This window comes from Ceratotherium simum, chromosome 35, assembly GCF_057802395.1.
Source record: "Ceratotherium simum simum isolate JZ-2026a chromosome 35, ASM5780239v1, whole genome shotgun sequence".
Classification (NCBI taxonomy): Eukaryota; Metazoa; Chordata; class Mammalia; order Perissodactyla; family Rhinocerotidae; genus Ceratotherium; species Ceratotherium simum.
Window position 1 is genome coordinate 12,160,843 of NC_141934.1, and position 253,732 is coordinate 12,414,574.

The 253,732-nt window shown below is 49.7% G+C and overlaps 1 protein-coding gene across 3 annotated transcripts; it reads right to left on the reverse strand.

The window, feature by feature from the left end:
* Window positions 1-2,686: 2,686 nt before the first annotated feature.
* Window positions 2,687-233,362, reverse strand: MYO18B (myosin XVIIIB). 3 transcript variants are annotated; one of them, XM_087423619.1, is made up of 43 exons: window positions 233,315-233,362; window positions 231,438-231,596; window positions 225,775-226,675; window positions 225,425-225,744; window positions 224,839-224,905; window positions 223,904-224,016; window positions 222,398-222,574; window positions 217,855-218,053; window positions 215,842-215,984; window positions 214,932-215,032; window positions 211,596-211,659; window positions 200,504-200,648; window positions 178,449-178,622; window positions 175,165-175,255; window positions 172,958-173,150; window positions 169,387-169,467; window positions 167,187-167,334; window positions 160,204-160,363; window positions 157,204-157,387; window positions 156,162-156,384; window positions 152,703-152,812; window positions 141,510-141,575; window positions 136,646-136,774; window positions 134,142-134,285; window positions 133,005-133,094; window positions 119,448-119,567; window positions 118,996-119,104; window positions 115,378-115,502; window positions 110,007-110,161; window positions 106,162-106,285; window positions 105,130-105,330; window positions 100,766-100,876; window positions 96,442-96,546; window positions 91,003-91,155; window positions 73,598-73,711; window positions 72,127-72,243; window positions 69,729-69,812; window positions 68,523-68,660; window positions 65,957-66,142; window positions 36,139-36,269; window positions 25,884-25,928; window positions 24,454-24,591; window positions 2,687-3,954 (listed from the first exon to the last, which is right to left on the reverse strand). In XM_087423619.1, exons 1-43 carry the CDS (start codon window positions 233,360-233,362, stop codon window positions 2,718-2,720), a joined length of 7,623 nt encoding a protein of 2,540 aa, XP_087279745.1. In that variant the 3' UTR covers window positions 2,687-2,717. The 3 variants fall into 3 exon arrangements, with proteins under 3 accessions (XP_087279745.1, XP_087279744.1, XP_087279743.1); XM_087423618.1 differs by adding an exon at window positions 117,950-117,953 and having other exon boundaries at window positions 119,003-119,104; window positions 225,425-226,675; XM_087423617.1 differs by having other exon boundaries at window positions 225,425-226,675.
* Between the last annotated feature and the right edge of the window lie 20,370 nt (window positions 233,363-253,732).

The following is a 253,732-nucleotide window of genomic DNA, read 5'->3' on the forward strand; positions in this document are numbered from 1 at the left end:
GAGAATGGAGAAGGGGCATTTATTTCAGTTTGATGTATCAGGGAAGACTTCCTGGAGGAGGTGACACTTGAGCTGAATTTGGCCAAGAGAAGAGGAGCAAGGCCATTGCATGCAGACATGTAGGAAGAGAAATAGCAGTGTGTACCCACAACTACCAACAGTTTGGGTTGGTTCCATTCCTCGGAACCCTTCTACCCCAAGCTGCACCGCATCGACCCTCCAGAGCCACAGGTAACACGATCACAGAGCAGAGAGAAGGCACAGATGCCAAGGAGCCAACACTTTATTGTGTACAGACCAGGCACGCTGGGATCCCCACACCCTGAGGATATGCCTCTGCTGGGCCCCTCTCGCCTCTTGATGGCGGCCACGCTGGCTGGCTCTGGACTGAGGGCCCCTGGGGAGGCCTGGCGGGTCTCTCTCTCTCCAGACAGTTGTGGAGTCAGGAACCTTCGAGGGCAGTGCATCTCAGGAAGCTGGAAACAAACATAGATCAGATCCGATGATCAGGATGCAGGAAGTGTATGTTTTGATGGGGAGAGGAGAAGAGGGAGGAGGCCCTGGAGGCCCATATTCCCAGGTGGCATTACTGCAGCGAAGCCAGCAAGAGAAATGAAGGATTGCAGGTTGCAGAAGGGACTCATGGAGGGAAATTTGGGACAGAGTTCCTGAAGGGTCAAAATGTCCAGGTGCAGGGTTACCTATCTTTTTTGCGGCCACAGGGTGCCAGCCTCTGTGCTCAGGATCTCTCCCATTCGCATCAAACTCACAATGTTACTGTGGGTAGTTGGTGCTATCATCCCCATTCTCCAGCTGAGAACACAGAGGCTCAGCAAGGCCGCATCGCCTGCCCAAGGTCTCGTGGCCAGTTACGGGCAACAACTGAGCTTTGGGGCTCTTTTGGTCAAATCCCAGGATACATTTGCATCATGGGGAATGGGGCTGTAATGTTTAGTTCAAGACTCCGGTGCGGAAGTCAAGGGCAGAGGAAATTTTTCGGCAGGTGCTCCATTATCATGGTGAGCCCAGCTGGGAGGAGGATAGGGCACTTGAATTTAAGAAAAAATGGCAGAGACAAGACGTTCTGCGACGACTTCTGCTAAGGACTGTTCCCCTCACGGACGTGTGCCCTTTGCATGGCCTTTGAAACTGCTTTCTGTGTCCCCGAGAGCATAAGAATGTAAATGAACATCAGATCTCTCCTCGGGAATTGAGAGCAGAGAGAAGGCCATGTTAAGTCAAATTAATTTGCTCCGATACAGTCCAAGCCCTTCTCCAGGGAGGGGCGATGGCTTTTTGATGGGCTGAGGGTGCCTCTCGAAGGAGCAGGTCTCTAGAAGTGGAGGACGTGCGGCTTGTCTTGGTCTAGGGGGCCCTTGGAAGGAGGGGTGGGGGGCTGAGGCCTGGTGTGGACACCCGCGTGAGACTGTTCCACCCCCGGGCCTGGAGCCGCTGCGAGTTCTGAGATTCAGTCATGGGGAGATTTATGAAGGTCGTGGGCTATTACTGGGCTGTGGGTTCACCTTGTGTCTGCACCTGACGCCCAGCCTCCCCTAAGGGGCTTTCCCTTTCAGCTGGGAGCCATGAAGTGGTATGCTCGGGCCCTAAGGTTTTAAACACGCTCTACGAGGGGTTGTCAGGGGCCAGCCCTGCCTCAGGGCAGAAAGCCATGAACTGGGAGTCAGGATGGCTGGGCTGATGGCAGACCCACTGGGTGACTGTGACCTTGAGGTCCCCTCATTTGTGCAACAGTGAGGTTGGAGTCCGTGAGTTCCAACACCTCTTTAGATTTAGGGTTCTCAGGTCTACCCCAATTGGGGAGGTCGGTGGAGGCAACCTCTTTAAAGAGCCAGCTCCCTCAACGCCGCTCTACGTTCACTCACGAAGATGCCTGGAAGACGTCCCTAAGGAAAAGTGTTCCAGACACCAGCGGGGATTCTGGAGTTTCCAATCCCGGTTCTGCCTGGGTGATTCTGTACGAGTGACTTAGCCTCTTTGATTGTCAGTTTGCCAACCTGTAAAATGGGAGTAAATAATACCACCCACCTCTTGGGGTTACATTGGGTACAGAAGGACCACCTGATGTACACACTCAATAAGTGTCAGCCATTATTAGCAATGCATTCCTCTTCCAAACTTTATTCCAGAGAAGGGTCAGGATTGGGACGGGGAGGAGGAGGGCAGGCAGAGAGAAACACTGCTTCCCCCCATTGCTGCTCTGTGACCTTCGCACTTTCCCCTCCCCCGCCTCGGGCCTCAGTTTCTCCCTCTACATTTAACGCAAGAGCTGGACTCCACTATCCTCAAGGTCTCTTCTACCCTGCCTGACCCTCCCACATGGATCTCCCAGCACTGTGTGCACAGAACGCCACCCAGCCCCTCCACTCTGCAAAGAATACAGACAGAGGTTAGGGAGCCGTAAAAGTCTGGCACCTTCTTTAGCGGTGTCCCACACGACCCTCTTGCTTTCCGATGGGTCTACATTTTAAAGTGCAAAGAAATACATGGCACCTGGCAGAGGGCATCTGATAAGCTTTGCATCCAGCAACACAATATTTCAGCGAAAACCTCTACAAACCCTCGTCTCTAGAGAAATCCCCACAGCATTAAAGGCCGGAGCAGCAACTGGTTTCCTCCAGGCTGTTGGACCTGGCGAGTGGTCTCGTTTTCCTTCCCCAAGAACGGTCCCAGCTTGTTGCTTTTACCTGAGCTGGTTCCTACTTCTGCAGGTATTTCTTCATTATGCTCTCGACGTCCTCGCCCTTCCTCCCTGCCCCCGGCTCTCTGTTCTCGGGCGACGTTCGCTCACCACCGTCACCCTCCGGCCGCGGGATTCTCGGCCGACACTTGATGCTGTCGGCGCTTTTGAAGGACACGATGGAGCTGGAGGAGGAGGACGAGTCGGAGAGGTGAGCCGGGTCCTCCTTGGACTCCGGGCTCTTCTTCAAAATGGTCTTGATCCCTGAGAGAAAGGTCCGGTCGGCCTCTTCTGTCTCAAAGTGGACGCTTGGATGCTGTGACCTGTCTTGCCCATCTTTGGCCGCTCCGGCCAAGGACGTAGGAGTCTCGGGCTTCCGGATGGCCGGGAGGAAGTCATCGAAATCCACTTTGGTCTTGCATTCATAGTTAAGGCTTGGGAGCTTCCAGCTGAATGGGTCACTGCCCAGAGGTTCCCCCATTAGGTGGGCGAACTGGCGGTTCTGGAAGACGAGCGGCTCCTTCCCGAGGTCTGGACAGCCCGCATCGTCCAGCAAGGACTCCAGACAGCGCCTCCGAGGACGCAGCGTGGGCGACAAGAACGGGTCCCTGGGTGTGGTTGGGGATCTCGCTTTTCTCCCTGAGCCCGGCCCTGATTCTAAAAGGGACTCGCAGGAACTGAACCGGGTCTTCACCTTCTCCGGCAGCAGGGTGGTGCCCTCCACGCTCTCAGAAGAGATGCATTTCAGGCTAGCGGACCGCAGGAGGCCAGCTGATGTCCCAGCGGCGGCCTCTGCGTCCAGGGGTGACTTTGCCCCCAACCTCGGCGAGAGGTCTCCTTTGCCACTGCCCGCCCTGGCCCTCCTCAGCGTGGACGCCCCTGTGGTCTGGTAAATGGGCAGAGTGGGCCAGTCCTCCAGGCCCAGCACTGACCCCTGGCCTCTCTGCGCTCTCTTCCTCCGGAGTCCTTCCACAAACTCCGACAGGGCTGCCGAAGGACTCGGCAGCTTTTCCCTAGATGATGGGGACGAGTTTGCACTCCGAGAAGCCGGGGGAGGAGACGGAGCTCCTAATCTCTCCGTGGGCTTTCTCTGGACGCCACACTCTTCGCCATCCCCCAAATGACAGTACTTTTGCCGGTGGAGGGAGAGGGGAGAAATGGACTTGTCCCCCGAGATCTTGCTGTGCACATCCCGGGCTCCGCTCACGGCTGCCGCCCGCTGGGGCTGCCCAGCATCCCCGACCTCCTCGTTCATCCTGCGCCAGGAAGAAAAATGCAGTCAGTAGAAATCGTGAATTCATACAATTTGTGCAATTGGTGTGAGAGCCACTAAGCACGGGCATTAATACTATTTTTCTTTGGAAATGCCATCCCAACGCACTCTCAAATGAACCGTGTGATTTAATGCGCAAATTCAAGCCATGTAAATGATTTCTTGTTGCTTTCTGAAATGCAATTTCTGTCTATAATTAAACCCAGCTAAGTACGTTTGAGTAGATTAAAACCACAGCTAGGATGGCTGACTTAGATTTATGAGGCATCATATCTGATATGATAGGACCTATCATCCCAGAGCCTACTGTGAAATAAGTAATTTCCTTCTTGAAGACTCGAGGGGGATCCACAGGAGGTTATTTATTTATTTGGGGCCAAGACCAGGGGACAGCTCCACTAAGCAGGGCTTCTGAGAGTCAATGACCCAAATACGCGTCTCCATGAGATGCTCCGGGACACCCCTGTTTCATGGGGTGGGGATGGGGGTAAAAGACGGTCCCCTAAAAGGGAAAGATTTACATGAAATCAACTCGAAACCAATGTTATACACAAGAGGACAGACACTTTCTATTCTGGGACTACAGCAGGCTTGGCGTTGATTCAGAGGCATTTTTCAGCAGCTGAGCCAAAAACACTTTCCCTCGGAAACATAGGAGCCTCGCAGTAGGGCGAAATTATAGACTGTAAAATAAAAGGCATTGCTTAAAGGAGAGAGATTGGAGTCCATCAACCATTCCTTAATAAATAAAATCTATTTGTCCTCCCTCTAAGACAAACGACCCCCTTCCCGCCCACCAGCACAGTTATAATTCATAAAAAAGCAGAAGGGGTGCTGAAGGCAGAGTTCTGGCATGGTAGACAAAGCCAGGGGCTCGGGCCTGGATACGGCTGCGAGCGATGTGCACGCAGGTTTCCGGTCATGAGGTCCATTCCCTGTCTGGGTACACCAACTGTACCGACAGGGACAATTGTGGGATTCAGCCTTTGACACAGAAAGGGTGGTTGGGATTCTGGCACAAGACTTTGAGGAAGGTGTCTTGCTCACCACAGTTTGATCTCACCATTCCCACCTCCGGATCACACAGGACAGCTTAGAAGGAAGAGAGCTGACCACAGTGACCCCAAGGGCCTTTGAATCCGGGAAGAAAACCAAGCCTATGGCCCCTGGAGGTGATGCCCAGAGGGGAGGGGGGGCAGAGAGAGTAGGGGATCAGGGTCTTTTCCAGGGACATGGGTCGGGACCCAGACTATGCCTTCCTGAGCTCCTGAAGCCAGAGCTTTGACCATCCCATGAACCTCTCTCTTCCAGGGCTGGCAGGAGCCTCTCCTGACCCAGGACCTGGGGGAGGTTGCCACGGCAGCAATGCTGTGTTAAAGGGTTCCATGAGTGGTGTGCTCATCTGCCTCTCCTTATTCCCTAGGTCAGGAGAGGGCCAATGTCCTGGTGTGGGGGTGGTGAGGAGACCACCGGGTCGAAGTAGTGGTGTACATGAGCTACCTCCATCCCCTGCTCTCCTCACCATCCTCAGTCCTTCTCTTGCAGAGTCAGGCTCCCTACTCCCCCCCAGCCTCCTATCCTACGTGTTGCCCTCTTGCTCACTCTGTCCTAGCCACAGAGGGCTCCCAGGACAGGCCAAGCCCTTCCTGCCTCTGGGCTTTGCATTTGCTGTTCCTTTTTCTGAAGTCCTCCTTCCACCTCCTCCCACACCCAGTCATCGAGCCGACCTCATGGAGAAGTCACGGGAATGAAAAAAAAGCCCTGGGCACAGTGCCTGGCACTCAGCTCCTCAAATAATGGTTAATGGTTATGATGAATAATTAATAACGAATAATTAATGGCTATTAATCATTAATAACTAACAGTTAATGATTATCATTACTACTAACAATAATCTCTGACTCTCCAGAGCCTAACCCACTGCTGGACTGAACGAAAGCCTCAGATGAAGTTCCAAGAGCGACGAACAGAAGAATGAATGGGCCAGTGACCTTGCATCTCATCATTCCCAAGAAGGGCTGGCCCCCATGGGCTAAAACAAAAGCCACACAATTTGCCTGGAGCTGCTGCCTCCTGTCCCATTTCTTGGCTGTCACCTTCCATCTCCTTCACAGCTGGACACGGGCTGGGAAGGGAGCCGGCGTGCTCCTGTGTGATTACCTGAAGGGGTATTTGTCAACTTCATCACTTTGGAATCGCTCCCTTAATACTCGGCAAGATGGCATTCGCACTCCTTTCTTTTTTTCTTTTTTTTTTTTTTTTTTAATAAACAGCTTGGAGCTGCCAGGGGCAGTGGGCTGCCGCGGAGCTGACAGAAGTCATTTCCGTGCTGTCTTGGCCCTGAAAGGAAGCGGGCATGATGAATGTGTCTTGGGCGCTCAGTCTCATCCACTGCCTGCCACGTGGGGATGGCGGTGTCAAGGGCTCCTGTCGCCGAATCTCCTGGGACTCTGCCATCCCGGTCACCACAGCTCCCACCTCCAGTGCTGGCCGTGGATGCCAAGACAGGGCAGGAGGAAAGGGAGGGAAGAGAAGTCACAGGAGGAGGAGAAAGGGCAGGAGGAAGAGGGGAGGAAGGGGAGGAGGAGGGGAAGCATGAAAAAAGGCAGGAGGAGAGGAGGTGAGGGCATCAGACCTCCAGCCCCTGCTGTCAAGATCTTGCCCACTCGCATCTCTGAGTTGGCACTGTGCCCAGCAGACAGTAGCTGCTCAGTAAATGTTGAATTGAATCAAGGCTACCTTGGAAATCAAGTCTACGAGGAAGAGGAAGCAGGACAAATGAGAGAGGAGTTGAAGTGAGAACGGCTGGTGGAGATGGAGAGGAAGAGGAGAGACCCGTGGTGATGGAGGAGGGGAAGGAGGAGGGCGAGCAAAGGGCAGAGGCCGGGAGGATAGTGAGGAGGGCGGCCGAGGGGGCGCAGGCTGGCAGCTGAGCGTCTGCCCTCCTCATCTTCCACCAAAAGGCAGGACAGGCTGGGGCACACGCAAAGCCGTCAGCAGCCAGGGGTGGGCGTCTGGGGTCCCAGCCTGTGAGTGCTGCTGTCCAGGCACACAGGGCACAGGCCTGCTGGGCTCACGCCATCAGGAGCCCCAGCTCTGCCAGACCAGAGGGAGATCTGACCGCCTTCCCCGAGGCCCACCAGGAGCAGCACCTTCCTCAAGGTGTGCACCCCCAACGTCCCAGCACAGCCACTCAGGCCCCAGCCTGGCCGTCACCAGATGGTGCTCACTGAGCTTTGCCGAGGAGCCCAAGGGCCTGATCTCTTGGGAGTGGGTAGGGTCCCACCTTTCTGGAGTGGTCGGGTGCCTTCGGAGCCTCAGCTGGTGGGTTTGAAATAGGAACAAGCCAAGCAGTATAGGCTCCTGGGGTGAGGGGTGGAGAGGAGTGGGAGCGGGGTATAGTGAGGAGGGAGGAAGAGAGATGGGGGACGGAGGGGGAGAAGGAGAGAAGGAAAGAAGTCGTGGCTGAGTGCTGCCTCCTGGGTTTACCATTCAGAAATCCACCCACATCTCTGCAGAGTCTATTTCCCATCTGCATTGCCACTCAAAGTGAGAAGTTCATTGCAGCCTTTCTGTTGGAGGCTGCAGAATTCAGAATTCGGAACTACTTTGAATTCAGATGCCCTGTTGCAGGCTTCAGGGTGAGGGTCCCAGCTCTGGTGTCTGAGGCAGGACAATCCTCTCCATTTCTGTCCTGGCTTTGGAGATTTCAAACACATCTTGCTGTCTTCATCCAAGGGCCCAGGAAGACTCATTTTTTTTTGGCTGTCCTCACTGGACAGCTTGACTCAGATGGAACTCCCCTCCATTGGCATCGCGTGATGGATGGATGGCAGATAATCAAGATGTCACCGTGCCTGCCTCCGAGAGCCTTGGCCATGGAGAGAGAGAGATGATGGATAGAAGGCTCTCCAAGTCACTGGGAGACAGGTTGGACAAATGCTAGGCAGGGGCACTGTGATTCTCTAAGGAGAGACTCCAGAAACAACTTCTACTGCCTGCCCTTAGCCTATCCTTCTAGCATACCTGCCACCATGAGGAGCCAGCAGGCATCCTTGAGCATCCAGGCACGAAGGTGCCAGGCTGGTCCTGTAACTCAACGGTCACCACAGTAGCTACACTGGGCTGAGCACCTACTGCCCAAGCACTGTGCTGGCTGCCATGGATACGAGGGAGAACAAGCTGAGGGCATCCTGTCCTCACGGAGCTGACCGCCACGTTCATTTATAATCTCCATGGCAACCCTGGGTGTAAGGGATTCTCACCTCCAGGCTCAGCAAGGCGGGGCAGCCTCTACAACACACACAGGTGGAAGTGGCAGAGGTGGGGTTCCAACCCCAGGTTAGTTGACCCCACAGCCAGTAGCATCGTTCTCTAGAAACTTCCCCTGAGCCCTGTGATGTGATACTGGATTCATAGTATTGGCTACATCACCTCGTCCACATAGCATGTGTCACTTGGAGTCTAGTCTGCTTCTGCCATTCACTAGCCATGTGGCCTTGGAAGAGTCACCTAACTTCTCTTGGATTCAGCTTCCTCAGCTGTAAAATGGGAGAGACCAGGTCAACCTCAGAACGTAGTGGAGAAAAGAGCTCCAGGAGGCAGGGATTTTTCTATCTTGTATTCACGACTATACCCCAATCCTAGAACAGTGTCCTACTATGCAGTAGGTGCTCAAGAAACATATGTGGAACGAATGACTGAATCTCAAGCCCCCTGGCACATAGTAGGTCCTCAGTAAGTATGCGTTAGATGAATGAGTGAAGCTTCAGTGCCTGCCACATAGTAGGCATTCAATAAATGTTTATTAAGTGAATTTACATAGAGAATATATATGAACATGCTCTAAATATTGGTGGTTTCAATTTATGAAGGCTTACTAGGTAAACTAGGATCTGAACATTCAGAAATAGTGGAAGTTCCACTCCTTCTAACCTGCGAGGCTAAGAACATGGGGTTCAGAAGCAGACAGGCCTGGATGCAAATCCTGGCTCTGCTCCCTCCGAGCCAGGTGTCTTGTGAAGCTTGAATATGCTCAGCTGTGAGCGTGGGGACGATAATGCCCTATATCACAGGGTTTTGGGGGGCAGTAGAGATGACATATGTCATAGGTATGTCAGTGCCCACGAGCATCGCACAGTTCTACCTCTAGCTGCCCCCAGCTCTTTGTGCAAGGCGAAGGCTGGGCTGTTAAACTTGCATATATTACTTACTCGCCCCAAACATTGCTACTAGTAAATAGATGTTTAAAGACCTTAATGCCTGTTTGATTGTTTTTCTTTCTTTCTATTTTTTTTTTTTTGTGAGGAAGATCAGCCCTGAGCTAACATCCATGCCAATCCTCCTATTTTGCTAAGGAAGAGTGGCCCTGGGCTAACATCTGTGCCCATCTTCCTCCACTTTATATGGGACACTGCCTCAGCATGGCCTGACAAGCGGTGCGTTGGTGCGCGCCTGGGATCTGAACCCGGGCCACCAGCAGCGGAGCGCGCGCACTTAACCGCTACGCCACGGGGCCGGCTCTCTTGATCGTTTTTCTTTAATGGCCCCTTCCATCAGGGCTGGAGAAGGCCCTGGACTGAGTGCAGATATTTGAAAGTAAGCAATTCCTATGCATGATCCTGTTCTGAGCAGCATAGGAAAAGGACGCGGACATTGAAGTGGTCTGCTTAGCCTTAGAGATATGTGTCTCCCGCCTGCACCACACCCTTCCCCTGCCAGGCTGCCCTGCGAATGCGGCTCCATCATTTTATCTCCAGGGCCTACCACAGGAGTAGATGCTCCATGAATACTGGAGGAAGAATGAAAAATGCACCTATATATGTATGTATATTGTATACATCATCTCATCAGGATCAGAATCATCACTCCATCTTACAGATGACAAAACTGAGGCTCACTGGTGAGAAGCCATTTTCTTAAGGTCACACTGCTAGGTGGCAGGGCCTGGACGTGGACCCTGGTGGACCAGACCTGAAACTCATGCTTTTTCCTTCCCCATCACACACCCTTCAGGTAGAAAGCTAAGTAGAAACCTCAACCAGTTGAACTCACATCTACACCTATATATTTTCCAAAATCCACTGAGACATAATGACCAAAAAAAGGGAGGTCCAAGTCAAGGAGATGCTGGATTCAACGGCATGAGACGTAATCACACAGCAAAACACACAACTCCCAGGTCTGAGTCTGGGCCAACCGCAGCCACGTGAAACTCAACGCAGATTTAATGACGCCATGAATCATCCCCAAAGGCGAGCTGTCACCCCCATTCTTCATTTACACCCTGAAATCAAAGAGGAAATTAAAAATGTATCAATGTTCTTTAACACCGGTGAGGCCTGGGATGGGAAACCAGATGTCCTTTTAAGATGGCCTGAAGGTTTTATAACCGAGTCCAACACAATAATTGATCATCTGTAATAAAAGTTGACATGGTGCCCAAAACTGTGCAAGATGCGCTAGGGAACATCAGACATTTATTAAGCCCCTGTAGGATGTGGGTGGATTCTGCATAAGAAGAGCTCCCATATATTGTGCCTTTAGGCTTTGCAGACGTTACTCAAGTTTACCCTCATCACAGTCCTCTAAAGCAGATACTCTACCGTAATCTTCCCACTTCACAAGGAGGCTCAGAAAGGATGAGTATTTTGTCATATAATAAATGGGGGAACATGGATTTAAAACAAGGAGTCCAATTCTGGGACCCGTGCCTCCTAACCGCTATGCTCTACTGCCCTTTATTGTCCCATTTTACAGATGAGGAAACTGAGGTTCTGAGAGGCAAGTGGCTTGCTGAGGAAGTAGCAGATCCAAGGCTCTCCCCTCTGTCTGACTATCTACAACATTAGGCTGAGCTCACAGCAGTAGAAGATGGGCTGCCTTCCCCTCCCAGAGAGCACACTGTCGGTGTGGAGACTGGATAAACCCATGAAGAAGGGTCAGCAGTGCGAGAAGTTTCAGGTAAACTGTGAACCACGGACTGTAAGTGCAGCAGGAGGCTGGCGAGGGAGAGAGCGGGTGCTGGAGCCTGCGTGCACAGCCTTTCTGGAGGAGGTGGCATTGAGTCAGGCTTTTGGAAGAGGGGTAGGGTTTGGGTGGTGGTGAGGGTCGAGGAAGACACTCCAAGTGGGAGAAGGAGATCCCTCCTGGTGATTATTAGCTTATTCAATGGTTTCTGCAAAACCCTTGACAAGCAAGGACTGATATCTAAATTCACAGGCCAGAACACCAAGCCTTAGAACGGCCACCCAGCTGAAAGGGAAGACTCGAAGCAAGAAGGAAGCCATGGGGTGGAATAACCAAAGGGAGCTTGCTCGACTGCAAGCAGAGGAGGTGGTGACATGAGCAGCAGACAGTCCCTAAGCTGGTTATTCCTGGCCTGAAGGTGCGGAGACTTGAGTCAGGAGACAGACTCTGTAAATATCCTATATTCCTTATCATATAATGTTTTTATGAGACAAGATAACTCTTAAGCCTTGTTTGCTGTCCTCTCTGATCTCAAGTGGGTGCTGAGTCCTTGACACCTTTTAAAACCAATCCATTCAACTGCCCTCAGTGGACACCTGCCCACGTATCTTCCGTGGGGCAGCAGAGTTTGCTTTGCCTCACCCACACGTTCTTACTGCCTTCCAGGTACTAGGACCAGTAGTGGGGTTTTTTTGTATTTTTGTGAGGAAGATCAGCCCTGAGCTAACATCCACGCCAATCCTCCTCTCTTTGCTGAGGAAGACCGGCCCTGAGCTAACATCCACGCCGATCTCCCTCCACTTTATGTGGGACGCCGCCACAGCATGGCCTGACAAGTGGTGCGTCGGTGCGCGCCCAGGATCCAAACCTGGGCTGCCAGCAGCGGAGCGCACGCACTTAACCGCTACGCCACGTGGCCGGCCCCAGGACCAGTAGTTTTTGAACAGAATTGCCCAGCAGAATCACCCCTGGAACTTTACAAAAAAATCAAATTCAATGGTGGGGGCGAGGGGACCATTCTAGTTTAAAAGAGACTAAAGACTATTGGGAGATGTTAATAATAGAGGAAACTGTGTGTGGGAGGACAGGGGGTATACGGGTGTTCTCTGTAGTTTCTGTTCAAATTTTCTGTAATAAAACTTCTCTAAAAAAATAAAACCCATTAATTTTTTTTAAAAGAGAAAGACTAAAGAAATAAAACAATTGAATGCAACGAATGTCCTTAATAGGATCCTTCTTTTAAAAAATACAGGGATACAAGACAATTTTAGGACAATTGGGATAATATGAATGTTGAGATCTTGGATGATATTATGGATTTGTTGATTTTCTTAGGTGTGTAGTGGTACAATAGTTAGGAAATGTCCTTCTTCTTAGGAGAAAGATGCAAAACTATTTAAGGAGAACTGTCATAATGTTTTCAACTTCTTTTCGCAGTGTTTAGCAGAAAAAATGTGTTTAGATATCAATAGAAGTAGAGAAGGAGGTCAAAGCAGAAATGAAGTCTGGAAGAAAAAACACTAGTCTTGGTCCAATTAAGGTGGAAGCTCAAAGATTTGATGGTGGCCAGACATCTTGGTTGTTAAAAAAAAAAAGGAAGACAGAAAGGAGGAGAAGAAAGGGAGAGAGGAAGGGACACTTTACAGATGATTCTGAGGAGCCATTGTTCTATATCTAAAAAAAGAAAAAAAAAAAAAACAACCATTTTTACTCACCCTTCAATGCTCAGCCCAACTGTAGCCTCTTCCAGAAAGCTTTCCCCACCTCCCAGCCTGGGCTGGGGTCTCCTTTGGCTCACACAACCCCTGTGCTTCCCCATCACTCTATCATCATTACTTGTTTATAACTCACAACAAGACCATTAGTTCTGAACTAGACCATATTTTTCTTCTATGAATCCTCTGTATCTAGAAGAGCACCTCAAGGAAAGTTCATGGAACAGGAAGAATGAAGGAATGGAGGAGGAGAAAGACGAGGGATCATGGAAATATAGAAGGAATGAACAGAAGTCTCCATCTGCCTCGTCTGGCTGGTTAATTCAGACCCCAGTTCCCCTACTTATCAGTCAGCCAGAGCCACTTCTCTTGGCTTAAAAACAATCGATTCAAAACCAACTTCCAGTACCATCTAGAGTGAATTCCTCATGTGTCTAAACCCAAGCCAAGTGCCTGGTTTCATTTCTACAGAATTTTATCAACTTCTAGAATATCAGAATTGAGAGGGAGCTGGGACCCCATCCGGTTCAAACCCCTCATTCTACACCTGGAAAAAACAGAGCGGAAGACTACTTCCTAGGCCACACTCTGATGAGACGGCGAAAGCACTGTCTCTACAACTCCAGTCTTCTACCTTCTGATACAATTTCCACAATGTTCTGAAAGAAAAAACTGGGTATGTAACGTAATTAAGATCTCTAATTGATTAGGGATTCAACGTGGGTGTAACAAATTTTAAATAAATTTTCAATGCATTCCTTCACATTCCATGCATAGACATTGCCTCAGCTGAGCATGTGCAACGGCAATCACCATATAAAACCTCAGACTTATTCATAAAAGTGCACAGTTCCTCATGAAAATGCACGTTTAAATGAATAGATACTATCCATCCATCCATCCCTCCTTACATCCACCCAGAATCATTTATTGAGTGCCATGATGCCAGACGCTGTTGATACAGAGATGAATAACTCTTGCACTCAGGAAGCTTACAGTCTAGAGTAAGAAGCAGAGTCACCAAGTTACAACTGGAGGGAAACAGAGTGAGCTTTCATGGCTTCTTAGGCGTGGAAACTAAGGAAGAAATGTTTACTTAGCAAAGGGAGTGGCAAAGTCTAGCTCAGCATCCAGCTTCCAGGTATGATAGGCTAGCTTGTATCAGAGAAAATCCCTGCTTAGAAACATCAGAAAAGCCAAATGTAAATTTAAAGGCATTGGAGAGCCACCAAAGCAGCCAGGACTTGAAGGGCCAAATTCTGGAAAGAGGGAAGTACACTGAGGTGAACCGAGCATGGCGTGGAAATCTCCCCTAGAGTCATTTGCTGATCTTGAGGAAGAAGACCTAGTCTAAGAACTAACACACTTCCAGATATCAAGACTTACTATATAAAGTTATATTAATTAAGGCAACATTAAAGCAGTTCAAGGATGGACAAATAGAAAAATGGAATAGAATAGAGTCTAGAAATAGACATCTATTTATATTTCTCTCTCTCTCATCACTTGATTTATGACAAGAGGCCAGGCCAATTGTCTATCCATATGGCAATGAATCTTAACCCCTATGTCAGACCATAAATATCATTCCCAATGAACTGTATATCTAGATATAAAAAGTTAAATCAACACAGCTTTTGTAAGACAACATAGGGGAATATTTTCATGATTTGGAAGTAGGCAAATAATTCTCAATAGGATATGAAAAGCTCCAACCATAAAGGAAAAACATTATAAATTTGGTTACATTAAAATTAAGAACTTCCGTTTGTCAAAATAAACCATTAAGAAAGTGAAAAAGGCAAGCCACTGATGGGAGTGGATCCACATACCTAAGAAAGGACTCATATCTAGAATATATTAAGAACTCCTATAAATCAATAAAAAAAGAGCCAGACAACCCCAAAGAAAAAAATAGCGGGCAAAAGACTTCATCAGGCATTTCGCCAAAGAGTACATTCAAATGACCATATAAGCACATGGAAAGGTTTATCTATCAGGAACACACAAGTTAAAACCAAAAATACGACACTACTAATATCCACTAGAATAGCTAAAATTTTTTAAAATGACAAAACCAAGTGTTGGCAAGGATGCAGAGCAACTGGAACACTCATTCACTGCTGGTGGGAATGTAAATCAGTACAACCGTTTGACAGTATTTACTAAAGTTGGAAATATACTCATGAGCCCGCAATTTTACTCCTAGGTATATACCCAACAGAGAAATCTGTAAATTTATACAACAAAAGATGTGTACAAGATTGTTCACACAGGTACTATTCATAACAGTGTTAACCTGGAAACAACCCAAGTGTTTGGTAATAATGGAATGTATAAATAATTATTTTTTATTCACACAATGGACTATTATAGATCAGAGTTTCTCAATGGTGGCATAATTGACATTTTGGACCAGATAATTCTTTGTGGCTTGTCATGTGCATTGTAGGACTCTTAGCAGCATCCTGGCTTCTACATACTAGATGCTAGTAGCACCTCTCTCCCTCCGTTATGACAACCAAAAATGTCTCCAGACATTACCAACTCTCCTTTGGCAGGGATAGGGGTGCAAAATTGTCCCCAGTTGAGAACCACTGTTATGGACTATAGAGCAAGGAAAACAAGAGAGTTACTGCTGCATGCAACAATGTGGATGAATCTCATTAACATGATATTGAAAAACAGAAGCCAGACACCAAAGAGAACTACTAGATGCTTCTATTTACACAGAGTTCAAAAACAGGCAGATCTAATTTACAGTGTTAGAAATCACGATCGTGGTTACCTTTGAGGAAGGAAAAGGTCATGACTAGTAATCATCTGGTTTTGATTTTTGGTAGTAATTTCCCAGGTTTGACCAATTTTTGAAAATTTCATAAAGACGCACTTTCTGGTATGTATATTTCAATAATAAGTTTACTTAACAAAAATTTAGCTCCATTAGAGAACCGCAGATTCTAAAAGAATGTTCTGAACCATCAATGATGAATCTCAAACGATTTTACATAAAGTCGCTGCTAACTAGGTGAACCTCAAAATTCCCATAAGATCTACAGATCTACCATCCAAGACCGAATTCTAGATAGAAAACAGCCCTTCTTTCCATGGAAACCTGTCCAAGAGGGAAGTGGGTCCCAAGATGAATCCTGGACAGGGCCAGACTTCTGGTTATACTTTCTCAGGCCTTGGGCCCATGATTAATGTGTTTGCATTGAATATTTCCACACTTTCAGTTTCAAGATCTTTTCCACTCATCTTCCTAATACTGATAAAACTGAAAAGAAACCTTTTGTTCTAGGAAGACATAAAACCATACTCATGAGAGGCCCGTCCATTAAGCATATTCAGGATGGATTAAAATGACCCTGAGCTCTGGTTCTAAGAATGCAGAGACCAGTAAATAAATGTACTATTGACATAAGATTAGAGGTGGATACTTAACCTACTTTGAGAACAAGCTGTTTTTAATGCTAAGTACCATCCATTCACATTTACATAATTAATGAACTAATTACAAACGGGTCTTATCTAATCATTTAAGCAGGCCCCACGTGACTCATCCTTGGCTTCACTTCTGCAGTAGAGTAATTGCATTTCCTTGAAAGGAATACAACTTTATTTTTTTAAATACCCTGTAATTTAGAGTTTTATACTAATTCAAGCCAGCCTTATCCCAAATAAAAATCTACAGGGACGAAAGGAGGGTGGTGAGGTCTAAATCTTTTAAACTAATAACTGCAAGCCAAGAGTCTGGGGCTGCAAATGTTTACAGAAAGCAAATTTTCCCCGGAAAGAGGAAAAGTTGTAATGCCATCTTTTAGCCAAACGAAAAGCAGTTGTGTTAAATCGGCACCAAAGCAAATGATACATACAACAGTAATTAGCGAAGATTACACAGTAATTAAAATCACGATGATTATGTGAGTGAGAATAATTTATACAATAATCTCCACGCTCACATTGCAATATGGTACAAGTCCAACAGCAACAGTGGAGAGCCGTTTTTGGTAGTAAATTCCAATCACAGCGTCACTAATTATGTGGAGATAGTTCGGTCATTGACATTTAGGGATAAATAAAGTCTCTGACCAGGATACACACAATTTTATTTGGACTTCCCAAGGCTACCAAATGGGGATCTCAAACACTCTAATGTTTTCTCTCTCTCTCTCCCTCTCCTCTCCTCTCCCCTCCCCTCCACTCCCAGCTCTCTCTTTCTTCTCCTCCTTCTACATAATCTTATCTGCTCCCATAATTCAACCTTCCTCTTGGTGGAGAACACTTGCTTGGCTTATTTTTTTTAACCTACCCAGCATCATTCTCCTGCTTCAGGTAAGCCACTCTGTTGTCCTTTGGGAAAACCCTTCCTCCCCCGGTGTGCCTGTGGTTTGGGTGGGAATAACTCTCTCTCTTAGAGCTAGGTCAGAATATGAACTTGAGCCTAAGGGAAGAGGCTCTTTCATTCCCCTTGTCTGTTCTGATTAATTCAGTGCAGACAAGTGACTCACTTTGGGCCAGTGAAAGTCAGGCTCAGGAATTTTGCGGAACTCCTGAGAGGAGAGATGCCCTCTTTACTGTTGGACTCAGAGTGGCGCAGGCATGAGCCTGGAGCTGTTGGCCGCCATCTTGCTGCCTCACAAAGGAGCCAACACAGAGGAAAGCAGAGCAGAGAGGTTGGCGAGGGATCAAATCCCCAGGATCATTTTTAAGTCCCTGGATCCAGTAGTGCCTGAAGCTACATATACCCTTGGTTTCCAGCTGCATGAGATAATACATTTTTCTTTGCGTACGAGCCAGGTTGAGTCGGGTTTTATGTCACCTACACCTCAAAGAATCCTAACCATTACATCAAGCAGAGAAGTCCTGGCATCCCCATGGATCCAGACCAGAGTTTAAAGCCTCTGGACAGTTCCATCTGGATGTACCCAAACACAGTAAGATCAACATACTTAAAACTGAGTTCACCGAAACTCCACTCTCATCGCCAAGAGATTCTCTGTTGTGCTCATGGTTTTCTGCTGTGAATCTAGCCACTTCCACGATCTCGGGAATGTGAGATTATAACCCAGTTATAGTTTTCCCTCATCCTTCCTTCAGCATCCCTGCCTCCCGGAGCTTCACTGCCTGGCCTGGGATGGAGGGAGGAGGGTAGAAGGGAGCTTTTGCTCATTAAACACTAAGTTGGTGCCAGACCTTCCACCAGCCACTCTATAGCCATGACTTCTTTAATCTTGCAAAGGGAATATAATGTGGAGGAGGAATTGGGACTCAGAGACTGTAACTTCTTCACAGTCAGGCAGCTAGTAAGTTCGGATTAGAAACCAGGTCTACCAGACTGCAAAGTCTGTTGTCTTTCCTCTACCTCCTAAGTGTGTCTTCAAGGCCCCTTGCAGATCTGGTTTCACAGTGTGCCCACCACCTGCCTCCGCCCTCGGTCTGTACTCTGGGGAACTGAGCCCCAGACCTTCAGTTTTCTGCACTATATTCCGTCAGTACTGGCTCCATGCTGCTAAGAACCAGTCTGGCAAATCCGCCCTTGGCTCTTGATATCAGCATCTTTCTTCTAACCATCTTGGTGAGAGGCCATCTCCACCATCCACTGGTCACTCATTTGTTAAATCCTTATTTATTGAGTACCTATTATGTGCCAGGCACTGTGCTAGGTGCTGAGGTACAAGAAGGAAAAGATAAGGTTTATGTCCTTAAAGGGCTCACAGCCTAATGAGGGAGATAGACACCCAAACAGGTGATTGCAACATAATATGGTAAGTGCTATTGAAGGGGAACATATGGGGTCTGTAGGACCATGGCAGAGGGGCACCTGACCCAGCCAGGGAGTCAGAGAAGGCTCCTGAGGCAGGTGATACATGATCCGAGTCTTGAAGGATGACTAAGAATTTGCCAGGTGAAGAAACATGGGGGAGGTGTCCAGGCAGAGGGCATATCATGGACAGAGGACCAAAGGTGGGAAATAGCACAGTGTATAAGGAAGAGCTCTAAACCATTTGGGGCACAAAGTATGAAGAAGAGATGGAGGGAAATGAGACCAGAGAGGCAGACAAGAGCCAGATCATGGAGGGCACCATACGCCAGCTAAGGCGCTTGGATTCCATCCTGTTCTATCTTATAGGGCAGGGATCACCAAAGTTTTTCTGTAAAGGGCAGGTGGCAACTATTTTTGGCTTTGGGGCCATACAATCTCTGTTGCAACTATTAAGTTCTGCCATCATAGGGCAAAGACAGCCATAGGCAATATGTAAAATTAAAAACTAAAATATGGGCATGGCTGTGTTCCAATAAAACTTTATTTACAAAAACAGGTCGAGGGCCAGATTTGGGCTGTGGGTAGTATTTGCTGACCCCTGCTGTAGGTGATGGGAAACCACTGAAACCAGATTTTCTTTTTAGAGAGATCATACTGGCTGAAGTGGAGAGGATAGACTAAAGGATGGTGGTGTTGGAAGCTCTTTGCCGGAATCTAGGAGAGAAATGATGGTAGCCTGACTTAAAGGTGTTGGCAGTGGAGATGGAGAGACATAGAAAGAGTCAAGAGTGTTTGCTTGAAGGGGGGAAGAATAAACAAGATTTAGGGATCAGCTGAATATGGCGATGAGAGAGAGGGATGATAGTCTAAGGCGACTTAAGGGCTCCAGTTTGGGAAGCTTTATGGATGATAGAACCACACAATGATTCTGATAACATAGGTGGGTGGGGAGGGAGGAGTCTCCTCTTGCATATGCTGAGTTAAGACACCAGGGACACATCCAGTTGGCAATCTTCTTAGTGCAGGCAACGAGATACGATATATAAGTTTAATACTTGGGAGAACATGAGAGTTGGAGGTCTAGTCTCGGGGGTCATCTGCTTTTAGTGGGGGAGTGAAAATCATAAGAGGATTGCCTGGGATCAGGTGGAGAGAAAAACAGCCAGGTGAGGGCAGCATCCTGAGAACCCCAGCATTTGGGGGCTGGAGTAGGAAGGAAGAGACCAAAATAGAGAAGTCTGAGCAGCGCCAAGGAGCAGAAACATCTACAAGCCAAGCAAACAGAGAGTTCCAAGAAGTGTTTGATTTGCCAACGCAGGGGAGAAATCCAGAAAAAGATGAAGACTGGATAGTGTCCCCTGGTTTATCCCATTGGAAGCTGCTGACATGGGGAGAAAAGTTTCAGTGGAGCGAGGGGGCAGGCTCTGGGCTGTAGGAAATTGAGGAATAAAATGTTAAGTGAAGATGGTGCACGTGGACCCCACACTGGAGAAGCTTGGCTCCGAAGAGAAGGAGGAGGCATAACTGAACAGCACTGCAGGGTGACGAGCAACGATACAGCTAGGATGGGGAAGCCCTGAAGGTGTTAATAGCCTGCGGAGGAAGAGCTGAAATGGGGGAAGTTAAGGATACAGGAGTGAGAGGGGACACTGGGTAGATGGGAGCGCTGTATGGGAGACGAGGGAGAGGAGTACGAATTAGACTCAGACAGGACCGATGTCACCTTCTGAGACCAGAGGGAAGATGGCAGCAGATGGAGATGGATTTATAGACACCACAGAAGTTGAGGACATGATTTTTTTCTTTGAATGAACCAGGAATTTAGAGTGTCTCTTTAGAGTGAGGGATACGGGCTGGAGGAAAGTCAGGATGGTTTGGAACAATTGTCCAGTAAATTGAAAGAACTGAGTAAATTGTCCAGTAAAATGAGAGAAGCGACTGACCAGTGACAAGACAAGATGTTACGAGTCTGTACAGTTGGATCACTTAACGCCTGTCAGCACATGGATCCCGCAGAACTGTGTGAGTGACCAAGGCTGGGGTTCTGTTGGGCGTGGGGATGGGGATCTAGAGTGAAATGGGGCTTCGACCCTCCTGGAAAGCCTGATGGGCTGTTTGGACAAGCAGGAAGTGGGAAGAGATCCCTTGCTTTTACACTCTTCCAGCAAGGCAACGGCCCTGGAGGGCTGGAAGGAGAGACCAGGTACACAGCAGGGGCCGAGGGGAGCACGCCAGCCCCAGGACGGCCCTGGCACCACCTGCAGCCAGACATTGAGAGAGACTCCTGAGCCAAGCGTGGCTGCCACCACCAAGCCCATAAACTCCCTTTCTGGGGGCCACGAAGGTAATTTAGTGTCTTCGTCTCCAGAAGCTCTTGCATTTATCAGCAGCACTTGCATGATTCCTGGGCCATAAATCATAAAGCTTTAGCTTTATTTCTCTTGAGTTGACGTCCCCTTATAAATAATACAAGGAATGCTTTTATTTTTTTGGCAGAAAACCGTTTTCTCCCTCTCTTCTGGTTTTAGAGTGACCTTCCTTCTCAGTCAAATTGGCAACGTCCATGAGACTCATTTGCGGGGCCCTATGATGTGCCAGGGAATATGAGCATGGCATACAGGAGCCTCGCACTCTACTGCTGCATGGTGCCCCAGCAGAATGAGCGCTGGGATGATCTGCTAGTATCTAGCCAAGTTTGAAATGCAAGTGCCCTATAACCCAGAGAATCACTTGCCCATGTGCGGTTTTTGAAACTTCACAGGTTAATAGCAAACATCTGCAAAGCAATTAAAAGTGAACTAGGGGGGCCGGCCCGGTGGCACAAGCGGTTAAGTGCTTGTGCTCCGCTGCGGCGGCCCGGGGTTCACTGGTTCGGATCCCGGGCGCGCACCGACGCACTGCTTGGCAAGCCATGCTGTGGCGGCGTCCCATATAAAGTGGAGGAAGACGGGCACGGATGTTAGCCCAGGGCCAGTCTTCCTCAGCAAAAAAAAGACGAGGATTGGCATTGGATGTTAGCTCAGGGCTGGTCCTCCTCACAAAAAAAAAAAAAAATGAACTAGGAAGACTATAGTTAAATTAATTGTGGCATAACTTTAAGATCTTCTGCAGGAATTTAAGAGACTGTGATAGACTTATGCGTGTTGATAAGGAAAGATAGCCAAGCACATTGTAAGAATTTATGTATAGCATAATATACATAATATAGCATCACATCATTTATGTTTTTAAGAAGCCCACAAATGTGCTATGTATTTGCTACAAGTACATACACATTTATAAACACATAGAGAAAGATGTGGAAGGATACACACCAAACTGAAGATGGTGGACACCTTTGGGAAGGGAGCTGAAATTGGGGTGGTGGCCAACAGGCTTTTAGCCTTCTCTGCTATATTTTAAGTTCTTGAAATGGGAAAGTATTCATAGATTACTTGGGCAAATAACAAGAGCTGGAAGTCAAGGCACCTGAACTCTAAGTCAGTCCTTACCATAAATTCGGGTGAGATAATTCCCTCTGTGGACCTCAGTTTTTCATTTCTCATTTTATATAATGAGCAACTTGGACTAGACAATCCCAATGGTCCCCTTGAACTCAGAAGTTCTAGAATCTTTACATCGTAAACGTACTCCAATGATAGGACTCAAAATTTTCAGGGCTAATGCCGTGGGATCTGGCACTCAGCAGGAACTTAATAAATATCTTTTGGATGGATGTTGAATAATGTTATTATTAATAACAGGCCAGCTCTTTGCCAGTAAACTTTGCCAGGTGAGTGATCCACCCCCAGGATAAATGTCAGAGAGTCACAGAAGTGTGGCAAACACAAATACAGGCTTTGGAGGGATTCAAACCTGGGTTCAAATCCTGGTTCTTCCACTTCCCTGCTGTGTGACATTGAGCCAATTAGTGACCCTCTCTGAGTCACAGTCAGTGCTGAGCTGTGACCAAGTACAGTTAATATTTCTGCTCCAGCCTTGGTGTTATGGTCAGTTATTCACTCAACAAACATTTATTGAGCACCAACTGTGTGCCAGCCCTATGGACACCAAAATGAAGAAAACCGACAAGGAGCTTATGGGCCCTTCTTGCCTCTCGCCCCATCGTTGTCCTTGGTGCAGGCGCCTCTTCTCTAACTGTAATCGGACAAGCCTGAGCACTTGGGAATGGAGAGGCCAGGGAAAGACCGACGAGGCTCTAGAGAGGGCTGCCTCGGGATGCCGAGGACCCACTTTGCCCGAGGGGCAGCTACAGGAGCTGGGGTAAGACAGTCTGTGCCTGAATCAGTTGTTCCCCGCCCCGCCCCTCTGGGCCTCAGATTCCTCTTCTGTTCTATGGGGATAATGATGTCTGTCTCCTGGGCTTCCTCTGAGCATCAAATAGATACCAACACTAATAAAGCAGCTAATTTTCTTGAGCTCTTTCTAGGTGCCAGGCTCTGAGTGAAGAACAACTTGTGCACCATCTCACTATCCTTGACAATAACCCAGATTTACTCACGAGGGAACATGGACAGAAAAGTTAAGCAACTTGCCCCAAATCTCACAGCAGCAGAGGAGCAAATACAGGATGGGAATCCAGATGCCCTGACTTCAGACCATGTACTGAAACCACCACAGTCTCCCATCTCCTGCTCAAATGGGTGCCAAACAACTTAGGGTGTTATTCAAGGGCTAAGCATCATTATCATGCACCCTAATACAATTATAATTACGAAACTTGCATATAATGTTAATGAGCATTCACATTCTGCTCTGGCCGCCTCCAGTTCTGCTTCTCCTGCCTTATACATGTGCTGATGGAAAAAAACAAAAGTATTTAGTTATCACGAGAGACAGAGTCCTCATCATTTGGGGTTCACAGAGGACATGGCTCTTTCTCCATTCAGGCCTTTGTTTTTAATTAAGAGCAGTAATCAGATAATCTTGCTTTAATTAACTCCCCAGCTGCACCCCATTCTTGGAGCCTCCCTTTGATATTTTCGACATCAAATCTTTCAGCCTAACATTATCCATGACATGCGCCAGACATTTGTCATTTGCCGAATATGCCGGAAAGGTTAGCGTGAACTCCCACCTCCTTCTTTTTGCAGAGACGGCCCCCTGCTTCAGAGAAAACACGTTCCAAGTCAGGAAGGGGTTGTCTGGGTTTGCTCCATTAGTCTGTGATTTTTCTTTCTATCTTATCACACTGGTTCTTCTGTTATCACAGAAGCGGTGTGCATTTCATCTTAATTACGCATCTGTTTAATCCATAATTTCTGATTTATGGCCATTAGCTCCTAATTACAAGACAGCCGCCCTTGGAAAGGAAAAGTGAATGAGCTGAGAGAAATGGAGCTGAAAAGCAAGAGGCAAGATGGATTTAAGTCCTGCATCTAAGGGTGAATCCCAAGGCCCATTTGTGAGAGCAACCTATTGTTGACAATCCTATAGATTCACGGGAGTCCCATCTCAGGCCATGACTGAATTCGTCTCTCTCTGAAAAATATAAAATCCTGACATTCAAACAAAGCTAAAATCTCTGAGCAAGAGATCATCCAGCCTAACTGTCTTCATACTGACTCACCATTAAAAAACAAAAACGAAAATAAACATCTTTAAGCGAATACGTTTATAAAGAAAAGTTTAAATCCAGAACTATCTATAAATGGACAATAAGTAGGACTTATCTTAGATAGAAGGCAAGTATAGTAAATCCACAGCTATTTTTCAAATATTCTCCATGTACTAGTTAAAATCATTTGGAAAACCACACTTCAGGGAGGGCTGAATTAGATCGTCATCATTTCAACTGTTTGGGGCAGTAAATACAATTATATTTCATGTTTTGCAGATGAGGAATGAAGGCTCAGAGAGGGTAAATGACCTGCCTAAAGTCACACAGCTAGGAAGTGGCAGGGTTACCTCAAACTGGACCGTGCTTGTCCTTGCCTAGGACGGAGGAAATGGAAGACTGGAACAATAACCTTCAAAGTCAGAGAGTCTTTGAGCTATTGGCCTTCCAGAGGCAGCAGGGAGACGCTCTTACCTGGGGCTGAGGTTGTGGCTGCTGATGGCTGACTGTCGAGAGGGTGTCCTCATGGTGTCTGTGGCCAGGGACAGAGTACAACTCAACCAAGACTGCAGACTGCCCTCTGGCTGGGAGCTAACGATGGAGACGTTATCTCTAGAACCAGAATGCGGGGTGCTGTCAACACAATGACAACCACAGTAACAGCAATAACTAGATTCTCACCCCTTAGCATAAGCCAGGCATTGTGCTAAGTGTTGTACACGCATAACCTCAGCCAACCCTCACAACACAGTCCCTGAGAGGACAACACCATTACACAGACGAAAGTAATGGGATGTGGAAAGGCCAACTCGGGTCTTGGCCAAGGTCATGCAGCTAGTCAGGGAAGAAGCTGGCATGCAAACCCTGGTCTCTCTCATCCCAGTGTCCAGGCTACTAACCACTGCTCCTTGGAAGATAAACACTCTACTACAGATGTTGAGGCATCTCCAATTTTGGATTAAAACTTAGCATTGAATTTTGTACCAAATGAGGTGTTCTGGGAATATTTCAAGTGTGAAGGTCTTAACACCTTGCCCACCTTAACTGAAACATTACTGTGGACAGGGCTTTACTTGTATGCCTCCTGATTCTGAAAGCAGCACAGAGAGAGTGATATGGGTACTTAGTGATTATTTTCTGGTTGATATACTTGCTCAACACTATAAAGATAGATAGATAGATAGATAGATAGATAGATAGATAGATAGATAGATAGATAGATTGATAGGATACTCTGTGCCAGGCACCCTGGGAAGGAGCGGTACACATGAACTCAACAGTGACCCTGTCCTCAAGACCCCATCTTAGCGGAGTTGACATCTATATAAATCACCATAAAATAAAGAGAAAATTATCAACGCTGTAGAAAGGGACAGAGGATAGGTTCTAAGGAGAATAAGGAGGGAGCCTTGAATTGCTTCTTAGAGTCATAAGGGAAGGCATCGAGTAGTGGCTGTTGAGCTACATCTTGTTTGAAGGTTAGGGCTTGGCCAGGCAGAGCCTGGAGAAAGAAATCTGAGGTGGAAGGAGCTGCATACACACAGGCACGGAGATCGTAAAGGGCAGGACATGTATAGTATGGGAAGTAGGAGTCCCAGGTAAGAGTGTACAGGGCTCAAATGTCAGTCTAAAAGGTCTATTCTGAGGAGTGGGGAGCCACTGAAGGTGTGTGAGGGGGACAGTGACACGATAAGTCATGGGCTTCTCTCTGTCTAAAAGAAGTTGGACAATTCAATAATATTCCCAGGCTATATGTTATGACCATGGAGTCAGAGGTCTCGTGGGCACTGCTGATAATTCTCCAAGGAGGTGTGGATGTTCCCTCTGCAGACTGGACCCAGAGAGCCAGGGGCTTCTTCTGGGCTTCAGAGTAAGCTACTCAGGTCTACTCGGTGTTAACTTACATCTCTTTTCTGCCACTGCCACCACGATCCACCGCCGTCTGGACGCTAGAAGGAGGCACAAGAAAGAGTTTGTTATCTTTGTGCTGCAGGGGGCTGGGGAAGAACACAGTCTTTGATGTTCGATAAATTTCGGTGTGAGTCCGACTTCCAACCTGTGCCGCTGTGTGATCTTAGGCAAGTCACTTGCCTTCTCTGAGCCTCCTGTGCTCATTTATAAAATGTGGCTTATTATTATGGGGCTCTGCCTCCAGAGTTGTAGAGCAGAGTCAATGTGATAACCCTTGTAAAGATCTCGGCGTGGTTCTTGGCAAATAGTGCTAATTAAATGGTAGCAACCATTACTGCTACTCTTGTTTTCATATCACTATTATTAGTAGCATCATTATTGTCAGCATGCAAGGCATTTGCTTTATGTTCTTTGTGAGTGCTAGCATATCAGACATGGGGGCAGGGTAGTCAGCTTCCTAGAGCATTCTGGGAAACTCCGGAACTAATTACAACAGTAGCTATTGCAATTACCATAGTAGTATCAATGAAGCGTATTCTTCACAGAGCATCCCTTCATTCAACAACTATGCTGTATACACGACCTCATCCAACCACCCGGCTGTCTCCTTTTTAGGGATGAGGAATCTCACACCCTTGTCAAAGGTCACACAGCTTTGAATCCCAGGTCTGCGTGAGCTATTAAAGCTCGTGCTCTTAACCAGTGTGCAATTACCCAGTGTGCTGGTATAGACAGCCAAACCACAAACCTCAGACACCTAAGACCGCATTTTAATCCTGAATCCTCAGGCCAGGACCTTCCAGCTTTATTTTCTGCTGGAATCTGGGCGATTCCTTCCTTGGAAGACCTTGTGGCTTCCTCCGAGGGGTGCATGTGCTGCTCCTTGGGACCTACCCTCAAGGACCTGTCACCCTCGGGGCTTCTATTAACACCTATCTGTCCCCACCAGACTACAAGAGCCCCTCATGGGCCAAGAACACGTCTTCTTCATTTCTTAGCTGCAGGGCTCAGGCCAGACCAGAAGTTCTCTCAGACAAGGCTTGGTGAATCCAATAGAAGAGAGGGCTGTAAACTTCAACCGTGGGCCAAATCCAACCTACCAATCTGATTTTATAAATAGAGTTTTACTGGAACACAGCCACATTTGCTCGTTTACATTTTGTCCATGATGGCTTTTGCTCCACAACGGCAGAGTAGAGTAGTTGCCACAGAGATCATATCGCCCAAAAAGTCTAAGATATTTACTATCTAGCCTTTTAAAGAAAAGTTTGCTGACTCTCCAGTAGAGCAAAAGAACCTTTTGTGAATGACCCTGTGAGAGGCAGAATAATGAGCCCCAAAGATGTCAACATCCTAATCCCTAATCCCAACAACCTGGGACTACATTTCCTGACGTGGTAAAAGGGACTCTGCAGATGTGGTGAAGGGAAGGATCTTGAGATGGAGAGGTTATCCTGGATTATCTGGGCGGGCCCCATCTAATGACTGTAAAAGCAGAGAACTTGCCCAGGTTTGGTCAGGAGATATGCTATGGAAGAGTGGTCAGAGATACAACATCTCTGGCTTTGAAGATGGAAGTGGCCACAAGCCAAGGAATGTTGGTATCCTCTAGAAGAAGTAAAAGGCAAGGAAATGGTTCTCTCCCAGGGTCTTCAGAAGGAATACAGCCCTACTGACACCTTGATTTTAGCCCAGGGAGATTTGTGTTGGACTTCTAACCAACAGAACTGTAAGATAATAAAATCTGCGTTGGTTTAAGCCACTAAATTTGTGATAATTTGCTATGGAGCAATAGAAAATCCCTGAGATAGAATGAAAGTATCTTTTGTGAGTGACCCTAAATCTTCTTAGGATCTATATAAAATTTTGGGATTCCGCTCTTTAGAAAACTATTTAAAAATACTTAAAAAAGAAAAAAACAACTTTGTTAACTGAAGCGGTCAATGTGAGTAACCCAACTCTAACTCTGCTAGAGACCCAAGTCTTTTCTGAGAACATGAGATTAAGAGAAAAGGCGACTGAATCCTGGTGTCCCCACTGTGTGTCCTTGGCCTACTCTCTTCCCTGCTCGAGGTCTCAGGGTCCCCATCTGTGAAATCAAGAGTTTGCACCAATGAGCCAAGGCCTTGTTGAGCTTGTATGTTTGAAGATTATATGCACTGGAGAGGATGCATTTGGACCCTAAAGCAGGAGTCCTAGGCCTTTTGTGAGAATCTTTCTTGAAGACTATGGAACTTTCACCTCCCCAAATGCACAAACACTGACTCAAATTTTAGTGCAATATCTGAGGGTTCATGCTATCATCCTGACCTCATGCGTGGACACCCCTCCCTCCACCTACTAGTTCACAGACCCAGGTGAAGGACACTGGTTCCAGCTGACCAAAGAAGCTAACATTGTGGTAGGCGAGGCCCCTTGGAAGCAGAGGGGTTTTGAGTGAACAGGACTACCTCTTCTGAAATGCTCACAGAAAGAAAAAAAGAACTCAGGCCCTTGTAGCCCAAGCCATGGAGTTCCAAGTGGAGTGGGATTCCTCTTAAAAATTAGAGGGGGGTGAGTTGTCATGGAGCAAGGATCCTCATGCCCACAAGCAGGGTGGATGGGCACACATGGGCTATAGCACGCGTGCCCAGACAACCTAATATCTCCATAATCCTAAGGCAACTGCCTTGAATTCTGCAGGCGACAAGGTCTCTTTCAACTGGGCAGCAAAGCATACTTCCTCACATACTTCATTTGACTGTATGTGATTCATCTGATTGTATGTAAACAATCTTTAATTGAAACAAGCACAGGACAGTCTATATATTAGTCAGAATATGACTAATAAAGGCACGTGCTGGTGTTAATTCATGACCACTATTGATCCTAACCGCTTCCACGAGTTGAGCCCCAGGGGTGGACTCAGTGTTTAAATTTGCCCCCTTCTGAAAGGGCTCTTTCCCCCCAGACTAGAGACCCATTTACTTTGAGATGTCCAGATGGGCGACACATTTTCTCTTTGATCCTCCACATCCACTCCACGCTCTGCACTCGGCTATGTGCCCAGGAGACAGATCTGTATGGACCACATCAGTGGGCTCCCTGCCCTGTGGCTTCCCCTTGGACTCAGCCAACAGGGGACTCAGGTGATAACTGGTGGGAATGAAGGAGGAGAGGGAGGCTGGAGCATTTATTCTCTTGGATTTATCTCTACTGTATCTCCTTGTGCTCCCTGCATCCCTCAACCAAAGGCCAAAGCTCCCCCTGCCAGGTAGCCCTCCCTCTCTGCACAAGGATTCAGCAATCGCTCTCTCTCCATCCCCTTCAGTCCCAGTGATGATTACTGCTCCCAGGAGTTGCTAGCCCCTGGGAGCTGCACCATCCTTTGTGCAGCATCTTCTCTACACTGTGCCCATATCTGTGTACACAGTCCCTTTATTAACTTCCTCACTTGGGCTGCGCCTGCTGGTTCTTTCCAGACTCTATTACAACAGCTAACTGCAATGCTGATACTTCCTTAACAGGAAGACCTGGGTTTTCCAGGCCAGCATTTTACCTGACAACCATGCAAGCAGCAGGCATGATCCATCAATGAACTATTAACGTCTGTTATACCCTTTATCACCATGTGGAAAAATGGTGAAGAATCTAAAGAGGGAATCTTTTAAGAACATAAAATTTTCAGCAATCATTATTAGCCCCTCCTAAGCCTGTAGCTCTGGAAGAGAACCAGCCATGAGTAGAAATAAACAGATACAGGCACAAACACACAGAAGATACTCCTGTGTTTTATAGTATCTGTGCACTGCCTGCATCTGCCTATGAACCTATATCACTGAATTTGCACAGAACCTCTGAGGCGGAAGTCAAGGCCCACCAGGCATTCTATTTGTCCACTCATGAGGAAATACCATCCGTACCAAGGGTGGTGTCCAGCCTGGACCACACACTGCCATTTGGGAAGGTCACAACAAAACAGAGTATATTTAAAATAAAGAGGCTGGGTTGAGAAGAGCTTCTGGAAACCACATTACACCCTTATGGTATGAGAACAGGCTGAAGGCACCTCACACCTTTATCCTGAGGTGGTCTAGAGTGGAGGCTTGGGAGTAGGGGGTGCAGAAAGGGTTTCAGGCAGAAACAGGAGGAGTTTTGTTCTGTCTGATCCTGAGAAGCATGAAACCAGATGGGTAGAAGTCATCACCAGTTTAACTTTATAGAAGTCATGGATTACCAGTCCTGGCAGGTCCTTAAGGTTGTGCCCATGGTCCGTGGAGTCCTTGAATTCTAGGAGACCTCGTGGGCTTCCTAAGAGTCAGGAAGAGGGACATAGGAGGAAGGCCGGGCCCCAAACCTTCCTCTCTCACTCCAATCAGAGGATGGCTGCACTCCATCCTAAGCTAGAATTTCCTACAGGAGTTTGCTTTGGTGTAAAGAAAGGGGAATCTACTTAAAGGAGGGAGCTTGAAACCCTCCCTGACTCTTTCACCAAATGAAGAAAGAATCTCCTGACTGCAAACTCCATGAGGCATGTCCGTGTCTGCCTGTTCCATGATGTACCTCCTGTCCTGACACAGAAGGTGCTCAATGATGCTGATGGTGGTGATGATGATGATTTTAATCTGTTGAGTGGGCAAGTAGAGGCCCTGGAAGGGCAGATGATCTGTCCATGGTCCTGATCTATTTGGCAGCACAGCCAGGACTGGAACCCTCATCTTCTGACATGAGGTCAGTGGTTCTTTCTCTCACCTTGGTACACGTGGCTTTCAAAAAAGAACTCGAGCCAAGGATTTGTGGACAGGGGACTGCTGATGAGCAAGATAATTAATCAAACATCTTCTGTTGTATTCCTTTAAGGTCAGTCTTTGCCAGACACTCCAGTCTAACTGCAAACATTGCCTGGGAAGTAACACATGAACGCACTGGCCCCACATCACTGTGACAGACACTTCACCAGAATGACAGGCCAGTTTCTTGACTTCTCTGAGCTCCAGTTTATTCTTCTGTAAACTGGGGATGATAATGGTACCAACCCCAGAGAGTCGTCGTGAGAACAATGTATATAAAACAGGTAGCTTGTGTAGCCTGGCACAGAGTAAGTCCTCAGGAAAGAGTGCCCATCATCACAATTATCCTGATTTCCTGTAATGTCAGAGTGGATAAGGTAGTTTTAAGCTCTCACTCCCCATGAACTCCACTAGCTGGGTATCCAGGCCTTCCAAGCTAAAAGATGCTTAGGAAGCCAGGTGGCCCCTGTGACATCATTTAAAACAGGTGCTATCTTGCACTGGGGCGCTGTGTTGTAACTTGAAATGTGGCATCAACTTTCTTAGAATAATGGAGAAATGCTTTAAGCTGTTCCCTCAGGCCTGGGCATGCCTATTACTCAAGGAGTGGAGAGGGGAAAATTAGAAGAGAAGAGATTCACAAGAAAAGAGATGTGGGCAGTTCCAAAGCCTGTCCTACTATACAGCAGGAACCTTTACAGCCTGGCCAGAGCCTTGGCTCCACTAATGAATAAATAAACTCAGAATTATGCCCTCAGTGGCAGGTGCCATCTTCGGTTAGACTTGGATCTTTCTAGTTGTCCTACTGCAAGTTAAGAGGACATATATTGGAAAATGTACAACTTACCCTCAACACAGCAATAGACGACTCCTTTCCAGAGCATCCTTCTCAGATTAGGCCAGCTGGAATTGACACACTCTCAGCTGACCCAGGAGTCAGAGGTCATCCATTGACCTCTCCAAGCGCCCCCTCCACACTCCCAGCCAAGGCACAGACAGAGCAGCACAGACTCTGGGCCAGGAAGAGATGGAGCTGTCTGTCAGCTGACGCATCCCCCACCTCCATGAGTAATGAGCATGCTCCAGGACGGGGGGAATAGCTTCAAGCATTTCTCCATCAATCTAAGAAGGTTGATGCCACAGTCTAAGGTCCAATGCCGGGCCCTAGAGCAGGACAGCGTGTGTTTCAATGCTGCTGCATGGGCCACCTGGCTTTCTGAGCACGTAGCCACCTTTCCAGCCTGGAAGGCCTGTTACACTCGGATCTAATTCCCAACACGGGGAAATGTGACTTTTCATAATTTGAACACGTCTCCCAAAGAACCTCACCTCCAGCTGAAGCATCTCTCTCTCTTTCTCTGTCTCCCTCAGGGGACGGGGAGGGGGTTTGAATCCTAATTGAGATATCAGTTTGGAGAAGTACCTCAGACCAATCCCTCAGGCTCCAGTCCAAACCTCTTACCCCAGATGATGAGACAATTAAGAGGGGAGTGCAGTGTGGAGCTGCCAGCATGGGCGGAATATAGGCTGGCACCGGGGCCGGAGCTGGGAGCCCTGCTCTGGACAGCAGCTCTACAACTAGCAATGCGTATATTTGTTTTTATCATTGATAACCAATTCAATTGCACTGTGACCAGAGAACATGGTCGGTACAATATTAATTCTCTGAAACGTGTTGAGATTTCTTTGTGGGCAATTTTCCCCAGTCTTCCCCCATTCCCGTGAAATTGATGCTCTGTGTAAATTTCAAATCCAAGGTACAAGGCAGCGAGTTAGGACCAAGGCCTGCTGAGAATTAGGAAATGCTTCCTAAGAACCACCATGGGGTCAGGGCCGGCTCCACAGGCTTGCAACCCCTGCCCAGAAAGGCCTGTGCTTGGTTTACATGCTCTTCTGTTGCCGTCTTGAAATTCTTAACAATTTTTGAACACGAAGCCCCATATTTTCATTTCATAGTGGACTCACAAATTATGTAGTGAATCCTGCCTAGGGTTCTGGGGTACTTGAAGGAACTGCGGGACTCAGTGGGCTTCTGTGGGCCATTTCAAGAGGGGAAGAAAGGTGGGAGAGGGGGAAGGAGGAAGAGGGGGACGGTGGGGTGGAGGAGGAGGAAAGGAGAGAGGGGGAGCAGCTTCCCCCTCATTTACCTGACTCGGGCACACTGGTCTCCTCTCACTTGCCAGAACATGCCTTGTTCAGCCCTTACTCGCTTCTCTCCAGATCTCTCCATGACTGGCTCCTTCTTCTCATTCGAGTTCAACTCAGATGTCTTCCTCTATAGAGAGGCCATGTCTACCCACCCTGCTATTCATCACAGCACCGTGTTCTCTGCCTCCAAAACTCCTATTGTAGTCTAGTGTTTTATTTACCAGTCTGTTCACTTTATCCATGAACACACACACACACACACACACACACACACACACACACATGCCCCCATCAGAATGCGGGTTCCGTGAAGGCAGGGACTATACCCATCCTCTTTCCCCTCTCTATTCCTCAGGAATTCAACAGAACATTAACGTCTTCCTGACTCAGGCAAGTTATTCAATCTCTCTTCATCTGTAAGATGGAGAAAAATGATAACAAGAAGCAAGTGCAAGAAAACAAACACCTAGCACAGTGTCTGGCATGGAACAGGTGCTCAGCAAGAATTGATCAAATGAATGAATGAATGAAACTGATGATGGTTGAGCCCTGACTACGTACAAGGAACTGTGCTATGGGGTCATATTTTTTCACTTACGTCTTATTATTAACCCATCTTGCAGATGGAGAGACTGAGCCTCAGAGATATTGAATGACTCGCTGAACGTCATGCAGAAATGAACCGTTGGATCTCTGATTGGAAATCATGCTTGTTGAAATGAAAGTGCTGTGTGGACACCAGAAATCCAGACGAGGAAAAAGTGTCAGATGTCCAGCAGAGAAGGAGAGCTAAGGCCCCAGAGATAAAAGATAATGGAAACGCAGACAGAAAGCTAGGGTTCAGGCTGGATTTCCAGGGGACCAGGGCCTGGAGCTCAGAAAAGCTGGATCAGAATAAGGGGGTGAGCCTGAGGCTTGTCACCTGGAGCGGAGACAGATAAAGGCATCTCCTCTTAGGATGAGGGTGAGGGCAGGGTCCCTTGAAGGCCCAAGAGGATGCCCCATACGCAGAGACTGGAGTGACGTCTGTGATCCTCTGTGACCTCACCACCAGGATCTCACTCCTTGGGTGAGGATCTGCTCCTTGCCTCTTGTCATGCCTTCTGCCCAGCCTGTCTCCACACCTCTAAGCATGGACCCTCTGCCTCCTTCCAATTGTGTTATTTTTATAACTTTTATTTATGCAAGTGAAAATAGTTCAAAAGTTTTGCTCATTGGCAAAAATTTAAAAATGCTAGTATATACAGCCATTAATTCCCATAATAATTAAGCGAAGGCTCCAGTGTTGCTACTAATGGAAAAGTCAGCCCAAGCATCAAGCAGACAATATCGACAATAGGGGTTTGTAATTACGGATGTTAGTTTCGTCATGACACTAATAAAACTGGGGGAGTGGGCGGCGGACGGGAGATCCTACGTGTAATCACGAACTGGGAAGCAGCTGCAACATCAGTATTTGCTATTTCACTAGCAATTTGGCAGCTGTGCAAATTAGCAGGGAGTGGTAGAAATACTTCGAATGTGCATAGAAACCATTTTTGCACACACTGAAGATTTTTTAGATAAAGCCCTTTATTTAGAGACAAGATTTTAGAGTCCACTGGGTCTCTGTCTCACTGATGCTGGTCGTGAGCCTGTTCATGGGAAAGTTTGAGACGACGTGCCTCTGAGCAGCTTATGACCAGCCCAGGACTACATCAAGGAAAGAATGTGTTCACATTCTAAAATCAGGTGTTTAAAGTACGTAACTTACATGAGCAAAATCTCCTAAAGAAGGCACTAGTCGAGCTAGGGATGTGTGCGCGCGTTCATTGCAGAAATTTTAGAAAATGTAAATAAGCTTGAAGAAAACAAAAATTTAGGTCACCAGCAATGCCCTGCCTCAGTATTAGAATGTTGGTGTGTTTCCTTCCAGTCTGTTTTCTTGACTAGGCATGGTCGGCTCTAACGCAGATGCCTGGTTCTTCCCACTGGCTAAACCACAGCCAATTTGCAACCGTCTCCATTCCCCTTGCTGCCCGTCTCATGTCCATACCTCCCGCCGGTCAGCAGCTGGCCCCTGCCTTCGCCCTGTTAAGAGGGGTGCGACAGGCAAAGGTTGGGTGAGAAACTCAGCAGCCTTAGGGTGCTAACTGGGTGTATGGTGCTAATGTGCTGTGTGACCTTGCTCTTTCTGAGGTCAGGGGTCCTCAGGGAAACGGAGAAGGTTGTATTCCATGGTCTGGTATTTGGTTCTTCTGGCTGCAGCTCCAACCATCCCCCCCAGAGACGAAGATCAAGAGGGATTGGTTGCCCACGCAGCCTGCACAGGTGTGCAGGGGCGGCTGGCTGGCCTTGGGAGGAAGCACATTGGAAGCTTAGGTTAAAGCACCTTGCTCCTCATCAAAGCAACGCAAAGAAAACGTCTCTCCCTGCTGCCCAGGCTTTGCTGCAGAGGCTGAGATGGGGATGGGCAGCTGTGATTTCTGGAGAAGTAACATGCCAAGGCTACAAAGGCAGCTCTGGGGAACGGGACACTTAGAGCCATCTGCAGGGGCCACACAGCCTGGGACCATGTGCCCAGCCAGGACACCTCAAACGCCTTCCAGCTGAGCAGCCCACTCATGGCCTATGGCAGCTTGAGACCTGAGTAGAGACCGTGGGAAGCAGCCTGTCTGTCTCCTGAGGAAGGAGAGATACCCTGACATTGACTTTGACTGGTCTTGCACATCACCCACCTGTCTCATCTTGCATCCTTGAATCTTGTTGCCTTTGTAAAATTTCTGGCTATTCTGTACAAATATAGCTTACACTCTGATAGCACTTACATGCCCCGGGCACTGTTCTACGTGACAATCGCCTATTAACTCATTTAACTCTCCCTAACAACTTTACGAGGTAGGCAATGGGTGGAAATGCCCAGTCTGTAGGTCAAATCCTGGCAATTGGATGTGATTTGTCTGACAGTATTATGTTCACTGTACAGATGAGGGAATCAGGCCCAGACTGGACAGGTAACTTGCCCAAGATCACACCCAGGAGTCCACTTTGCAGCCACTCCCTCAGATTGCCTCCCCAAAGGCTTGGCAAGCTGGGCTAGGAGGTTTCCACGGTAACAAGGAGCCACTGACACCAGTGGGGAAGCATCCCGTCTCTCCTCACCTGAGCCAGCCAGTCATCCCTCCCATCTCCGAACGCATCTGGGTCTCACAGCAGATGCAGCCCTCAGACCCCCCCAGATCTGAGAGTGGGAGCTCTGTCCACTGAAGACAGCAGTGCTCCCCAGGGTGCAGCCCACCTTCTGTGCCCAGCCCACCTTCTGTGCCCAGCCCACCTGGCCCCTGTAGGTTACCTCTCCGTGTCACTGTCGCTGGACGCCACCTCTTCCAAGGCCGCCTGCAGGTCAGCAATCCGCCTGATGGACGTCTCCAGGTCCGTCTGGAGGGTCTGCCTCACTGCTGCGAGCTCCTCCACGTACTTCTCCTGGAGACAGAGACCACAGGCACACGTTGGCCTCGGGCAAGAACCCCACTCACCCGTGAGTTCTCTGGGGGAGACACCCCTGGCTGAGCCTCGTGTTCACGGAGCACCTGTTACATGGTGGGTACCTCGTGAGGGGGTCTCTCTGCAGATAGGCTCCCTGGACCCTCAGAGAGATGCTCTGAATTTTACAGAGGAAATGGATGCCTGGGGGCCTCCAGGGCATGGCCACGGACAGATCTTACTCATCCACGCTGGTGGTGCTGAATCCAGTCTGCCCGACCCCAGAGCCAGGCTCTGAACTCGCACCACCAGCTGCTTGGTGCAGAGTGGGCACCCGTACACCTTGGATGGATGAGTAAACACATGAACCAATTCATGTTTCCCAGAACAGTCACAGATGCTGGTTCCGGAAGCTGAGTCTACCCCAGGGATGGATCTGGAGTGGGAGGTTGGGGGCGAGGGCAGAACAAGAATGGTTCCCTTTCAACTCTGTCACCCCGACTCCCCCAACGACTCCTGTCCTCAAAGGCGGCAAAGGCAAAGATAGACAACCAGCAAGACTCCCTGCAGAGCAGGCAAACACCACTGGCATTTACTGAGACCTTTCTGTGCCCAGCACTGTGTTGAGTGTTTAGTGAGCACTGTGCTGAGCATCTAGTGGGGTAGAGGCCAAGGATGCTGGCAGCATCCTACTATGCACTGGATAGCCCCCACCATAAAGAATCACCTCGCCCAAGTGTCAACAGAGCCCAGTCTGAGAAACCCTAAGTTAAACCTGGAATCCTGTCTTCCGGGAAATAATCCTACAGGGAATAAATCAAAAGGCAGGGCAAGGCTCTGTTCCCGAGGATGCTTGGAGCAGTGCTATTGATGACACAGAGAAGCTGAAAGATGCCTCATCACCCAACAATCAGGTATGGCTGGGGACATCACAGCGTGTCACTTTGATGCTGTTAGGCAGACATTAACATTAGAAATAAGGATTGTGGCAGTGTGGAATGCTTCTGTGAAATCCTGTTAAGCAAATGGAATAGAACAGAGAACTATCATGCCCATATCTATATGCAAATGACACACACACACCTGGAAAAACACTTGGAGAGTTGAGAATATTTATGGATGGTGGTGAAGAGGGGATTGGCTAGGATTTGTCTTTTAAGCTGTTCTAATTAAGTAAAGTTTATTTTTTGACTGTGGTTTTAAGGAACACATATATACCAAATGATGAGAGTGTGAAAGGGTGAAAATGTAAGGATTTAGGGTCAGACCTAAGTGCAATTCTCAGCTCCTCATTTAACTCAGTTGCTGTGTGGCCTTGAACAGTTCACAGCCCTTCTCTGAGCCTGGGATCGGTTCTCTTTATTTCATAGACGGGGAAACTGAGGCCAGCAAAGTCACTCAGGGCAGTAAGGAGCAGAGCCCGGATGCGAACCCTGGTCTGTCCTGCTCCCAGGCCAGCAATCTTTCTGGGGTACATGTGCACACCTTAATGAAAGCCAGTGAAAGCCAGGGCTGCTTCCCATTATAGGGACACACTCAGCTTTCCTTGGCAGACTCACTTGTCCATTCACGGTATTGTAAGTCTGTGCCTTTCAACTGATTTTTTTTTTATTTTTATTTTTCCCCTAAAGCCCCAGGCGACAGTTGTATGTCATAGTTGCACATTCTTCTAGTTGCTGTATGTGGGACGCGGCCTCAGCATGGCCGGAGAAGCAGTGCGTCTGTGCGCGCCCGGGATCCGAACCCGGGCCGCCTGCATCGGAGCACACGCACTTAACCGCTAAGCCACGGGGCCGGCCCTCAACTGATTTTGAGTCTTTCCCAATTCGAGAGAGAGAAGGCAAAGACTGAGAAAGCCCCAAGGCCAAGCTGAGCTGATGAGAGAAGGGGCGGCGTGGAGAGAGGCAGTGGTGGGTGTACAGGGGCCTGGCAGAGCCTTGTAGCTGATTGGAGCTGCCAGCTGTGAAATCCCCATCTTGGTGCTGACAAGGTGAAAGACGAGCCGAGGCAGGGCCCCCCCCCCGGGCAGGAGGCCAGTGGCTGTCAGAGGAAATAACACACACCACAGGATGGCGACGGGGTGCTCGCCCCAGGACGCCAGCATGTCAGCTCGTAAAGCCACCTGGAAAAGGGCTGGGTGCAAAATCCCAGCATCTTACAGGAGCATTTGCCAGGCTCAGCTCCCTCCTAGTGGGCGGGGAGGACAGCATCACTGGAACCGGCCACCTTCTCTGGGGACATGCGACACCCGTGTCTTCCTAGGACACGAAGATGCTATCCGAAGTCCACGTCTGGGCCATCTTGGGCATGTGGTGAATGTGCATTTTAGGAACGCGGAAACTAAAGGCCAGAGCAGCACAATGACCTCTCTGAGGTCACGCGGCTGGGAGACCACAAAGCTGAGATGGGCATCCTGGACTGGGTCTCAGGAGAGAGAGCTCTTTGGGCCACAGGTGCTGAGAGTTGAGAAAAGAGCACAGACGTCCCCTGCCAGTTGTGCCCGGGTGAACTCTGCCCGTGTCAGTGTCATGCAGAGGAGCAGCTAGGACCTGAAGTCTCAACCCTCATGGAGCCTCCTGGGTGGAGGACAGGGATGGGGCAGGTGCTGTGTCTCAGGGCTGGGAGGCTCCGGGCTGGGACTAAGCACGTGGGCAGAGGAAATGGGGACCTGAGACGGCTAAATCCATAATATCGTGAAAGTGGAAGTAGGCTCTGGAGCCAAGATGCCTGAGTTCGAATTTCAGCTCTACTGCTCACTGGCTGTGTGACCTTCAGCAAGTTACTCAACCTCTCTGACCTCCATAGGTACAAAGAGGGCAGTAGGAGCCCCTCCTTCACAGGGCTGTTGGCCAATGGTGGCATTACTGTCATTTAATTCCCAGAGGGAATGAAAAGCAATTGGGTGGGTGGCCCCATGTCACTGAGGAGGTTTGCCAAGGTCACACAGGGAGTAAGGAGACTGGAATGCAGGACTCTGGTCCAAAGCTTTTTCACTCTCCTGCAGAGGAAAGACATGAGGGGAAAGAAAGGACAGCATATGGGATGAGTTATCTGGACAGAGCAAGGAGAGCTGAGAGCAAGGAAACCACAGACGGATGAGGGTGCGCGGACCAAGGACGGGGTTTAGGGGACCCACCACTGCGTCCCACGCTCCACTGTGCTCCCTTGCTCTCCGCGCCCCATCCTCCATCTGCCAGGGAACTCGCATCAGTGGGAATACTCCAAGAAGACAGATTTGGGAAATTGAGAGTCTGTGTAATCAGCAATCAGCAAGCCTTTCCTGCTTCAACTTGAAAACCAAACAGAGTCTGTTGATTGCAGAGACCAAGTCATTAGGCGAAATGAAGGCAGTGCCCCAGTCTGCCTGGGGCCGGCAAAACAAGGCCGCAGCCAGAGACCGCTTGAGACATGGAGGGGGTGCACAAAGAGAAGGGGGCACGAGGGAGGCACCCCATCTCAGGCCCGGGAGTTGGGCCTCCTTCCACCCTCCGTGACATCTGACTAACGATGCTCAGGATTGGATTAGGACTGCTACGCACAGACGGGGTGTGTTTTGAGGCCAGGTATGAGCCTGGTCTTCTCTGTTATTATCCCTCTTTGGAGACTTGGAGCATGAAGAAGATGAGAAAAAAACAGGATATGAAACTATTTAGATAGTAAGATGCATATAGCAGAAACCCACTAATAAATATACCATATGCCCATATTAATCTATAGCTAGAATATAGTGATATACACATTGTAAGAGACACACAACATACTAATATAGATATTACACATTATATATATATTCATATACCACTCATTCACTCATTCAATAAACATTTATTGAGCACCTACCATGTAGCAGCACTGATCTAGGCACAGGTGATATAGACAGATCAAGTCCTAACTTCCAGGAAGCTGACATTCTTGGAGTGACCTGATCCATCTGTATTCTCTGTGTCTAGAACACAGCAGGCACTCGATATATATTCTGGGATTGAATGAATGGTGTTATTGCATGACTCTAGGTGGTGAACGAAGGAGGGGCAATGGTATTGCACACACTCACTAATGCACACATAATATACACCATGCATGCAGAAATAAACACAATAGTATAGTATGTAGGCTTGTTGGCCTCCCCAGCACTGCTTAAGAGAATCATTGACCCTTGTTAAACCCCAAGCTACCTGCCCTGGAGCATGTCCCACAGGGCTGCCCTGTGGGGAGCAGTTCATATGATAATTACTGGCTGCAATTAAAATCATCTCCTCTTATGATGTTCAATTAGAGGCTAATATTTAAAACCATTTTTTGTTTTCTCTGCTCAGGGCATCTCAGTCTTCAGAGGACACTCTCCTGTCTGCAAACACACAGCACTCTCATATGTCAGTCTCTGCACCTCTGCAGGTCGTCTCTCTAACCTTTCGAGATGCCCCCCAAGACCTCTGAAAGTTAATTTCACGTAGTTTATATTATAGATCAAACTATCTCAAAACACCCCCGGAAACTTGATGAAAATCGATCCTGTTATTTTCTTCTGATGCCGTAAAGATAAATAGAAACTTCATGTTACAGAGCTTGGTGCTAAAAAAAAATTATACACACACACACATATAATTATGTATATGTGTGAATGTGTGTGCACATGTGTATATATAGACACACACAAATATTCCTAGTCTGACATATACCACATACATAATGAATACTTGTTGAATTAATTAATAAATGGATATATTTATTCATATTTCTCACATGGGCAGACACTCTGCTAAATGTTTGAAATACCTTATCTCACGTGATCTTTATAAGAACCCTCAGGGTCAAGGATGATATAAACACATAGCCAGTAACTTGAGAATATTACAACAGAGTAGTGAAAGAGTTATTATCTCTGTGTGGTGAGATACAGGTGATTTTTATTTTCCTTTTTATATTTTTCCAGATAGTCTACAAAGAATATGAATTACTTTTATTATCAGAAAGTTAAACAACATAGGACTTTATTTCTCTCTACTGTACAAAGAACAGGCCCCTGCTCCCCCTGCTCGGTGTCTCTCGCAGCAGCCTCGTTATCCCCATTTTACAGAGGAGCAGGCTGAGCCTCTGCAAGGGTAAGCCACTTGCCCAAGGACGTGTACCAGAACATGCCAATCTAGAGTTAGACCCAGGTATCGACCACAGCACACGACGCCTCCTTTGCCTCTGACTACTCCTGCTTCATTCAAGGATATCTGTGTCTCCCGAAGTGGGAGGAGTCTTCCTCAAAAGAGAAATTATGAGGAACTGCCATTGTTTCATTCCAATTGGCCAAGGTCACTTGCCTGGGAGAAACAAGGTTGGGGGAAAATAACAGCCCTGTGAATTGTGTCCTGGCGAGAGCTCCAAGGCCATATCAGCAATGGAGCGAGCACTAGCAGGGTTCAGTCTCATTTGGGAAAAGGGAAGAGCTGGGGTGCCCATTGGAAAACCCGAAAGTATGCATCAGATTCTCTTATTGAAGACTGAAAAGAACCCAACCTCCAGCAGCAAGAGGGACTGGGGAGAAGGGTCATCCATCACTGCACAAGGTCCTTTCTTCATAAGCATCCTGCAAACTAATTGCCTCCTTCTATTTTTATGATGTGGTAATAGACACAGAGAGACTCATCCAAGATCCCGAAGTCACACAGCTAGAAAGTGACAGACGGATTCAAGCTCAGGCCTGCCCATTTCCAGAGGGTCAGTAAATACTTGGAAATTCCATCCATCCTTTTCTTCACCCACGGCAGGTACGTCTAATGGATCAGACCCAGACGATCTGGGGCCAGAGTCCATTCTCTGAACCACGAAGCTCTGTGCTTCATCCCTGTGCTGCCCTGTGCTCCATCTACCAGCATCGGCCGGAACTCCCAACTCTGCCACACTTTAAATGACCTCAGTCCTTCTGGAAGCGCCTCGTGAATCCTCTAAGAAGACATTTATATGAGCTGGTTAGTTTGTACGGGGGAGGAGGGTTCTCTGTGGAACTGAGCAAAGCTGAGACCCATCACTTATGGAGAGACCCTGGTGGGTGGGGATGGGGGAGATGCAAACTGCTAAGAACATGGGAGCAGCAGGGGAAACACAGGCTTTGGAACAGGAAGACCCGGAAGCACCTGTGTGAATTCTGAAGCATTACCGATCCTCTCCTCCTCTCAGTTCCTCTTCTGTTAACATGACAGCATTGTTCCCTGATAAAAGGTTGTCACGAGGAACAAACGCAATCATGTAAAACTGCGTGCATCTGGTATACCTAACACAGTGGCACATACTTGATACATAATAAATGTTCCCATTTCCTTCTTTCTAAGTAAAGACTCTGAAAATATGACGCCGGCAGGTATTGTAGAGTGAGGACAGCCACATTTTTCAGAAAACGAAGTCTACGAACCTAATGCTTTTTTGTTGAAGCTGCAAGGATTTAATACAATGCCTCGAAGGAGCCTGTATCCGTCAGGAAAATAGAAATCACTCTAGATCATTCAACCAAAGGAATTTAATACAGGGAATTGGTTATCCAGGTGATGGAAAAGATGAGAAGTCAAAAGAGATCAGCAGGAGAAGGAAGGCGCTGCCTCCGTGGGGCTGGAAGGAAAAGCAGAGAAGTTGGGCCATCCAATGGGAGTGAAAGTGCCCCCAGGGAGGATGGGAGTCCCTAACGGATCTGGAATTCCAGAGGCTCAGCTGCTGCTAGAGATGCCCCTCAAGGCGGTGCAAGAGAGGGAGAAATACCCTGGCTTCTCTCGTCCTCCTGTCTTTCAACTGTCCATCACTGCCTCTCATTGGCTGAACCCACCAGGAGGCAAACTAGGAAACACAGTTTCCTACAATTTAGAGCAGAGCAGATAAGGGGCGGGAATGGATCTGAGGGCAAACAGGAGAATTACTGGTACAGAGCACAAAATCACCTGGGCTCACCAAGGCTCCATCCAGGGGACTGGAGTGACACATCTACAAGCCAAGGAACATCAAAGATTGCCTGCAAACCACCAGAAGCTCGGAGCAACGCAGGGAACAGCTCCTTCTCTAGTGCCTTCAGAGGAGTGTGGCCCTGCCGACACCTTGATTTCAGACTTCTGGCCTCCAGAACAATAAGACAGTAAATTTCTGTTTTTCCAAGCAACCTAGTTTATGGTCCCTTGTTACGGCAGCCCTGGCACACTAGTATAACACCATGTGATCTTTTATTTTTCTTTTAAACACCACTATTTTTCTTTTCTGGTTCTAATAGGGTTCACTATAGAGAAGTTAGAAAATAAAGAAAGTGGAAAAAAAAAACAATAAAAATCTCCCTTAAGTCTGTGACTCGGAGACAACCTCTCTGAATGATGTTGGTGTATTTCCATCCTGTGTTCATTTCTGCATGTGTATATAGACACGTCTATTTGACACACATACAGGTAACACGGTTTTATATTAAAGGCAGAATGAAGTTAGCCATGCAGATGAGCAGGAGACCCTGGAACCCCTACCCAACCCCTCCAGTGTGCCCTGCTAGGATTCTCCAGTCTCTTAAGGCAGAAGAGCTCGGGGCTCCAGATGCCTGCTCACATTCTTTCCTTTCCTTTCTCATTTTTCAAGCTGACTCTTTTAAAATGCCCCCAGCTAGCGCCTGAAGGCCTTTCTAGTTTTCTGGAAAGTTAACATTTTAGGCAGTTTGGGCTGCTCAAAATCTAGATGATAAAGATTTGGCCTGCGGAAAGTTGAAGATGTGCGTTATTTGCTATGCGCATTCACACATCACATATACTTCTGTGGGCACACACACCATCTACCATCAGAGCCTTGGCCAAGGATGCTGGGCCACTGGGTGGCAGAGGCAGAACTAGAACCCGGGCCTTTCCTACCCGGGTCATCTCCCTGTTAGAAGTGCACTCCTCTTTCATTCTCCGTTTCATCCACATTGGAGAAGCCATTTTTGCCTAAACACTGGCTCCAGCTACTTGAGCAACAAGGGTGCCACGGACTGGGGCTCCAATGGTGAGGAGGGGGCTCTGTACTTGATTCTTGGGGTCCCAAGTTCCCCCAAACGAGTAGGGAGTGGTGGAGGGCACAGACTCCTCGGGCAGGCACAAGCCCCTTACACACAGAAGGGGATGTGGCCGAGGCTCTCTCCGGCCAGTGGGATGGAAACAGCCAAGGGAAGGTGATCAGGCTTCCAGGCACCGTGTGCAACTCTGCCATGAGTCTGAGTCACAAGGTTTGCAAATAAAATTAAAAAAAAAAAACAACTCTCTAAAGTTTCTACAGCTCTAGCTATTCAGAGCTCATAGCTTTCCCAGCCCTAAAACTGCCCCCAGCCTGTGACTTCTGATGCAGCATCTTCAGAAAGGGGCCAAGAAGGTGGGTCACTGGGGTCCACCCCTCTCAAGGTTGACACCTGCAGGGCTCTCACAAAGCCACCAGCTGCAGATAGATGTCCTGACCTGGGGAGAACTCCAACCCCCCTGCTCCTGACTTCCCAGAGTCACCCACACAAGTGCTTCCTGAAAAAAAGAAAAAAGGCTTTTCGTTTTTCTGCTCAAACGCATATATGACAGATCTGTGCCACCCAATTTTCCTGACAGAGGAATAATTATATCAACATAATTAAGTCCCAAATGCAAAAATTATCTCTGCCACATGTTCCACGCTACGCTTCCCGCATCAGAGGGTCATTGTTCCAGGCGCTAATTATCAAGCCACCTTTGACATGTCTTATTTCAATTTAAATGGAAATGAAGCTCATATTTCTTCTCAGCCCACTAGCCCATGTGATTGCAGAAACAGGGACACTGGACTTCGAAACTTCTCAGGTGGCCACTGGGTTTTGCATCTGAAGAAGTTAGTTATTACCTACCCTGGCTCCCTTCTCTGGGCTCAAGAACCTCATCAGTACAGTGGGCTCATCTCTTGCACCTTTCTCCTGCTCTCTATTCCCTTATCATAAATTTAGTCTTCATCAGCACCTCCTAAGCGTTCTCGTAGTCTTAAACTGGTTCCTCTCTTGGATCCAGCCTCCTCTCCAATCCGCATTCCATAAAGCATCCAAGGAAGAATCGAGCCCTTCACAGTCTCTCTCCCAAACCATCCTCTGAGGTGCTTCTCTTTCCACTGCCCGCACCCTGTACTCCACACACCAGTAATTCCGATAGCCTTCACCAGCTCCTAAATATGCCATGTTGTTTCACACCTCTGTGCCTTTGCAGCTACCATTCCTCCACCTGGAATGCCCTTCCCTGCTCTGACAAGTAAACTTCTGCTCATCCTTCAAGACCCATTCCACAGTGGCCTCCTCCATGATGCCCTCTCTGGCTGCCCTGGGTAGAATTAGCCCCTTTCATCTCTGCACCCTTAGCATTTGTACAAGTCACTGGGATAAGCCCATACTCTATCAGATTGTAATTATTTTCCAATTTCTAATTTTTTGCTCTGTTGAGCTCCTTATGAGTAAGACTATACTCAGCCTTACATCCCAAGAGCCTAGTGCAGGACCTGGAACTTAGAGTCCCCACATAAATATTTCATCTTTAAAGTCTCCCAGCTCTAATGCTTGACGTGGGTGATATGTAGCAGGTTTTACCACCGTGGTCTCCAATCACGCAGACATGGGCTGCCCAGTTCCACCACTTACAGCATGACCCCGGGACAGTCTTGTCCACCACCTACCTGGCCCTCAGTTTCCTCATCTATAAAGTGGGAACGATGGCAGCATCACCATGCTGCAGGACTAGATGAGGTTTCATGGGTGGAAGGTGCTCGACTCGCTGCATAAAACGTAGCAGGTGTTCAATACACAACCCTTTCTTCTGTTCTCAGAACCACGCGGTGACAGCTGGGGAAACGTGCCAAGTTCACGGGGTCTCCTCTATTCTGATACTTCTTCACCCTCACCCCATCTCCCCTGGCCCTCTCACCCTCCTCATTTAGGCATCTGGTACTCTCAACCCTGCATCCCACTCGCCACACTATTTTAAGGCCTCAAACATGGTCCCCCAAACCCTCCCTGCCCCTCTCCACCAAAACATGCTCACACTTGGTCCCACTTCCTCACTGCCGGTCACAAGTCATGCGACCATGCCCGAGAATTAGATAAAATCATTATCGTCAATGTGCCAACTCCCCCTGCTCAGGTCAGGCCTCATCCCTGCTGGCATCCACATGCATCCAGAGCATCCCAGGAGAGAGCTGGCTGGGGACTGCAGACATTGCCTATGAATACAGGAGTCAGAATATCACCCCTTGCATACTCATCCAGGTCAGCAGTGACAAAAATGACAGCGGCCCAACAGTGATGCCAGGTAGGCACAAACAAGAAGAGAGCACAGGGGTGAGACTGAGAACTGCACCAGACTCAAGACCTGGAAATGGGCCTCACATCTGCTTCGATACCCCAGGCACCAACTAGCACATCCTAGAGTCTGCGCCCTCAACTCTACAATAGGCATCAGTTCCCTCCCGATCATCAGTACAGAACGTTGTGAAGCTCAGATCATGTTCAAGTGCTCCGTAAACTGTGAAGAGCTGCATGCATGCAAGATCATCATTGATCACACTGCTTCTTCCCTCTCTGGAGATCCGCTTCCCTTTTCAGGCACATCTGATCACCTCATAACAACTGAAGCCCCAGCCAGAATTCCCCACAAGCCAAAGAACCATCACGAATGAACTCGAGGGAGCAGGGGGGACATCTCTCCCAGGTAAACCAACCTCATCAATAGTCTTGTGTCATTAGATACGACCCCCAAAAATTGCTGCAGGAGGACATGGACCAGAGCTATTGGTATTGGCAATCAATGCCAGATCCTGGCCTCCCCACGTTTGGACCAGAGTCAACGCCGTCTGGCTGGGAAGTGGGTGGAGGCGGGAGTCATTGTCAGAGAAAACAGTGCGTGCGACATAAACAGCAAAAGACGCCAATAAACAGCGTGCGGCCAGGCGTGATAATGACCGGAGATTAAGACAATGATTTCCAGACTTGATTGGCTTCCATCTGCTGAGGTAAGAGATGTTACAGAGACATGAACACCCTGGCCTTGTCTCAGTGTAGTGGAAAGTTCCACCTATGGATTGGGAAATGGACTTTTCTGGTAAGTATGAGTCTCACTTATTCATGCCACATTTTTGTGGGATGGTTTCAACTGCTTACTAGTTCCTCTAATTCAAGGGCACTACATGCCCTCTGAAGAGGGGTTCTCGGTGGATTTTTATTTTCTGGACCGAAGAACACTGAGCCAAAAAGCAAGGTTTCTCAACTTTAGCATTGTTGGCATTTGGGGCTAGATAATTCTTTGTTGGGGCTGGGGGGAGGTGGCAGTTCTGTGCATTGTAAGATATTTGGTAGCATCCCTGGCCTCTACCCACCAGATACCAGCAGCACCCCACCCCCAAGGTGTGCCACCCAAAAATATCTCCAGATATTGCAAAATACTCCATGAGGGGCAAAGTCGACCCTAGATGAGAGCCACGCTAAAGGCACAAGGGTAGGTGGTAGACATTATTGTGGAAAAGACACAGACCCTGGATCAGAAGGATATAAATCTGAATCCTGAACAAACCACTTCCTGCTGTGCCACCTCATCTTAAAAACATAAGCCACCCCCTCCCAGACTTCAGGGGGTCTGGAATAAGGGGAAAGTAGGAGGTCGTGCCAGCTACTCTAAAGTGAGTTCCTGGGGCGAGCAGCATCAACATCCCCTGGTTGCTGGTTAGAAATGCCAACTCTCAGGCTTTGTCCCAGACCTGCTGACTCAGAATCCGCATTTTCACAACATCCCCGGGTGATCTGTGTGCATGAGAGGTTTGAGAAACACCAGCATTGTGATTGAGAGCATCGGTCTTGGAGTCCAAGAGACTGACTTCATATCCCGGTGCCAGTCTCTCCTAGCTGTCTAGCCTTGGGGAAGTCGCCTCACCTTTTTAAAACCTCTTTTTAAAAATGTGTAAAATAGAGATAAAAACATTACCTCGCTCATAAGGTTGAAAGTGCAGATTTAATTAGACGGCGCGTGGAAAGTGTCTGCCACAGAGCAGACAGGCAGCCAACGGTGGTTCCCAGAGTGCCCCCACCCTCCTTGCCGATGCTCTCAGACTGTCACAATCACCAGCCCGGGCTCCCGGCGGCAGAACATAAAGACGTGGACGCTCCCTCCATACAGTTTTGTGATCTTCCTTTTGATGGAGTCTAAAATTATATCAGCCACTTGGCCACTCATGGTCCATTTATTCATTTATTGACCCAGCAGGAAAGGAAAACCACGGGTAAGCGATGTGCTCTCTCTCTTCTCCCTCCGCATCTCAAGGTTACGGCCCGGTCGCCCGTGCCTCTCGGATGAACAGCCTCATCAAATCCACCGGGCAGCTAGGGCCCCCCGGCCCTTGCCAGGGCCATCAATCCTGCCCTCCCGGCACTCAGGAGCATCTCCTGCTCCTCATGGAGGGGCTCAGCCCACGGGGGCAGCACTGCGAAAGCCAGGTGCTGCTTCCAACAGCTTCTCACCATTTTTCTTCAGTTCAAGGACATGGCTCTTTGGCTCTCTCCCAGTGCCAGGCAGCACGTTAGCAACAGCCCCCAGAGGCTCTTTCCTCCCCTCATAACCTCTCTGGAGGCCGGACGCCGTCCTGGGAGAGACAGTGGTCTGAAGCAGGCAAAACCATCCCTAAAATAGCTCCACGTTTGCATGGCCCCTTCGGAAACCCCGGATGTGGGTCTGTGAATTTCCTATACAAATTCAAGTGCTTGATGATAGTCTTTCAGCTTTTACGTTCCAAAACAGGGGTATGCGACTATGGCCCATGGGTCAAATCTGGCCTGTGCCTGTTTTTGTAAATAAAGTTTTATTGGAACACAACCACATTCATTCATTAATGAATTGTCTACAGCTGCTTTCAGAGTTCAGAGGTTGAGACAGAGACGCTGTGGTCCGCAATGCTGAAAATACTTACTTTCTGGCCCTTGGCAAAACAAGTTATTGGCCTGTGTTCTAGAATCCTAAGGTTAAAAAATTCTGTAGCATTAGGAGCTAACGATTCTAAGAATGTATGGATTTCAATATTCAATACTCCTATTAGGTTGAGCCACAAGAAATCAACTATATTCAACCATTTTCAACTGTGCAAATGGAAAATTCATACGGCTCAACCTAATAAGACTTTAATATTATGTATGTCTAATGATTCAAGATTCTGTAAGTCCTAAGATTTTCTGGCTTGAAGACTCTAAGGTCTTATACATCACAGTTCTAGGATGCTATCTTTCCAAATGCTGAGATTCCGTGGGTCTAAATGTTGAGTAGCCATGCTGGTAATTAGGAAGTGCTGTTATGTTAGGGAAGGGAAAGGTACAAAGGTTAACTGGCAGACATAAAAGAGTTTAGCTAGTAAATTGATTTTTTCAAAAAATGCATGTCAGTGGATGACATACAGAGAGTAGGTGACAATGTTTGTGTCCTTGCCGTCGCAAGACTAGGGTGGCCTAGGGCATCAATGGGGTTTAACCTAGAGGAGCTGAGGGCCCAAATGAGGCCCCACTGAGCATGTGCTACTCTTGGCTGCTCCAAAAACAAGTCCCCTCCTTATGGCAATATCATGAGAAAAGCCATACGTGTGTAACAAGAGATTAAAAATGAAGTGAAGTGGCTTGTGTCCTGGTGGGCTCCACCCTGGGGAGAAATTTGGGAGGGAATTGTGAATAAGATGGAAACAAAGGGGAAGAATTCGCACTACACACAAAGCAATTATGCCTGTTTGAGATTATTCCTGCTGTCACGGGTGGCTATTGAGCACTTGGTATGTGGCCAGTGTAATGGAGCAACTGAATTTCCTATTGTATTTAATTTTAATTAACCTAAATTTAAATAGCACCATGAGGCTGGTGGCTGCCACATTGGACACCACCATTCCGGGGGGATTCAAGTATGTTGTAGTGAGGTGGAAAATCATCTAAATGTCTGGGAAACTGTTGTACTTCACCTGTCCTGTCTGCTGAAACCATCACCCGAGGGAGAATACTGGAGCAATGCCAAGTTGCCAAGACCCCATGGGTTCTGTGCTTCTACTTCCAAGGTTTCTATGGTTCTGACATTCTAAGAGGTGTTATTATTCTATATTCTAAAGACCCAAAGCACCGAGGGGCAGATGTGTCCAGGAAACCCCACTGAGTGGTACTGACAGCCACCATCCCTTTCTTTTAATAGCAGGCTCTCAGTTCTGCATATGCAAATATTTCACGGAGTCACTCAGGCAGGAGATATCTGAACACCTACTGGGTGTGTGGTTAACTTTTCAGCCCCACAATGGAAGGGTTAAGAAGAAAGTGATGCCTAACGATAGGAAGTAGATGGTGTAGTTGGGGGAAAAGATACAGAAGCAAAATAACCAAATCACCAACACAGAGGCAGGAACCATAAGCTAAATTGGGTAGCAGACTGTGTAGTTCGAGTCTGGATGGAAAAAGCCCTGTCTCAGCCTCTGTCTCCTCATCCATAATACAGTCGCGAGGAAGTATCTACATCAGGGTCCTCATACCCACGCGAATCACCTGAGGGTCTTATTAAAATGCAGGTCATGGGCTGGCCAGGTGGCGCAAGTGGTTGGGCGTGCGCTCCACTGCGGTGGCCCAGGGTTCACCGGTTCGGATCCTGGGCGCAGTGCTTGTCAGGCCATGCTCTGGCGGCATCCCATATAAAGTAGAGGAAGATGGGCATGGATGTTAGCCCAGGGCCAGTCTTCCTCAGCAAAAAAGAGGAGGACTGGCAAATGTTAGCTCAGGGCCGATCTTCCTCACAAAAAATAAATAAATAAATAAATAAATAAATAAATAAATAAAATGCAGGTTGTGACTCAGAGGTGTGGGGCAGGGTCTGAGATTCTGCATTTCTGCAGCCAAGGCTGTTGGTCTGCGAATCACACTTGGAAAAACAAAGTGATAGGTCACAGGGAATTTGGGAGAATTAAATGACAGAAGGCATAAAACATGCTTAGGCCTGGCACACATGATAGACTGTTATAGAAATAATAATCATAAAAGCAACAACAACAAGTAAATACAAACTATATATAACCCAACTTAAAATCAAACGCCAGCTGACATCCACAATAGAAAATAAATAAGCCCATGAATCACAAATCATGGTTCTGTTTACACTTTTCCTATGAAGAGCAATCTTTTTTTTTCCCTTCTGGTTAAATGAAACTTAACTATATGGATCATCTCACAAAAGTCTGAATTGTCCCTACGACCCTGTCCAAAAATCACACCAGTGACAAGGCAAACGTAATCCTTAGAATTGAAACCCAGTGTCTTTGACTTGCAGACACAGTCCTTAATGATGACCCCACATTAAACCACAACATAAACCGCTCGCTCTCACAACGGAAGTGTGTACACAGAATCTTGATTTGTGAACCTGGGGTTCTGCCTCTGTGATGACCATGGGGTAAGCTGAGCCAGGGGAGGCATCTTGGGGTGGGAGGGCGCTGGTAGAAATGGACAAGAGAAGGACCAGCCTTGGGAAACTCAGAGCCACTAGACTTGCAAATGAGCTACAAAAATACCTGTGTCACTGAACCTGTCACCATAGCTGGGGCCACCTGGAAAGTACTCACACAGCCTTCTTTCATCAGTGTTACTCCCTTATGATTTTTAGCAGGGATGAGAAGGTGGGAACAAGGGAGAGTTAGAATTTATTGACCATTTAATAGGTGCAAGACACTCCTTTAATCTCCTGAGGACCTTATAACCCATTTTACAGATGAAGAAACTGAGACTCAGAGAAGACAGGTGGCTTGCCCAGGACATACAGTCTGGAAGGGCTAGAGCCAGGATTTAAATCTAGCTCGGCTGTGTGTCCCCTACTCCACTTTTCCTTCCAATAGCGATTAGAACAGGAGTTGGCAAACCACAGCCTGAGGGCCAAATCTGGCCTACTGCCTGCTTTTGTAAATAAAGTTTTATTGGAACACAGATGCTCATTCATTCATGTATTATCTATGGCTGCTTTTGCGCTACAATGGCAGAGACGTTTTTGTGACAGAGACCATGTGGCCTGCAAAGCCTATTTAGTACCTGGCCCTGTACAGAAAATATTTGCCGATCTCTGGCACAGAATATCCAATTGCTACCTGGGCACAACCTTGGGTGATTTTGCCAGGTTCTCAGGAAGAAGCGAAAACCATCTTATTTCCTGAGTTCTTTTCCTTTTGTCTGCTGAGAAGTGACATCAGTCTTCTTTTTTTCTCCCCACCCACCACGCAATTAGCTCACAAAGGCAGGAGCCTGAGGAGTCCCCCTGAGTGTTTGCTGATGAGCCTCCCTCCAGCAGGATGCTTTGTGTCCAAACCACTGCCAGACTTTAATAACAGTATCAACCACGTCATCTCCCACCAAAAGCAAACAGGAAGCCTCGCTCTGCCCCCCAGCTGGGTGGATGTCAGCTGTGGACAGCTGCAAATTGCTTGAACAAGGACAGATGTAGCTTGGTTTTGCCTTTCTTTTTCCATTTGAGAACTTTTCAGGGGGAAGATGAGAATGCTGTTAGGGAAATGAATGTGTTGATTCTAATTATCCGAGCGGGCGGCAGAGGTGACATGCAACAGGATGGGCTCTGCGTCATTTACCTGGAATGCAGCCAAGGCAAGTCTGGGGAGAGAGCAGAATTCCAATGAAGCTGATGCCCAGGACACTGAGCACAAATAAGGAGACATCTACGAACCAATGGATCATAAGGGGGGATGCAGCATGTGGCGGACAGAATTCCCAGAATTGTCAAACTGGAAATGATCCAACCACTGGCCTCGGCTTACACCTCTGCTCTGAAGTTCAGAGCTTGCCTGCTCTCGAAGGGGCTCTGCGGTGCTCTCTGCTCTGAGTATCACTCTTGCGGTGATGATGATGATGATGATGATGATGATGATGATGATGATGATGATGATGATGATGATGATGGTGGTGGTGGTCTTGGTGCTGACAGTGATGAAGATGGTGATGAGGATGAGGTGATGGTAGTGATGGTGGTGGTGGTGATGTTGATGATGGTGGGGATGGCGTAACGACAATGATGATGAAGTTGTGGTGGTAGTGATAATGATGGTGATGAAGATGATGATGGTGGTGGTGGTTGTCATGGTGGTGATGGTGATGAGGATAATAATGGTGATGGTAGTGATGGTGGTAGTGGTGATGTTGATGATGATGATGTGGGGATGGCATAATGGCGATGATGCTGACATTGTGGAGGTAGTGACAATGATGGCGATAAAGATGATGATGATGGTGGTGATTATGATTATGATAACAATAATGATGGTGATGGTGGTAGTGGTGATAATGGTGGTGAGGTGATGATGATAATTGCTATAGTCTGAATGTTTGTGTCCCCCCTCCTCCAAATCCATATCTTGAAATCCTGACCCCCAAGGTGATGGTATTAGTAGGTGGAGCCTTTAGAGGTGATGTAGGCGGAGCCCTCACGAATGAGATTAGCACTCCTATAAAAAGGGCCAGAGAGATCCTTAGCCCCTTCCACCATGAGGACACAGCAAGAAGGTGCCAGCTATGAACCAGGAAGAGGGTCCTCGCCAAAATGCGAGCACGCTGATGCTCTGATCTTGGACTTCCAGCCTCCAGAACTATGAGCACTAAATTTCTGTTGTTTATAAGCCACCCAGCCTGTGGTACTTTGTTATAGCAGCCTGAAAGGACTAAGACAATGATGATGATGATGACAATGACAATGAGTTTGCCTTGTGCCAAGCACTACAGTAAACACTGAAATGCATTTCTCATTAAATCTTCCTCGCAATGCTGCAAGGGAGTTATAACGAACATCCCCATTTGATAAGATAATAGAGACACAGAGAAGGTGAGTGTCTTGAATAAAGTCACACAGAAGGAAAATGAGGGAACTGAGATCTGCATCTAGGTCTCCTTACTCCCAGTTCTTTGCCCTTTCTGTCAAGTTCTTTCTTCAACATGCCATTTTTTATGCCTACCATGTGCCAAGCAATGTTCTAGGGCAAAAGCAAGCAATTTTTCTTCTGTAAAATATTTTAGATCTTATGGGCCAAATGGTCTCTGTCACAAACACTCATCCCTGCCACTGTACTGTGAAAGCAGCCACAGACAATACATAAATAATTGCGACTGTGTTCCAATAAAACTTTATTTACAAAAAACAGAAGGCAGGCTAGATTTGGCCCACAGATCGCAGATTGCTGAGCCCGGGTCTAGACCATGGATATCAAGCTGTGTTTGGTGGTGCTGCCTCAGGGGCTGGGGTAAGAGTAGGGGAGACCTGATGGAGAGCGCTCCTTCTATTTCCCACAGATCCACATCAGCTATGCATTTTAAAGAGGGTTTGGATACTTAAAAAATATAAAGCAAAACCTGGCAGTCTCTGAATAACGCCTTGTCTCCTAGGTGAGAGAAGCAAGAAGGTGTCTCTCTGCCCTTTGATACCAAATCCTCAGAGATAAAGTGACACATCTGGAATCCAGCTGTGGGGTAGGTACAGAAACAGTCTGGAATGCTCTGGAGAGAGGAAGGTATCTACAGGGATGTTGCTGCCCACAGAGGTAGTGATTTCCTCAACTCTGCAGCTGCATAAGCAGACGTGGAATTTCCACCAGTCTGAGGCTGGAAGGCATGGGATGAGATGAAAGAGCCTAGATGCCTTCAGGTTTGAGATTCTGCGACTGTGTGCAGAGGTCTTGGGGTAGAGGGTTGTGCTCATTCCAGAGGAGGCTCCCCCCATGACTTATCAGCCCTTTGAAACACTCCCAAAGCTTACAGCTCCTTGACCAAGTAGGTCTAGACTTGCCCAGGGTCTCAGCAGAAAGAGCCTTGGAGATCATCTGGTCCATTTTACAGAGGGAAAAAGTGAGTCCAGCACAGGGAGAGCATGCCCCAGGTCACACCATCAGTTAGAGGCAGAACTGGGGCTGGAATCCAGGACCCTGGCTTCAAGGAGGCTCCTACCCTTCTGTGAGCTGCTCCCTTGAGGAGATGAGAAAACCTAAAAGGGACCTGGGGCAGAGCAGAGAGAAGCCAGCAAGGCTCAGACACACAGATACAGCCTCTGCATTGGGTGGAGGGGTTGGCGTCTCTGGAATCTATTCCCCCTTCCTCTGGTACCCACATTCTATTTTTCCTTGGGGGAACTCTTCTTCCCCTACTCTCCATCCATGTGGGCAGAATGAGGCTGACTCTACTCCTGGATTCAAGGCAGAGCATGTACTCCAGAACAGAACAACCTGAGACTTCATCCTTCTAGCACTGGTGCTTGATTTAGGGGTGGGCATGTGACCCAAATCAGGCCAATCAGAATCAGTGAGATTCCATTTCCAGACTTTTGTTTGAGCTGTTGGGTACAAGGGGCCTTCTATCATTGAGGTTGATGAGCTGGTCGTTTTCCAGCCTGACTGTTGCCACTGGGAAGGGAATGCCTACCTGAGAATGGAGATGGAAAGAGAAGAATTCAGCCAGTGGTGTGCTGGTAAGTGTTTAAAATTGGCTCTGGGGAAAAAAAAAAATCCCTGGTTTGCAGCATTTGCCAATTTCCATGGTGTAAATCCTTCCTCAATAGCTAACATCAATCTACCAACGCGATGTCACTGAACACAGAGTTGGGAAGAGATGCACACAATGAGCCCTGGAGAGCTGGTACCAGTTGGCCCCAGCACACTGGATTCAGCCTGTGGACATCATTTGAATCCCTGAATTCCACGGGGCCTGAAATCAGAGGTCACTAGACTTTTTCACTAGATGGACCCAAAAGATCCCCTTTGCTTAAGCCAGTTTGAACTCTGTTTCTGTCACTTACCACCATAACTTAAACCAGTTCACTCATCCTTTCCCATACGTACGCTTGCAATTCCAAACCAGCCAATTGTCCCAGTAAAAACCATTTTCTTTCCCACTGCTTGGTCTGTCCTCAATTCTGAGGTCTCCGCCTTCTCATTATTTAAGCTCAGCCAAAAAAAAAAGAGCACCAAGAAAGAGATGAGTTACCCTTCAAACCAAATTATAGTTTTGAAACAGATTCAGAACATTGAGTCTGATTTGGGGCCCCCTTGATTTCCTGGGGGCCATGACCTTCTGAAGATGTCTAATTGTAACCACAATCGTGCTTCCGATTGTGAAGCTTAACCTTCTCCAGTCTCTCTGACATGCAATTAAGTGAAGCATAATCTCATCTAAACAATTTGAATTGGATTTATTTGAATAATTTAATGTACACCTGCAACATTCCATCAATATCTCCCCCTCCCTTTTCTTTTTTTTAAGTAATTAACATCACAGAGTTAAGTTACTCTAATTTCCAGTAAGTCTAAAGTGACAAAAGTCAATTAATGAAGTCTCAGGGGACTAGATTAATATCTGCTCTTCTGTTTGCCATCTCGAGGCTCCACATATTATTTGTAATTGGTATTAGCAACTTTAAATTCTGATTAATTACTGGAGAGCCTGTTTTCAATGCAGAAACAAAGCCACGAGTCGGGGAGTAATAGACCCAATTATTCCTAGGCAGGCTTTCGGTAATAGATTTTATTATCAAGATATCTCATCTCAGCGGCAGGCGCAAAGAAACTCATTTCATTAGATGATAACACCTCTCGAATTGAGACAAGCACATCCAGCATATGGGATCAAGACAGCTTGGAAGAATTCCGTTTCAGAAACGTGACTGGGGCTGGCGACCCCGGGTCCTAAGTCTCTTTTAGGACCAAGTTTCTTTTGTACAGAAACCTTTGTGGGGATACGAAAAGAGACCATGGTGCCTGGAAAGAAGAGAGTGATATGAACACCCCTCCATTTCCCCTGCCAGCTCTTCAAGATGCAGGAGGCCGTTAAGAGTGGGGAGTAAAGCCGGCTGTGAACAGGGAGTTTATGAACATGTTGGGCCATTCCAGATCACACTGAGATAAGGGGGCAGTAATTAGGAGAACTCTCTCCCTGTCAGGAGAAACATAAAAGGTGTTATTTACACCCTGCTCATGGCCCCAAATGCCCTCCATACGGAATGCCTTTTTAAATACTTCAGTTCCCAGCCCAAATAATTCATCTTTATGCTCTGAAGTTCACAGCCATTTGCGGGAGAAAAACACGGAGAGCTTTTTAAAAAGAAACCCTTAACTGGGGTTGGTGAATGCCCTGGGCCAAGGGTGGGAGGGGGCTGTGTTCTGACCTAGAACCTGGAGACATGAGTCTTTGGGTGGCCAAAAAACAAAGCAAGTAAAAACAATAATAAACATGAAAACAACAGAATCTGGCTTTGGGCTTCCTAGGGCCCTTACCAGATGTGGCCAGGTTCTCAGAAAACAAGAGAATGTAGAAAAGAGGGGAAGATGGAGGGGCCAGCCTGCCTTCAGGGGTGCTTATGTGACAGGCAGAGCCAGAAGCTTGGCATGAATCATCTTTCTGAGTCAATGTAATTGTACCCATTTTATCCACAAGGGGAAAGGACACCCTGAAGATGACAGGGTTCTGAGGATGAAGTAATTTTGCTTAAAAACAAGACAGTCATTGAGCAATGGGATTTGATTTGGGAGCCTTCGGACTCCAGGCTCCTTCCACTCCCCCATGGCCTCCTTACCAGGGCACGGCAACCCCACTCCCAGGAGACGCCAAGCCAGTGGGATGCTGGAACCAGCTCCTACCAGCTTGCAAGAGCTGACGGCTCAATTTTCAGAAATACTGCGAGCCAGTTGTTAAACACAACTATTATTAAAAATTAAATGACATAAACTCACAATTAAATAAATCATATTAAAAACAAAGGTAACACATACTCAAAACACATTGCTTCCTAACTATCTTACCGACATTTGACTATCATCTATGCTTTTGAAGTGACTTATGTCTTTCGTATCTGTACGGTAGAAATGCTATATGATGGTGTGCTACTGCGCATGGCTTCCCGATTCCAGGTTCAGTGACATCATGTTGCTAGTGTGAAATCAGCCCCGGGGGGGGGGAGGATTTACACCACAGAGATGGGCAGAGACTACAAGCCAGGACTCCATCTGCCCTGGAGAGCCGGTTGTTAAACATTTACGAGCACATCACTGCCCCCAGCTTTGCTCCTCGTGGTCTGGCAGAGTCCTCTCAGATCCAGATTCACTCTGACCTCTCAATCACATCGGTGGGAGGCTTTCTCTTTCTAGGGAAATTCGCAGATGCAGAAGGGAGACCAGGCTCTCCAGCTAGCCCCTCATCTGTTTTAGGCCTCACATTCTTTTCATTTTTCCCCCTAAAGGTGGAAAATATACCCCAAAGTGACACCAAATAAATAATTCATGGACCATCTATAATTGATGCTGGATTTAACAGAAGTAGAGCCGTAAGTGGTCGTCTATTAACTATTTATGGCTTTGCCCGGGTGGCTGACAAGCCAGGCTCAGAGAGATCACACCGGGCTCCCATGTTTTATTTAAACATTATTAAAAGTACACAGTCTGCAGCGAGGCCTTCGATTCCACTCAGAATGAGGTTCTGCTGTGAAGTCGCCTCTGGGTCTCAGAAAGGTTGGGATCGGGTTTGGCTGGAACCATTACTGTCTTTTTCCTGCATGTGGAGGGAGTTAAGCTGCTTCCTCCTCCATCCTCGAATTTCTCTCTTCCTAATATGTCCCCCTCCTCCAGTTTTTCTGTGACCTTAGGCACATCCTGTCACTGTCCCCTGAGCCTCAGTTTGATCATCTGTAAAATGGGGAGTACCATAGGCATTGCCTTAAGGGTTGATGCGAGGATGGGATCAGAGCAGGGATTCTCAACTGGGGATGACTATGCTCCCAGGCGACATTTAGCAATGTCCGGAGACATTTTTGATTGTGATGACTTTGGGGAGTGCTACTGGCCTCTAGTCTGTAGAGGCCAGGGATGCTGTTAAGGATCATACAAGGCACAGGACAGCTCCCACCACAGACAATTATCCCACCCAGAGTGTCAATAATGCCAAGGTTGAGAAACCTTAGATTACAGAATTAAAAGCAATAGCAATTTCTATAACTCACTTTTTAAAAACGCACTTGCATGAGTAACTACTATGTATCTACAACTTATGAGGAAGAGAATGGGTTTGAGTCGGTCAGACTTGGGTTCAAATTCTGAGTCTGCCACTTGCTAGGAATGTGACTCTGGACAAGTTGCTTCAGTTCTTTGAATCTTAGCTTCTTTATTGATAAAATAGGGCTAATTAGCTCAAAAGGCAAGGCTTAGATGAGAGAACTCCTGTAAATACTTAACCCAGCGCCCAGCACCTGGCAAGTGGTAAACAAATACTAGGTCTCATCAGCATCGCCATCGGCCATCACGGACATGGAGTGGGGTGTGGAGGAGGAGCTGTTAGACTTAGATAAGCTTGAAGCAGAGGGAGAAGTCAGAGAGTCAGAGGACCTCGAGTAAGAGAAGAAAGGAGAAAGAAAACAAGGTAGCATCTGTTAAGTGCCGACTGTGTGCTACCATTGGGCACTTTTACAAACATCATCTCATTTCATCCTCACAGCCACCCAATGAGATTGACTGTACTTCACTCTCCTGATTTACAGATGGGGAAACTGAGGTTCTGCAATGTTAACTCAGCTGCCCAAGGTCTCAGACTCCAAGTCCACTGCTCTTTCTACAACCCTGTGGGCTGAAGAGTGTTCCCCACAAAATTTATGTCCTCTTGGAACCTTGGAATGTGACCTTTTTGGAAACAGGGTCTTTGCAGAGGTAATGAGTTAAGATGAGGTCATACTGGACTAGGGGGGCCTTGAATCCAAAGACTAGTGTCTTTATAAGAAGAATAGAGGATATAGAGACAGAGAAGAGAAGAAGGCCATGTGAGCACGGAGGCAGAGATTAAAGTTATGCTGCCAAGGCCAAGGAACACCTGGACCATCAGAAGTTGGGAGAGGAAGGGAAGATTCTCCCCTAGAGCCTTCAGAGGGAGGGTGGCCCTGCCAACATCTTGATTTCAGTCTTCTGGCCTCCAGAACTGTGGAAGAATAATTTTTTATTGCTTTAAGACAACCAGTTTTTGCTAATTTGTTATGATGGCCCTAAGAAATGAATACACATCGTCTTCCCTAACGTGAGGCAGAGCAATTCTGCAATGGAATGAGAGAGAGAGAAATAACATGTCCATGCCTAGACACGTGAGAGCTGAAGAAGAGCAGGGGAAACAGCAGAAGAGAGCAGGCTGGGATGGAGGGAAGGGATTTTGCAGGTGGCATTCAGTGGGGGAGCTGTGATGAGGAAGAAGGAAGACAAGAAAGGAAGGAGGAGGGGAAGAGTCTGTGTTTATATCCCGACATGTGGTTTATCTCTGCCTTTCTGGAGACCTGGACGCTGCCTGACACACAGCAGGCACTCACTAGACATTTGCTGAACGCAAGTGTGAGGAAGCCACGATGAACATGATCAGGCCACTGCTCCCCCAAAGCCGCCCGCCAATAGTGCCTCATCATTGAAGAAACTCAAATGATGCATCCTCCATGCAATCTTGTCTGGGTCTCCTGGCTGCACCAAACCACTTCCTCCTTTGCCCACACATCCCATCTTGCATCAGAATTATTTTGGGACACATGCATCTCCTCCTCCTGATCTCGAGCTGTCCAAGACCACAGTCCCTGGTCCACTCATGTTGCATCACTCATAACATCAGGCACAGCAATAGGGACATAGGATTCAAACAAAAGTTTGTTGATCTGAAAGTTCTAATTTTTAAGATATACTTTTTGAGCTGTTCTCTTAAGAGATAAAACCTCAAAATATTGGGGAAACTATTCAGCAAGCAATTACTGAGAATCTACCCTATGCCTAACCCTGAACCAGAGGCTGGAGACCCAGAGTCAAATCAAACTCAATCCCTCTCTCAGGGGCCCTCTGTCTAGGAAGGCAAGACACAAGCAACTACAATAACTGGGTGGTACATGCATGGATGGGGTGAACGCAGGAGGATGTGGGAACACAAAAGAAGTATTCATCTTAGTGAGGGGTGAGGATAACAGTGAGGGCTTCCTGGAGGTGAGACCCCATCTGAATTTTGTCAGTTGAAAAGGCAGGCGGAGGAATGCACGAGAACAAAGGTGGGGAGTCAAGAAATAACATGGCGTTGGGTCCTGAACACTTGCTTTCATGCTTAAGCAGAACATGCAAGGTGATGAGAGGCAGACAAGCAAAAGCAGAAAAATCTAAAGGCTAGATGTCCGAGGCTCTGAAGGAGTTAGGACTTTGTTCTGAAGTCAGTGGAGAGCCGTGGAAGATTTCTTAGCAGAAGAGTGACACAGTAAGATGTGTCTCTTCTGGAGAGATATGCAGGGAGGAGCAAGAGTGGAGGAACAGCGGGGAGACAAGGGAGAAAGTAACTGTAGAGGGCCAGACCAGAGGGGTTGCAGATTAAATAAAGACAGAGGAAGCAGAGGTGGAACAGGAAGGAAAGGACTGGAAAAACTCCTAAATAGATTAAAGTCAGCAGGCCTCACCATCAATCTGTGTGAGCCAGGGGGAGCCAGGCCACCGCGATTTCTAGTGCGGGCCACTGAGTGGATGCACAAGAGTGAGCAGAAGGACCGTCCAAGGTTTTCAAGACCTGGGAAGCTTGTGAAAAGGACTTCTGGCTCCGGGGAAAGTAGAGAGCAGAAAGTGAGGCCAAGGTGATGAAGGGCAAACCCAAAAGGTGCAGCCTCAAAAACAGGTGCATCGGCCGAAAGCAGGCAGAGGGCAGGCCGTCCTGTCACCTCCGGCTCTCCCAGCTGCCCTTGACCTCCCTTGAATACCTGTCCTGGGGCCGAAGTGGTTTCCCCTGGGCTCTGTAACTATTGAAAAACAACAGGATATAAATCCACGGGTGAGCTGTGTCATGGCTCCCATGACAAAGGGACTTGAATGATTTAGAGCCAGAATATTCTTTTCTCCATAATGGCTCCTGTAGTCGCCAGGAATAGTACATTTACTAAAATTAATGGCGAAACCTCATTTGTCTTTTTTCCGGGAAGAGAAGTTCCACGGGCAGGGTAATTGATCCTGATCTGGATGTGCCAGCGTGCCAGCCAGAGGTGTAAATCATTTACACGAAACAACTCGCAGCCCTTTAAACCAAAACCAACAGTGACAAATGGTACAGGCCAGGGACGTGCGGAAAGGAACACAGAGAGGACATTCATCAACACCCTTCTCGCTTCTCAGCAGGGCCCAGAGTGCGGGATCCTTTTTTGGGGTCTCCCAGAGCAGAGCCATTTCCCAGCGGGGTTGGGGTGAAAGGGCAGTGTGGTGTCCCAGGGGTAGCTTTAGAGTTGCACACACAGGGACATCAAGCCCAGGTCTGCCACCCCCGACTCTGCAGCCCTGGGCGAGGCACCTCACACATCTGCACCTCCACATGCTCCACCGGGTGGGGGTTGACATAAGTGTGAAAGTAGACAACATCTGTAAAGAGCTTGAGCACAGAGCGACTCAATGAATGTTTGTCCAGGGAATGAATGAATGCTGGGACTGTGGAGATAGGAAATTCATTCTAGCCCTCCCATGGATATTTGAATTTCACAAATGGAAGATGAAGAGGGCAACGCTTTACCCAAAGAAATGACTTGTGGTGGTGACAGTGGGCGTGGTGTCATCTGGTCTTCTAAGAACCCCCAAATCCCAGCTCACAGACGCCTTGTTTTGCCTGTGGGAACTCTGAGCGCCCCTTACAAAGGAATGCGTAAAATACACTCACAATGGAGTTAGCCATATCTCTTCATTTGTGTGAGCTCCTTGAAGGCAAGACTGTGTCTTGTTCCCCCTGGATCCCAACATCTAGCTCAGGGCTTGGCCCGCAGTATACCCTAAGGATACATATCTCATGAACGAAAGAACCAGAAACTCTGACTTCTTTGCAGGCTTTTGGTGACATTTACAGAGAACGCATGGCATGGAGCAGCTGCCTCCTTGTCTTACAGGGATGGAGGGAGGAAGGCACATTGACGACATAGACATGCACCTGGAGAGGCGAGATGATGCCTCCTGAGAAGCCTGGGAAAGTACCAGAATGCCCTGCCAGTGGCAGGGGGCTCAGCAACAGGGTTCGTCTTAAATTGACAGTGCTCATTGAACTCTCCCACGGAGCTGTGTTCTGTCCACACTGTGAGCTTCTACACAACAGGAACCTTATGATTCCCAGCACCTCCCCACCAATCCCCATCCCTGTGCTGTGGCCATAGTTGGTGGTGAGTAGATACATGTTGAATGAATGAATGAATAAATAAGTGATACAAGAAAATATGACTTCCTCTCTTCTCCCCACGGAAATATCCCAGGGCCCAAAGGCAAGGGGCGTATTTGAGGGCAAATAGGTTGGTGAGTTTGGGACATCCACTACTGGGAAAAGTCTGCCAGCTTGACATTGTCCCTTTGAGCCTTGCTCATCCACAGAATCACTGAGGAACAACAAGCCGTGGGGATCACTGTAGAATGCCACATAAGTAGGAACGTGCCCTTCCCTCCTGTAGTGGGGTGAAGGGTGTTCAAAAGTTATGTCCATCAGAACCTATCAATGTGGGCTTGTTTGGAAAAGGGGTCTTTATAGATATAATTGAGGTAAGGACCTGAGACTAAATCAACCGGGATTTAGGGTGGGCCCTAAATCCAATTACAGGTGTCCTTACAAGAAAAAAGCAGAGGGATATTTGAGACACACATACAGGAGGAAGACAGTCATGTGATGATGGAGGCAGAGACCAGAGTGATGTGGTCATAGCCAAGGATTCTCCCCTAGAGCCTTCAGAGGGAGCATGGCCCTGCTAACACCTTGATTTCAGACTTTTGGCCTTCAGAACGGTGAGAGAACAAACGTCTGTTGTCATAAGCCACCCAGTTTTTGGTAATTTGTTACAGCAGCCCCTGGGAAACTAATACACTGCCCAACCACAATAAAGAGAAAAATTCAGTCCTGGTAAACGTATCCAAATCTTGCAATCAGAAAACAGAGAAAGATACAGGTCTAATTTCAGCATACAGGCAAGCTTTGTGTTCCACAGTTTTGTGTTGTTTGTATTTTTATTCATATATGCGGGTTGCACTATAATCTTTTCAGTATTTTAGGGCCTTTAAAGATCTTTATCTATTCCTAGGAATGGAGATAGAGAAAGGAAAATGAGAAGAGAGGGAAGGAGAGGAGAGAAGAGAGAAGGAGAAAGAAAAAGAGAGCGAAGGAGAGAGGAAGGAAACCACTGTTTGATCTGGCCGCAATGCCTGGGTGTCTGGCCAGTTAGAGAAGACATCAGAGGAGAAAGACGGAAGATGTTCTCTCACTCCAGGCCAGAGCCGGCAGGAGGAGAACTCGGCTGCATGAGAAGCAGGGCTGGTTAATGAGGAAGTTGGCCTGTCAATTGGAGGAAACAGCCTCTCTCTCTCGCGGAGCCATGGAGGGTGGAGGAACCGCCAGTCACGGGGCTCGGACTGTGTCTGGGAACCTGGGTCTCTGCGCGGAGCCTCGCCTCCCCCACACGGCAGCCAGGCTGCTGGCTTGTCAAGGGCCAAACTGATGGGAATGACACCGGCCGTGAGAGGCAGTGGCCCGAGAAATATACTTGCTGCAGGAGGACAAGTTGCTGAGACCTGTCACAAAACCAGAGTGGACAGGACCAGAAGGGTATCAATAATGACTGTGACTTAGAGACCTCTGGGCCAGGCCGCGGCATGTTGTGGGTCATCTCAGTGAAGACTTTATGGTGGGCAAAGTGGGTGCCAGATGCCTCCCCAGTCACAGAAGCAAAAATCTGGAGTCTTAGGGCTACCTGGCTTCATGGGGACAAGGAGGAGCAGGCCCTCTCAGACGCTCTGTGACCCCTGTGGGAAACTGTTCTCAGAAAAATCCGCTGAACTATGAGAAACCTTCCCTTTGGGCAGGAAACAAATTTTAAAACGTTCCTTGGACCACACCAGGGAGCAAAGCATGGCTTAGTGAATAAAAGCAGAGACTACGGAGCTGGATGGATCTGGGTTCAAATTCTTACTGGCAAGTGAATGTACCATTTTGAGCCTCAATTTGGCCTGTTGATGTCCCCTGCCTCAGTTTCCCCACCTGTAAAGTGGAGATAAGAATAGTACCTACCTCGTGGTACCGATTGGAGAATTTAAAAGAGAAATGTTTAACCCAGGACCTGGCATATAGCAAGTACTTAATAAATGGTGGCTTTAGCATTATTGTTTTAATCTTTGTTGTTGCTGTTAATAGCCCAGAAATTGCACTGATATTGACTAGGTGCGACCTTAAACAAGCTATCTCACCTCTTCGAAGTCTCAGTTTCCTCATCTGTAAAATGGGATAATAATCCTGACTCCGCAGGGTTGTTATGGCAATTACATGATATTACGCATGTTAAGACTCATGCAAGGTAGACATTTAATAAACATGGATACCCTCCTCCTCGCCTGAGGCCGCCCGGCCTCTGGAGCGCAATGTGGGAGCCAGGAGAAGCAAGTCTGAGATGGAAGGCGCTGGGTGGCCGTCCAGCAGCAGTGAATGCCATTGGTCCATTTGGGGGCCGCCCCCAGGGCTTGCAGCCAATGGCAGCGTCGTCTCCCTGCCCATCCCCTGTCAGGTTCTCCCTGCTGCCCGCCTGCCCCAAAGGCCCCAGAGATGCCCTATGAGTCTCCCGTGCAGCAGGAGGGAGAGCTCCCCCAGCCCCAAGCCGTCAGTCACAGCAGAGCCGGCGCCGGGGGGCAGCACTCACCAGCTCCAGGCACCTGCGGCTGGCCTCTGCCTCCCGCTGCACCAGCAACTCCATGTCCGCCTTCAGCTCCTCCAGGCGCCGCTGGTAGTACTGGCTGCTCTCCCGCTGCTGGGACTCGGACACGGCGGCCTGCGACAGCTCCTCGCCCATCTTGATCAGGCTGTCCCGGAGCCGGATCACCAGGACCTAGGGGGGGTCACCCCGAGTTAGAGGCCGGGGGCGTGGAACAGTGGGCTCCAGGAAGAGACATCCTTGGCTGAATCTCTGTGTGTTTTTATCATCAGGATAATAATCCTGATTACTGACACAAAAATGAAGAATGTACTTTACAAGCCTAGAAAATGATAATTGCTATTCTGAGAGGCAGTTTAGCATACTGATGAGGACCCTGACTCTGAATACGCTCTGGGGTCAAATCCCACCTCTACCTTTTCCTGGCTGTGTGACCTTGGGCAAGTTATTTAACCTCTCTGAGAGACAGGGATGTTAATAGCACCTACGTTCCAGGGATGCTGTCAGGACTGAACATGTTAAGTTATTCAGGCTTAACTCAGTGCCTGGCACCTAGGATATGCTGGATAAGGAATGGGAATTATTAATATTTATAGCAGCTTTCATTCATCTCAAGGTGTGGGAGGTGGAGTGGTGCAGTGGAGGGAACGCCACCCTGGGAGATCAAAACCCCATCCCCAACATGGGTACTGGTTTCCCCGATTTGTAAAATGAGGAGGTTTGAGCAGATAATTTCCCATGAGCCTCAGCTGTAATATTTTATAGCATTTTTCCTTTCCTGGGGGGAAAACCCATGAGGACACAATGCAACAACAGAGAGAAAAGAGCTGTGGGCATCACAAGAGCTACAGAAAATAAACCCAAGGGCTGTTCTGCAGAATTCATTAGTCAGTCAACAAGCCTGGAACCAATCGATTCCGATGGGCAAATACTCAGGCGTTGACAGAGAACAGAGCCCACATGAATATTTCAGGCCCTTCCCAGGGACTCTGAGTCCCTTTGCAGATCAGAGACTGAATAATGGCCTGAAAGAAAAGCATTACTATTCACTTCCCCCTTGCCTTTCAAATGGAGTTTAGCAACAATTTCAAAGGGCAGCAGGAGGGTTATAAGGACGAAGAGCAGTTCTCAAACTGTGCTGCTGAGGCACCCCGTCTCAAGGACCTGGGATTCTACTAAACTCAAATCATGATGGCAGAGGGGAAAAATGAATCTGGAGATAGAATCTGTGATTTAAAGTTTTTCTCCCATCATTTTCTTTTCTTGCTATCACTTCACTTGGCTCAAATCAAGTAAAAAAATGTTCTATGATGTAGCCCAACATTAGGAATTTAATCATTTAAAATATAGTAGATCAAAGTTTCATGGTCATCTGCAGAGACAATTATGCCCTGAGGGATCCCTTGAGCAATTCTGAGAACCACAGAGGGTCAAGGCAAAGAAGAATTTTTCTCTGTTCTTCATCCATAGCAGCCTTCTGAGAGACCAACTGCCCACCAGGGGATTGGGAGACAATGCTTCAGAATGGGAATGGCAGCGTCCCATTGTCCAGACATGCTGTCACACTGTGGGTAAACCAGCCGGCTGCAGAGAAGTTAGAGCCTGGGACTGGGATGGAGTGAAGGTCAAGTGTCAATCTACTCTTGTCACTAACACTGCCTGGCTTTATCTTGAATAAGTCACTTGACCTCTCTGGGGTCATCTTCTCATTCTATCCGACCAGCCCCACAGGGCTGTGGTGAAGGTCAAATGGAAAGGCTGAGGAGGAAGGATTTTGACGATGGTGATGTCCTCTGTAAGTGTCTCACGTCATTAGCCTACAGAGCTAAATTGAATATAATCACTGAACCCCGCCCCAGCCCATCCAAGTCTTAACCTGTCCTTCAAGGTCCAGCATCAGTGCCACCTCCTCCTGGAGGCCTCCCTGATTCCCCAGCCTGAAAGGACCTCTGTCCACCAAACCTCACAGCTCTCTTTCCATATTATGGGTATTTATGTACATAGCTTACCCACGCCTCCTACAAAGCTCCATGCTTCTGGAAAGCAGAATCTATTTTATACACCTGTCTCTCATGCCCCTAAAACAGCCTAGCACACTCTAGGTACAAAACAAAGGTCTGCTCACAATGAGTGTTGGGCACATCAGTGGATGCGTGGGTGGATGGAGATGGGTAGAAGTGCATCAATGGATAAAAAGATGGGCAGCTAGAGAGGTCAAGGTCTGAAGAAAAAAAGAACAGAGGAAGAGAAGAAAAGACGGAGAGATAACGGAAGAACAAACGGGATGATGGATGGACCAGTGATGGTATATGGAGATGGAGAGATAGATGGAGGTGGGTAGGTTATGGATAGGTAGTCTGTGGGACAGTGTGATTGAAGAAAGGAGGGAGGGAGGGAGGGAGGGAAGGAGAAAACTCATATGGGAGATGGATGAGTAATACATATCCAGATAAAGGCACATGAGTGGATAGACGGACGGTGGAAGGATGGATGGAGCTTACACAAAAACCCTCACTGCTTTAGGCCTGAGCAATATTTACATGTCAACGAGTACCTCAAATCTCTTAATCTGCACTTTCTGGAACTCCGTCTTGTTCTCCAGGTCACAGATGATGGCCTCCTGCCTGCTGACAATTGCTCGATCCACGGTGGACTGCTCCAGGTACTCGATGCGCATCTGAGCCACCTGCAGCTGGGGACAAACCCAAGAGGTCCCTTGGCCACCTGTTGGCCCTGAGTCCCGGAATGGAGACACGTGCAGGACCGGCCTCAGGCCCATTCACACTGCCTCCTTCTCGGCTCAGGCGCTGTCTGCTGAGTGCTCAGGCAAGAACTGCTGGTTCCAATCTGAGGATCCTCACACCACACCCTGCCCCTGGGTCTCAGGTGCTGGAAGGTGACGCTTCCCAGGCCTTCAGCCTCCAATATAAGATTTCAATCACGCTTCTCTTACCTTCTTCCCCTGCTCTGCTAAGGGAGCAAAGCCAGTCTGTGAGCAGCAAACTTCAGCATCAAAGGACACAGCCAAGAGTGGGTTTGGGAGCCATGCACAGATACCAGGGTTCAAAACCTGGCCCCACCACTTTCCAGCTGCACGAGCCTGGGCAAGTTCCCCTCCTTGAGCCCCATTTCTTCATTTTTTTTGTGGGGATGAAGATTGAAGGAGATTAGTGCCTGGTACATAATAAGCACCCAGCAAATGGCCACTGCTGCCATTATTTTTGTGGTGTTTGTTGTGACTCAGAGCCCGTGGACATCTGCTTGAGACTCAGTCATTCTGACAGTCGCTCTCAGCAGGCACACGCAACAGTTGTGGAAGAGCTTGGAGAATTTCACGGATAATAGCAACCTACTAGCTAATGAGGGAATTCAGGGGTGTTAGGAGGAACCATGACTTCAAAGGAAGATTTCACAAAGAATGATGATCCTGTCTTGCACAGAGCATCCCCTTTTCCTTGGAGCCATTTCTCAGAGGGAGAAAATCCTGCATTGGATGGCTGATGGGTCTCATTGCATGGAGCATCTTTAGATGCTGAAGAGGCACAGGCAAGAGTTAGTGTCTGTGTCTGTGTGTGTGTGTGTGTGTGTGTGTGTGTGTGTGTGTGTCTGCCTGCTGGGATTGCTCTCAGTTCATTTGGCACAAGACTGAAGTCGAGCAAATGAACGAATGAATGAATGACAGTTTCCAGGATCCAAACTGTTAGGTCCCAGGGGAACCCTTCCCTTCCTCCCCCACGATATGGCAGCTCTGAGCACGTACTTGTTCTTGAAGCTTCTGCTTCTCGTGTTTGGCTTCCTCCAGCTGCAGCTGCAATTCTTGGATCTGCCCAATGTCGGCAGCAGACTGGTGGGACAAAAAATGTCACCGTGAGACCACAGGCTTTGCTGGGAAACCACCCCTGGCAATCCCTTCTTCCCCCACCCACAGACGTCTAAGTCTCTCAGAGCCTCCGTAACAGTAGCTGGTTCCAAAAAGTTACCTCTCACATCCTCACCACCATCCTTCATCTCAATCTTCGCTGAGTCACTCCCATTCTAGAAGTCAATAGCTCTGGTCAACTGTCTAGTACTTTATTATACACCCTTGACAGCCCAGACAGAAATGGGCCGGCCACAGCACTAGGACCAGATTCCAAGGGAAGAGAACTATTCTGAGTGTCAGGTAACTGGGATTCTAGACCTGGATACTGGCCTTGGCAAGCCACAGAACCTCTCTGCACCTCAGTATCCCCATCTGTGAAATGGGCTGAGAGTCTCCACTTAGCCCCTCGATATAGGGTTTGTTCAGAGATTAAATGAAGCAATGGACAGTAAAAGTTCTTAAAAAAAAAAAGGAGAACCAAACTGTTAAGCCTGATTATCTCCAATGAGAGAGATTCCCAGAGGGCAAGAGGGTCTCTCACTTTATAGTTCCCACACGTATTTATTATTTAAATTATTTATAACAGGCATGTGAATATACTGCTTTTGTAATTGAACAAATAAAGAAACTTCCATTTTGAACAAAAATAAGTGTGACTCACAAAGGCAGAAGATGGCACAGGCTATTTCTATGGTGGTTGTTATATTGTTGATGATATAATTGATTATTTTTGTTATTAGGATTCCCTGTTTAACAGAAATCCCCTCAGATCAAGTCTCTGTGGGACGCATTTGAAGCCTGGTGGGTGTTCTACCGTGGATCTCCTCTGGGGGTATAATGTGCGGAAGACGCTCATTGCTCTGGGGGGTCCGCTCTCCCCAGTTACACAGATCAGAAATCTGCCAGGGATCCCCATCACATCCCTCAGCTCCACCCCAAAGCCTCTGTTTCTCCCCATCCTGCCATCACGCCTCCTATTTTCTCCTGGGTCCATGCACTCCTCGCCGTCTCCACTCCATCTCCGGAAACAAGCAGCCATTGTCTCTGCCCTGGACGACTGCCGTTTTCATTCATCCAGCAGCTAGTTACTGAGTATCTACTCCATGCCAGCACCCTTCTAGGCCCTGGGATACAGAGTTGGATTGAGACAAGAGAACTCTGTCGCTGTGAAGCTGACAGTCTGGGGTGGCATCCTGGCTGATCCTCAACTCTCGCTCTTTCCCCTAAAAATCTTCCTGGTGATCCCCATCACACGTAAAATGAAATCCAAACTCACCACAGTCTACAAGATCCCAATCTGGCCCTCCTCTGCTGGCCTCACTGAGCTCACCTTGTGCCACACTCCCCTCTCTGGCCTCCTTTTAGCCTCTCAAATGCACCATCACAGGCCTTTTGTGAGTGCTGTTCCCTCTGCCCAGAACACTGCCCCCGTCCTCACTATCCCACTCCAATGTAATTAAGTCCTGTGCCTCGTTCAGATCTCCATCCAAGTGCCACCTCCTCGGGGAAGCCTTCCTTGACCCCCAACCTAGGTCAAGGTTTGCAGAATCATATTCATTTCCTTTCTGGACTCTTAGCTCAGTTTGCAAGTCTCCCCTCCACTCTGGGGGACTATGTGATACAGTCTGCCCAGCCCACTAAACTGAGAGCCACAAGAAGGCACCAATGGGGTGTGCTTTTGCTCAAAACAGTATCCTCGGCACTTCACACAGTACCTGACACATAGCAGGCACTCAGTAAATACTGAATGAATGAATGAGTGGATGGAGAAGTTGATAGATGGAAGGATGGATGGATGGGTGGATGGATGGATGGGTGGATGGGTGGATGGGTGGATGGGTGGGTGGATGGGTGGGTGGGGGGGTGGATGGGTGGGTGAATGGGTAAGATGGGTGAAAGGATGGAAAGATGAATGGATAGGTGGGTGGATGTGTGGGTGGGTGGGTGCATAAAAGAGTCGACAGGTAAATGGGTGGATTGATGAGCAGATGGATGGTGGACGGATGAATATTTTGATAGGCAGATGGATGGATACGTGGGCAGGTGGATGGGTAGATCGACGTGTGAATAAGTAAAAATCGTTCTTAGTGGAGATGTCCTCCAGAGATGCACACACCATCTGAAGGTGACATTCTCCTCCCTTAGGGCCACATGAACTTTCATAACTTCTGTTTATCTTTGTGGCATTTACCCCTCCAAGGTCCTGAGGCCAGGGAGTGGCCCAACATCACCTTCTCGATATCCCCCACCTACTCAGCCCAGGGCCACCAAGCCGTCTTCCACGTAAGACCATTACCTGAGCGATGAGGTCCTTGTGCTTCTGCATGAGGTCATTCAGGTCATCCTGGTCCTCATCGATGCGCTTCAGGAGATCTGCTTTCTCAAACTGCAGCCGGTACAGCTCCTCATCCACCTGGAGGGAGGCAGGACCGTGGTTGGGGTGAAGTAAAAGGGTGGGTGGGTGGGGGACAGCAGGGTGCTGAGGAAGAGCAAAGGGGGCTTGCTTATGGGTATGTCAGGTGAGTGAACAACTACCTGTGAGGGTGGCCATGGGTGTGTCAATGCACGCTGTGGGTATGACAGCTGTGTGTGTGTGTGTGCATGTGTGTGTGTATTGCATGCATGGGACTCTGTGAATGCAGCACGTGTGTATGTGAATGGACATACGTCTGCGTAAGCCCACTTGGGAACCTATGTACACACGTTTTAAACGTGCATGATACATATTTGTGAGTGCAAACCCTGTAATCTCCCTGAGCACGGGCACTTTGTTCTGCTCACAGGGGGGTCCCTGTGGGTACAGCACGTGGCCTGCTACAGCAGGCGCTCAGCAAATACGGCTGCATTTGGCTGTGTATTTTCCCTACGAGGGCATTTATTTTGTATGTGTGTCCGGTGATTTTGTATGTGAGTGTGTACATTCATCCCTGCATATGTGTGTGTGTGTGTGTGTGTGTGTGTGTGAATGTTTGGGGGCAAGTTCCCCCTAAGCTGGTGCAAACAAACTCTGGGACAAAAGGGCCAGTAGGGATCTTGAGACAAGCTTTTCTTATAACTCTCTAGCTATACCTGAAGTTTAGGATTTTACACGTCAAGTATAAATTTAAGCCAACGCTGTATACCCAGCCAGGGGACTTAGAAACCCACACCCAATTTTCACCAACATAATAGGTCCATAATGTGTGTTCCTTTATCCCTGTTCAGTGGTGAGCACATAGTAGGCCCACATAGATGGCTGGGTCCCTTTTAGTAGTGACCCTAAGTGGGCCACAAGGGTTGCCCTTGTCTTCACTTGTAAGAATGAACGTGCAGTAGCCCAACAATAATGACTATGGTGGTGAGTGCACAGTAGGACTACAACAGATGACTGAGAACCACTTACAGTGGTGAGTGGGTGTGGGCACACAATAGATAGTTATGTTCCCACTTAGGGTGCTGAGCAAACAATAAGCTTATAGGAGATGCATCCCCACAGTGCTGAGCACACAGTAGGTCCACAGGTTTCCTTGCCTACCTTTGCAGAGGTGAACACACAGTTGACCCTCATGATACCCTTATGCCTTTATAATGCTCAGCGCATAGTAGGATGCCTGCACTCAGAGTGTGGAACATGGAACACCCAGGAGGTCTACAGTGGATGTCTGTACCTCCAAGCACAGTACACTAAGCGCCCTAGTCCCTCTTATCATGCTGAGCACACAGTAGGCCCATGCTAGCTCAGAGGCCTGTGCTGGCCGGGTCCCCAGAGCCCCAGGAAGGGACGGTACCAGGCTCTTGCTCCGGGTCATGTTCTCCAGCTCGCTGTGCATGCTCTCCAGGTCCGCGGTCAGCGCCTTCTGGGTCTTCAAGGCCTCCTCACACTTGGCTTCACTCTGCTCCAGCTGCACAGGCAGGAGGGGGAGAGAGGAGGAGAGGCCTCGGGACGCTGCCGCCTTGACTGCCCTTCCCCGCCAGCCCAGCCCAGCCCCGCTCAGGCGACCCTCGTGTCTTCACAACTGTTCACCAGCCCACGACTGGGGGAAGCAAGTGTGTCTGCATTTGAGGACGTGACTTCCGAGCCCACTCGAAATTGGACAGGCGCTGCCCCGGGAAATAAGGCTAGGCCACCGGCTTCAGTGCCGGGAGCTAGTCCCCACTTCCGTTCAGCAGATATTTGCTGAGACCCACGCAGGGCCAGCCATGGGGCATGCAGGGAACAGTCAGCCTGGCCCCTGCCCTCCCCTGGGGGAGACCCGCAGGGACAGCTAGTGACAGCCTCTCTGAGGAGTACAGGGAGGAGGGCATGGGGACACTGGGAACCGGGATGGCGTCAGGGAAGGCTGCCTGGAGGAGGCGCTCAGAGGTCAGTGAAGCCTTGCCGAGTAGATGTTTCTAACCAGGTTTCAGAGCTGGGAAGCTCCTTTAAACAGTATGCAAAATATTCTGCATATGAGCATTTTCCTGGGTTCATGACTTTCACTAGATTCGAAGGTTAAGAGCCATTGACTTAGCTTCTCTTTCTCATTCTTTTCTTTCTCCTCCTTCTGCCCACCTGCACACAGTAGGCCTCCTGTCCTAGCCAAGCGGGGCCACCAAGATAGGTACAATTACCTACGTGGCCCCAAAAGACAGACATTCCCCATTGGAAAAACACCACAGCCGTGCATAAATCCTAAATCCATTCTGGGATTGGCAGCTTCCCCTTGATTCCTGAGCTCTAGAATCTTCGAGCAGAAAACACCCTTAGAAATCACTTAAAGAAAATACTTAAGGCTCAGAGGGGGACAGCGCCTTGCCCAGAGTCACACAGCTGCAAGGAGAAAGACGTCACTTATATAGTCCAGACCAGCAAGCTTTCTCAACTGTCAGGCCTCTGTCCCTCCAAAACAGTTCATGCTGTTAAGGTTGGTGCTAACAGACAGACAGACAGACAGACACACACACACACAGAATGTCCAGGAGCTCAGCCCAGATGTTAGAATAATAATAATAACAATGGAAGGCAGGGAGGGAGAAGGGAGGCTGCACTCATTCGAATATCTCCTGTGAAGCACCACGGTAAAGACTCTCCCCGCAATTTCCCTTTCCTCCTCATGCCAGGTCCGGAGGAGCATAGCCCCACTTTACAGATGAGGAAGTTGAGGCCCTAGCCTGCTCCCACAGCTTCCCACACCGGCGCCTCCAGTTCCAGCCCCACCCCGCTGCCAGCAACCAAAATCCACAACAGCCCCATTTTCAAGACCCTGAGAACAATATATTCCTGCAGCTGGGCTCAGCTCAGGGCCTGGAGAAGGAGGATGTGGCAGCCCATTTGCCTCAGCGCCTGGGAGGGATTGAAACACACTGAGAAAAATGATGCAGAGCAAGGGGAGGTAATTGGCATCATTAGAGCGTAATCAACAGAGGAAACGAGAAGTCAGGCACAGTGTCATCTTCCTGCAGGCAACTCCAGGGCCTCTGGCAAGGCAGGGAGGTGGGAAGGAGTGCTCCCCTGCAGGCAGGCAGGGCAAAGCCAGCCCCTGATTCCTGCAGAAACCAGAGGCCTCACTAAGGAGAGGCATTTAAGCTAAGACCTAAAAGATGCACAGGAGACAGCCATGTCCAGACTTAGGAGAAAGAGTGCCCTGAGAGGAGGCAACAGCAAGTGCAAAGGGCCTGGGGCAGGAACAAGAACGAACTTGGTGCTGAGGAACAGAAAGATGGCCAGTGTGGCTGGACAACTGGACAGAGAGGGAGAGGAGGAGGCGATGCTGAACAAATGCCCGGGAGTTAGTGAGGCTTGTGAGCCAGTAGGCAAAGCTCGGGTTTATTTGCAGAGTACTGATGGTTTCTAAGGAGGAGGGGGGCACGGTCTCCCTCTGGCTGCTGTGGGGAGGATGTGGACAAACTCAGCAATAGGGCAGCCAGCGAGGACACCGCTGTGGTCCTGCAGGAAGGAGGTGGTGGAGATGCTCCAATCAGAGCAGAGGAAGAGAGAAATGGAAGAAACTGCCCGGTGGGCGTGCCACGAACAAAAGGTCTGGGCAGGCTGGAGCAGATGGGCCATCACGGGAGAGGATGTCAGATAACTGACAGAGGACGGGAGGCATCACGCAGGGCCCCGCTGCCAGGCCAAGTCGCTCGGCCCAGGGCCAGGAGGCAAGCGCGAGCCATCGTAACTCAACGGGGCAGAGCCGAAGGCAACGACAGCACTTCCCATCTGCCCTGTCCTCCTTCCGCTGAGGGTTTCCTCGGCGTGATGCTGCTGGTCCTGAGAGCCGCTGGAGAAAGGAGGCTCTATTTTTATCCCCATCTTACAGATGGTATATGGTGCATGATCCAGAAAGCTCCTTCCTTTCCCCAATCTCCCGGGAGCAAGCAGAGAGAGGGCCAAGTTTTCCCCAGGCAGAGGTGAAGGCAGAGAGAGCACGCAGTCCGTGGAGACGGCGGTTGGCGGGGTTCTTCGCTCTTACCGGGCTAGAGAGGGGATGATCTGGGCCGTGATGGTTTTGCCATTAATGGCCACACCTGCCGCTGTCGCTTGGGGACCATTTCCAGAGCTCTGTGCTTTATCTGCCTTGCTTCATAACAGCACCTCTAGAAGGAAGGTTGACTAGAGGAAGACTAATCGATATAGGAGGAAACTGAGGCTCAGAGAGGGGAAGGGACTTGCCCACAGTCACACAGCTGGTCAGTGGATAAGCCTGGTTGGTCCAACTCCAGAGCCCCAAGCTCTTTACCTTTGGGATCCACTGCCCCTCATGGAAAGTCTACACACGGGTAGGATGGATTAAAATGAAAAAGAGAAAACATTCAGCTCACGGACTTGGTGACGTAATAGAAGCCACTCAGACAGTGTCATGGGGGCCTGGCCCAGGCTGGGGGCTGTAGGATGCGAGATAAATAAACAAATCAGAGAACTGACAGAACTCGGAGTTTGAATCAATGTGGTGGCACCAGCATGCATTGTTACTGGAACCTTCCGGAGATGAACACGTTCATCCCACAGGGAAGAGGAAGGAAACCAACATTTACTGGCGTTTGTGAAGTGCCATATTCCAGGGTGTGTGGGGGCCAGGGCCTGGGCACCAGGGCCAGACCCGCGGGATCTGCCTCTCCAGTCAATCACTTAACGTGGCCATGCCTCACTTTCCTCATCTGTACAATGGGGACGGTTCCATCATAGGGTCCATGCAGGATCAATGACTGGAAACATGACAGAGTGTGGCACAGCTCCTGGCACGAAGAAAGCACTAAAAATGAAACGGCGGTTGTGGCTGCGGTTCATCCCTGTCATCCCCTTAGCCTGAGCCATGAGGGTTTTCAGCCCCATTTTAGAGGTGAAGAAACCCAAGCAGAGGCCACATGAGCTGTCAAGGTCACAGCGCCAGGATGAGGCGGGGCCTCAGCAGCGATGATCTTAAGGAGGAATTTTAGGTTTCCCGGCAGCCTGGGGAGGGGGGGAGTGTGCCCCAGAGGCACCCCCATCAAGCAGGCCCACACTTTAGTAGAATCTGGATGGACAAGACCGGAAACTCTCCAGCCCAAGGCTTCCCCGCACTAGGCAGGCTCCCGGCTGCCGCTGACAAGCCGTCTTAATGCCGAGCTTTAAAAATTTCAATTTATTACACTTTAGGGAGCGGGAAGAAATACAGGGCCATCTCGGGCTGATTTCCCATTATGGATGACCTGCAGTAAGAATAACTCACTGCACAGTATTTCCATATTGGGGCTGGTTGACAGACGTTTTTATGAAGTCGAGTGGCAAGTCACATTAGGGCCGAGATCAGATCCTTCAGCAGCGTGACAGTGTCCACCACCACTTTGAAAACGCCTTCCCAGGAGGGTCTTGAGAGCAGAGGGGAATGGGGCAGCCGGGTGACAGGTGACTATGGGTCCATCCTGCAGCCGTGGCAGCCAGTGCGCCAATGAGAAACCCCAGTGACAGCTGCCACCTGACACCTTTGAGCTCCAAGTCCCCATCACGACCCCAAGGACAAGCCCTCTTGGGTTCGTATGGGACCTCCACGACATGGGGGTGAGATAGATGCCCCAGTGACTTCCATCCCTCTCTAGACCTCGTGTGGGACTAGACCCACACCAGGCTCTCAACGAGGCAACTGATTTGATTTCATGTTTTCCTTTCTCTTCCAAATCATGTTTCTTGTAAAACCAATACAATAAAGCCACACATACGGGGGCACGAAGCACCAAAACGCCTTTGATATCCAGAAAACTCGCTCCCCCTCGCACATGCTCAGTCCTTCTCTCATCCACTAATTAAATCAGCCACCTTTCCCCAGGATCTGCTCCAGCTCTGAAAGGCAGGCATCCACGGAGGGTGTTATTTCCCTCCCAGCCCCGGGAGTTGGGAGCCTCTATTTGTGCGCATGCGCCCACCCCCAGGCCTCCCGTACTGCAGCTATGGGTGGGAACACGCTTCCTGACCCTGCGCATGAATTAAGGGTTGCTAAGCTCTGGCCCGGGGATGTTTGGGGAGGTCCTGGCTCTTCAGCAACTGTGGGAGGATGCTGAAGGTCCTGGAAGCCTGGAGTTCTTAGCGGTAAGACGAGAAGAGTGCCATCTAGAATCAAGGCTTTGCACAAGCCTGGAGGATGCCGTGCCCACGGGTTATGAGAATGAGCTCTTACTCTGTGCCAGGCACTGCTCTGAACACTTTTCATCAAAGGATGGGGGTGGGGGTGCATTCTCCCAACGTGGCCTCTCATCTACCACGAGGTGGGACATTCCACATCACACAGCATTGCATGGTGGTTGAGAGCAGACCCAGCAGTCAGGCAGAATTGGGTTCCAGTCCCAACTCCTCTTATCTATCAGCCTGTGACCTTGAGCAAGTACTTAGCCTCTCTGAGCTTTGGTTTTCTCCATCCACGAAATAGGGGAAATAACGGTGCACATTCATTGAACAGGACTGCTGTGTATAGTTGTATTAGTTGTGCACTGCGCAAGCCTAGGGGATGCTATGCACATAGGTTATGAAGATGAGTTCTTACTCTGTGCCAGACATTGCTCTGAACACTTTTCATGCACTAACTCATTTAATCTTCAAAAGAACACACTGAGGTAGGGTCAGTGACCCTTCATGTTGTTACAGTTGAGGAAACCGAGGGATAGAGAGGTCAAACAACTTACTGAAGGTCACACGAGTACTAAGTGGCAGAGCTAGGATATGAACCCAAGCAGTCTGGCCACCAAGTCCCCACTCTGAGCATTACCCTGCACTCTATCTGTAACAGGAGTGCCCACCCCAGATGCTCTGTAGGGGAAATCTTGTGATGTGTCTGCACAGCATCTAGTCCCCCTTCTTTCGATAGCAGCACCCCACCTTCCCTGAAAAAAATGTCCACCCCCCAAATGTCCCTGTGGTTCTGTTGGGGCTGACTCTCCCCTCTCAGGCCCAGAGAATATGATGTGACTCAGCCTAGTCAATCAGAGCATCAGCTCCCGTTGGCCATAGAGCTTGGTTGTGGGATAATAGTGTGGCTGATGCCAGGATTTTTGCTGGAAGTATGGAAACAAAGTTGGCTCTTTCTGATGCAGGATATAAGCTAGGAGTGTCTGGGGTTCCTCTTCCCAGCAAGAAGGAAGAGCCTGCCTAAGAATACAAGGTGACATCAAGGTTGCTGAGGCAGGAGACACATTCTTAATGAGATAGTTAAGCACCTGGATCCAGCCAAACCTGAAGGCAGTCCTAGCCTCCAAACTTTCCAGATATTTTGACTAATAACTTCCCTTTTTCTGCTTAAGCTAATTTGAGTTGGGTTGCTGTCATCCGCAACCCAGATACAGAAAGAGTGAGCAAGTTAGAGGGGATAACATATACACGGTGTCCCCCACAGAGTAACACTCAAAACCATTGGTGGTAGTGTGTGTTGACGCTATTCCGCCAAAAATTGGATCAAAGTAGCTCCATCCAAAACCCTGCGACAGAATAACAATCGTTTATTGCTTACCTATTCTATGGATGGCTCCCTCCCCATGGAGGGATAAATATTCCCCCTTCCCGATTACTCAATGAGGGGCAGAGGAGGGAAGCAGATTTCTTCATCTCCTACTGTATCAGGCACTGTGTGACCACCTGATGGTCATTGTCACTGTAGCCCACAACACACTGCCGGGAAGGAAACAGCCCTCATCATTTTACAAATGTGGAAAGTGCAGCCCAGGCAGGGGAAGCGACTTGCCCACGGTCAGATTCAAGTCAATGAGACTCCACACCTGTACAATTTCTGGGCCACCACACAGCCCCCTCCGCACACAAGCCTCTCTCTATTGCTGAGTTCATCCCAGCCATTCTCTTCCCACCACCCACCTCCTTCATTCAGCGTGATGGCCATTGAGATTCCCGTCACATTTCCATCAACCACAAACCGATGAATAGCATTCCTTTCCTCTGCGCAGCCATCTGCCCGCTTTAAATACCTGGGTAAAACGTTTGCTTTGGATTTATTAAGCTACTCGATGGGTTGGCTAGACATATGGGATGAAGCGGGGAGAGGAAAAACTCTGATATTTCAGCAGAGCGGTTAGAACCTGGATTTCGGGGTCTGGTTGAACAACTTGGAGGATTTAAAAATATTGCAGCGCAAATGCCATGGGGAAGCATTCTGTCTAAGAAATGGTGTCTGTGGCGGGCTAATCTCCACACTTTCCAGGCCTTAACATCCCATCAGGACGCTCGGAGGATTTAACTTTCAACAGTAAGGCTTTCCCTAAGGGAACCACCAACATCTCACGCTACAAATTTATTAAATGGAAACATTAAAAATGTCAGGTCCACCAATGGTCTATTCGACTCAGAAGTTTGATGACAGTGGCCCCAAGGGGAGATTTCCTAAGACCGTATGGTGGTTAACCTCTGTGTCCTTGATCTCAAACTATTTGGGCATTTACTAAACATTCCATAATTTTCCTTACATTGTGCTAGAGGACCATCATTATTGAAACTCTTCCCAAGAAGGTATTGTTTCCATCTTCTTCAGAGTAATAATAATCATTATTATTAGTAGAGGAATAATCAGAACTACTCTCTGTGAATGTTTCCCATGCACATGTTCATTTGCAGCACGTAACTACTCTATGAAGTAGGTATGTTCATGCCCATTTTATAGATGAGCAAACTGAGGCTCAGAGAGGTTAAACTTGCCAAGATCACACAGCTAATAAAGGGTGAAGGGGGCCAGGACCTGAGCTGAGGTCTCTTTTAAATCCATGGCTTTTTCTTGTAGCCCTGTGGCATGTGCTTACCACCTGCGGAGTAAAGCAGGTCTCCTTTTACTTGTTTTAATCTATTTCTTTGAAGGTTTAAGAGTCCTTCCTGATTTTGTATTATAGGATCTAAGCACAGCTCAGGTCCTACGTGACTGAACAGACTTCAAAACTTTCCTTCCCGACTGCCCCTCTGGTGATGGAGGATTTGGAGCACACTGATGCTCTCCAAAGGGAGAAAGAAACAAAAAAAAACTTAGAAAAGCAGATAAAATATGCAGAAAAGGCCCTCCCTGCCCCCCATTCCATTTATGCCTTCCTTTTTCTTATATTCCAGCACCCCGTTGCTCCCCTAAATAGCACAGCGTCTGAGTGCCTCCACGTCTCTCTTCTCGCAAGACGGCAGGCTCCTGGAAGGCCACACAGCGGGGACCCCACACATATGCACTCAGGGAGCGAGGCGGAGTCGTCCGTTCAGTGCATCACTAACCCGTCAGCGGGGCTGCCCCAGTCTGCAGCCTGAGCTGCCCGCCGCCCCATGTGTGCTGCCCGCAGAGCCCCGAAACCCCCCCTCGGGAAGCCACCCACTGCCCAGCTGTCCCCCGCTCCTCCCAAGCACAGGCCCCTTATCCAGACGCTGTCTGGAAGGACGAGGGGCAGGCTGTGTGGGCAGGACCCTCCCCTGCAGGAGGAGATGACCTGGACAGAGACAGTGACCACAGACTTGTTCAGCAAACCCCGGGTCCCCGAGAGGGTCCCTTTCTTCCAAGCTGGAAGGAGGACGCTTCGGGATAAACGATGGAAGCCCAGTCAAGTCCCGGCCGGGGGACGGTCAGGGCAGACAGCCTCCTAACGAGATTTCCCTTTAATAAGGGGGCTTCTTCTGCTAAAAGGAAAATACACACACACACGCACACACACACGCACACACACACTTGTAAAGCACCAGGATATAGCTGAAATCTCCCTCACTTTACAAAGAAAGCTCTGAGGTCCCTGGAATAGAACAACTCAGCAGAGACTGACAGCACACAGGGGACAGGCTCGTGAGGCCGGGCCAGATCCCCAAGTAGGGCGGTAGGCTTCGCACCATTCTGCACCACGATACTCGCTTAACCAGAACACTCAGCTATCCAGAACACCCTCTGTCTGACCAAGTGGTTTTAAATTGGGATTCCAAGATACCTTGATCAATTGAGTTACCTTAAAATTAAGAACTTCTGGTCCTAAAATGACACTGCTAAGAGAATCTAACACTAAGCCCCAAAGTGGGGCAAAATATTTGCAGTACACATACCTAGCGAAGAGCTTACATTCAGAATATCCTGCAAATCAATAATAAAAATACCCCATAGAAAGATGAGCATCCAGCTTGAACAGGCAGAAGTAGCTCATCAGATGGCCGATCTACTTTGAAAAGGTGATCCACCTCATTACTCATCAAAGAAACACAAAGTGGAACCACAAAAACACGTCTTCCCTCTGAGTGGCTAAAATGCAGTGACTGACAATACCAAGTGCTGACAAGGATGGGACGCCAGCAGCACGCTTATATTCTGCTGGTGGGAGGGTACACGTCTATAGACACTTTGGAGAACCAACTGGCAGCATCTACTACAGTTCAAGAAACGTGTACTACGACTCAGAGTGTACATTCTACAGAAATGCACACACTTGTGTCCCCCCAAAGTAAAATAACATGAGAAAAATGTTCACAGGGGCTCTATTCCTAATAACCAAAATCTAGACACAACCTGCATGGCCATCAACAGCAAAATGGATACATTGTGGTATAGTCTCATAAAACAGCAAGGAGAATGAACCACTGGTACAGACAACAATAGCAATACGTTTCACGTGCATAAATGGAGCGAGAAAAGGAAGACACAAGGCCAGAACACGCAGATGGCGAGAATCCATCAAAGGAGCAACATGAACAGATAATAGAGAAAAGGCTCTTAAACTGGCCTCTGGCTCATCACCCTCTCCCCTAAATCTATGGGTACCTTTTGAGAACAGGCCTTACTGAAAGGCCAAGGGACCCTTTTCTCTTCCCCAGGATTACTCAGTGCTTGAGACACTGGATGGAGGATGACCAGCTCATCCCTGTTTGCCTGCGACTTTTCTGGTTTTAATACTGAAAGTCCTGTGTCCCGGCAACACCCTCAGATCTGCACAAATCCAATGACTCTGAAATTAAAAATATGGGGCTCAAATTCCAGTTCACCCAAATGGAGGAACATTCTACAACACACCTGGCCTGAACTCTCCAGAAAGGCCAGCATCATAAAACACAAAGAATCACTGAGGATCTATCGCGTCATGAAACTGAATGCAAGCAGTTCTGCGTCTGGGTTGGATCCTAAACAGGGAGAAAAATTGCTATAAAGAACATTAATGGGGCAATGGGCACAATTTGAATAGTTGGCAGATAACATCAAACTATTTGTTCAAGGGCCACATGGTAAATACTTTAGGCTTTGCAGGCCAAGAGGCAAGATCGAAAGATATATATATGTAGGTACTCATCTAACCACTTTGAATGTAGCATTTAAAAACATGAAAACTGTTCTCAGCTCTCAGGCTGTAATAAAAAAACAAAATAACAATAAAAAAACAGGCTGTACGCTGAACTTGGCTTACGGGCCACAGCTTGCTGACTCCTGGATTAGAAAACAGTGTTTTATCAACGTGAAATTTTCTGATTTTGATTAAAGGAAAGGAGCGTCACGTCTGTAACTTGTTTTCAAATAATTCAGAAAATGTAATTTGGAGAGAGGATGAGAAAGCAAATGTGGCAAAATGTTAAAAATTCATGAATGGAGGAAAAGGATATATACGAATCCTTTGAACTATTCTTGCAACTTTTCTGTAAGTTTGAAACGCTTTCAAAATTCATTATTTTTGAAACATCCCAGTTCCCCCCAAACTCTGTGACTGTGGGCAAGTTTCCCAGATGCTAAGCTTCCTCCTACGTAAAATGGGCATAATATTAGCTGCTTCCTCTGGAGAGCCACGGCCCATCCTGTCGAGCCCTGCTCATTCACTAAGCACTTGCTGGACGCAGACACACTCCTACACTCTGGCCTCCAGCCTGAAGAGGCCCTGCTCTCACGGAATTCACTACAGCCAACTGGGAAGGGGGTTGAATTAGGTCATGACATCTAAGTGCTTGGCCCTGGGCCCGGCATACTGTAAACTACAGATGCTCGCCATCAGTATCGTTGTTGTTAAGATGGTTATTATTACCCCAGTGGATGGCTGGGATGCTCTGGGGCCTGGCCCTCCGTGGCTAAATGGTCACATTTTGGGGGAGATGCATAAATGGCACCCCTCGCCTATAATGAATCCAGCCTTTGCCCGCTTCATTCATCACAGCGTTGGAAGTGTCAATTTTTGTGGGGTGAACAGACCTGAGCTAACCATGTTTTTCACCAATTACAATTCAGTCTTTATCTCCTCTGACAGGAGGTTATGTTAATATTGAATTGACTCACTCCAATATAATCTTTAAAAAAAGTCTCTTCAAATAAAACATACAGGCCACCTGTCCTGTGGTTCCCTGCTGGGGGGACGTGTTCCCCAAGTGTTCACTCACACAAAAGACACCCATCAGGGTCATCTTCCCAGAGCTTATGACTTATTTTCAACGTCTCATGGAAGCACGGGGGGCGCCTGGTGACAGACGTCCCCATTAAGGCCCCTGGAGAGGAATCAAGGGTTACCAGTCCTCCGTGCACTCATGGGGGGGGCCTCAGACTTACCTGACCACCACTGGGAGTTCATCGTGTGGGACACGCACTAGGCCCCACGGGCCCACCTGACTGAACACTGAAGCTGAGCTAGAATCCCCCAGCGGACGGGCCCACAGGAGCACTCGGGGCCTCTAGAGGGATGTGAGCACCCAGAGACGGCAGTGGGCCAACAGGAGGCACACTGGTGCTTCGGGGTAGCGGTTATTAAACTCCCAAGTGTTGAAGTCAGACCCTGTGGGTTCAAATCCCACCTCGATCTCTTATTACCTTTGTGAATTTGGACAAGTTTTGTAACATGTTTACTCATTCTAGTCCTGCCTTTAAGACTTTGGAAGGTAAATGAGGAAACAGGTGTGCAAGGGGGTAAGTGGGAGGGCATGATGTGTACTATCCTAGGGGTAAACCTGGGAGATCATGAGAGAAGAGAGGTGGGGCCCTCACCCAGCGGAGGGGCATCAGACATGGCCCCCAGAGATGATGCCCAAACCCAAGTTCAAAGGATGACTAGATGTTCATCCTAGTTCATCCTAGATGTTCATCTGAAACCTGCTCGGAGGGGAGAAAGTGTTCAGAGGGGAGAAGCAAAGAGGGCAGCGGTTGGCACAGCTTGGGCAAAGGTGGAGAGGTGGGAACAGGTGTGGGAGACCCCAAGCCCTTCTAAGCTGCCAGTCAGGGGTGACAGGAGGGCGGGAGCTAGACTGTGCATCTTTAACGGTCAAGTTGAGGATCTTGGATTGTATTCTGAGGGCAATGGGAAGCCACTGATGGATCTTGAACACAAAGAGCCAAGATTGTATTTAAATTTTGAAATTCTGTCTCCAATGATCGGGTGGCAGATGGATGGCTTGGACAAGACCAGAGGCCAGCAGACTTGAGAGAACTCCAAAGTAGAGATACAGACGGTGTGTAACAAGAGGGGGGAGACAAAGGAGGGGATGGATTCAAGAGCTATGTAGGGGGTACCATGACTGAGACTTGGTGACAGCTTTGTTCTCAGCAGGAAGGGGTGACTACAGCCCCCGGCATTAATTAAGTAAACAAGTAAAGAGCTCAACGCAAACTCTTCTCCATTTAACAAAAAGCAAATAACATATTTCCTTTGGGAAAGAGACAAAGGTCAAAAGCATGAATCAAATAAAAAAAAGAAGCAACCACTGTCCTGGAGCAGCCCTCACCTTTCACTTTCGCCTCAGAGCCAGGTGCCAGCATCTGCTACTCACAGATGTTATTTATGCACAGTGATTATCTCAATTATATATCTTGGTTGTTGGAATTGCCTCTGTCTCCAGATTAGTTTGTTTCCAGTGGAAACATTCCATGGGAATTAATTAGTAATTGGCTCCTAAAGAACAGGTGTCATTAGATTCGCCCTACACATTGCCTTGTGTACCTTTTCCATGAGGTCTTGTAAAAATTGTGTGCCCAGAAATCAAAGGCTTCCAACAGCTGACACCAGTGTGGGGGACTAGGGAGCCGGTGGGGGTCTCTCCATTTCAAAATCATTGTCTCACAATTCTCAGTTTAGAGAATTCTTTCAAATCCGTGGTCTAGAGTTCTTTATATCAACCCAATAAGCTGGGAATATCATGCCCCCTTTTTAGGTGAGAAAGGGAGAGTGGCTTGCCCAAAATCATACAGCCAATTAGGTGGCAGAGGCAGGATTCGAACCAAGAGGTTCTACTTTGCCCCAGGGTCTTCCATGTTTTATCATCAGGTCTTAAACCTCAGGTCTTATCTGAGATATATCCAAGGCTCCCAGTGGAGGGAAACTGGGAGGAAAGAGATAAATAGTTCCCTCGGGATTCTAGACAGTGGGGCGATGGGCAGAGGGGATGCCTGTCCATACGGGAAGAATCCAGGGACACTAGAAGATGCTCTGTCTAAGGGAGTCCCCCCCGCCCCAGGCTGCTGGCTGAGCCTGGCATGCCCCACATCAGTGCTTCAGAGGGACCTGGAATCCTGCCATTTTCTACGAGCACTTCTGACCATGCCCTTCTCTGCTCAGTAGCTCTCTATGGCTCCCTATCACCTTTGGGATGAAGACCAAACTCCTGAGCCAGCCTCAGTAAACCATTCGTGAACTGGTTCCAGTCTCAATTACCGACATTATCGTCTCTGCTTTTACCCCCGGGCACTCTACTCCAGGAACACCATGCCAAAGGGAATGTGCGTCCTGTCTCCACATGTCCCCACCCCTTTATGCTCTGTTGCTTTCTCCTAGAATGGCCACGTGCACCTTACCTAACCAGCAAGTCATTTCCATCTTTAAAGAGACAGCTGAAGCCACCAGCTCCTCTCCCACAGCCAAATGAAGGGCATCCTCTTTAGCTAAGCGCCAACAACTCCCCAATAAAGAGCTCATCACGCTGCTTGGCAATAGCTTGGCAATGATGCTTAAGTTATCTGATGTGAAGTCAAGTTTGGGGACCCCCAGACACCAGGGAAAATCCTGGTACACAGTAGGTGCTTGACAAAGGTTAACAGGACCCATATCGTGCAAACCAAGTTGTACATTACTGAAACTGTTGGCATTCACAGCTTTCAGACATATATTGCTGTGTGCCCTTGGGTAAATTACTCAACCTCTCAGATCCTGTTTCTTTATTAGTAAAATGAGTCAAAAAGTAGAAATCTCCATCTCTTAGGGTTATGGTGAGGATTATCTAAATAACGTGCTTATTGCTGGCACCCCAACCATCTGCAAGTCTCGTCAACTTCAACCCCAAGCTTGACCCTTCTCGCATCGCCGTCACCACTTCACTCAGGTGGCCAGTTCCTCTGGCCCAGAAGGGTGCACTAGCCTCTAATGGCACCAACTCATTGCCTCCACAATCCATTCTTCGCAGAGGAGAGCGACCCTCTAACCGTGAGCCGGATTATGTCACACTCGTCTCAAAATCTGCCAGTGGCCTCTCACCATCCTTGGAATAAAATCCAAACCTCCCAGGCATGGCACGTTCTGCTCCCTGCCTGCTTCCCATTCTCCTAGGGTAGTGTAGCTGACCACCCAAGCCAAAGGCAACCCCTTCCAATTGCCCAGTCCAGATCCCACTTATTTCCTTTATTCAGGTGTGGGTACTATTCAGTTAGTATTTATTTGAATCATTATTTGCTTGTCTTCTTTTCCATCAGAGGTAAGTGTCACCAGGGAGGGTACCACACCTGTCTTACTAACCATTGCACACCTAGATCTTGCACATTGCCTGACACATAGTAGGTGCTGCATAAATACCGAATGAATGAATGGATGAGTGAACGAATGAATGAATGGAACCGTTGAGCATCATACCCAGCACTGAAGATGCAGCCAGCAGCAAAGTTAGCTCCCTCTCCCTTCCCCCTCCTGTCGGCTCTCCCTGCCTCTGTCCCTGGAGCCTGCAGGGAGAGGACAAACACCGTACATCGGAGAGGAGATGCCACGATGCCCAATGTCATCGCTGCTTTATTTGATTAGCTCCGACTCCGGCATCCGGGACACGTGTGCTGGGAGCCAAAGCAACTGTACCCCGACCTCTGGTCCATGCGATCCCATCCTTATAACCATTTCCATGACAACAGCAACAGAAAGGCAAGGCTGTGAATTCCCTTTGATAGGAGCCGGATGCAGAGACGGGGAAGAAGGACTTTCAGAAGAATGAAGCTCTTTGATTCAGCTCCAGGCGCCTTCATTAAATACCACTATTTTCCAAGAACACACATTTTAACCCTGCAGAGGGATTTCTCATGAATACGAAAAAAAAGAAGAAAAGGAAACAAACCCACCATGGTTCCTTTTCGAGAACATTTACGTGTGGGGAGGGAGAAGGCTTGAATGCCGTGGCATCAGGAATATTTGGTGGGAGACAGGCAGAGCACGTGGCCCCTGCCAAGGGGGCTGCATGAACCCTGGATGCCTGGCCCCTGACCACAGGCACAGACACCTCTCGGCCGGACAGACAGGAAGATGCAGGGTGAGGCCAAAGAACTCCAGATTCTGCACTGAGAATCCCGAGCCCTGGATTTGAAGCCCAGCTCTGTCACTGACCTGCTGTGTCACCTCAGGCACAATCCTTCCCACCTCTGGACAGAATTTCCCCATCTGTAAAATGGGCACAATACCACTTCCCCTCCCCTGAGAATACCACGAGGATTGAGTGAAGGGCTTCATTCAAGACAGGTGATTCTAGTTTTCTGCCGCAGCCATAAAGAGAACGGAGTGGCCAATTGGCCTGGTTTGCCTGGTGCCGAGGGCTTGCCCGGGACACGGGACTTTCAGTAGCTAAAACCAGGACAGTCCGGGACAAGCGGATGGTCGGTCACCCAGGAAGAGAGTGACTTGATGAAGGAGACTGCTGAGAATCACCGAATTGTCAAGAGAGAAGGGCCTTTCAATGTCCTCTGGTTTAACATCGCTGTACCTCTGGGGTGTTCCTTCCAAAACCCCATAACCCTGGTCTAATCATGAGGAAAACGTCAGACAAACCCAGCGTGGGAACATTTTCCAGGATCCCTGGCCAGTGCTCTGTCAAGGTCATGAAAAACAGGGGAAGACTGAGAAACTGTCCCAGACCAGAGGACACCAGGCAGGTGTGACAACTGAACGCAGTCTGGTGCCCGGGGGGGATCCTGGAACAGGAAAGGGACATTAATGGAGAAAATGGTGAAATCTGAATCAAGTCTGGAATTTAGGTTTCTGTTTATTTTTTCTAAAAAAGGTCTTCTACTTTAGCTGATAATCTGTACCTGAAACCTTTCATTTTACAGACAGGAAACTGACGCCAGAGACGAGAAGCAGTGGAAGCCTGGATCCGCTTTCTAACACCTGAAGCTAGACTCTGCTGCCTCCCGCTGCCTTCCTGGGGACCTGCTGATTGTCGGGAGCTCCTCCAGAGGGAAGAGAGAAGAGCACAGGTTTGGAGTCAGGGAACGTGCGTTAAGGCCCGGCTCTGCCTTTAAGTGCTGTGTGACCTCAGGCAAATCCCTCACCCTCTCTGTTCTTTGGTTTTCTCATTTGTCAAACGAGGAGGATGAGTCCATTGAACTCCACAGGGAGGCATTTATTCAGTGCTTATGATATGCAGCGGACTGGACGGGCATCATTGGAGATGAATAAAACAGAGCCCTGCCCTTGGGCAGTATATAGTTTTGTTCAGAAGTCAGTCCAAAAAGTACAGATGACCCATCTGAGTTTCTGGGGATATTCTGTGAAGATAAAGAAGCCCCTGGCCACGTGGCATGGCTGAGGCCACATGACAGAAGGCCAGAGGAGGCGGAAGAAGGGATGGCAATGCTTGGAGAAGGAGAGGTGGTGAAGGCAGCTGGCAATGCTCATCTCCCCACACCTGGATTCAGTGTGATGGCTCATCCGAGGGAGGGGTATGAATTAGAAGGTAACACTAATGCATGGACACAACACCCCCAGTGGGGCCCTGAGCCTCCCTGAGTGTTTCCAGCTCCCCAGGGTACGGGAGCAAATCCTGAGTCCAAGGTCCTCAGCTCCTGCTTGGCCTCCCCTCCCCTCCACCCTCAGACCCACTGCTCTGGTCCTCCTCTGAGGCAGCCAGGGATGGTGGGGCCTGAAGACCCGGGTTCGAATCCTGGCTCTGACACTTTCTGGCTGCGTGACTTAGGTGGGTCACCTCCTCTCTCTGCCACCCAGTCACCTCACTTGTGAAATGGAGATGATGATCCTCATCCCTCTCTGTTCTCCTGAGAACCCAGTGTGACATCCTGTACAGAGGACCCGGTACATGGAGGGGAGGGGCTCCAGAAGGCAGCGCCGGTGAGCAACATCATTGCATGATCAATATCACTAGCATTCCAAGAGGTTCTTGTTTGTTATTGCTGTTGTTAGGAGCAGGCTTTGCATTATTAGCACTATTACTGTCTGTTTCATATCCCAGGTTGTCACCACACACACGCACACGCACGCACGCATGCACGCACACAAGCATGCAGACTGCAATCGGCCGTTCTGCCCCCAGCCCCGATCTGCCCAAGCCCTCAAGACACAGTCTGCCTCAGCCCTAAAGAAAGAAACAGGACTCTTCAGTCATTTATAAACACCTCCTCCTCACCTACCACCTCCATGTGACCCTCCCAGCCCCCAATGTCCCCCATCTCCCTGCAGGTCTGTAGAAGTCGAAGGCCAGCCCTGTGGCCACGCCCACACCTGGGAGGGTGGCCATTCTCCCCCAGCTGGCTGCAGCATCCTCCACAGCCCGGGTCTGAGGGGACCCCGCGACACCCACCTGGCTGTGCACTTTCTCCAGCTCCTCCTTGCTGACTGATGTCTTGCTGTCCTCCATGGTCCCCAGAAGGAGCTGCACGTCTGACAGTAGTGCATGAGTCCTTCTGAGGTCCCTCCGGAGACGCTTCTCCACGTCAAAGTCCCGATGGCCTATCTGGAAGCCAAGGGAAGGCTCTCGTGAGCTAATACAGCAAAACAATGGCCAAAATCCCAGTTCTCTGGAACCAGGCTCCCCAGGTTCGAATCCCACCTCCACCACTCACACTGTGTGACCTTGTCCAAGACCCTTCTCCTCCCCGAAGCTCAGTTTCCTCATCTGCAAAATGGGAATAGCATCAGCCGCAGAGGGCTGCTGTGAACACTAAATACGTGCTCAGCCTCATGCCTGACTCATAGTAAAGGCACAACGAATATGAGCTGTTATCATTACTGTGACCACAGCCTGTATGGAGCCAAGGTCATTCTGTCTCATCTTTTGTACCAAAGTCATCAGTGGGGCCTCTCCTCACCTTGCACGAGCTTACCTGTCAGGTGAGGCCCTCTGCTGATGGAAGTCGGGACAGCAGTTACCCTGGAGGGGCAGTGACTGAACAGTGCAGGAGGGGATGTTATTCACATTATTAATCTGGGCGCTGGTTATATGAGTTTATGAAAATTCATTGAGCTGTATAGGCGGGATACGGTGTGCTTCTCTGCGTGTATGTTACACTTCAGTAAAGAGTATTAAAATAAAAATAGCTCTGCTGTTTTTGAAGGTCTAAATCAAGCTTTTCTGTCCCTCGAGCTGGTCCCCTTTGCCAGTTTAAGGGCAGGCGGACGAGGTCATTTTCAGCAGAGGGACGTTACCCAGAGGAGAGCACATTCCTTCCCCCAGAATCCTGAATTTGCAGGCTCTGTCTTCTAAGTGAGCAGTTGTCAAGTGGCTTGTGAAGAAGCCACATTCTGGACGTGGCACCAGGAGGGTGACCACTCCCAGCAGCCAACAATACAGGCTGAGACAAACCAAGGGAGATGCAGAATCACAACAGAGGCACAAAGTGAAACCCAGATGTGAAACCCTGACAGCCCATGGTCTCCCCAGAGACAGAGCACTGACTTAAAAAACATTGGGTTTGCGTCTCTGGAAGAAATTAACAGCCCCCTTCTCTTCAGGGGACCAGAGGAAAGAATACGGCACCATCGATCAGATGGAGAGCTTTAAAGAAAATAGGGTGCAGGTGCCTCAACCGTGGGACCTGGTTTCTACAAGCCTGGATGTCTGTGTCTCTAAACCAAGCACAACCAATTCCTAGGATGCTCAGAATGCCCTGGAATATTCTAGAAAGAAGGTGGGGTTTAGAATGAGGTGACCCAGGCTTTACATCCTGGCTCACCATTTGCTGGCAGGAACTGTGGCTGAGTCGTGCACATTTCTGAACCTGAGTTTCCTTTACTATAAAAGGAAAGGTAAAAAAAAAAAAAATCTCTATTCTCCGTGTTGAGATAAGACAAGGATCAGACGCAATAGTGGATCGAAAAGCATTTTGTACGCTGTCGAGTGCTTTATAAATATAAAGGATTATGAGTATTGTTTGATGACCTAGAATGTACTTGTCTAGATTTTGCATTATTATTTCTCTACCACTAGTTTTGAATTCTTTGAAAAATGAGTTGGTTCTTAGACTATAGCCTCTTTATTCTCTGATGCACTGCTTTGTTAAGTTCAAAATGCGGGTCTAATATATATATACGCACACACATATTCTCACCTGCTGAGCGGAGGACTGGGCATTGTGCCAGGCCCTTTGTCACATGTTATTGCATTTGACTCCTGTGACAATCTCTTAAAAATAGACATTACTATTATTGCTTTTATAAAGTGGTAATAGCCTACATTTATAAAGGGCTTTCTAAGTGTCAGACACTCTTCTAAACACCTGATGGATATTAACATATTTAGTCCTCATGATGAATCTATGAGGTGTGTAGTATTATGATTCCCATCCTACAGACGATGAAACTGAAGCTCAGAGACGTGGAGCAGTTTGCCCAAGACCACACAGCTGGTCATAAGTGGCAGAGTCAGGATATGAACCCAGCTTTTCTGACTGCAAAGAGGTAACTTGAATAAAATATGTGATGAGAGAAAACAGTGTTCTGGAGGCACAGAGGAGCCTCATCCAGCTCAGGCTGGGAGGGGATCAGGAAGAGTCTGAGACAAGTAGGAGCTGGCTGGGTGAGGTGCAAGAAAGGCATTGCAGGTATAAGATCCTGCAGGAGCAAAGACAGAGGGCTGAGAAACCATCTTGTGTATGCAGTTCTGGGTGATTAGCATGAGGGTATAAAACACGAGAGTGAAGCAGATCACAGAGTGAGAGAAGTTGCCTGGGGCCAGCTCACGTCTTGTGAGCTGTGTGGGGCTCTTAAGTATGTGCTGTCATGGGGAAATGGAGGTACAGCTGATAAAACTGATATGGAGAGGGTAAGTGATCTACCCAAGGTCATATTGCTACTAAGTGGCTACCCAGGGATTTGAACCCAGGCAGCTCAGGATTAGAATGCAAGTCTCTAACCACTGCACCATAGTGCCTTGCAGAACCTGAATCCTAGTTTATTAACTCGAGCCCATGTTCTTTACCATGATTCCATTCAAGCAGCATGCTTTGCATCTTTCTTATTTTTGTGTCTGTTCTTACTCTGCATACATCCTAAAGTGCCTTGAATTCTCCTGTGGGGCAAGTTGGCATCAGGAACATTCTCTGATGTTGGCACTGACTGTGCAGTAGGGATGGCTCACATTCTGCCATCTTCACTGCCAGAGAGACCCTGAAAACGCTGCACCATCTCCTTTCCAGAGGAATCATCGCAAACAAAATCTCACACCGAGTCATCCTCCCCTTCATAATGAATGACTACAGAAGAGGAGGGCAAAAAAAAAAAACTCATTAGGTTAATGGGAAATAAATGTCATTCTGCATGTTCACATTTTGCCGCATGAATATTCGAATTTGGATAAAGCTGGTGAATAATTAACCAATAAATCTAAATGATGTTTAGTGTTCTTGTGGGAAACTATATTTAAACCTCAATTGTTTCACCATTTATCATAAAGGCAAATTGGGGCACTTATCAAATGTCTGTTGTCAAAGATCTCTCCAAGCACTTTTAAAATATGATCCGGAAATGTTGTCAGGGATAACCGAGCCACTTTGCAGATGGGGCAACTGAGGCTTGGAGAGAGAATGCACGTTGCTGAAGGTTTTGCAGCAAATTAATGGCAGAGCTGAATAGCCTGATAACATTATGAAAAAATCAACATGGTCAACAAAAGGATGATTCTAGTTAACTGGACCTTAGTCACCTTTAATCAGCATGGTGCCAGATTTAAAAAATGTATAGGCTTTTGAATAACATAGACCTAATTTCAAATCTACCTAGGCCACTAAAAAGCTATATAATCTTGGGCAATTTGCATTACCTTTTGAGTCTCACTTCTTTCATTTATATGAAGAAACTAATAATACCTACCCCACAGCATTGCTGTAAAAAATAAAGTATGTTGGAAAAAAATTATGATTAAATACTTATCTACTAAAAGAATAGAAATATGGTTTGTAGCTTTAGAACAAGCAGTAGAACAAAAGGGATCACAGAAAATATTATCAATCTATCCAAAAGCAGGAAAGGAATAAAAGAAGAAGCAAAGAAAAAGGATAATAAACCAACAAATGTTAAACACAAAATAAGAGAATAGAAATCATTTCAAATATATCAGTCATTATAATAAATGTAAATGAATTAGATTCTCCTATGAAAAGTTAGAGACTAAAATATTGGATTAAAAAGTATTCAGCTATTTAAAGCTAACACACACACACATTTGGAAAGGTTGGACATGAAGGGATGAAAAAAGGTTTGCAGGCAACTAAAAAAAATCAAACAAAATAAAATAAGGCAAAAATCATTCATGGAGAAAAAAGTGACAGCATACAACAATCAAAAGAACCATCTACAATCTGCCAAGGAAATAAGGCAATAATAAACTTAGATGTACCTAAAAATATAACCTCAAAATATATAAAGACAAAACTAAAACAGAATTATAAGTAAAACTTGACAAAACCACAATCATAGTGGGAATATAACAGGACTCTCCCAGAAACAGATCAAGCAGACAAAACCAAAGTTCATAGGAAGTCATTGTTTTAATATCATATTTCTAACTTTTCCTTTATGGTTTATGCTTATATTTGAGTATAATATTTAAATCACAAAATTAACCAGCTTGATCCATTTACCATGCATAGAACCCTATGCCTCAAAAATAGCTAGGATTCACTCACTTAATCAATTTTTTTAAAAATACATAATGAGCACCTAATTGTCCAGGCCTGGCTGCTCTAGACGACCATTTGAAGTGGGCCCACATTCCTTGGTGAACAAAAAGAATGATTCTGGGGAAGGTCTTTGATATCAAGATCATTACTAATTAAAAGACAATGAACACACGTTAAGCAAATACAGTAAAATACACTCCTATGATCTTTTAGAAGAAATCATAGAAGCCACAGGATTTGTCTCCAATGTTGGGGTTTCGTGTAGCGGCAGCACAGACAGGGAGAGGAATATTTGGGGGTGAAGGAGCAATCCCTTCCAACTATGAAATCAGGAGCCGGCTCTGTGCTCTGACGGCTGCTTTATTTACAGAAGTGGTTCTCTGTAAGGGGGAAGGTTGATTTTGTCCTCAAGGGACATTTGGCAATGTCTGTAGACATTTCTGGTTGTCACAACTCAGGGGTGCTGCTGGAATCTAGTGGGTGGAGGCCAGGGCTGCTGCTCAACATGCTACAATGCATAGGACAGCCCCCACCACAAAGAATGATGTGGCTCGAAATGTCCACCGTGCTGCGGTTGAGAACTCTGGTATACAGTAATGGCAGCAACCCCACAAGGCTCTGTTCTCCAGAAGCTCAGAGTGGTGAATTAGCTCGCCCAAAGCCATGTAGACAGAAGCGGCCCAGTTAGGGCTTAAAGCTGCATTTGCCTGACTCTGAGCCTGGAAGCCTCTAGCAACAGTCTTGTTCTCAAGAGGTCGGCTGGGTGTGCAGTGGACATTCACGTGCACAGCATTAAACCAAGGGCTGTCTACACTCTCACCCTGACATCTGTGACCTCGTTTGCAACTTCCGGCCCACTCTATTTATTCTCACAAGCTCTTCCAAGAACGCTGCTGTGTGTGGACACGAGAAGGTCCCCTTTGAAGAGCCAGCGAGTGTAGGCAGGGCCAGGACTGGTGGAGAAGAGGGCACTGGGGAGAAGCGGGTGGAGGCCGGCTGAAGGGACTGGCCCTGGCCTGTCCTGAAGACCCTTCCAGGTGGCTTCCCCATGAATCCATCTCTCTAACAAGGCCCAGAGGCAGGGAATGTGTTTTCCCAGGTGTCCTCTGGTGTCTCCCCCTTACCTGATCACAGAGGGTTCCGATCAAGCCTTCCAAATCCTGCTTCTCGTGGAGGACCATCTGCTTCTCCTCATATTCTTGTTCCAGCTGCATTTCTAGCTGGCGGAGCTGTGGGCACAAGGGGCAGATGCATGCGCAAGAGAAATGAGCTCCATCCGGACAAATCCCACAAGGCAGGGACCCCCCCAAGGAGGCGGATGATGTGGAGCTCACGGTCCCTCGCCCAGTTCCACAAAGGCTGCTAGCGAATGGGAGGGGGTGTCTCTGTCAGAGAACTCAGGAGCCTAAAAGCTATGGGGAGAGCTGGCCATTTATGGGGAGCCCCCTGCCATTCACTGGGAAGTCCCGTCCTCCAGCACCCTACCCATTCCCTAACACATGTCTCCTTCCTACACCATGACCCAGCTTGAATATTTACCAGTCTTGGCACTCTGATTTTTAAGGCTCTGCACAACACTATATCCAACATATCAAAATGCATCCACCTGCCTTATTAAATATACTGTGATGCAGTGAAAAAAAAATGTTGCATGTGAGATTGTTTGGTGTTATAGACTGTACGTTGTATCCCTCTAAAATTCCTGTGTTGAAGGAACCCTAATGCGATGGTTTTTGTAGATGGGGCCTTTGGGAGGTAATTAGATTTATATGAGGTCATGAGGGTGGGGCCCCATGCTGGGATGAGTGCCCTTATAGGAAGAGACACCAGAGAGCTTGCTTCCTCTCTCTCCCCACCTACGACGAGAAGGCAGCCATCTACAAGCCAGGAAGAGAGCCCGCACCAGCCCCTGAATCTGCCAGCACCTTGATCTTGGACTTCTCAGCCTCCAGAACTATGAGAAATAAATGTTTGTTATTTAAGCCCCTGGTCTATAATATTCTGTTACAGCAGCCCAAACCAAGACATTTGGCAACGAGCAACTCATTTAATTTACAATCGGCTCTGATTTCTCAGTAACCATGCAGCAAAGGCAGGCCTTCTCCCTGGAATGAACACCCCACAATAACTGTGCTTTGCACATCCTCTTCCCCGCAAGCCTCCCTCATATATGTTATCTCACCCCCTCCGCCTCCCTCTCTATCTTGTGCTATCAAGGACTCTATTTCACAGATGGGTAAACTGAGTCAGAGAGCTTTCTGAAGGGCATACTCCTAAGCCAGTTGCTGCTGAGAGCAGTTAGTGTTCTGTCACTTGGCCTCAGCTCTTCTGCCACCCCAGACAGCCATCAGCATTCCCCCCAGGTCGCTCACAATTGATTTCCTGCCACGGCGAGAGACGGACAGAGCAGAGCAGTCAGAAGACGTGAAGTCAATGTTAGAGGCTGTCATAAGGAGAAAAACACCTTTCTCTGACCTCACTCTCTCTATATATAAATCTGTCTACAGAAAAGCCTCAGGAAGGTCTGGGTCACATCCGCAACTCGTCGGGGCCCCGGCCCAGGGCACTCATCATGCTCTGAGGCTTTCTTGGACTGCACCATAAATTGTGCAACCTTCACCTGAGGGCACACGGGCAGGGACTTGAGGGCTTCCGTCTCCTGACCCACAGGGGGAAACAATAATGATTGATGGTCACGGATGTAGAAAGCAAGTTCATTTCAAAACTTTCTCTTCAGGGTAAGAGATACAAGGCCCTCTGCGCACAACCACTTTTAGAATAAAGACTGGAAAGGCTAAAAGTCATTTTGAAACATGTACAAAATAATAAAAACTATATATCAAGCAAGGCAAAGTTTTCTGGAGTATGTTCTGCAGAATATTTCTACGTGGCATGATGTGGGGGGTGGGGAGGGAAGTTCATGCTAGAATAAGTGTGGGAACTACTGAGTTAACAGGTTCTTCAGTGCAGGACTTATCAGAGCCTTTGGTAAGTTCATATTCAGGAAGTGCTAAAGTATGCAGCATTGCCCAAGGCTGACTTCTAGCAAGTGCTTCCTAAATTGTCTTTCACGGTCTAAACATTTGCAAAAAGAAAAACACTAGTGTCTTAACTAGTGGTTAAGACACTGGGCTTTGGAGTCAGACAGACCTGAGTTCAAGTCCTGGCTCAGCCACTCTCCAGCTGGGTGACCTCGGGCAAGTCAGTTCACCTTCTGGAATTCTGGTTACATCATCTGTAGACCCAGGACAATAAACCTTACAGAGTTCCTATGAGGATTACATAAGCTGACAGACATAAAGAAACAGCCGTGTGCACGGCACCCACTGGGTGTTCAAAGAATGCCATTCATGTCCCCCAAATATGCAATAATGGAAAATAAGTAGAAACTGGCCCCTTGGTGATAACTCCCAGCACTTTACAGTTTACAAGGCACTTCCCATTCTTTTATTTCATCCTCACAATAGCGAAGGGAGAGTAGAACATTTTCTGGCATTGCTCCCATTTCACAGAGGAGAAAACTGAGTCTTGGGGAGGTGATGAGACTTTCTCAAGGGCACACAGGTCTGGCTGAGCCCAAATCATTGACTCTTTCTTTCTGACCCTGGGGACTTCCGGGAGGAATGCACTTGGGCCCTCAGGATGATCCACGTGAACCCCCAGAGGGACTGAGCCTTAAAGGGGCCACAAAAGGAGTATTTGAGGAGCAGTATGGGCAGCAGACAGAGCAGCATCAACCGCTGGGGGTGAAGAATGGGCTCAGTTCTTAAGAGTAATGACAGGGTGCCAAGGCAGCCCGATCTGCCCCAAGGACGTGCTCAGCTAGACTCCCATCTCCCGCTGAGGTCTGACAATCACCAAAGCCCTCTCCAGTCCCCCCGCTCCAGGATGAGGCCCTGCTGTGGGCTCTGCAGGGTGCCAGGTCCCTGCACCCTCCTTCTCTTGGATGGATGAATCATGCCCTAGAGCAAGTCAATCACCAGGCTGGCTCCCTGGCTCCTCTGGAAGGGCCAGCTGCCTGGAAATCCACACGTGCCCCTATTGCTAGTAAATTTCCAACCAACAGGGATTATAATTACAAAGCTCTGTGCAATGTTTCCACATCTGCGATCTCCTTGAATCTGCACTGCGACCCTACCAGGTAGCCATTATCAGCCCATTGTACAGATAAAAAAAGTGAGGCTTATTAGCGAGCTTATGTGATTTCTCCAAAGTCCCACATTCGGTAGTTGATGGGGTTGGGACTTGATCCAAGCCTCCGTGACTCCAAATAACATAGCAACACTGGCTTTCTTGTGTGTTTTATAAACTGGCTCTGAGTGACCAGCGCCAGGTACGGGGCAAGGAGTCAAGGAATGGAAAGGATTTGAGTTGAAGTTGAGGGCTTAAAATCACTTTCCTGAGATCAGACTGTGGTTAAATCGGAAGGGCAGAGATTCAAACCAGGAGTCTGTGGATTCCAGCGCCCAGGATCTCCACCACTACAGTCTAGAATCTCCATAGAGAGACTGGTTAGGGAGCGAATAATAGGAGTCAACTCTGGGAAATGGTACTCAGCCCCGTCTTGAAGATTCACAATGCTCACGAGGCTACGAAAGGCCTGGAGAAGTCCCGCAGAGACGAAGCCTGTTACATGAGGCTAAACCCCAAGCATTCCAGCAATTCACTGTAAAGATTCATCTTACAGTCACATCAGCCGATGCATCTATGAAGATGTTTGTCTCAGCCCTGGTTACGATAACAGAAAATCAGAATTACCCTAAGTGTCGAACCACAGGAGACTTGCTGAATAAATTAGAGCACACACCTACAGTGGACTCCTGTTAAGCCATTAAACATGGAAGTTTGATCTGTATTTACTGACATGGAAGGAGGCCCAGGACAAACCTCCGAGTGAAAATAGCAGGCTTCAAAACAGCATGACTGCATTTAGGTAAAACGATATCTCTACAAATACGTATGTGTGTGCAAACAAGGAAAGAGACATATGAGAGAATATTTAAAAACAGTAATAACGATGGTTTCTAGGGGGTGAGATTTCAAGGGCTTATCGTTTTTTTATACACTGTTTTAAATGTCTGCAAAGAGCTTGGATAAATGTAAGAAATTATTTGAGTTGCAAGGGAAATAGCCAGAGGCGACTGGTCCCCTTCTCGAAACATACAAGTCCTGACCCCAGGCATCAGTCACATGGCGTTATGGGCCCTGCGTAGAAATCTTGGGGTGATTATTCTGGACAGTTCCAGAGGTTTCTGGAAGTTGCAGGATGGTATTTAAGATAGGTACTTCTGCTCCAGCATCCGTGAAAGTACCTCGGGAGCTAAGTCTCAGGTGGTTGCAGAAAGAGCCTGTCCCCAGGCCCCAGCCTCCTCTTCACTCTAGGGAAGAGGGCATCAAGACTGGACCTGCCAGGGCCCAAGGGCACAGCTGGGCTCGCCGCTCACATACCCGTTTCTGGCAGGACTGGCGGACGTCCTCCAGCTCCTCCTCCTGGTCCTCACGGTCCTTCTGGTGCATCTGCTTCATCCGCTCGATCTCCAGTTCAAACCGCTGGCGGAGCTGGGGGGCAGCAACGACAGTGCGTGAGGGTGACCCTCACCAACTCCCCAGGCCCTCCGTGTCATCCTTGGCATCCCAATCGCATTTTCCATATTTGGAGTGCACGATGAGAGTCAGGTTATCCCCCCAGGCACCCCGGAAGGTCAGAAATGGTAAATAAATCTCCCCAATGCTGCCTCTATCCCTTCCTGGGGTCATAACAGACATCACTAATCAATCACACTCTTTCCCACTGAGTTTAGATGTAGCCTCAGAATCCTTCTTAATAGTCATAAAAGGAAACAAATTTGTCATCCCTGGAGCAGGCATCAATGACGGTTTTTTGCATGGGTGGATAGGTGGGTGGATGGACGGTAAGACAAAATTTTATTTATGAAGATTTGAAAGCCTGGAGAGGGAGATAATTTGCCCAAGTTGTCATCTTGGACAATTCCCTTTGCCTCTGATCGGTTCCCTTTCTCTGTAGAAAACAATCACCTTTGAATGCTATTATGAGAATTAAATGAGATGAGCCATGTAGAGCATCTAGCCAGTGCCTGGCACATAAATACTACTCTCTCTTTCCCCATTATTTTCAAAACAGAGAGAAAGGACTATCCCCTCCCTTCCTGGCAGCCTGACATAATTAGCTGCATTCCTGTGAAGAAGATGAGCCTTTTAAATGAGAGCCTCCAAAACAGAGCAGGCAAAGAGCTGTGTGCGATGTTTAAACCATGTGCTTTATACAAGGTTTAAACCTTGTATAAAAGGTTTTAGACCTGGAGGTAGAAGTCATGGGTTCCTGTTCTAGTTCAAGATCTAACTTTCTCAATCTGCATAATTGAGAAATTGCCCCAAGCTCCTGCTTCTCGAATTTTGTGACACGTTAGAATTACCTAACACATTTCTTAAAAATTTAAATTTCAGGGGGGCCGGCCTGGTGGAGTAGTGGTTAAGTTTGCACACTCTGCTTCAGCGGCCCAGGGTTCACAGGTTCAGATCCGGGGCATGGACCTACGCACTGATCATCAAACCATGCTGTGGCAGCGTCCCACATACAAAATAGAGGAAGACGGGCACAGATGTTAGCTCAGGGCCAATCTTCCTCACCAAAAAAAAAAATTAAATTTCAAGGCTTCACCCTAGATCTATTGGATCAGAATCTCCAGGATACAGAGCCCAAGAATCTATACTTTTAAGCCTCCATTTGTCTACACTCTTTGATGTGGTTGGTCCATGGTGCAGCATTTGGAACCCACTAGTGTAGACGGGTTACATTCTAGAAACTATAACCTTCTGATTATTCATTGCATTGCCTGGCACCTGGCACCAAGCTTCCAGAAGGTTACAACTGCTGTCCCTAACATGGAAATTAAATTGAGAAAAAACAGTCTTGGTCTTTGAAAATGTTGATAATATTCTCTGCTGTGTACATAGGACCGTGGCAAAGAGTAAAAAGCAAAGTGGATGCCAGAGCCCCTATTACAGCATAAAGTAGGCTCACTTTAAATGTCAACTTCCTTCCTCGCCTCCTTGAAAATGACAGAGGTTATGGGAAGATAATCCAGAATGAGGAGCTTAAGCAAGTAAATATAATATTTCTCTTTCATTTTTTCCCAGCCTCTTGGACGCCCCTGACATCTACAATGCCGTTTATGTCAAGCTTATATGAGTTAACATAAAATTCCCTGGAAAAAGTGCTATATTGTAATCAGTTGACATCTCCTGGATGCCTCCAAGGGCACACTGAACGCAGTATGAGGTTATGGGGGAAGCTAGAGATGGATGAAAGTGTTGAGTCAGCCTCGCCTCCCGTGTAAGTTGAGGGCGGGACATTAGAAAGCTGCATTAACTTTCGAGTCCCTGAGGTCACACTAGTACATTTCTGCTTCCGAGCACCGATTGGTCCCCTGGTGGTATATTAAAGAGTTAACACAATTTTCCGAAGTGCTCGCTTTATTCTTGACTCTGGGATGCTACGTGATGCCGCACCATCCTCCGTGTCCCTTAACGACCTACACAGATATTCCCCTTACTGCATGAGCCTTCACAGATTCAGAGCTGGGGCTGGGGGCAAGCTAGGGGATTGACAAGGCTCCGATTTCATTGTACAGATGAGAAGACTCAAGTCTAGAGAAAAGAGGAGGCTTGTCTCAGGTCACACAGACAATGAGCTGCCTCGAGGACCCCGTCTGGATGGGACCATATGACAGCTGCTTAAACACCACATGACTTTCCTTCCTCCTGCCTGGAATTCTCGGTCAGCCAAGTCTGACTCATCTTTCAGCTTCAGTAAATGGCACTTCCTCCGGGAAGCCTTCCCTGGCTGTTTCCCCAACCCTGCTCCCAAGACCAGATCTGCAAGTTAAACTTTCCCATAACACTCAGCATCAGCAAGACTATAAACTTCGGGAGGGCAGAGACCATGTCTGTCTTGTTAACAGCTGCATCCTTAGCATCTACATGGTACAAGCTTCTACCGGATACAAAGCAGATGCTTAATAAACACAGGTTGACTGAGGAAAGGAACTCTACTTTCTGAACTGCTCCAGACTATCTGTCCATGCCCGCCACACCCACGTCTCCATACTCAGCAGGCTTCGTGCCAACAGACTGGGGGTAAGTGAGAAGCAAGGGCTGGTACTCCAACCCTACGCTCTACATCCCTCACCCCCACCCCACCCCCACCTGCCACTTCATCAGAGCTGCCCCGAGTTCCCCACTTTACATGCTCACACTGCACGGTCAGATCTTCTTGAAAAGGGGGTCCCAACCTTAAAACCACTTCAAGATAATTGCCCCTATGAAATCCCACATAGAAATTTCTTTGGAGCTAAGCATCAGGAAAAGCCTTGCTTCCCCTTGAAAAATTGGTTTCTTTTTATCTTGGGGACAATAAAAAGTGTGTATGTAACTCACATTTCCTTTTTCTCTCTGGCCACCAGGAATTTTAGACCTAAAACTATGAAGTGTGCAGATCACATGTTCTGCGTATCTGCATATTAATTCACCATCCCTGTTCCTCCTTAGCCTCTATTTTAATTTGTGTTTTTTGGTTCAGATTGTTATATTTATATTTTTTCTGTTTTATTATGCATACATCTTATAAGCTGCCTTGAATTGTTCGTGGGACAAGGTGAGCATACAAACAAACAAGCAGATGAATACTCCTCTGGCGCGTCATGGAGGGTGCTGGCACTGCAGTATTTGATGTTCCTGCCTATTCCCCTTAGTTATTTTGTGTTTCCCACAGACTAGTGCTCCAATCTTCCTTGACGCTGTGCACACAGTAGGTGTTCCAGGCGCTGTGGAGTCAGGCGGCTCAGGCTCCAACCCCATCCCTGCTACCTTCCCACACCTCTGAGCCCCACAGCTTCCACACCTGCAAAGCGGGGATCACACTCATATCTCACCACATCGGTTCTTGTGCAGAGTCATGAGATAAGTGGGGAGAGCTTAGGGCTGAGTCTGGTACACAGTCGGTGCTCAATAAATTTCAGATATTGGGTCAACGGTTATTTATTGAGCAACGACTAGGTACCTGGCCTCACTCTAGGCTCTGTGGATGCCTGATAAGCAAGCTCAACAAAAACCCTTGCCTTCTTTTTTTTTTTTTTTTTTGTGAGGAAGATCAGCCCTGAGCTAACATCCGTGCTAATCCTCCTCTTTTTGCTGAGGAAGACCAGCTCTGAGCTAACATCTATTGCCAATCCTCCTCCTTTTTTCTCCCCAAAGCCCCAGTAGATAGCCGTATGTCACAGCTGCACATCCTTCTAGTTGCTGTATGTGGGACGTGGCCTCAGCATGGCCGGAGAAATGGTGCGTCGGTGCGCGCCCGGGATCCGAACCCTGGCCGCCAGTAGCGGAGCGCGCACACTTAACTGCTAAGCCAAGGGGCCGGCCCCACCCCTGCCTTCTTGAAACTTATATCCTAATGGAGGAGAGAAGCATTGAGCACATTTTTAAAAATACGATGGCAGGTACTATGAAGGAGAACAAACCAGCTCTGGAGACGGAAAGTGAATGTGGCATGCATAGGGGTGGGGCCATTTTCAAGAGTGTGATCAGGGCAGGCTTCTCTGAGGTGTCATTAACGCCTGCAGGATGGTAGGAGTGGGCTGGATCATGAATGATCAGACCTAGGGGTTTGGAGGTTCTCTGGGGCAGTAGAGAGCCAGAGAAGGATGAGGAGCGGCTGAGTGAGGTGCCCATGTAGTATTTTAATGACACCCTCCGCACTGGAGTCAGCATCGCCCCCGGACAGGCTTTCCCACCTGCTCCAGCCGCTTGATGGTGTTCTCCTGCTGGTTCTGGATTTTCTGCTGCTCGAGGGCGCTGGATTCCAGCTTCCAGAGCCGCTCCTTCAAGCCAGCGACGCAACTGTCCCCCAGAGCAGGGGCCGCCAGCAGCTCCCGCTTGTGGGCCTGCAGCATCTCCACCTCCTGCTTCAGCTGCAAAGCTTCCTGCTCCTTTTGCTACAGAGACAAAAGGGACAGAGATCCAGGGTCACACGACCATGTGCCCCTTCCCCGGGGGTCTCTCTGCCACCTGCTGGAACGGCGCTCTCCACCTTTCGCTGCATGCCCTCTCTCCCCCGGCCTCGCAGCCCCTCACAGCACCCCCTGTGGGACCCCAAGGGCTGCTCTCTGGGACAGCTCACACGGGCAGGGTGGGGACCTTTGTGGGAAAGCAAGGAGTTAGAGCTCAAAGCGCATAAAGGAAGCGCGTGCCCTACTTGTTAGCTGTGCGCCTCCCAAGGCTGGGATTGACACGTTGGAGCAGAGAGGCAGAGTGTTCAGAATTGACTCTTCCGGGTTAGAAAGTCAGCTCCAGGGTCAAAGAACTTTGGGTTAGATCATGAAGGAGCTGCATGCCAGAATAAGAGGTTTGGAGGTTCTCCTGGGGGTAATAGGGAGCCACAGGGTAGTAAGGAGTGAGGTGCCCAGGTCATATTTTAATAAACTCCCTCTGCATCGGAGCCTGCATCGAACAGGACACTGCCCCTGGCTTGGGCTACAGCTAACTCATTCTTTGTCAAGCCTCTCACACCTCCCAGGTGGGCACCTTAGAACCCATGCAGGCGACCAGAGCAATTTCACTACATCACACTTGGGAGGTCTGATGATCAGTCTGCTGCCCACGATTTGTCTTATTAAGGCATGCTGAGATCCTTTACTCCAGTTGGCTGGCAGACCAGGGCACCCACACGGAGTTCTCTCTTGTCACCATTTCCAGCAGGTGCACGGTGGGGTTTCCTGAGACCCAGCAACAGGAGCGGAGAGGGCTCCATGCCTCCCGTCCCTTACCTGCAACTGTTGCTGAAGCTGGCCTAGTTCCCACCGGACACTGGTGTTCTCCTGGGTCACTTTCTCTCGGAGGCCCTTCTCAAAGACCGACTCCCCCAGGGCCTGGGCCAGCTGCACGTCAAACCTGTCCAAGCAGAACACATGTCATGACGCTGTGCTGGGGACAGGGGAGGAGACGGGCTGGAGAGAGGCAGTTCGCCAAGAACCACTCGAGAGAGAAGGAAGTGATGGAAGGTTTGCTTGATGCTTTTATACAAGATAGCAGATGTAGGTAGGAATCTGGAATACCAGCGAGCAACTTTTAGGGTTTATGTAAAGCTTCCACAAAAATCCTGGATACTTATTTAAAATGTGATAAAAATATATAGATAAAAATTAAAATAGCATAAAACGATATACAAATAGAAAATAAGAATAAAACACATAAAGGTATACGGGAAAAGCTACTCTATCTGGTTTGCCACTATAAGCAAAGAACCTTTTAGTCTACTAGGCCCAGGTTTGGCATCTAATATCCATTGATTGGTGCATTAATGAATGCATATATTTGGACAAACAAGGGGTAGTCTACACTTCATATTTTACATTATATTGTCTGGCTTATGCACTCGTAAGCCATATTAGAGCACGATAATTATTGATAAAATGCTGTATATTTATACATTCAGTCTTGTCTTCATTTGTTTCCCCAGCAGAAAACATAAAGACTAGACAGTCCTACTGGGGGCCATCTCGAGAATTAGGAAACACCTCGTCTGGGGCCCACCTGCCCCTCCATGGCAGTGGCTACTGGGTGAGAATTGCTTCCTGGACTTTTCAGTATGCCATGCAATTGCCTCAGCCTCTATGCAGATCACAGATGAGGAAACCAATGGAGGAGGCTCTGCCAAGTCTCAGTAAGATGCCACATTGGTCATTTGCCCTCGCCCACTGCTCCAGGGAACTTGGTGTGGCCAGATGGCAGAACTGGGCCCGCAGTTTGGGCCTTGGTGAGAAGAAGGTCTCGCTTGTTACAAGATTATCCGAAGCCCCTTAAGACTAGATGGTCATTCAAAGCCTCAGACTCCTGAGAAAGCCAATTACGGGTCACATGGTGGAGCCCTACTGTTGGAACCCCCAGGAGCTTTCTGATTGGCTGTTGGTGACATCATTCAAGAGGCACTATTGGCTGCCTCTGAATGGAAACATTGTGATGATCATAATGATCCAGCAGTCCCAAAGGGCCAGGCTCTGGGCTGGGGTCCATATAGTCCTTGTAACAATTCAGCAAGAAACATGTTATTACATCCATTTACAGAAGAGGAAACTGATGTTCAGAGAGATAGAGTGATTCAGCCCCAAATTCCAAAATGGTGGAAGTGGGCTTGAGCTCAGCTTCTCTGCTGTCTTAGAGCCCATCTACCTGTTCATGCCCTGGGCCAGGAAGGGGAAGACAGTGGGGGCCAGACAGTGACGGATGTTTCAAAGGAGTCCTTGACTTAACAGGCCACCTGATGCCAAACAATGGCTTGCATAGATCCTAACTTCTGGAACACACCAATTGACCAACTGCCTGAGGCCAGACGGATTCGCACACACCCTTCACCCCACTAAGAGTCCAGCCTCCCGTGAGTGTGGGGGTCAGTGCGCCCAGCACAGGGCTTACCCAGAGGAAGCAGGCTGGGAGTTCCACCAGCCCTCAGAACTGAGCTCTGTGACCTACGGGGTAACCATGGCAACAGGAAGCCAATGCCAAATGGAGCCATTCTGGGCCATTCTGAACTTAAAAGCCAAAGCGGAGGCAAGGAACTTGACCAGCAGGAAAACATCCCTCCCTCCTGGGCCCAGCAAAGCAAGGAGGCGGCTACACCTACAATCTGATTAAACTTAGAGAGAAATGAGGAAGTATTGCTAACTTCTAGATCTCTCCCTCACTACAGTCATTCTGCCTGAACTTCCACCACTAGACTGAGACTTTGACTGCCCTCATAGGCTCCCTGCTAAAATGCTAGTCCACCTGGAAAGATAATGGCTGCTACTTGCAATTAGCATCAAAACATAAGTTAACTACTTCTGTCAGGAGATGGTGGCAGAGTGGAGGGCACCACAAGACAGGTAAGTCTTGAGAGGAGGAAATGTAAGTCTGAAGAAATGGGGACTTTCCCAGGGGGCATCACAGGGAGGTTCTGGAATACCTGGAATAAAGGATTCTGCCCAAGGGTGTTACAGAAAGACCCGAGAGATGGAATTTTCTGGCTGCGTAAACTCCATGGGCAGGACCGCTCCCCAACAGAGAGCTGAAACCCTCCATACAGCCTCTCAGAACAGGAGTGGAACCCATGAATGAGCACCACGATCATCACAGCTGGCAGAAACCACGGGGATGATGGAGTTCCCGCCTCTTGATTGACAGATGGGGTCTGTGGAGCCATTCTCCAACATCAGGCAACCTGCTTAAGTCCAAGGACTCCTCTGAAACATCAGTCAGTCTCTGGCCCAGAGAGATGGTGTCATTTGACAAGGTCACCCAGGAAATGACCACGGTAGGACTAAGCCATTTTCCCCACTGCAGGGACAAGGTTCAGCCAGAGCACCCATGGGAAGGTGGAAAAGGAAACAGAGTCAGATACCAATAAAAAGAGAATAAACCTCTCTCATTTTGAGGGGCATGCTAACAACCCCTAAGAGATCTTTTTCTTCTGATGAAGAAACCAGCTCAGGAAAGCTCAATGATAAATGAGAGAAACAGTATTTAATGTAGATCAAGTTAAAAATCTATGCCCCTCTCATGGAAATAAAATTCAGCTGACCATCTCTTGGAAAAGAGGTGTCCTCAGCAAAACCATGTCCTGGCACACAAAGGAACGTTTTTCTGTATTTTTATCCTGGACCTTCTAAAAGAGGCTGTGTTTCATCCATTTGCCTCCTGTAAGGTCTCTGTTAGGGCTTGTCTGGCTCAAAACAGGACCTCTACACACCTTATCCCTCATCAAGTGAGCTGAAGAACTTCAAAAGCAGCCAGGATATCCAGGAATAAAAGCATCCCAGGGCTGAGGGTTTGCATAAGGAAGCCCGTGAGTGGGGACCTGGGTTCCAATCTAGGCTCCACCATTGGCGAGCCGTGACAGCATCCTAATGGGAAAGCCAACACGGGAACCATCGTGCAGATTCAAGACCGGCATCTTGTTGGTGCACGAGGTCCAGTCCCTGCCAGAATTGCTCACGTGATCTGAGAGTCCAAACCCTAATGACAAGGGCAGTAACTCCATTTTTTGGGCTCCTTCTCATTCTCTTTCCCCATTTTCAACAATCGGCATAGGAACCAGAATTTAGTCCGTTTGGATATACCAACCGTATCATTTAGTCCTCACGACAAGGAGGTGTTCTCATCCCCCACCTAGGGATAAGACTCTGAGGCTGGGAAGGGTTGAGTGACTTGTCCAAGGTCACACAGCTAGAAAGAGACACAGATGGGACTTGCATGGGGGGTGGAGGGGTGACATCAGCAATTGCGCTAACCACCATGCAGGCTGTCTTCGCCCTCCATAACAAACTCTTCGCTTGATAAATGGGGAGGTTGAGGCCCAGAGGGGCCAAGAAAGTTCCTCAAGGTCACGTGAGCAACTGGTGGCAGAGCTGAGACTGGGTAACAGGAAAGAATCACTTCTTGCTGGATTCTTGGAAGAAACTTACAGGAATAAGGTGTGAGAGGAGGGAGGATTTAGGGCAGAATTAGGGAGTTAAACCCCATGGATGAGGAGCCCTGACAGAAGTGAGGGGGCTTAGGAAGAGAACTCGGAGACCCCAGAAGGCCTCAGCCCCCGCCGCCCACTCTGGCCCAGCGGATGGTGTAGAACGCAACTCACTTCTTCTGCTTCTTCTCCAGCTCGTGGTTCCGGCTTTGCTGGTTCTCCAGCAGGAGGCGTGTGTCCTCCAGGTCACAGGTCAGATGGCGGCACTTCCTCTTCAGCTGGTGAGCCATCTTCTTGGCCCCCTCGTAAGCACTCTGCAGCTCCCCAAGCTGTGGGAGTAACAGAATGAAGCACCCCGCTCTGCTGGCACCGAACAGGCTGTCTACTTGTTATTTCACGCAGTGCCATTTCCAAGGTGAACGTCTCTCCTGGAGCTGGAGAGACTCTGTCTTGACTGCTTTCTACCTGTGTCTCCTTAAGGAAGCTACTTCTCTGAGCCTCAGTTTGCTCAGGGGTATAATGGGAGTAATTCCTTCAATCTCTTGGGGTTGTTTCCCATTTTCCTCGATAATCCTCCTGCCACCACGCCCACAGATGCTTTGCATGCCCTGCCTCAACTTGACAGCCCCTTGAGTTTGTTATTGTTAGTGACATTGAGTTGATTCTGCCTCCTAGTGCCCCTGTGGACAGCAGAGCAGAGCCCTGCCCAGTCTTTATGCACCATCCTCTCACCTCCTGGCGCTCTATCAGACCATGCTCCACTGCTATTCATAGAGTTTTCGTGGCCCACTTTTTTGGAAGTGGGTGGCCAGGTCTTTCTTCCTAGTCTGTCTTAGTCTGGAAGGTCTGCTGAAACCTGTCCACCATGGGTGACCCTGCTGGGGTTTGAAATACTGATGCATAGCTTTCAGCATCACAGCAACATGCAGCCACCACAGTATGACAACCGTCAGACAGGTGGTGTGGTTCCCTGACCGGAAAATGAACCCCGGCCACGGCGGTGAGAGCGCCAAATCTTAACCACTAGACCACCAGGGCTGGCTGCCCCTTGACTATTGTATAATTAATATCCCTATCAGCTGGCATAATCCGCGGAGCTATGTGAGGATTAGCCACGAAGCAGCCAAAATGGCACACCTGGAAAATCTGCCCAGGAAACCCGAGAGACGGGCTGCAAGGTGAGAGCAATAGATGGCACTTTGGATGGGCTGAATTACCCAGGAATGCACACGGCCGTAAACAAACAGAAAATCCCAGGCTCTCGTGTCTTCCTCTAGGAAACACCCTCCCAAATGTCCTAGTTTAGATCTGGGAGCGAGAGCAACTCAGCACACTCGCTTTGAAGAAATGGCCTCATTAAAGAATTGCTTTAAATAAGCAAAACACTGAGTTAATGAAGCCTGTAATTCTAAATTCAGTATTTGAAGGCAAATGGGATGTTTTCTTATATTCTGCTGCTCAGAAAAGGTTGCAGTTTTATTACTTTTTAATGTAGCATGAATATCCCCCCTTCCTTGGGGAAACTGACCCGACTTTATAATGTGTTATTAAAGAACTGGGCTGTTTCCCTGCACTTGTCATTCTGTGTGTAGTAATCTACAGCTCAGGATGTCTCCTGGGGATCACAGTATAATGTCTGTCTCGGAAGCGACCACTAAAACCATCACCACTGTGGAGGATACCGAGCTTCGCTTCCGTTGTTTATAAAATCCCATGTGATCTCACCCTGGCCCACCTCTGCAAGGTGATCACATGATACTTTTCTCTCACCATGGGCAGATATATATAATAGTAGGACAGGCAAATATGACCTCAACTCTCATGGTGCGCACCTCTAACGGGGGAGACCAAGAAGTAAGTGGAGAATTACAATACAACACGATGAGGCTTATATTTGAGGAAATAATTCAGGGGCACCCAATCCAATCTCTGTCAGGGAAGACTTTCTGGAGGGAAGGACATTTAAGCTGAGCTCTTAAGGATAGTTGGAGATGTCTAGGTAAAGAAGAGAAAGAAAGAGTGTTCTGGGAAGAAGAAACAGCATATGCAAAGGCCCAGAGGTGAGAAAGAATAAGGCATTTTTGGAAGGAGTCAAAAAACAATGCAGTGAAACAGAACAGAGAACCAGAAATAGCCCCACAGAAATATAGTCAATTGCTCTTTCCCAAAGGGGCAAATGCAATTCAACGGAGCAAAGACAGTCTTTTCAACAAATGGTGTTGGAATAATTGGACATCCACATGCAAAATAAAGAATGAATCACACCTACGCCCTTCACAAAAACTAACTCAAGATGGATCACAGACCTAAATGTAAAATGAAAAACCTTAAAGCTCCTAGATGATAACATAGAAGAAAACCTAGATGACCTTGGGTTTGGCAATGACTTTTTTAGATATGACACTAAAGGTCTGACCCATGAAAGAAAGAATTTATAAGCTAGGCTTTATTAAAATTAAAAATTTATGCTCTGCAAAAGACACTATCAAGAGAATGAAAAGACAAGCCACAGAATGGGAGAAAATATTTGCAAAAGACACATCTAATAAAGGACTGTTATCCAAAATATACAAAGAACTCTTAAAGCTCAATAATAAGCAAACAAACAGCTCAATTGAAAAATGGGCGAGGGGCCAGCCTGGTGGGGTAGTGGTTAAGTTCGTGTACTCTGATTTGGCAACCCGGGGTTCACCAGTTTGGATCCTGGGCGTGGACCTACACACTGCTTCTCCGGCCATGCCGAGGCCGCGTCCCACATACAGCAACTAGAAGGATGTACAACTATGACATACAACTATCTACTGGGGCTTTGGGGAGGAAAAAAATAGAAAAAAAGAGGAAGATTGTCACAGATGTTAGCTCAGGGCCAATCTTCCTCAAAAAAAAAAAAAAAGAATGAGCCAAAGACCTTAACAAACACCTCACCAAAGAAGATAGACAGATTCAAATAAGCATATGAAAAGATGCTCCACATCATGTGTCATCAGGGAAATGAAGTTAAAAGTACAACTACAATGAGATACCACTACACACCTATTAGAAGGGCTAAAATTCGGAACACTAACACCAAATGTTGGCGAGGACACGGAGCAACAGGAACGCTCATTCATTGCTGGTGGGAATGAAAAATGGTACAGCCACTTTGGGAGACAGTTTGGCCATTTCTTACAAAACTAAACTTACTCTTACCATCTGATCCGGCAAGCATGCTCCTTGGTATTTACCCAAAGGAGCTGAAAACTTATGTCCACATAAAAACCTGCACACTGGTGTTTATTGCAGCTTTATTCACAATTGCCAAAATGTGGAAGCAACCAAGATGCCCTTCAGTAGGAGAATGGATAAACAAACTGTGGTGCATCCAAACAATAGAATATTATTCAGCACTAAAAAGAAATGAGCTATCAAGCCATGAAAAGATGTGGAGGAACCTTAAATGCATATTACTAAGTGAAAGAAGTCAGTCCAAAAAGGCTCCATACTGTATGATCCCAACTATATGACATTCGGGAAAAGGCAAACTATAGAGACAGTAAAATGATCAGTGGTTGCCAGGGGTTGGGAGGAGGGATGAATTCGTTGAGCACAGAGGATTTTTAGGGCAGTGAAACTACTCTATAAAACTATAATGGTGGATACACATCGTTATACATTTGTCCAAACCCATAGAATGGACAACACCAAGAGTGAACCCTAACATCAACTATGGACTTTGGATGATAATGACACATCAATGTAGGTTCATTGATTGTAACAAATGTCCCACTCTGGTGGAGGATGTTGATAATGGGGGAGACTATGCATGTGTGGGGGCAAGGGGTATACGGGAACTCTCTGTACCTTCCTTTCAATTTTGCTGTGAGCTTTAAACAACTGAATGTGCTTGCACTCAATGGTGTATGGAGCTGGCTTATATCGACTTATGAGAGCTGATTCTGCACATCTCTTCCCAGTTCCACATTCAGAGACGTCACAATGGCACCTTCAAATTAGCCATGGTGGGAGTATTTAGACCACGGAAATTGGCAATTGGCAAATGCTACACATCAGGGTGGTTTTTTTTTGTTTTTGGAGAGCCAGTTTACCAGCACACCACTAGTCAAAGTGGAGACCGATTAGAATGTAGACTAGACTAGAGGTGGCTGGAGACCAAGCAAAATAGGCGAAAAGGCCAAACTATCAACACATTCACCTAGAAAAACGAGATAAGATTATATTTGTAATATCCATCTGTACTTTCAAGAAAGAAAGGGAAATTTCAGGATGTCATAAATGCAGAGGACACAAAACAAGAGTAATACGGGCAGATGCTGGCACTGTGGCAGCCAGGGTAAGGGAGAAGAGGAGAAGCTGAAAGTTCTAGAATACTCCTAAGGATAGAGGCTGTGTTACAATGCCCAGACAGAGACAGGAGACAAGGCCTTGGTCCCATGGAAGCTGGAGAGTTGGAATGAAGACACTCTCGTTAAGTCAGGACCCACATAGAGCTTCACTTCAGTGAGAGGGGGCAAGAAAATCTCCCCCCACTGGCCTAGAAGGTGGTAAGAAAGCTTACTGCCACTCTGGCCCTGGGTGGAGAGAAAGTATTCCCATAAGAAATCAAAACCCCATGTTTGTGCCTCATGTGGGCTTAGAGCCCAAATTGACAGTTTGCACATGTTGCAAAAATCTGAAACAGAGAATTGAGCATAGTCTCAGGCGCTGCTGCAGAAGACAGTACAGAAGTGCTTCTTCTAGAAGAACACATCCACAACCCTATAAACACAGGACTTCCATTAAAATCAGTAAAAAGTTTTTAAATTTAAAAATAAGATTAACTCACAGTAAAAAATGGCTAAATACACACAAAAAAATTCACCATGAGAGTCAGAAGAAAAAACAAGGAACATTCCACAATGCAGACTACCTGGGGCCACTGGGGTGGGAGGTAGAGGGACCTGCTGAAGATGAGCTCACAGTCAAAATTTACAAAACACACAAGGAAACAATCCACCATGAGAGTCAGCATAACTTGTGATAACACAACAATCTGAAAGAGAATCTGAAAGATCCCTTGGCTGCAGTGTGGCAAGTGGTTGAGGGAAGAGGCTGGAGGCAAGGAGACCAGTTGGGAGGCTGTTGCCCTGGTCTAGATGAGACACGGGGGTGGAAGGTTAGAATAGAGCCATTGGGAATGGGTAAAATTTGACTATATTAAGAGCATATCACAATCATTTTATAGATGAGAAATCTGAGGCCCAGAAGGTAAAGTGATTTCCACAAGGGCAGAAATGGAACTGGAACTCAGGTATCCTGAGCGAACGTTCATGTTCTTTATACCATAGGGTATCCTTCCCCGGTGTGGAAGACCCACGTGTAGAGAAAGTATTTCCCACATCCCACAGCGACCAGCATTTGTCATATCGGTGGAGGTGGGAAAACATGAAATCATTGGTGCCCTCTTTCTTCCTCCCCAGGTCCGGCCAACACCTTGATCATCCATAGCAGAGGTGAGGACCTGCCCACTCTGACGCTTTTGTGACCCAGACTCTCTAATACCTCTTACCTTCTGCTCCAGCTCTTTCCTGGATGTCAGCTCTGAGTCCAACCTCTCTTCAGACTGCTGTAGACGCTTTCTGAGGAACTCGTTCTCCATCTGAGCGCAGTCAAAGCGCATTTGCCACTCGTCCGCTGTGTCACAAAGTCAGGGAGGGCAAGATGAAAGGCTAGGTGAGTGACGGTGGTTCTCCTCCACTTTCTTAGCTCTTTGTACACAATTTCACAGCATTAATAGAGTTCCTGAGCCTCGACCTTGGACTTCAGTTTAGGAAATCCTGCTTTAAGTCCAAGCTTAAAAAAAACTTCCTCCAGGCAACCTGTCCCGACCATCCCCAGTTGTCTGGTTATTGTCCACTTTTCTAAGTTTGGTTCCTCTATACTGTTCAATTTCTCGGTACAAGTGTACATATATTTTTATTTCTCCAAGAATATTCCATAATCCTTGAGGGAAAGAGAGATCTTTTAGTCTTTTGGGGATCCTCAACAACCTCTAGAAGAGTTCCCTGTGCACAGGTGATTCCCCATACATGTTTGTACAAGTTCACCAATTGGAATCATCCTACTGGCCAACCACACTGGATGACATGGAGTACATAATCAGTGACTGTTGGTTGAATTAATTAACAAATAAATCAATGAGCAATAATTAAAAGGTTTACTGAACCTCCGTAGCAACAGAGACATTGGTCAAAAGATGTCTCTATGAGTTAACAGAACAAGTCCTTGATTTGATAAAAATCTACAAAAATCATTTGCTGGTGTGATGAAAACTGGCTGAATAGAGTGGGCTAGACTAGGTTATGACGTCTTATCTTTAGACTCTGAGTAATAGAGTGATGTCCCTTAAGGTAATGGAGCTGTGGAAAACATTCCACCAGTGGAGAGATTAAGATAGAGACCATCCATTTCATTCATTCATCCACCTAACCATCCATCCATCCATCCATCCATCCATCCATTCATCCATCCCATCCACCCATCCATCTATCCATCCATCCACATGTCCATCCACCCATTAAATATTCTTCCATCTACGCTCCACCTATCCAAGCACTCACTGAGCACACTACTCCATATCAGGCACAAGAAATAATGGAATAAATAAGAAACCATTCTATTTTCCAGGAGAATTTGGTGAGGGAAACAAACATGTTAAAAGACAGCTGCAACCTAGCATGATCAGGGCTCTCATAAGGGAAACCTATGGAAATCCAGAAGAGGATTCAAAGTCATAAGGGCAGAAATATTTTTTTGTTAATCATTGTGCCCCCAGGACTTACTACAATGCCCACCGTAGCATAAATGCTCCATAAGTTTCATTGGAATAGTGAATGGATGGGTGAGTATATGGATGGAAGGATGGATGGACGGAAGGATGGATGGATAGGTGGATGGATGGATGGATGGAAGGATGGATGGATGGATGGATGGATGGATGGATGGAGGGATGGATGGGTGGAGGGGTGGATGGGTGGAGGGGTGGGGGGGTGGGTGGGTGGGTGGATGGATGGATGGATGGATGGGTGGGTGGGTGGGTGGATGGGTGGATGGATGGATGGTAGGACTGAGTCTTGGAGGAGGTGACTCCAATAAGGATTGCCACATAACTAACCCAAACAGAAGGATGATATAATTGTAAGGAGTTAGAGCTTGTTCAGGTTTCCACCAAGGTAAATAATATTACGATGGGAAAAAAATCCCGCCTCCCCTACCAGGAAAAAAATCTCAGTAGCAAACAGCGTGGCCTGGAAAAGGAAGACGTAGCAGAAAGCTTTTCTGTGGCTGCCCATGTACTTAGTGCTATGATGTGCTACAGAGCAAGTGGATGGGCCACACGAGCAGATGAGGAAACTGTTCTCCATTCTTCAAGGCCAATTTCCACCTCCATCCTCCCTCCCCACGGTGCCATTCTCAGTCAGTACGTACAACTCAGCCCTTCATTATCCAGTCACATTTTCCTGAGTTTATCCGACCTCCCCATTTATATTGCAAGTTTCTTGACAGCAGAGCCCAACTAAAATTCTTCTGTAACTCCTCACAGTGTCCAGCTCAGTGCTGGATACAGACCACAAAATGTGCTCTTTAAATAGTTAACCCTGCATAGAGGAAAAACATATATATTTTTAATAATTTATACTCCAGCTTGATCCATAGAGGAGGGTGTGGGGGCACTGCAGCAGTGTGATTAAAGTGTTTCATTGCTTCTTTCAGCTTTGCTATATCTTAGAAATTTTCTATAATGAGTATGTATTACTTTCATAATGAAAAGAAAAATATTTGTAGATTGGCTTCCTGAAATGAGCATCCAGTGCTGAGAGCCTATATAGCATTGTGACTAATGTGCTCATGAGCTAAGCGCATCGCCCCCCCTCATTCAACTCCCCCATCTTTCTAAAGGAAAACAAATGAGGGTGTACCACTGAAACATAAACCACAGTCAGGATGGAATTGGGGCTGATGTTCTTCTGGGGAAATTGTGCTCCCCCACCCCTGATGTTCTGTGCAAACACATTTCCCTGTCCCTGCCTATACCTCCCTTGTTAGGTCTTGTGTGTAATCTCAAACTCCTCTGTCTTAACCTCCCTGGTAAATGCCTACCCTGGGGGTAGCCAGGATGAGAGGAGAGCAGAGTGGCGTAGAACACGCCCCGCCTCTTCTCCACCGCCTCCTGCCCTCTGCTCCTCGGAGTGTCTCTGACAGTTCCAGGGCAGAAATCCTCTGGGGGCACCGGAGAAATGATGTCAACATTTTATATAAGCTGACGGACACCCTGGGCATCCTTCTCACCTGACTCATTTAGACCAGAGAGAGAAGTTGACAAAGATGTCACCATGCCCATCCAACCATGGGATGTGAGTCCCCAGGGGACTGTGTAAGACGGGCACCACCAGAAATTCCTGGCTCTGCTGAGCACATATATCACTGGGCAATCCAGGGGTCCCCTCGCTTCCTCCTCATTCATCCAATAACTGCTGAGTGCCCGACACCACTTCTAAATGGGGACAGTAGTAGCTCCTGCTCCGTGGGTGGTTATGAGCATGGATTACAATCCCATTACTAGTAGTGTTAGTAATAATGATAAAGCAGCTAACAGCTCTTCGGCACTTGGTGGCATGTAAGTAGCTAAACCCTTCTATTAATCATCTATGGCTACATCCATTTGAAGGATAAGAAAACTGAGGCACAACAATTTCCAAGACCAAAGCCACTCATCTAATAAGAGATGGAGCCTAGATTCAAATCCAGAAATGTGATTTCATAGATTTCACTTTTAACCACTCAACTGCCTTCTCCAAAACTTATATTAAAAGTATTCATATAAATATAAAGATGCCTTGCCCAGAGACACTATCTTTTTTTATCATTCTTTGCATAATTACTACCCAGCACCCATCACATTGATAATTTATTATTTGGGATATTTATTGTTGGATTATCTGTTTAATGTCTGCCTGTTCCAATAGACTGTAAGCTCTGCCAAAGTCTCAGCCACACTAGACTCTGCAGGGTCTCGTGCAGAGTAAGTGCTCAGTGTGTATCAATGAATGAATGATGAATGAATGAATGACACTGAAAAATAGCTTTTTCCACCAGCATCCAGCCCTAAGGGTCCCAGTCTGCTCACCTCTTACAGGGGGGCTCCTTTCCAAGTCATTCAACTGAATTTTCTGCTGAGCTTCTCTCAACTGCTTCTCCACGTCTCCCAAATTCTTCTGGACTTGCTCATACTTGCTCTGGAAGAAAGGCCTTGAGGTCCAAACTGGAACTGGAGAGAGGCCTTGGCTGGCCATCTTACCCATGGTGCCTCCCAAACCAGGACTGGCTGTCCCCTGCACCGTCCTCACCCATGGCGCCTCCATAGCCAGGACTGCCCACCCTCTGTGCAGTCTTCACCCAGGGCACCTCCAAGGCCAAGCCTTAGGAAGACCCAAATGTCCTCCAGGACCCTAAGCATGGGAGTCAGTAAGCCTGTGCATCTTTCTTAGGCTTAGTGATCCCAGATGTGAGCAGAGGGAGGCAGGCCCAACCACTCCCAGCCCCCCTGTTCAGCCACCCCCACCACCCCAGACCACTCACCTTCAGCTCCTGGACCTCCCGGAAGGCCCGCAGCCTCTCTGCCCGCTCACTCTCCAGCACCTGGCAGGCCACGTCCCCTTTGAAGCGCTCATCAGCGAGCTCTGTGGTCAAGTCAGCAATCTGAGTTGGGGAGGGTCAAAGCAAGGTCACTCACTGGGGCCGCCAAGCCTTCTCCCCAGGCACACTCCACAGGACCAGCCTTGGACAGATCACCGCTCTCGTAAAAAGGCCACCCTTCAGTGTAAGGAGGTGATCAAGGGCACGGATGTCAGAATTTTATTGGTCTTGGTGTGTTAGAATTCTTGACCCAACACTCATGAGCCGTGTGACTTTGAACCAGGCAGGATGCCTATCTGATTCTCAGTTTTCTCAACTTCAGAAGGTAGAGTATAACTTAGAGAAATGTTTTGAGAATTAAGTGAGATAATCTACATGAAGCTTAGCACAGTACCTGGCACACAGTAAGTGCTCAATAAAATATAGCTCTTCTGGTAGAAACTCTCCTTAACCATCCTTCAGTGAGTCCTCACGCTGGACCGACCAACAGGCTCCCTCAGTGAGACACACCCACAGAGGCCCGCCTCATGGGAATGCTCTCAGCCAGGAAACCTCTCTCTGGTTCCCTGTGGTCCATCTGCTTCTACCAGGTGACAGCCGTAGCCATGCACACCCCTATCTATCGTGTGTATTCCTCGCCTGTTTATGCCTGTCACATTTTTACTGTAATCACCTATCCGATTAGCTATCACATAAAAATATACAATACGACTGGATGAAGAGTTTCCATGAAAACTAGGTTGAATGCTTTGGAAGGAATGGATACAGATGAGTTGCTTTTTGGAATTCTATCAAATAGGTATAAGTGCAAAAACTAGACGTAAAAAATTAGATGTCTGCACTCAAATTACTTTGACATTTGCTCTGCTTTAATCAGAACTGGAAATCATACAGTCACGTGTCAGGGGCAGGGTTTAAGAAAGAAGGAAGTGGAGGTTGAGTCAGATGCTCATCCTCAGAAGGCTTAGGTCCTACCTCAGTGAGTTAAGGTAGATATGTTTAAAGTGAAAAATAAAAATGTTTACTTTTAATGAATTTCCACTTGCACTGAATTTTTTTTTCCATATAACTGACCAACTACAAGCACCAAATGAGTCAGGGCTTCTGTGGTACAATTGTTCCAAAATGCAGCCTTCCGGGCTCAAGGATTTGCCAAATAAAATGAGGAGAGAAATATAGGAGCACAGTCTTTATGACCAAGAGGCTCAGAAACGACCTTGCACAGAAGGGCGGCTTGTGAAACTGAGGCAACCGCTTACGCGAGGCGGCGGTTCAAGTCCAGAGGCAGAGAAGGAAAAAAAAGAAACAGAGGAAAGTACAGGGTTCAAGTCCAGACACAGCAACTAACGTATTGCGTGGTCTTGGACCAGTCTCTTCCTCTATGCGGCTCTGGCGACCTGAGCTGTAAAGTACATTGAGTTACGCGGTGCCCGTTGTCCTCCAGGCATTCCCATTCTACACCACTAATATTGCAGGCGAAGCTGTCAAAACACCTCCCTCTCCCATCAGACTCTCTGCGTGGTACTGGGGGGGGCCCTGGGGGGTGTCACCACGCAGACGCTGAGTGGCCCTTCCATCCTGGAATCCGGCTGTCCTTCCAAGCTAGTCCCCATCAATACTAGCAGCTCACAGGCTGTCTCAATAATCATTCAGCAAAGAGGATGCAAATCTATATAGTCTGACATGCAAACATCCCCAAGGTATATTGCCAAGGGGAAATAAAAAAGCAAACTTGCAGAAAAGAACGTTCGGCATGTTCCCATTTTTGTTTGTACTTGCACAAAAAACGGCACTCCCAAACTGTTAATAGGGATTTTTTTTTTTGCTGGAAGGGTGGGCTCACAGGGGATTCCAACTGCCTTGTGATGCATTTCTATACTGTTGATTTTTTTTAACCACTTGTGTTATCAGAAAAACAGAAAACAATAAATATCTTTTAAAAAGAGTCCAAAAAATAGTTGAGCGGGGGCTGCTTGGTGCATTCTCTGCTCCCCACCTTTTTCTCTCCTCCAGCGCATCCACTTCCCACCTTGCTGACCTCGCCAGCGACTGCGCAGACCCAAATGCAGATGTCAATAGAGACAGAGAAAGAGAGAGGCTTATGGGGAGTGTTCTGAAGGCACACAGCCAGTAAGCGGCAGAGCTGGGACTTGACCCCATATCCACCAAATCCAAGAAATGATCACCGATTAATGACGGAGGGGCTCTCCCGGGGTGTTCCTGGCTGTCTTTGGGGTGGGGCTTCCTTTTGCTTTCCTTACGCTGTTGTCTTTAAAGTGTTCTGGGAAAATGCTTGTAGTGCAATGACCTGGGAAGGTTGTTAAAATACAAATTCCAGGACCCTCAGACAGCCCCCACCATCATCTCTGAGGCGGGACCCAGGGATCTGAATGTCAATACACTCTAGGGTAATTCTTAAGCGCAACAAAGTTTTAATAATTACTGCCATGAAAAAAGACAAAAGTGCCATTTTCGACAATGTGGATGGACCTTGAGGGTATCATGCTAAGTGAAATAAGTCAGACAGAGAAAGGCAAATATGGCGTGGTTTCGCTCATATGTGGAAGATAAACAAACAAACACGTAGCTACAGAGAACAGATTGGTGCTCACCAGAGGGGCAGGGGGTGGGGGGAGGGCGAAAGGGGTGACTGGGCACATGTGTACGGCGACGGATGAAAACCAGACTATTCGAGGTGAGCACGATACAGTCTATACAGAGACTCATATATAATGCTATCCACCTGAAATTTACACAATGTTATAAACCAATGTGACCTCAATAAAATAATTTTAAAAAAAAGAATTACTGCCATAGAAACTGTTAGGATCTCTTCCTAATCTTGGCCTCACACTTGGCTTTGGATGGGTTAATTTGCTTGTGGACACACGGGCACTGAAGTGATCATTCGCAATGGGCAGTGAGTACAGGCCTGTGCGATCCAGGAAAGCCCCAGATCACACCCCTAGCCCCGCCTCCTCATCCCCATGATCAGCATCGATCCCAAACACTGGGTTTGTGCTCTCTCTGCCTTAGCCAATTAGTGTGAAATTTAATTTGTGCTAATCGGCTTGAGCAAAGGGAGCGCAAAATTAATTTAATGCATTAATTTTGAGTTCCTACAGAACCCAAGTCTGGAACCCAAAAGACAATCAGTCCTTGCAAATTGGGGAAATGACAGACGCTTTTCACAGAGACAAGTAGCTCCTGACCTTCCCCTGTCCCCACAAATCCCTCTCCCTTCCCACATTCTGGGGCCCAGGGGCTTTGTCCATAGAGGTGAGCGGTGGGCACCATGCCCAGAGCTGTTAGGTGAATGCAAAAGGAAAACCAGTGTAATAAGGGAGAGAGTCTGGTTTGCAAACCCAGAAGGGTCCTGACAGATTACTCAAGGACCAATTAGCTAGAAATTATTCTGAAAACCTCCCTGGATCCACCGCTTGGCCAAATCATCCGAAACCCTCTTCCTACTTAGGGACAATGACTCCAAGGGTCTGTCAGAGAGCAGCGGACAGGAATGAATGAATTTGCTATACATTTTGCACAGACTCAAACCGAAATAATATATCGTGCACACTGGCGTCATTTGCAGCTTGGGGAACAGTGGGTAACGGGGATTGGGTAGACGTTAAATGCCAAGCACACACGGGGTCCCCTGGGCTGTCACCGTCACTTGTCATTCATTATGTGAGCGCCTACTGTGTGCCAGGCCCTGCCCACAAGGACCCTACCGTCAAGTTGGGGAGATAAGAAAACCACGTGAGGGGCACCCACATGTTTTAGCCTGACCTTGCCCTTGGCTCTTATATTCAAATACTCTCAAAACTCCCAGATCACCTTCCCTGTAGAGAGCAAACAGCTCTCCCTTTCGCTCTCTTCCTGTACTTTCCAATTTGACCAAAAGGATCTGTTCATGTTAAGCCCTAGTATGAGAAACAGCTCACACTCATCAAAGGTGGGGATAGACATGTGCAAAGCACTGGGATACCCCATCTTCTTTAAGCCCATCAAATGCCTTATGAGGAGAGCATTTTCGTTACTCCCTTTTCACAGAACAGGAAACTGAGGTATTGACTGGTGAAATGATTTGCCCAAGATCATAGCTGCTAAGTCACAGAGGGAGTCCAGCCCGGGCAGCCTGAGTCCCAGGTCCTGGCTCATGACTACGGTGCTGCCTTCTGTCCCAAATCCACCATTCAGCACAATCTCCCACCCCAGGCCCCTGGGGGTCAGCAGAGCAGGAGTCATCGTCCACCTGGAGCAGACCAGGAGGCGGCGGCTCAGGGCGGTCAGGTTAAACAGCCAGTAGGCTGCAGAGCGAAGGCCAGCTGAGACCTGGACCTCAACCACCATGGCCTGGGGGCCACAGCCAAAGGGCGCCTGTGTGGACCCCCAGCGAAAGGGAAGCCCCATCCCCATCAACCTGAGTGACTGAAAGAGAAAATCCAAAAAAATCGGAAAGAGAGAGAACAGTAGAAAACATGAATCAATAGATGAAGGGCCAGCCCAACTGCAGAGCCAGCTGGCTGGTGTGCTCTTTGTGTGCCAAGGATATTAAGCTGTGGTTTCAGTCTCGAGGTACCGGCCCCCAAAGCTGTCATTAGGAGAAATTCAGAACAAATCTCTAGCTTAGTGGCGGGCTCCGGGGTTCCCCAGAGACGCACGCTGGGCACCAGTTCAGGCATCGAGCTGTGTATTTCTCTTCCCAGCAGGGACCATCATCCACCAGTAAGTAATAGTAAGGTTACCTTCATAATAATCACTACACAGACCGCGGTTACCACCTGCGCAGTGCAGGTTCACCCACGGAATCTGCACAGCAACACGGAGAGGTAGGTCCTGATATCCCCAGATTGCAGAGGAGGAAACTGAGGCACTAGGGTGCAGACACCCACCCAAAGACACCCAGCCGGCCAGAGGCAGAGCTGGATGTGAATCAAGACAGCCTGACTCCAGAGCCTTAACTCCTGGCCACACCACCACACTGCCTCTTGGGGGCTCAAAGAACACGTGCTGAGTGAACTAGGAAAGGTGCGAGGGAGCCAAGGAGTGAAGAGGACTCCACAGCCGCGGGCACGTCCTTGTCAGCGGAAACAGGGCCACTTCTGTAAGGACGCCGGGAGAAGGGTCATGCATCTGAGCGGACACGTGGGGATGACACATCACCGACTGGCCTTGGGGGGAGAAGGGGCAGTTAGGGGCTTTCATGAGCTGCGGAAATGGCCTTTGAGGTTCCCTAGAGCCCCCTAAAGAGGAAATAACCCCTCAGATGCCGTCACCCACACATCCCATCTTGAAAATATTCTCTGGTCCATCCCTCACCTTCAGGATGGAGTTCAGGCCTCTAACATGACTCTCATAGGCCTGTGATCTGGCCCAGCCTCAGGGCCCAACCCCAACCCCATAACAACCCCACGCACACGAGACACTCCAACCACTAGGACTGCGTGTGCCAGCCCACTCTCTGTCTCCACTCGTGCTGCGCCCTCTACCTGGAATGCCACCCTACCTCATCACCTGGCCAGCTCCTACTCGTCCTTCAAGTCCCCTCCTCCAAGAAGCCCTCCCTGATCCCATTTCCATCAGTGTAGATGCTCCTTCTCCATCACGGGCTGTTTGGAGTCAGCCAGACCGGGGTTCAAATCCCGGCTCTGCCACTCACCAGCTGTGTGTTGTTGGACAAATGGCTTCACCTCTCCGGTCTTCACTTTCCTCATCTAGAACATGGGGGGACTAACACTTTCTCAGAGTTGGATTGGAAGGTAGAATTAGATAATACAGGTAGAGGATTTATCACAGCGCCTGGCATAGACACATTGCTCATTCAATGTTCCTTTAATTATTCAGTTCAGCATCATTCATTCAATTCACATCTAATGTTTTGAGGGGTGAGAAATAGCTAAGACGTAGCATTATCTTTGAGGAACTCAGTCTACTGGGGAGTGGATGAAAAAATATTAAATATATGTTAGTAATAGTGGCAATGTGTGAAGGCTTGCTATGTAAGAGGCCACAGTGTGATAACTACCTTACATGCACCTCCTCCCTACAACCCTATGGAGAGCAATACGTGACTATTACTGTCACCATTTCACTGATGATGACAGGAAGGCTCAGAGGCTTGAAGAATTTGCCCACAATCCGGTAGCAATAAGGGTACAAAGCCAGCCGTCCTGATGGACCCTGCGCTCCCGTACCAAACGTACCAGGTCGGTCATCATACTCATCCCTGATCTTGTACAGTCCCTAGCTTCTTCGTCAGTGTTGCAAAGTAGACAAGAGATTGTGGTCCCGATTTTTATATGGGGAAACTGAGGCAGACAGAAAGGACTTTCCAGCTGCGCCTGCCTCTGTGGGGCCTTAGCTAGCCCCACTGTGGTCATCCATGAACACGCCCACACCTATGGCCGTAGAGCCTCTGCAGCCAGCTGTCGGCAGGAAGGAGACCTCCCCAGTGTGTCCCATCAGGTAAGGCCCAAGACACTCTAACATCCTGAGTCAGACGGGAAACCAGGCTGTCTTATTCTCCCAGGGGCTCGGGAGCTACCCCAGTCCCCACAGAGGCACAAGGCTGTGGCAGAGCAGGGACTAGGAGTCAGGAGATCTGCGATGTGATCGAGGCTCAGTCACCATTTGACTACAGGACCTCTGGCAAGTCATTTCCCTTCCCCTCCCAGAGGGAAGCTGCCAACCCCACACATGACCATCATGATGAATCTCAGTGCTTTGCAAATGGACTTTCCAACCAAAATCTCCAGTCCCTGCTGTATCCTGGTGGATTCTCTCAGCAATTCTGTACCAAAAGTGAAGTTTCTCAGGCTGATGAGGCCAGACAACCGAGTGCTCGGGCCTCAGTCTTTTGCTTTAAATCAGGTCTTAGAGAAAACCCAGAATATATTCCAGAAAGGGAAGAAAACACGCTGCTCTCATATATCCCCATGTGCTCTCGAAGCCTTATAGGTACTTTCCACAAGACGAGCCTGCTTTCTTGTGAAACTAAAAGCTCCACTTTGCATCGAGGCAGATTTTGCATGCTTGAAGAATATTTACAGCATGCTCCTTCTCGGAGGCTCCTCATCTCCCCTTCTGCTCCTTCGCAAATGAAGCACTTAAATCATTTTGCAATATTGTTGTCTTTTTAATAAGCCTAGTCAAATGGAGTTTCCACTGATGAGACACAACATGTTTCAGCAACGTTGCTATCAATTGTTTGCCCGCTATTGAGACAAGGGGGTGGGCGCAGAGGCCGGGATCGGCGACAGGGGTGTCTTCATGATGCACAGCCCTGGAGGAGTGCCTGCTCCCCAACTGCTAACAGAAACTCTCTTCTAAGAAAGTCGAACCGCATAGAAGGGGATACGTCTCTATGTCCTCTAGCCTAATGCTTCTCAAAGTGTGGTCCCCGGACCAGCAGGTTCAGCCTCACCTGAGAACTTATTAGAAATCCAGAACCTCCAGAGCCACCCAAGCCTACTGACTCAGGATCTCTAAGGCAGGGGGTCCAGCGTTCTCTGTTCTAACACATCCTCCGGGGGATTCTGGCTCACTTTCAAGTATGAGAACCGCCACCCTAATGCAGCATCACCCCTGCGTCAGGACCACCTCCGGGCTTGTTAAAGAAACAGTGAAGGACCCCTATCAAGATTCCCTCCCGTGTCAAACCCTTGGGAGACAGGACTGGGGAAACTACAGGGTTAACAGCTCCTCCCAGGTGATTCTGAGGCTCTTTAAAGGGCAAAACAACCAATATAAATCGGTAGCTTTTGAGTGTGTGTGTGGAGGGCGAAATTAGAGCCCTTTCTTCAAATAAAATCTTACTTGGACCCCAATATAATAGCACCTAGAGCCACAGCTTATGAGCACTGGGAGAAGGAAGGAAAGGAGCCAGACTTCTGAGCACTGAACCAAGCAACTACAGAATATTCTACCCGGTTCTTTGCATCTTTGTATCACACATGGTTACATAAAGACGTACGAGGCCTTGATCACGTCACCCAATCTGAGCTGTCATTGATTATAAGATGCAAATGTAAGAAAAGAAAGTGCTGCCAATGTTTAGTGTGAGATGCCATTGACCGTGAAGGTGCATCCTGATTCCAGGGACGTACAAAGGTGAGAGATAATGTGCATCTGAGAATTGACAAAATATGGAACTAAACCAAAGAAGTGCATCTACTGCAATTGACGCAGGTTTGGGAGTTCTGGAGCCCTTTGACCTCTTCTGAGCCCTTTGACCTCTTCCGAGTCCTTTGCCCTCTTCTGAGCCCTTTGGCAAGTAGGAAGAGACTCAGGGCTTCAGCAAATGCTTCAAACACTGCATCAGAAAAGGCAAGCCACAGAGTGAAAGAAGATCTCTGTACTACTTGCCTCCAACAACCGACCTTATATCCACAATATGTAAAGAATTGCTACAAATCAATAAGAAAAGCAATAGAAAAGACTTGAAAAACCACTTTGCCAAAGAGGAAAAACAGTCAAAAACATGTGAAAAGGTGCAAATTAAAATCACAAAGTCCCACAATGTGCACTACTGCACACCCATCAAAATAACTAAATGAAAAAAGACAATACCAAGTGCTGGTAAAGATGTGGAGAATCTGGAATGCCTGCCCATTGCCAGGGTAGTGTAAATTGACACAAACACTTTAGCAAACTGTCCGGCAGTATCTATTAAAACTGAACGTAGAAATCACTTAAAACCCAGCAATTCCATTCCCAGGTGTATTCCTAACAGAAATGTACAATATGGGCACCAAAAGATGTGTAGGAATGTTCCCAGCAGCCTCATGCATGATCGTTCAAAACCAGAAACACCCAAGTGTTCACTGAGAGTAGAATGGATAAATAGTGGTTATACACATCACAGAATCCTCTACAGCCATGAGAATGAATAATACACAACCCCTCACAGCAACGTGGATCCACGTCACAAACATAATGGCAAATGAAAGAAAGCAGACACAAATGAGTACACACATTTGATTGCATTTAGGTAAAGTTCAAAAATAGGCAAAAAAACTAATCCCTAGTGTTGGAAATCAGTGTGGTGGTTACCCTTGGAGGGGAGTGGCTGAAAGGAGGCATGAGGGGGGATCTGGAGGGGGGAGCTGGGAATGATCTGTGTCTCAGTCTGGGTGCTGGTTGCATTGGTGTGTTCACTTTGTGAAAATTCATTGAGCTGTGTGCACTTTTTTGTATGTTGGACCTCAATCTAAAGTTTTAAAAGGAAGAGGAGGAACAGAGGACGGGAGAGGATTTGGGAAGGAGGAGGAAGAAATGATAACACTCAGCCATCTAAATGTGCTTCCTGGATAAAGCCCTGCTTAGACTCCCAGTTGAATCCTTTTGATGGAATCAACATCATGCCCTTGGCTTGCAGTGCAGGATGAGGTGACCAAAAGCAGTCCCACAGAACCTCTCTTTTATTAACTGTATAAATATTGCTGAGGTCGTACATTGCCATATCACTTAGTGTCATTTTTACGAAGACTTATGGGAGAAATTTCTATAATATCTCAACACCCTGAAAAGTTATTCTTCTTTCAAGCAACAGGTGTGTGTGTAACCTAGGCACAAGCTGTCTTTGGAATATCCTGTTTCGCTCTTTGCTTTGGTTGCTAGGAAGCTCAGTGTCAAAATTTCAGCCCACCTTTAACGGTTCCATTCACCCATGCTGTGTCTATTCTGCACCCAGGGCTGGGCCAATGTGATGAGCAACACACATCCCAGCCCTTGGGGTCTCACAGTCTGGCTGGGACACAGGCAGGCAGGAGGTGGTTAGAATGCACCCATCAACGCTGCGAGGGGAAGCACAGGGCCAGTGTAGCATATAGTGGGGGCCTACCCACCCTTAGAGAGTCAAGGAAGGCTTCTCAGAGGAAGTGCCACCTGAACTGAGTGAGAAGGGGTGACCAGGCATTAACCAGGTGAAGAGGGTGGAGACAAGTGGTCCAGGCAGAGGGAACAGCACGTGCAAAGGCCATGGAATGAAAGGGAGCCAGAGACCAATGGTAAATTTCTATTTTCCCTTTCCCTGATTTTGTATACTCTTCAACTCTTAATTCCCTTTGCTCTGATTTTCTTAGCTTTTAAGTTTATCTTATTTTTACAAGGCCCCGAACATCTTACGTAACCATGTGTGATACAAAGACACAAAGACCCCGGGTAGAATATTCTGTAGGTGCTGGCACTCGTTTGCTTGGTTCAGGGCTCAGAAGCCTGGCTCCCTCCCTCCCTCCTCCCAGTGTCCCATATGCTGCGGCAGTAGATGCTAAAGATGTTCATCTCACCCCTCTCCACGTCTCCCCCACAGCCGAGGCATTGCGAGCCCCCAAGTCCGAGCTGACAGCTCGTGATGAATTACTGCATCGAATGTCAGCTCAGCGGGAAGGAATTTCTACAGGGAAGTCACCGATGTTCCCAGCCAGCCCACAGCTCTCTGATTTTTCGCTTCTGCTTCTCTACTCATTGCTACTTCCGGTGAGAGGGGTCAGGCTGCCTGCAAGAGCCTCGAACCAGAACGTGAAGCACTTGTGCACGATCTCCTCTCCTTCTTAGAGTCTTTTCCATCAGGGGGGAGACTCGTGGTGCAGCATCTCAGCCCAGCTCCTCCTAACCACGTGCAGACGTGACTGCCTTCCAAGCTCCTGCCTCTTCCTCGTGCGTGGCTGACTCAACAGTTGATGCTTTACCATGGCGGTGGGAGTGGGCATGAGCTAAGCAGAAATAGAACTCTTGGTGGGGAGAGTGAACACAATCATGAAGAGGATGAGAAGGGGTAGAAAAGAGCCCCCCCCCAACTCCATTCCATGTCCCCACGTGAGCCAGCCAGGATCAACCGGGGCTGTCAACATAGGAAGAAGAATGTGTTTTGTTGGCTTAGCCATGAATCTAATTAAAGCCACCACTATCCATCAACCAAACAAAGCAATATTATCAGTAATAATCACAGTATAGCCTCGCAGGCATAGAAAGCTCTAGTTTTCCTCTGCACTGACAGATACTATCCTACATTGCCTCAGGACCTTTGCACATGCCATTTCTCCTCTTCCTCAGGACCTTTGCACATGCCATTTCTCCTCTTCCTCCAGATCTGTATATGGATGGCAACATTGAATCATTCAGATCTAGAATCAAACATCTCAATCCATGGAAGTCTTTCCTGACCACTTAGACAAAAATAGCCCCCACTCGACCTCCCTTTGTTATCACCTCCCCTCTGCCTAATATCTGCAGCCCTTCATAATCTGAAACTAGTTGGCTTGTTTATTTGCTTGTGGTCTGTCAGGGACTTTGCCTTCTCCCTAGCTGTACCTGAGACGTCCAGTCCAATGCCTGCCACGTGGGAGGTGCTCATACTCAGTTGTTGAATGGGTGAATAAATGAAGCTTCTATCCGAGCTTCAGTAGAACCCCATGAGGTACCCACGGCTTCATGGAAAAAGACAGCTGAGACTAAGGATGAGGCACACGGAACACCCCCCTAGGGTACAAAATTCAAGACAGCGCCCAAAATCTCAGAAATCGAGATAAATCAAATTTTAACGCAATCTTTAAGAAAATCAAAATCAATGCCAAAAATCTGTGATGAATAAAATATCAAAATTTTAAATGAAGACCGGAGCCCATCGTGCAGACTGTCTCACTTGCTTCACCCTAATTCTGCCCCACCAATCCTGCATTTATTTAAAATTTTGATATTTTGCTCATCGTGGACTTTTTTGCATTAATTTACATTTTCAAAGACACTGCATTAAAATAGTATTTATCTTGCTAAGTCTTTTGACATCTCTTTACATTTTGTGCCCTAGATGAGTGCCTCGTTCTCCTCACCCTAGTCTTGGTCCTGAGAGGCTTAGTGGAACAGCAAATTGTCCTTGAATGGCTCTTCCTTGGTCTACCCACTCTCGCTGACCATGCCCCACATCATATTGTATGGATTTGTTTAGAAATGTATAATTTGCAATAGTCTCCTTGGGGGCAGAGACTGTCTGCTCATCCCCAGCCCACAAACTCAACACCCAACTAAAGAAAGAAGACACCAGCCTGCAATCACACACACCCCAACATAATCTTCTCCAATCACAAGTCCCTTTCCACCCCCAGAGGAGACCACCACTCCGAATTTGCTGTTATTGCTCCTGTGAATATCTGTGCTCTAAAACTATACAGGTATGTGCCCCAATCAATACACAGCATTGTTCTGCACATTTAAAAAATTAATATGTGAGATATCATATTTTAGGTATTCTTTTGTAACTTAATCATTTTCCTTCAGTGTTATGTTTGGGAGGGCAACCCATGTTGATTTACCTGTCTCCAGTTGAAGGGTCAAGAAACTTTTTGTATAAAGAGCCAGATAATAAATATTTTTAGTCTTTGCACGTCATACAGTCTCGGTCACAACTACTCAACTCTGCCACCGTAGCCAGAGACTACACACAAATGAATGGGTGTGGCTGTGTGCCAATAAAACTTTATTGACAACGACCAGGTTGTGAACTGGATTTGACCTGAAGGCCATGGGTGGCCCGCCTCTTCATTCATTTTCACTTTTGGTTACTCAGTTTTTAATATAACAAAATGTGTTCATCCATTCTATCAGTAGGCTCCCATCTGGGTGTTTACACTGCTGCTATATACCGCTCGGCTTTTCATGTATGCATGGGACAGATTCTAGAGCACGTATACCTAAGGCAGAACTGCTGGGGCAGAAGGTATGGACAGCTTCAACTTTTGGAGATAATGCTAAGCTGTTCAAGAGCAATGAGGTCAAGTTACACTGTCACCTCCGGCATATGAGTTCCTGCTTCTCCACATTCTTGCCAGCACTTGGCTACATCAGACCTGTCAATTTTGCCCATCGGAAGTGTGAAATGGTACCTACTGTGGTGTTAATTTGCATTTCCTGATTGCTAGTTAATTGAGCATCTTTACATGAGTTTACAGTCATCTGAATTCTTGAGCATTTGAACTCTTGAAACAAGAGTGCCTACTTGGGAACTGTCGATTCCTGGTTTTTGCCCATTTGTTTTTTTTCTATTGCAGTGTTTGCCTTTTTCCAATTAATTTGAAGAAGTTCTTTACATATTCTGGATACCCTTCGCCAGTTATATGTGTCGCAAATTTTGTCTACATGTGGTGTGTCTCCATTTTATGCTTTGATAAACAGAAGTTGATTACCTTAATATAATCAAATATCATTTTTCTCCTGTGATGTGTGCTTTTGTGACTTATTTAAGAAATTCTTCCCTGTGGAGCCAGATGACATGGGTGTGAATCTCAGCTCTACGCTGCTGCTTGTGAGGCCTCGGGAAGATACCTAACATTCCGGACCCTCAATCTGCCCCTCTGTAACATGGGGGCAGTAACAGCATGCCCCTCACAGGGCTATTTTGGGGAGGCTCGTAAAGCACTTAGTGCAGTGCCAGGCTCATCACCATCTTCCCCGTCCACAGAGCTCACCCCGCACAGGGGCCCCACACAGGAGGGATGGGGGTACCTTGCTCTCTAGCAGGTCTGCATTCTGCCGGAGTTCATTCCGTGTCTTCTCTGATTTTTCCAGCTTCTTTCTCAGCATTGTAAGCTCCTCCTACAAAAACAAACACCTTAGCAGAATCTATTCTGGACCATATGTGTTAAGGGCGGCCGGAGAATGGAGTGGGTGATTCAGCCAGCCTCTCTGTGAGGATGCCCAGATGCTAAGTTCCTACAAGGGACTTGTTCTTTCATCATTTCTGAATACCAACGTCTCTGCTCATACAGGTCTGGTCCACACCAGCCCAGTCTGGGCACTGAATGCAAATCCTCGGAACAGACCCACTGCTTAACCTGAGACTGGGCACGCCTGAGTGACGTGGTGGCGATACCACCATTAGGGGCAACTTAAACACCCACTCATAGCAGGCTGGTGGAATGACCTATGGAACACACACACACAGGATGACTATATGGCCGTGAAAAGAGAACGAAGAAGATTTCTATGAAAATGGCAATCATATTACAATATATAAAGGTATCAAGTTAACATGTTGTACGCCTTAAATTTACACAATGTTATATGTCAAATATATTTCAATAAAAAAATTAAATCCAGAAAAATGGACGTGGCATGATTCTCAAAATATGTTTTTAAATGAAAAATGCAAATTGCAGAATACACGTAATATGCTACTTTTCATGTAAGAAAGAGAAGAACAAATAGTGCGTGCATTTGCTAATTTTTGCAAAGAGAAACAACCAGCAGGATAAACCAGAAGCCAATCAAAATGGTTACCTAAGGTGGGTGCTAACAGGGTAGAAGGGACAGTGGGGGAGCGTTCTCTGAGAGATAAGAAGATAAAGGACTCAAAGATTCCACCACTGGGTGTCCTGGGATAAGCAGTAAGTGATCGCGTGCCCCAGGGCCGTCATGATACATCTAACCAGCACCCACGAGCCTAGAGAGGAGCTGGGAAGGAGGGTGGTCTGTGTTGATGGGAGCAGAGAGATGTTTAGAAGGTGCAGGGAGGGCTGTTGGGCAGAGCATTCTCAGATCGAGAATTTTCAGGAGTGGGAGCACTGGGTCTGGATGCAAGTGCTAAGATGGGGTTGGGGGAGGGGGTAGCTCCTCGGCGCCCTGCCTGCCACCTGGACCAACCTCCTTGGCATGGAGCTGCTCATCCCCGATGGTGGTACTCAGCAGGGGCCGGAGGGAACCCACGAGCTGCCACCACGGCCAGTCCTTGACTGCCAGGAACACAGCCACATTCTTCTGGATGCATTGTGTGGCCAGTCGGCGAATCTGCAGGGGAAGGAGAACGGAGATTTGAGGGGTCCTGCCCAACCTGGGGGAAGGGTGAGGAGAGAGAGGAGGCAGGGGGTGGCAAAAACGATGGAGGAAATGGGTTTATATCCTAGTGGAAGGGACTGGGTAACTTAAAAATAAAGCTTCCTTTCATGGAGTCAGGTTCTCAGCATCAGGCATCATGCCTCAATTTAATCTCGCATGACCTGCTAATAATAACAGGATGAGGAATGTAAAATGTTATACAACAGAGTCACATTTTATATAGGGATTAAGTTCAAAAGTCACTGTGCAAGGCAAAATCTATCCTTGAAAAGTTGGGTATTTATCCAAAGAACTTGAAAACACCAATTTGCAAAGGTACATGCACCCCTGTGTTCATTGCAGCCTTATTCACGATAGCCAAGACTTGGAAGCAACCTAAGTGCCCATCAAGGGATGAATGGATAAAGAAGCTGTGGTATATATACACAATGGAATACTACTCAGCCATAAGAAACGACGAAATCCAGCCATTTGTGACAACATGGATGGACGTTGAGGGTATAATGCAAAGTGAAATAAGTCAGAGGGAGAAGGTCAAATACCGTATGATTTCCTTCATTAAGTAGTAGATAATAACAACAATAAACAAATACATAGGGACAGAGATTGGATTGGTGGTTACCAGAGGGGAAGGGGGGAGGGAGGAGGGTGAAAGGGATAATTCGGTACATGTGTGTGGTGATGGGTTGTAATTAGTATTTTGGTGGTGAACATGATGTAGTCCATGCAGAAATAGAAGTACAATGATGTACACCTGAAATTTTTACAATGTTATAAACCAATGTTACTGCAATAAACAAAAAATTAAAAAAAAAAAAAGAAAAGCCCTGAAATTGCCCACAAGAGACAACAGCCATGATTATGTTATTAGTTGATATTTAAAGGATAGACATCATTTTAAGTGTCTTTAAACAAGAATTCCGTGCTTCTCACACTTGTGTGCAGAATTACCTGGAAAGCTTATGAAAACACAGATGGCTGGGCTCCACCCCCAGAGGGTCTGATTCAGTAAGTCTGGGGTGGGACCCAAGAATTTGTGCTACTAACAAATCCCCAGTTGATGCGTCTGCTCCTGGTCCAGAGACCACACTTTGAGAACCACTGACCTAACTCATTCCTATGTAGGTGAGACTCGTGCTGACTTACAAGCCAGTAGATCCTTTCCTGTCATCACTGTTACAATAGTGATGCTTGTACAGCTGGTATGGGGCTTCCCAAGGGCCAGGCATCACCCTGAGCATTTTACCCACTTCAGCTGAATCCTCACTACAGCCCTGTGAAGGTGAGTGTTATTATCATCTCCATTTTACAGATGGGGAAACTGAGGCACAGAGAGGTAGTCATGTGCCCAGTGTCACACAGTTTCTCAGTAGCAGAGTTGGGATTTGAACCCCTGCAGTCTGGCTGCAGATAGAGCCCAGGCTCTTAATTAACCTCTATTCCAAGGGCATAAGCTACTCAAGTGCAGGGCCAGTGGGATTGCCCACAATATTTTAATGATTAATGTTCTTGCTTTTTTCTGCTTTGTCAAGTGCGTATACTTGACTTCACAAATTCACATAAGCTGGAGGCACATGTAATGAGACTCCAGGCTAGTAGTACTAATTAATAGAGACAATACTCAGGTAATAGCAGCTAGGATTTATTGAGCAGTTACTATGTGCCACGTTCTGTACTAAGCACACATTATCTCATTTCCCCGTCACCCAGCTTTTAAGCGGTGGAGGTGGGATTTGAACACAGGTCTTGTTTGTCTCCAGAGCCATGCTGCCATCTCTCCAATGTGCAGGCTACGGAGAAGAAATTCATTCTCCAGAGATCTCTGAAGATGGCGGCCCAGGGTGGTTCAGGACTGCAGGCTCTGAACTTGCCCTTCGGTCCCCAACTCCTCAGTGGCTGGGTCCTGACCATGCCCTGTCTGCTGACCCGTGAAAGCCAAGTTCTCCAGAGATGGGACAGGTTGAAGCCATGAACTGACCCAGGAGGGCTTGGACAACCTCATGGATATCTAGATCAAGGTCAACATCGTTGGCAATTTGATGTCAGTGTTCCAGAAAAAATTATAGCCTCTTGCAAAGCATCACTTAAGTCTCACCACTCAGGGCGGGTCATGGACCAGCGCACTGGCTCCATCATGGGAGACATGCCAACCCTGTGCTCGCCCCAGACCCACTGGATCAGAATCTGCACGGGAACATTATCCCGCAGTGGATTCGTGCACAAGAGCAATTCCGGCCCTGGTCCAGCCAGGAAGGTGCTTTTCCAGGCTCTCACACCTCCGCCGGGCTCACGAGGCACACCGGTCTCCGTACCTTCAGCTTCTGGAAGTCCTGGCGAGACAGAAAGCCCTTGCAAGTCGCCTGGAAAAAAATGATGCTGTGAGACACCAGCTTCTCTCGCTGCTTCTCCAGCCTGGAGACCACGCCAGCCTTGAGGAACACCTAGAAGGAGAAGAGGCTGAAGGTGACTTCTCCTCTGGTCATGTGGGAGGTGGCTGCCGCTCAGGCCCCAGTTCTCTTGCATCCACCCAAAGTGATGGTCAGCAGCTGCCCTTGACTGAGGGGCTAAATTATCAAAGCATCTTGTCTCCTGGTGGCTCCTCCCTCCCTTCTCCTAGCTCCTGGAGACTCAGAGCGTGGTCCACGCACCAGCAGTGTCACCGCCGGAGAGCTTGTTAGAAATGCAGAATCTGGGACCCCTCCCCGCCCCAGACTGCTGAGTCAGAGCTGGCATTTCAACATGATCCCCAGGAGAGTCATGCACACATTCATTCGAGAACCACTGCTAGGACAGACCTGCCCAAACTTCTCTGTGCACCAGAATCACCTGCGGAGTGTGGTAAATGCAGATTCCCAGGCCTCACCCCAGGAAAGGTTGAATCAGTGGGTTTGGTGCCAGGTCTGGGAATGTGCATTCTTTTTGATAAGAGCCACTGGCTACCTGAGAAAAGCTGCGCCCTAGAAATACTCAGTCCTGCCTTGTAAGGAGGGGCGGAGCATGTGGGGGAAAGTGAGGGTAGCCTCCTCAGCCAGGAGAGGATGGGGCCAGGCTGGTGCCAGCCACTGAAGGGCTCAGGCATTAAGCAGAAAGCAGCGCGAGCTCCACAATGTCCAGGCCTCGGCTCATCAATAACGGATGAAGCCTCCGCAGCAGGGCGATCAATGCCTCCTCAGGCACCCTGCAGGGCTGCCTTCCAATAGACCGCAGGGAACACGAAAGGATTTTCTGAAAGCATCTGAAACTTTGGGGCCATGCCTGCTGCAGCCAACGTGGTAGGGTAGCTATGCCGGTCTCGCCTCCCCAGAGGAAAAGGAAAGATGCTCTGGTGGTGGGATCTGAGTCAGCCACAGGAGGAGGGTCCTTTTCGGACCCCCCTCATGCTGCTTGTTTCTGTGAACAGCCCTGTGAGTTTCTTTGCCAGTTGTGGCTTATAACCCCAAAGGTGCTCAATTTCTCTGGAGGCAGAGTGGTATTATCAAGTAATCGGTGACATTATCAATTAATGGCTAACGTTTTATGGAGACCTTACTGCATTCTGGATCTGAACTAACCACTTGATATGCAAGTAAAGCACTTTACGCGCACGATCCTATGTGATAGCCATTATGATCCCCCCCATTTTATGGATGGAGAAACTAAGGCTAAAAAAACGCCTTTCCCACGATCCTCCACTAGCAAGTGGCAACACCAGGATTTGTTTCCCTCTATCTGACTCCAGAGAAGACTATAACTCTCACTGAATGTAATTGACATTTGCATGGCAGCTACGTTTTTTCAAAGCTCTTTCTCCTATGTCTCATTTTAAATCTCGAAACAACCGTTTGAGGAATCTATTGACTCAGGGAGGTTATGTAATTGACTCAAGTTCACCTAGTTGGTGATCGACAAAGCTAAGACTTAAACCCCAAACCTTGAGTTCATCTCCTGCCCCCATTCTCCACGTCAACATGAGGCTTCATTTCCTTGTTCATTATGATACAAATGCCTGAAGTTTGCGGTTGAATTGCAATTTGATCCCAGTGGGACAAAAGGTCTCCATCTATTCTCCATTCCCCTAACCCGATTTTCTGTAATGGAGACCACTCTGCTGATCCCACAGTAAACCCTTTCTCGACGGGAAAATGAAAATTAGCACACCCAATCAGTGCTAATTCTGTTTCGCAACCCTCTATCGCCGTACAGAACACTTCCTAACAGCCAGGGCCGCCAAGATAATTAGCCTCATTGAAATAACGACACGATTGACTCATTACCTATCAGATTGCCTCAATAATGACTATATTAATCTCACAAGCTGGTGAGTCCCAAAAGCCGCTATAAAAAAAAAATCAATGATCAAAGTGATGACAGCGCTAGTTCATATATTACAAAAGGGGGCGGGGGCTGCCCAAACCACTATTGATTAAGTACGAAGCTTTCATTAAAAGGATAATTGGAAACGACCATACACAGAACAGGAATAAGTCATCGCCTCTGCAGAGTCATATCTTGATTTTTTTTTTTTTTTCCTTTTAAGAGCGTATTGCCGATCAGAAGGCTGACTGATTGTGGAATCCCACCTTTTTCATAAATGTCATGGCCCTCGGCACAGGCCTCGATAAGGTACCAGGGGCTGAGAATCACCAAGAAAAATCTAAATTATTCGCTTTTCATGGGTCCAGCTGCTTATCGAACCCAAGCAGAGTGTAACATCCCAACATCCCCATCTTTCAGGAGGGACCACTGCTATGCAAGCTGTTTTTCCTCTAAAAATGCCGAAAGCCAAGGTTTAAAAATCTGATACAGCAACAGCTCCCATATCTGGTCCTGCTGAGGAATTAGCTCTTCTCCTCTTAGTAATTTTCCAGACTGGAGGAGTTTAATTCTTTGGACATTAAAATGTTATTCTATTTGATAAGCATCTTGCCTTCTTGACAAATGCATTCAACAAGTGATGACAGCCAACCCCGGTTCAATGGCAGTTTACTGATTCCCACAGCCATCGTTGGAGGTAGAAAGCAGTGGCTCCATTTCACAGATGAGAAAACTGAGGTTCAGAGAGGGTCAATCACTCACTCAGGAATGACACAGTTGGGACCTGGGGAAGCCTGAGTGTGGACCAGGTCAGCCTATTCTCTTCTCTAGTTTGTAACCTTCCCACCTATTAAGTGTTAAATCCTGCAAATGTATACAAGTTGTATCTGCCCTTAAAGATCTCAGTCTAGCCTGGCTTCCAAAAGGATACATTGACCTTAATTTGCTCTTGACAGTTTCTTAGTGAATACCAAGTATTACTCAATAATAATACTGTTTTATTATTGGAATGTTTGAGCTTATAGACTTCTTGGTCTCGCCACTGTGAACCTGGGCCTAGCAACTTCTCCTCTTCCTCTGTTTTCTTCCTTGCTCTGCAAGAGCTCCTGGGATCATAGGGACCGAGTTTTTGTATTCATGAAATAACTGAGTAATTATCTAGACTAGTGGTTCTCAAACTTGAGCATACCCTAGAATCCCTTACAGGGCTTGTGACAGCCCAGACTGCTGGGTCCTACCCCACAGTTTCGGAATCACTAGGTCTGGGGTTGTGCCTGCAAGTTTATCTTTCTAGCAAGCTCTCAGGCAATGCTGACACTGCTGGTCCAGGGACCATATGTTGAGGACTGCTAGTCTAGAAGGATGAAGTCCTTGGAGATGAAGAATAATTTCTCTGATTCCAGATCATAAAGACCTGTGTGTAAAGAATGTGTTAAATATTTCCACTAATAAATAAAAGAACCCACGGTGTATTGACAAGATCCCGGGACTTGGACAAATACAGGTTTTCACAGGAGCTGTACCTGTACCTAGCTACCTATAAGACCTTGAGGAGTGGTCTACTTCCCAGAGGTACAGCTTCCTCATCTGTGAAGAAGGAATGCACTAATTGTCTCCCAGGAGATCGTGAGGGAAAAAGACGACTAACACACGAAGTTGCCTAGCATAGCACCTGGCTCTTGCTGGGAGCCCAGTAACCAATAGGTTTATTCCTTCTAATGGAAAGGTCTGCAGAGGTCTAGTTGCTGACAACTCCCAGCAGGATAATTCAGGTGGAGACCACCGCAGACTAGCAGATTCAACCATATGCTTCAGCAGGACCAAGACGTCTGCAGGGAGAGACCAGTCTGTCTACGGGGCAATGACCAGAGTATATGATCATGAGCTCTCCAAGGAAGGAGGTGTGATGGGGCAGACTCCTTAGGGTTCCAAAAGGTACTAATGGGCAATAATGCCACCACAGTGGGCTTCTGGAGACCAGCGCCCTTCCCCAGCACCTCGCGTAGCACCTGGAGGTGGAAGGTGATGGACGAAGCTTCACTGGTTGACAATCAATCAGTAGATAACTAAGTGGGGAGATGGAGGGAGCAGTTGTTCCTTTGGTCTATTCTCTCTCCAGTTTGTATTTCTAACCTTTGTCCCTTCTCCCCTGCCCACCACCTGGTTCTAGAGTTTATAATCTCTGTACCCCACTTCCCAAACTATCACCCATAGAACACTCACTCTGGGAGATGGTAATGGGTCTTCCACAAAAACAAAAGGGTGCGGGTCTCCTGGTCAAATAGTTTGGGAAGCCCTAAAAACTATATCTTCCCTCTCGAAAACTTTAAATATGAGCATATTAGGGCTCTGTGAAATTATTCTCTAAATGTTTAAACATTCTTAGAAGAGCCTTTGACTCAGTACCAGTTTGGAAAAAGCTATTTCTTTCAACTCTAAAATCATGTGCCTTCTTCTCAAGCCCTGTCTTCACACTTACTGCTGCTAATCAGCTGGGACTATAGTTGTGTTATTGTTGGTTGCAAAGTAAAAGTTACAAGGCTCTAAGAGAGGACGAGTGTTTCTTCTCAGGTTTTGTGGCAGCTCTTTTTGAGGCTCAGAAAGTCATACTGAGGTCCAGAATGTTAACTCTTCCAGGCCATTGAGGTCCCTGGGAATATAACCTCTAATAAGTGATATTTCCCAATGTCATTTCCTCCCACATTGTAACATTTTATCTTCATGACCTTGTAAGATAGGCAGGCAGAAAATCATTAGCCCTGATTTCAGTTTGGTGAAAGGAGACACTCAGAGGTAAGGGACACTGAGGTAGGACACGAATCGAGTCTCATCTGGGTCCCTGATGCGATGGGCAGAACGGCATAAGACAAAAGCATGACTTACTTGGCTGTGCCCCACGACCACTGCCTTCTTCTCCAGATCCAGGGTCTGTAGGAGCTCCTCTATGGCCTGGGAAGAAGACAAAGTTAGAGGAGAAGAGAGATCAAAGATGGGAGACTCCGAAAGGTGAAGGTCAGGCTGGCTAGATGGCTGATGCATCATGAGAGAGAAGATGACCCCACATATCTGTGAGCTTTGGCTAACAGTGCCCCATCTCACCCAGGTGAGTGCAGAAGACAAGCATGTATTGAGCACCTACTGTATGCCATCCACTCTGCTGGAACCTTCACAGATACCATCTTATTTCATCCTCATAGCACCCCTATTACCATGCCCATTTTACAGAAGACAAAACCAAAGATACGAAACTCAATGAAGGATGTGTTTCTGTGGAAAACAGTACGGCAGTTCCCCAAAAAAATTAAACATCCAATTACCATATGATCCAGCAATTCTGCTTCTGGAAATATACCCAAAAGAAGTGAAAGCAGGGACTTGAACAGGTATTTGCACACCCACGTTCATAGCAGCCTTATTCACAACAGCCAAAAGGTAGAAGCAAACTAACCACTCAACAGATGAATAGATAACCAAAATGCGGTGTATACACACAGGAAACATTAATCAGCTTTAAAAGGGAAGGAAATTCTGACACAGGCTACTACACAGATGAGCCTGGAGGACACCACGCTGAGTGCAATAAGCCAGTCACAAGGACCAGTGCTGTATGATTCCACTTATATGAGGCACCTAGAGCAGTCAAATTCACAGAGACAGAAAGTGGAATGGTGGTTGCCAGCGGCTGGGGAAAGGGGGTGGGGAGTTAGTGTTTAATGGGACAGAGCTTCAGTTTTGCAAGATGAAAAGAGTTCTGGTGATGGTTGCACAACAATGTGAATGCATTGCACACTTAAAAATGGTTAAAATGGTAAATTTTATGTTCTATATATTTACTGGAATTAAAAAAAATAAGCGAAGGCATTTCTCCAAGGTTATAATTTACACATGGGCAGAGCCAGGTCTGAATCAAGGTCTGTTAGGCGACATTGCAATATCTACGTCTGGAACTGCTTCACATGCCCAGGATGGCTCCAGAGGACCCAAGGGCATGAGGAATTCACCCACTGTGTCACTAACGTCCTCTGCGACAGCCTCCCCAGCACTCTGTCCTTCTCTCATTGTACTTGCCAGCGACTACCTCACTCTCACAAATATTTGCTGAGTAAATGACATGGCCATTAACCTTGTGTGCCTGACCTAGATTATGGAGGAAGAGCCTGTGTTTAATTCATCTCTTATTTCCTCCACTGGCCCTGGTACTATTTTGTGCATACAGTAGGAGCTCAATAAATATGACTGAATGAATGACTACCCAAACAAGAGACATCCAGTGGGGGTCAAGGGTAGAGGGGAGAAAGGCAGCCGCATGCAGGAGGAACAAATTCACTCAAAGAGACTCCTGGATGCACCACTGGCCAAATCATCAGCCGTTTAATGGAATTTTCCTCTTTTCATATAGTCCTGCAAGCTCTAAAACAAGCCCGCCAGAGACGTGTACCCTCAGATAAATACAGGTTGTGCCTGTTCCTTTGTGACTGCCAATCCCCTCCCACTCCACCCCCACACCACCCCTCGTGGACCTTCCATTCACCGAAAATCACAAAGTCTATTTTCAGAATAAACTGTCAGAAAAGTAATTGCAACACTCAAGAAGCAAAAGGTATTATAAGACTGGGGTAATTTAGCAGATGAGTTTCAATTCCACGGGTCATCAGTATCACAGAAAACTTCCTAAGATACCAAAAAAAAAAAAACTTATTAAAAGTCTAGTCCAAGACTGCAATCTGGGAGGAATTTTCTTCCTCTGACCCCTTGGAAAACATTCCATAAGACCCCTCCAAGAATTCAATGGTTTTGCTTATTACATTTTAGCCAAAAGCATTCCAAGGGAGCTGTAGGCAGCAGAATGCATAACACCAATATATCCAAAGTACAACATATTTTCTCTCTGCACAAGAGGGAAACAAAATAAAAACTGGCTGAAAATAAGATGGATGGGTGAGAAATAAATGAAAACTACAGCCAATGAAATTTTTCTAAGTCTACCTTGGAGTTAACACCCAGAGTCAAGGTTTGGGGGAAAAACCAGGATGTGGAGTTAGATCCCCCCTAGACTGAGAGCCTGGTTTTATCACCCATGGACTGTCTGACCTTTTTGCTCTGAGCTGTAGCCTCCGCTTCAGAAAAATGGGGGGAGATAATAGAACCTATTTCAGAAGATTCTGTTTGTGCTTGTGGAAGGCTTCACATAGTACCTGGCATATAATAATTACTCAATAAACATTACGAGCTACTCCTAATGTCCTAGAGCAAGTCCTACCAGCTCTGCCTTGGTCAAAGCTCAGTAGATGTGCTACAGAACCCAGACTATCTCATTTCTCAGGGACACCCTGAGCATGGCCAAAACACACACCCCGACCCCCACAACATCCGAGAATTCTTTTCCATCTCCTGGTTTTCTTAGGGGCCTTAAATATCTGTGTAGCCAAGAACAATAGGCCTAACAGACATATTCTGTCTTGCGGACCTCGTTTTACAGATAAGAAAGCTTAGGTCCAAATGACAGGTGAGTGAGTGGCTCCGGCATTGAACTAGACCTCTGACCCTCATTTTCCTCCCCTGCAAAATGGTGACTCTGCGCCCTACCCAGACTGTACAGGTGTTGGGCGGTTAATTGAGAATCTGTGAAAAAGACTTTGTAAGTGACTTCGCACTTAATTACTGTTACCATTATCATCGTTAATATTACTCTTAGATCGAGTAAAATTGTCACTCACTTAGGTCAAATATGTGACTTAATTTGATTCTACATAATGTAATCAATGTCCAACAGCTGGTTGGTGGAGGAGAGGGCAAGAATCCAGGTGACCATGAAAAATTGGTTCCTTGTCCTACGTCTTTATGGAATCAGCGATTCCACCTGAATTGTCCGGATAATTGATCCATGGAACGCTGAGTAAAATGTTGACCACTTTGCTCCAAGGAAATAATTTTCTCTTGTGTATTTGAGTCTGAGCATGGCTCTAAGGGCTTTACCCATAACTCATTTTATTTTCAGACCTCTGCAACAGGTACTATTTTATGCCCATTTTACAGAGAAAGAAAGTGAGCTCCAGTGCGATGAAATGACTTGTCACAGGTCGCATGCTAAGAAATGAGGAAGGAGGAACAACCCTTAAGGAATCAGATTCTTGAGCTTATTCTCTGCCCTCTGATGCTGGGATCCACTGCAGCTCCACTCTGCACTAGCTGTGTGACCCTAAACAAGCCACTCCTCCTCTCTGATCCTCACATTCTAGAATACGGGGCAATCCTGCCTATCCTACAAGGATGCAGTGGGGATTTAATGAGGTCACAAAAGTAGCATGCAGGAGTGAGACCTTCAGAATGGTGGAACAAGGGACTTGATAAATCCTCTCCCCCAAAAAACAATGATAAAAATGGAGAAAAATTTCAAAAACAACAAATTCAATACTCTTGACATTGAACATGGGGATACACCAAGTTGAGAAGCATTTATTCAAGAAAAACTATTCAGAGGATGTGGAGAAAAAGGAACCTTCATACATTGCTTGTGGGAACGTAAATTGGTACAGCCACTACAGAAAACAGTATGGCGATTTCTCAAAAAATTAAAAATAGAAATACGATATGATCCAGCTATTCCACTTCTGGATATTTATCTAAAGGACATTAAAACATTAATTCAAAAGATACATGCACCCCTATGTTCATTGCAGCATTATTCACAATAGCAAAGACTTGGAAGCAACCCAAGTGCCCACCAACAGATGAATAGATAAAGATGATGTGGTATATATATACAATGGAATACTACTCAGCCATAAAAAAGACAAAACCATGCCATTTGCAACAACATGGGTGGACCTTGAGGGTATTATGCTAAGCAAAATAAGTTATTCGGAAAAAGACAATTACCGTATGGCTTCACTCACATGTGCAAGATAAACAAACAAACACACAGATGTGGACAACAGATTGGTGGATACCAGAGGGGAAGGGGGTGAGGGGAGGGCAAAAGGGGTAAAGGGGCACATGTGTACAGTGACAGATAAAAACTAGACTTTTGGTGGTGAGCACGATGCAGTCTATACAGAAGATGAAATATAATGATGTACACCTGAAATTTACATAGTGTTATAAACCAATGTGACCTCAATAAAAGAAAGAAACAAACAAACAAACAAAGAAAAAGTATTGAACTTTACCAAAAACAGTTGGAGTTTGTGGCAATCTTGACTAGGACTCTTCCAGTCCCCACCAAGCTCTGTCACTACAGCAGTCCCACCAGGGTGAGGCAAGCTGTGAAAACCAGCAGCTTTGCTGCCAGAAGGGGCTCACTTATATGCAGTGAAGCACAGGAAAACCTCACACCCAGGATCATTGTCAGAAAAGGTAGTGATCTTGGCAACAAACAAGTGGAGAAGGTCAATGGCACAGGTAGCCTAAGGTCGTTATTCCGATTGGAGCGAGCAGTGGACCATGGACTAGCGGGAAACTTAGCAAGGAGACATAGGGACAGGAACAGCCACAGTGGGCCTTGAAAATCTGGAAGACTGCACACATGCTCAAATCCACATGCACACACAGGAGAGACAGAGAGGGCCCTAGCTGTCTACATATCCCTATTTAAACACGGGGCCGTGTGCCCAGGCAGAAAAGAGCCAAACAAAAAGCAAAAGGTGGGGCACAATTGTAAATGCCTGGATGTGGAATACATTTCCCAACCCACACACGGCTCCATAAGAATCAGGTCTCACAGATTCAAGGTGTTTGATCACTACCTCTGCTGGCCACTAAGCTATGCTGACACACGGGCAACCCCTGAGAACCCACAATTTGTAATAAAAACAAGAAAACAAAACTGAGCAGAGAGATCAGCAATCTCACATCATGGGGGAGACAGACTCTGTAAATCTAGTCCAGATAAGTTTCTAAATAATTGGGAAAAGATCAGAATTGAGAGATGCTATTACGTATTACCTAAAACGTCCAGTTTTCAAAAAAAATTACAAGATGTGCAAATAAAGTGGAAAATGTGATTTATACTCAAGGTAACAAAAAGAAGCAGTCAGTAGGAACCCTCTGTGGGCTTAGATGTTGGACTTAACGGACAAAGACTTCTAAGCAGCTATTATAATGCACATACAGTGCTCAGTATCATGCCTGGCACATGCTGAGCTTCAATAAATACTAATAATTGCTGGAGGTTCTGAGGTTATAAGCCAGTCTTTGGCACTGGGAAGTGATAACACATCCTTCACCTCCACCATTCTAGACTCAAATTATGAGTCCTCGAATGTACCTGGGAGAAACCCAGCCCATGCCTCCACTTACAGAGCCTCTTTGTGTCCTAGAATTTTGCAAAGAGCTTTCTCTCCAACGTTCAACAAGGATGCACCCAAAAAAGCATATGATCTGACATCTCATATTAAGCTGAACATGCCAGGCAAGCAGTGAGAGACCCCATAAAGAATGAAGAGTCACAGCTGAGAAATGCTTCCAAAACTCACTCCTCAAGGAGTAGTGTGATACGGAGAATCCATGTCTGTGGAATTGGATGCTGACCCAACGAACCATTTGGCTGCTGTCAACACAACACTTCCTCTGTGAAACCCACACCATGGCAGAATGGCCACCAGGACCCAATGGTCACCATGGCCCAAAGGCCACCATGGCCCAATGTCTGCCATCTTTGGGTACCTACTATGTGCCAGGCACTTTGTTATATCCTATTACACGTTGCCCATGGCCATACAGCTATCAAGTATCAAGGGGCATGGATGAATGGAAAGAGAGATGGCAGAAACCAAGATTTGAACCCAAGTCTGTCTGACTCTAAACCACATACTTTTAACCACTGAACCTCTCACTTATGTATTGATCAAATCATTCCATAAGGGTGGGGACTGTGTTATTTATATGCTCTGGACTATAAATAGAGTGCCTGGCACAAGGCAGAAACTGTATAAACAAACAAACAAATGAGCACACACACACACACACATATATACAATTGTGTTGGTTAACATTGAATGGAAAACACGCGAAATTCTTAAAACAGTAGACTCGAAATGGAGGACAGCAAGGTGAGCAAAAAAAGGATAATGGAAAACTTCCAGAGGGCCAAGGCCATGGGAGCCCAGAATAATCGTTCAGCACCCTGGGAGCGGACAGCTCCCCCTCCCAGCAAAAGGGACTCAGACAAATTCAGAGAAAATTGGGAGTGTCTCTAGGGTTTGAGACAGAACAAGAGTGGCTGCCTTTGAGAAGATGAATTGACAACCCTTAATTGTGTTCTTCAGCTCAAGTCCCCAGGGACAGAGATTTTGTTGACTAAAATCAATCAACCCTGTAGACACTCCAAGGGGAAGAGGGCGAGGCGAGCCCAAGGGTTTCCTCACATTGATCAGAGAGACCTGGCAACTCCTGCCTCAGCAGCAGACAGACTGAAGGGGCAGAATCTGGGACACAGGCAAGGTGGGCTGAAAGAGCTCCTCCACTGACCTGCCTGAGATGCCACCATTAGAGTCACTCTGGGTGGGCTTCACCATAGGTCAAGGCATAATCTTAACCAGATGGGAGAATCTAGGAGAGAGAAATGGACCCAAGATGATTAAAGGGGGAAGACAGTGTCCTTCTGGAGACCTGAGCAGGTGCCTGGGTGTCTAGAAGAGACCAGGGCATCCTGAATAGCTGGAGGTCAGCATGAGGACACTGCTCCCTAGAGAGGACCAGAGAATGGGCAGAGTGGACTTGACTTTCTTCATAATCTTGCTTAAGCCAGTAATAAAGTAAGTAATCAAGTAATAAAGATCAGGTCTTCCATGCCACGTCCCTGGGGATAACCTTTCAATGGACCATCACTGACCATCTGGTAAAGCTCAATTCTCTGACCCTGTTAACAACAACCCACGATCTGGCCCCTGCCAACATCCTCAGCCCCTTTTCTGGACACTTGGCATCCTTGATGCTCCAGCTACACTGAAGCAGCCATGCAATCTCATGCTGTAGCCAGCGTGAGAATGCCTCTGCTCTTTCTCTCGCCCACTTCCTCCAAATTGTCCCACAGTCTCAAGTCCATCATTACCTGCTCTGAGGTGTCTTCCCTGACTGCCCCACCCTCACCCCTACTGCAAACACCAAAAGTTTTAGGGGTGTTCTCTGGCATCCCGAAGCCATCCCTCTGTATGGAAATTGCTTGTGATGGTCTTCCTCTCCCCATGAGACTATGTTCTGTTCATTCCTGTGTCTCCGGCACATGGCTCAGCAGATGCAAGGCAGTACTTGGTTAATGTTGGATGAATTCAATTCAATAAGAATTATTTTAAATTAACATCATGGGTGGCACATCCTGTACAGAACTTGACTAACACTCTGCCTGTCTTCAAAGGACTTCCATTCAAAACTGCTGTGTAAGCATGAAAAGGTGCTTAACGTCGCTGATCATCAGGGAAATGCAAGTCAAAACCACCATGAGATACCACCTCACACCCATCGGATGGCTACTATGAAAAAAAAACCCATAAAATAAAAAATATTGGCAGGGATGTGGAGAAATTAGCACCTTGGTGCACTGTTGGTGGGAATATAAAATGGTGCAGCCATTATGGAAAACAGTATGGCAGTTCCTCAAAAAACTAAACACAGATTTCCAAATGATTCAGCAATTCCACTTCTAGGTATAGACCCAAAGGAATGGAAAGCAGAGCCTCAAGGAGATATGTGTACACCCACGTTCATGGCAGTGCTATTCACAATAGCCAAAAGCTGGAAGCAACCCAAGTCCGTTGATGGATGGATGGCTAAGCAAAATGAGATACACACATACAATAGAATATTATTCAACCTTAAAAAGGAAGGAATTCTGACACAGGCTACAACATAGATGAACCTTGAGGACATTATATTAAGTGAAATAAACCAGACACAAAAGGACAAATACTATATGATTTACTTATATGAGGTTATACTACTTATATGAGGTTCCTAGAGTAGTCAAATCCACAGAGAGATAGTAGAATGTTGGTTGCCAGGGGCTTGGAGGGGTAGGGAACGGGGAGTTAGTGTTTAATGGATACAGAGTTTCACTTTTCCAAGATGAAAAGAGTTCTGGAGATGGATGGTGGTGATGGTTGCACAACAATGTGAATGGGCTTAATGTCACTGAACTGTACACTTAAAAATGGTGAAGATGGGGGGGGCCTGCCTGGTGGCGCAGTGGTTAAGTGCGCACGCTCCGCTTCGGCAGACCCGGGGTTCGCAGGTTCAGATCCCAGTGCACACCGATGCACCACTTGTCAAGCCATGCTGTGGCAGCATCCCATATAAAGTAGAGGAAGATGAGCACGGATGTTAGCCCAGGAACAGTCTTCCTCAAGAAAAAAAGGGGAGGATTGGGATCAGATGTTAGTCCTCCTCACAAAAAACAATAAAAAGGGGGTGAAGTTCGTAAATTTTATGTTCTGTGTATTTTTACCACAATAAAAAGTAAAAAGCCCTGTGTGAGGAATCTGAAAGCCTGAGTTCAAACCCCAGCTCCACCACTATCTGGCTGGGTGGTGATGGCCTCAGTTGCCTCTGCTGTAAAATGGGGATGATTCCCAGAGTGGGAAGGCTTTATCTTTTAGGGGCTGTTTCAGGTCAAGGATCTGTAACCTTTTCCCACTGTGCATGATATTCTGCAACGAGAGTTTGTGCGCATGTGGTAAAAGGCATATGCTATTTTTGTTTCGGGAACACAAAATATCCAGCAGGTACCATCAAATGAGAGTACTTTCTTGATAAAGTGTCTTGACATGAAAAATCAATGTTTAGGCGCCACATGTTAGGCACACAGGGGACCTCACTGGGGCCCTGACAATGAATTCCCTCTGCTGCCGTCTAGTGTCTAATGACAATATTGACCTTTTCTAGCTGTCAAACTTGTCTTATTAAATCCTGAGGTCTTAACTGCTTTGCACACAGAGGCTGACAGTTTGCCCACCCGAGCACGTGTTCATGTATAATTCATGGCATATCACGTTGCCTAGCAAATGAATATTTATCAGCTTTTTCATAAGAGGCAGGATGGCGTTTCCTTTTGTTGCCACCAAAATTCTATGCTGCAGCAAATGAAATTTGTGAGCAAATAAAAAAAAGAATAAGAAGAAGTGAAAACTCCCAACCAAGTCTCTTCCACTTGTAATTTTCCATTTTCTGAGGCCTCCAGCGCGTGGATGGAGGTGGCTTCAGTTTGGCTGCAACAGAGAACTGCTGAGTCGTCCAGAATAGAAATGCTTCCATATGCTACACCCATTGCCCCCGCAGAAAACTCCCCCACACCTCACTTCGGTGCTGTTTTCAGCTGCAGAGGAGTCCAAGACCCTTACAATGGCTCCGTTCCAGATGCCCTGAACAGAGATCAAGTTTTAGGGGACCAGGAATAAGGAACCCTAAATGAAGATCAGAACAGAGTGAGTGGTGGTGCCAAGCCAGGCAGAGTTTCATGGCTTCTAAAATGGGCTGCCACCCAGGGAGGGGAGAGCTCTTCACCACACCAGCTGGCTCTGATGTCCCCTCCCCATGATGAGTTAGCAGGGCCACATAGAAGGTGCTGCCTTGTCTGCAGGAGGTGGCCTATGCCCTGGTCCCTACCACAGAGAAGAGCCAAGAAACGACCTAATTATTGTGACTCTGTTAACTCTTCTAGCCCCGTGATTCATTGACTGAGGATTCCAGTGCTGATGTCTCCAGCACGCATGGGCACACTCACCTGGAGGTGAAGTTTCAACATGGTTGTGAAGACAGAGTCTGTATGGCTTGGCTGCCATCACTCTGGCCTTGAAAGACAACAAGGATGCTGGTGCTGATGTTGATGCTGATGATGTTGATGATAGTAGTTCATACGTATTGAGCCCTTACTATCTGCCAGGTCCTGTGTCAAGCACACCCACTATACTATTACATGTCATCCTCAAAACACCCCATTGAGGTAGGCATTGTTGTTCCCACTTTACAGATGAGGAAACCGAGGCAGAAAAACAAAGTAACTTGCTTACGTCCTCACGCCCCCATCTGGGAATCAACTGCAGGTCTGTTTGACTCTGGAGCCCATGCTATTTCAACTACCCTCCCTGGAATCAAGAAACTTGGGTTCAAAGAAAAAACCCACCCATGCCTGCCTGCGTGGCCTCAGGGGAGTCAATTCATCTCCAGGAGCCTCCCTTTCCTCATGTGTAAAAGGGACCTAATAGCTCTTGTTTTGCAAGGCTGTTTTGAGGATGCAGGAGGGCTTTGCAAATTCTGAAGAGCTCTGTCATCATTGATCAGCGGATGGCCATTCTCAATAGAAACATTAATTGATGGTTTGGCAGTAGGGGTGAAGACGAGTTTACAGCCCTAGGAGTTTACAGTAGAGTCAGAGAGAGGAGACACACAGGGGCAGAAATACAAAGTTAGGTATGTGTATTCATTCATTCAACAGAAAATTTACTAAGCGCTTGCTATATGAGTCACAGAACACATAGGGGATCCATATAATTTCAGATAAAGATAAGTGCCACACAAACATGAAAACCAGAGGATGTCACAGAGAGCAGCATCTGAGCCAGGATCTCAATAGCAAGATGACACTGGCCACGCAGAGACTGGGGGAAACAGTGCTCCGGGCAGAGGGAATAGCTGACGCCAAGGCCCTGAGGGGGAGTGTTCATTGTCATTCTCTAAGACGGGGACTCTAGCGTGAAATGCTCCCCAGACATTCTGGACAGGGAAGCCTTCTTTTCATAGACCATCCCAGGGTGCTGGTGCTGAGTGGCACTCCCTTTGGAAAGGATGGCTTTTCCTCTTGCTGGGGGCTCCTCTAGCTGGGTCATGCCCTTCTCATCGCTCTCATTCTTTTCCTGCACTTGCTCATGCGGGGTTTCAGAAGGGCCACTCCGGGACAGGTAGTGTCCTGAGTGACATTGCAAGGGGTGCAGTCTGGAGCAGGGTCTGGGCCACCCTCACACCACCCTCATCTTTGCCCCCAAGGCCCGGCTCTCAGATCCCAGCGGGTCCAGATGCCCCCCGAGGCGATGCCCCGTGATCTAGAAGCACCCAGGCCCTCCCGCTCTTGCACCCAGCTCCACGTACCTTCCTCTCGTCTATTCGCTCGGTGGCCAGCGTGAGCTTCTGCGTGAGCAGAGGGTCCAGCCCCTGGAACCGCCGGCGGAACTGGGTCAGCCCCATGTGGTCGGCATAGCCTGGGGAGGTGGGCGCAGGCAGAAGAGCAAGGAGTCCGAATGAGAAGACCAGTCCTGCAGGCAGGGCTTCAGGGTCCCGTCCCAGCCTTGCTACTAACCTGCTCTGCAGATTCCCTTCTCGGAGCCTCAGTTTCCCCATTTACTAACTTAAGAGCTTGGGTTCAATCAGCATTTCCCAAATGCCTTCCCCAGTACGTGAACCCTATGAAACATTCCACTGAAAGTCTGCAAAAGCTGCACTCTCAGTCTGCCCCTTGGAAGGTCACAGTGTGTGTCAGCATTGATGACAAAGGCTCTGAGAACGTCTGCAGGGAAGGTGCTTTGTTAGCTTTGCCTAACCCAGAGTTTTCCAAACCTGTTTGACCACGGAAAAGAAAACGTTTTGGTCTAATACTTATTCCACACAGACGCATGTGGAAATGCCACATCAGATAATACGGAGGGGTTCTTCTAAGTCTAACACATAGGATGGACACAGTTCACCCTTCCGTGGGGGAAACTGGGAAGAGGCACCTGGAAAGCCACCAAGAAGTGACATCAGAGCTGGGCTTTGAAGGAGCTGTAAAGTTTGCCAGGGGACTTGGTGTGGAAGGGAAATCTAGGCAGAGGGAGCAGAGAAGTCTAAGATCTGTTCCACAGTCATAGCAAAAGACAGCATCTACTGAGCACTCAAGTGTGCAAGACACTAGGGTGACAACTTCCTTGTGTTCTAGACACTCTGGGGCCCATATTATTGTACCCATTTTATAGACGTGGAAATTGAGGCCCAGAGAGTTAAAGCCACCTTACCCAAAGTCACACAGACGGTTACTCTCCCAGCTGGGATTCAAACCCAGATGGCAACATTAACTAATCCAGGGGAGAGAAGCCAACAATGAGGTCAAAGGTGAGCAGGGACTGGGGCCCAAAGGAACTTAAACTCAAATTCCAGGCCTCGAAGTTTGGACTTTGTCCTGATACAATGGGCATGGTAGAGCCTCGGTTGCCTCAAAAAGACCCCTCGAGTGGCCGGATGAGACAAGATCTGGGAAAATCTCACTCCAGTTTTGACACTTCACTTCACAATAAGCCAAATGCATAAACCATGAAGAAGAGTGATCAAGGGTGGAAAATCCAGGAAGCCTTCTTGGGGGAGGAGGAAGGTCTCAGGCCAGATTCACAGGATGCTGACCGCATAGAGACAGAGGGGCCGGGAGGTTACAAGCCTGCTCTTTTAAGTCAGACTTACTGGGTTCATGTCCCATTTCTGCCCTTATTAACCCTCTGACCAGTGACAAATGACCCCATCTCTTTGCGATTCAATTTCTTCATGTGTCAGATGAGAATAACAAGATCTATTGTCACAAGGTCACGACGAGGATGAAATCCCATGATGATCACAGTGAAAGAGGCTAACATAGATTGAGTCCTTTCCTACAACTGGGCACTTTTCAAAGTGTTATTCCCTTATTAACTCATCAACCCACTCAACAGCTCTCTGAGATCGGAGCTATTGGAGGAGAGGAGAAGGAGGCACGATCTCAGGCCCCGTCCAGCGTTGGCCAGAGTCAGGCCCAGGCCGACTCGCTGCAAGGTCTGCAGCGGGCTCTACAATACTCAATAAACAGCATCACATGAATGCATGTGTGCATATGTATATATGTGTTGCATATGCATAAATCCAAAATCATAAAAAATTGATATATAATTACATGGATGCATGTAAGTATTTCTTATAGGGTGTGAGAGAGACAGAAGCAACTTAGAGCAGAAAAAAAATGAGGAAATGAACCAGGACTGGGGGGCAGAAATTGGAAAGTTCTACCACGAGACATCAACCCTTTGCTTAGTTGGAAAACTCGTCTAGACCGAGTCAGGCCGTGCTGAGAATGCGGAGGGCAGACACCACAGTGAGGACACGAGGCCCGAGGAAGGGGACATGCAGACCCGGGCATGCGCATGGGGGCTCTAACAGGCGGTTCAGGGCCACTTGCAAAAGCCCAGTGCTTCCTGACAACCAGCCAGGCAGAATCGATCAGCCGCCGGCTGTGACTATCCTCCTCTTCTCCTGCGACATTATCTCTTTTCTTCTGCCTGTGGTTATGCAGACGGGAGAGAAAATCAATGCGACACTTAAGGGAGTGAGGGTCTCAGCTCGGCTGCCAGCTGCTCCCAGCTTCTCCGTCAAATATCTCGTGCCCAGAGTTCCATTATTACCGCAGTGGGAGGAGATGGGGACCGTGACGACAAGCTGGGCATCAGTGACCACGGAGACATTAAACAAACGGGTGCCCACCCAGATTCCCCCAGCCCCAGCCACCCCCTCCTCTGTGGAGAGAATGAGCCCGAGCCATTTCTAATGGCGGGGAGGGGAATCCACAGGGTGGCCTCTGGGGTCTGAGAGGCAGGAAAGAACGGGAAGGATTCAGATCAAACTCAACTCATAAGATGAGCTAACGGTGGAAACCTCGGGTGCATGCTTGCTTTCTAAAACACAGGCCTAACGACTTCACTCCTGCAATTGAAACCCCTTCTTCCCCCCACCACCCCATCGTCTCCTCAGCTGGACCTGGTGAAGCCAAACTTCCCAAGACGGCTCTCACAGCCTTTCCTGAGGGACCCGCCAGCCTCTTCTCCCACAATTCCCCTGCTCATTCTGACCCCATTCCCTGAAAACCCAGGCTCTTCCGTGCCTTCCTGCCTTTGCATAAGCTGATCTCTGAGGAGGGTTCCCTCTCCCCCAAGTCCCCAGAGATGAGCTGCTTGCTTTGTTTCAAGACCCAACAGAGATGTTACTTCCTCTAAGAGGTTTTCCCAGTCTCCCCAGTGAGAGCACGGAGCTTCCTCCTCTAGGCATCACGGTACCTCCTGCACCCCCGTGTGGTGCGTGCCCTTGACACATCATATTGTCATCGCCTGTTTCCACACTCATCTCCCAAACCAGGCTGAGCATCTTGACGACCAAAATACGACTTGTGGGAATTCCACTCTATCCCAAGGCAGATGTTCCTCAGACATTTGTTGTGGAAAAGATGAGTAAGACACAGCCCTAGCCTTCTGGGAGTGCACACTAATTCAGGAAATAAGATGGGCTTTGGGCTCAAAGAGGCCCAGGTCCAAATCCCGGCTCCGCCGTGGCCCAGCTGTGTGACCTTGAGCAAGTCTTTTCCCCTCTCTGAGCTTCGGTTTCCTCACCTGTAAAATGGGGGTAATCCTAGCTTCCCTCTCACAGGGCTGCTTGGAAGAGCCAGTGGGAGGCTGCGTGGGAAGCTCTGGGCACATAGCTGGTGCTCTCGTCCCTCGGCTGCCACTGTTTGGTGGGTGTGTCCCAGGAGTCAGAGCCAAGCGCCCGCTCCCCACTGCCTCTTACCTGTCCTGTGCAGACGCAGCGCCTCCAGGATGCAGGACCCCGCAAGCTGCACCCTCAGGGCCGGGATGTCCAAGGGCAGGGACCCGCCTGCCCCAGGCTGGTCTCCATCAGGCTGCAGTGGAGTCGAAGACCCCTGCCCGCCCCTGCTCGCCACCATTGGGCTCGGCACCAGGCAGTGGATGAAGTGTAACTGAGACCGTCTGATGACGTTGGTCAATGCATCCTGGGACCAAGAGAAGAGGGGGTCAGGGCCAGCTGTCTCGGGGTGAGACACACAGGGCTCTGGACACTCCCCAGACATCCAGTCAGCCAGGCCTGGGCATCTTCGGGGGCCCCTGTGTCCTCCACGAAGGACCCCCTATCTACAGCCTGATTGGTACTCACGAGAAATAAGGGAACTCTATTCCCTGTTCTAACAGATGGGGAAACTGTGGCATGGAGAGGGCAAGCAAACAGCCCCAGGTCATGCAGACCACAGAAGAGGTGGATAAGAACCCAGGATCTAGTCTGAGGGCTTTTCCAGTATAATATGTTGTGAATTTTTTTTGCAAAACGTATCCTTCCCGTGTCCCACCCTCTGGGCTCAGCCCAACGAATGACCCATCAGTGTTCTCATTTGTTATTGGATTAACGTCTCTAGGTAACATATTTATACGTAGTGCTGGATCCTGCTGCCTTCCCCCAGGAGAGCCTAGCGGTAAAAACGCAGGCATCTGAGAGTTGAGGAAGGCAGGCAGGGCTGGGCTGGCTGTGATACTGTCACCTCGGTTCCTGGGAACTTCCTGAAGCCACTCAAGTCAATACCAAGCAGCCGAGGCTTCGGCCTCAGACTTGGACGGATTGCTTCTCAGCGGTGTGATGTGGCCAAGTGTCTGTGCTGCTCTGAGCCTTAGTTTCCTCCCCCGTGGAGCGTGGGGTGATGCCTGCCCTCCAGGCTTGCTGGGGAGGTTGGAGAGGATGCAGGCAGATAGCCCATCCTGGAGGAGGGAGGGATGCGTGGCAGGGAAGGCCAGGACGTGATGGAGACGGGGCACCCACTCACCATCTGCAGCTTGATCTGGGAGCACGGGGCTCTCCTCTTCACGGCCGCAAAGCTGCTGGCAAACGTCCTCCTCACCGCACAGTTCCTCTGCAGGGCCTGCTGGGAGGTGCCCTCCAGGCCCGCCACGGCCCGGCACACAGGGGGCAGCTTGGCCCGGGATTGGAACAGGCTCCTCAGCTCCTCGCTGGCAGGTAAGAGGGGAGAGAGGGGGGCTTCAGGGGGCTCCCGGGGAATGGGTCCACCCTGCTTTCTCCTGATCTGCTTACTGAGCCGTCCCCTGGAATCACACATCGCAGCTGTTACCCATTTAGTCACAGTCCCTTCTGCCAGAAGAGCCCTTGCTTTCTGACAAGTGCCAGCTCCTTCCCCCAGGCCTCTCTTCCTCCCCGACCTTAGAGCATCCCTCCTTCTCCTGGATATTCTCATCACTTGCAGGAATTCTACGAAGACTGCTCTTTCTTAGAGGGCAAAATCGTCTTGGTCATCCCCAGCACAGGTCCAGCACATAAGAGGTGCTTACTCTGTTTCATGTAGGAATGAGTGACCACAGGTCAAACAGGCCGTCTGGACCTGTCAGCGAAATGCCCGGCCTGATGCCAAGCAGTGGACAGTGCCTTTGCTCGGCCCTCCTGTAATGTCCAGGTTCTGAGATCAGCGGGCGAGGGCCAGGGCTCTGTAAAAGTCTGCTCTGATAGACCTGAGCTGGCCTGCCCTCTGGTTTGGGTGAAAGAGGGCTAAGAAGGCCGGGCAGACCCTACTGCGCCTCCCCGGTCCCACCTGCCCCGTCCCCGCCAGTGGCAGCAGGCAGCCACCTTCCATCACTCCCTCAAGTCCAGGCTGCACCTCTGGCCCCAGCCCTCAAGATGCATTATCCGTCTCCCTTTGTGCCTACCCTGACTGTCCAAACTGTTAAGAAAATGAGTCTTGACCGAATGTGCCAAAGGTGTTTAAAGTCATTAAATGCATGGCAGAGCACAAAGATGAACAACGGCTTGAATACACTCGTGTTGAAATAAAAATCTAGGGAGGGCACCAGAGGAGCGCCCTGGAAGCAAGGGCCCTGAGAGGAGAGGGCAGGGCCTTGGGGGACGTGGGCTCCACCCCCAGTACAGGGAGAAGAGGTCGCACCCAGAGCCCTGACTCCCATACGTGGATCGCCCCATCTGTGGGGTTGGGAGATCTGATCTCTGGTCTTCAACTGACTGTGTGACCTTGGGCAGGTCACGTGTCCTCTGTGGGCCTCAGCTCCCTATATACAAAGCAAAAGTGTTTGACCGAAACTTGAGCGTGTGTAAGAACCTCCTGGGAAGCTTGCCAGCCAAGCCAGTCCCTGAAGCGCCCCCCAGAGAGACCAGATGGGGCTCAGGAATCAGATGCTAAACAAGCAGTCCTGGTGAATCTGGGCTCTTGGCCGCAGAAGCACACGCTAAGAAAAGGCACCGTCGGCTCTCAGAAATCACCAGTGCTTGCTCTCGAGCAAACGAGACATCCTAACGAGATTTACGCCCAAACCCGCCACACTCTTTCACCCCTGTGAGCCCCGACTTTGCACAAGCAGTTCCTTCCTCCCAGAATGCCCCTCACTCCCCGGCCACCTGGTCCACAAAGGTGTGCCTCGCCCTTTCCTAACCCCACACCCCTCCCTCAGCTTGAGCCACGGGATTTTAGGGCAGGGAGGGAATGTACAAGGCCACAAGATGTGCGTTGAAGGCCTGCTGTCAACCAGCTTCTGCATGAGCCATCCGCAGTGTCACATCAGCAAAGCCTGACATCAAACATGAGAGCTTGGCATCATCACTCCCACTTCTCAGATTATGAAACTGAGGCCCATGTTGTGCAAAGAGGCAAAAGCAGAAGGTGAACATTGTCTGACTCCAGGGCTGTGCAGTAGCCGCCGTTTCTTATAGCCTAGTCCAACGAATGGTTATTTTACGGTGGAGGAAGCAAAACAGCCCAGGGAGGGAAAGTGACAGCCCACGGTCACCCAGGTGACAAGGGGCAGGGCTAGGACCTGACCCAGGTCCCCTGGCTCTCCATGCGCTCCTCCGTGTGCTCGTTAACTTCCTTGTGCCCCATCCCCTGACCTGATCTCTCTTCTGGAGCTGTGTGCCCATGAGCCACCCTGCATACGGAGTTTCCAATCAACTCTGACCATCATGTCCTGAGAACCTCTACCAGGACCACTGGTACCCTGGCTCTGCCATTGTTGTGCTGTGTGATCAAAGGAGAGCCACTTCACCTCCTGGGCCTCAGTTTTCTCGTCTGTAAAATGGGGCTAAGGATACAGCGTTGTGCCAGGAGTAATCAGATACTTATAAAGCATCTCTCCTGATGCCAGGCACACGGCGGGTGGTCAGTAAACACTGCTCCTTGCCCATTCTCATGCCCCCAGCACCCCCCTGGCGGTCTCTGCTTCTGTTCTTGTCTCCAAGCTCTGCCCCTGCAGGATTCCAGCAATGGACTCGGGAGGGTCACCATGAATATGTGCACACACATGTGCATGCATACACACACACACACACGCACACACATGCATCAGGCATTTCCCAATAACTCTGAACTGAACACAGCCCTTGCTGCCAGCCCTCTGCCAGCTCTTCCAAGAAGAGCAGACAGGGGACAGAGTGAGTTTCTGTTAATGCTACAAAACGTTATCACTTCGGTTTTACGACCCCCTCGTTCTAGGATGTCCATAAAAGTTGTTCCAGTCACATCATCTCTCAGATACTTAATGAAAGGCAAAGAGCCAAAATAAGAAGTCACAGCTCTTTAGCTTTAGTGCGACCTCCCCAGCAGGCCAGCTTCTCTCCTCAGCTGGACTCGCGCCGGCCCCAGGGAGACGTTGAACCGCTCTAACTCCGGTTATGGTTCTTTGTTTCATTAGAGAGGGGTTCCCAGACCGGCCCTCACTCACCGGGTTGTTGTGACTGCACAGCCCCGGTGGGGAGGGAACACGGTGTCTCAGCTGCCCCTGACCCGTCCCCAGCCCTGGCCGGTCACCTTTTCGACTGCTGCAGGATCTGGGGGGCGTCCAGGGCCGAAAGGTTGGGCTTGGCTCTGTGGAGCCAGCCCGTGAGGTCATAGCGCACGGGGTCCCATCCCAGCTGGTGGGAAATCTCGCACTGGAGGGGCTGCTCACAGGTCCGAAGGGCCGAGGTCCCTGAAAGCAGACACAGCCCATGAGCGTTGGAGCCCGGCGGGGACACTCTGCAATCACCTGGCATCACCAAGAACACACTTTTTCCATTTTCGCACATTTCCAGATAGCTAAAGCTACCAGCTCTGGGCACCCACATTTCTCCTGCTTTGTGCATTTGTGCACATTATTTCCAAAGTGGATGGTATTCCTCCGTGCTTTCTTAAATCAGGATACCTGTGTTCCCAAACATCATCAGTGCATACAATCTTCATGATTTTTGCCATATTCAGGTATCACCTGGGCTGTTATGGACTTAAGGTTTTCTTTAAACCGACTCACCCTTGTACAAGTAAATTCATTTCTAAAGAAGCATTATATTGTGGGTTTGGTATGCCACCTGCATTTATTTTCTAATAATCATGTAAGTAAATACACAATTATTAAATATTTTGAAAATATTTATTCGTGTGCCACCTAAAATCTTGGATACCACCAACCAAATCAATGCACAGTATACTCTTGGGAGATGCTGGCAGGCACTTGGCTGCAAGGGACAGAACAGGAGGGAAAAATGGGCTTGGAGTCAGAGAAGACATGAGTTCAAATTCTGACTCTCCCACTTATTACTGTGTGCCAGGGGCCAAGCCACTGAAATCTCTGAGCCTCAGTCTCCTCCTCTGTAAAATGTGGATTAAATACTACATACCTCCCAGGGTGCATAAGGCCGAAGGAGATAATGTGTGTGAAATATTTTATGTCCTTGGCACATAGCAGTCACTCAATAAACTGTAGTGGGTGTCTCTCCATTTCCTGCATTTAACCTTTTGCTGGTGTTCGGGAGTCACAAAGGGTTTATCTCCATATCCCCAACGTTGAGCATCGTGTCTGGCACATGAATGGCTTCCGGAAGTGCTTGTGGAACGAATGAATGAATGAATGAAAGAATTGTTGGTTATGTTTTATATCACTCTAATCGCACTGATGCTCCCAGGGTGAGCAGTGGCCCCAAACCGATTATTATCAGGAGTGCTAGCATTGTTTCGGTTCTTGTAACTACTCTGAACGATCTTTCCCCGTTTTCCCATCCCGCTATGATCAATGTACCCGCATGGACTAGGGTCTAGTGTCCCTCCCCCAAGTCCTAATTTGCTCCCCCTACACTGCAGTGAGCTAGGAAATGAGGGACCTGCATTTCTTGGAATTCCATACAAAATAAACACAGTCTGAGAGTCTGCAGGCTTCCGATGAGGAACGGTGTGGATTCTGCCGTGTGTTTGGCTGGTTGGAGGTCCCTTGTCCTCACTTCCCGGATCTCCTCTGTGTTCTGGATAACTGAAGTTACGAGCAAGGAACACTCCTGCTTGAGTGAAGTGTCGCTGCATCATGGGCCCCCCGTGAGCCCGTCAGAGCCATGCAGTCCCCACCCACAAGGAGTCCCCTTCCAATGGGAGAGGAAGCATCCCACAGGGCGCACGGTGACAAAGCGCATGCCAGGCTGTGGCACCTACGTCCATGTTGCCTGGCCAATGCTACAGGTGTCTGTTTGCTTGGCTGCTCCCTGCACTGGACTGGAAGCCGCTTGAGGGCAGGGACCATATTCATTCATCGTATGTCCAGCTAGTGCAGAGCTGGGCTCTGAATGGGGACCCCTACAGCATTTGGGGAGGGAGAGGGGACTAAGGCAAGAAAGAAGAAAGGACTTTCGGGTTTGTTGAGCCCCCGCCAGCCGCTGCTGGACACGCATGATGTCATTCCATCCTCGCTCTGGTCTGTGATTTGAGTGTTACAAGGCTAGTTTCCAGAAGGTGACACTGAGGTTCAGAGAGATGAGATGCCTTGGCTAAAGTTGCATAGCAGGTAGGAGGGCAGAGCCAGGATGAGGACACAGGTCTGCCTGCCCCAAAGCCTGTCTCCAACTGGGGTAGTGGCCCAGTACATGGAGGTGCCACATTTCCCAGGAACTGTCCTGGAAAAGAGCTCCCAGGATACCGGCCTGCTCGTTCCCCTCATTCTCCACTTTCTCCTGGAGGAGGTTTCACACCAGTTTTATTCATCCAAGCATTTCACAGGCAGCCTTTACTTTCAGGAGCCCCTGGAAACGCCTGTGAGATGGAGCTCCACCCAGTATTTCTCTTGTGGCTTCAGAGCCTTCACCTCTCCTGGGAGCCTGACCCCCAGATTGGTCTAGGGGCTTCTCTGCGCCCCTCTGCCCCTGACATTCACCCACTACAGCTGCATTGCGAATGCCTGTTGCCTGACTGTCTCCTGGGCCTGGGCTCTGAGAGGGCTGCCCCCAGCCCCTGCTCAGCCCGCCGCCCAGCAAATGCACCTTAGGTGAGAGACGACAGATAGCGAGCGCTGGGTTAGCCAGAAACCCCACGTGCTCTGCTTGATGGAACATTCTCATTAACTCAGAGCTCATCAGAAAGCCCTAGAGGCAAAAGATCTTTTTTTTTTTTTAACCAAAATGTCTGAGTTAATGTGTCTATCTCAGTGGACCCAGCACAAAGGATATAACAGAACCCCTCCCCTGGGGAACGGAGAGCCTTCTAGAGTCCTGCTTGGGGTGTCTGGGATTGGCACCTCACAGAAAAAGGAGAGGGGGCCACAAACCCAGCCAAACCCCCTCCTGCCCGAGCCACACCCCACAAGACGCCTTCTGCCTCTGACCCTTAAAAAAAACAGTCGGGATCCAGAAAACATTGCATCTGAGAAGTTCATTTCCTTCGATTCTGGATCACTGGGTTTTCCCATATTTGTCTGCTCTGTATCAAGCATGCACTGCATCCTCCTCACACCAGTCCATGCCAAGTACCGTGGATGCAGAGGTGACCAGAACAGCCCCCGCCCTTGTGGAGCCAACCTCCCGGTGAGGGCAAAGGGGTGACATCCGATGGTGGTGGCTGCAGCAAAGAAGAGCAAAGCAGGGAAGGGAGACGGGCAGGTAGGGAGGGTTATTCTTCCACACGAGGTGGTCGGCAGGCCCTGAGACCCCCAAGGAGACGAGGGAGCAAGTGGTGCTGAAACGTGGCGGAGGGGCGTTCCAGGCAGAAGGAACTGCCAATGCAAGGGTCCTGAGGCAGCCCTCAGGGTGTTTGCGTGGGGTGTTTAAGGGGCAGCAAAGAGAGAGGTGCGATCGGGACCAAGGGAGGGAGGAAGGGGGCAGGGCAAGCGGCAGATACCCACGGAGGCTGTGGCGTGTTCCAGGCCCTGGGGAGGCAGCAGAGAACAAAAGGAGGTCACCCTGCACCCTCGGGGGGCTACAGGGAGGTCGGGGAGACAGAGCAAGTAAGGCACATAGGTAACAGAACAATCCAGAGCCCGGAAAGGGCCCTGAAAGACACAACCAGGTTGCTGTGATGGGACAGCGAGGCTGCAGAGGGGTCAGGAGGGCTCGGAGGAGGAGTAATGGACAATTACTCTGTCTGAGGAGGATGTCTAAACGCTTCCTGGCACACGTTAGCTCTTCCGTCCTCGCACCGGCCCCTGAGGTGGGTGTGACCATTATTGCCATTTTACAGACGGGGAGGTGGCTTCCCAGAAGTCACCTGCATTGCAATGAAGCCATGGAGGGGGATCCCAGGCAGGTCTCTGGGGTCCAAAGCCTGGGCTTTCCACGGCTCTGCTCCCGGATTCCTGGGGATCCGGGTGAGGTTTTTCCTCCTCCACCACCCCCCAGAAACCTCCATTCCTGGGCCCTGAAGTCATTTCCAGAGGACAGGGGCCACTTTCACAGCCTGGAGAGGGGTCGTGGGTCTGCCTGGCCTTTGCAGGGAGGCCTCCCGGGTGCAGGGCCAGCTCTGTTCTCGGCGCCTACAGAGCCCTGGTCAGCCGCCTGGACGCTCAGAGGCCTCAGGTACCCCACTGTAGGGGCATAGCAGAGCCCACGATGCCTGGCTTGGGCTAAGAGCTCCACAAACAGCAGTTTCCTCTGCTCCCCCTTCCTCATTCACCGGCTGGTAAAGGGGTGGATGTACTTCAGAGAACAGATGTGACCTTCAGAGAACAGAGGCATCATTGTCAAGGTCGAGTTGAGCACCAGGAATCCTCCAGGGCGAGGGCCATGCAGGGCCACATTATGACTTTCCTGGGCCCTAGACACTTTTGCTTTTGTGGGCCCCTTCCTCCATAAAAAAAAAACATTAAAAATTATATTTCCTCACTGTGTTGATATAAAAACAGATTCATATTAATAATACATAAGTATACTGTATTTGTTTGCTCCCATAACAAAGTACCATGGGGGCTTAAACAACAGAAATGTATTCTCTCACAGTTCCAGAGGCTGGAAGTCCAACATCAAGGTGTCGGCAGGGGTGGCTTCATTCCGAGGCCTCTCTCCTTGGCTTATAGACAGCTGCCTTCTCCCCGCGTCCTTCCCCCATCCATGTTTGTGTCCTCACCTCTTCTTACAAGGACACCAGTCCCATTAGATTAGGACCTACCCCAATGACCTCAGTTAACCTTAACAACCCTTGTCTTCAAATACAGTCACACCCCGAGGTGCTGGGGGTTAGGACGTCAACATACAAATTTGGGGGGGGATACAATTCAGCCCATAACATATATATATTAAAACACTGTATTTGACCTCAAAGTTCATTTTTTTCTTCTGCTTTTAACAGAAATGGAAACATTTTCGTGGGCCCCTAAAAGCACCATGGGCCCCGGGCAGCGCCCCTCCCGTACCTAGTGGAGAAGCTGGCCCCGGGGCCAGTCACCAGCAGAGCCAAGCTCTCTGGGGGCAATTTGGGTGTTAGAGCTCTGAGCTGGGTCCAACGAGGGCTGCTGGAACCATTAGATACTGCTGCTGCCGCTTAGAAACTCATGTCCTGATTCAAGCACAGGAATGCTCCATGAATGTCCCGGACAGAGGACCCGGTTGGTCCCCTCAGGGTGGAGGACTCTGCCGTCACCAGCCCAGTGGACAACAGTACTGAGAGTTGTCGTATATCTTTCTCCAACTTTTCTCGCGATTTCTCATAAACCACTCCAGTTACAGGGTCACACCAAACACTTCATTGAAATGGCACTTGTCTCCGTCTCCAGTGAGCCCCATCGGTCAAATCAATGGCCGTTCCTGAGCCATGCCTCACTTGAGCCTTCAGCAGCATTTAATTCAGCCGGTCCCTCCCTCCTCCCACGGCTTCCAGGGCCACATCCCCCAGGCTTCCCTCCCACCTCCCTGGCTGCTCCTCCTCAGTCTCCCTTGTGGTCACTCATCTTGTCCCCGGGCCCTTGACATTGGAATGTTCCAGGGCTGAGTCCTTGCCCATCTTCTCTGCCAACTCTCAATAGTGACCTTGATGACCTCAACCAGAATTGTGGTCCTCGATCTCCCTCTTCCAGATTCACTCGTCTTATCCATCTCCTTTTCTGGAACGTCAGTCCCGTGGGGAGGGAGACATTTGCTTTGGTCAGGGATGTATCTCCTGGCCTAGGCCAGTGGCTGCCACATATTGAGTGCTCCATAAATACTTGTTGAATGAATGAGCCCACGTGCTGCCCACCAGGCCCGCTGGGACCTACAAGATCTCAAGGTGTACTTGCCTCCGTGAATGCCTGAGGGTACCCGCTGGAGTGGGGATCATAAGAGGTTAGATCCAGACCCAGCGTGTTGTGAATCTGCCTTCTGACACTCACCCTCAGGCGCCTCTTGGACAAGCATGTTGAAAGCATCTCTCTGCAGCTCAGTTTCCTCCTTTTGGGGGTAAGAATATTGACCTCCAAATACGTGACAGAATTCTACTAGACAATCTACACTAATGTCTGTGCACGGGGTCCTGCGTGGAGTACAGCCAGCATCCCTCTGCCTCCTTGAAGGACAGGGAGAATAGTCTTCATCGCCATCAATAGCCTCACCTCATCAATAACACTTGCAACACAGATAACGGAGCCCCCACGTCCATCCTCTCACCCATTCATTGAAGGGGAAATTCTGGTGAATCGGATCCCCATCCCCACTGTTCAAGCACACCGCCTGAGACTATGCAAGGTTTGCTCAGTGTCACATTGATGAACAGTCAGACTTGAACTTGGGGCTGGCTGATGCCAGATCCCATGGTCTCTGGTCTTGTTTCGGCTCAATGTCTCCCTTTCCCCTCTCCCTTATCCTTCCCACCAACCCAATCCATCTCCAAGTGCTGTGGATTCCACCTGCTAAACACTTTCAGAGTCTGCCCACCTCCAGGGGCAGGCCAGGTCCTCTCCCACCTTCCATCGCGTCTCCACACTGCAGCCTGGATGAACTTTCCAGAACATGAATCTGACCATATTTCCCACTACCTAGAATCTTTCTCATTGCTCTGGGTTTAAGACCAATGTTTTTTGCATGGTTCACAAGGGCCTCTGCAGTCTGAGCCCAGACAACATCTCCCCTCTTGTCCCGCACCGTGCTCCCTCTTCTCTGTCGGAATTACCTGCGTGCATCTCCCCCTGAGAGGCCCCTGGCTCCCGGAGAAATTAAGTCTGCCTGATGCACAACGTCAAGCGCCATAGTCTGTCATCTCTGGCTCACCCCACCGTACACGTATGTGCTTATCTGTTAGCTTCTCCGTGGCCTCTTCCCCCTTCCTCTCCCCTACGAGGACATGGGCCGCGTCAGGCTGGTTCACCCTCTATAGCACGGTACCCAGCACACAGTAGCTGCTAAATACATTTGTTGAATATGTGAATGAATGAACACAGAAATGAATGAAAGCACACACGGGCACACGCGCAGACATTTCTGCACTCAGAGCCCACAGCCCCACCGTGTAGACCTTGTCAGGGCTTTTCCTGCAGCTGACAAGGACAGATTCCTCCCAGGCTGGACTCAGCATCCTTCTCCCCCTTAGTGCCTTACCTTCGGCCCCGGCTCCCTTCTTCTCAAAGGCCGCACAGAGACGCTCGAGCACCACACTGTCACTGGAGCCCTCCACCCGGACCTCCTCATCCAGGACCCAGAAAAGGCCCCTGGTGTCCTCAGTGCCTCCTCCGGCTGGTGAGCGGACCTGGTGGGAGATCAAGGATACACCGAGGAGCCCTGATCCCTGACAGACGCCAGTCCTGGGCTTCTCTTCCCACCTAAGGGAGTTGGGGGATCTGAGTCCCAGGTATTATGACGCAGATGCACCGGCCGGGATCCATGCTCCCACTCACCCCCAGACTCTCAGTGTTGAAACCACAAAACTAACAACCTCTCCGTTACAAGGGGTCTGAATCCTGCCTCTGTCCTCACCTCCTGTGTGACCTTGGGTAACTTACTGCACCTCTCTGAGCCTCATTTCCTCTTAGGCAAAACGGAGACTGGCAAAACCTTCCTCAGAGGGCCGTAGGGAGGATTTAACAAGGGAACGCACTGTAAGTTACACGTTTCTAGATACACACCGGCTGCTGTGTATATTTGCGCACAGCCAAACACGAAAGGATTAATTCTGTCTGCATAGCTTCCTCTTGCAAGTCTTTGTTTTTTCAAACTAAAATCTTAAGGGGAAAAACAACATGCCCAGAGAATATTTTAGAGGAGAGGGTGAACTTGGTTTAACAGCACAGACGTGGAATTTTAAATCTAGCCACGAGCTAGGTTTAAAATGGTCAGAGACCAAAACCCTGTGGTTTTGCAGATGGGAAACTGAGAGAGGCCTGAGGTGTCTAAGGGGCTTGTTGAAGGGCCCACAATGAGTTGGCACAACAAAAAATGGCATCGAGTGGCTATGGGGGAAATGAGATGTGTACGGTGACCAACCATCCCAGGGTTCCCGGGACAAGGGGCTTCCCAGGACATGAGGGTTTCCATGCTAAAGCCAGGAGGTCGCAGGCAAACCAGGACAGGTGGTCCCCCTAACTCGGAAATATTGGTCCACCCCCTCAGAGGCCCAGAGAAGAGAAGGACACGTCCAGGGTCATAGGAGAGGCACGGGGCCAGAACTGGAGCTGGATCCCAGGTGTCCTGAACCTTCACCTTGGCCTTCTTTATTGGGGTCAAAATCGACAGGCAGCCCACCCTCAGGAGGTAGCCGTTCCCAGCCACTGCCCATCCTGGGCACAGCAGGGACCCTCCCTCCTCATGCCGCCTGGGTCACCTCTTCAGGACCCTTCCAGGGAGGGGGCACCAGCCCAAGAGGTGCCGACAGACAGTACAGGCAGGGAACAGCTGGCAGGGCTCACGGACAAGGGAGCTTTGCAGGGGCAGCTACGGCCCGCCGTGAGCCAAGAGAAGCCCCGGGTTCACCCACGCCCAGGCAACAGGATACAAGGGACAAGGATGGAACAGCCTGTACTGTCAAATGCAGGAGAAACGCAACCTGCGGGGCCTACTATGTGCCAAGCACCTGCCAGGCGCTTTACGTGCCAGATCCCGTGCACATTCACGACAACCCCGGGGGGTACGATTAGTCCCATTTCGGAGATGAGAAAACTGAGGCTAGGAGAGGTGGAGCGACGTGCCCAAGGTCACCAAGACTGGATCGGAGCCTAGCAAGTGGAGTGAAATGGCCCAGGGCAGTTCTGGGAGAGGAGTGAGCAGAGGTGCAGGTCTGGGGTCAGCAAAGTGTGTTCTTGGTATGGAAAAAGAGGGTAAAGACTCAGGTATGCCCCAAACTGAAGCCTATCTGCCCCCTAAGGGAGGTCCGGGGCCTGGACCCAACACTGCTCCCTTCTCCATCCCCCAGGGACCCCGATTCTCCGAGTCTCTGCTGGGCACAGCATCCTCATCTGAACACCCGAGCTTTCCAGGCAAGAGTGGCTGGAGACCACTGGGCACTGGCCCTGCACGCCCCCCATCTCAGACCACAGGCTCCCTGTGTGAGAGCATCCTAAGACGCAGACTCAGACAGAGCAGAGCAGTGGGTCTCAATGGAGGGGATTTAAATATTCGTTGCCCAGGCCATGCGTAGACCAGTCAACGCAGGATCTGGGAGTGGTTCGTTTTTAACAATCTCTGGGTGAGTCTAGGTGCAGACAGCGTCGAGAACTAGTAGCTCAAAGGCTCAAGTCTGCTGGTATTTCAATAAAAAGTCTTCTCGGTGTCTGAGAGCCTTGGTGAGAGCTGGGCCCCGTGTTACCTGGGAGGGACTCTGATCCAGCACGGCCACCGTGGTCCCCGGGGATCGCTCCGGGAGGTCAAAGTGCACAGGGACACCCTCCTGGAAAGTCACAGAAGTTCAACGTTAGTTCCTGCCATGAGCTGAACGGGGAGAAAACTTCTGGAGGAGGAAAGAGAAGTGAGGACTTTCGTCACTCCTTAGCCTTTTCTCTTTTAACCATTTTTTAAAATTGTGATAAATATGCATAACGTAAAATTTACCATTTTACCATTTTTAAGCGTACAGTTCAGTGGCATTAGTACATCCACAATGTTGTGCAACCATCACTCCATCCATCTCCAGAACTTTTAGTATCTTGCAAAACTGAAACACTGTCCCCATTAAACAACTCCCTGTTTCCCTCTCCCCCCAGCCCCTGGCAACCACCATTCTACTTTCTGTCTCTATGAATTTGACGACTCTAGATGCCTCATATGAGCAAAATCGTACAGAATTTGTCTCTTTGTTACTGGCTTATTTCACTGGGCACGTCTTCAAAGTTCATCCATGTTGTAGCATGTGTCAGAATTTCCTTCCTTTTTAAGGCTGAATAATATTCCATTATATGGATAGATCACATTTGTTTATCCATTCACCTGTGATGGATGCTTGGGTTGCTTCCACCTTTTGGCTCCTGTGAATAACGCTGCTGTGAACATGGATGGACACATATCTCTTCAAGGCCTTGCTGTCAGTTCTTTTGGGTATATACCCAGAAGTGGGACTGCTGTATCATATGGTAATCCTATTTTTAATTCTTTGAGAAAACATCATACTGTTTTTTCCACAGTGGATGTACCATTTTACATTCCCACCAGCAAGGCACAAAGGCTGTAACTTCTCCACATCCCCACAAACACTTGTTATTTTCTGTTTTTTAGTTTGTTTTTTTTTAATAATAACCATTCTGATGGGTGTGAAGTGGCATCTCATTGTTTCGATTTGCATTTCCCTAATGATCAGCGATATTGAGCATCTTTTCATTTTCTTATCAGCCACATGTTTATCATTCTTGGAGAAATATCTATTCAAGTCCTTTGCCCATTTTTCAATCAAATTGTTTGTTTGTGTCATCGCCCTCAGCCTTTGTCTGAGAAGAAGGGATGCAGACCCACAGTCCAACAACATGCTGACATGGTTCATCCTGTAGGGCTGTCAGCGACCATGGGGAGAGCTTTATCAGGAACTGATAATTCAGTCCAGACTTTTCTGATATTTACTGAAGACCTAATATGTGCTGGGTGCTAGTGGGAGCAAGCATAGACTGTAGATAATAATAATTGCCATAGAAAAGTAACGAGAAATGTCCAGACCATGCTCTGCACAAAGATGTCCATCACGGTGTTGTTTATAATGGCTTCATCGTGGAAATCACCCAGATAGCCAAGGAGAGACGAGATTGAATCAGACATAACCACTGAAATGCGTGTTTACTAAGAGCTGTATGTGGAGGGAGAAAATGTGGATAACAGAACGCTCTGGGGAAAACAGCAGGCAGCAAAACCATGTGGACAGAGGATCAGATATCTACAGAGGAGACGATATCTGGAGAAACGGCTCATATAAAACAGAGAGCAGTAACAGTGGTGGCCTCTGGACGGTAAGGCTAAAGGAGATGGTGTTTTCTGCTTCTTGACACTTATATGTACTTTCCAGATTTTTTAATAAAGAACAGGTATTGCTTTGATAATCAGAAATAAGTGAAATATTACGGAAAAAATATAGTAGCTGCTACCATACATCGAATGCCTAATACAGGTTAGGTACTTTCTATTCTACTGCATTAAATGCTCAAACAGCCCCTTCAGGCAGCATAGTAAAAATGATTCTAAACATAACCCCATTCTCTCCCCTTCCCTGTAGCCATGCTCTTTGCACAGAAATGTTGCAGCTTCTCCCATCAAGTGGAACGTATTGCCCACCCTCGAGTCAGGGCTTGGCCCTGGACTTGCTGTAACCAATTGAATACAGCAGAAGTGACAAGGCCAGTTCCAAGTCTAGACCTCGAGGGGCCCCGCACGCTTCTACTCCCTCTCCTGGAACCCTGCCCAGCACCATGAGAACAGCCTGGGCTGGCCTGCTGGAGGAGGGGGCATTCCTGGAGCACAGACGAGGTGTCCCAGCCAAGGCCTGCCTGGATCAGCTCATGGCCAGCTGACCCCCAGACACATGAGAGCTGGGCCCAGACCATCAGAGCCACCCACCCGACCTGCCTCTGACTTCAGGCACAAGAGCTCTTCCAGCCAAGACCAGAAGAGCGACCCAGGCCACCCAGAGACTTGTGAGCAATAACAAAAGGTTATTTTATAAGCCACTATGCTTTGGAGTAGTTTATTATGTAGCATTAATGTGGCAAATGTAACTGATACAGGAGTATTGCTAGTTCTATTTTACATGTGAAGAAATTGAGGATCAGAGAGGGTGAGCGACTTTCCTAAGGCCCAACAGCCAAAGAGTGAGAGTTATTAGAGTCAGACCCTAGGTCTCGTCGACGTCATTTCTTTGAGAATTATCCATGTTGATGTTTTCATGTTGATTGCTGTGCGGCCTCCAACCAAAGAAATGGCCATAATCTCAGTACCCATTGTCCTATTGATGAGCAACTTGGTCATTTCCAACATTTAGCCATTAGCACTTGCTGGAGTCAAGGGTCCCCTTCAGGGAGGAAGGAGAGAGTAGACATGAGGGGGCATCTGCGGGGGCTGGGAATGGTCTACCTTTTACCTGGACAGTGGATGCACTATTATGTTCGTCTGGATAAATTCATTGAGCCGTACACTTCTGATTGACGCACTTTAAATGTTATATTTCAATTTCAATTTTTTTTTTTTTTTTGCTGAGGAAGATTGGCCCTGGGTTAACATCCGTGCCCATCTTCCTCTATTTTTTACATGCGATGCTGCCACAGCATGGCTTGATGAGTGGTGTGTAAGTCCGCGCCCAGGATCCAAATCTGCGAATCCCAGGCCGCCGAAGTGAAGCGCGGGAACTTAACCACTATGCCACCAGGCCGGCCCCTAAACTTTCTTTTTTTGATGAGAAAAGAAGGGCTGACAGGAATGCGTACGTCTCCTAGAGAAACACAGAGTGCCTGGAAGCGGCACTGCATCTTCAGCCGTCTTAGATACCACCACAGTCTGATCCAAAGGGCACGCAAACCCACTGTCTTCACCCAACAACAGAGCTTGAAGCGCTTTCCACACTGGGGAAGATGCAGGCTAATGGCTAAAGGAGGCTTCAGCTCGGGTGAAGTGGCGTGGAGGGACAGGTCATCCGGAAGAAGGGACAGCTGTGGGAGCGAGGCCCGGGAAGCCCCACGTCCCCTGGCGTTTCTGGGCTGTAGGGTGCAGGGGCCGTGGATGGAGGCTGGGCTGCAGATGGGCGAGCAGCAGAGGCCTCGGGAGCCAAGCCTGGAATTGCGGTTTTGTTCTGCCGTGAGCCAAACAGGAGGAAGCCAAAGGTGATCGGAGGACCGGACTCCCCGCCGGCCCTGTCTGACCCCCCACCCGCCGCTGAGCCCTGGTGAAGGCCCCGCTCGGCCCGGCCATACCTCCCGGTATCGCTCCAGCGTGGAGACGAAGGTCCGCTGGTAGCAGAGCAACTGCAGGCGCTCGTGAGCGTAATTGTGACACAGCTCCTCGAAGGTGGCGGCCCGGTCCTTGCCCTGGTGCCGGGGGTTTTGAAAGCCGGGAGGGTCCACCACCGTGATGGAGGCCATGGAGAGGTGGTGGGAGGAGAAGGACCTGGGGAGAGAGGAGGGACGCCCTGAGACGACACGGAACCTTAGAGCCCCGCGGGTCCCAGCCTCCCACTCCCCCATCACAGAGACGGACAAGATGCGGCAGCATGCCGGGTGGGTTTGGGGATCCAGCAGATCTAGCTTCCAAATCAGGCTCCCCACTTACAGGCTGTGTGACCTTGGGCAAGTGACTTAACCTCTCTGAGCATGGGTTTCCCCAACCATTAAATGATAGTAGAGGTGAGTAGGATAATCCCAGGGGCTACGGCAAGAATCGGAGGAGTTGAAGTGTGGAAAGTGCCTCCCCTGGGCTCAGCAGGCCTTCAGGAAATCTCCTTCCACCGGGCCCAGGGTGCGGAAATGACTTGCTTAAGGTCACATGGCAAATTGGCTATAAAGTTAGGACTAGAGCGTCCTTTTCTGTCTAAGTAACTCATTACAATAAAAAACAATTTTGTTCAGTGCCTCAGTTTACAAAGTTCTTTCAGTCCGTCACCTCCTTGGATCCTCTTGATGAATCTGTCAGAGTGGACAAAGCAGGGATTATTCGCATCAAAATGCAGGAGTTAAGCAACTTTGGAGATAGAGTCCCATGCGGGCTCCAACACTCCCTCTACCACGGAGGGGCTGTGTGTCCCGGGAGAGTTGCCCGACCTCTCTGAGCCTCAGCCATGGAAGGGTTAATGGTGGAGCCAGCTCAAGGACGATTGAGAGGTTGGATGTGATAAGGCATCCGTGCTCTGAACACGAGGCCGGCCACGTGGTAAGTGCTCAGTAACGCTACCTGAGGTTATCATCATCAGCAGGATCAGCTACAGGCTTCGGAGGGCCCTTAGCCGAACCTGAGCTCTTCTCCGTTACTTACTAAGGTTTTCCATCTGTAAAATGGGGCCAAGATTAGCCACCACATAGACACGCATGAAGATTAAGTCAGTTTATGTTCAGAAAGCCAGACACCTACTGGGTGCCCGTGAATGGTGGAGTAGCGGGTACCGTTATCATCAATACCCTCATTTCACAGATGCGGGCTCAGGAACCAAACCGTGCGGCAGCAGCCCTGCTGCTGAGACAGCCTCCCCCGCCAGCAGCTCATTTCCACCTCTGGTACTCCCTCCTCTAAGCACGCGAGACCCCCTCGGTTTCTAGATAATGTGTCTGGTCTGGATGGCAATTACCCCAGCAGCGAGAGCGGGAGCTGATTCTGCATCCGCGGTGACGCTGGGGAACCCCGGCTGCTCTGCTGCTGTGCACGGCCTCACCCCCTTAGCAGCTTGTCGGAAGCCCAGTCATGCCTCCTGCTTCCCCAGAGGAGGGGGAAGCCCTTGCCTCGGCTTGGGGTCGGCCCCACTGGAACTGCTTTAAGATTTCCAAGGGCGGGCTCGGAGCATCATTCATGTTGATAGAAACAAAGGCTCCAGCGCCGGCAGCCCCGCAGACACATTTTAGAGACACGTCCTGGCCCTCTCCAAAATCTACCCTGGTTGCTTCCCATTCCCAGTAGGAAATTTTAGAAAAATAAATGAATGAGAGCAACGTGATGGGTTATTCAGGGAAACTTGAAGATACGAGGTGGGAGTACAGCAGGGCATTCGCAGCCCAGCTCCACCTCTCCGTGCCTTATTCACCTCATCTGTAAAATGGGTTGATGTGACTATTAAATGATACAAGTCTGGTCACACAGTGAGTGCAGGCCCTGGCCCTGAGTAGGTGCCCCCAAATCGTTAGCTTCTACTATTGGTATTTTATGATTGATTAGAAAGAGTTATTTACACACACGATTTCTTTTAGTCCTTGCAGCGATGCTGGGGGAGAGAGCTATTTTACAGATGCAGAAGGGGAGGTCAGAGGGGTGAACCGATTGCCTTGGGTGCCCAAGGCGGAATTTAAACCCAGCACCATCTGGTTCAAAAACCCACTCTCTGGCTCAAAAAACCCCACTCTGCTAGACTGCCCCACGTTTGGACTCCTTCGCGTGCCTGCAAAGAGCCGCTTTGTGCCAGGGAAGAGGCTGCCGTTACCTGTTGATGAGGGAGACCACGGCGGCGAAGAGCTCCTGGTACAGGCCCGAGGCCATTCCCTCCACGCACTCCGCACCCGTCATCTTGAGGCCTGGAGCGAGAAAGAGGGAAGGGACCAAGGACATCACTGCAGAGGCTCACCACCGGCCTCAGAGAGCCCCCTCCCTCACACACATCCCCCCACTGCTGAAATGACGTACCCGTGTTCTTAGGACCAAGAACAGTGTCTTATCAGGACCCACAGGATCCTGAGTAACCTGGCTCTCACTTGTCTCCAACATGCTCTCCTGCTTGTCCCTCAGCGCCCAGCCCAATGTCACCTCCTCAGGGAAGCCTGCCTTGACCACCACCCCACTGGGCCAATTCTCAGCTCTACCTTGCTTCTTCTTTTTAATTAATTAAATTTTTATTGAGGTATTGTGGACATACAAAAAGCTGTACCTACCTACTTAATGTACACATTCTGCTGAGTCTGAAGATAACTATATGTCGCTATAGACAATGCCATGATATAACCATCACCTCCAAAAGTCTCCCCTCTCCCTGTTCGTGTGTGTATGTTTCTGATAAGAACATTGAACAAAAGATCAACCCTCTTAAGAAATGTTGAAGTATGCAATACAGTCTTGTTACCTGTAGGGACTATGCTGTACAGTAAACTGATTCATCTACCGATCAGCTTATCCATCTACTGATTCATCTGCTCTCTGGGACTCACTCATCTCACATGAACGAAACCATGTAACTTTGATCAATATCTCCCGTATCCCCAGCCCCCCAACACCCGGTAACCGCCACTCACTCTCTGCCTCTATAAGCTGGACTACTTTAGATTCCTAATATAAGCAGGATCGTGTAGTACATTATTCAGCTGTAAAAAAGAAGAAATCCTGCCATTCGCTACAACATGGGTGAACTTGGAGGACATTATGCTAGGTGAACAAAGCCAGACACAGAAGAACAAATCTACCCCACTTTTATGGCACTGACCACAGCGGATCTTTACTGGTTATTTTATTAACTATGTCCCCCACCCCAGGCTGGCAGTGCCCTGGGGATGGGGACGGTCTCTGGGTTTCTTGGCTCTCGAATCTCCAGGGCCTGACAGGTAGTGGGGACTCAGCAAATGTCTGCTGTTCCCTCTTCCTGGAGTGAAATTTGGCAATTTTATATCAAAAGCCATCAAACGTTCGTATACTTGGACTTAATAATTTCACTCAGGCTTTTATTCTAATAAAATATTCAGACAAACAAAGATTTCTGGGGACATATGTTCTCCCGATTGTTGATTAAATTGGGCGAAAATCACTTTTTCGAGACAACTTGAATATCCAGCAATAGCAAATGGTTAGATAATTTGCAGTCCTCTGTATAATGGAATGCTGCAAGTCAGGTAGAAAAGAATGCCGAGTGAGATGGAAAAGCGCCCACCTATAATCTTAGGAGGAATAAAAAAGCTTAGACAACTCTTGTTATAGTTGTGGTCTCAATTTTGTTTAAACACACACACATGCATTCATTGGTCCCATTAAAATAGCCAGGCTTGATGAGGATGCATTGAATAAAGTGGGGTGAGGAGTGGGGGAAGTCAGATCACAAATCCTGACTCTTAGGTTTCCATCCCCAGAACTGGAAACACAATTTCCAAATCTGCATGCACTAGTGCCTAGAGAAATAGTTGTGCTGGTACATTCCAGGCAGCCTGCTGCAGCCCCAAAGCATTTCCCATCCCTCCTTTAACTCCACCCCCAACCTGGGCCGTTGCTAGGCAACCCACAGCCTCCCAGCATCTCTGCTGGTCCCCTGCCTGCTTAACATCTACCCTTGAGACCTTGGCCTGAGAGGTTGACTCAGCCTCACAAAGTGGTGTGTGCACGTGTCTGTGCTTGTGTGTGCGTGGTGTCTGTGTACATTGGTGTGGGGTGTGTATCTGTATACACGTAGGTGGTATGTGTCTTGAACATGTTCGTGAATGTGTGTGGCGTATGTATGTGTCTGTGTATGTGTGGTGTGCATCCATGGGCACATATTTGGTGTTTGTGCCTATGAATGCATGTGCACATATGTGCCTTGTGTGCATGTGTCTGTGCACGTGTGTGGTGTGTGTCTGTTCACATATATGTTCGTGTGTGCCACGTGTCTTGCACATGTGTGTGGTTGTGCACATGTACGTATCTGTATATGCATGTCTGTGTGTGTGTGTGTGTGTGTGTGTCAGAGAGGAGGGGTGACCGCAGCAGACTACAGCTCACACCTGGACCTGGAAGGCCAGTGGAGTCCCAATGACATCAGCCACCAAGCCGAAGTCCCTGGAATGTGGAGCAGCTCCCAGGATCCAAGGGGCCTCTGAGAGATGTGCCCCCAAAACACTAGTCCCAGGCTCTGCGGTCTCCAGGACAGCTCCTCTTAGAGAGTTCCCGGAGACCCCGGGGCTCCATGCGATCCCTCTGCCCTCACCTCTGCAGCCAAGCATCTGGCCGGCAGAGGCTGCAGGCGCGGGATCCAGCAGACCCCACTCTAGCACGTGCAGTTCAAAGCAGCCATTCCTCCAGCTGCTCAGGCCCAAACCCTAGAAGCCGACCTGGTCCCTCGCCTTCCCCCAGGGCCCACGCCATCATCTCTGTTTGTAAACTAGACCTTGAACGTGTCCCCCTCGTCCCATCTCTACCACTGCGTCCCTTGTCCCGCCGCCATCATCTCACCAGGGTGACGTGTACAGGTTCCTAAATGGTCTCCCTCCCCCCACTCATTCCCCAGTCTTCCTCCAGGCTGAGCTTCACGAAGAATAAGTCAAATCATGCCATTCCCCTGCTTATGCCCCTCCATGGCTTCTCATCTCGTTTACAGACATTTCCATGAGCTGAGCCCCACCTCGCTCTCCAATCTCCTCTCCTACTATGCTCCTAGCCGCTCCAGCCATCCCAGCCCTATTTCTGTCCCTCAAACTGGAAGGTCAGTATTCCCGCTACAGAGCAGCGGCCCAGCAACACAATATCCAAAGGAAAAGGGTTGGTCCCTTGACACTGCCTACGATGTCCCCTCTCTGCAGCACAGCGCCCCCTGCCGGGTCTCAGCAGCCTTCGTGATGGCTGGACAGAGCCAACTACTTGACCACAGGGAGGAACCACGCCCATTTCCACCCACAGGGGCCTCCCTTGCACCTAGGAGGTCCACATATAGTATGACCTCATGAAATCCCTGATGAACAGGTGAGAGAATGCTGGGGTGCCCCAGGGCTGGCCCCGCGGGGCCCCTGCCCACCCGGAGTGGCAGCTGTGCGGTACCTGAGCTGGTCTCCTCGTCCTCGGGGCCGCGTCGGCCCGGCCCGCACGTCACTTGCTCGATGATCTGCCGCAGGTGGTGCTTGAAGGTGGCCGTGTTCAGCTCCTCGTACTCACAGCCCAGGGCCTCAGCCGCGTGGTTTGCCCACTCGAACCGCATGAACTGCTTCCGGCCCACTGTGCCAGGGACAGAGCAGAAGTATGGTGGTGGGGGCCTGGGTGTGGCGTGGGTGGGCGTCCAAGAGGACCTCGGAGAGTCTCGCCATCTCCCAACCTCCGGTCCCCACCCTCAGCAGGAGCCTGAATAACTGCCCAGGCCTGGGCCCCTGAGCCACAGTCCCTGGGCAGGACTCACATTTCCCAAGAGACACCTTTATCCTACTTTCTTGCCATGTGCATTGTTCCCTTTCTGAAAGCAGTTAAAATGATCACGGGGAACACTCTAAATGTGGATTGGGGAATGGTTAGTAAAAGTAGGATTTATCCACCCACGTATCTGTGTATCTACTCATCCACTGCCCACTGCCACCCACCTACCTATCCATTCAGCTACCCACCCAGCCACACACCCAACCGTCTAACCACCCATGCATTTCTTCAACACGTAGTTATCGAGCCCCTGCGATGTGACAGGCACTGTGTCAGCCACCGGAAAATCAATGATGAGCAAGACAGATAAGGTGCCTGTCCTCACAGAGCTTACAGTCTCTTGAGGGACTGAGACAATCAACAAGTAAACAAATAGATAAGAGACTCTCAGCGATAAAATTATAAAGATTTTTTTCCCCTCTAAGGAGAAAATAAAACTGGGTGATGAGATCAAGAGAAGTTGAAGGAGTCGCTATGGATCTAGGGCAGTCAGAGAGGGCTCTGTCTGAGGATGTGATATCGGAACTGAGTTATGAAAGGTGAGAAGGAGCTGGCCACAAAAGAAGCAGGAAAGAGCTTTAGGGGTAGAAAGAAGAGGCAGTGCAAAGGCCCTGAGGCAGAAATGAGCATGATATGTTAGAGAAATGCCAAGAAGACTAGTGAGGCCGGAATGTAAGGGGGGAAGGGCAGTAACCAGATGAGGTTGAAGAAGCAATGGGGAACCACCCAATGGATTATTATAAGCCCATTTAAGATCAGCAACAAAGACTGTACGACGCAGACGATCCTTACAGTCAAACATTAAATGAAAAGCAAACTAGAAAACCACACCATAGTATGATGTAACTGTGTAAATCATTCTAAACTGCTATAAAAAATAGTAAAAAGGAAATATATCCAAATATTAACAATCACAGCTGGGTAGAGGGGTTCTGTATTTTCCAAATTTTCTTCAGTGGTTGTGTACTAATTTTGTAATTCAAATAAAAAATGAATGACTTTTATTAAAACAAGTAACAGTGCCATCCTTAAATAATTTTTTCCCATCTCCTATCTTCCCATAAATGTGTTTTATTCTTTGAAATAAGAATCACAGCTGCCAACAGATTTCTCAATCCATCAGAAAGAGATCATGAGGGTCCAATTCTTCAAGCAGACATCTTCAAGAATCTGCCTGGTTTAGGGAAAAATTGGAAATCTGGAGAAAGACTATCTGGGACTTTGACACTACCCAAGGACGAGGAGCTCTGGCTCCAGGTCACCGGGGGGTCACAAATAGCCACTGCTTATTGAGATCCTACATGCCACTTAGCACTGATCACCACAAGAACATCATTTTATTACACATTCTTACAGATTATTCCCATTTTAGAGATGATGAAACTGAGACTCAGAGAAGTGATATGGCTAATAAAAAAGTCCTCCACTTTTAAAGTGATGATGATGGTGATGACAACAGTTACCACCCATTGACCCCATTTTACTCAACATGTCATCTTTGTCAAGCTCATGGCTTTTGGAGTCACAAAGCTTGCATTAGAGTTCCAGGCGTGACACACAGAAAAAGCTCAACATACGATAGTTGTAGTTTCTTCTTCTTATTATTATTAAATCTTCACAAGAGTCCTAGAAAGCAGTATTATTCCCATTTTATAGATGAGAAAACTGACTCAGAGAAGTTACCAGAAATCAGACTGATACTAAGTGGAAGAACTACTATTTCCCAAAAATCAGTCTTTCAAATATCACTTTTAGGAAATGTACCATATCCTTGTGACCCTACCTTGGATAAGACTTTTTTTTCAAATGGACTGCCTATCTTTTTCACCTAAATAAATACCTTGCAAAAGGAAGTGTTATAGCACGATCTTAAATGAGAAGCCATTTGCTGGAGGAGGTCATGGGGAGAAGGTGACCGCTGGTTGACCTGCGAGCTGGCCCTGGTGATTGGAGGCCCCTCCTCCCGGCCTCTCCTTGAAATGTACATTCCGCCCACCGTTCCCGCAGTGGGAGCCGTTTTCAAAGACACGGCCTGGAGAGTAAGGTGTTGCTGAGACCATCTGGACCCTATACGTGACTGAACCCAGCGAAGGCCTCTGTACAAACTCGTAAGATTCTGGCCGGCGGACGCCGAGGTCCACCCATCTTGCAAAGTTCCCCTGCTTATTAAACCTGCCACACACCAATCTGGAATAGTCCGCCTCTTTCTTCCATCTCTCCTTGCCCTCTGTGTATGGCAGCCAGTTTGCAAACCAACACCATTATCACTTGTCACAAATAGAAACAGAAAATAAACACAACACGAGCACAAAAATATCATTAGTTTCTAACTAGATACAGTTACCTGGGAGCCTCAGGTCTGCTCTCTCTTTGTTAAAAAGGGAGATTAGCAAGTATTAGAGAGGGGCGTTGATGGCTATTAGCACTGGGTGAGACTTCCTTCTTCCTGGGCTGGGGCTTGAAAGTGAATTAAATAGGAGACAACGTTCTAGGTGGGGATGTCCTGTCCCTCTGCTGCCCCATCGACCCTCCACTGCCACTCTCTAAATAGTCTCTCCCCCTCCACCTGCGCGGCCCTTCTGTAGCCCCACCGAGCTGGGGGGAAGGCGCGAAGGGAGCTGGCAACGGCTGTTTCCGAAGAAGAGCAGTGAAGGGACTCGGCCGGACTCTCGCTGCTGCCTGACGTCAGGGGGATGTTCCCAGGGGCGGCTCGGCAGCATGCTGCTGGTGACACACAGGAGGTCCACAGGCAGCTTTGCCAGGAAAACGCATTTCTGCTCCCAGCTCCTCGAAGGCTGGCGAGTGCACAAGACCCAATGCCGTGGGTTCCTTTTTGTTTGCTCACACATGAGAGAGGCCAAAGCCTTCTCAGTGGAGGCTGAGAACCCTAAGGGGCACCTGAGGCAGGGAGAAAGGGAAGTGGACAGGAGCATGGACCTTGGACCAGACAGGATCTGGGTCCAATTCCCGTTTCTGCCACTCCCTGCTGTCAGTCTTCGGGCCAGTTGCACAGCCTTTTTGAGCCTCAGTTTCCTCGTCTGTAAAATGGAGTCATAAAACCCCAAACACCTCTTCATAGGGCTACAAGGTCGTCTATCCAGCGCAGAGGTTTGTGGAATGGATAATGAATGGGTGCACTTCAGACGCAGGTCACACCCCAGGGATTCTGAGCTGGCTGAGGGCATTTCTCCTCCATGGAAACGTGGACACGTGTTGGGCTCAGCACCTCCCACCAACCTACCCCAAATCCAGAGACAAAGCTGTCCTCGGAATGCCACCAAGTTTGGAGATTCCAGTACAAGTGATATTCCTGTACACGGATGGCTCCTTCTTCCACAAAGCCATCATCTAACTGGCAAGAACAGCCATGGAGCACCGAGCATGTGCTGTGTACCAGGCACCGTGTGCAATGCTTCCCCAGCCTCATCCCCTTTACCCTCATAAACCCCTCTGAGATAATTCACAGATACGGAACGGACCGGGTGAGGTCCAGTTTCTTGTCCAGGGTGGAACAGAGAGTGAGTGCAGAGCGAGCTCCCCACCCTCGTGCGCTGAGGACTGTGCAATAGCCCCTGCTGTTCTGCACGAGCAGACGTCTGTATGGCCACTGCTCCACCCGGAACAGAGCTGGCACCAGGAAGCGCTCACTAAACATTTGTAAAACGAGTGACTAAATGAAGGAAGAAATCGACGAAGGAATGAACGTTTCTCACTGATGGAAGCCCTGCCCACTTTCCCTCCCTCGTTCTCCAAGATTTGGGAGAGAGAATCTCTGTGTTCCCCTCTCCCCAAGGGACCAGCCTTCGGAAGCTTAGAGCAGCCTTCTCTAACAGGAAAGACCAAATAAAAGATAAAACAACAGTGAGAGAGGCAGAGACACACAGAGAGGGAGAGGAAAGGAGACAGAGATGGAAACAGAGAGAGAGGGCACAGCCGGCTCCTCAAAGGGTGCCTCTGGGGGCTTTGTGGACTTTTCCCTGCCCCCAGCCCACTCCAGTGGGAATCACACAGTCTTCCAGGTGCCCACCAGGACGCAAGGAGGCTGTGCCCAGAACAATCCCAAAAGCTAAATGCAGAAATCATTTCTGGCGTGTGCATTTCGCCCCCAGCCATTCTGCTGGTTGCTGGTGGGGAACAGGAGCCCGGGGCTGGGGCGTCCGCGGTGCGGCTCTGCAATGGGCTTCACACGCAGGACATCTAGGAATTCTCCACTTTCTCTGCGAGCATCACTCAGGACACGTGATGCTGATCGGTAGGAAAGGCTCCCTGGTACCCACCTGTCACCTCTCCTCCATCTCACCCTCCCAAGAAAAAGAATCAGAATGCAAATACCTAAGAGTATTACAAAGGCAGCCTTAACGTCATGACATCAGCCAGCAGCACGTGCTGTACACCTACCCCTTGCCAGGCATGAGCTGAGCTCTGAACACGCACTGCTTCATTCAATCCTCCTGCAGCCCCGTGAGGTCAGTATTAACATCCCCACTCGACTTATGAGAAAACGGGGCCTCCGAGTGGGTGACTCTCCAAGGTCACACAGCTGGTAAGTGGCAGAGGCAGGATGTGAACTCAGGCCTCCAGACTCAGCACTCAATGCCCTAACCACGGCGCGGCACAGAGGGGCCTCCTCTCATGAGGGGGCATCGTCCTAAAGTCAGAGTCAAAGGTGAAAGATCACAAGCCCTTAAAATTACCCTTGAGAATCTCTTAAATTGCCCATAACGTACAGTGTGGGAGCATGTTTCCAAAAGTCCAATACAGCAAGCTTTCCCTCCAGCGGAACACCAAAGGAAATGGGGGGCTTGCCTTTAGGGGCCACGACATACGAGAAAACATGTGTCTGTAACCACTAGCCTCACATTCGCCTTTGTGTGTACGGTCGGACTTATACAAATACAGTCCATGTATGAAAGACTATGCACTCTTGAATCTGTTCTGTATTTAAAAATTAATTGCAAATACCAATTCTATTGTTATTCTTAGTGACAAATGGTCCGTGCATCTCGCCATGGCCTGGAGGATGCACACCTGAGTGTGTCCACACTGGGGGGGGGGGATGGTTTTGTGACCTTGGCTGACCTCCCAACCGCTTTGCAAGGTCTGCAGGCTGAGTGTTGCTAAGCCTGATTTTATAGTAGAGGCCACCGAGACACAGAAAGGGATACTGTCCTGCCTGAGTCACACAGCGTGTAAATGGCTGAGCTAGAACTTGAGTCCAGGCATAGGGTTAGGGGTGGCTCTGATACCCCCACATCTCCCGTTTAGACTTAGATTGAGCATACACATGGGCTGTAGGTCAAGTCAAAAGGAGACTGGAACAGACTTCAGATGGCAACCTGGTGGGCGGACCTGGAGCCGAGCTGTCACTCCTCCACCATATACCCCCCACCCCACCCCGGGGCTGTACTGTGCTTCCTACTGCTAAGGGTGTTCTCTGGTGCTGCACTTGCTCACGTGCAGGGCAGGTTGGGAATGCCGGGGAATTAACATCCCCAGCCCTCAGCCAATGCCTGAAAGCAATGCTCTTTAAGTGGGGTACCTCAGGTGCCTGCTTTCTGCTGCCCCCAAGAGGTTTCTAGCGGGATAGAGCCCCAGGTGCCCACAATGGTAGCTGGCCTGATAAGACACCATTTGGGGCTGCCTTCCTCCCCCGCTTCCCTTCCTCATGCCCGTCCCAGTGCTTCCTGGGATCCACTCCCGCACAAAGGTCCTGCCCTTGAACTCTTGTCTCAGCAGCTGCGCTCATCCCAGGTGCGGAGGCTCAGAGAGGGCCTCAGAGGCTGATCACACTTAGCAAGGTTGGGTTTGGTTTTCCCTTCAGTTATTGAGGCCAGTAGAAGGTTCTCTGAAAGGGAGCTGAGGTCTCGGCACTCTGTTCTTTCTTTGCACCTTTCTATTCCTCAGAAGCCATCGGCACATCTGCAGTGAGGCCTGGCTCCAGCCAGTGTGCTAGCCTGGGCAGGGCTAAGCCAGAAACTCTCCAGGTGGCAGAACCGCTGTGGAGCAGGGCAGAGTGGCCACACAGCTGGGGCTCAGAGTTCCCAAAGGGGATCCTCCCAGTGGGCTTTCCCTGGAATGTTCATCAGTGCCGCTGGGAAAAAATGAATCCTGTATCAAATCAATTTGGTCATTGATGAAACAAGTTTCTTATCTGCAGGACTTCTCAGAGCCTTTGAAGGACATCTTATTGATCTCCAAGAAGGAGAAGTTCTGTTCAGACTTATTTGGCCTCAAAATGCTTTTATAGAGTATCTTGCGGATCTAATGTCCCAGGAGATACTAGTTTAGGAAATACTGGTTTAGCTGAAAGAGCTCTCAATGAACCAGGTGACCCTGGGCAAATTGCATCACCCAAGTCGTTTGCCCAAGGTCACTCCATCGTAAGAGGCAGGCTGGGATTTTGAACAGAGAGAACAAACAAAGGAGAAATGAGAGAAAGAAAAAAAGGAAGGAACAAGAGAAGGTAACGGAACTGCGGTTCAGAGCTGCTCAGACCCACCTGCAAAGGCGGATTTTTCCCTTTACGCTCAATACAAAAAAAGAGAGAGAGAGAGGAAAAAAATAACATGACTGTTTTTGCCCCATGCACCATGAGTTCAATTGCTATCCATTACCGTGGCCTCCTGCGTTTGTTAATAACCAAGTTATTTCTCCTTCCAACAATAGCCACGCTGTTCCTGAATTACTGGACTCATTGTGACTTATTTATAATGCCAGCGCATCTGGTTCACATGTCTTCACACAGAGGTTTACAATTCGGAGGCCCGTGAAGAAGGAGGCCACCCACAGGGAGGAGATAAGCCTAAGAGGCTGTAGATGCTACAAGAAAAGGCAGCGCTCTGGAAACACTGCCCGGGTTCAAATCCCACCTCCACCCCTTAAAGCCGCACGATGTTGGGAAAGTCGTGTCACCTCTTTGAACTTGAGTTTCTCCTTCTGTAAAATGGAAATCTATCCCAGGGAGTTCTGGCGATTGCTTAGCACAGACTCTGCTCAACAAATATCAACTCTTACAGTTGTGATCACACTCTGAGATTTCTGCCCAGGGACATCCAGTAAAGTTCTATTGCTGGGATCATGGAAAATGTAATCCTCTAAAGGCCAGAATTTCAAGTCCCTTCCTGCTTCTCATGGCTCCTGCCTGTCCCTGCTGCCCCCAGGTGCCATGTAGCCCCGCAAACCTGGACATATTGTTCCACCTGTCTGGCTTTAGAGAAAGTTGCCATCTGCTCCAGGGCCTTTGCACAGTTAGTGGTCCTTACAAGGCCTACCCAACAAGCCGTCTAGAAATTGATGCTGAGTTGCTCATGATCCAACATGAATCACTGCCCACACTCTGACAGCTGGAAAGACAACTCGTAGACCACTCCCAACGCACTAGGGAATATGAGTGGGCATTCTGGAAAAGACGGCTTGCTGGACAGAGCAGTTGGGGCAGCATCAGATTAAACCCAGTAAAATGGGCTGATTTCCTGCAGGACTTCTCAGAACCTTGAGTGTGCCAACGTGCGTTGGGAATTTACAAGAGAAGGGGAGTGTGGGTAGGGGTCTCCCAAACTAATTCGATCAAGAGGCTGGAGGGGAAAGGCTGGCGTGGCGTTTTTGGGGTGGTGGGGAATTGTGGAAAGAACCAGAGGCTGGGCATCTAAAGACAGTTTCAGCCCGGCTGCAGGATCTCGAACAGGAGATCTCACCTCTCTGAGCCTCAGTTTCCGTATCTGTAAAATGGGGCAGTTCCTCTCCCAGCGGGTCATTTTAAGGACGAAATGAGACACTGGATGTGAAGCTGCCTGGGAGTGTCCCCAGAGCGGATGATCTGAGCTGAGGAGCAGAGTCATCAGGGAGACCTCAGCAGGAAGGCGCCCCTCAGGGGAACTGCACGAGCAAAGGCTCAGGGGTGGGACCAGCAGCAGGTCCGTGAGCGACTTGCTGAGGCCACACAGCTGGTGAGGCAGAGCCAGGACCAAACACAGCCCGGGGTGGCCCCCAGTCCAGTGTTCTTTCCACATTACGTGTCTGTCACCAAGGCAGGCCGCACAGGGGTCACTCAACCTATCAAACTGTCCCCTTTGAAGCTGTTTCCTGGGCCCCAAGGAAAGCCCACAGTAGCTGGTGTTTCCCGAGTGTTCACTGTCTAAGCACTTAATCTCATCAATGCAACAACCATAGGAAAAGTTATGATTACTAATTCCATTTCTTGATGACGCCATGGACCATGCAACACAGCGTGGCATAAAGAACAGGGGAAAAGGCTTCAAAGACAGAACTCCCCAGTCTAAAATTGGGCTCATCTCCTTCCCAAGTCCATGACCCTAGATAACTTACCATACCTCTCTGAGCCTCCACTGACTCATCCATAAAATGGGTATGACCAATCACATGGGGTCATGAGGATTAAATGGAAAAATCCAATGCAAAGCACTTAAATCATGCTTGGCAGAGAGTGAATTCTCAGCAAAGAGTAACAGTCAATAATTCCATCATTGTCACCGCCATCATTGTCATTAGCAGTGTGGCTGTGCTCAGTCTCTGGATGGTGAGTCCAGACATTCACAGCCGAGGTCTCACCAAGCCATCGCTCTCTCCCCTCCAAGGATAGGTTAACAGTGTCTCTAGTGATCAAGGCTAAAAGGGACCCCAGAGAGCAGCTAGTCCACCCCCACGAGGCCAGTCCTTTCCCCTCTCTGAGCCTCAGTTTCCTCATCTGTACAATGGGATAATAGCACCTAGTCCATGGAATTGTTGAGATGGCCAAAGCCCTTAGAATATAGTGCCTGGCACAGTAAGCACTGGATAAATAGCAGCTGCTGTTATTATTTAGGGGAAACGGAGGTCAGGAACAGGGGAGAGGCTTTCACAGGGCCCCCTAGCAAGTGAGTGGCTCAGCCAGCCTGAAGCCTGGTCCCCCAGGTGTTCCATTCTCCCCACCCCGCCCTCCCGAGGCACGGTGCTGCCAGTGCACACTGCCTTCCAGCGCCAGCCACTCAGGGTTCTGTGGGTTTTTTAATATAATTGTTTACATCCCAAAGCAGCCATTCCAGCTTAATGAATGAACTCAATATGCTCAGAAAACGCAGAATAAATCCTTGCCTTGGCCCAGAATAGGCCCGGCTGCACCAGCTGTCAGGCAGAGAGCCAAGCCACCCGCTGGGGCAGGGCAGAGGAGGCGGGGCCTGCGGCCACAGGGAGGCAGGTGGGTGGGACAACGCCCAGGAGAGGACAGGCCCCGGGGGTACTGGGTCCAAGGACAGACCAATGAAATCTCCAGGCTATGGGGCCACGTGGTAACCCTCTCTTAATCACAGCCCTTAGGTTGATGCCTTGTAGATGTGAACACGGAGGCCCCAGGCCTTGCTCAGGCTGCCACACCTTTGCTTTCTCAGGTTCCTCTGCCTGGAGCACCCTCCCCAATTTCTTCCCCGTTGTGGAGATTCAGCTCAAGGGTCCCAGGCCCTAGGACCCCTTGGGGGAGGCTAACCACTCGGGACTTTGGGGGTCTCCTGCCTAGAATTTTCTCTTGGCATCACCAATGCATTTGTCTGCGTCTATCTCCCTTGATTAGACTGAAATCTTATCTTGGAAAGTGGGGATGGTGTCCCAGGGCAGCCGAGGGCCTGTCCTCCAACAGGCGTAGAGCAGAAGACACGAAAGGGAGAGAGAGGGAGGGCGTGGAGAGAGAGAGAGAAGGGGAGAAGGAAGTGAAAAGGAGAGAAGGGAAGACACAAGGGAGGAAAGGAGGATGAAGACGAGGAGGGAGGGAGGGCAAAGAGGAGGGGCCGAGCAGGATGGACACACAATGGCCCAGGAGCCTCACTGTGTGACCTGAACAAGTCGCTGCCCCTCTCTGGGCCTTGGTCCCCGCCCTGCCAAAGAGAGGCTCAGGCCTGCCGGTCTCAGCCCCTTCTCAGCACGTGAACTGCTGGCTGGGGGCCTGGCCTCGGCCCCGCAAGGGTGTTCACGGGGCCGGGCAGGTGGCCATCCTCCCCGGCCTCTGCGATCACGCAGGGAGTTCCCCCGGGCGGTTGAGGCTGGGGAGGTTGAGTTTGCCATCTGAGGCCCTCTGCAGAGAGGCCGTCCAGGCCCAGACTGCAGCTGTCCTGCTCCTCAATGACCCTTGACGTCCCTTAACCCAGAGCCTGAAGAAATGGGCAGGGCTGGTCCCAGTCTGCGGGGGCCCAGACACCAACTCCAATCAGCTCCTGGGAAAAACGTAGCGGAGGCGCGTGTACTCTGCGCTCTGAACACCCTGTGACGAGGGTGCATCTGTCTCACTAGGGGCAGGAAGCAGCTGTGAGTGTGGGACAGGGAGGGAGAAGCCCCTCGAAGTTGGAGGGGAGCGAGGCAGAGGGCTGTGCCTCATCGAGGAACTGCTGGATGGGGGCCTGGCCTCGGCCCCTCGGAGCCCTGCAATGAGCTCAGAGAAGCAAAGAGACTGGATGGGCCAAGTGTCCATTTTGGAGTAGTGGACAGAGGTGGTGTCCCCAAAGTGGAGGCTGCGGGTCCATTTGAAAATGCCAAGCCTTCCTCTGACCCCCAGTGACACAGTGCACGGCAGGCAGAAGGTCCAGCTTTGTGCCACTTAAGCTGTGTGACCCTGAGTTAGTGACTTAGCCTCTCTGAGCCTCGGCTTTACCACCTATAAACAGAAATGATAACAGCAGTACCTACCCCATAGGCTGTGAAGGTTAAATGAGCCAACCTGTGTATAAACACCCAAGGGAGGCGAATTGGGCTGCCTTCATCCAGATGTTAAACACTGAACACGCCCTCTGACCCACCAGCCCCACATCCAGGAAACCAGGCCTCCAAAATGCTCACTCAGGTGCAGAACCTCTACATATAAGGATGTTCAGGGTGGCATTGTTTATAACACCAATAAGCAGGAAACAACATCAATGATCATCAGCCGGAGAACTGTCACAGAGATGGCAGCCCACCCATTCTGGGCAAGGCCCCGCAGTCAACAAAGAGAATGAGGGACATCACCATGAACCAGAGTACAAAGAGGCAGAAGACGCACTGTGACATAAAAAAAAGCAGAGAGCATAAAGATGGAGATGGTGTGGACCCATTTATGTAGAATACGCACGGATGTCAGTTTCCTGGGTGTGACGTGTACTGCACTGGGTACAATGCCACGCTTGGGGGAAGGGGTCATGGGACTCTATGTATTGTTGTTCCAACTTCCTGCGAGTCTATGTTTCAACTCAAAAAATTGAAGACAGGGGCCGGCCCAGTGGCAGAGTGGTTAAGTTCGCACACTCCGCTTCGGCAGCCCAGGGTTCGCGGGTTCAGATCTCGGGTGTGGACTTGTACACTGCTCATCAGGCCATGCTGTGGCGGCGTCCCATATACAAAATAGAGGAAGATGGGCGCAGATGTTAGCTCAGGGCCAATCTTCCTCACCAAAACAAAAAAAAAGTTGAAGAGAAAAAAAACCCAGCCTGTTAGGGCAGTGAAACCATCCTGCGTGACCCTGTCGTGGTGGAATACGACATTATACATCTGTCCAAACCCGACGAATAGATGCCACCAAGAACGAACCCTGACGCAAATTAGAGACTTCAGTTAATAACAATGTGTCAACATGGGCTCATCCGTTGTAACGAATGTCACATTTATGCCTTGACAATGGTCATCTTTGAGAGCAGAGGATCTGGGGGGGTGAGGAGGGACCTTTTTATACTCTATATTCTTCCATATTGTTTCTATTTTTTATAAGAAGACAACTTTCCAGTCGTACTTGTGCGTTTGTTTTAAAACAATAAAAACAGTTCACGAAGTGCTTGAATATAATAAGGTCGTGGCTTTGTGTTGATGGCAACATTGTTACTTCCCACTAGCCTTGTGCGCATAGGGTCTGCCCCAGCTTGGGGAGCGCCAGGCCACCTCCTCCCTTCCTTGGGGGGACTGCCCTGGCTGCTGGATGTGGGGGTGTCCCAGCAGAAGGCAGGGGCCGGGCCCTTGTCGTTATTGCTATTGTCTCTCCTTCCTGCGTGCCCCTCTGGGCTCCCTGGCTGACGGCCCCATCCATTCCAGGCCCGACATCTTTATGACGGCAGGAGGGTACTTGCGGGCTGACTGGCACCTCCCTTCATCACCCATCACGCTGCCCCCCCTCGGGTTATATATGGGCCTGACTGCGTCATATATCAGGCCATGGGGTCAGCGGCATGTAGAGTGGCAAATTTAGCTAGAGACAGATAAATTAAAGCTCCCGCCGGCCTTCAGGGCAGAAGGAAAGCAACGCAACACGTCCATCAAGGCGGGCATCGCTCATCTCTGTTGCTATTTCGGATTCTGAACATTGTTGTCATTTTTGTGAAGTAATGAGGGACAGCGGGCAGAGTGACAAACAGTCTCAGACCTCCTAGGGAGAGCTGCATCGTCTCTTACAGCTCCGGGACCACAGGGATGGAGAGGATTAAAGACCAGCCCAAGTCAGCCCGTGGACTCGAGCTTCGCTGGGGAAAACTCCTCGGGACAGTGGACAGATATTCCATTACTAGTAATAACACCAATAATAATGACGACAACAGAGCTTTTCATATTCAAATTAAAGAACGTAAGCCTCCCAAGAACCCTAGGAGGTAGGCACCGTTATTATCCCCAATTTACGGATAGGGACACTGAATCTCAGAGATCAAGGGCATCGCCGAGATCATGAGGAGAACCAGGATTGAACACAGGTCAGCCTGGTCCCAGGGCCCACGGCCCTAGCCTCAATTCGGAGCTCTGCTGCCTCCATTCTGCTTAGAGGATGACCTTCCAGATGGAGGCACAGAGACTGGAGATTCGAGGGTTGGATGGAGATTAGACGGAGCTGAGAAGGAGCCCCGAGGAGAGAGGTGGAGGTCCGGGCAGCCAGAATGCACCCAAGGCCTGGGCCAGGCGGGCGGCCTCGTGGAGGAGAAGGGCAGCAGCTTTGGGGGCAGCCAGACACTGATTCCAACCTCGGGTCCACCCCCACATGAAGCTGTCTGACCGTGGCAACGTCACACAACCTCTCTGATCCTCAGCACCCCAAACCACTAACTGGGAATTCCTTCCCTGCCCGTCAGGTGAGAATTAAAAGAGAGATTGCAGGTGGAGTGACCCCCAGACCTGGGCTGAGGTGCAGAACGGGGAGACTCCGGGAGGATTTTGTTCATGGAGCTCATTCCTGGGAAGAACGTTGTGTCTGATTTTAATCTCACTCAGCCAAGAGGTTCTGAGACAGAGAAATTGTTTCTTGCTGCAAAGAAGGCACAGAGTTCATCCTTGATTTACTCTTCGGTGGGAAGAGCGTCCTTAGGGGGCATCAGAGGATTGGGGCGGGGGGCATTGGTAATAAAAGCAGAGAGCAGAAGTCCCAGGAGATTCCTCTCGCCACCTCGGCAGGGAGCGGGAAGCATGGCTGTGGGACTCCGCAAGCTTTGCTGTATCACAACTTACAACAGCCAGACCCTACCATGTGCCCGGCTCTGTGCTAAGCCCTTGACATACAGCATCTCATTCATCTGCGTAGCAGACCTGCGAAGTCACTACTCCTTTCCATCCCATTTTACAGGCCAGAAAACTGAGCCTCTGAGAGCTTAAGTCACTTGCTTGAGGCCACTGTAGCAAAATACGGCCTCACCAATACCTCCCATCCTACACGTTCTAGAACCTCATCACTCCCCCATCCAGGGGTGGAGTCTAGATTCTCTGGCCCTTAAAGATGTGACATGCTTATAACCAACAGAACGTGGCAGAAGTGATGTCTCATGATGTCGAGGCCAGCTCAGAAATGATGATGCAGCTTCCAAGTTGCTCTCCGGAAACTTGTGCTTGGAACCCAGAGGCTGCCATGCCACGAGGAAAGCCAGACAAGCCCACATGGAGAGACCAGAGACCACACGAAGAGAGGGGGATGCCTGGCCAGGCCCAGCACCAGCCACCCTCTGTCGGCGGCAACCACGTGAGAGACCTTAAGCCAGACCGCCCAGCAGAGCCCTTCCAAATCGCAGACCCACAGAAGCCTCGGGAGAGAATAAAATGACTGTTGTTTAAGTCGCGGAGTTTGGGGCTGAGTTGTTACGCAGCCTGGTATCTGGACCAGCCACAAGCTAGCAAGCGTTAGAATCCTCACTTTAATTTGAGCCCAGGTCTGTGTCAATCCTGGCTGCTGTGACCACTACCCTGCACTGGCCCTGGTCCACAGGACCTTCTGCTAAGCTGTGGAGAGAGCACTGGACTGAGAGTCCAGAACTGGATTCTGGTTCTGAACCTCGATTCCAAGCCAGCTCTGTCCAGTTCCAGGGCCTCAGCTTTCTCTCCTTCCTCACTCTCTCCTCATCAAGCGAGCTCCAGAGAGCATTGCTTTGCTGCTGTTTGAAGGACGCAGGTGCCAGCTAATTGTTCCACGAGCCACTTTTTGCCAAAGGAAAGAAAAACAAGGTTGGATGAACGGTTGCCTGATGGCTCCTGAGGGATGGCCCCAAGCCATGAGCCTTGGTTAACAGCAAACCAGCCGCGATGTCACACCACCCAGGGTTTTCTGCCTGCCATGTGGAGCCAGCCCCCGGGTCACCCCCCAGAGATCCACCATGGAGACACGATGTAGAGGGGGGGCTCGGCCTCTCTGCCACCATAAGAGATTTCCTAAAACCCAAAGGCCACTGTGCCTGGCCTCTTCAAAAAGCCTCTTCATAATGAGCCAACTAAGGCAGGAGCCACCTGGCCTGTCCATGGGAGGTGGCCCAGAGTCGGAGCATTATTAGCATTGTGACCTTGGGTAAGCCCCAGACGCTGTATGCTGCCCTCATACACAGCTAACGAAAGGCCAAGATGAGATCTGAACCCAGGACTGGCTGACTCCAAAACACCCACGTCCTTTCCTTACCACATCCTGAGGAAAGGCGTCCCCTCTGACTTTGAGGCTGCCCAGGGCACCACTTATGACAGGGTGATCCAGAGCCACTGCAGAGAGCCAGCGTCCTGGGATAAAAGACAGCATGTCACAGGTGTCTTCTATCGAAGGGACCGAGAGGCAGGTGGGGGAAGGTCATGGTGGCAGAGCCCTGCAGGAATTCAGGGGTCAGTGGGGGCCTGATGGGACTTCAGGGGAAATGGGGTATGATCCCCTCGAAAGAGGCTCCGAGGAGCCCCACAGAGTCATGCCGGGGCCGTGTGTGACGTCGGTGTTGAAGGCTCCCTGGGGAGAAGCTGAAGGGAGCAGGGCCCATGAGCGTGCTGGGACCACATGGCGACCTGAGGGCCTGGCCCCCTCAGCCTGGGACCACCCTGCATGTGCTCAGTGGCCTTTTATGAGGCAAAAACGGGCTGGTGTCTTTTTAAAGCAGGAAAAAGGGGAAGAAAGTTTCCGGAAGAGAAGGAAGAAGTCACAGTTCTCACGGTGGGAGGAAGAAGCCGACACTGGAAAGCAAAAATCCCTTCCGGGTCCGGGGCCTCAATCAGGACTCGTCACATTTTCCACCTGTGCCCCTTCAGGTGGACGCAAGACCCAGGGACCAATGCTCTACATCCCAGAGGCTGCTGGTGGGGGCACAGGGCTTGGCACCTGCAATAAATATGTATTTGGTCTTTGTCCTGGTTCCTGGCACAAAGCTCCTGAAACCCTTGGAATCTCCGAAGTGAGAAGAGGATCTTTTGTGTGCTATTGAGATGACTGGTGTCTGGGGGGCCCTAGAGAGCTTCAGGAGAGGGGCTGGTCTCCAGAAAGACCAAGGCATGATTAGAAGCTTGGAACTCTCAGGGCCCCTCTGGCCCTGGGAGGGGTAAGGGGTTGGGGGCTGAATTAATCACCAATGGCCAATGCTTTAATCGATCATGCCTACAGAGTGAAGCCTTCACAAAAAACTCTAAGTGCCGGAGTTTGGAGAGCTTCTGGACTGGCGAACACATGGAGATGCTCGGAGGATGGCCTGCTGGAGAGGACACAGCTCTCCCCACATACCTTGCCCTCTGCATCTCTCCCATTTGGCTGTTCCTGAGTCATATCCTTTATAATAACCCAGTAATAGTAGGTAAAGTGCCTTCCTGTGGTCTGTGAGCTGTTCCAGGAAATTACTGAACCTGAGGAGGGGGTCGTGGGAATCCCCCAACTTAATAGCTGCTCAGTCAGCAGTCCAGGGGTCCCAAACTTAGCACTGGGGTCTGAAGTTGGGGGGTCTTGTGGGGCTGAGCCCTGAACCTGTGGGGTCTGTGCTAACTCTAGGTGGTGTCGGAATTGGACTGAATTGTAGGACACCCCGTGGGTGTCTGGAGAAACAGAGAATTGGTCGGTGTGGGGAAAAACCCCACACATCTGGTGTCATAAGTGTGAGTAAACACAGTTCAGAGTGCCCCAGTGACAAAGTGATGTCACCATCACCCTCCCGGAGTCTGTGAGGACAGAAGCAGCAGCATGTGGAGTGAGGGAGGCAGGAAGTGTGGCCCCGGGGGTTGGGCTCAGAGCTTGGTAGACCAGGTCCAAATCCTACCCCTGGCTTTAGCTGTGTGCCCTGGAGGATGCGGATGAACCTCTCTGGCAGGCCTCAGCCTCCTCATCTGTATAATGGGCCTCCTAATAGTTCTCACCCTTCCCAGGCTATTCTAAGTCTGTGACATCATCATGTCTGTAAGCTCTCAGCACAGTGCCCAGGAAAACAAGTCAATTCTCCAGCAGGGAATGACCCTAAGGGCCCATTGCAAAGTCTAGGGCAGTGGAGCAATCGTTGCACGAAGACCAGCTAAAGTTCTGAAGCTCACTTCTGGAACATACTAGCTGTGTGACATCAGGCAAATCACATACCTTCTCTGAGCCTCTGTTTTCTAATCTATCAAGTGGAGATTAAAGCAAACACTCAGGAAGCCCCCCATCATGAGCCAAGTCCTGTGCTCCCCACGTTTTGGCACTGATGCATTTAATCCTTACAACAAGCCTACACAGTGGGTACCATCACTAGCCCCATGTTACAGATGAGGAAACTGAGGTTCAGAGAGGCCAAGCCACGACCACACCCAGCAGGCTGACTCCCAACTCTTGCCCATGGCACTCTCCTTCCTCACCAGATTATTGCGGAAATCTAATCAGATCCAAAGGCATCAGAGAGGGACCAGTGCTTTGAAACCACCAAATACTAAACCGATATTAGCGGTGGTGGTTGTTATTGCTATAACAGTTCAAAAACCCTGAGTCCAGTTCTAAGGCCCCAAATCTCCCCACTGGGGCTGATATGGGTTTTCAAAAATAGGATCAGGGCTCTCCAATAAGCTAAGGAAGCCAGGCGCCCCGGGAGGAGAGAATCATTTTAATGGAAAAAAAAAAAAAACGATTAATGGAAATGATTCTTAATATATTTCAAAATGATCTGTTATGACACAAAGCAAAGACATTTATATACCAGTTTGAAATTCTTAATTGCTGATTTTAGAGCAACCTATTATGAAATCTTCCAAAGCAGAATATATAGTAAGTAAATCATCGGGCAGACCTCCCAGGCAGACTGATGGCGGCTCTTAAAATAATTTATAAGGTGGGGTGGGGGGAGGCTGGGAGAAATTATTGCCATAATCATGTATTAATAAAATATTGATAAATGTGACTTTCTCTTTTATCATTACAGGCAGCTACAGGTACGGGTCAGGTCCCGGATCCCACATCAGAGGGGGCGTCTCACGTGCCCCAGGAGGAGAAACTCACGTAGCAAAGTTCTCTGGTGACAGGGCAATAGGCCCGGGGGCTCCTCTAGCCTCTGTTTTGTCACATCAGAGGCAGAAAGGGGTCAAGTGTGACAGTGGAAATCAGAAGGCAGTTCCCACCCGTCTGCAAGACTCAGTCTCTTCCTAGGCTTTGCAGAGTGTCTGGAGGGAGAAAGTCTGAGTTGAGTGCAGCCAAGAGGCAAGTGGCTGTGTCCCCTTGGGAGAATCACCTAACCGTGGCTCAGCAACACTATCCTAGAGCCACCTTCTACTGATGCTACTGATGACCGTCCCATCACCCCTCGCCCTGGCCATCCATATGTGCCACCCCATAAGCGCCCCTGGCCTGTCACTGTGGGCACCTGTCTGTTCCTCTCTGCTCTCTCTGGCTGCAGGAGCGTGCTCAGCCCATGGGGCAGCCTGGAGGTGCAGCAGGTAACACCGCCACCCAGGGAGAAGCGGAGGTGGTGGATAAATATCCTGGCTTCCTCTCCTCGTGGGTAATACAACCAGGAGGCATGTTCCTCAGTCGCCCGGAGGCCCCCAGCGGGACTGAGCCCCAATCACCTAGAGGTGACCCGCTCATCAGTGTACCCTGTATCACCTGCCTCCCCCTCCCTGTCTCACTCCCCAACCGTTGCCTCCTGGGATCCCTCCCCAATAATCTAAATGCACCCAAGTCTTTGTCTTCAGGGGAACCCAGCCTAAGTCAGCTTCCTCTTCCTCATCCCATTCAATCCTCCCATCAGCCCCATTCTTAGCCCATTGAAAGAGGAGGCCGCGGAAGCCCAGAGAAGTTTCGTTTGGAACCCTGGATTATTGCACTTAGACCTTCTGAGCCTCAGCTTTCCATTCTGTAAAATGGGTTTGCTTCCTTCCACACATCCCCAACCTACAGACATCCATGTCCCAACTCTGAACCCTCATGGCTTTCCTGTCTGAACCATGCAGTCACACTCCAATCCTGGTCAGTTTATAAAACTGGCTGATGGCGTCAACTTCAGAAGTTTTAACTGTCCAAATGAAACGACAGACTTACAACGAGGGACTCTGTCTCCACAGCCTCTCAGCTCCGTCCCTCTGCCAGGTCTGGTCAGAAAGTAGATGCTGGCTCATCTCAGGGATTGGGGTGTGTTATGGGCTGAATTTTGTCCCCCCGAAGTTTGTATGTTGACGTACTGACCCCCAGTACCACAAATTGTGACTGAATTTGGAGATGGGGTCTTTAAAGAGGTAATTAAGGTAAAATGAGGTCATATGGGTGGGCCCCAATCCAATATGACTGGTGTCCTTATAATAAGAGAAACTAAGCACAGACAAGAAGGTGCCATCTTCTTGCCAAGGAGAGAGGCCTCAGGAGAAACCAGCCCTGCCGGCACCTGATCTTGACTTCCAGCCTCCACAACTGTGAGAAAGCAAATTCCTGTTGTTTAAGCCCCCCAGTCATAACAGCCTTAGGAAACTAACACACGCCCTGAAATCCACACATAAACCTCTTGGTGGCCGGGGCGGGGGGGGCGGGGAGTACACGAACCCTACAATAAGAACCTCTAATCTGACCCAATTCCAGAATTTCACATCTGGGAAAACTGAGACCAGAGAGGGAGGTGACTTGCTTAAGGTCACACAGCAAGTTGGGGGCAGAGCCGGATTCCTGACATCATCTCTCTGGTTTGGCTGGGTGTGAGGACGATGGAGGAGTTTCTCCAGAACACAGCGAAACAGTTAGGGAGTTCAGAGGGACAAGACCCCCGAGGGCTGACACCTTCCATGGGGATGGTGTAGAATAGGGCTGGCCAACTTCCTCTGTAAAGGGCCATATCGTAATTACTCTCGGCTTTGCAGGCCGTATAATTCTGTCTCAACGATTCGACTCCGCCGTTGTCACAGGAATGCAGCCATAGACGTGTAAATGAATGAGCGTGGCTGCGTTCCAATAAACTTTAATTATGGACACTATAATTTGAATACCAGATAATTTTCACAAGTCCCAAAATATTATTCATATATATTTTTTTCATCTAATGGAAATGTAAAAACCATTCTTAGTTTGTGGGCTGTACAGAAGCAGGCGGCAGGCTGGATGGAGCCCACGAGCCGTAGTTTGCTGATCCCTGGTGTAGACGAAGCCGGATGCAGAGGTGGGGATTTCGAACTGGTGACTAGAGTTCGGCAGGAAGAGAAATGCCCCCCAGGCTGGAGATGGGACCGTGTTCTCACAGCCTGGTGTGGACGACTCAGGCTGGTCCCAGCGACCAGGAAGCTGAGCGAGAGTCGTCACAGTCCCGTGAGCAAAACGGTGGTGATGTCCCCACAGCCGAGGTGCTGAGCACGGTCCAAGGCTGAGTTTTGGGAAGGCAAGTGGCATTTGTTTTTTCCACATTTGCCCGGTCAAGCATATCCGTCCTTGGCTTGAACCAACTGTGGAATCCCCACTTATGTCTGACTCAGCAGAACTTCTAGACATTTCCAAAATCAAATCAGTGGGCCAATGCATGTGGCTCAAATGTATGAGAATCAAAAGAATGGGCCACATGGCCCACGAGTGTAGGAATGGCGGGAATGACGTGCCAGCATATTCCAGAAGAGTCTGCTGCCCCACAGAGGAATGGCCCAGAGTCGATACACAGTCCCAGAGGACAGACCTCAATTCACACATGTTCATTTGACACGTAAGTTCCAACTCCAGAACTATACGTTCTGGGCCCAAAGGAAGCCACTCGCTTCTGGAAAGAGCTAGACAAGGACACAGTCATAACACAAGGCACCGTAAGCCCCATGAAGGCAGGAACCACATTGTTCATGATCCCTACTATCCGCCCAGGACCTTTTACAGCACCAGAAGAGATGGCAGAAGGGGCTGGGAGGTGAGGAGACTTGAATGCCAAGCCAAGAAATTTTACTTGATTTAGCAGGCAAGGGAGAGCCTCAGGAAGATTCTAAGCAAGGGAGTGGCACACTAGGTCTATGTTTTAGAAAGGAGCCCAATGGTCACAATGAGGATAGACAGAAGAAGTGAAGGCACCAGCAAGGAGGCTACTGCAACAGTCCAAGCAGGAAAAAAAAAAAAAAAAAAAGGCAAACAGTAAGAATAGAGAAGCCAGGACCGAAATGCCGTCACAGAGAGTATCTACAGGGCAAGGAGAATGACTGGATAGGGAGGGGTGAGGGCCTGAGGGGTGATCAGAACCATTTGAGAAACAGACAGTTAAGGAGGGGGAGCAGACTCGGGAGGAGAAGGATAGCTAGGTCAGAAGGATAGCTCCCCACATATAGTGGGGAACATCTCCAAGATGTCCAGACAGAAACAGCACCTGTATTGCGTGGACTCAACCTCTCTCATGTGTTCTAAGGCTTCTCTGCTCAGTACAGTAGCCACTAGCTACATATGGCTATTTAAATGTATGCTAATTAAAATGTAGTACAATTAAAAGTTCAATTCCTGGGGCCAGCCCAGTGGCTCAGCGGTTAAGTCCGCACGCTCCGCTGCGGTGGCCCGGGGTTTGCAGGTTCGGATCCCGGGCACACACTGATGCACCGCTTGTCAAGCCATGCTGTGGCGGCATCCCATATAAAGTAGAGGAAGATGGGCACGGATGTTAGCCCAGGGCCAGTCTTCCTCAGCGAAAAGAGGAGGATTGGCATCAGATGTTAGCTCAGGGCTAATCTTCCTCACCAAAAAAAAACAAATTTCAATTCCTCAGTCACACTAGCTAGATGTCCAGTGCTCAATAGCCACATGAAGCTAGCGGCTACTGCACTGGGCAGCGTAGACTGAGAGCATCTCCATCATCACAGAAAGCTCTGCTGAACAGCGCTGGTCTACAAGATTTGAAAGCTGGATTGAAAAATCCAGCCCTGCTCCTGCTCACCATGCCTGGCTCGGCATCCTCCCCAAGAGCAGTCCCCCAGACACAGAAGGTGACCGACTGACCCCGTCCCACCTCGTTGAGAGAAGAGCCTTGTCCGGCACCTGCCAGTGGAGACAGCGGGCAGCCCAGGTGAGCTCGGCAGGGAGGACGTACCTTTGCAGGCCCCCGCGGCGCCCAGGTGGTAGATGGCTGCCAACACCCGCCAAACGGCTCGCTGCTCGCTCTCCGAGATGCCCAGCGTCGCCATGGCGCCCTGGAGCTGGGCGAAGGCAGCCGCTGCCCTCGGCTTGTCTTCAGGCTGAGAGCAGAGGGAGAGAGAGGGAGAAAAAGAAGCCATCACGGTGGAGAAAACGCAAATTCGCAACGTGAATCAGGGCTTAGTCCCGGGGGAATGCGTGGTCACTTTATGAACACAGTAAATTACCCACAATTAAGCTGAGGGGTGTTGACACCCAGAACTCAGGCTGCTAGGAAATGATAAAAAGCATTTCTATCTGACTTTGGAATGCGGTGTGGCTTTTATTCATTCATGTGCTCACTCGGTGGATTTACTGTGGCTCTGCACCGTGCCGGGCTCTGGGGATGCCGAGATGAGCAAAACCCAGAGCTTGACGTTGAGGACTGTCGAGGTAGAAGGGGAAAGAGACATAAAAGTAACTAAATATGAAACAGGCGGAGTGGCGGGATACGGGTATCAGTGGGGCAGTATGCGACATCGGAGGGAGGAATGGGCTGATGAATCCCACCCAAGAGAATGTCCTAGAAGATGAGACAAAATCGTGATTGAAGGATCATAGGCAGAGTTGACCGATTTAACGCAGTAAAGGCCCTGACTGTCTGTCTGAGGGAACAGCATGAACAGAGGAGATCTTGGAGACAACAGGTGGCCAACTGGATGTGACACAGAAGCAGGTATTTCTGGAGGTGGGGCAGACAGAGAAGGGGAGGAGACAAAGCATCAGAAGCTGGCAGGTGCCGACTGTGACGACCTCAAACACGACGGTAAAGGGCATGGGCTTTAAGCTCCAGAATGACTGGCAAATACGCACCCCGTCTACATTCCTGGACCCGTGGCAGACATCATTAATCGATCAAGATCCCACAGCAAGCCGGTGAGTCCAGATTCTCTGCAGGACATCACCCCTTGCAGCCACCACCAGTCAATCTGCCTCAGCAACTGAAATGGAACCAGTTTGCCACCCCCGGTGCAAGCCACGGGAAACTGCCCAAGATTTTTAAGCAGGAGGAGAGAGAAAATGACATGATCAGATGTTTATGGGTTGTAGGGTGTTGTTTTTCTCTTTTTCAGATTTATGATCCCAATTATGTTTGATTGAATATTAAAATTAGTCTGAAACTCCTGCACACACACCATCTGGCCAAGGAGACTCAGCCCAGAGCCTGCTGGGTTGAGAGGAAGTGAGCTGAGGACGAGAATTCTTTTGTCGATAATCCACCAGCAAATAATGAGGAACCGATTTGCAATTGGCCTGCCTACTGAGCTTGGGTGATGAACTGCAGGCTGCCAAAGCTGGCAGGTCCTTGAATTTTGTGGAGTCCAACGCCCAGAGAGGGGACCACATGTGCCCAAGGTCACACAGCATATTAATATCAGATACAGGACGAGAATCAGGCTTTTCTGACTCCCAGTCCAGGCCACTTTGTCCCCTCCATTCAAGCCACTTCTAACTGGGAAAGAAACCTGCAGGGATCATTCACCAATTGGGACGCCATCAAAGCATGCAGTGACATTGAGACACTGGCTGTGGAAACCTTTCAATTAATAGCAAAAGCATGTTCCACGGACCTGTCATGTTTCTGGGCCACCACAGGACCACAAAATCCCTAGCAACCAGGAGCTTAACCTAGCAACCACAGCCACGCCACTGGAGCAAACGGAGGGAAGGCAGGCATCTCAGCAACAGGCTCTCGGTTACTTACGAGATTCCAAAGTAGCAGAGGAAGGACACGAAAAGGACAGCGGTGACACATTTATTATGGCTCCCACTGTCAGCCACGAGCATTTGACTTTAAATCATAGGCAAGCTCCATCATCCGCCACGTAGCTCGTGTGAAGGGAAGAATGAGAAAACTCCCGCGAAAGCTTATTCGCTTCTTTTTCTCGCCCTCCCCACTCCAAGTCTCTGTTGCAATGGAAGACATGGGGGGACAAATATACATGTGTGCGATCCAAAACAATTAGGATCAGGAAATGTTTACAGTTCCTTAAACTTCTAGAGGGCCAAACGCCTCTGCATGATGCCCTGATGAAAGCCACTCCTTGTGTCAAAATCGTGAAAATAGAAATCAGTCAAATTAGTGGAATAAGTCAATTTACAGCCCAACTGTTTATCAACAGGAGAATGGATAAACAATAGGTGGTATAGCCAGGGCACAGTGACAGAATGCTACGCAGCGATGAAAAAGAACAAGCCACTGGTCTATGCAATCACATGAATCCCACACGAATCCCACAGACCCAACGTGAGTCAGAGGAGCCAGACACCAAAGACAATGGGCTGTGTGATTCCATCTCTGCCAAGTTCAAATACGGGCAAAACTCACCTATGATATGAGAAGTTAGGACGATGACTCTGGGGCGGGAGGGACAACTCTGATGGGGAGGAGCCTCGAGGGAGCCTTTGTTGGAGTGAGGAATGTTCTAGATCTTGATCTGGGCTGTGGTTGCAGGCGCGTTTAAGAATATAATCATCACTGAGTTGTACACTTAAAATTAGTGCACTTGATACACTTGACTGTATGTTTCACCTCATTTTAAGAAAAAAAATCAGTGAAAAAAAAAGTCGACTCAAGATGCCCAGGGTTTGTCTGATGCAGTCAGAGGCTCAAGGGCAACCAAAGACTGTAGGTAATTGAGTGAAAAAAATAAAATCCAAAATGGCCTCTCCACATTAGACCGGGCTGCGTTTAGAGCGCCCAGGAGATTCCTACGCTGCAGAGAGGGGCTGGGTTTGGATTCGGAGTCAGACAGAGCTGGAGCTTCTCGACTCTGCGTTCCCCGGCGCCGTGACTTTGCACAAACCTGTTGCCCTTGCCTGAGGCTCAGTTTCTGCTTCTGCAGAATGGCAATAACAGCCTACCCTCCTCCTCGGGCCGTCGTGAGGATTAAATGAGTCCATACGTAGAAAGCACCCAGCACCGTGCCCGGTACACAGTGGCGCTCAATACATGCTGGTCTCCACTCACCACTGTATCCCTCCCGCCATGACTTTGCTCAGGCTGTTCGGCCTTCCGGGGACACCTTTCCCCACTGCTGCCCCAGTTTGCACCCAGCCCTCCATGGAAAGTGCATCGAGCGTGACCCTGTCCTCTAGGGGCTCCCAACCCAACGAGGGGGACAGATGCGCAAACAGACAGTGAGAGCACAGTGAGTGCGGCGGTGGGGAGACTGGAGAGGGGCAAGGAGCAGACTGGGAGGGTCACAGGCTTCCGGAAAGAAGCAGTGGGTGAAGCAGCCCGAATGAGCGCGGCAAAGTGGGTGCTGGGGAGGCAGGAAGGGTCTCCAAACAGAAGGGCATGGGCAGAGGGAACATGATGCGCTGGGTGGAGCCCCAGGATGTCAGGCAGGCTTCTCCTGCAGAGCGACGGGCAGGGAGAGCCCTGGTCTGCAGCTGGGAGCTGCTCTCGGGTGGAGTGTGAGGCTCCTGGAGGCCTCCCTGGAGGAAGGAACCGGCACCTGGGCGTCCTCTTGCCTGGTTATAAGCACAGGGGGTGCCTCAGGCAGGCCCCATGGGGATGTAACCCACCCCCCTCTCCTCCAGAGCTGGGGTGGGCTCCCCTGTGTCTCTACAACCAACCAGCCCAGGGGATTCCCACCCCTCAGCCCCCTGGACCTGGAGCGGCTCTGGGAGGAAAAGGCTGAACATTGACTCGACTCATTTGCAAAAGAAACATCGGTGCCCGCACAGGCGGGTGAACTCATGGAGACCATGGGGAGGGCAGGACAGGGCCAGAGCCAGGAGCTCCCTGTTCCCAAGCGGCTCTGCCCCACACTCAACACGGACGGATCTACGTCCTCTCTGGGCACTGGGCATCCATTCAAGGAGGGAGAAGAGAACTCATTAACTGAGCACCTACTACGTTGTATGAGGTGCTTTTACCCTATAAGGCAGAGGTGGGGATCTCCAATTGACAGAGGAGGAAACTGAGGCTCAGAGAGGGTTAGGCACTTGTCCAAGGCTACCCAGCTGAGGAGGGGCCCCCAACCTTAGGAGCGGACCAAGGAGTTGGGGTTGCTCTACCCATTCCTCAGGTGGAAAAACTGAGGCTGAGAAAGGACAAGTAACCTGAGGACACACAGTGGTCAGATCCCAGAGCACACGGTCTTCAGCCACGACACAGGACTGAGATGACAGAGTGGGACGGACAAGGGGGTCAAATTTGGAGTCAGGCCCACCTGGGTTCCAGTCGTCCCTCCGCCATTTAAAAGCTCTGTGCCTTTGGGCAAATAACCTCACCTCTCTGAGCCTGCTCACTCCTCCTGAAAACCAGATATGAAAATAACCCTTTAGCTCACAGGGCGGCTAGGAGGATTAAATGAGAAAAAGCTCCTGGCAGAGCCCCCGGCACGAGTGCCTGATCCCCCATCCTTCCGTTTGGAGACCGTTCCTCCGCAGTGACACTTGGTCACAAAAAATAAATGCGCCTCAGGCCGGAGCCTGGAATGTGACAGCCGGAAGCAAACTGCTGAGAGGCAAGGATTATTATTATTGTTACCACTGCTGCTGGGCACTTTTTTAAAAAATCAGGCAAGGTTGCAGAAAAATAAATCACAGAGAAGAAGAAAATCATATGAACGCCTTGTGATTTCCAATGCGTCCTGGCGCCCTGGCACATCTCAAGTCAGTGCCATTTCAAAGCTGAAACGCGGAAGGCAGCGAGGGTGGCGCGGTGCGGGGGCCAGGAGTTGGAGCTGGCAGCCAGACAGGAGGCGGCCACTGAGGGCAGCGCCACCCGGAGGTCTCAGCACATCCCCCCAGGCCCCTGCGCCAGCTGACCGCTTCAGGGCCCACAGCCGCATCCTGGGCTCTGGGGTCACACTCGCTGTTTGCCATCCCTCCACCTGCACGTTTGCGTCAGGGGCTTGGTGTAGCAGACTGCTGGCCTTCTGCACTTGTCTAACATCGCTCAGGCCAGGATCAGCGCGTTGTCACCTCCTCCAGGCAGGTTTCCCTGATAGCCTCTACCCCTCCCAGCCTGGCCTCAGCCTATCCACACCTCTGTTCAGCCTCCTATCACTCTGGCTCAGAATGATCCTCCTATGTGGCTGTCACAGCCCTCACCCACCTTTGATGACAGAGACCCAGCTGGGTCATTGCTGTGTGTCCTGCCTGGTCCCTGATAAGAGCAATAAATACCTGTTGACGAGTAAATGTCAATGAGCTACACTTAGTGTCCCCGAATAAGAGCCATTGACCTTGGGGTAGAGGGTGTCCACCCCTGAGCTGGGCCTGTGGTGCGACTAATCCTGGTTGGAGGACCCCGGAGGCCCAGGCTGGCTGAGGGATGAGAGCCCCAAACTCTCTAATCCCCTTGTCTGGGTCCTCTGGGATTCCTAGCAACTGCCCAGCTCCCAGGACCCAGACACAAGATCCCCAAAGCCCTAGGGAAATGGCTTTAAAGACACAGCAAGATAAATGAGAGCATAATTAACGTAGCTCTGTCTACCATGGTAGCAAAGTTTAGAAAATTGAAAAGACGTGATTTTTGCCAAGCCTTGGAGAGTGGGGCACACTCATTCGTTTATTCACTCAACAAACACTTACTGAGCAGACGTGTGTCTGGCTCAGTGCTAGGCCTTGCAGATTAAGCAGCAGACAGGACACAGAAGACCCCCCATCCTCTTACAGCTTAGGGCCAAGGGGAGACAGACCGTAAGTTAACAAACAACCTGATACACGATGAGAGGTTGTCACCAAGGAGACCAACCGCAAAATAGACCACACAGGCAGCCTCTCCTTGGACAGAGGGCTGGGAAGCCGGAGCTGCTGAGGCCTAAGATGATGCATGAAGATATTTATCACCTCACTATTAAGAACTACAGGAAGGCTCCAACCCATGGAAACAGAAAACACTGGGCAAATAGTTCGGGGAATCATGTCTCTGCCATGAACGTCTGGTCACTAAAGATACGGTTTGTGACGGTTTTGATGACATACGGTTTGTCATGTTCTATGTAAAACATTCATGGAAAAATACTGAGAGGAAATCTGCAGAAATGTCACCAATGGAGGTCTCTGGATGGTGGTGTTATTGGCGCTTGTTTTTTGGTTTGTGTGAATGTGTGTGTTTTGGGTTTTGTTTTATATATACGTTTTTTCCTGATTTTTCCACGGAAGTACATATTAATTTAATTTTTTTTTTTTTTTTTTTTGCTGAGGAAGATTGGCCCTGGGCTAACATCCGTGCCCATCTTCCTCTGCTTTATATGTGGGACGCCGCCACAGCATGGCTTGAGGAGCGGTGTGTCGGTGCGTGCCCGGGATCCGAACCTGCGAACCCCGGGCCACCAAAGCAGAGGGCAAGCACTTAACCACCACACCACCAGGCCAGCCCCTAATTTAATTTTTTTAAGTAAATATTTCATTAAAAATATAAACTAGAGGAGAACAGAGTGAAGCCAGTAAGAGAAAAAACCTGGCGTGGCCCATGAGGAACGTGGATCGGGCGCCACGGAGGCCTTGCCCCACCCAGCTGGTCCAACGCTGCCGTCTGGCTCAGACTGAGTGATCGCGACGACAACAACAACAACAATAATAATAAAGCTGACACTGTTTGAATTCCAGGCACCATCCAAGTACTTCATGGGCTTCATCTCATTTAACTTGGGGGCAGGGGAGACTATTACCATCCCAGTTTTATACCTGGGGAAACTGAGGCCCAGGGAGGTGAGGCCACTTTGCTGAAGGCCCCCCAGCTTAAATGCTGGCACTGGGATCAGAACATGCGTATATCAGAGCCCAGAACCCATTTCTCAACCACTGTCGTCGGTGAATTTTCAGGAGATGATGGAACCGACTCTGACAGATGAAACAGACGCAGAGCTGATCAGAGCCGGGGGGACCGGCTAACAGGAGGAGGAAGAGGGCTCAGCCGGAGATGAATCAGGGCGGCAGAACTGCCAGAGAAAATGCAGGACATCCAGGTAAATTTGAATTTCAGATAAACAACGGATCATTTTTTAGCGTAAGTATATCCCCCTGCAATATTTGGTGTGGCAGGAATGCTGGCCTGACTGACCTGTCCACCTTCATTCTCAGTCCTAGACCAGCTTGTGCCACCTCCTCCAGGCAGCCTTCTCTGATACGATTCCAACCCTCCAGGCCTGCCCATGCAATATTGGGGACACACTTATATTAAAAAATTATTCAGTGTTTATCTGAAATTCAAATTTAACCGGGCATCCTGTATTTTTTTCCAGCTTTATTGAGTTATAATTGACAAATAAAATTTGTATTTTTTGGGTGTACAATGTGATGATTTGATACAAGCGTACATTCTGAAATCAAGTTCATTAACACATCCATCCCCTCACACAGTTACCATTAGCGTGTGTGTGGTAGGAACACTTAAGATCTACTCTCTTAGCAAATTTCAAGTGTACAATAAATACTGTAGTATTAACTATAGTCACCATGCTGTACATTAGATCAGATATAAGATAGATAAGTTCTGGGCATCCTGTATTTTTATTTGCTAAATTTGACAACTTTAAGGGGCTTGTACTTAGCAACTGCTATTCTTGGGGGGCATCTCCTGACCACCAAATTCCCTTCTGAGACTGTACCTGGGCCACCCAATCGCAGAGAACTGGCCCAGGCTCGTCTCAAAGACCAACGAGTTCTCAGACTTTATTTTTGTTCTGAAAGAACAGAGAAAACATTCTCTCCATACCTGCCAGGTAGCAGAGAGAGAACAAAGGAACACCCTACAGTTTCCACAAATCAAGTGGTCTAAAAAAAAAACACCCCCAGAAACACAAGGAAAAAAAGAAAACCACTTCAAACGCCTCCTTGACACGATTCCTGCAGTGCCCCATGCCTGTATGACGCTGTTAACAAACAGGTCCGGCTGGGGGAGCTCGCAGGGCCCGGCTCGGACCCTTTTCCTCCTTGAAAACAACAGGAAAACCAACAGCGACCTTCTTGCTGATTCACATGGATGCATTTGGCCAAAACTCATTAAAGGAACAAGAAAACCCAGGGCTGGGATCGCCTCTCGTCCTCTGCCGTCGAGGTCGAGGTCTGGACTCCTAACGGCCCCGATCTTGGGGACAAACAGCATGAGAAAAACATACTGGAGAGCCCCCCAGTGAAGGGGTTATCAGGAGGGTGACAGAGGATTAGCCCCCGGAATTTAAAGATGGGGGGGCTGCATCACCCCACTCCATCCCACCCCGCCCTCAGTAGAAAAGGACTCTACTACAGTGGTTCTCAAAGTGGGGTCCCTGGGCTAGCAGCATCAGCATCCTTTGGGAACTTGTGAGAAATGCAGATTCTCAGGCCCCCAGACCCCCTGACTCAGTAACTCTGTGGACAGTACCCAGCAGAGTGCGCGCGTGTGTGTGTGTGTATAAAAGCGTTACTGAAGTATAATTAACAAAGGATAACCCACTCGTCTTTAAAATGTACAATTTGTTAAGCTTTGACATATACACCCGTGAAACCATCACCACAATAAAAACAATGAACATGTCCATCAGCCCAAAAGCTCCCTTTTATAATTTTTTCTCCCCTCCTCCTGCCCCTACCCATCCCCAGGCAACGATTGACCTGTTTTCTGTCACTGTGGATTAGTTTGCATTTTCTAGAGTTTCACACACATGGACTCATCCCGTTGCACTCTCTTTCATCTGAGATTTTTCACTCGGCATAACCATTTGAGAACCACAGGGTTCTCGGCTATATCACCAGTTCATTCATGTTTCTTGTTGACCACTATACTATCTTTATGGATAGTCCGCAATGTGTTCATCCATTCGCCTGTTCATAGACATTTGTAGTTTCTAGCTTTTGGCTATTGCGAATAAAACTGCTGTATGCACTTGATGAAAAAAGTTTTTGTACGGACATAGCACTCTCACTCTTCTGCGTAAATACTTAGGAGTGAAATAGTTGATCACATGGGAGGTGTATGTTTAACTTGTTTAAGAAACTGTTGTCCAAAATGGTTGCACTATTTTACGTCCCCACCTGCAGGGGATGTGAGTTCCAGCCACCCCAAGTTCTCGCCAGCACTTGGTATGACCAGTCTTTTTAAATGTAGACAGTCTAATAATTATGAAGCGGTATTGCACTGTGGCTTTACTTTGAATTTCTGTAATGACTAACGATGTTGAGCATATTTCCATGGGCCTATTTGCCATCCATATATCTTCCTTGGTGGTGAAGCGTATGCTGAAATCTTTTGCCCATCTTTTTTGTCAGGTTGTTTTATTCATGAGTTTTGAGAGTTATTTATATATTCTGGATTCAAATACTTTATCAGATATGTGATTTGCAAATATTTTCTCCCAGTCTGTGGCTTGGATTTTCATATTCACAGCGACTTTCACAGAGCAGAAGTTCTTCATTTCAAGGAAGCACAATTTATCAGTTTGTTCTCTTATGGACTGTGCTTTTGGTGTCACATCTAAGAAATCTCTGCCCAATCCAAGATTACAGAAATTTTTCTCCCAGAAATGTTATGGTTTTAAGTTTTACATTTAGGTCTATGATTCTTTTTCTGTTAATTTTTGCGTATGGTGAGACAGCGTGGATTGAAACTCACTTTTTGCATGAAGATATCCAACTATTCTGACACCGTTTGTTTCCCAGACACGTATGTTTGACACAAGGCTTGGAGTGGAAATTATCCACCCTCCTCCACCTGAAGAACTCCTACTCATCCTTCAAAACCCAGGTCAATTGTCCCCTTGGCTAAGAAGCCATCCCTGACTGAGGGCAAGTAGCTCTTTCAACAATCCCCTGGTGCCTACAGCATCTTGCGCAACCTCTGGCATATTCTTACCCCACGTGATTGCATTAATTCCCAAGTCCTTCTCTCCTGATAGAATGAAAATTCATGGATATGGACCATAATCCCAGCTCTTAGCACAGGCCTGGCACAGGTGGTGATGGTGGGGGTGGGGGTGGGGTGACTCAGAAAACAATTGTTAAAATATAAAAAAATGAATAAAAGAATAAACAAACAAGTGAACAACTTGTTTTTTTAAACAATTGAATACACCTCTCAAAGCCCTGCTCACAAACCACGTCTTCCAGGAAGCCATCTCTGACTGCACCTGCCCACATTACTCATCAATAATATTTACTAAGAGTACCCGACTGACAGATTTGGGCCAAGCCCTGTGCTAAGTGCTTTATGCATGTCGTTTAATTTAACCCTCACAACAAGCCCATGAGGCAGATGCTACTACTATCATTATTTTACCGAAGAAGAAACAGACGTTCAGACAGCTTAGGTTCCATGCTGAGGTCACATATCTAACAAGTGTCAGTTTGGAAGCAACCTAAGTGCCCATCAAGGGACGAATGGAGGAAGAAGATGTGGTATATACACACAATGGAAACTACTCAGCCATAGGAACAATGAAATCCAGCCATTTGGGGCAACATGGATGGACATTGAGGGTATTATGCAAAGTGAAGTAAGTCAGAGGGAGAAAGTCAAATACCGTATCATCTCACTCATGAGTAGAAGATAAAAACAGCAACAAACAAACACATAGAGACAGAGACTGGATTGGTGGTTACCAGAGGGGAAGAGGGGAGGGAGGAGGGCGAAAGGGATGGTTAAACGCATGTGTGTGGTGATGGACTGTAATTAGTCATTGGGGGTGAACATGATGTAACCTATGCAGAAATAGAAGTATAATGATGCACACCTGAACCGTACACAATGTTTTAAACAACGTGCACGATAAAAAAATAAATTCATAAATAATAATAATAACAAGCGTCAGAGCCGGGCTTTGACCGGGCTCTGTCCCAGAGCCCAGGCTCTCACCCCTACATATACCATCCCCTGGTTGCCATTATTTGGACAAATCTCATTTCCCTGACAAGTCCAGACCCCGCAAAGGCGGCCCCCGCCTCCCCGACACCATCAGCCCTCGCCAACACCGCACCCCAGGGGCAAAGGAGACGAGTCGCACAGGGACCCCTCCATCACCCTCCGTCCTGGCCACCGGGACAGCCACACACCCCGGAGGACCTCCCCCTACCTTGGGCCAGACGCCCATGCCGAAGGAGCTGTTGTCCGCTGTCTGGTGCAGGAAGAGCTCCGTCCTGGAACAGAGAGGGAGCAGGAGTCAGGGAGGGCCCGCCACACCCGCGGCCCGGCGGGCAGGGGGTCATCACGGCGGGGGGCTCCCCACCATGCCCCAGGCCCTGGTCCCCCCCCCCACCTTCCTCCCTCACAGCCCTCGCTCGGCCCTTCCTGAGCGCCAGGAACCCAGGAAGAAGGAGGCACGGACTACAATCAGGAAAGCGGGTTCTAACTCCAGGTCTTCTGCTAAGCTGCTGTGTGAACTTGCTCAGGGAAAATGCTAGAACAGTCAAGTGGAAGGAGCCCTTGCTGTGTGGCAAGTTCTGAGATTGCTCATGACAGCCGCACCCAACAGGTACCAATATTATTTCCATTTTACAGACGACAAAACAGAGGCAGGGGGTTAGCGTCTTGCCCACACAGCTGGCAGACGTGGGGCCGGGAGTCGGGCTGACCTCTCTTGGCCCCCAGAGCGCAGACTCCTACACTGCCCACCACCCGCCCCCTCTCCTGGCCTCTCTCTTCCCCCATAAAGTCACGTGATGTTTAAAGCCCCCTCCAGTGCTGAAAGTGAAGGTTCCTTGAGAGGGGCCCCGCAGACGCAGACGGGCCGCCCGAGCCTGCAGGCCTGAAGAGCGCCAGCCACGGGGGAGGAGGACGCAGGGCCCGGCCCCGCGCTCTCCAGGCCGCCCCACTCGCAAGAGCATCACGGAGCCCAGCCGAGGGCCCACACCCACCTCGGGGGCTCAAGCCAGATCCTGGGAAGTGGAGCTCACTCTGCAGTCCCCAGCCGGTTCCTCCAGTTCTGGGTCCCTTTGTGCCTTCTTCCCTACTTCTCTACAGGCCCCGCCCCCTGGCCTCTGCCCCACGCCCTGGAAGGATCCTTGTCAGACAGGCCTTGAGTCCAACGCCAGCCCAGCCAGGCAGCAGACAAGGTGGTTCTCTTCTCAGAGTCTCCCTGTATCTCCTCTGTAAATGGGCATTTTACCACTTGCCTCACAGGGTTAAGTGAGATATAATATATATAAACTCCCACTGTCGGCCTGGCACACAGTAGGTGCTTTATATTTGTTTCCCTGCACCTGACCTGGTCTATATTCCATGAGTTGGAAGTTCAACTTGACAAAGAATTAAGGAGCATCTACCCATTGCCAGACCCGTGCTAAGTACTGGCGAGACAGAAAGAAGGAAGGCAGGGCGCCTGATTTTAAGATCTCACAGTCAGTCTGGGGAGGGAGAGAGACTCGTATACCCCAGTGTGGCAGGTGCTAACCCAGAGGCACACACCAGGCACCCAAATGGCATAAAAGAGAAGCTGAGGGAGTAGGAACTAGAGAGCACTCCTCTAAAGAAGAGATTCGGCACAGGGTTTTGAAGGATGAATAGGAGTTTGCCGCGTGAATGCATAGGAGAAAGGAAGGACATTTGTGGAAGTGGGAACCAGTGTTTGTCCTTTGGAAGCTTCACCGTAGGTGAGGGAACAGCCTGGCAGCAGCAGAGGTTGAGAAAGGGAGATGGCCTGAGACTACCAGGGAGCCCCCCGAGAGACCATGGCCCCTGAGGGGTCTGAGTTGTTCTAAGCACTTTCCTCCACTCTCCCGGGACCCCTGAAACCCATGTGGGGAAACCCCATCCTCTCAGACACAGCTTTGTCCTGGCTCCTAAGGATGCCACACTCCCCTGGGTCAGGCCCACCCACACAGAGCCCCCTGGACTGGGCTGGGCCGGGCGTAGAGGCCTGGCGCCCTCTGCTGGCGGCAGCCCAGCCCCATCCTTCCTGTGCCCATCCCAGGGGGACCCCAATCTCCCCCTCTCCAGCAGGCAATGGCTCCAGGCCCAGAACTGAGCCCCACCCAGGGGTACAGAACTGATGGCCCCCAAAGTGGGGTCACAGGGGAGATGTGCACACTTTTCAGGGTTCTGAGAGAAGAGGAAATGCAGGGCCCCCACCTGAAGCCAGGGAGCTGGAAAGCAGGATTCAGACTCCCATGCTCTCCTTCGTTATACCCCTACTGTGCACCGCACACGGCGTCTGCTGCCTTGACACGGGATCTGGCTTAAATGCCTACAGGGTTGGCACTAGTACCCATTCTATAGAAAGGGAAACTGAGGTTCAGAGAGGACCACATGGGGCAAAGTCAGCATCCAAACACATCCCTCTGGTTCCAAAGTCAGTCTTTTCCAGCACACACCTGGTGAAGACCTGAGGGGGGTGTCAGGGCACATCTAATCCTCCAAAAGAACAACAGACACACACAGAGCATTCGCTGTGGCCTCGCCTGTTCTAAGCAATGCTTTTGGAGAAGAGCCTGAGGTCACACAGCCCACAAGTGGAGAAGCCAGATGTGAATCCACGCAGCTTTGCCCCAAAGTCTATGGTCCTAGCCACTATGTACACCTCTCTACTCCAGCTTCTTCTCTAGGTTCAGAAGGCCTTCCAGAAGCTTCCTCACTACTCAGTTACTCTGCTGAAAACTGGGAGTTTCCTCTCTAACCTGCCCTCTCCCTGAAGATACAGTTGACCCTCGGCCCCAACCAGGAGGCCCAGGACAGGTTGAGGCTGCCCTTCAGGTGGGGGAGGAAGGCCAGAGACAAACCACGGGGGACGCTGAGGGGCACACAGACGATCACCCCTCGCCAGGGAGAAGCCCAGCTTGTCCCTCTCCCTGGGGCTGCACTAGAACCTGGCCCATTCACCCGACAGACGAGGAAGCCAAGGCTCAGAGAGAGCGAGCCACGTGCCCAAGGATGCCCTACAGCACTGGGGACTCCCTGGGTCACCTCCTCCAGGAGGCCCTCCAAGATGGATCTTGCCTGGCTACCCTGCTGGCTGCTCCACCACGTCCCCTTGTCCCGAGGTGCCCCGTCGGGCGAACACACGTGTGCACCCAAGGCTCCAGTTAGGAACTTCTGGAAGACTTGGGGTCTGCTGTTCCTTGCCCTCCCCCCACACTGCTGCCAGGCGGTGTACCAACACACCACCACCACAGCCTCCGCCACCCCCCAGCGTTGATGAAGAGCTGTATGTGAATGATCTCACTCAATCCTATAAGGTCAGTCAAGGTATTGTTTACACCTTACAGAAGAAGAAACCGAGGTTCAGAGTGGATGAACCTTGACCAAGGTCACTCAGCCCGTGAGCAGTACCAGGCAGCTAGACTCGGAGGCCAGGTTCCTCACCACTGGGTTCCACTGCCTCTCGCCTCTGGGCAGGGTGAAGGCTGGGCCCCGGGAGAGCCGGTGCCGTTTGTCCCACTGCCCTCAGCTGCCCCTGCCTGGCCCAGTGGCTCACCTGAGATCCAGGCCCAGTCCAGCCAGCATCTGGGAGAAAACCTGGAAATTGCCTTCCCCCTCTGGCTGCTGTGCCACGCGGCTCTTCTCCAAAAGCATTGTCTGCAGGGGAGAGGACGGGCTCCTGGTTAGCACTTGGGGCACATCTGCCCTGAGCCTGGTGCCCAGCCGCCCCGTGGCCCCGTGAGGGTGCCCCACCCCGGCCCGCCCTTGAGGCCACATCTCAGGCCCAAACTTCACTGGACACCTCTGTGTGACCAGTCCCTTAGCTCACTAATTCAGAGTCCCTCTGACTCCACAAACACAACAGACGCGGCCGATGGAGGGATCCAAAGGCAGGAACGGTTACCGGGAGCCGCCCTTCATCACCTTCTCAACGAGCAGACGCCTCATAACGTGACCCAAATGGTGACAAATGGTAGCATTTCGGGGCCGGGGCAGAAGGGGACTTATTGGCACCGATGAGTCTCCCTTGAGCCTGGATATTATCCCAGCTCCGCGTACAAACAGCCCTTCTAATGACCTAATCCTGTCCTCTGTTCACACAGAGGGTCTGAGGGGGAGGCGAGGGGTGCGGTGACATTGAGACGGAACGAACGGGCCGTGTGGTGGACACATGTGGACCGCGCCCAAGGCTGTCTGTTCGATTTCAGCTTACACCTTTAAGACCCGGCTAACAGCGGCTGAACTCGATACCTACTCATGAGTATTTCACCCCCGTGAGATTCCGGGGCGCAGACGGGCCGGCTTGCTCCGGGGGGCGTTCTGGGCACTGAGCGGGGTGGGGACAAGCTGGCCACGGCTTGGGGAGACACATTCCAGGGTCCCAGCTGGAGGCGCAGGCTCTGCTGAGGGGCTGGGGACCCTGCAGCCCCAAGGACCCCCCTCTCCCATCCGCCCGGAGCTCTCACCTGGAGCTGAGCGGCCGTGACTCGGCCCGCGGCATTGAAGTCCAGCGACATCACCATGGTGAAGCGGGTGGCACTGTGGCTGTGGCCGGTGGACACGGAGCCGAAGGCCCGGAGGACGGTGAAGGCGGCCCGAATCTTCTCCACTGTGGGGGCACGGGGCAGGGCGTCACCCTCGCCTCTCACAGGACTGCCTTCCCCTCTGGCCCCTGCCCCACGCCCAGACCCCATGCTGGGCCTGCCACCTCCCCAGCTCAGCTCGAAACCACACACGTGTCACGGCTGGCCTGGCCCTGTGCTGTGAGCAGGGGTGCAGGGCAGCAAGACTGAGTCAGGAAGAGGGGGTACACAGACCCAGGATTGGTAGAATCTGGGTGACAGGGCTGCCCTGGGGCCTCCTGGGCCTGATGGAATCTAGGAGGAGGGCAGGGCATTAACGTTCTCAGACCTGCTCTCAGGGCACTCCCCGTCACGGCAGGCTTGAAAAGCCCTGCAGTCTCCCCACAACTATTTATCCAGCACCTACTCTGCGCCAGCCACTGGGCTAGGCACCTGGATACAGCCTCACCTGACTCCCACCCTCTCTAACCCTGGCGCCTCTCCTCACTGTATCCCCAGCTCCTAAGGCAGGCCAGGTGTAGACTAGGTGATCAATAAAGCATTGGATAACACAGTGGAGAAGCAGCATGGCACAGTGGTTAAGCGAGTTTGAATATGGGCTCTGCCCTTGCTAGTTACCTAACTTAGGGCATTTAATTAACCTCCCTGTGCCTCAGATATCCCATCTGTAAGATGGGGACAATCATAGCACCTCCCTCATGTGGTTGTCGTGAGAACTAAATGATTTAATAATGTAAAGTGCTTAGAATGTGCTCCAAATATGGTGGTGCTAACATTACACTTATTATGACTAGAAAAGCATTATCGCCCAGGCTACGTATTCCCAGCGGGGAGAACTTTGCCCCCAAGAGGGCAGAAACTATTCTTGGGGTTGGGGAAATTTTACTTTCTTATGTAGAGAGCACAGATATACAAACACTGCATAACAGACCATGGTGTATCTATGGCACTAAAATTTCATGGTGGGGGATGACTAGGGGAAGAAACGTCTAAAAGGGCTCCTTCGAGAAACAAAAATGAAAAAGCATTGAGAACACTGGCCCAGGGCTCACAGTTCTGGAGCCAGGCTGCCTGAGTTTGAATCTCAGCTCTAGGATGGATTAGCTGTGTGGCCCTAGGCAAGCTGGTTAACCTCTCTGAGTTTTAATGTCCTCACCTATAAAATCTGAATAATAATAATATCTACCTTAGAGGCTCTTGTAAATAATAAATAAGTTAATAGGCTTGGAATAGGCCTTGGAACAGAAGTCCTCAGCAAGTGTTTACTATGATCATTACTAACATTGAAGTTATTACTATTATTAATTGGCACTCTCTCTTTAAGGCCTAACTCGAACAGCATTTCCTCAAGGAAGCCCCCCTGCCCCTCCTCCGTGCTCCCTCTGCCTCACGCCTAACCAGCACTGTATGCAGAGCCCTCGAGTTTGGCACGTATGTACAGTTCAGTTTCCCTCCTGGCTGTCAGCTCCTCCTGAGCACAGGCCCTGCCCTCCTATCTTTACTTGCTGGGTCCTCTGTACAGTTCAGCAGGTTGTGCACTGCACAAGGACACCACATCCAAGGGCGCTTCATGTTCATCATACAATCATAGATCTGTATACTGATTAGGATGATTCCCCAGCACGAGGCAGTCCAGGGTTTGGTTCTAACAACATCAACGTATGATTGTCCCACAGATGGCTGTGAATGTCTTGAGGAAGGAGTACCTTTTTCTAATTCCCACAAAGGTGTCCAACGGGCTAGGGGTGGCCCTGCCCAGTGGCAAGCACAGGGTCAGCACACATGCTCAGGGAATGCTACTGAATAGACAGCGCCCAGCGCCCCCCTCCAACTTTCCCTACCCCCCTCCCACGACGCCCCCTCCCCTGGCTACATGTCACCTGGAGACCGCTGTACCTGACACCCTGCCGTCCACACTGCCTGCCATCCCCACCAGGTGCTCCAGGACCTGCTGGCAGCAGGTGGTCTTCCCGGCGCCACTCCGGCCCAGGGCCACGATGCTCTGGTCTTTCCGCTCGCTCAGCAGCGCCCAGTATGCCCGCTGGGCCAGGGAGCTGACGTGGGCAGGCAGGCCATCCCGGCGGCCCCTGGGCACCTGCGGGAAGATCCCAGGCCTCAGTCTTCCCACCCCAGTCGGTGCCCAGGGAGCACTCCAGACAGTACCCCACCCCAGTAAGCCCAAATCCGTGTCCCTGCCTCCATCCTACTCCATCCCTGCCAGAGAAGTCTCACATTTTACTGGGAAGAGCCCAGCCGGCAGTCTAGTCCTGCCCCTGGACTGCTGTGAGTCCTTGGGCCTTCAAGCCTCCTCTGAGCCTGGGTCTCCTCTTCAGCCAGCAGGAGGCTTGAACTAGAGCTGGGTTAGCTCGTGGGGCTCATCTCACTTATTAGACAGCACCTGCCTGGAATGAGGCAGCCGGATAAAACGGCAAATTGATTAGTAATGTCTGCCATGGAAACAAAACGGGGCCTGGGGGAGCTGGTGGTATGTGTGCTGTGTATTTGCCATAACCGATTTAGGTAACACCTGAAGTTCCTTCCACTTCATTCATTCATCCATTCATTCATTTTCCATTCAATAAAAATATTCACTGAGTGTCTACCACGTAGCAGGCACTGTCTCAGGCACTGGGGACACCACACTGTGCAAAACAGATAAAATAAATCTCCACCAACCACGAGGAGAGACCAGTATATACCTATTAGAATGGCTAAAAAGTGTTCTTCATTTTTTTAACACTCACTACAGGTTCTGGTGAAGACGTGGAGCAACTGGAATTCTCAATGTTGGGAACGCTCATGATACAGCCATTCTGGAAAAGTCTGGCGGTTTCTTGTACAATGAAATGTACACCCGTTAGACAACCCAGCGATCCCATTCCTGGGTATTTACCCAAGAGAAACGAACATTCCTGTCCACAAACAACCCGCTATGTCATTGGTTATATTGAATATACATTCAAAATCACCAAAAACTAGAAACAATCCAAATGTCCTTCAACTCATGAACGAGGGTAACCAACCATCCTGGTTTTAGCATCAAAAGTCTCCTTTCTTGGAAAACCCCTCAGTCCTGGGGAAACCAGGACAATCGGTCCCCTATGAATGGAGAAGCAAACTAGTGCAATAAAATACTGTAAAAGAAAGAAATAAACAGCCGACAGCTGCCACCAGAGGGGTGAATCTCAAATGCACCGTGATGAGTGGAAGAACCCAGTTCAGAAGGTTACACGCTGTACCATTCCATTTATATGACTTTTCAGAATAGGCAAAATTATAGAGACAAAAAAACAGATTGGAGGCTGCCAAGGGCTGGATGTGGGGGTCCAGAGAATTTTGGGGGTGATGGAACGGTCCTGTCATTGATGGTGGAGATGGTTATACAGTGAGACACGTTTATCAAAAACTTACAGGACTAAAAAGGGTGAGTTGAACTGTGTGTATAAATGGTACCTTAACAAACCTGCCTGAAAACACAAATCTCCTGCCTGGGGACCTGGCCTTCTGTTGGGAAGAGACGGATGAGAAACAGAACAAATAATTAAATGACATGTAATGGAAGTCGTTTGGAAGCCGTGAGCCTGGAGGAGATCACCAGGGAAGTGGGTGTTTCAAGAGGAGGAGAGAAGAGTGTGGGGCCAGGGCACCCCGACTCCGAGGGGTCAGGGAGCCCAGCAAGGGAGGCTGACAGGGGCCAGCGGGCCGGAAGGGAAACCTGGAGAGCGCAGCCCTGGAGCCAAGGAAGGGAGCGAGGGCGGGAGGCGGGACGGCTCGTCCCCTCAAATGCTGCTGAGGGTCAAGTCAGAGGAGACCAGAGACTTGACCCCGCGGCAGCGTGGAGCTCACTGGTGTGACGACAGCCTGCTGAGCGTGCAGGGGAGAGGGCGAGTGGAGACGGCGAGGTCCGCGGACGGGCCCCGAAGGGCGCAGGGGGAGGGCCTGGCTGGAGGACGACATCGGAAGCCCGGGATGCTAAGTGGGTGACCACCGGGCCCAGCAAGACCCTCCCGAGTGCCGCCGCACGACCAGGGGCACAAACCCTAGGCGGTGGCCCTCCCCCGGCCTGGAGCTCCGGCCTGGGCCCAAGGGGTGCCCCCAATCCACTGCTGGCCTTTTTTGCCCCGAGACCCCCAGGAACAGTCATGAGTCCCTATCCTGATGCAAAACACAGGGCTCAGCAGGACCCCAAAGCTGGCAAAGGTGGGGACAAGCCCCCACACCGGCTGGACACAGCCCTGGGCATGACGGGCCAAGGGTCCCGGGGTCTGAGCCCGGGAGCCGCCTCCCACTCTGGAAGTACTAAAGTCCAGGGGACAGGCTATCCCGTCTGTCGGCGCCTCAGACCCACAGCCTGGAGGGGAGAAGGGGGAATTCTGCAGGCCCAGACCCCTGCATGCACATACATGGATTTGTGCACATGTGCCCTTGCATGCTTGCACATGGGTGTGCTCACGGGCACACGCACTCAACAGTGGCAGAGGCCCCTGCACACAGAGGGGGGCCCATCTGCACCCCACACACTCACACCCACAAAGACTTGCACCCCCCAGGCACCCACCCAGCTCCTAGACACCAGGTGGGCCCAGACCCCAGTGAGAGAGGCCCCAGCCCTGCCCCAGACCCCACCCAGGCCATCTTCCAGGCGGCCCCAGTCCCAGCCTCACTGCCGGTCTGTGCTCCCACCTGGTGGCCGTTTGAGGAACCAGAGGTGACTCAGCCAGAGAATGGGGGTGGCTGAGGGTTTGGGTGTGGGAAGCTGGGGGGGGGGGGGGCCTGGGGTAGGGGCTTAGGGAGATCCGGAGACTCAAGCTCCTCCTTCCAGGCCGTGTTCCAATGGTGGCGCTTTTAGGCTCTTTGGCCCAGGTTGTGCAATGGATGCCTCAACCCAGGATCGCCCGCCGGTGAGAATCTGGCTTGCCCAGGGGCCTGCACAAAACGTCCCTCCCAGGGGGCTCCTAAGGAGCCAGAGGAGTGACTCTGTTTCTTGGAGGCTCAGAGGCCCTGGGCTGCAGTCACAGAAGCAGAGCCCTCCCAGCAAGGGAGGGGAAAGAGAACGTGCGGAGCTGTCGCCATTCCAGGCCCCTGGCCATAGACAGCAGGCTGGGGAGGGCCTGGAGGATGACGTAAGAGGTGGGGTGGGTATCCTGGAGAGAAGTCTTGGGGGGGGGTGCAGGGCCACTGCCCCCTCTTCATTGGACTTAGCATCATTCGAGAGCTAGGAATGGACTTGTCCCCTGGGACTCCAGGGGGGCAAGAAGTGGCTTTTCATCCCCAGTTGACGGATGAAAACACCGAGGCCAGAGAGGCACTGTGATCTTTCCAAGGCACTCATGGTGAGTTGGCAGGTGTTCTAGAAGCCTGTGCCTTCCCCTACGGACAAGTCCTCAAAACAGCGATCAAATAAGATGTTTGACCTCCAACGGGTCTCCCTGCCTCCCCCTTTTCTCCCTCCATTTATCCTCCAGCCAGCAGCCAAGGGATCCTTTTGCAACATAAGTCAGACCATCCCACTGCTCAGAGTAAAAGCCAGAATCATTATGACCACGTGTCAGACCTGGCCTGACCCGGGCCCTCACTCTCCTCCTCTGCCTCATCTGCTCCACCCATGTGATCTCATCATTTGGGGGGTGGCTTCCTTCCCTCGAATGGAAGCTCCCAAGGGCAGGCTTGTTTGCCGGTCTCCTTCCCTGCTCTTTCCCCCATGTCTGCATGTAGGAGGCCCCCAACAAATGTCTCCACCAGCAGCCATTGAAGGAGTGAAGGGGATCCATCGGCCCAAATCACTCAGTTGTGGCTGCAGGCCTTGCCACAAGGTGGCGCTGAGAGATTGCCTTTGCTTTGACTGAATTCACGCAACTGGCCGTTTCCACACTTCACAGGAAATAAATAAATAAACGCAGAAGCGAGGCTTCTGTCTGCCGACTCATGTGGGTGTCTGGCACCCCCCAGAGGCCAGCGTGGGCTTCAGAGCACAGAGGAGCCGGTGGCCTGGGCTTTATCCCGGCTCCTCTGCTGGCTGAACCTGCGAGTTGAGCAGCTGGCCCAGCCAGTTCTCACCTGTAAAATGGGGCTAGTGACGGTACCTGTCTGTTCAGGTGGGTGGAGAATTAACTGAGATAATATGTGAAGGTCTTGAAGCAGTGCCTGGCACGGAGCTGACACTCACTCGACATTTTCTCTTGCTATAGTTACTGTCGTTAATGCTCCTACTCTTGTTTCCATCAGTTACTCACCTTTCCCTCTGAGAAGGGGGGATCGTGTGGTCCTCGATGGCCCACGATGCCCACAAAGCCCCTGAATCTCACGTCTGGCAGGATGCTACTCACAGACAGGTTTGCAGGGGCTCTGGCTGCTCTGCTCTCCCTGAGATGCAGAGGGAGCCCCCCCCCGGCCCCTCCTGGGCCTGTCCCCGGGCTCCACCCCCGTGGTGCCCCCTCACCTTGCCTGCAGAGGGCGCCGGGGGTCCCCGAGGCTGGAGGACGATCAGGTCCGGCCCGGTGCAGGTATGCGGCAGCTGAGCCCGGTAGCGGCACAGAAGCGTGTTCAAGACACTCGATTCGTTGACACTGACCAAGGAGGCCAGGTCCTCGGCCTGGTCCAGCTCAGGGGGGTTGGCCTGCGAACCATCACAGAGAGCCTTCTCTGGCCTCCTGGGCCGCCACACCACCACCCCTACACACACACACACAGCCCTGGGGGCCCTGTCCCTGGAGAGCTGTGTGCTGAAGACCAGAACAGAACACGAGGACTCTGGAGACAGACGAAACCCTACAGATGAAATAGGGGCGGCCCTTCTCCTTTGCCCCTTGTGCACCCCAAGAGCCACCCTCTCGTCACACTGGTCCTGCCTTCCTGCACTCCCTACACCGTGAGGGGAGATGCTCCTAAGACAGACATGGCAAGATGCAGAGCGCCTTCTGTATCTCAAATGCCACATAGAGAAGGGTGGTGTTCCAGACCGAGACGGCGTCCACTGCTGTTTCCTCCTCTTCTGGGTCTTGTGGGGAGCTCTGCGTGTGCTCTGTGACACTCAAGGATGGAGGCCAATAGCCAAACAGTTCCTTTCTCTGATAGCCCATCCTGCATTGATCCCTTGGAAGTATGCCCAAACCCTTCTGGAAGCAATGGACGATTACACCTTCTTCTAGGGGCATCCATTCTAAAAGGCTTCCTACGTTCTTTCCAACTTCAGGGAATTTTCTGGGCCTAATTCTCTGGGGTTTGGATCAAGCCTCGGCTCTTTTATGGGTCAGCCTTTCTCCTGAGGGCCCTGGCCCTTTGCAAACTCCCAACACCAATGGGAGTGGAGGGCCTGGGGTGGACAGAGGAGGAGCAGAGAGGGATGAAGATGAACAAGGCCCATGTGGAGTTCCTGGAGGAAACTCTTTCTCCATTAGTAGGCTGTGAGGGGTGGAAAAGGATCAGGACAGGACCTTTTTTTCCTATCACTATTCTTCGACTTATCCTCAAATAGATTTATGGTGCATTGCAAAAATTACGCAAAACAACTGAAAAAGCAAAACTAAAAGGAAGGTTGATACCCAAAATATAGGCCATTGGAACCTATGCTATGGGTAATGGCAAGCAGCAAATTTGGCTCTGAGTTCCCTGGCAGCCAGGGTGAAAAAGGAAACACGCTCTGTAACATGATTTGCAATGTCCATAAAATGAAAAGCCATCACTTTCTTGGGTCAAACAGAAGAACTCCCAGTCCGAAGACCTGACAAACCTGTCTCTTAATGTATCTTCATAAAGGGGACACCGCAGGACAGAGTAATGACCCCCTAACAATATATCTCCAGCAGAGCCATGAGAATAGTGGTCTTCTTGTAACTCCCTCCAGAGCAGCAAGCCCACATAGAATCTGCAGTCAGGTTCAAGGAACCCTCGTGCAGGGGCGGGGGAGGAAGGTGTGCAGCAGGCAGGGAGGGGACAGGGGCCTCACCCGATGAACGTGCTCCTCATCCACCTCGGTGATGGTTTTGTCAGCATCAATGCAAAGGCGCACCCTTCCTGCCGGCAGGTCGGCTGTTCCCTCATCTGGCTTCAGCACCGTTGCTGGTGGACAGGCCAAACAGAGAGCGAGCGAAGAGGAGGGGAGGGCAGGGAAGGGGAGTGGAGAAGAGAGGAAAGACAGCTCTGAGCTGCAGAGCCAGACCAGGCAGCTGGAGAGGGGTCCTGGGACAGGTCAGAAAGGGGCAGCATCCTCTCCCCTCGGGGCCTATTCACATGGAGGGTTCTGAATTATAACCCCAAACACTTTGAGGACAGAGTCTGGGTCGTGACCCCCCTTGGGCTTTTATCAGCTGGCACAGTGCCAGGCACAGAGTAGGCACCCTCTACCAGGTCATTGGGTGCATGGACCCATCACATACCTAGACCTGGGATGGCAGATAAGGGCATGCAGGCTGCCTTTTCCCCTCCCAGTGCCCATGACAGACATCACTAATCAATCACTCTTCCCAGCTGTGTCCTGACTGGGACTCAGAATTGCTTCTCGGTGGAGCATGGTCACAACTAATGGACAAAAGTGGGCTCATGAGACGAAACCTATTTGCCCACTTGCACTAGACTCCAAATTCCTTGTGGAACGCTGTAGGAACCAAGCGATGTTCTTGCATTAACGAATTAGTTAAATGATTAATCACCAATGCTCAAATGCCTTTGCAAACAGCACCGAGTGGACCAGCCGCCAAGAGTGAGCTGACACTCAGCTATTCCCACCCCAAAACCACATAGCTCCATGCTAGTCTCAGCCGCTCCTTATCCTTCTCCGTTCTCCCCAGACTGTGATCAGGACCCGGCAAACACGTCTCGCAGCAGTAGGGGGCTCAAGAGGAAAATCTTAGACGCCTCAGATGCGCTAACACCCCTAATTACCGAGAGTGAATCCATCCTTCTGAACCAGCCAGACCTTCTCCGCCTCGTACCACCTGTCTTCAGGAGCCTGAGAGCAAAGCCCACAGAGATTAAAGCAGAACGACGCTGCCCTCCCCACCCCCGTGTGAGGGGGAACCCCTTACATGGGAGCTGCTCCCAGTGTGGTCTGGGACCACCGAAATCTCTAGGGAAGGGGAGGCTTATTTAAACGCAGATGCCGTGGCCCCAGCCCTGGCCTTTTGAATGGGAAGCTCCAAGGTGGGGCCAGCGATCCGCATGTTGAGCAATCTGCTGTTTATGCGGCCCCAAGTTTGAGGACCATCATGTGACATTGAGAGCAAGCGCAGCCACGAGGGGACATCTCGCATTCTTGCGAACTCCTCACTCTGTGGAGAATCTCATTCCGGGACAGGTGCGGGGGGGCTCAAGACCCCCGCCTGTCCCCTCCTCTGGGCTGGCACCCCTCTCCAGTTCCCTGTCCATCCCTGTCTCCGCCTTGTCCACCCCCAGGGGCAAGTCCTTCCCATCCTCCTTCTCTGGAGGGTCCCGCCTGCCCCTCCCCACTCGCAGGGCTGCAGCCCCTCACCTGGTCCGAGTCTCCGCTCTGGGCCGGCCCCTCTTGGTTCTCCTGTGTCTCAGGCCTCTCTGCGTGGCTCTCCAGAGCAGGCCGTCTAGGTCCTTCCAGCTCTGTGTCCAGGGCTTCAGCCCCTTTGTCCACTCTTGCACAGGGCTCCTTCACCTTCTGCCCTCTGCTGTCTGGCCCGCCCGCCTTCCCGGCCACCGCCGGGGTCTCCCCGCGTGCATCCACCTCCTCGGGGGCTTCACAGCCCTTCTCTGTCTTACTCCCAGCCTTATCGGACTCCCTCCGAGGTTGCCCCACCTTTCCCATCTCCTCCTGGGGCTCCCCTGGCTTCCCAGGCACCCTCAGAGCATCACCAGCTTTCTCCATCACTGCGGGAGCTTCCCCCACCTTCCCGACCTTCCCCTGCGCTTCGCCCGCCTCCGCCTTGCTCTGAGGTCCGTCTGTCTTCTCGGCCTTACTCAGGAGCGCACCCTCTCTGTCCTTGTCACTCTGGGGACCGACCCCCTTGCTCCTTCTGCCCAAGGAACCTCCCCACTTTCTCCCCGGAATTTGAGCCCCAGCCCGCTTCCCTTCACCCCCTGCATCCTTAGATAGACTCCCCTTTGCCATCTTGTTTGAGGGGTCCCCTGCCCCCTTCTCTGCTGTCCCTGCTTGTCCCCCCTCACCTGGCCCCTCTTTGCCCTGGGGCTCATCGCCTTTCAGCCCTTTGGTCTGGGGGGCCCCGCCCCCTTTCCCCACCGTGCCTTGAGCCTTCTCGCCTTTTGTCGGAAGCACAGTTGCTGGGTCCCGAAGACCCCCAGTCTGGGTCTCCTCAGCCCTCGGGGCTGCGTCCTCAGTGCTGGCCTGGGGGCCACGAGGAGGCCCTGGGGTGTCCCCTTTGTGTTCCCCTCCAGGGTCTGTGGCTGGGGGTGGGGACTCGCGGGCGGGGGCCCCCGGGGGCGGGCTCTGCTCCGGCTTGGCTGACTCCAGGTCCAGCTTGGCCACCATCAGCAACACGTCACCCCTCCTCACACCTCTCCTGAAGGCCACGGGTTTTTTGGCTGGCGTCCCGCCGGGGCCCGCCTCCTGGGGCCTCTCGCCATTGATGCTGGTCATCAGCATGGGGCCCGCGGGGCCAGCGCCCTCGCTCTCCTTGCCCGGAATGTTCGCGTTCTGGGGAGAGCTGGACCGGTTGTCCTGGGAAATGTGTTGGCTTCCAGATTTGGAGCCATCGTTGGACTTGCTGTTGGGTTGGCTAGTGGAAATTTCTGGGGTCTAGGAGAGAGACCACAATCCTACTCAGCTGCTTGCTGATCTGACAGCCTGTCATTCACTCATTCACTCACTCACTCATTCATTCATTTGTCCACCCAGCCACTCATCCATCCAAAGACCATCAGGCACCTACAGGATCTGATGGGCACTGTGCCCGGCAATGAGTCAAACCCCAACACCCTAGACCTCAAGCCGGCACCTCAAGACCAAGGGACGGAGTGGAAGGAGAGTGGACTTTGGAGCCCGACAGACCCAAATTCAACTAACTCTGCCTCTCACTAGCTGTGCGGCCTTAGGTAAATTACTCCCTCTCTCTGAGCTGGTTTCCTGATCAATAACACGAGGATCGTCATGGGCTACATTGCAAGGTGGGTGTGAGGACTCAGGATAATACACAGACACTGAGCCCAGCATATAGTAAGTCCTCAGTAACAGTAGCTGCTGCTGCCGTTGTTATTGTTGCTGTTGTGGCTGTTATTATTGCTATTTCTGCCTGATTCTTCCTGCTGGGCCAGGAAGGTGTCACCAGGGAGAGGACTCGGGGCTTGTCGTCAGAGGACCTGTGCCAGTCTCGGCCCAGACACTTTCCAGCTGGGTGACATGGCCAACATCACCTGTCCTCTCTGAGCTTCAGTTTTCCATCTATGCAGGCAGATGCCACCTCACCATCCAGGTATTTTGTAGGATGCGATGTGGAAAAGGACTTTGGAAATCGCAGAGATCTGAACGAACTGAGCTGCTGCCACGTCTGGTATCCTGGCGCCCATACTTGCGCCCCCATACCAGGTGAGGGCCCTGGGTCCTGCCCCGAGGCCCTCCACTCCTGCCTGACGCAGACATTGGGGCTACGTCATCCCCTCAGGTCTCCACTGCCTGCTCCTCTCCCAGGCCCCTTTACTGCCTTGTCATGTCAGCCCCCCCCAGCCCTCCATCCTCAACCAGCCTGGCTGTGGCCTGAATTGCTCTCGGGGCCAGCCTTGCCTCTGTCTCTGCAGAAAGCGACCTCACGGGCAGTTCCACCCTACCCTGGCCTCACCACCTGTCCCAGTCTGAGTTCTGCCATCTTGGATGATACTGACACCAGCCTCCCACACCCGGGCCTGGAATGTCCGGTTCCCATCCTCCTCTTGCGTCTAAAACAGCCCTAGGATTGTGTTGATTCCAGCCTGCAAAGCCTCACATCTCTGTCTCCTTTCTCAAACCCAGGTCCACTCTCTCTCACCTGGGCCACTGTCACAGCCTCTGAGCTGGCGTCCCTTCAATTTGCTGCCCATCATTTTAAATGTGATCAAAAGATTTGGGCCGCTGCCCACAGGCTATGGGAAAATCATTCAACACTACCATCTGCCACTCCCAAGTCCTCAATGAGGAGCCCCCCCATTCTGGTCTCAATGTCCCCATTTGTCCCCACACCTTAGCCACGCGGGCATCTCCTACCACACCTGACGCCTCCTTGCTTCATGCTTCCGTTCATGCTGAGCCTGCTTCCGGGAACGCCCTTCCCCTCTTCACCCATCCATGTTCTTCTCATCTTTCTACACCCAGCTCAAAGGCCACATCCTCCGCACACCTTTGCCTGAGGACCTCAGTCAGAAATGGTCTCATCTACCCAGGAAGGCCCGGGGCACTGGCGGGCCACCATCTCCAACAATGGCCACATTCTGCCTTCTGGCTTTGATTTGGGTCTCTCTCCTCTTTTAGGTGGTGGAGGCCTCAAGAGCACAGCGTCTCTCTTCATCTTTGTAATGACGATGATGATACTAATAAGAGCCTTCATCTATAGAGCCGCGCAACGGGCCCTTCATCACCTCATGCACATCCTGCTTAACGCGCATAAGAACCCAACGTGGCAGGTTCTGAACTTCTCCCCATTCTACAGATAAGGAAACCAACACAAGATGTCAGGTGGCCCAAGAGACAAAGCGGGAGTATAAAGTCACGCGGGCCCCTCTGAGCAGAAAGCCGGTGCCCGTAACCGCTGAGTGTTAATGTCCTTCTTGTCTCTCTGGGGCTCACTGCGATCTCCCGGGAGCTGTAAAAATACTCACGCGCTGGCCCCACTCCCAGACCTGATGTGGCTGGGCTGTGGCTCCTCGGGGATCCCAGTGCGCAAACAGGACCAAGAAGCACCGCTCTAGGGCCCGTAGCCTGGTGGAAAGTCTGACCTTCCGGGCCCAGACAGGACACAGCCCCGGAAGGGGGATTGGCTGCCCCTGGCGAATCTCACCCCCGTCTACACCATTTTGAAAAGTGAGTCAGTGCCTTATTTTTAACCAACCACCATGGAGGAGACAGTCCCGTGGGGATGGGCCAAACGGGATAACCAGTCCCAGCCTCCTGCCACCACCCGTGAACTCTCTTCGTTTGGATTTTCACAGCCACCAAAGCCCTCAGTCCCCCGTGCGGCCTCCTTAGGACACGGGAGCAGCAGCTCCCCTGGGGTCACAGGAGCCGAGAGGGAACTCACAGCACATCCATTTCACAGATGAGCAAACTGAGGCCAAGAGCGGGGAAGGGATTTGACCTGGACCACTCAGAGTGCTGGGGCCAGAGCCAGAATCCAGTCCTCCTGACACTCGATATGGGTCTCTTTCTACCCCAGCGTTACTCCAGCCTCTCCCTGTCCCTCACTGGCCGGGTGGCCTTAGGAAGACCACGTCACCTCCCCGAGCCTCGTCTTCCATTCCTACAAAATGGTGATGGATTCCAGTGGCTCCTGGCAAGGATGACGCGAGGGTCAAATGAAACAGCTGTGCTGCGATGAGGAGAGAGTCTGGAGTTATCTACGGATTGGGACAGAAAATTCAATTGGCAGGAGCCAGCCAGGGCTTGCCACCTCGCAGGAACATGTCCCGAGGCTGCCCTGCTCCAGGCCCAGGAATGTCTCGGTCCCTGGTCCAGCCACCTGTTGTGGCCTGAGGCCTGTCCATCCTGCGTCTTGGCTCTGAGTTTCTGTCCAGGCGCAGCGGTGACAGTTTGTCCCCATCCTCTGCTCGGCCCTGTTTCTTAGCTTGTGCACAGCAACACAGCATGGCCTGCAGCCTCAGGGAACCCTGTCCTCTGCAGGCCTCTGTGGCCGCCACACCAGCGCCCTGACTCACCAGACTGGCCCTTCCCACGGGCAGCTCACGAGAGCAGAGGATACACAGACTCTCGCCCTGGCTCTGCCTCTGTCTGGCCTCACGACCTTGAGCAAGTCGCTTGACCTCCCAGAGCCTCAGTCTCCACCTCTGAGAAGTGGGTATAATTCCATTTCCCCCATCTACTGCACAGGGTTTCAAATAAACCCACAAGCAGCAAAGGGAACGTCGTCTGGTGATAAACGGCACACAGTAACATTTCATCATGACCTAACAACAGCCCACGGGGGCCGACTTTGGCTCCCACTTAATTCTGAGTCAGTCAGGGGTGGGGGGCAGGGCCTGTCCTCCCTATCACCTTCCACCACAAAGACCTGGCAGGGGGTTTTCGGCAGGTGCTGCTGCTGTTCAGCTGCTGGAGACTTCTCTGACACAGCCGAGTCATTGTAACTGGACAGGCGCAGGCACGTGGGGGGCTCGCCAGACAAACAACAGCTGAAGGGGAGGGGGAGGTGGGGCCAGGGTGGCCGCGGGGCTCAAGCCAGCTCCAGGCCCTGAGGCCACCAGATCTCAGCCCAATCATTGCAGCATTTATCGCGCCTCAAGGGGGCGCTGGAGGGGCACAGGGAGATGCGATTCCCCCTAACACAGAGGTACTGTTTCCAGAGACGCACTGTTTGAGCTGGGTTTTGAAGGATGCAGAGCAGTTTAATAGATGAAGATGAACAAAGGGCATTCCTCGAGGTGCACTGCTCTCTAAGCATATCTCCCTGGCGTCCAGCCTCGTCACCCTGTCCAGGTTCCCTGGCTGAGGGAGACAGCACCGGCCACCAGCAGGGATAAATTTGCAAGTTCTTGAAGTCAGGGGCTGCGTCTTGTCTAGCTATTGCTTCAACCCAGCAGTGCTATTCAGAATAATTAAGGGTTTCTAGTAGACACCAACCAATCAGAAGGGACGCCAGCAGGAGCAGGGTACAGAGGTCTCACCTGTGCTAAGCATTAACCCTTTAATTATTGGCCATTCCGAGGGACTCACGGGAGGGGCCGAGATGAGCACTGCCCCTGGAGGGCAGTTGGGGGGCTGGGGCCATGGCCGTTTACCACCTGGTGTGGAAGGGTTCCAATGTTTTACAACCAATTCAGCTATGACCAGTGAATACCAACTGAATATCTTTTCTGCTTAAAGTAAGCTAGGTACACATCCTTAGCTAATATCTAGGTTTCCCTTTCCGCAAAAGTAGGGGAAAATGATCCCACCATCATACCTCAACTGATATCATTCATTCGTTCATTCATTCGACAAACATTTGTTGAGCACTCACTATGAGCCAAGTACTACGAGAGGTGCTTAAGATACAGAGTCGAATAAGAGAGAGAGTTGTTGCTCTTAAGGAATCCTTAGTCAAATAAGTCATATGATCAAGTAATTACTATGCTGACCACGATTAAGTGCAGTGGGACTCAGAGGAAGGAAGGCGACGGGAGAGCTTTCCAGAGATGTACTATTTGAGCTGGGTTTTGAAGGATGCATAGGAGTTCAATAGATCAAGCTGAAGAAACGACATTCCTCAAAGTGGGGACAGCAGGGGCAAAGGCAGGATGGAGAGGGACTCAGCGGAGGCTCACAGGACAGGATGGGGGTGTTGACAGGCACCTGGTCCCCTTCCCGCGGGGCCACTTACCTCTCGTTCTGGAGAGGCAAGTGCCACCTCTTTCCTCCGTCTCGCTTCCTTGGACTCTTTCTCCGTCTCCCGGACCAGCTGCCTAATGAAGCCCCCCGGGATGACAGAGAAAAGGGGAGGGGGCGAGGACGGCGGAGGGCTTTTGTCCTCTTCCCGAATCTGTTCAGCAGAAGCAGGGAAGAAGAAAGGTCAGTGAGTGAACCAGCGGGGGCAAGTGGCTCTTGAAAAAGTTTGTGATGGAGCCTGGGAGGGGGCCGAGGGGGACATGCATGATCAAGCCCACGTACGAGACGCCACGGCAAAGCAGACGAGGCCGGGGCTCTGCGAGGCACCGAGATGGCGCGTGAAAATGGAATGCACGAGCAACAGAGGTTACTCCAGTCAATATGTTCCTGCTCGGACTGAGTTCCTCATAATGTGAATTTGGACCATCAAGGCCGCTGGTTCCCTTCCTTGCACGGGACACACCCATCTCTGGGAGGACCTCCGAGAGGAGCTTTTCTAGTTTCCAGAAGGGGTTGGATCGCAGAGATCCAATGGATCATCTTATTCTCCTGCCCCACCTCAGCTTGTAGTTAATAGAATAGATTAATCCATGAATTAATCCCTCACTGGGCGCCAGGAACGCGGTGAGGCGGGGAGGGGCGACAGCCACGGTTTATATAAGGATCCAACCCTTGGCTACAGCCCGTGCCGCTGAGCCAGTGCTGGGACTTCTTGATGCTCCTTAAACCGGGACCTGGGCAGCCAGGGGCTCCCCAACACTGGGCCCTGAAGCCGGCAGGTGGACACCGGCATTTTACCCCAGCACCATGGTCCAGGCCAGAGCTGGCTGGACCTGGGTTGCAGCTCAGACTCTGTCTTGGGGGCCGAGGCCTGGGACTGGCTGTGGCCGACTGGGGTGTGTCTTTAACCGGCATCACTGAGACTGCCCGTGAGTTAAAAAAAAAGAAATCTCCAGCGCTTTCTATGGCAAAGCTACACACTGGCTTAAAATAGGCTCCTTGTCAAGGTCCTCTGCGTGTGGCTGGCAAAGACGTGATCTTTGATAACCGGAGAATCCGGAAGAGATAGGACAGGCCAGGAGACAAAGCAGGGGACACTCGAGGCGGGGCTCGCGTCTACACCACGCCCCCGTCTCCCCGTGGACCGGAGCCCATGTCATAAGTGAGAGGGAGACTTCAGGGCACTCAGCGGGGGTCAGCCTCTGCTGCCTTCCAGCCTCATTCTCCACGCTGCACCCAGATGGGTCTGGGAGGGCGGAGGCAGCCAGGGGGCAGCCCGAGAGAAGCTTCCTGCTCGTCCCACCCCTCAGCCTCCAACGCTTCAATCCCAAAGCCACGGGTGGGATGAGGGCGGAGGAAACACACCTCAGAGAGGCGGCCCTTCGTGGGATCTTGCGAGAAACACGAAAGGGAAAAGAGGAATAACTGGGGAGAAGAGGCCGTTTCCAGTTCTCCGTGGTGACAGAAGGCAGGGACCACGGAAACCCACGGCCTTGGCAGAAGCCTGGCAGCCGACAGCTCTGCCTCTCCCCTCTCCACCCCCCCCTCCTTCTTGCCACACAAACCCCCGTGCTCGTCAGAGCTGCCACGAGGATGGAGACGGGACCGCTGGTGGACCCTCACCCCTGCCTCCCACTGAGGAGCAGGGCAAGACCAGGCAGCCGCGGGAGGGGTCAAGGGCATGGTCACTAATGCCCGGCTGGGCTGGAGAGGCCACGGCCAACCCAGCTGGCTGGGAGAAGATGGGAGGTGGTACGGGACACGCCACCAGGAGGCGCTGGCTGAGGTGGGAGGGGGCAGCCCGGGCCACCCGGGCGTGGCTTGTCCTCTGAGAGTGGAGCTGGCCCCCGCGGCGGCAGCCCAGCTCCGAGCATCACTTTCCTTCTGCTCCCACAGGGCGAGGCGTGATGAGATGGCCATGCTGGGACGATGGATGGGGCTCTGCCGGTCGGCACGGAACGAGGCTTTACGGACACACGCAGCACATGAGGTGGAGGGACACAGGACTGACACGGAGACACGGCAGGGGAGAGAAGAGAGACAGGTCAGTCACGGGCACTGCCCGCTGCCACCCCTCCCACGCCACGAACCGAGACCACCGGGCACAACTCACTGCTATTTACACCTGGGAGGGGGACCGCCAGCACGGAGGCTGCCAGCCACACAGTGGACAGTGCCCTGAAATCCTCCCCCTCGACCCCACACTCTAACTTCTCATGGAGAGATAACACACAAGCAGAAAAGTACATAATCCTAAGTGTATAGCACAGCAGCTCTCCGGTAAAGAACATAACTATACAACCAGCACCCTGATCAAATTAAAAATATTATTTTCAATTTTTGAAATAAAAAATATTATTTTCAATTTTTCAAAAAAATATTTTATTTTAAAATATATTAAATTAAATTTAAAATATTAAATAAAATGAAAATAATTTTAATTAAAATTATTAAAAATAAAATTAAATTCAAATAAAAATATTTTATTTATAAGAAGCTCGAGAACAGGCAAATCTAATCTACAGTGACGGAGGTCAGAGGAGCTGTTAGCTTTGGGCTGGGAAGGGCACGAGGAACTTTCTAGAGCAATGGAAATGTCCTGTATCTTGATGCGGGGGATGGCGACACTAGTGTATCGAATGTAAAAATTCATCCAGCTGTACAAAGAAGATTGAATATGTTGCTGTATTAAATCACATCTCAATTCAAAAAATAAACAGGACCTTACCAGCCCCCTTGACCCTTCCCCCACCCCTCCTGGTTACTATTCCCTCAACAGCAACCACTATCCTGACTTCTAACACCATAGAATGGTGGTTTTCTTTTGTGAGGGGGCAGTTGGCTCCACAATTTCACCATGCAAATTAGGAAAGGGCAGGAAACCAAAAGCTATTAATTGGCCCAGCGCTTGGAGAAACGATTTAGCACATTTAGCATCATATGAGAGCCTTGACAAATATTCATAACGTTTTTTTTAATTGAGGTCACACTGGTTTATAACATTATGTAAGTTTCGGGTGTACATCATTATATTTTGGTTTCTGTATGGACTGTATCGTGTTCACCACCAAAAGTCTGGTTTCCATCCATCACCGTACACATGTGCCCTTTACCCCTTTTACCCTCCACCCCCATCCCCTCTGGTAGCCACCAATCTGTTCTCCATATCTAAGTGTTTGTTTTTTTTAATCTTCCACATATGAGTGAAATCATATGGTATTTGTCATTCTCTGTCAGACCTGTTTTGCTTAGCATAATACCCACAAGGTCCAGCCATGTTGTTGCAAATGGCACCATTTCATCTTTTTTACAGCTGAGTACTATTCCATTGTGTATATATACCACATCTTTATCCATTCATCCACTGGTGGACACTTAGGTTGCATCCAAGTCTTGGCAATTATGAATAATACTGCAATGAACATAGGGGTGCATATATCTTTTCAAATTAGTGTTTTCATGTTCTTTGGATAAATACCCAGCAGTGGAATAGCTGGATCATATGGTAGTTCTATCCTTGATTTTTTGAGGAATCTCCATACTGTTTTCCATAGTGGCTGCACCAGTTTGCACTCCCACCAGCAGTGTATGCGAGTTCCCTTCTCTCCACATCCTCTCCAATACATGTTGTTTCCTGTCTTGTTAATTATAGCCATTCTGATGGGTGTGAGGTGATATCTCATTATAGTTTTCACTCGCATTTCCCTATAATTAGTGATGTTGAACATCTTTTCATGTGCCTGTTGGCCATCTGTATATCTTCTTTGGAAAAATGTCTGTTCATATCATCTGCCGATTTTTTGATAAGGTTGTTCATTTTTTTTATTGTTGAGTTGTATGAGTTCTTTATATATTTTGGAAATTAATCCCTTATCGAGTATATGATTTGCAAATATTTTCTCCCAGTTGGCCTAGAAAGCTGTCTCCTGGAAAACAAGGTTGAGGAACCACTCCTAAACAAGAAAATTTCGTCACTGTGTTGCTTATAGCATACACACACACACACACACACACACACACACAACCACAGACCCAACTGTCCAATAACTAGAGAATGTCAAATAAATTATAGAACATCTAATTTGAAGGAATAAGATAAACCCATTGAAAGGAGTATTTAGAAAACATTTTAAAACAGCTTTATTGAGGTATAATTTCTATGCCAGCCATAAGATTTGCCCATTGTAAGCATACCATTTGATGATTTTTGATAAATCTACAGAGTTTTAAATTAAAAGCCATTTACAGAGTTTTGCAGCCATCACCACAATTCCATCACTCCAAAAAGACCCTTCCCCATGTGCAATCACTAGGTGTTCCCACTGTTTAAAAGAAAACCACAGGCCCAAAATGGAGTCACTCATGCTAAAGCCCATGATATCAAACCTAGATTTAATGACTGATCTAATTGCAGTTTCAACCACTCCCAGAAACGCAATCTTAATTGACCAGTCAGTCTGGAACTTTCTGGTCAAGCACCAGTAAGGTAATCTGTCATGTGGACCCTCTCCATCCTCCAGAAGAAGAGAATCTACAAGATAAAAACTCCTGCTGTTCCCTTCCCCCAGTGGAGATATTCTGGCCTCAAAAAATAAGCCTTTCTTTTCTTTTGCTAGTAGCTCCCCTGCCCCACACTTGTTATAAAAACCTTCCATTTTGGACAACCTCTCTGAATGCCCTTCTACTTGCTAGATGAGATGCTGTCCGATTCAGGGATTGCTTAAGAAAGCCAAATAGATCTTCAAATTTACTCAGTTGAATTTTGTTTTGTTTAGTTTTTGTGAGGAAGATCAGCCCTGAGCTAACATCTGCCAATCCTCCTCTTTTTGCTGAGGAAGACTGGCCCTGGGCTAACAACCGTGCCCATCTTCCTCTACTTTATATGCGACGCGCCACAGCACAGCTTGACTAACAGTGTGTTGGTGCACATCCAGGATCCAAACCTGCAAACTCTCGGGCTGCGGACGTGGAGCGCCCACACTTAACCACTGCGCCACCGGGCCAGCCCCAAATTTTGTTTTTGAACCCCACCCTCAGTCCCAGGCAACCACTAATCTACTTCCTATCTCTATTGATTGCCTTTTCTGGACATTTGGTATAAATGGAACCCTAGAATATGCAGTCTTTTATATCTGCATATCTTTTTTCACTTTGCATAGCATTCTTGAGGTTCATCCACATTGTTGCGTATATCAGTCCTGCTTGTGTTTCTGTTCAAATAGCGTTCCATTGTGTGGCTAGACCACATCTTGTTTATCCACTCCCCAGGTGATGGACACCTGAGTTGTTTCCACTGTGGGGCCATTACGGATGATGCTGCTGTGAACAGCCATGTAAATCCTTGTGTGCCCATGTTCCCGTCTCTCTCAGGTAGACCCCTAGCAGTGGCGCTGCTGGGTCGTAGGGTAACTTTATGCTTGGCTTCTTAGAAACTTCCAAACTGTTTTCCAACGTGGCTGCACCATTTCCCATCCCACCTGCAGTGTCTCGGGCTTGTTTGGGAAGCAGTTGCCATCACACCGGGAGGGGCTCATGCTGGCTTTTATAAAGTGAAGAAGGTGCAATGCAACATTGCACAGCCTCAAACGATCAAAATGAGCAAAGCACAAAACACTCCACGTAGGAAATGAAGGGATGGAAATACACCAGGATCTTAGCAGAGGTGGCCATAAGAGGAGGAATGGGTCTCTTTCTTCCCCCTTCGACTTTTCTCCCTTCCAGCTGCGGGCTGGGCCTGCCCTCTGAGCGGTGTCCCTCGCTGACACCTCCCAGCTCCTTCCTGGAAGATGGTCCCCCCCGCCCCCCGGCTGTGAGAGCTACCACTGTCCAAGAGTTTTCGAAGGCCTTGCTGGCCTGTAAGCAGCCGCTGTCAGTGACTTATCCATAGAGGATGGCTTGGGCAGCATCCAGGGTGATCTCGCCCCCCTGCACAGGCAGCTGCGCGTCCGGGCAGCTGATGAGGTGGGACCTGGCTGGGCCCCGATGCCGTGCTGAGTCCAGCTCTCATCATCTCGCGAGAGCCCATCGCGAACATCTCTTTCCTCCTCTTCGATCAGCGATGTCTCATTAATAGCTTGAAATCAGCCGCGGGAGTGTTTACACCATGAACATTAGCAAATACTACAGGTGGGGGCTTTTGTTCAGGGAGCTGGCCGTTAAACATCTACCAACACATCACCGGCTGAGACCTCAGCGCTCCTGCGGGGTCTGGCAAGGAGAAAATCTCCAGATCCAAAGACCCAAGAAGGGCCATTTCAGCTCTGATGAGGTCACACTCCCATGGGGAGACCTGGAAACATGTTCAAGTGCGAACGGCCAAGTCTTTGCCTTGAGAAAAAGTTCCCCCCGGTTTGGGCTCTCCAGCTTGCACAGGCACTTGAAAGACAGATGAATGGGCAGGAGGCCAGAGCTCTGCGGAGTGGCGCTGGGGGAAAGGAGGGGACAAAAGACCCCCTCCCCACTCATCCCCTTGGGAGACGCTGGAGAGGCCCCGAGGGACTCACAGCCAGAGTCTGCTCAGCCCGTGTTATGAATAGGCCTGACGTGAGGCGGCTGTCCTGGCCGCTGCCCCGCTCTCCCCATCCAGCCCAGGCCTGGCCGGGTCAGTGGCTGCCTCCCAAGAATCACCCTCAGCTTCAAGGCTCCAGGGGGAATCCTGGCTCTCGGTCCGGGCTGTCCTCAGCTGGGGCCGCTGGCCTGCCCAGAGAGCCACAGCACATGGGGGCAACGAGAGGGAGCCCAGTGTGGGGCCTTCGCTCCGCACGTCCTCCCTCAGTGGCTCCAGGCCAGCTCCACTGACCCAGGGTCCGGAGCCAATCTGCCGGGAGGCTGTCAAGCTTTAATTTAAGTAAGTGTTCTTATCACCGCATTCCCTTCCAGGCCTGACCCTCACACCTGCCCCATCAGTTGCTGTTTTAAGCCCATGAGGAGGCCCCAGATGCTCGGAATTCGTGGTATAAAGTCTCAAGTCTCCCCTTAGGGGTGAGGGAGGCTGGTGAAAGGAAAGGTGACCCCCAAAGCCAGGGATGGCTTGAAACAGCTTTCCATGTTCGCGTGCTGGGTCTGAAAGTCTCAGGGTTTCCCTCTCACCCCCCAGTGTCCAGTCCTGACACAGCAGCCAGTCCTCCAGTGATGTCACCAGTCTCAAAGAAGAAACTCCCGAGTCTTTAGAGAGGCCTACAGGGCCCTCATGGTCACCCCTCCTAACGTCTGTCCCCCTTGCTCCTCACTTCAGTGACACTCACCTCCTGGAGGCGTCTTCCCACACAGACTCCCACCACAGGGCCTTTGCACATACTCTTCCCTCTGCTTCAAGTGATTTTCCTTCTGCATGACTCACACCTTCACCTCCTTCAAGTCTTTGCTCAGAGTCATCTTCTCAATGATCTGCCCTCATCATCCTATTTAAATTGCAGCTTAGCCCCCATCCTACCCCACCTCACCCTGTCTCAGGCCTGCCCATCATCCCATCTTTTCTTTCCTTCCCCCACAGCACTTAATCACCGTCCACCATGCTGGATATGTTTTGTTTAGTTTCAGACTCCCCCTACAGAATGCGGCCCCTGTGAGAGCCAGAATTTCCATCTTACATAGCCCAGAGCCTAGAACAGAGCCTGGCACATACTCAACTCTCAATAAATATTTGTTGAATGAATGAATGAGTGAACAAATGAATGATCAGGAGTGTGGCTGAGAAGGGACAGAGAAGCTGTTGGCAGCAAGTCTGTGGCAGGGATATCTGACGTCCCCCTGTGCTACCTGCATCTGTGCATAGTGGGCAGCATGTTATCATGGCCTGAGTTCATGTCCTGCCACCTCCATTACCCCAGGGGACCCTGGGAAGTTCCCCGAGACTCAGTTGTCTCAGCTGTGAAATGGGAAGAGGACGCCCACCTACTAAGCAGATGCTGGATCACTGGTAACTGCCCTCAATCATCTTTTCATTTTCCTTTGGCTCCATGGTCAAGGCTGGCCTGAGACCCCAGCCCAGGACCCAGCACAGGATGACTCACCAACATTTAGGGAGAACCTACCATGTGCCCAGCACTGGGGTCAGATCCTTGCACCGAAATTGTCCAGCCCTGTTAAACTCCTACTGGACCTGGAGTTCAATTCTCCTAAAATCCATTATCACATTTCATTCCCACGACAGCACCACGTGGTTGGCATCACGCCCATGGAGCAGACAGCGACTCAGAGAGGTTGAGGCACTTGCCTGAGGTCACTCAGCAAGAAGGTCAAACAGAGACCCGCCCCTAGGTGTGTGTGCCTCCCACACATGCTCAGCTCCATGTTGGTGATGGAAAGCGAAGACCAACCTGGGGCCTCCAGGCTGGGGCTCAGAGGCGCCCTAGGTCCTGGCGGCTGGTTGTGGAGCCCTAGGAAGTGGCTCAAGTAGGTGCATTCAGGGGGAGGGCTGGCTGTGCTCTGATAGTTGCTTAGCGTCTGTTTGGTGTTCGACCTGGTGCTGGCTTGTAGTCTGGGGATCAGAGGGTTAACTAATTTGCTCAAGGTCACACAAGAGGGAGCGGGGACGACCTGGGTTCCTAAGTCCCTGCTCCTCTTGCTTGACTCTGAGATCTCTGTCCTCTAACCCTGGACGGGAGGCAATGAAAACAGGGTATTAACAGCAGTACCACTGAGATGCACGCATTGCTCTGCCCTGAGAACTTAAGCAGGTCACATCATTTCCTCCTCCAGCCGCCCTATTATAAGGTGGATTCTGCGAGTCACCCCATCTCGCGAGACTCAACAGAGGGAGGGGAAGGGCCTTGCCCCTGGCCAGGTGGGGACAGAGCCGCCTCTTGGACCCAGATGGTCTGACCTCAGAGGCTGTGCTCGCAACCACTACAGCACACGGGCCACCAGCATCACCGGTCACTGTGTCTGGCCTGTGGCATCTTCTCAATACAACCTACGTTCCTTTCTCCTTCTCATCTCTTACTCACAGCCTCCATCTTTCACGTGCCTGTTGGGCCACTTCCTCCGTGACTCCTTCCCTGAGGTTTCCTGCCCACACCACCCTGGCAGGACGCTCTCCCAGCCTCCTGCCTCCTCCACCCGATCACCCCCGTCACCTGGCCCTTTGCTGAGCTGGCCACACGACTGATGTCACCCTTTGGTCCTTTCTCATTTCAGTTTCCATTTAGAATCTGTCTGCCTGCAGTTCACCTCGTGAGCGTCTTTATTCCCCAGCTGGCTCACGAGACCCCCGGGGGCAGGCAGAAGGCGTTGCCACTGTGAGAACCAGTGTGGAGCTAGGGTGCTCAGCGGAGATGAGCTGGCTGCCCCACACCTGGTCTCCCTGGTGGCCACACGGGAGGCCAGGCAGGCGGGGATCAGAAGACACTGGGGAGAGGACGATGCTGGGAGAGTGGAAGACACCACCTTCGGCTCCTGAGCTGGGTGTCTTCTGTGTGCCCTTCAGACACATCCCCACCTCTGCCACGTTCCCCCTTCCACGTGGGTTCAGCTGATGGGAATCACCCAACAGCAGAGACCAGAGGGCATCTGTGCTCTCAGCTGTCTCCCTCCACCAAAGGCACCCTCGGGAAGCCCTCCCCGTCTGCTGCTCTGCCCTGTCTCTTCAGTCCCAGAGGAAGTAACAGCTCCCACTGTTGCTAGCCCAGCGTGCTGCACCTTCCTTGACGGGGGGCTCAGCACACCTTGCTGTAATGGTAAGACAGTGAACCTTTTAAGCACTGGGGGACCAGGGCCTCAGCTCTGCCTTTGTGTTACTGAAGCAGCCATGGACGATATGTAGATGAATGGACAGGGCTGTTCCAATGCAACTTTACTTTTGAAACCAGGCCGAGAGCTGGCTTTGGCTGTGGTTGGTCATTTGCTGACCCCTGCCTTGATGGTCACATTAAATCCTGCCCCCCTCTTTGATAAATAGTCCCCTTCTTCAACTCTTCCCAGTGACCCCCCAGAGTGAGCCAGCGCCGGAGCCCTGAGTAGACAGCGGCCAGTGCCCCCCAGAGGAGGAGAAGGGCTGCCTGGGAGAGTGTTGGAGGAACGGGGCCCCGGCTCCAATCTCCACGCAGCATGCTCTCTCCAGGGCCCTCCTTCCGGACTCGCTCTCCATCCCTTCTTCCCAGGAGCCAGGCCTTGGGGCTGGGGCTTCCCTTGGAAGGGCCCCCAGTCTGTGCAGGCTCATGGGGGCTTGCTTCGTCTTTCTGTGCTTCCTAATGCCCCCTCTTCCTTCTTCAGCCTGCTCTGTGCTCCGGGGGGCTGACCACTAGGGTTGCGGCCCCAGGGCTCCCTTGCTTTCTGGCTTCTGGTTGAGTCTGGTCGATGGAAGGCTCTGGAAGAGGAGCCACATGTGGGAGGGACTGGAGGTAGGGTATCTACCCCCCAGGGGCCCTAGTTTGGGCAAAGGCTGTGTTTCTCCATCTACAGAGGTCCCTCCCCGTGGACTCCAGTCCACAGGCTCCTCCATCAGCCATCACCCTCCCCCTCCGCCGCTCCAGCACCAAGGCTAGTAACCCACTCCCGCCGCTAGTCTCGGGGTGGTTCGGCAGGCTTAGCTGGTTCCCTTCGCCCCTCAGGCACCTCTTGGAAGAGTTCCTTCACTACAAAGTCTCTCCACATTACCTGCCAAGGGTGCCATTTTCTAGCAAGACCTTGGCCGATACAGCCAGGGGGCAAGTAAGTGTCAACTCACATATCAACTCTGACAGGTGGGTAGTTGCCACCTGGAGTGTTGCACAGGAAGCACTCTGAGCTTTTATCTGGGAACAGTGGAAAAGAGTGCTCTGATCGATTATTAATGTCTGCCCTGGGCAAAGGACGGAATAATGCACGATTGCTATCTATTTGCCCTCTGTAAGCTAAATGGACAAAAGTGACTCTCCTGATTCATATATGGTCCAGCCAAGCTCATCCAGACCTTGAGTTTGGTGGGCAAAGAGTCAGATGGTAACGAAAGGGACTTTGCCCAGCATGCAGATTCCCTCCTCTAATCAGGGCAAGGGAACCCACAGCCAGCAACCAGCTGAGGATTCACACCACATCACAACCCACACCATCCTAGAAGATGAGAAAGGGGAGGGGGGTGAGTGACAAACAAGGGCAGGGAGGTTAACAGGAAGAAAGAGAGAGTGAAGAGGGAGGGAGGGAGGGCAAAGCAGGTGAGGCGTTGAGATGGAGAAGAACAGAATGGAGAAAAGAGGGATGGCAGGGGGCGGAGAGGATATAATGCCCCATCCACCATCCGGGAGCCTCAGAGGCCCAGCCCAGCCACGAGAATCACTGAGTCCCCTCTTGGTCACGTCCAGTGACTGGGAGCTCACTACTAAGTAAGATATTCGGGTATGCTCTAATTGCTTTTCTTCTTTGGAACCAGAGCTACAAAGCACTCAGATGACATAAAACCCACCTTCTCCTGTCCTGGCATCTGTAGACCAGGGACGGGAAGTGACTCAGCTGAGGGCCCACAGCTCCCGACAGCAGCAGAACCGGCGTCCTCATCTCCCAGTGCCTGGGATCTGCCCCTTTTTCCTCCTACCCAGGGAGCGGCCTCACCAGGATGGCCACACGCTGGCCCCAGTTCTGCTCTCTGGAGCGACAGATACAGTTTTCCACGTGACACCTGTGGGGGCTGCCCCCAATTTTCTCATCTGTTTCTCAGGGCTCCCAGATCCTTCAGAACGCCGGCCACTGTCTCCTGGGAGTTTACCAGACCGCTCTCTGCAGCAGAAGTGGACCCTTTACTCCACAAGAGGGTGACCAGGGTGACCGCAGCAGGCTTCCCGCCCTTCAGGGGGCTGACACCAATCCTGGAGGCCTCGCACCTTAGCTTGGGCCCCACTCTGCCTGGTGTTGAACCTCTCAGGGCTGCAACACCCTCTGTAAAATGGGGCACTGGCCTTCCTTGTCCACTTCACGGGGCGGTGTCAGTACAAGACACTCCGTACAGCCGCAAGCCATTACTGACTTTATTATGATGTCCCTTCACGACAGCCCTGTCCCCTATTGACTCAGGTCGAGTCCCAGTCTTTTAGGTTCCTGGACTCAATTCCAAAGTAATGGGGCGGGGTGGGGGCGGCTTCCCACACAACATCAAGCAACTCTCGGACACCAGCAGGGTGTTTGACAATTTGACACAATTCAACTCAGTTCTGGCACTGTCTACCTGGCATCAGATTCCACAGGTTAAGGGCTCAGTCCCACAAGACCACCCCCCACTTCAGACGCCAATCCCAAGCCCAGGTTGTCACCTGTGCTCTGACCAACCGGCTATAGACTGGAGGTTCCCGCAACCCCCTCCTTGGGCTTCACTAATTTGCTAGAACAGCTCACAGAACTCAGAGAAACATTTAATTCCTAGATCACCAGTTTATTACAAAAGGATATAACTCAGCCAGAGGGAAGAGATGCACAGGGCAAGGGACGGGGAAAGGGCGCAGAGCTTCCACGTTCTCTGAGAGCACCACTGTCCCCAAATCTCCACACGTTCTCCAACCCGGAAGCTCTCCAAACCCTGTCCTTTTGGGGTTTTGTGGCGGCTTCATTACTTCGGCACGATTGATTAAATCACTGGCCATTGACGACTGAACTGAATCTCCAGCCCCTTTCCCCTCCCCGGAGGTCGGGGGTGAGACAGAAAGTTCCAACCGTCTAATCACACGGTTGGCTCCACTGGCAACCAGCCCCCATCCTTAGACACTGTCCAAAAGTCATCGCCTTAATGTAACAGAACCTTTATCACTCAGATTTGGGGAGCTGTGAGTCAGCAACTGCGGACAAAGACCAAATATATATAAGAAATATATTTTGATCGTCTGAATGACCAAATACATATGTTTCTTATCAATCACAACAGTTCACCCAGGTCAATTAAAATCTCCAAATGCCTTGCTCATCAGTGGCTGACCAGCCAGCACCTCCCCTCCTGACCCTTCCCCTGCCTCTACCCCTCAATCATGCTTTGAGTGTTTCTGGAGAAATGATTAGAGAGAAAAACCTTGGTTCCTCCAGCACACTGCCTCTCTCCTCTCCATACTGTGGTTGCCCCGCTGCCCACATCCCCCTCATGGCTGATGAGATGCTGGACCTCACCAATGGGCCTCGTGGCCCAGTGCAGGGATGGGCAATAATGCTTCTCTTCATGCCGGCACCGACTGATCTGTAGTTGGGAGCTGCCTGGAGCATTGTATTGAGAAGGAATGTGAGCTGCGCCTGGAGTAGCAGGAAAGTGTGCGGTGATCGACTAGCAATGTCTGCCATGGGCACAGGCATGGTTAGGGGTGCTGCCTGTGCCAAGTATTTGCCATTTCCAGTCTGGTGTTCCTCTTGCCACAGTGAAGCAAGAGGCTGGTCAGACTTCTGCTGGGGGGTTCCCCTGACTGCTTTTAGGGTTTGAGTGGTCCATCAAAAGGCTATCTTTCTACACCTGCTGTGTTGCTTCCTGGAGCTGTACTGTCTAATACAGCAGCCACTAGCCACATGTGGCTATATTTAAATTAATGAAAATTAAATTAAATGAAAACTTCACTTCTCAGTCGCACTAGCCACATTTCAAGTGCTCAAGAGCCACATCTAGCGGCTACCATATTGGACAGCACAGATACAGACCATTTCTATCATCACAGAAAGTTCTGTTGGACAGAACTGGACTAAATCAGTGGTTTTCAGTAGGTGGAGACTGTGCCCACCCATGGACATGTGGCAATGTCGGAAGACATTTTTGGTTGTCCCAACTGGAGAGAGGCGTGCCTCTGGCATCTAGTGGGTAGAGGCCAGGGATGCTGCTAAACATCCTACAGTGCACAGGACAGCCTCACCACAAAGAATGATCCAACTTCAAATGTCCACGGTGGGGAGGTTGAGAAACCCTAGTCTAGAAAAATCATGTCAAGTGGAGAGGAACATTAAGGGGGAAAAAAGGCAAAATAATCTTGCTTTGAATAATAAATAGATGTGACATAGAAAGAACTGAGAAAATAAGCCAAACCACTATTGATTAAGATATACAGATATACAGATGGCCAAGAGGCACGTGAAAAGATGTTCAACATGATTAACTATCAGGGAAATGCAAATCAAAACTACAATGAGCTATCACCTCACGCCCATCAAAATGGGCAAAATAACAAGACAGGAAATAAGTGTTGGAGAGGATGTGGAGAGAAGGGAACTCTCATACACTGCTGGTGGGAGTGCAAACTGGTGCAGCCACTATGGAAAACAGTATGGAGATTCCTCAAAAAATTAAGAATAGAACTACCATGTGATCCAACTATTCCACTGCTGGGTATTTATCCAAAGAACATGAAAACACGAAGGCATAAAGATATATGCACCCCTGTGTTCATTGCAGCGTTATTGACAATAGCCAAGACTTGGAAGCAACCTAAGTGCCCATCAAGGGATGAATGGATGAAGAAGATGTGGTGTATATATACACAATGGAATACTACTCAGCCATTAAAAAGGACAAAATCTGGCCATTTGTGACAACATGGACGGACCTTGAGGGTATTATGCTAAGTGAAATAAATCAGAGGGAGAAAGTCAAATACCATATGATCTCACTCATAAATAGAAGATAAAAACAACAACAAACAATTACATAGAGACAGAGATTGGATTGGTGGTTACCAGAGGGGAAGTGGGGAGGGAGGAGGGTGAAAGGGATGATTAGGCACATGTGTGTGGTGATGGATGGTAATTAATCTTTGGGTGGTGAACATTATGTACTCTACACAGAAATCGAAATATAAGGATGTATACCTGAAATTTATATGTTGTTATAAACCAATGTTACTGCAATAAAAAAATTAAATTAAAAAAAAGAGAACAAGAGGAGAAGGAATTTCTGTACTCATCACCCACTTAGTAGCTTTGTGACCCTGGGGAAGTCACTAAACCTCTCTGATTCTCAGTTTCCTCCTGGATAAAGCTGGGACAGTATCACACACACACACCCGTGATTATCAGTGGATTAAATGGGGTGATGAGTGTGAATGGGCTTGTTATCTGTTTCTGTAAAAAACAGTGTTGTGGAATTTATCTCAGTTCCTGCTGTTTACTAAACGAGACGAAATACACAAGTCTCTGGCAGAAAGGCACAAATCCCGGTTCCATTTTGCTCTGCATGACCTTGGATCGATTAAGCCTCTAAATCTCACTTCCTGGTCTGAAAAATGGGGCTAATAACTCCATTATTCAGCGTGAATGAGACATTTAATCCCATTGAGCAACCATCTCTCTCTCAACTCAACAGCTAATCCCGCTGCCCTCCATGAAATTGAAACTCCAACCCCAGCTGGTACCCAAGAAACAGCTGAGCATGCCCTCGGTCTTTTACGGGCGGGGATACATTCCCTGGGGACCCCGGACCTTGAAATTCCTGCCTCCCTGAGCGAGAGTACCGGCCACGTGTTTGATAAACCCACGCTGATGATTCTCAAGGGTCTTTCCTACGTTGTCAGAAACTACAGTTCTTCAAAGTAATTGATCTTCAGCGAGAGGCACAGTGAGAAGCAGAGCAGAAAAGGAAGATTACGGAGCTGAGAGAGTCACGCGGGGGTGGGGGAGGTGACTCAGACGAAGCTGATGGTGTCTCCGGATCCTTCAGACTGAATGGTGTGTGTGTGTCAGAGAGAGAGAGAGAAAAAGAAAGAGAAAGAGAGAGAGAGAGAGAGAGAGAGAGAGACACTGCCTCGATGGGTATGAGATACCCCCATCAGCTCTCATCCAAGGACCTTGTTTGTGTAATAAAGTTCATTTTTGTTACTTCCAGTTGAAACTAGAGCTCAGACTTAATCCTTCACTTTAGGGGCTGGGGGAAATAGGGAAAACTGGGTTATTATGCCTACAATGGGGAGCCCCAGGCTGCTCCCTGGATGCCAGCCTTGAAGACAGGGGCTGTTCTAGGTCCAACACTGTCACTGCAGAGCTGTATGTCCTTGAGCAAGTCGCTTCCCCTCTCTGTGCTTCGGCTGCCCTATCTATGAACAGACGGGGTTGAATTTGGCAGCACCCGGGGACCCTCCTCTTGTCTCAAACCCGCCTTCTCCAACTTTCAAATAATTTGATGTCACGTAGTTTAAAGAGTACCGTGAAAAGACACGGAGAAACCTTAAATGCATATTACTAAGTGAAAGGAGCCAATCTGAAAAGGCTACTGACTGTATGATTCCAACTCTATGACATTCTGGAAAAGGCAAAACTATAGAGACAATAAAAGATCAGTGGTTGCCCGGGGTTAGGGGGGAGAGAGGGGTGAATAGGGGGAGCACAGAGGATTTTTAGGGCAGTGAAACTACCCCTTATGATACCATAATGATGGATACATGTCATTATACATTTGTCCAAAGCCACAGAATGTACAACACAAAGAATGAACCCTAATATCAACTATAGACTTTGATAATGACGTGTCAATGCAGGTTCATCAATTCTTACAAATGTCTCACTCTAGTGAGGATGTTGATAGTGGGGGAGGCTGTGCGTGGTCGGGGCAGAGGGTATATGGGAAATCTCTGTACTTTCTGCTCAATTTTGCTGTGACCCTAAGAGTCCTCTATAAAATAAAATTTATTAATTAAAAAAAATTAAGGATCCGCCATATGCCACAGCAACTAACCACGTGCTTAAACCAGACCATTCAGACAGGTGTTTTTATTTACTAGCTAAACCAGGACCCACTGAAGGGCCATCTTGTCATGGCCTCGTAGAGACACAGCAGTACCAGGAGGTTCTCTCGGGCTCTTGGGCCTTCTGTTCTCATCTCAAAATGCCACGAGAAACGCTTGATCTTTCCCTGGCGGTAATCAGACCCTCATACAGCACCATGCGTGTTTCCCTGTTTGATGCGGGGGGTCCTGAGCAGCCCCTGTGGAGTTATTAGCTCACAGCAGAGCAAAGGCAGCTCTCTGACTTCCGTAAGCACCAGAACCACCTGAGAGGTTTGAAATCTGCGGATTTCCAGGCCCCTTCCCCAAGACGGTAGGGTAGTTCCAAGACAAGCCTGGGAATCTGCATCTTACGAGTCCTCCAGGTGAGGCTGAGGTGGGTAATCAACACCCCACACTTGGAGGAAGCCGGCCCTGGATGGTGAATCCTGGAAGATGGCTCCGGGCTGGTGTGACCCAACCCCCTCCTGTTTTGGAAGAGGAACCTAAAGCTCAGGTCGGGGAAGGGACTTGTCTGAGGTCACAGAGTCAGCGGAGCTGAAACTAGGCTACTCAAGGTGACCAGGCCTGTGCGCAGGTGGCACCAAATAGCTATTAATTGGTGACGTGAATCTCCTCAAAAGTCAGGCGACTCTCCTCCTTTTCCTCCTCCACCTTCTTCCCCCTCCCCTCCCTCTCTGGATTATTTTCTAGAACTTATCCATAGCCTAATCCACACAGGGCCTCCCCCAGCCCACCCTGGACATATTACCCAGATACAGAATACAACTCGGGTCGGTAGCAAAGACAGCCCCCAAGGGAACCACCATCCTGTTGGACACAGAAGCCCGAACAGGACCCTCCATGAGCTGGTGCCCCGGACAGGCAGGCATCTCCTCGGCCGGCCACAAAGTGAAAGCAGCAGCCCGGTCTCCCGGGCCCCGTGGGACGGAAGCCCAGGCCCCTGCCCCGTCAAGGCCAGCCCGGGCAGCTTGGAACCGCCTGGGCTTTTCCCTCCCAGCCACCTCTACGGGAAAGCCGCACAGAGGCCGTGGCCCGTCGTGACTCCAGGGACGGAGCTCCACGTTAAGGCTCAGCCTCCTCCCTGTCCCCACCGTCCCCACCGTCCCCGTCACTGAGGCCTGGGGAACCTCTCCATTCAACAAAACGCCTGGTCAGGGGACCAGAGAAAACACCCCCTCTGGGACAGAGGATCAAGTCAGCGCCACACAAAATTCAAACCTTCCTCCATGAACCTCTAGCCCTCCTCCCCGCCGCCCACACGTGCTGATTTGGAATAAAAATAAGCGCAAACTTTTCCAGTAAGGCTGATACTCAACAGGAAACACGAAAGGGGAAGAGTTTGGCTCCCTGATCGTAAACTGACAACCAGTTAAGCAGAAATCACTGGCCGTTGAGGAAAAAGGAACCTTGACATCTGCCGGCTACGATTCCATTGTGGAGGCATCTCATGACCCCAAACCTATTTTTTTGAGTGATTAGCAAAGCTGGATCCTGACACGGGTGAGGAGCGTCCGCTCGCCCCAGTGTTTTGTTCTCAAATCCTGCCACGAAATACTCTGGTTTTCTAAGCCAGCGACGAGGCAGCCAGTGAAGGGAAAGGCCTCAGAGGCTCTAAATATTATAGGTTCTGTAGACTTTAGGCCCGAAAGACCTAAAATAGACTTAAAGATCAGAGGCCTGCTACCACAGCCCCCGAATGCACATTCTGGAAAATTAGGCCCATCAGCTCGCCAGGTGCCCATCGCCAAACCCAGCCCGACAGTACCTTCTCCACACGAGGCCACGGGTCTCAGGAATCAGTCCCGCCGAGAGGGCTCCCCGGGTCGCAGGGCCGAGACCCCACCACGCCGGCAAAGAGGGGCGAAGGAGAAATGTCCGAAGCTCCCCTCCTCACACGCTCACACACATCCCTTCCCCGTCTGCTCCTCGCCCTCCCCCACCCTCCCTCTGCACCAGTGTGATAGCAGCAGCTGAGTCGACAAGTCATTTCTAAAATTAGCCGGTGAGCCCCAGGTCTGGCCAGGAGACGGCAGCCCAGGGTGGCCGTTGACCAGGCCTCGGAGAGCATGGACATATTTGGTGGCACGGAGCAGGGGAGGGGACAGCTCCGACGCAAGCACATTCTCACCCGTCATCCCTGTCCCGGGCAGGCCGCACACCCACACTCCGGCCTCTGCACCAGGCAGATAACCCGAGGCCCCAGGCCTTGGGCGAGCTGAGCCCGGGTCTGCATTCCAGCTGGATTCTGGAAGGAAATGATTTGAACCAATGCTGGTGCCTGTTAGGAAACAAGCGAGGCATGAAAACAGGTCTAATGAATATGCAGCAATTATCACACGCCAGACACCCACCTGAGGGCTTTCACGGACTCATTTACTATTCCTGACAACCGTATGAGCTAAGGTTTATCCCCACTCCCATTTGACAGATGGGGAAACTGAGGCACAGAACGGTTAACCAACTTGCCCAATGCAGCGGAGAGGCAGGATTCGAACCCAGGCAGTGCTGTCCCCAGAGGGCACAGTCTTAAACACTGCACCAACGGACACTCTAAAAAGTGCTTCATTCACTGCCTGGAAGGAGAAAAGTAGAGACTTCAATAAGTTAACTGTATCATGCAGGTCCACACAGCTGGTGAGGGGTAGAGTCGGGACTTTAATCCAGATCTTTCTGATTCTGAAGCCTAGGGTGATTTGAACAAGACACGGTGCTTCTCTTAAGAAACATTTCAACTATTAATACACGTCCTTACTCTTCTGTCCCTGTGGTGGATAGAGCAACATTGTCGCAAAGCACCTATTTCCTTCTGGGTCTTGAGAATTAGCGTTCAGTTGGAAGATCACTGACGTGCCAAGAGAAGCCTGCCTTGGACATGGCAGTCTGTACAACCAGCATGAGACGGAGGAGGGGTCCTCACGGGAACGTGTCGTAGCATCTTAGGCTGCTCCCCGTCAAGAGGCTGAAGGTGATGGGTCCCAGCAGGCTGCTTCCTCCACGTTGTGCTAAATCCTTCGACGCTGAAACACGAACCCCCCCTCGTGCCCACCCTGAAACTCGTCTCCTGGGGCTCTTCTGTCCTTCACATCTTTTCATGGCTGTCGGTCTTAATGGGGGGTTGGGCATGCAGAAATGACCCCCTGAGCGGGGGCTGGGGGCCCCCGTAAGCCGCCACCTGCAGTGATGCTCAAGTTGACTTGACGGGAACTGTCCGTCCCAAGGGACCTGGCAAGTCTGCTTTACTGCCCTGGTGCCTGTGCGCGGTGGTCCCTCCCAGGACAATCAGGTATTGCTCTGAGCAGGCTATGATTTAGGGCAGCCCTTGTAAACCACATTTTGTCCCCTGGTGAGCATTTATCTCCCAGTCTCCAGGCTTCGCTCCCTAGGTGGGAAGAAAGGACGAGAAAGTGAAGGTGCTCTTACCAATGCCCCCAGAGAACTGGCCCCTTCTGGTGCTTCCGGTCCAATTAGCACGGAGGTCCAAGTGGCTGTTGGTCCTGTTGGGCAAAGGCTAAGGGAATCATTGCTGTGCGCACCTGCCCTGGGGGTGCTGGCCCGTCCCCCCGGAGGCCTGGCCTGTTCCTCAGTTAGTGAGTTCTGCGTCCACACAATGGCCGAGGGATTGTGACATGTTACTGGGGCAATGACGTCACCCTCCTGATCATCCTTAATTCCCTTTTCGAGTAGGACCCTTGTTGGCGGCCCATCTCTTTTGCCCCTTGGGATGCTGCATTCTATTCATCATCTCCGTCCGTCCTGCCAGTCGGGAGCCCCCGGCTGCCCCCACCTCACCACACACTAGGATGATTGCTTCCACTTGGCTTCGGATGGTCAGGTGCTGTCACCCGGCCGCTATCGTTCTGGGCTCCGATCCTCCCCACTGCTATGGGAGTGCCGTGTGTGTACGTGTGTATGTGTGTGCTGGTAAACTGGAGAAAAGTCCTGTGCATATCTGTGTGTGCGACAATTGCGAGACTCCTTCCACTACTCTGGGGGCCCGTGTTGTGAGTCACGGTCCCCGCAGGGATGAAGGGGAGCTGTCTGTTTGTGTCTGTGTCTCTTTAAGTGGCTGGGACACAGTAAGTGCTCCACAAATGCGTACAGGATGAATAACTGAGTGTTATTCATCTGGGTTTGAGCAGGCGTCTGAGGACCTGGTCCCGCATCATGCTTTCTCTAGATGTCTGTCTGTCTGTCCATCTCCCTCTGTCTGTGGTCTCCTGGTCATCCCAATGCAGGGCCCGGCATGAGTGGGGGCTCACAGAGTCACAGGTGAATGGGGTAAGGAGTGAACAAAAACTCTAGTCTGCAGTGCAGAGGTGGAGAGGTCCCTGCAGAGGAAACACCTGAAGCCCGCCCTCTGACCAGGGTCCGGAGGCGGTGTGTCTGATCTCAGCTCTGGGTGTGGGGGCAGGGCATGGGCTTGGGGGCCAGGTCCAATCCCCACCTTGGGGAAGTGGCCTCACCTCACTGGGCCTCAGGGTGCCCCTCTGTAAAATGAGAATCCTGATCCACTGACTGCTCCAGTCTGTGTGGCCCGTGGTAGCTGCTCGGTGGATGTTTGTTGAATGACTAAATGACTGAATGTAGATCTGTAAAAGCTTTTCCTAACATCAGCACTTGCCTGCAGAGGAGAGCCAACACTGAGCGTCTCAGTGGGACTGGTGCCCTCTCACCTGATGGCCTTGCAGTGTCCTCCCGGCCCCCGGTGGGTTTTCTGGCCTTGGTATACCCCCTCAAGCATGCCCACTTCTCTGAGCCTTTAATCCCTTCTTTCACCGTCCACCACAGGAATTCTGGCATCTCAGCCTCCCTTAGCCTGGGCCTTTCCGTGCTTGCTGGAGTGAGGCTCGTGGTAGGTCTGCACCGCCCCTGGTGTCCTAGCCAGGGTGTAAGGTCCTGTAGGCCAGGAGAGTGGTCCCACATGCACAAACGCTCCCTCATCTGGCCCTACGTTCTGCTCCCCCTGCTCAACCGCGCTCGGCATCCAGGCCCACGTGTGCTGTCTCTCCGCTCCTGCCCAGCGGTGCAGGCTAGGTCCTGCAGCTCCATCAGGGTGCAACTCCCTTCCTCCCTCAGCACGGCGCCAGCTGGGCCCGGATGTGGCTTCACCCCAGCTACAGGCCTGGTGGTGGGGAGGGGTGGGGGAGCAGTCCTGATGGGGCCCGTGTTGTCACTGCGTCATCCTCAAGCAAGGGGGACGCCGTTTCTCCACAGGAAGGAACAGAACTCTTCTGTAGCCTCAGAGAGTCCGGAGGAACCTGGGGAGCCACGATTCTCCGGGGCACGGGTTAGATGTCCCCATCCCATGTGACGAGGTCCCATTCTTCCCCAGGCGGAGTGTGCCTTGGCAAAGCCGACCTGCCTCGGGTGGGAATTTCACCATCTTTGGAGCTTGCCTGGTCTGACTGTTAAGTCCTGGGTCCGGTCCTCAGTTTTCTCTCCCTCCTACTACAGCCGGAGCCCTCTTTGTGTGCTACCAAAGAGACCCCTGGCTTCCACACTTAGTTTTCAATGGGCAATTAATTTCTCTCTGCTCTTTATTATCTTTTTCCAAAGCATCCTTTGAGCTTAGCAATGGCCACGCAATTCCATTATCCATTACTATTTCTCCCATTTTCTCAAATGCTTGACAGGACACACCAGC

Coding starts and splice junctions, on each gene's coding strand:
- MYO18B (XM_087423617.1), bottom strand. CDS start 233,362: ATGGCCATCTCATCACGCCTCGCCCTGTGGGAGCAGAAGGAAAGTGAT. Junction 157,388..160,203: donor ATCCTGCAGCAGTCGAAAAG/GTGACCGGCCAG, acceptor CTTACCTGCCAG/CGAGGAGCTGAGGAGCCTGT. Junction 91,156..96,441: donor TCGGAACCCTCTGTGATCAG/GTAAGGGGGAGA, acceptor CTTGGCTTCCAG/ATAGGCCATCGGGACTTTGA.